Genomic DNA, 288,358 nt, shown 5'->3' with positions numbered 1-288,358 from the left:
GTTCAGTGGCCTTCAGATAAACTATAGTCGATCGCTTTAATTAATCAATTGAACTATTACTAATCCAATAAACTCCATCAATTACCCAAATATCTACTGTATAATTTTCGAAACATATTAATCGGGATTATTATTACTAATTATAGCGATGGAGCGTAAAACCGGATTTGCGGAAGCCGTCGCTTATGCCATTCCAAAAACGTTGTCATTGTATTAATTGATTCGCTGCGGTGGATCCGGTATATCGAACGTAATGGAATTAATTACACGATCTCGGCGGATGGACAGCACGATAATGGCGCGAATCCTGAATCATTGCGCAACTGATCGTTGATATTACGTGACGTTAAATTCGAACGTACTGACTGCACTGGCGCATATTGGAAAAGGCTTCCGTCCAACAACGTCGGATAAATTATGCCAGTGACGATATTACGAATAAAAACAAGTTTGGTTGTTTCATCCGATTTATGTAGTTTTCTCGAACATTCCGCAAATAAACGAGTAAGTTAATTGGTTTGTTTATTTGATCCAGTTAAAAATGTAGCAATAAATGACAATAATTACATCTTGATACATACCCGTACAATATAAATCGCGTTTTAATACAAAGTATCTAAAATCGCTATTAAAGCAGGTGAAAAATAATGCAATTAATATCATATGACTGATGAGGTTTTGTAACAATAAAGCAAAACAAATAGTGACAGGACAATGTTTAATAAAAGAACAATGAGTTCTGAAAATGTCTTGTAAAAATTGTCGATGTAACCAATACGTATTCCGGGATCATTGCGTCAAGCATTGAATTACAGCAACCAACGCCTTCCCTTCCTATAACTATCATAAATTTTCTTTCTTGCCAAAATATCAATTAAAACTGTAAGAACGTCAATTGTGCATTCATCTAAATTACTTTATGATTATAAAAAAATACTTTGGTTTACAGTTAAGCAAACTGCATGATTAACGATACAAATACTTCGTTTTTCAATTAAAAATGTCACATAGGCAAGAAGTCTAAGTAACACTAAGTATCTATTGAAACCGATAAACGTACACTAGATACCAACAAACAACAAAATTAGTGTTTCACCTGCCACTATGAGATTGTTCATTTAAAAATAATAGAACACACTACATCCATCATAAATACGATTTTTCTTTATAACAACAAATCGCTTAGTACTTTTTGGTTTCAATAAGTTTTTCTCGTTCCACGAGGATCTCCATTCATTTTATGGGCATTTCAAGCCGATGTTGTCGATATTAACGTGAAATCGACCTGAAGAACTCATAAAAGTTTGGAATCCACTCGCGAAATTTCTTTCATTCATGACTTTACAAACGAGCTGGTTTTATAGTATTTTTTGTTTACCCATTATAAATGCGTAATGTAAAGACGTCAATCGTGTTATTTCCATTGAGAAGGAATAAAAAAATCTTAGTTAATACAAAATAGCAATATAACATTTATTTATACACATACATACTTTTAATCTATATATTTCGATTGTTTTCTGCTCAAGTTATTTCGTGTGATTGTTCATTATATCAATTAAACAATTAAAGTAAAAAACCAATTAAAACTTTAGCTCAGAGGTACCGAAGCACTTTGAAGGCAAAAACAATATTGATTTAATACAGAGGGTAGCTGAAAATTTTCCCAATAAACGAATATTACGCGGTCAAATTTATATGGTACTTGATTTATATTATCTACTGGTCTTTGAGTTACTTCCTCAATTTGGACGGTTCATTGCGCCTGATTGGTTCGGAAACTGCCCTGATATAGTGTGTAACTAAAACGAAGTCGAATTAGAAATTTTGTACTTAGTAGCAGCTCGCGTCTTTGTCTGAAATATTTTTTTTTGTAAGGAATATCGGATTGCTTATTATACAAGTTAATGAAAATGGAATTCATAACATACGTTAGCAGATTAAAAACGATTGTAATTAAGGTTCTGAATCTAAAATACTTAACGGCCTACAAAGTGTCTACAAAGAGCTTAAGGAATTAATTTAAAAGAGTTCGTCAGAAGATTTTAATTATGACTCTTTTTCTGTTGGCTAATCAGAAAGGGCAAGGGATCTCCGACTATTTGGAGTGATTACTTTTTTTAATGGAGTTTAGTAACCATTTTGTGAGCTTAAGCCTTCGAATTTTTCATAGTACCCGATCATTGTATTACCATGCTCTGCAACAAGTTTGAGATTGTCTGTAGTAAAATATAGTTGTTATTCCGGTGAAAGTTGAACCTCTTTACTTTATAGTTTTTGCAAAATTACAATTGATGTAGAAGTAAGCGGCTTAAATGACATTTTCACTGGCTGTCAGCTGTGTGCACTGGTGTCGAAACTTTAAGCCAATAGGTTAATTATATTTTAAGATGATATTATGGATCCATTGTAGTCTTTCCAGTCGTAATGCATGACGTAATTTTTCGTATGAAACGAAAAATGAATTGAAAAAAAATCCCTTTTTCAATTTTATCTACAAATTTTTCAGCTATTTTTCTTAGTAAGGATTTAGTAAATTTAAGCTTTAGCTTCGTTCCCGTTCAATCAGCTTTTAGAAGTTCACAATCTAAGGACTGAAGCTTTTTACCTACGACTTTCATTTTGTAATTTCGTTTCAGTGTTTATGATGTTTTTTGCTTTTGATATAAGTTTGTGTAGGCACGTGTAACATTATTAATTGAAATGAGTTTCCAAGTATTCAAAAGGGAAAGTTTGCTAACCATGCTGACTTTAGAAATAATTAGGTATATGTAGAAGTATCACGTACCATCCGCATTTGGAATGAGCTCCTCTCCGCGGTGCTTCCCGAGCGCTATTACTTATCTTTCTTCAAACGAGGCTTGTGGAGAGTACTAAACAGTTTATCTCTGCCTCTGGTATTGCTAACATCCATGGGCAACGGTAACCACTCACGATCAGGTGGGCCGTGTCCTCGTCTGCCTAAAAGGGCAATAAAAAAAATTCATGCACCCTGATCTGAATTTTAGATGTGAGCTGAATCAAAATCAGTCTAATAGGTTCAGCTTTTGGAATCTACCATTTCCTGATACAGAAGAACGCTTGTCGCTATTGGAGCAGAAGAGATTCGATAATTTACGGAAATTTTCAAAAGGTTTTTCTTTGAAGTTCATTCATTATCGTGTACCATATACGCGTGTAATTGATCGATGCTAGGATTTCCATTTTCATGAGCAAATAATTATTTTTGGACCGGAACAAGGAAAATTATGATGTACTCATTAAATTTCCGGTTCAAATTTTATACCAGTATTAAAAAGTATAAAGTAAATCTAGAATGATATTTTAAGCCTTAATACGTGAGTCGCTTCAAAACAAATTTAGTTTTTGTAAGGTATATCTACTAGCATAGTTTTTAAGCCAGATTCATTATTCATAGCTGGCCTAACATTTTTGTAGTTACGTATAAAAATGTTATACCGGGCACACATAGATGCTATTATTGTCTATATTAATGTTGCAATTAAGTTATTGCCGTTAGCTTCAGTGCGTTAATAAGGCTTCCAGTATGTCAATCTTTCTATAAAAAAATCGAGATTTCGAATTCAGCTTCAAGATGAGTGATGAGAATATTTTGAATGAAAACTTCTTTAGAATCGTTGTGATTTCAAACCGGATGCAACGGAAAAAACGACAGGTAAGAGACACAAATACAAAAATGTGTAGGATGAAGCCAGCAAAGAATGAGACAGAAATATACATACTATTTAATACAGCGCCATCTGTGAGATTTTTTAATACTAACGTGTGTATGAAAGCTCTTGTAGTGAATTTCAATTTAGGATTATACGTGAAATTAAAATATCAATTCACAGAGGGCGCTACCTTACAATTATTTACTAATGACAAAATTTTACATATACTTAAGACGTTTAGGATAATTGTATTTTAATTTTGAAAGGTTTCACTTCTACCACGTGTGAATTGCACACATAATTTTTTATTCTATGGCTTTCTATAATTTAACACTAGACATGTCAGAATGAGTTAGTATAACAGTAATCAAATTTAAATCATTAGAACGTCGTCAACGATACATTACACTCAATCAAGAAAATATATAAATTTCATAGCATAATGAAATTTATATCTTTTCTTGCATTGCACTGCTTGTATTTAGACATGAGGCCTATCAACAATATGAGGTATATTATTTCTAAAATCGCTTACAGCTCATTTACAGTATGTTGTCCTTGACTTGGTATTTCCATTTCAGTACTTAAAGAGTCTCTTTTTCGCCTACTAATACTAATGCTAGTAATGATCGTATCTATCTAAATCTATTTCTACAATATATTTGTACCAGTTGCAATTTAGAAGTTGAAGTCACGAACGTCCGACTTTATGCCTCTAATCTGTCAATTTAAGAGGAAGCATAACAGTAACTTGTCCCATAACTTATTGACAGCTCAAGAGCGAGACATATAAACAATGAGAAGTAATCTTTACGACTCGGTGTTAAGAGAGAACGAACGATCATAAAACACCGTTGTAATGGCTTTATCATAAATAAGTTGAGGCGATAAAAGCTAATAGGCGTTTTCGAGTGTCTCTTTACGCTTAGTTTTGTTGTAACTACGTCGCAGGTTACGTGACTCTTTTAAGTTCGACAAAACTGAGGCGCATTCGATTTAAAGCGATCACAGTTGCTCATGCTATCACCGATAGGGCAAAGCAATTATGCATCAGATTTGATCTAAGGGGTAGATTATATGTATACCTACTAGGGTAGGGTAGGGTAAATCATTTATCTAAGACCAGACTGATCGCGATCTTGTATCTGTCGGCGCAAATATGACTATTTACCTACCTATTATAAAAATAATAATGATTCAATGTGATAATCGGATAATCTGGTCATCAACTAATCACTCTGTGTTTGTTAAGATGAGAAATTGATGTAAAAACAGTCCTGTCAAAACTTGTAAACACGCTGACGTGTACCAAGCCCTATAAATACGGCCGTGCTGTCTGGCGCTAATTCATTCGTGTCCGAGCCGTAGTACAGTACTGATCTCTCTGAACGTTGTCACGCTTCTCGTGAAATATACGCAGTTATTGTGAAGTTCTGGTGAAGTTTTGTTTCGGAAGCCCAAACATGAGTCATCGTCAATAAAGCAATAACCGTGACGTCAGCAATGCTGACGTCACACTTTTTAAAAACGTTCCATCTGTATCTCCCTCGACATCAGAAGTGAAGGATCAGGACTCTACTCTCACTGGCATGACGTGTTTGAACATGTTCGAAGTACAGCGGAAAAACATGATGCAGATCAGAATACCAGTAACGGTATCTGAGATCACGGGTTAGAAATTCTTCGGGAACAGACAGATTCCGATCCATGTGCTTGGTGCGCTACGGTTGATATGTACCTCGATGAACGTCTACTGGATGGTGCACGGCTCATTGTAGTCTTCAGTGGGGCCCTGAAAGGCGGTGCCTTATCATGATTGTCGCGGATTTCATACGTAAGTGTCACATGGAGGCATTTGCGACTTATTTCTCGCTCGTTATGCAAAATTCTTGCTGCGACGCTTATCAATTTAAGCAATGGTAAGCCACAAAAGCGTGAATGCAGTAATAGCGTCTGCTACCTCGATGGAAGATCTGAGCCACGAAGAAACTTTATCACATGGCATTTACTAGCGGAAATGCGACACGTAACAAGCTGTTGCAAGAAATTAAGGCAAGTGCAAGTCTCAAGTGGAAGTTCGATCGCAATAATGGATCTGTCATGATCGCAAGCAAGCAAGCAAGTTTTCGTGGGTAAGAAAATTGACACGTTTGAAGTCGTCGTGACCTGTAAGATGAGGCGTCCGGTGCGTTCATGTCTGACGATGCGGCGGTGTTCGGATCCCGCAGGCGGATGCCAGCTTTTCCGGTGAAGTGTGTGCTTGTGCGTGCTTGACAAGTGTTCGTGGTTGACTTCCGCAGTGTGGGAGTAACATCGTGTAGTAGAGGTGGAACCCGCAAAATTGTAATTTGCGTGGTGGCTGGTGGTAAGATGTCTTGTGAGTCTGCACAGGTAGCCGGAGGTGAGACTTCCGCGGTCGCAGCCCACCCAGTCTGCGAGAACCGGGCAGATCGCCTCGACGGTACGGAGGCCGGCCGACGGGTCCACCAAACGACGAGACCACGCCTCCAGCACGGACTGCCGAGTCTGGAACCCCCGCGTTCCGGCTGCACTTGCGCTAGGGCGCGCCGCCTCGTAGGAGACTGTGAGGTATCCTTGAATGACTTTAACCGCGATCGCGCGCTGCCGCCGTCGCAGCGCGGTGACGTTCTAGTGGGTAAGGACGTGGCACCAGACGGGTGATCCGTATAGTGCCATCGACCGCACGGGTACCGTCACCCTGCCTATTTCTGCCGTGAAGCAGTGATGTATTTCGGTTTGAATGGTGGGGCAGCGGTTGTAGCTATGCTGAGACCTTGGAACTTGTATCTCGGTGTGGATGAGGCGTTTGCGTTGTGGATATATGTGGGTCCAATAACTACATAGCACCAGGTGGGCTATGAGCTCGTTCATAGTCCACCCATCTAAGCAAAAACATTGCCACGAGTTGCCGCCGAGGCAAATTGATGGCGCGATGTCATCGACGGCCGCGAGCAACGCAGCAGCAGAGCGACGTGCCGGTAGCTGCGTAACACCGGGTGTCTTGGTAAATGAGAAAAATCTGGTGAGTCGTTTTACTTTTATTTGGAATCTGGTGCCGAATGTTCTCTTGTCGAGAAATCTATTAGTAGTAGCTTCATAATTCAGGAATTTTATGCGATGGTTCTCATAAAGGGTCTGTTGTTTTGACCAAAACTGTACGGAACAAATCCTTTGCGATGATTTATTGCTTAACCATTTTAATGTCATGTACTACCCGATAGTTGTTTTAATCGGTTCAGTGAGATTGAGCATTCAGCGAAATAAGCACTTAAATCTAGTGTGTCCTTATTCGAAGCCCACACTTGCGTTATTGCTGACCAAGCTCGCAATTAACTCATGGAATTGTTCTTGACAAGAAGTGCTAGAAGCACATATTTTTTAAATTGTTCTATCCAACGTATAAAAATAGTGAGCCCTCTTGAGCTTTTAATAATTCGCGTGCCATACCCCCAAAAGCTTTTTACTTTAAATGATACTGAAAACAAGATTGACCTTGACGAGACCAGAGAGCAACCGGTTCCCCTCGTACTAATGGACAGGTAGAGCGCGTTATGAGTGTCCTAAAAGCAATGTTAACAGCGGTAGACTAGCGATACCAGATCGTGGCAAGATGTTGTAGGTGAGGTTCAGCTAGCTATTAATTGCACGATGAGTCGTGTAACGAAAGCATCGCCACTCGAGCTTTTAATCGGTAAGGTTGCAAGACCATCGTTGATGTGTAGCGATGTAGACTGAAATTGATATTGACGAAATTCGCGAGATAGCGTATGAGAACAAAAGATTATGATAAGGCGCGATTTGATAAAACAAAGGCGAAAATTTAAAATTTTCCGGTAAGCGTACGTACAAATATGCACACGATAGGTTGAGGAGGATATCAGTAGGTCATGTACCAGTCGAAGTTGATGTTGACAATGATCCTATTGAAGATGAGTGAGCCTAAGTTGTGCTGGAAACTCTAGTAAGACTCTATCGGCCGTATTGTGTTCGACCGTACTCGTAGCTATTACGTAGTCGTAGCCTGGTAGAAATCGATGTCTCTTGAGGCAACTCAAGTAGTCCGTGGGTGCGCGGTGCGCGTTTGGCTCTGACGGAGGTCGGGGTCTGTAAATACCATCGTGTGTAGTCAGCGGGTGATGCACACGGGCGATTCACGCTGTGGATGCGCATCATGAGGGCAATTGCGATTGCTGGTCGGCGGGAGAGCCGTGGCGATAGAGGCTTATGTGAAGTTTCGATAATTTAATTATGCTTAATTAAATGGTTGAATGAATAAACTACGGTGGTACAAGGCTCTGATCATCCTCTGCTCTTTAATTTGCTCTAGTAGTTTATTGTGATCAATTATTTCTGTATACTTGAAAATTTTCTAAGCTTTTACTATGTGTGTGTGCTTAATTCATCAAAATGTAGTGCAATCCCTAAATACGATTTTGTTGAAACTAGTGATTTAGAAGATGTAGCATCAAATGACCACGATACAACTGACATGTAGATGTAGGATCAAAAGACCACGATACAACTAACTGATTAAAGTAAGGATTTTTGTTGTCCTATTTTGTGTGATTAGTAAAGAACAGTATTCGGTGTCATTTATAAAACTGGTAATTGAACACATCACCTAAATCGAGCGATGTGTTTTATGTTGAAGTTGGGTGCCGGATGGAGGTCCCACTTATTTGCGTCGCTCGATGGAGGTGTCAAGGTTATCGTCACTTGATATAGGTGGCATGAGTTACTCTCACTAGATGGAGTTGATTGTAACGACAGTTTGTGATTGATACTGAATACTGATGAAATACTACTCATATTACTTAGTTTTGTAATGACTCGGGTTTCTAATGCTTATTGAGCATTAATGAAATTTTTCAGTTGTATAGTGTGTCGCTAATAATTGGGTAATTAAATTATCTACTCACACAGGTTAAAGATCTTGTTGAAAGCTAACGTTATGGTTTGTAATGAAAGAATCCCAATCCTCAATCGTGAATGAATCAGGATTGGCCGAGACGAAACCTGTTTGATATTACAGAAGGTTATTTTCCGAGCAGGAGCGTCACACAGGGACGTGTGACATGTCAGGATGGCCGTGTCGTGATTAACGACTTTTAGTAATATTAAGACGTTGTTTTGACTATTATTTTAAATGATGAAATGCTCTTTTGATAAATATCACAAAATGTAGGGTAGACTCCGTAACGCCACAGTATAAAATGGCGGTACGTGAACAGAGTCGTGGCGTTCCGTGTCAGACAGTCATCCAGTCCGTATCAGACGGTCCGTCCGAGAGTCAATGAGTCTCTGGCAGTCAGTCAGTCTATTGGTATGTGGCACGAAACTATCGGTTTACCCTGTCATTGTGAAAGTTGTGTGTGTTGAGTTTCAATAATTATTATTCAAAAAGTTTCATTGACTAAACTGAGTTCAATCGAACACGAGTGATAACGGAAACTACCGCTTAACCATCCCCGCCGCGCGCCGATTTATATTTCTTACTGCTATCCTGATAGTTACTTAAAATGTTTACCAATTTATGAGAATGTCAGTATCAACATCAGCAGTAAGATCCAGCCGTTGGCCTTTGTCTTTGTTGACGGGTCGACCATCATTAAAAGTAAGCCTGTACATTACCCCTATCCTATTTTCCTTCCTTGAACCAATTTCAGAGCCCCTGTGGACCACGGTCATAATACATAAGGCCTAGGCCACAGCATCTTCCTACCTACATCCTTTAGAGCCCCTGTGGACCACGGCGTACGAGACCGCTCAGCACCACAGCATCATTCCCATGTGAGCTCTTCATTACGCTATTTATTTTCAGAGCCTCTGTGGACCACGGTCATAAATATTTAAGGCCCAGGCCACAGCATCGACCTTCCCAATCCTTTAGAGCCCCTGTGGACCACGGCGTACGAGACCGCTCAGCACCACAGCATCAAACCCTCATAAGCCTAAACAAAAGGCAAGAAAAAACATTACTTTTCAGAGCCTCTGGGGACCACGGTCAAAATGATTGACTATGACTGACTAACTTTGACCGACTTAGGCCTAGGCCCCAGCATCGGCCTAGTTCCCACTTCCATTAGAGCCCCTGTGGACCACGGCGTTCAAGACCGCTCAGCGCCACAGCATCAATCCTATCTACGAGAAATCAAATCGTGCAATTATGCGTGGAGCATTTGTATCGATATATCAAAAGTACATAAATCGTGCGAGTAAGCGTGGAGCATTACAAGCACTTCAATATCATCGCTCACCTTCCATGTACAGCATTCCTATACTTATAACAATTTTGTATAAAGCTTCTCAATCTTTATTCTGTACTACATAAGTACCACAGTGTACGCCCACTACTTAATTACCACAGTGTACGCCAAAACAACATCCTTATCCGGACACCTTAAATAGATCTACGAGAACCTCCGAGAAACCTACGATCAAATCGCATTAATAGTCTCAAACCTACATAGTTACAAGTAACGCAAGTAGTATAACAGATGCGCTACTCAGAGAAACTTTTTATTCCTGCAGGTCAATGAGAATCAAAGAAAAACCTACGAGAATCAACGAGGCTGGTGCAGAGCGCGCACCGCCTGTCAGTATGGCCGTGTCGGCGCAAATATGACTATTTACCTACCTATTATAAAAATAATAATGATTCAATGTGATAATCGGATAATCTGGTCATCAACTAATCACTCTGTGTTTGTTAAGATGAGAAATTGATGTAAAAACAGTCCTGTCAAAACTTGTAAACACGCTGACGTGTACCAAGCCCTATAAATACGGCCGTGCTGTCTGGCGCTAATTCATTCGTGTCCGAGCCGTAGTACAGTACTGATCTCTCTGAACGTTGTCACGCTTCTCGTGAAATATACGCAGTTATTGTGAAGTTCTGGTGAAGTTTTGTTTCGGAAGCCCAAACATGAGTCATCGTCAATAAAGCAATAACCGTGACGTCAGCAATGCTGACGTCACACTTTTTAAAAACGTTCCATCTGTATCTCCCTCGACATATCTTTATCTTAGCTAAATAAATCAGATTACAAAAATGTCCAAATGTATTTGTAAGAAAAATGAACGTCCGAAACAGAATTATCTCGTGCGAAATGTACAAGTACTGGATAATGATTAAAAACTTTGAGAAAACAGGACAATTTGATAAGATGCTGTCCAGAGTTTGCGATTTCCTGTGCGTTCAGATAATGTTATTTTCCTTCTCCTACCGCGACGAGGCAACACAAAGCCGCCGTCGTCCGAAGCATGTCTTGACGGAACCCCTGGATTTACTCTCGGTGCTTTTAGGACCCGAAAGAATCGGTTACCGTCCTTGTCGAACTCGACGGTTACGACGAAGAGTTCGACGAGTGAACTAACCCTTAGACACAGCCCACTGAGTTTCTCGCCGGATCTTCTCAGTGGGTTGCGATTCTGATCCGGTGATAGATTCTGCGAAGCACTGCTCTTGCTAGGTGTTAGCACATTATTCATATATAATGGCAATTGTGCTGCCAAGCCTCCTATACTCCTCCGAGTCGTGGTGTGTGTAACGCCGCCTCATTCGCACTCTGGATCGCTTCCACCTTAAATGTCTTCGTGCCATCATGAAAATCAGATGGTCTGATAGAGTGCGAAATACCGAAGTCTTGCGACGTGCCAATGTTGGTGGCATTGAGACCTATTTAATGCGTCGGCAGCTTCGATGGTGCTGTCATGTATCACGCATGGCGGAGGAAAGAGTGGGAAGCGCATCTTCTTCTCTGAATTGCAGGATGGCAAGCGAAAGCATGGCGGACAGCTCCTGCGGTACAAGGATGTCATGAAACGACACATGAAGAGATGTGATATAAAGCCCTCTCAATGGGAGCGCTTGGCAGCACAGCGGCCAGAATGGCGCAGGATGGTGAACAGCAAAGTACGCGAGTTCGAGGATCAGCGTAAAGCTGACCTTGATTACAAACGCGACCAGTTGAAGGCCCGCCCACCTGCTGCCATAACCTATAATTATGAGAACGGCGTGCTTACGTGCCTCAATGCGTAAGGAGTTTTGCCGCGAAGATAGGCTATATAAGCCATCTTCGAGCGCACGAGCGCCAAATCGACGAATAGGAGTCAAAGTGGTCGCCATGGCCGAAATCGGTCCGATGAATCATCAATCATTCATCAATCTTCAATCATCATCAATATTAGAGATAGACCGCGTATCCGTAAATGGATTTCCCAGCGTTAAAAAAAAAAGAAAAAAAAGGGCTAGTGTTAGCAAATTCTCTCAGGTTGAGCCCGTGAGCTAACTTACCCGTCTGGTCGTAGCGGGAATAGTCTACTAGGCGAATAGGTACGGAAAAAAGGTTATTTTGATTTGGCCAGTGATTGTCTCCAGCGATTACTGGTGGTAGGACCTCTTGTGAGTCTTACAATGTATCTTACAGCCACTAATTAGAACAATCATAGTTCGATCCTTGATGCCCTTCAGAATACAATCTACTAGTGAAAAAAAAACTAGAGAAGAAAAAAGTGAGAAATAAAATTACGGGGCCGATATTATTTCATCTTAAATCGAAATATGAATTACATAAGCAGGTAATAAGTATAATTAGCATTTTGTTGACTCTCTCAGAGATAAAACTGAATTCCGAATCGTTAGTAAAGTCATGACGATTTAAAAGTTCACATCTGTAATTGTCTACTTGATCTTTTTGATTTAATTGAGAAAAATTGATATTATCTGGACATTCTCGTTCGAGTATCAATTATCTCTGTTATTTCTTCACGTTTTATACGAGATATGTTTCTGAAAACCTCAAAGCAGTCCACAACGAACCGAAGCCGTCATAATTCTTTGTCTCAATGTCAATATCTTCAATATCGGGCCGGAGTATCGCGTTCGCAGCGGGGAATCAATCGTTTAACGCGTGCCCTCGGAAAATGAATTTCCGTATTCGATACTCTGTATCTAGGTTATTTTCCCAAACTATTCGCTTTAATACATTTAAAAGTCCTCATTTTATGTGTAAATGTAAGGCAGAGAGATAATGATAGATATTTGATATTAATTTACTTCACCTAAAATTGGTTGATAATTATTAGTGTTTTATTTACACAATTTTACAAAATTACATTTAGGAACGAGCTTGGGTGATTCTAGGTAATTAATACACGAGCTGAAAGAAATACCTAATGGGCTGAGCTAATGTGCTGAGAATACTTAATTGGAATTATTGACAAAGACTTCAGAATAATCTCAGAAATTACATAATCTTACTTTACTTTCGGGGTCGTCGTACTCCCTTACGGGAGCACGGAGCGGGCCTCGGGGTAAACCCCACTACCCAGGCAGACGCTCCCCGCCACACAGGGCAGGGGTGATATTGAGCAGGACGAGAATAAAAGGTGGGGGGGGGGGGTTCCGTTCGTAGCGTGCACGGCTACACTACATCGACAAAACATAATAATATATACATATATATAATAACGATGGGCTGGTTTGGTGACGGCTTGATGCCCGCGGAGGAGTCACCCCGGCGTCGGCTGCTGTCCTCTGTGTACTATGCCAAATAATTTTTTTTTTTTAATTTTTTTTTTTCCCTTACTATCTAACTACAACTAACTACGGCTAAACTAAAACTAACTAAACTACTATTTACAGACAGGGACAACAGTCAGCAACCGTCGGGCCCGCCACCGGCCCCATGCCGCGGCCCCACCTCTACAAACCAGAGGGGGAGCCGCGGCACTAGTAAGGCGCTCACCCGCTCCGGGCTCCCCAAAGGGGGAAGACCATTGCGGGGAGGAAACGACATCAAACACTCCCCAGACGGGGGAGTGGTCCACCCAACAGGGGTGGAAAATGGGTCCCCATAGGGGGGCACCCCAACGCTGTGGGGGGAAGTGAAGAGTGTGGACAGCTCAGTCCCATGGGGGCACTCATTATGAGCACTCCCATATCACTCCGGTTAAGCCGACTATCTTACCATAGACGGGGGTTCCAGTAGCTCCCTTGGTAGCGCCCGACCATCAGGTGGTCTGGCGTGCAAGGGAGCTATATTGTGAAGATGCTCGTGGGGTCCACCGTCAGCCCGCTCGTAAAGATTACGAGCTAGCCTCCGGATGAACTCCTCGAGCGACTCCACATCCAGATCCCGGGCGATTACGTCATTTCTGACGTAACGGCCTGCTCCGACTATCGTGCGAAGAGCCAGATTTTGCTGGACCTGTAACCTCGCCCGCATACCTTGCGGGATAAGGTGATACCAGGCCTCAGCTGCGTACGTGATACGGGAACGGACATAAGTCTTATAAATGCTGAGCTTAGTCCTGACCGGCAACCTGGAGGCCAACACCGGCCGGAGGAGGAATCTCGCGTAGCGAGCGGCCGCCAACGCCGTATTGGCGTGGGCGGTCATCCTCAAACTCCGGTCGATATCGACCCCCAAGTACCGGACGCTGGATCTAAACTCGACATTAGCGTCACGGAGACTGAGCTGTCCCGGGACGACTGTTGTGCGGACCGGACCGAAGAGGATACCGCAGTCTTCCCCACGTTGACCGTGACCCTCCATCGGTCCAGCCACTGGGGCAGTAGGTCCAATAGCCTCTGCATCCTCGAAATGGCCGCAGAGGGGACGTTGGATGACGAGAAGTAGGCGCTGTCGTCGGCAAACAGCGCCAACTTCACGCCTACTTCCCACGCTTGGAGGTTGCCCTCGAGCGTGGGAATGTCGTTAGTGTAGAGAGCGGAGAGGAATGGTGCCAGGACGCTTCCCTGAGGAACTCCGGCCGTGACTGGGCGCACCGACGACTTGGCGCCCTCGACCGCGACAAAGAAGGATCTTCCCTCCAGCAGTCGCACGTAGGCATGCTGGAGGTCCGTGTTCTGCACCAGCTTGTGGACCAGTCCCGCATGCCAGACACGGTCGAAGGCTTTCTCGATATCGAGAAAGACTGCGGCCGTGTACTGGCGCGCGTTGGACCGATCCGCCAAGTGATATAACATAATCGTCGTGTGTATGATGAGATGTGTGATATCGACTATTTCTGCTACGAAGCGGTGCCGTTATTATACACATTATTTGGGTATCGCAAGGAGACATTCATCTTAAGATATTTCTAGGTTCCGACAGTTACAGGTTTGTTATGCCTATCACTTGATACCAAAAATAAGGTCTTAGCAGTCTTTTTTGGTATCACGAAAGAATAAAATTAATACTTCAGACATTCAAACGAAAAATAAATACAACAAGTTTAAATTATATATTTGTAACCAAATGTTTTAACATACAAAAGTATTATCGTGAATGAAACATCACATTATTTTACGTTGAGTATTTTCAGCGAATAAAAACATTGCTCGCAAATAGTTAGGGCTCACGGTCCATTTACATTTTTATTTTATTGGGGTTGATATTTAAGAGTGAACTGTCATCGTGGTACTAAGCAATTACCGGGGCTCACACATCGGGGCTAAAGACGTGCTCACGGCTGTGCGGTATAAGTCTAACACCACATGTTATGGAATCTGCTAAACTTATTAGTAACGATTATCGATTCGGTATTTTGCTATGTGTATATCATTCGAAGCGGAATCCTTCCTCTTTTTCCAGCGAAGCAAGCAAACATTAAAATTAAATGCTAATATAATTCAAATCTTAAGGTAATGCTCCTTAGTGGGAAGGAATATACAGGTTTTTTTGGATCTATCACATCATGTAAGTACAAATCAGATCACCGTACATTCATAGACTCTCAAATGAAAAAAACAATTTACCAAAACTTGATCTGCTAAAAACTGCAATAATGATGACAGGCAGCTCTCGGTCGATCTTTGGTTATGGTATCGGGTACTTGTTACTGTTAAGAAGATTGATGTAAGCTTTCTTGTCCTGGCATATAAAAACAAGTTACTTCAGTTACTAAAAGAGGTTCACGTCTATTAGTTCTTTACAAAACTGTATACTTACTACCTATTGTAGACCTATCGTAGGTTTGATAGAACCTGTTGCACTAAGGCCTCGGAGTAGCAGTTAAGCATGTTTGAGCAATAAGCTCGTCGTGGCCCAAAGAACAAGAAGTCCAATTATGTCGTAGGTATCGAGTGATGAGACCATACAAGAGTAAAAATTGTGCACCTGCAAGGTGATGATGTATCATACACGAAAAAGCTTACAAAAATTAATTTGGTTAATTGTCTGTGGTCGGACGTACTGTAGGCTCGCGCTGGATTTTTTTTTCTTCTCAGTCATTTGCATTTGCGCTCCTGGCAGAGTGTTCGTGGTCATCATATCGGGTGGTGGTGCGCTTCATCAGACGTCGCTATTCCTCGCGTATCTCGGCCTTTTTCATGCACTCGTTGACAGAACTGTTTGGGGCTGCTTTTATTTGGTTGGGCGCTCAGTCGAATGCCTTGTGGTGTAGAGCATGATTGAGGGTATAAGACCGCGCGGCAGATCATTACGATGGACCAAATAAAGACAACTGGACATTACTACAATCTTAAATTGGTACTATTACTTTTACGGTTTGCATTTCACGTTCTTTATTTATGAACTACATTTTAATTTTGAATTGTTATTTGTTTTATTAATTTTGTTAATTATATTATATTCTGTTAACAAAAAATGCGAGATTAAACCGTAAAAGTAGTTTTGATTGTACGTGCGACTCGCGGAAATCGAAGAGAATACTCCGCTATTATCTTATTTTTGTACTGCGAAGTAGTCAAGAAATGCGATTTTAAGGTTTGAAGAGCCACTAACGTCGGGTGAGCCGTGGGTTCACCGCCTAACTACTTAATTAAAAACAATTTATGTTTATGTCATGCTTCTATATATTATAAAATATATATCTCTATATTAGTATCAAATAGAATATATTCTGCTTCAAATTGTTACCAATGTTTTCAAATGAATATGTTAACGACAAATAAACATGGATAGAACGCTTGGTTGGTTTCATTGTGTGGCGCGGTCACAGATGACTCGAATGTTTGACGACGAGGCCAACGAACTGGCCAACGTGCAGAGTACCAGAAATCTCAGGGGCTGATCTCCTGTTAGTTATGAATACAGAAATACAAAAGTTACAAGTCACAAAGGTAGGTACTGAAGATTGCGATAATTTTAATGTGAATTAAATTGTTCATGATCTGAGGCAGCAGTTAGAACGTACGTTCTTACTCAAATGCTAAGTAACCGAATTTCTTGATTTTGTATTGCGAACCTGCACGGGTGTATACAAGCATCCTACTCATTTATACCACGATGCGGACATACAGTTCATTTTGAGGAAATTCGATATTTAATCGTTGTTGAGATTTTGATTCTGATATTGGGCGTTCACAATAAGATGTCTAAAGTTCTACAATGATCTGGCAACGACTTTAAATCAGGTGAACTAATAAATCTTCGACTGATCTAAACGAAAAACAAAGCCTCGCAAAAGCGAAGATAATCCTGTACCAACGATGAGACCATAAAGATTTTAAGAAGACTTACAAAATGCAAGCTCAAACTTAAAGTTTGGCAGTCGAAGTCGCAAAGTTCCCGACTTTTAGATTAAGCTCCAGTCGACTTAGGAACTGAGGTTTTATAATGTAATTATAATCAATTGTTGGTATATATGTGTGATGTTGAAATAAAGCTGTATTGAAATCTTGATAGGATTGGAAAATCAGTATGTAGTTCATGACAAAACTTTTTTTTTTGCCCTTGTTGGCCGACGTTCTTACGGCCCACTTAATGGCGAGTGGTTACCGTCACCCATGGACTTCAGCAACACCAGGGACAGAGTCAAGCCGCTACCTACCGTTATTTATTATTATATTTTTGAGCTTAATGGCGTGAGTTTGCATGGGTTAATTCTACCGAATCGCCTTATTCTGTTGTGTATCAGTTTGGAGAGCAGGAAAGCGTAATGGCTTTATATAATATAATTGAGAATTTGGCCTCACAGTTAGTAAATCTCACATTCAAAATGCTTTGTAAATTCAATGAATATACCTGAACAAAACGCGAACAACAAATCTAAAAGCGTAGGCAAAATTCAAAGGCACGTTTGCTTTTACAGATCCAACAGTAGCGAATTTCATAAAGTTGAACACGATGGCCTGATTGCTGCCCTACTTCATACTACAACCGTTCGGTCCTAAATAAACGAAATTACATTACGTACACACTAGAACTGAACATGTCACAGAATAAACATATGCGGAGTGTTTACTTCGGAAACCGCGGACTGGCGGCTGTAAATGTTAGGGCTGGAAGTTGATACTAACATTGTTTTCAGTTTGTATTTTGTGTGGGCTCCTCGAGACTCGCCATTAGCAGATCATCGTTACATGGGTCAAAGTCCCGATTGTGATTTGATTTGTTGTTTAACAGGCACGTGAAAGTAGTAGCCGATTTTGGAATGCACGAACCCTAAACATTAGTGCTCATAATTGAAATTACCTGATACCTGATACCCTGATAAATACCTGGGAATGCACTTGAATTTCCGCTTAACATGGAAACACCACATCAAAACTAAAAGACAGGAAGTAAACATCCGATACAAAAATCTTTATTGGCTGTTGGGACGTAACAGCAAGCTGAGTACTGAAAGCAAACTTTTAATTTACAAAATTATCTTTAAGTCAGTTTGGCTGTACGGAATCGCATTACGGGGTAGCGCCTGTAATTCGAATATCAGTATAATACAAAGAATGCAAACTCTATCTTGCGCTCTATAAGTGGTGTTCCGTGGTTGGTCACAAAGAATTAGGAATGCCTACAATAATGCAGGAAATCACCAAATTTAAACAAAAACATCACGTAAGATTGGAAAAGCATCCAAACAATCTGGCTGCCGCCTTGAAAAAACGAAGTTACGGTAAACGGCTCAAGAGAAAAGATGTCATATATTTCAATGACAAATCTTTAAATTTAGAGTAGATGGCACAATGGGCCTTATGAGAAGGCTCAAGGTCACCCAAAGAGCAATGGAGATGGCTATGCTCGGAGTTTCCCTGCGAGATCAAATCAGAAATGAGGAGATTCGCAGGAAAACCATGGTAACCGACATAGTCCAAAGGATCACGACATTGAAGTGGCAGTGGGCATGACACATTGCTCGCAGAAGGGATGGTCGTTGGGGCCAGAAAGTTCTTGAGTGGCGACCGCGTACTGGAAGACGTAGCGTGGGTAGGCTCCCACAAGGTGGGCCGACGACCTATTGAGGTTTGCGGGGATCTGCTGGATGCAGGCAGCGCAGGACCGGTCTTTGTGGCGAGGCTTGGGGGAGGCCTATGTCCAACAGTGGACGTCCATGGGCTGATAGGATAGGAAGGCTCGCTAGAGTGACGCTTTTACTGACTACATAATTAATTTCAACGCATCTAATAAAAGTACAGGATACTGATTGTAGATATTTAGGAAAAAAAAAATTAAATTAGGGGGAATATTAGAGAGAATTTAAGTGCGGGTGAAGTGATATCGACAAGAAGCTCAGGCGTAGAGTAGCAGAGCTTAAGTGGCCGTGGTCTCGCATTCTTTTTTTCTCATACAGGACATTTTAAAACAGCATCATATCGTTAAAAATTGACTTTTTATTCAATATTATGTTTTTTGATTCTAAAATCAAAGGCCGTAGATGAGCGTGTTGTAAGTCCGCACAGGATCGCGGGTCCTGCTACACAAAAGTCATAACTTCTGTTTTAAAGATAGAAACGGTCTCATTTGTCCCTTAATTTCTAAAAAAAAGAGATGGCCGCGTTACGATGTCTAGGCACCCGGTTTACCGATTCAATGCTGTCAAAGTTTTGAAATTTCAATATGTATCCAAAGCTGAATGTGTATTTTCAAGAAGAACATAATGACTATATCCATAAGAATTTACCTCATGCCATTCGAAGCAAATACGTTCCGGTTTCAAGGGCAGGCATTGAAATCTCAGCCACGAATGCTTTCTTAAATGTTGTTAGGCTCAATAGAGGTCTTTAACTTGAAAATATTAGCGTCTATCTTGCCCGGATAGTGTTATTACTTTTGCCATAAACCAGTAGGATATTTTGGGGTTGTTGGCTTCAATGAGTTCACGATCGATCTGGTACGAAGCGGTTACCATAGCTCACATTAATTTCAACGTAATTGCCGTCATCCACCTTTAGATCTGAGGTCGAAAACTCAATTAAATTATATAGCGCCTGTCGCAATATTGCTTTACGGCAGAATTAGACAGGATAGTGGTACCTACCTGCGCTGGACCACCTGGCCTTAGCCATGTTGAGTATACTGTAATATCCCAAGAAATGATGACTGGCGATGGAATTAAATCTCTTCTTTGTCTCCACCTTATCCCACTAGGTTTGGGAGGTTTGAACGACAAAGGGAGGATCTTCCACCGAGCGGGTGATATTGCTCGGTAGACCGACGGTCTAAATGTTGTTGTTCGGAACTTGTGTATATGCAAGCTTATCTTGAAAATGTCGTAAGCGAGATTCAGGCATCTGTCAAATATCTTGCGTTGTATAATGGCTACCGCTACATCACTGCCCTCCGAGACTGGAGGTCGTGTCATTTAATTAGCGTTGTCCGTGCTGAGATTAGCTTGCAAGTGCCAGTGCTGCTCGAAGTTTGCGGTGAGTCGAGACTGAGCTTGAATGCTGCACGTGTATCGTGACTAATCCATGTGATGCAGAGCTGCCACGCCGGAGATATGTGACCCCAAGAGTTGATGATCCGGTCGCGGGCTGCGATGGACTGTTGTGGCGTGATGAGGCAGTGAAGATGCGTGCCGTAGAACCAGGAAGTACGGTGAGTCGGCTGCGATAGTCTTGTTGAGGCTGCGATGCTAGCTTGCTGTGGGACGAATGTTAATGACTTGCTTTTATCTGCGAGAATGCGGGAATTGTGGTAGCCGAAGTTCTAGATGCGCTGATGATGAAGTGTGAAGGCTGCAATTATCACGTCAGGGTCACCAGTTTGGGAGACTTGAACGACAAAGAGAAGATCTTCCATCGAGCGGGTGATATTTGCTCGGTAGACCGACGGTCCGAATGTTGTTGTTCGGAACTTGTATATATGCAAGCTTATCTTGAAAATGTCGTAAGCGAGATTCAGGCATCTGTCAAATATATTGCGTTGTATGATAGCTATCGCTACACTAGGTGGGGTCGGTACAGCGAATTTTCTATTCCATTCTCTTCTATCAGCCATCATCTCAACACTCACTCCTCTCTTTCTCATATCGTAATTCACACACTTCATGCATGTCTTCTTCGGTCGACCTCATTCCCATCTCTGGCTATGGAATTAAATGTTTTAAAAAATAATGACATTGAATAACTACACGTTTTACTAGCGTTTTTGCACTGCACGCTTTGTAATACGATTATGGATCAAGTGACGCGTGGAGTCAACGGCCTCGAGCGAACGCGGGGCCAGTAGTATATCTGTATATCTAATATCTACATCATGGTTTAATGTTAGTATGTGGTTTTCCATTAGGTTAGGATACCAAATCGCATTAGCTTTGGTTTCTGAAATAGTCTAATTAAACTAGGTAGATTCCATAATTAGTAGTGGGATTTTTCTCTAAAAATATTAATACGTGCCTAGAGGATTATAACCCAGACGAAATCCCATTGCTTGATATGAATGAACTAAGCACCTTACCCGACGATCATGATGACTGCTGAGATTTCGTATTAGAAATAATAGATCACAGTAAGTTGTAATAATAGATGAAACAAGAAGAAACTCGGACGTAATTGCTTTCATCACTCAATTTACTTATTCTAGCATTATTATACAAAAGTACATACGAAAAAAATACTGTCATTATCATTATGATTTCCGGGTAATGTGATATTTTCAAAGGTATCAAAATATCAAGTGTAGTATTACCGGTTAAAAAAATTATCACGAAAATTTTGGAATAATCTATTTATTTTTTTCATTACGAGAGATGTTTCCTCATCAATTCTCCAGAAAAGATCTTTCACGACTTGTCTGATGTTTTTAAACCAATCAATCAGATCTTATGAAATTCATAAGTTCGTTAATTGAAACATGTCAACATTGCCACTTGAAGTATGTGTGTGACAGTACAATAATATTGTACTATCGGCAATTTTCATAAATATCATGGCAACACTCCGTCGCTATTAGGTATCGATAATTCGCCGGCACGTGTCACAGCTCTGACGTGGACGTGACGAAGCAGGTTACCGTTGACGATATTTCAGAAATGTGTATTTTAATAACCTTCTTTAATATGAATCTGTAGATAGTTTCTTCAAGCATTCTTTCGCTGAAAGGACGGAGACTGATTCTTTTTTAAGATATATTAGTTTTGCTTATTAAACGGCGTGCGTGTAACATATTTTAGAGTATTGCTGTTAAGAAGTAATGAAAGGTATTTGGTATGTATCTGATGATCGTTAGTACATTTTAGAACTGGACAACTACAGTGGCAAACGTTGACATTAAAGTGTAAACAAAGCCAAATAATAGTCAGTTTTTCATTCATGAAATATTTAAGATGAAACGTTATTATCAAAATCAACGACTGTAATATTAACGACTTATAATCACGTCGAGGTTATTAATTTCGCGTATGTGTAATTTGTTTAATACACTTTAGTATTTGTGTGTGTATATACATACTATGTACTATAAAATTGAGTTTGTGTCGTCCGATCCGCGGGACAAGGAATAATTACCAGCAGTCGTAATAAATTTTACCGACCAGTAGGATGTCTTGTGGGTGCGCATATTTAGGTAATACAAACCTGCCTATTCCTGAAGTGTGAGAGACGGGTTGTACAAAGTAATTTACAATTCAACCTTTTGTCGAAAGGTGGCAGTAATCATGCTCTACTATCGGTAGGCAAGGAGCCCGTTTTACACCACGATGTAATATAAAAATTGCGACGAAATGTGCACTTTAAACATTATTTCATTTTTAAGTTTGGACGAGCACTTTGACTGTGGGTGCGTATTGCGTGCCTTATTAAAATTACTTTTTCAAGCATTGTTAGGCATAGCGGGTGGTATAGCGAGAAATGAATGTACGGCTCAGCTGTGAGTATCCACAACAAGCGGTATTTACTTTCCATCAGGTAAACCAGGTGAGTTTATTTTAATGCACTTTTAAAGATATTCTATGTATTCATAAAAAAATATTTCTAGTTCTCAAATTTGAACACATCAAAAAGGATATCATTATGTAATGTTACAAGAAGCTTTCGTTCATGTAAACTCCATTAGAGCTTTCTTACGATAACTTATTCCAATAATTCAAGAGCGAAACTGAAATCAGCGTAAAGCACACATTCTAATGAATACAAATCAAACATGTACCATTGACGTTAAATTATTTTCAAGACTTCATAATGACATTTCAACTTGCTGGCTTAGAAGTCACCGCTTGCGTTCAATATTAACTTCTGTTCGGTCTTTGCAAGGTTTCTCAGTGCTATATCGGATAATTTACGAAATATACTCATTCTATTGCAATTTTTTTGTTTTGCTTCTGGCTTCCTCTTAATTGACTATACGATAATTACTTTTATTCGTTTAATAATTTCACAACAGTGCAACTTCGCGTTCTATGCAACGTCCATGCTCCACACGCAATAAGCAAAGTTTATGCGAAGATTATCCGACCGTATGAGATGTTACCTGACTTGTTTACAAACAGCTGCTTAATGAGGACATCTGCAAACCGCCGTTTAATAACACGGGACTAATTATGAGCTTTAGTATTATTGAGTGGTTCTTCTATTCAAGGTACTCAAGGGAGTGACAGAAACATTGTTCTTATTACGTTTGGAGCCATTATGTACTAAATATAAATTAACTGATATTTGAACTTTGGAATTTTGGCGGAGGCATGATTTTTTTGCATGGAAGGCTAAAACAAAATTATTGCCTATACGGCTCACCTGGTGGTGTGTGGTTACCGAGTACACTCCGCAAACCAAGTTTGAAGAAATACATAGTGTTCCGACAACAACAAAGAGAGAAGTTGATTAAAATTTAAAAGTTTTGAAAGTTAGGTAGGCAGCGGCTTGGCTCTGCCCCTGGCATTGCTGAAGTCCATGGGCGACGGAAACCACTCACCATCAGGTGGGCCGTATGCTCGTCTGCCTACAAGGGCAATTAAAAAAAAAGCTTAAAGTCCTGACGGTACGGGGTAGAAAAGGCTGTGGTGGTGGACGGTGCGAGGGTAAAAACGAGATGATGGGATTATCTCAAACAATTCCCTGGGGTACTCCCCATGGAACAGACAGTATAAAATACAGAGAACAGAAATCGCTCAGTAAGCCCTAAGGCTCCAAACGATCCGTGACAATAGGATGATCGAAAATCTGAACGGTCCTTTTCTGTATGAAAGTAGTGGGAATTTGGGAGCCCCGGCCCAGAGGTGGGATCTGTACTCAAAACGAGGCCAGACTTAGACTTTATAAAGCAAAATTATTTATTCAGGCGTGAAGTGCTACTTCGTACTGTTAAAGATTCCCAGATTTTTTTAAGGCCAATATGTCTTTGGCTTACAAGTGACTCCGATATCGGATATCACTCGAAACATTGTCCCCAAGCTTGTCGATCACCGTGTCCAGTTTCCCACATTCCAACAAATACAGTAATATTGGTGCAATTTGGTAAGAAGCTGTGGTGTATGTAGATGTAAGAATAAATATCAACCTAAGCTTTTTTTCCATAACAAAGCCTCAGGTTTCCTATATATAAATTGTAGAATGACTGAAAGAATATTTAGCGCCTAATGTTGATATGGGCCGCGATGTTTTGATAAAGCTGAGAGGCGGAATATTATGAAGGGCTACTATAATGCTAGGGCACCAATGCAATAAAAAAAAATTCAATATCATCTAGTATCTCTATTTTACTATCCACCGTACCAAAATAATTAAATTAAAGGGTGGACGTAAATTTTTCATAGCTTATATTAAAATGTCTGGGTGTCTCGCGAGGATTGCTCCTCCAGACTATTTAATTACAGCAGGAGGGTTTGTCGCCCTCAAAATTGTGATGCATTTGATGTTTTATCTAAGGTTGACACTGCTGATTTGTTCAATATTCACGTTGCCATACGATGCTCGATGCAAAGTGAGCCTTCCTATTGTGGTCCTAATTGGAGTTTTTGTTGTAGCGCAACGTTTTGATTCTGGTTATTTTTGTCAACCCTGCATACTCTAAATTGGAGTTAAGGAGGAGGAGAAAGTAGGAAAATAAAACGAGACCAACTATATTACTGAGTAATAAAACTCCACTTTGAAGGAATAATATAGTGGTGAAAATTTAGTGGTCGTCGTGGCCTAACGGATAAGACGTCCGGTGCATTCGTGTTGAAGCGATGCACCGGTGTTCGAATCCCGCAGGCGGGTACCAATTTTTCTAATGAAATACGTACTCAACAAATGTTCACGATTGACTTCCACGGTGAAGGAATAACATCGTGTAATAAAAATGAAACCCGCAAAATTATAATTTGCGTAATTACTGGTGGTAGGACCTCTTGTGAGTCCGCACGGGTAGGTACCACCGCCCCGCCTATTTCTGCCGTGAAGCAGTAATGCGTTTCGGTTTGAAGGGTGGGACAGCCGTTGTGACTATACTGAGACCTTAGAACTTATAACTCAAGGTGTGTGGCGCATTTACGTTGTAGATGTCTATGGGCTCCAGTAACCACTTAACATCAGGTGGGCTGTGAGCTCGTCCACACAGCTAAGCAATAAAAAAAATAAAAAAAAAAATGTTACCTAAACCTTAGCGTCAGCGTAGTGAAGCTACCATGCAGTCAGGGTATTATCTACAGGAAACTAGTATTGAAAATATTCAGTACGCTGTTTGTATTTCACGTAGGAAGGTATTATTGGGGTAGTGCACGTAAGCTCTTTACGTTCGGTCCGGAGCAGCTTTTTACCTTTAATCCCTTCATGATCGGGAATTTAATTTGGTTGTGTTTACAGCTATCGAGTGAATGAAACTATTTTTGTTTGAGTAGTTGCACAGGCAAGCTCAAGTGGTATTGTGTTTCATCTATGTACATAATAACGAGATGATCTACGATCAATTCCAGTGAACATAACCTTAGACGGTAAAAGGACTTTAGAGCTTTTTTTTATTGCTTTGATGGATGGACGAGCTCACAGCACACCTGGTGTTAAGTGGTTACTGGAGCCCATGGACATCTACAACGTAAATACGCCACCCACCTTGAGATATGAGCTCTAAGGTATATATAGGTAGTTACAACGGCTGCCCCACCCTTCAAACCGAAACGCATTACTGCTTCACGGCAGAAATAGCCAGGGTGGTTGGTACCTGCCCGTGCGGACTCACAAGAAGTTCTACCGCCAGTAATTAAGAAATTAAAAAATCACAATCCTAAAGCTTTGCTCATTAAAACGACAATACTAAAACATCAGTTACTAAGCAGACAGTACTAAAATTTGCTTACTACGTCTCTACTCATCCTACTTGTATTAAATTTGTAGATGTAAAATCCTGTTTTAATTGACTGCTCGATGAAATCAAAACTTTGCAGTGCAAAATAATGAGGTCGGCGTTCGAAAAAATCTTCAATCGACTAGCGTCTATTCATCGTCCTGTCATTAGTATCAATAAGTTCGCGTTATTTGGTCTCGGGTCTCACACGGAGACTATTCATCCGAAGGGCGTTGTCAATCGAGTTTTGAACAAAATATATCGATCGCTTCGTTACTAAACGTTTTGTTGTGTTCTCTTGTGAGACGAACGTGTGGGCAGATATTTTTGTTATTCTAGTTGAATATATGCAGGTTTATTTCGGTAGACAGCGGCTTGGCTCTGCCTCTGACATTGCTGAAGTGCATGGGGGACGGTAACCACTCACCATCAGGTAAGCCGTATGCTCGTCTGCGTACAAGGGCAATAAAAAAAATGTATCTCTATATTCTGGCACATTGTATACGATTTATTTGTATTTTTGAAGTTTTGCGTCAGTACATTAAAAAAAAGAGCTATTTTCTTACGTGTTTTTTTTTCGTAGATGGGTGATTAAGGTCATGCCTCTCCTGGTATTGTGTAGTCGTAGGGTACTTTAAGCTTCACGTATGTGAATTTTTTCAACTTTCATCATTTGACCATGTTTCTGTCGCAAAGTGATTATGTATTCCGGTTTGAAGGCTGCAACAGTCGCTATACAATAGAAACTACGCCTTCATGTCTCATGGTGGGTGATGGCATCCGCGTCGTGAGGTCCATAGACTTTACTAATCACATAGTACCAAGTGAGCTCAACTGTGTACATAAAACCTTGTTTATTGGGTGTTCCAAAGGCCACGTCCCGCCAGCTTTCATTTCAGAGGATATACCACAACCTCCGCCTGTAACATGACAACCGACCATTTCAATAACATGTCATATCATTAAACAGTCACCGCTAAAACATCGTCACCCCACTGTATATCACAAGAGCTGGCTGTATGGTCAGGTTTATTGGTGGCTTTTGACCGTGACAAGGGAAATTATTGTAGAAACTTCAGTAATCTTGTCGGTATTAAAGATTTAATTTCACTTTCGTTGACATGTATGTATCATTGACCGTGTGTTTTAAATAAATAGCAGTTTAGAAGAACGTTTAAAAGAAAAAAATCAGTTGTCTGTAAAGTCGGTTTACTGACGATAGTTGAACGTGACAACGTCATAAGAAAATATTGATGGAATGGTTTCATTTTTCAAAAGAAAATTTTAATTTTATTTGTTTGATAGATATTTTGTATGGATATAGAGAAGGAAGTAAATGGAAATCACTATTGAATTGATCAAGTTACATTTATTTGTACGCATAAATACAATTATGTCAATTTTGATTTTACAATGTACATAGTTTTTTCATTACACGTTAAATGTATTATTGTATAGCAGCTGTCCACGCGGATGCATCGCTCATTCAAGTAGGAGAGAGAAAGATGTCGAACGCTGCCCTGCTCTTTGTTGTGGTGTGGTCTGGTCTCGATGGATTAGCAGAGAGTAAATAATACGTCCATTCAGTTTGAAGGTCCGGTTTATTGTGTAAAATATGTATTTAGTTACAAGACAGTAAGACAGTAGTGCTGAAGAAGCACTTTAAATAAGGCTGTATACATACTTGAATGTTTACACACTACATTGTCGCTCGTTGCGCTCTCTCGCTTGCACTTCAAGCCTTAAATGGAACGCCGCAGAGCGAAGTAACGGCGCATGAGTCATGTTTTTTCGTGCGTGCAGCCGGCTCCATAGAATTATAAGACGTTGTCACGTCAAAAACATAGATTATCAGATAATTACCTCTAGTGTACCTTTCTTAATATTCGTTAAAAAGTATTTGTTATTAATACAAAGAAAGATATATACCATTCAAAGCCTAAGTGAACCGAAATTCATAAAAAATCTATGAACCTATAATATATAAGAATCATAAAAAGTATTTTACCACATTTAACACGAGATTTAACATTAAGAGAGGGATCTCGAATATTCTTTTCGGAAAGTAAATCTTTAATAATGACGTTACTATATCAGGTGTCCACGGACACAGGTGAAAAAAGCCGGTGGCGACGAAATACGGTATTCATGCAGGATTAACGACCCGATAGTGGGCCTTTCGGACCATTAAAAGTGTTAAAAAGCGAGCGGGTTCGCGTTTGAGGCTTAGTTCGTCTATTAGCGGATGTCTACAAGAACATAATTATTTATTTAAGACAAAATGAAACAAGCATTATTGTTTCAAAAATGCGTGTATGTGTATCGCATCTTCTGCTCACGCATTATTTATTGAAGTATGTTTTGGATAAGGATAATCATTTATTATTAACGAAAAAACATGGAAATTTTAGAAATTACTTATGAGCCTGTACATACGCGAAATTAAAGGTACGGTTGTAACAACCAAGCGTGGTTGTTATTGTTTAAGGTCCCAAGGTGTACGGTGTTGGAGTGCGTACTTTACTTCGGATCAGGATAGCCTGATTGTCTTCATCTCTGCTGCCATAGCATGCTGCCAGGTTTTGCTTGTTTTACAATTACAAATAGTGGACATGATCGAACAATTTCATTATGGTGTCAAATGCAGATACTTTAAGTGTTGTCTATGGATTATGATTCGTCCTGAAGACTTCTTTCGATGTTGGACGATGTGATTGGTCGAATCGCTTATGGTTTTGAAATAAGGCCATGTTGAATTGTACGTTAGCTACGACCAGGACTTTTACGCTGGAAGTTGCGGAAAGAGAAGTAGAAGAGAAAATACGGTAGAAGGAGAATCTTTTTCCCAGTAAAAGAGACTTTGGTGTCGATTTCAAGTTTCTTTCCAGCTTCAGAAAACTTCAACAATGTAAAATGAAATGAAAACATAAAATATAAAAAAATACGATTTACTTGCTTATTTTTATCGCAAAGCAATAACTATGTTTCTATATGATGCTCAGAACAATCGTTACCACAATACAATGAAAATTTTAATAAACAAACTGCCTAAAATATTGCCCCCTATCTTAGCATCATCCTGATTATCAATTCAGTGATATTAGTTAATGAAAGTTCGCTATAACTGTTACCACGCATTGTGTACACTATAATAATTTCTAGCAAGCTACACGAACGTACAAAAGGTAGAAACTGCCAGTTAACGCTGACCTCTGTACGCGATGCTCTAATAAAGGACAATTACAAAAAGAGAAAGAAGTAGGGGTAGCACGAAATACTGGTTTGATTCGTCACCACATTATTGGTTTAGTGTATATCTATTTGTGGTAACGGTTTTAGAATGAGAACAATAATGGATCGAATTAAAAATCAAAATAGTATATACGAGTATGTATATAATCTATTATTTTATTTACATCAAAATACAGTTTAACCTAGTAAAACTATAGCACACATTGAGTTGCTCTATAAAGAGAAACTACATTTAAAGTTATTGCTTCACCACTTTTTATGTTTTTTTATATTTCAATCTTCAAAAATGTTTTAATATTTCTAATGTTCCTTCTTCTATTATTTCAATATTCAAAATTCCATTTATGTCATCTTTATAACATATTAACCTCTTTTAAGATAAATCGTATAGAGGTTACATGTATAATATAAAATTATTATATTGTATTACTTAACGTTATTAGATAACATTTCTTTAGTTTTTAGTAGTTGATTCTTTAAATTCGGACCACTTTGTCATGGAAAATTGGCTCTGCCCCTGCTATTGCTGACATCCATGAACGACGATAACCACTCACCATCAAGTGGGCCGTATGCCCGTCTGCCTACATGGGCAATTAAAAAAAAAACTTATGTTCGTATCTTATAATTAATAATATGTTCCAAAGCTCAAGGAAGGACACTGCAAACTTAATAAGTGTGTTGAAGAAATAAGTCGATCAGCTTATAAAGTTTTATGAAAATCGATTAATGTTTTGGTGGTTACTAAAAGGGAATGCTCTATCTCTTTCCGGCAAAGCGAGTGTTAAATAATTTTTATGTCGAATGTGCGTTACGTGACGTAAGCATTGACGACACAGTTGTATACGAGCCATTCTTTGTACAATTAAAGCATAATATCATTTATCTCGCCACATAATCATGAAACTGCCTAGCTAAGATTTCTAAACATGAATTTTGCGGTCTGCTTCCGTCAATTAGCGCGAATTCAAACTTAATTGAACGAACTAATGAGCAATGACACATGAAAATGAATCAATTCGCCATTTCGCGGACCGCGTCTATTATCATTTCAACATTTTCGTTTCAATAACAAAGTTACAATTCTGTAGGGAGCTGAAGGATTGTCGACTGTTTAGTTATCGATGTTGGATTAATACAAACAAAAACGTTAAAGATGAGGATGTTTTTATAAGTAGTGAGTATATAAGTATTGTGTTTGAAAAGCGGGAGAATCGATGTACGATATAATTGAAATTTCGACATTGTTTTTCTTTTTTTTTATTGATTAAATAGGTGGACGAGCACACAGCTCACCTGGTGTTAAGTGATTACTGGAGCCCATAGACATCCACAGCATAAATGCGCCACCCACCTTGAGATATAAGTGCTAAGGTCTCAAGTATAGTTACAACGGCTCCCCCCCCCTTCAAACCGAAACGCATTTCTGCTTCAGGGCAAAAATAGGCAAGGTAGTGGTACCCACCCGCGTGGACACACAAGAGGTCCTACCACCAGTAAAAGTGCTTGACTGCTGAAAGAAATTGTACGCCGCATGATAGAAGATGATGGTTGTCAATCTTTCGGTAACAACAAGTCGATCGTTGGGATTGGAAGTGCAGCGAAGACGACAATCCAATTGGGATCGTTTTTAAATAAAACATTTGAGTATCGATGAAACAGTGCGAAACCCTTTCCCCCTGGCGCAGTGCAGCGCGGACACTGTCGTTAGGTCTGATTGATGTTTTGTTCGCGAACTCGATACGGTCGTTAGTCAGCGTTGTTCATTAAACCAAGTGACAGAGTTATATTTAACATGATTATACTGAATTTAACGCTTGCTTTTTCATCGAAAAGTACATAGTTTTTGAAGTACACTCAAACCTTTCCAAAGAACTTATTAAAATTAATTAGTTAATTATAAAAAAATAGTTTAGTTTTCCTAGCTCGACAAAATATATCATTTCGACCAGTTTCCAGTGCAGCTTGATTTGCTTTAAAATTTACATTCAGACCGCCTGACTTTTACAAGGATTAATGAAACATAAATTGGAAAAATAGAACAAAAATTAGATGATTACATTTTCGGGGGCTAGCGATAAAGGGAAGATCTTTTTTTTTATTGCTTATATGGTTGGACGAGCTCACAGCCCACCTGATGTTAAGTGGTTACTGGAGCCCAAAGACATATACAACGTAAATGCGCCACCCACCTAGCGATATAAGTTCTAAGGTCTCAGTACAGTTACAACGGCTGCCCCACCCTTCAAACCTTCACAAATAGGCAAGGCGGTGGAACCCACCCGCCCGGACTCACAAGAGGTCCTACCACCAGTAATTACGCAAATTATACCTATAAATTTGCGGGTTTGATTTCTATTACACGATGTTATTCCTTCACCGTGGAGTCAATCGTGAACAATTGTTAAATACGTATTTCATTAGAAAAATTGGTACCCGCCTGCGGGATTCGAACACTGGTGCATCGCTACATACGAATGCACCGGACGTCTTATCCTTTAGGCCACGACGACTACAAAATCTTCCATCGAGCGGGTGGAATTGCTCGGTAAGCCGACGGTCCAAATGATATTGTTTAGAACTTGTACATATTCAAACTTATCTTGATACTGTGGTTAGCGAAATTCAGGCATCTCTGAAATATGTTGTGTATTGTAATAGCTACCTGCCACACGTTTAATAATAAAATGTGGAATTTTCAAATGCTGTCAAAAACTAGCGTTTGTTTTTTTTATTGCCCTTGTAGGCAGACGAGCATACGGCCCACCTGATGGTAAGTGATTACTGTCACCCACGGACTTCAGCAGTGCCAGGAGCAGAGCCAAGCCGCTGCCTAACCTTAAGTACTCTCCACAAGCCTCGTTTGAATAAAGACAAGTAATAGCGCTCGGGAAACACCGCGGAGAGGAGCTCATTCCAAAGCCGGATGGTACGTGGCAAAAAATACCTCTGGAAGCGCACTGTGGATGAAAGCAGTAGCTCCAGGTAGTATGGATGAACTCTACTCCGGTAGCGGGCGGTGCGATGGTAAAAACGTGATGGTCTCTTCTCTGACCGCGGCTTTTTTGGCACTGATGATAGACTTTATTTTGATTTTCAATAAGAATATTCAATTAAATCCAAATAGAAATATTTAAACTCGAATTTAAAAGATATGTTCGCAGTAATCAGACACTAATATACTATTATCACAAGACTATCTACCAGCGTGCGTCTCCTGTAATCAAAACAACATTATACGTAATTGAACGCAATATGTCTCCAAATTATGTATAAGTAGAGATCAATCAAAATATATGTAATACAAAGAAGACAAAGTAGTTGTGTCTGCAATCCTTCACCGGACGTAAACATTGTCTGATGGATTGTGATGGATGCGTGCTCTGCGGACGTGGACGTTTTACTCCCACATAGCTCTTAGACTTCGTTTGATTCGTAACATAAAATATAATAAAAGCCTTTGATAATTGGGATTTTTATATTGATTATACAGATTCGAATTCTTGTAAGATTGATAATTATCTTTTTTTTTATTGCTTAGATCGGTGGACGAGCTCACAGCCCACCTGGTGTTAAGTGGTTACTGGAGCCCATAGACATCTACAACGTAAATGCGCCACCCACCTTGAGATATAAGTTCTAAGGTCTCAGTATAGTTACGACGACTGCCCCACCCTTCAAACCGAAACGCATTACTGCTTCACGGCAGAAATAGGCAGGGCGGTGGTACCTACCCGTGCGGACTCACAAGAGGTCCTACCACCAGTAAAAATCTAGTAAATATTCAGTTATGGGCTGCAAAGAGGAAGTACCAATAAAAATGCATACTGCCCAAGTCCTTTAGCAGTCAACTTGGATTAAGGATTAAGACGCCCGGTGTATTTGTGTCACGTGATGCGAATGTGCTAATGCTTCAAGTTCGCAGGGAGAGACCATTTTTTCGAAAGAGAACGTGCTTAATGACGTGCTAAGATTTCTTTTTGTTATTATTATTTTATTTTGTTCTATTTTTAGGTACGTGTTACCATGCTACTACAGATGTATTGTATGTAAAGTATCATGCTATCACTCGGAGGCGATTTAAAAAAATTATAAAATGTCGATTGATACAGTAAAATCCATACTAATATTATAAATCCAAAAGTAACTCGCTTTCACGCCAAAACAACTGAACCGCTTTAAATAAAATGGTACACAGATAGCCTAGAGCCTGAAAAATGATATTAGCTATTTTTTAATGTGAAAAAGGGTTGTAAACGATTGAAAAGGGGGATGAAAAGTTTTATGAAAGTATCTTCATCTTTAGAGCTAAAAGCTTGAAAATTTTATTTTTCAGGCTGTGGATTTGATATACATAAAAAATATGACACTAATTTTACACATCAGAAGAAGACATAGGCTATAGTTTAAAAAAATATAGTGTGAATTACCCAAAATATAACGATAAGTGTCAAGTAAGAAGGAAACAACCCACTGAGTTTCTCGCCGGATCTTCTCAGCGGGTCGCGTTTCCGATCTGGTGGTAGATTCTGCGAAGCACTGCTCTTGCTAGGGTCAGTGTTAGCAACACTTCCGGTTTGAGCCCCGTGAGCTCACCTACACGTTAAGGCGAAGGTATAATAGCCTCTTAAGGCTATCAGCATAGAGAGGAAAAAAAAGAAGGAAAAAGTCTGCCATCTGCGAGCTATTTTTGCGTGCGCCGCAAAACCATTGAAGTTACATGTGTACAATGGAAATATTGTCTCAAATAATCCTTTAACAAAGCCCGTAACAGCCTATTATACCTTTTATTTGTAAGGCATTATCGCCAAAATAGTGAACCATTAATATAAGAACAGGAAAGATTAGATTTTTGTCGGATACGTTCTTTTTTATTGTGTTTGTTACCGTCAGGACCAGATTTGTATAAAAGAATATTCATAAAATCAATTATAAATTATAGTTACCGAAGCGAAGCGAGGGCGGGTAGCTAGTCTGTCATAAATCCCCAATACATGATTACGAATCTCGCAAGATCCCGCCCAAGAATGTCTCAAACACACAATCTCCTGGCTAAATAACAAGCTCTCTAACCGAATCAGTCTACGATCTTAAATTTCAAGACTCAGCCCTCTCTGGAGCAGCTCGAATTCCTCTCAGAATGCATATTACATGAAGCGCAACCGAGCGCCTTCGCCAAATCTGCTTTACCCTCAAGAAGCACAGACTACAACGTTTTGTTGTTACTTTGTTTTTCGAACAATGATTTTGTGTTCACTGGTTGTACGATGTTAATAATTTAAGTAGTTTAATAACTGAAAAGACACGTTTAAATGGCAAACTGAACTAACAATTAATGTTACCTTTCGGTTTTATCCTGTGGATTCTGGTTAGGATATTGGCGCGAGAATAAAAAAAAAATGCGTCTGAAAATATTTTCACTTATAAATATTATCACTTAACTTAAATACATGCAAAAAAAAGCTATCTCAAATCAATCAATAGCTACGTATTTAATAACTTTTGTTCGATTCGAACCCAGCGACCTCGTGGCAGCCTAGGGCTACGGAAACCAGCACGAGGTGCGCGTCGAACATGTGCCGCGATTCGCGGCGCCGTATGTACTATTTTAACAAAATATCATGCAATCACTCACCGGAACCGATGCCTTCGTCTTCTCACGCCGTATCACTTAGGGAGAAGGGTATGGGGCAGGAATGGATAAGGATTAGCGATGATACACAACTTTAGCGTAGACCGTCAATATACAGGTACCGTCCCGTTCGAGAAGCAAGACAAAGTGACAGATGTCAAATCGCGACGGCACCGTCAAATCGCGACCCGTGTTGCCGTGGTAAGAATTCAAAAACTAACGGATTGGTTTCGAACAGTCACCCGCCCGGACAGGTCCCCTACCTGTCCCTAATCAACTGGCAGCCGGGACAACGTTGTGACCGCTCGTTTGAGAACCGAGTCCCCGACCAGAACCTCTGCAGACCGAGGGGTCCCATCCTTACCGGGAAACAGATTAACAATGCGCCCCCTACGCCAACGCAGTGGCGGCAGGTTAGCATCCTTAACCAACACAAGGTCACCGACGTGAGGGGGACTGGTTCTATCCGTCCACTTAAAGCGCTGCTGGAGCAGATGTAAATACTCAAGGGACCAACGTTTCCAGAAATCTTGGGACATCTGCTGCAACATCTGGTATCGCCTCAACCGTCCAGGCTTGATATCCGAGAGGGGATACTCCGGCAACGCATTGAGTGGCTGTCCTATCAAGAAATGGCCTGGAGTTAACGACTCCAAGTCATTCGGGTCTGAACTGAGCGGGCACAACGGCCGTGAATTAAGTACCGCTTCAATTTTACAAAATACCGTAGTTAACTCCTCAAAGGTGAGCGAGGTTTGCCCTATCACGCGCATCAAGTGAGTCTTAGCCGATTTTACTACTGCCTCGAAAATTCCACCCCAGTGGGGGCATCCTGGAGGACTGAAGGTCCACCGAATACCGCGACGAGAGAGGGCCGTTTCAATATCCACCTGGTTATTGTTCAAGAAATTTACTACATCCCGCAAGTAACGGTCCGCACCTACAAAATTCGTGCCGTTATCGGAGCGTATCAATTCGGGTAAGCCTCGACGGGACACAAATCTATCCAAGCTCGCAATAAAGGCTTCAGTTGTAAGGTCGGCAACAACTTCAAGATGTACAGCTTTGGTTGAAAGGCAGACAAAGACGCACAGATAAGCCTTAATTAACCTAACATTCCGCAAACGTGAAGCCTTGATCATGAAAGGCCCAGCGAAGTCCGTACCAACTCCAGAAAACGGCCTCATCTTCTTCACTCTGTCTGGAGGCAGATCTCCCATCTGAGGCTGCATCGTAGACGCCTTAAGCCGATAACAGGGTAAACACCGGAAAAGGACGCTCCGAACCGTACGACGCCCTGACAGAATCCAAAATTCCCTCTGGAGGGATGCCAACAACGCATTGCAACCGGAATGCGAATTTGCGATGTGGCGATCCATCACCAACAGGTCAACTAACTGGCTCTTCTTGGGAAGTAAAAGAGGATGGCGCGCCGAATAAGGTAAATTTGAGTTACTTAATCTACCTCCCACTCGAATCAACCCCTGGCCGTCTACAAAGGGGCTAAGACGAGCGATAGCTCCACGAAGCTTAGGGCGCTCAGTCCTTAGCGCCTTCAATTCTGAATGAAAGCTGGTGGCTTGCACAACTTCAATTAATTTCAGCAGCGCCTTCTTCCGCTCGATGGGACACACAACAGGTGTCATATTGCGTTGAGACACCGACAAACGACAATTCCGAATAAACCTCAAAATCCAGGCGGTAACCTTAACCAGCTTGTCCAAGGAGCTATAACGGTTGATGAGCAGATCCAAATCCAACCCCTGAATCACTCCTCGATCCTCGAACTGCGCCGGTGCAGCCACGAGACCTGGAGGAACTTCTATGCGAGAGGGAGGCCACTGAGAAGCCTTCATGGTGAGCCACTGGGGACCCCACCATAACTGATGATCAACTATTTCCGATGCTAAGCATCCCCGAGAAGCGCAGTCCGCCGGATTGAGCTCACCAGGCACGTGTCTCCAGGTTAGAGGGACCTCAGAACCTTGAATCTGGGAGACACGGTTGGCCACGAAAACTTCAAGTGTATGAACCGAAGCCTTCAACCAGCACAACACTATCTGGCTGTCTGTCCAAGCATACACAGTGTTTTCTAAATCAATAACCGACCGTAAACTAGTAGCTGTATGGTTTAACAACCTAGTCAACAGAGCGGCACCAGACAACTCGAGCTTCGGAATCGTCATGCGTGTCCGAAGCGGAGCGACCTTACTCTTCGCTAACACCAACCGTATATCAACCCTTCCAGTTGAAGAAACCGTTCGCAAGTATACCGCAGCTGCGAATCCACGTTCCGAGGCATCCGAAAACCCGTGCAGAGACGCCTTGTATTTGCCCGCAGGAACCAGCTTCCGAGGTATTGACACGTGGTTAATATCAGGAAGAGACGAGAAAAAGTTCAACCAATCCTTCAATAGGTCACCAGCAATCCCCTCGTCCCATGACAGGTTAGCAGACCACAGTCGCTGCATGAAGCACTTCAAGAGAAAAGTGACAGGAGCGATCCAACCGTTTGGATCGAAGGTTCGAGCAATTGTGGAAAGCACCGTTCGCTTAGACCATACCTTTGGATTTTCCAACTCCACCCGATAGGTAAATTCGTCTTGAATCGGACGATATTGTATCCCTAGGACCGACAGCATGTTAGGGTTATCGACATTCTCGAAAAGATGGGGATCCTGTTGAAACTCCGTTGGCAAACCAGTCAACAACTCAGGACAGTTAGACAGCCATTTTCTCAACTCGTACCCGCCCCTGCTCAAAAGGCGGATCAGTTCATCCTTGCGTGATAAGGCCTCTTCGACACTGTCGGCGCCCGTACATACGTCATCGACATATAGGTCCCGTTCCAAAATGTCCGCAGCACGAGGGTAGTGCAACCGTTCCCTCACTGCCAGCTCCCGCAAAGAACGAACCGCCAAATATGGACTCGACCGCAACCCGTAAGTGTTCGTGTTCAGTTCATAAATTTTTATGGGCTCATCTGAGCTTTCACGCCAGAGAATGAGTTGATACCGCCTATCCTCCGGATGAATCACCGTTTGCCTGAACATCATACGGATGTCTGCCACGAAAACGATCTGGTGCCGGCGGAAGCTCGTCAGTATGTCTGAAATGTCCCGGTTCAGCTTTGGACCCGAATGGAGACACTGATTTAACGAGACGCCGGAGGAGGTCGTGACCGAACCGTCAAACACGACCCTAATTTTCCCGTTAGGAGTTTTCAAAACCGCATGATGAGGCAGGAAACAGTGCTCTGTAGCACTCCAATCTACCTTGGAAACCGACATGTGACCTAAGGATTCATACTCCCGCATAAACTCTACATATTTCTGCCGGAACACCGCGTCGCGCCTCATGCGTCTCTCCATTGACAAAAGTCTAGTCTCTGCTGCCTTCCTCGAACTGCCTAGCAGTGGGCGATTCGCCCGAAAAGGAAGTCTTAACAAGAACCGGCCCGAATAGAGACGACCCGTATTATTCTGGTAAAACAGCTCACATTCCTCCTCATCCGGGTTAACTCGATAAGCTGTAGGAGGTTCTTCTAGTTCCCAAAACCGTTGGACTACTTCCGAAAGCGTAGACCCGACCAGAAAATTGTCCGATTTCCTCGCAGCGACCGGCCGGAACGCAGGACCCAACAATACATGCCCTAATTTTGTGTCCATTGCAACCAAACCCTCCGCATGAAGAACGCGCTTCCCAGTCAGGAGCAGCTTCCCTAGTACATCCGCCCCAAGTAGTACGTCTACTGGCCCCGGGGTGTCAAACTTGGGGTCCGCTAGCCGTAAGTCTGAAGTCAATGACCGTATGTAACTGTTTACCTTCACCGGAGGGTGACGACCTATCACCTCAGGCATCACCAAAGCTGAGACTCTAAACTGTAAGCGAGGGTTGGGATTCGATGAGAAAATAAATGAAGTGTGACCGATCACGTCCGAAATTCTAACATTGCCCACTCCACGAATAGAATAAGAAGACTTGTAAATAGGATTGCCCAACCGTACTGCAAGGTTGCTCGACATAATACTGCCCTGTGCGCCGGAATCCAACAGAGCTCGAGCAAACACAGTGTTGCCATCCGAATCCAACACCCGAACAGAAGCGGTAGGAAGTAAAACAGCTTCTGGGGCTGGGGCAACACTGCAGTGAGCGGCAATTTCCTAGCGGGGGCCCGGGTCCCCGCTATCCCGGTTGGCGCGCGACGGAAGGTCGTAGCGTGCCAGCGGATCCCACGCTCCCACATAAGGCCCTCGTTTCCCGTCTCGCCTCATATACCTCCGTGTACGATGGCCAAACGGGCCAAACACTGGAGGGAGTCGCTCCAGCGTCGGCCGCTCCCTCAGCGGAGGGGAAAACCGTACTTCTGAGGGAAGGGGAGACAAGTGAGCAGGGCTACTCGATCCAGCAGGCGAACACGGCCCCGCACGGGGGGACAACGTGGCCACCCCGGCGTAGCTAGTGGGCATCCGCTGGCACCCGCCCGCAGTACCTAACCCGGCTCCTCCCTGCGAAGCTTCTTCCCGAGGGTCCACGCCGCCGAATTGGCGAGGGCTACGACCGGTGCGCTCACCGGTCGGCGAGGCTGGATGACTGCGTCCGGATGACCTCGGAGTGGCGGCAGACTCCAGACACAGGAGGGCATGGTGCCGACCGTCGCAATTAGGGCACAATTGTGGCTGTGGACAGACGCTCGCCGTGTGCGGCCCAAAACAAAAAAAGCACCATCGCCGCTGGGCAACGATGTTGCGTCTACCCCTGATGCGCGTCGACCGGAACCTCGGACAGGCGGCTACGTCGTGCCCGCTCTCATGACAGAAGGCACACCGTGGGCCTCCCACCGCTGCCATGAGCGCAGTCAGTCGTTGAGACGGCCCCCTCTTATCCCCTCCCCCTCCCCTCTGAGCAACCGAAACGGCGTGGCCGGAAGCCGGCACACGCGACCCAGAGGAGGAGGGTGGTGGCATAATCTCGTGTCTGCGACTTTCGGCTTCTAAAAATGCCAGCAGATTGGCCAGGGTAGGCAGTTCGTCCCTACCTGCGTTGTCCTGCTGCTCGAAGCGAGTGAGCACCTCAACCGGCAGCCTACCTGCAACAATATAAAAGAGCAGATATGACCATTGGTCTACTGGTAGACCCAGATTGCCCAAGGCCTTAGTGGCCACCGTAACTGGATTCAGTACCTCGGTTCTGATATCGGACGCCCGAGAAAGTTTGGGTATCGCAAACAGCCTGGCCAGCTGAGCGTCTACCAACCGTCGTTGATTTTGATATCGGTCGAATAGGATCTGGCGTGCGACCGCATAATTGTCGTTGGTGATAGGCAAGTGTGCCACCAATTCACCAGGTTCACCTCGCAGAGCACCCCGAAGCTGAGCCATCTTATAAGAGGCAGTCAAGTCCGACCGACCATGGACCAGGCTGTCAAACAAATTTATAAAGCCGACCCACTCGTTCAGATCACCGTGGAAGATCGGCAGGTCGATGGAGGGGAGGCGTGATATGACGCCTGACGAAGTTCCCGAACCTCCATTACCACCGGAAGGCGACTGCTTCTTAATATCGGCCACCCGTTGCAGAATGGCATCAGCGTACTCCTGACACTGGTCCACGTCAAGACCGATGGCATGGATCACCTCCTTCTCCACTTCGGACCCCAAAGCAACGAGGTCAGACAACCGATCGTACACTACCTCCAACCGTTCGTGCACCTGAGACGCCCTATCGAGCAATGCCGCATCCCTATCCGTTCTGTCAACCAAAGCATGAGCTGATGCGAACCATCGGAGCTCACTAGTCACCTTCCCGCGAATGTAGGACACCGACATGTTACTTGCAGTTTACAACCAGAACAAAAAAAAATCAAAAAAAAATTCAAAAAAAAATCAAAAAAAAAATCAAAAAAAAATCAAAATAAAAATTCAAAACAAAAACAAAGGAATTATTTAAAGGAGTGTACGAGTGAGCCCACCAAAATATTCCTACTCCTAAGTATTTAGGTAACCTAGACCTCACCACTGTACCAAGGACACCCCAACAATAAGAACAAACTTAAAATTAAAAGTTATAAGATAGAAAATTGCTGATACCAGGTTTTGAGTTGTAACTAAACTCAAGCGCACCTGGCCTCTAGACTATAACTAGAAGCTAGTCACCAAACAGGACCCAATCAACAATTTACTATCACAAAGTATTCACACCGTTCAACGGGTAAGTCAAATAACAAAATTAAAATTAAAAATTAATTATATGATAGCAAATTGCTGATAAAAATTTGTGAATTAATTTTCAAACACTGATGGCCTCAGGACTATACCAAAGCCAGTCACCAAGCAGGGCCCACAGTCAGCAATCCACTACCACAAATTCAAACAAGTAATTTAAATTTAGAACAAATTAAAACAAATAACAAAAAATATATATAATAGCAAATTGCTGGTATAAGTTTTGAAATGACACTCATACACCGTTGGCCTCTGGACTATAACTAAGCTAGTCTCCAAACAGGGCCCAACCAGCAATCTACTACTACAAGTTCAACAAGTACTCCAGTTATATTCAATTACAAATGTGTTGCAGCTCAATTATACTAAAATATAAGTAGGAAGTGAGCTACAATCATACACAAATTAATAATAAATTATAAACCCAAACTGTAATAACATTCAGATTGTTACACACAATTATGCTTAAATAGATGTGGTAATCTACTGCTATGATGAGCAGAATTAACATAAATCTGTAGTAATAGTATGAAAATAGCTGACCACTGTAGCAGCTGTGTGCTAGGTCATAAACTCAGCCAGCACAGCTGTCCAACTCACGTACAATTAGTCAGCTATGCGCAGTGGAAGCTAATAAATCAGTCTTACTATTACTAACTATTACTACTCACTAATTTTCTTAACCAGGTGGATAGAAACACACTAAACGACCTGACCTAGGTCAGCAGAATGATAGTTTAAACAGAACCGAACCCTATGCCTACACTACTTCTGCTGACTAGTAACAAAATTAAGTGAGGTTAGACGTAAAAATTTTTACAATTCGTGGTAATTACTATAGATTTCACAAATCTAACCACGCTCTGCTACCAGAAATTGTTCGATTCGAACCCAGCGACCTCGTGGCAGCCTAGGGCTACGGAAACCAGCACGAGGTGCGCGTCGAACATGTGCCGCGATTCGCGGCGCCGTATGTACTATTTTAACAAAATATCATGCAATCACTCACCGGAACCGATGCCTTCGTCTTCTCACGCCGTATCACTTAGGGAGAAGGGTATGGGGCAGGAATGGATAAGGATTAGCGATGATACACAACTTTAGCGTAGACCGTCAATATACAGGTACCGTCCCGTTCGAGAAGCAAGACAAAGTGACAGATGTCAAATCGCGACGGCACCGTCAAATCGCGACCCGTGTTGCCGTGGTAAGAATTCAAAAACTAACGGATTGGTTTCGAACAACTTTAGTACACAGTACCTTGTCAGACCTAAAATGCTTTCTATGTAGGGCTGTTAGTAACAAGTTTCACACTGATGAAAACATTTTAAAAGATACACGACATGATTAATAATAAAAAAACATTGCGATAGCGTGTTATTTATTTAGAGCAAGTTCAGGAGAGAAACCCGGAAGGTTTAGAGGCAGGTTTATCGGCTGATGGTTTTTGTTTCCTAATTGGGGAGACAAGAGGTCGTAACGCATCAAATGGATATCGATCCCCGTCACATAAATGCGTGTTGGCAGTTCCATATAAATAGCAGCGCTGTCGCTTATCGTAATATTATCGTCATCGTAAAAAATTAGCTTTCGTAAACTATAAAACCAAGTGTTGGTTATAGCTTACTAGTCAAGTCAGTGTTGTTTTGATTATTACAATTTAAATCGCTTTTTTTATTGAATCAAACTTATTCATTAGCTACATATTTTTTTAACATTAGTATCCTAGTTCAAAATCTAGTAAGTTAATTACATTTTTGGTGATTCGGAATCGTTGGTAATAGAAGAATATAGCAATACAAATGCAGTATCATCTGATGGGCATTAACTGATGCTTCCTCGACTTTCGTCAGTAGTCAAACTGTATTCAAAATCTATGGTAAAGTCACGATTATTCGTAAGCAACTGTGGATATCATTGATTATGTTCTAATTATTGGAAAAAATAAGTTGAATGCTAGCTAGTATCAGTAGCTGAGGAAGTATGAAAGTAGCCCCGGTAATTAGCAAATTAAAGAGCGGACGGTTAGCGTGGTATGGACATGTGGTGCGTAGAGAGATGTATGGAAATGGTAGTACAAGGTAGAGGGGTAAGATGTCGACTGCAGAAGACATGGATGGAGTGTGTGAATGACGATATGAGATAGAGAGGAGTGAGTGTTGAGATGACGGCTGATAGAAGAGAATGGAAGAGAAAAATTGGCTGTGCCGACCCCACCTAGTGGGATAAGGTGGAGAAAAAGAAGAAAAATGCTAGCTAATATCGAACTAATGAATTTTGAATAAATTAGGGTCACATTGAGACTAAGGGTTGAACTAGATTTTGCTTAGTCAATTCTCCAAGAATCAAGAGTCAGGCTTTGACTGGGTCACTCAAAGATTATTCAAATCGTTTATACATCTTATTTGTATAGCTATAAAAAAAACTCTTACATTAACACCTCATGAAATATATTTTTTACCTGGACGCGACTTCCTCTCAGGTTTGCCAATGTAAAAGTATTGACAATATTAAACAGACTATTGCAATGCTGTTTCGGACTTTATGCTATGGTCATACGGTCGTTTAGATCCGTGTAAGTTATGTTAGCAACGCGGGACTCCGAGGTACAATAAATAAATAGTTAAGGGTGTAAGTTCGACTTAACTTCGGCACGCCTACGTTAGTTTCTTTTTTGGGCATCTGATATATTTAGCTTTTTTGGGGTTCGGTGCCAATATTGCAAGTGAACAAAATCGCAGTCTGGTATGTTAGCTCTGTATATATAAATCGTATGCATCCCAGTAATTGTTTGCATTATTAAGCTGTAATAGTTACAAATTTTACTGTCGGTAGGACGTCTTGTGAGTCCGCATGGATAGGGACCACCGCCCTGCCTATTTTTGACGTGAAGCAGTAATGCGTTTGCAGCAGTTCAACTGTAAAAACTGAGACCTTAGAACTTAAATCTCAAGGTAGGTGGCGGTATTTACGCTGTAGACGTCTGCTTTCCGATAACCACTTAACACCAAGTGGGGCCTAGAGCTCGTCCACCCATATAAGTAATTAAAAAAAAATGTTTATCTTGGCAGACTATCCCGTAGTTCGATCTTTTGTTTTTGTTTTTATTGACGACTCGCTTGGTCTTAGGTGGTTGTCGTAATGCACAGATGTGGGCCACGTAAATGTCACCACCCACCTTGAGTCATGAGTTCTAAATCTCATTTTTTTAATACAGCGGCTGCTCTACCCTTTAAATATCTTGCTGCTTCACAACAGAAACTAACAGGGTTGAAAGATAGATCAGCCAATTGTATTAAAGAACAGAGGCTTGCAACTCGTATCTCAAGATAGGTGATGATATTTATGTTGTTGATGTCTATGGGCTCCATCAGCTCGCTATGGCTCGTAAACCCGTTTAAGCAATAAAAAAAACATTGATAAAAAAGCTTAATTGTGTATACGTAGCCAATTTCTTCTTAAAAGATAATGTGAAGTACATAAATACTAAGTCATCTTACTTCAGTGCGCTTTGACTAACCCAATATTTTTAGTACATCACTGAACATTACAAGTTAACCGTTCACCTAAACTTTGATCATAACAAATAAAAATAAAACGAAAATACAAGCGTAACTGAGTGGAAAAACTATTTTGTGACACCTCGATCACTCGGGAGCACCTTCGCGGACCCCAACATAACCAATATCGAATCAACCAGATCGCCAGTTTAACAAGACCCTGGCATCCTTAATATAATCAAGTTGTTGAGGGTCGCTTCGGATTTGGAGCCAAAGTCTGGAAGCAACTCAAGGGAGCCCTCGTCCAATGTGATTGCAAGCCACGGATTGGAATGCTAGGATTGGATGCTGCGGAGGTAATGAGGTAGGGGATAAATACCGATGGTAATATCACATCGGTAAATTACATTACTGAGGGTAGGTGGCAAACATGTTTTTGGTTATTTCGCGAAGGGTCCCTCGGGGAGGGCTGCATCGTGGGTCAGAATTCTGATTGTATCGTGATAGGAAATTGTTAGAATTCGTATAGGAAAATTGCTAAGGCGCCAATTGTGTTAACAATTGACCTTTTTTGTTATTTGAGAATTGAGGAACTGACTATTCATAATTTATTGCATCTTTTGTTTTGTACCTTTGTAATGGATAGGGTGACTAATGAGTATTCAGACTAAGAGGGTGATTTTCTGAAAAAGCCGACAGTAGCACTTGCTTGATCTCAGAATGTGACCTCAGACTGCGAAGTTGCGCACAACGCTTACGCCCCAGTCTAATTTAATTCTACCTTAATTGATGAGTGTAGTTTTTAAAAGCTTTTACTTAAATAAACACTAGAGTTTTATATTAAAATTCTACACTAATTAAAGAACTTTCAAAGATTTCGTCTTAGATAATTATGCAGTAGGGACAGAGAATCGGTTGAAAGCTTTATTGTTTATTTGTACGGTGGTATTTTTTTTGGTGGTATTTACGGTCATGGTATTTTTTTTCTATCGCATAGATTGGCAGTCAAGCTCACGGTTCGCCTGTCGTTAAATGGTCAGTGACATCATAATTTGAATGCCACCACCGACCTCAGGCCCTGAGGAGTAACTCTCAATTATATAGTACATTGATGGCTGTTTCACCCTTTAATCTAGATTGCATAGCTGCTACGTGGCAAATAGATAGGCGGTGCTATTTAAATTGAAGCTGTGGTCTCTTTGTTCTTTGATCGATTGTTTTCGCTGTTTGCTCGATTACAAAGCCATGCGAGGTCTCCTTTGTTATCCATTTTGAGAGATAGATTGATATCTGTCATATTATAATGTTAATTCTGAGTTGTAATTATATTGTGTTATGAGTTCCACCTTTCGGAGTTGTCCGATTGCGCTGAACTAATTTTAAGTGAAATAGATGTTTTGTTTGATTGTCTCACAACTTACAGGAAAAATCTGTCGCGGATCATTTCCCAATTAAATATAAACTAATCTTAAGCAATCAATCAAATGTAATCAAATCTTAGTTATATAGTTTATTTATGTTGTTGATGCACTGTCGATTGCACCTATATTTAGGTGACATTTTTTTTTTTTTTATTGCCTTTGTAGGCAGACGAGCATACGGCCTGATGGTGAGTGGTTACCGTCGCCCATGGACTTCAGCAATGCCAAGGGCAGAGCCAAGCCGCTGCCTACCGCTACCGACATTAACTTTTGTCAATTGTTCAATGTTTTGTATTGATGATCACTTTGTTGGTGCAACTTAATAAATAAATAAATATCACTATGGTACGAAAAGTAGACCCTCTATAATAGTCTAGTCAACAAGTTCAAAAACGTGTTAAATAGACAATGAAATTATTTATAAAAAAATGTATTTCTTTGTTAATCCGCTGAAAAGAGTCCATGATGATTTTTAAGAAAAAAATAATTTCTTAACTAATTATTTAAACAATTGAAATATGAAAAAAACGATTTTAAACAATTAAAACATTTATTTAAGAAATTTTTTTTTAAAAAAAATCTTTATTTCACCTATACAATAAGACGGTAATTTCTTTTTTTTTTAAATCCTAAAATAGTCTATTTATTTATAAACAATTTCTTAACAAATAGCGTAAATTTTTTTTTTAAAATGTTAATTAATACCTATAGTAGATGCAAAAACAGCAATATTAAGATATTACGGAAAAAGACTATTTTTCATAACATTTTTTAGAAATTAATTTTTTTGTTAATTAAAAAAAATTATAATTATCAAAATAATAAAGATTAAGAAATTATTTTTGCATAACTTTATTAAGTACTTTAATGATAAGAGCTCCACGAAGGGAAAAATTTATAGATGAATTATTGAAACTTTTATACCGTAATTTATAAAAACAGAGATTGGAAAAAAGTTAGTTAATTAACAATGGTGTAAATTTTTGAAAAATCGATGTAAAAATTTTTTTTCACCTAGGTTTTTTTCGTTCAAGTGTTTAGATTACACCATAATTTATTCAAATTTTAAATTGTTATTTAATACTATAAAAAAAATATTTTAGGTGATATACCGGCTTTTTAGACGGCGCGCCTATGCCGTAACGACCTCGCGGAGCGCTATTTTCAGCGTTAATTTTTTTTTATAAATAATAGAGATAGAATTCCGGGAGTTGGGACTTTTTTATTGGAAATTTCCTCCTCTTTCAGGATCTTTTTTCAAAATTCCTTAAATATCATTATTTTAGAAAGAATTAAGGAAAAACCAAATTCCTTTTTTTTTAATCTTATTTTGTTTATAACAATCGCAATTTTTTATGTGCTAATAAGCCCTTAAAAAACATTTTTGTAGACATCATTCCGCATCCAATGAGCTATCGTACATATTTTTAGGAGCTTTATGTCTATTTAACACGTTTTTGAACTTGTTGACTAGACTATAAGGGAGTGCTGTAAATGAGAATTAAGATTATTTTTTAAAAGTCATTCCCTAAAGGTTAAAGTTTGGCATAACGCTTTACTTTGGACAAAGACACACGTACGTATCGCTCAAAGCGGTTCTTTGTTTCTTAATTGTACGGCGAAAATTTCGGCTTCCTAAAGACAAATACCAGCACTCGTCTTGCTGTCTAGACTTTTCGAAACAAGTGCAACTTTGATAGTCTGCTCTTACCTCTGAAGGCGCATTCATTGAACCCTTGTTTTAGAATTAATAAATTACTAATAATAAACACAGACAGTGTCTTTTGTAATACGTGTATTGCAGTGTATTCTGTATCTGTGTTTGTAATTGATGTTAATATAATTGCCTGAACATTAATAGTTTTTCTTGACACCCATCACATTGTACATATTTCTATGCTTCCAAACTTTTGAAGGTTTATTCGTTAATTTATATTATAGTCATATACGCTTTTTAAGATTCTAGCTGGTTACGAATTAGAGAGAGTTTTTCATTCGCGCGTCACATTATTTTTGATAATTTTTACTGAATTAATTCTAAAAACCGATAAACGCTGATTCAAATGAAATAAGAAACATAAAATACAGTCTGCCATTGTATTTTATTTATAAAAGGTTTGGTTTACAAGAAAGGCGTGTTATTGTTATGAATCAACTATACTATAAGCTCAAAAATCGTATGTGCACTCCATTTCTTAATTTTAGAAACGGTTTATACACAGCTAACAAATAAAACTGTGGCATTTAGCCACTGAGTGTCTCATAACAAAAATACTTCATGTAAGTAAATTAATGCTTCATTATTTAATATATGGGTTGCGTTATTAAGCAACAAAAGGCTACTGTGAAAACTTATTTTTTATAACCATGATTTCGATGAAAAGCACAATATGATTTAACCAAAATTGCAAGAGCTCCAGCAGACCGACTTGACTACATTCTAGTCACGTGTTCCCGGTAACTTCCAGGGTTGAGAATGTAAGTTCATACAATAGGTATTGTTGTGTATGAACTCAATTAACAATTGTAGTAGTGGTGTTGTGGAAAAAATTAAGAGAGGCAAGAAATCGCTTCGGTGAGAGATCGTGCTCTTCAGACACTTGTGGTCTTTTGCATTTGCTATAGATAGATACGTTTAAAGTTTATTCTAAAAGTCTGCATGTCGTTTTTTATGTATTGTTTAGGTGGGTGGACGAGCTCATGGCCTACCTGATGTTAAGCGGCTACTGGAGCCCATAGACATCTACATTGTAAATGCCGACTAAACTCTAAGCCTTGAGATTTGAGTTCTAAAGTCTCCGTTTTTACAGTACAACGGCTGCCCCATGCTTCAAAACGAAACGTATTACTGCTTCACGGCAGAAATAGGCAGAGCGGCGGTACATACCCGTGCGGACTCACAAGACATCCTACCACTAGTAAAAAAAAATCGGTTGTCTGTAAAGTCGGCTTACTGACGATAGGTGAAGGTGACAACGTAATAAGAAAATACTGATGGAATGGTTTCATTTTTCAAAAGAGAATTTTAATTTTATTTGTTTGATAGATATTTTGTATGGACAATTGACACCACATTCACTTTTCACTGAACTTCATACTTGACGAAAACATGTAAATGTATAGTAGCTGCGGATGCATCGCTCACTCAAGTAGGAGAGATGCCGAACCTGCCGAACGCGGAGGCCGATTGTGCCTCTTTGTCGCTCGTAGCGCGCTCTCGCTTACACTTCAAGCCTTAAATGGAACGCCTCAGAGCGAGGTAACGCCACATGAGTCATGTTTTTTCGTGCGTGCAGCCGGCTCCATCGAATTGTAAGACGTTGTCACGTCAATAACCAGTAAAGTTGATAGCGAAATAACAATTTTATATTATATTTATACAATAAATAGCATGTGCCGTAGTTACACTGACATATTCGTTTGGCGCCATCAACAATATAATCGAGCTTTCTGAGCAATTCTATTCTATAAAGCACAGAGGCAGCCCTATTCTAAGCCACAGTAATACTTCAGAGCTTGGACCTCGGACCAAAACTCTCATTTAGTTTTATAGACAGCTCCAGAACTTGCCGGGAAAAGTTGACCGTCATCCCGTTACAGCTGTAATATGGGCGTTCAGAGTTCGTTGGTCGTGGATTTCAATAGAAGAGTAACAGATAAATAATGACCAGTGTGTCCTTTTTATTTATTTATTGCTTAGATGGTTGGACGAGCCCACAGCGCACCTGGTTTTAAGTGGTTACTGGAGCCCATAGACATCTACAACGTAGTTGCGCTACCCACCTTGAGATATAAGTTCTAAGGTCTCAAGTATAGTTACAACGGCTGCCCCACCCTTCAAACCGAAACGCATTACTGCTTCACGGCTGAAATAGGCAGGGTGGTGGGACCTACCCGCGCGGACTCACAAGAGGTCCTACCACCAGTAAAAGTTCATCTAACTAGCTATAACACTCTTGTCCCCGTACTATAAAATCAAGCTAGTAAGTTTAGTTAAGGTGCTAATATTTCAAATCACTGTGAAAGTGTTTAGTAGCATAACTTTTAGGGACCTCCTTTGGCAATTTCTAAAATTCCTAAGAAGTTAGGGCAGGCAGCCAGCCATACAATTCAATAATCATAATATTATGGTTTAGGTAATGTTACGTTTTCACTTAGTTCAAAAAGGGAACCCTAATGAACTCTTAATTAATGATTGTGTAATTTATAATTTTAAAAATGGACATAAACCCAAAAAATAAGTGTTATGACAAGAATGATAATAGTATGTTCTTTTAATTATTACTATTAAATTATATATTAGGACTCCCAAACTTGTTCTTTTTAAGTATTCACTCCATTGTTTTTTTTAGTTAGATATAATTTGATAAAGATAAGATAAATAAATAAACAATTGTTCTTTAATAAAAAAAAGTGTGTGTGTCCGCTCCGACGCACGACTGGAGTTTACTGGATATAAAAAATTAAACGAAACAATACGAGAAATAGTTCTATATTACGACAACACGATACACTACAGATTATTAACAAATTAACGAGACACAAAACAAACGACTAACAAATATATGAAAATACAATAATGAGAGAAACGCGCGATCAGTACGAGGCTTTGTGGCGGACTGCCGGCGCAGCAGCCCGGCGCGCATTTCGTGTGACATGCGCATAACGCATTTCGTGTGACATGCTAGTACGATTTTGGTCCCCATAATTTTCATACCCCGGGCCTATATATGTAAATCGATTCTAAAGGAGTAAACTCCAATAGGGTGATGATTAAACCTATTTTTTTTTAAATGTTAACTTCGATATCATTTATTTTCTTTATAACATACTGGCATACACAGTTGTGCAAGTTATAATGACAAAATGAATTTAATAGGAATAATCCCTTTGCCGAGGGAAGGGAAATGGCCGATTCAGTGTGAAAATGTTCGCAGTCAACGTCTGCCATGGAAACTTTCTCGTAACACCTGGGCGACACGCACTGGCTTCCAAATGTGCGGCAATGCTCCAAAGTTTAGCAGTCAAATTCCATGTTTAAAGTTTTATAGTTTAATGCACAGATATTTCTTTCTGTGTTCTCTGAAAAAAACATCTAGAAACAACAAGACAACCGTCTCATAGCTGCTATTAAATTTGTGATATACTTCAATCTGTCTTTTTGTAAATGTGTAATAAATTGTTAATAAATAAATCAATTTTTGAGACGTAGTACCCGTTTCTGATAACGTAAAAAAACGATTTACCTCTGCTCAGGTAACAGGCTAAGTTTAGCATTAAGACAAAGCAAGTATCGTTACTGAACGCTAAACATCAGTTTGAGCCTTAGTCAATAGTCATAACATCTGTTCAACCACTCACAGCGGCTGATTGCTTTGAAAACTACTAGTACGATATTTTTTATTTCATTGTAACTGTGTTTGCTTTTTTATAATAATTAAACTGAGAGAAATGGTTTTTAAATTATTTAACCGGCGATAATATACAAATTTTGAAACAGTATAATATTATTGATAATAACATAAAAATGTGCTTAGAAAAAACAGTAATTCTTCAAGTTTGTACCTTTAAACGCTAGGTCATCATATATTCATTTATTATAAGTAGCCTAGCTCAAAATAATATTAGCTCGAATAGAAACGCGACGTTTTACGAGCACAGTGTGCTGTGTACCGCAACAAACTTGTGTTGCGGGAGACGTGACCGGCATCCAGACCGCGTCACGCCGCGGCGCCGGTAAATACGACTTTACATCAGCGGCGCCCAACTACGAGCGATGTTCTCTTGTTTTTTTTTTACCTCACTCATTATGTTTATAAATGTCTTCATTAGATGGAATTTAGGTGATTTTTTTTTTGGAACGAAGTTCCTTACGGGACGATGCGGAGGGGTACCCCAACCGGCAAAAAACGTCCGTAACGTAAGATTTTTATTAGTAATGCAAACAGTGTACGACTTAACTTTGTAATAACGTACAAAAAACAACATTTTTATTATATATTTTTTATAAATCATTGTGAATAAAATAAAGTTGATAACTTTGTAAAGTAGGTTTTTTTATCAATAAAAAAATCATAATAAGAAATGTATACCCGAATAATAATTTTTTTATACCTCGAATAGAACTTAAAATTAATATTTTTATAATAAAGAACTTCGTTCCTATCCAGTGTCCCACGACACCACACATCTTTTTTTTATTGCTTTGTTGTATGGACGAGCTCACAGTCCACCTGGTGTTAAGTGGTTACCGGAGCCAATAGCCATCTTCAACGTAAATGCGCCATTCACCTTGAGATATAAGTTCTTTTTTTTTTTTCCTACCTGTGCTGATAGCCTTGAGAGGCTATTTCAGCTTCACCCTAACGTGTGTAGGTGAGCTCACGAGGCTCAAACCGGAGAGTTGCTAACACTGACCCTAGCAAGAGCAGTGCTTCGCAGAATCTACCACCGGATCGGAAACGCGACCCACTGAGAAGATCCGGCGAGAAACTCAGTGGGCTGTGTCTAGGGGTTAATTCGCTCGTCGAGCCCTTCGTCGCAAGCGACGGGTTCGACGAGGACGGTGACCGGTGCTTGTGGTGCCTAAAAGCACCGTTAATGGATCGGGAGGATCCGTAATGACGTGCTTTGGGCGACGTCGACTGTTTACCATTCGGTCTACAGGATCGGGTATGTAGTTTCCAGCGGCCACGACAAGAGGGTTCTCATGTCGCATAAGTTCTAAGGTCTCAGTATAGCTACAAAGGCTGCCCCACCCTTCAAACCGAAACGCATTACTGTTTCACGGCAGAAATAGGCAGAGCGATGGTACCTACCCGTGCGGACTCACAAGTGGTCCGGCCACTAGTAATTTTGAAATACTTTGTGGAATAAACGATTTTTTATTTGTGTATCTACTGATTTATTCTATGACTTTCTTACCACTATTTGTGGAATAGAAATATTGAAATTGTTGTTATCAATATGAATCATGCACCGTTGAGTAAGTTATCAATTTATATTCGTGGTTTAGTTTGATTATAGCTAGGAGTGGTTTAGTTATATAAACATTTTTTATAAGTGTATATTATTTATTTATCTTTGATGTTTATTACAAAATTATAATGTTGTATTTCCTTTAAAATAACTGCGATCATTTTGAAGTTGTCAATCGACTTGCGGGTATTAAAATCCCGTAGGCAGGTAGCAGCTTATACGACTTCCGGGAAGGCGACAAGAAACAACATCATGCATTGAGATGAAACCCGCAAATTTAATTAGTTTGCGTAAATACTGAATCGTTGATTAGTAGTCAGAAAATAGCACCGTAACACGGGGAAAGTGAAGGTACATATTAAAACAACTAAAGAACAAGCTGATTTGCGAAATTTTCAGTAGATTAGTTTGGCTAGTAGAAATAGAGAGTTCTATTATTATTATTATTTATTTATATTTATTTAAAATCTTATTAATTAAATAATATTTTTTTTAAAAATATTAAAATCCAATTTAAAAAAAACACTATATGAAAATAGATTGCCGCTGATTGCGGTGTCTACGACACAAACTACCAGTGTTTAGGACTCCAGAGTGAGAAACCTCCTCACAATGCGTGCAGTATCGAGGATAACTGCTTTCTGTATTAGGCCCTTAACCCAGCTGGATAACGAAATTATTATTATTATTTAAAGCGATTAACAAAACATGTGAGTTATAATGAGTGAAACACAATCACCATTCGCAATGAATATCATCTAATAATCACGAAACTGACGAATTCGATTGAGATATACTGACATCATCTATCTTGTGTTGATGGCGCCCCGACTATTGTCGTAACCTCAAAAATTTTACAAAGTTTTAAGCCAATTTAAAAGCATTACCGAATGTACAGTCTACCAACAAAATAAACGGATTAATTTTTATTAATATGTTTTAATATGTTTGTATTATTGATGCTCTATACTGTGACTAAAGCGGACTATTTGTTAATCGAATTCAGCTTAGAAAAGGATTAAATCTATTTCTATCTAAATATTAATTGATCTATTTTGTATCCAAGTATTTCAGGATTTTAAAATTAGACGTGTAATGTACTGTGCGGGTTTTTTTAGAAGAAAAAGTACATTATAACTAGTGTAAATTAGGAGGAGGAATTATTCGAGATGATACCGGCATCTCGTTTTTACCATCGCACCGCCCGCCACCGGAGTAGAGTTCATCCATACTACCTGGAGCCACTGCGGTCATCCACAGTGCATTTCCAGAGATCTTTTTTGCGACATACCATCCGGCTATGGAATGAGCTCCCCTCCACGGTGTTTCCCGAGCGCTATGACATGTTCTTCTTCAAACGAGGCTTGTGGAGAGTATTAAGCGGTAGGCAGCGGCTTGGCTCTGCCCCTGGCATTGCTGAAGTCCATGGGCGACGGTAACCAGTCACCATCAGGTGGGCAGTATGCTCGTCTGCCTACAAGGGCAAAAAATAGAGTCTCCAAAGATTTCCATTGAAGTGAGGAGGCGGAGAAGAGGGTGAAATATGGAGCTTAGAACAACTTTTTACTGGTGGTAGGACCTCTTGTGAGTCCGTGCGGATAGGTACCACCGCCCTGCTTATTTCTGCCGTGAAGCAGTAATGCGTTTCGGTTTGAAGGGTGGGGTAGCCGTTGTAACTATACTGAGATTTTAGAACTTGTATCTCAAGGTGGGTGGCGCGTCTACGTTGTAGATGTCTATGGGCTCCAGTAACCACTTAAAATCAGGTGGGCTGTGAGCTCGTCCAACCATCTACGCAATAAAAAAAAATAAAAAAAAAAAGATTAGCTCAGAGCCAGCTTGTTGAGTGCATTGTACGTATAATAAATTGATGAATTTATTAAAACTAATTTATTTCTTCACCTGAAAGTTGAAACTGTTTGTTTAAAATAATATGAAGTTTGTTAAATAGAATATCTAAAATGATGGGAATAATGTTTTTTTATTGGTTTTGTAGGCAGACGAGTGTACGGCTCACCCGATGGTGAGTGGTTACCGTCGCCCATGGACTTCAGAAATGCCAGGGGCAGAGCCAGGCCGCTGCCTACCGCTAAAACTAATGAAGTATTTGACATTAAACGGTAAGTGTTCATGGTATGCGACTCACATAAATTAAAATAAATAAATATCTTTCTTGTATAATAGTAAAAGCTCGAAGTGGTTAAGCCGTTTTTCATGTTTAAATCAGTTCTGAAGTAAAATTTTCTAATAATTTCGCAGTGCAACGTGCTTTAATAGTTGTCGAACAAGTTGTAAAGTCCGAACAGGTGTGGTCAACTGTTGGGCGCGACAACTCTAGCGAGCGTGGCCCATTTCAGAAGACATAAGCGAAAATAATTCTTACAAATAAAAATTGGATTATATTTATTCGGAATAAGAATACTAAATTAGTTCCTTTGACCTAATAAGCCTCATTGAAGTGTGACGAAAATTAGTGGTGTTACTCTAAACGCTGGGCATTCTCACGCCTCTATTAAGTTAAATTAGATATCAATGTAAGAATGTACAGCTGTGCATTATGAAAACAATTCACAGCTCATTTGGAGACTCACAATGCAAAGAACGATAGACAGCAATATGTTAGTATATATGAACTCTTTTATATAGTCTTGTTACCTTGAAAGATTTATTTCAGAAAAGATTCAACAAAAATTTTCAAAACACAGTTCTATCAAAGTTAAGAAAAACTTAAGAAAGACTTCTATACAGAAAAAAAAAAATACTGTGAATAATGTAATGTTTTTGTACCACAAGGCAATTTGGTCTGAGCCGTCCCAGCGGGCAGCACGACTGGACTTAGTTAAGATTGTTTAGATTAATCCTGTCGCGTTGCCGCTTGGGATGCTTCCATCTGATTATTGACTGCAGATTCAGGACGATAACCGTCTCATGGCTGTTTGTATCGAGGGTAGAGTTAGCGTCACCGTTGGTGTGGAGTCATCACGGGAAACTAGTTCTCTAAGTTTAAAACTAACCATGTGTCACGTGCTTCGAAATTGGCAGCAATTTAAAAAAAAATATATTGCTTAGATGGGTGGGCGAGCTCACAGTCCACCTGGTGTTAAGTGGTTAGTGGAGCCCATAGATATCTACAACGTAAATGCTCCACCCACCTTGAGATATAAGTTCTAAGGTCTCAGTATAGTTACAACGGCTGTACCGCCCTTCGAACCGAAACGCATTACTGCTTCACGGCGGAAATAGGCAAGGCGGTGGTACCTACCCGTTCAGACTCACAAGACGTCCTACCACCAGTAAAATGATAACAGTGTACAGTTATAGTTGAAATATATGTTCCATTAAACATGTTTAGTGTGTATTCAAACAACAGCGCAACAAATTAGTACTACGAAATTGCTACGGCGTAGTATCGTAGCTTAAGCGTAGACAAGCCGTAACTACCCACCAGACTATTAAGACGGGTCCTCTTCACATCAATTGTCTCCAGTCGTGTTTTAATTGTCGTTCAAGTTTCCATGTTCGAGCATAGCTGGTGTTGTGTCTAGTTTAGTAATGCGGATGTTTGGTTAGTTTATGTGAATTAACTAATTATGTTTGCAGTCAGTCTTTGATATCAGCTCCACAATTAGAGGCTGAATTGAAAACATTTCCAAAAATAATAGGCAGTTGAAATTGTTATTTAAAAAATAGCTATATTAAAAAATATATTTTCGTAGGTCGATGAGTAAAGAGAGTGACGGCTTACCTAGTCTACAGCGGTTGTCGGAGCCTACGGTCATCTTGAGACATACGTAGATACAGAAATGATTCATGACTCAAACATGCTTCGTGGTGATGCCTACCAGACGGTCTCACTTATATTATGCTCTACCACTAGGTTTTTTATTTTATTTTTTATTGATGGGTGGACGAGCTCACAGCACAGGTGTTAAGTGTTAACGGAGTCCATAGACATCTACAACGTAAATGCCGCCATCCACCTTGAGATATGAGTTGTAAGATCTCAGTATAATTACAACAGTTGCCCCATCATTCAAACTGAAACGCATAACTGCTTCACGGTAAAAATAGGCAGGGTGGTAGTATCTACCCGTGTGGACTCACAAGAGGCCCTACCATGAGTAAAAGGTCTTTATTTATGACTTAGGCGAGTCAACGACCTCACAGTCCACCTGATTGTAGCTGGTTACCCTAGCCTATCGTCATCAACAACGTAAATGCATGAATTCTAAGTCTCAGTTCTATAATACAACGGCTGCCTTGCCCTTCAAAACGCAACGCATTACTGTTTTGCGGCAGCGTACACAGGGTGGTACCTTCCCGAGCGGGCTTACAGAAACGCTACCAACGGTCAAGCTCCTCACTTGTTAATAACTTCTTTTCGTTTTGGCTTCGTGAACACATTATACCTCTCTATATGATTTTGAGTTTTTTTTTATTATTAACAATGCTGCGTCGTCTCGCTGCCAAGCTTGGGTGTCGGTCTGTAAGGAATGAAATGGCCTCGTACTTGCAGCCCCACCAGCTGGGCTTCGGGACTGCTCTTGGGTGTGAGGCCGCCATTCATGCTACCCGTGCATTTGCTATGAGCAGGGAGAACTGTAACAGTGCAATTGTAAAGCTTGATATAAGGAATGCTTTTAATAGCTTAGAGAGAGATATAATTTTAAATGAAATCAAGGAGAAGATTCCGGCTTTATACCCATTCTTGTATCAGTGTTACAGCTCTTCCAGCAAGTTGTTCTTTATGGAATCTTCCATTGACTCGGAGGTAGGTGCACAGCAGGGCGATCCTCTTGGCCCATTAATTTTTAGTCTTGCTATCCACAGCATTATAAAGACCGTCAAGTCACCTTTAAACCTATGGTATTTGGATGACGGCACAATAGGTGGTCCCCCAGATTCCGTGCTAGACGACATCAGACTTTTGTTTCCGAAGTTGCGAGATGTCGGCTTGGAGGTTAATACTGGGAAATGTGAGGTATACTTTTCTACTGAAGTATCAGCAAGCGTAGTTAAAGATTTTCAGGAGTTGGTTCCAGGTATCAAAGTTTTGACTAAAAGTAATTTCATTTTGCTTGGTTCTCCAATATTTCAGGATGGAGTACCAAGTTCTCTGGAAATAAAAAGGCAGTTATTGTCGTCATTGCGCGGCAACCTATTGAGCTTATCATCTCACGTGGCTCTCGTCTTGCTTCGTTGTTGCTTTTCGATGCCTCGTTTGACGTATTTGGTGAGAACTTGTCCAACGTGGCTCTTCACTCAAGATGTAGCCCAGCTTGATGCTTTGTTGAGGGATACACTGGAGACTATTTTAAACGTAAGCTTGGATGACAGACAATGGTGCCAGGCTGTTTTGCCAATACGTCATGGCGGCCTGGGGGTGCGACAAATGGAGTGTACTGGGCTCGCTGCTTTCCTGGCTTCGTGTTATGGGGTTGTAGACTTTGTTGCTAAGTTACTGGGTACGAATGGTGATGGATCTACGATTCCGTTTGCGAGCGAGGCTTTGGCGGCTTGGGGCCTTTTATGTCCGAATGAGGCGCTCCCGGTGAACAGGAGCTCGCAGAGGTGTTGGGATGATGTGCTGTGCAAGCTGACTTTGTCAACTTTGCTGGGAGACGCCACTGGAGTTGAATTAGCGCGCCTGAAAGCGGTCTCCTGTCCGGAATCTGGTGCTTGGTTGCAAGCATTGCCTTCACCACAGCTGGGGACACTTCTTGATAATAATTCATTGAGAGTGGCCACAGCTTTGAGACTCGGTTGCAGCATTTGCGAGCCCCATCGATGTGTCTGTGGTAGTATGGTGGATGCCGCCGGACTGCATGGACTGAGTTGTGTTAGATCGGCTGGCCGCTTCCCGAGACACCATGCACTTAATGATATTATTCGACGTGCTTTGGTCACCGCAAATATCCCGTGCGTGTTGGAACCACCAGGCCTCAGCAGGTCGGATGGTAAGAGGCCGGATGGTTTGAATCTGATTCCTTGGGAGAAGGGACGCTGCTTGTTATGGGACGCAACCTGTATCTGTACGTACGCGGCGTGTCATTTATCTGGGACCCGACAATGTGCGGGCTTTGCTGCTGAGGCGTCGGCTAAAACGAAGCATGCCAAGTACGATGCTCTGAAATCTACATACCTGTTTGTTCCAGTGGCAGTGGAAACGACGGGTGTGTGGAGTTCGGAGGCCAAAAAGTTTATTGCCGCAATTGGCCACCGCCTCAGAGGGCAAGGCCACGATCCTCGGTCTGGGTCGTACCTGGTTCAGAGATTATCCATTGCCATACAGCGTGGCAATGCTGCTAGCGTAATGGGTACTTTCGGGCCGGGTGCGATCCAGAGTGGCTTGTTTGACTAGCCGATGCCTACGCGCGCATTGCTGTTAGCGTGGACCTTTATGTTACTTATGACGACGCTTGCAGCTGAAAGTAAGTATTGTACTTTTTGACGAAGCATGTTGCTGATAACTTTATTTCTGTAATCTGACGAAGCATGTTGCGGATAATAACATGTACTTTTAGGTTAGGAATTGTGTTCTTTTTTTTATAATAAATTGTTAGTAAGACTTACACCTATGTTAGTAGTTACATTTACATCACAATGAATGACTGTCGTAACATCCCATGGGAATTATTATGTAGTTAATTTATTAAAAAGATGTATTCGGTGGTTAAGATTAACATAACCCAATTATTAAAAATTATTAACAAAAACAATACCTGTTTACTTAGTTTTATGAAGAAAATATAAAATATGTTAATTTTTTTTCATATTTCAATCAAATGTTTTAAAACTACTAAGAGACAAAATGTGTTTCTTTGAATTCGTAGGTGAAACAGGCAAAACATTCGAATGAAATTCACTATAGTGGATTGTATCCATATACTTATTCAACACAATTTCTATTGAAATCACAATATTATTTTTCTCAAAAAAAAAATCCAAATTATTATCATATTGTCAGAAACAAATTATTTTTCATGTTAAATTCCTGGTAGACGGCAGGTTTATTAACAAGAAAAAAACCTAGGTAGCATTATGAACCTTTGAACAGAGGCTCTTCATAAGGTTTTTTCCACGTAACTTAAAAAGAACAGAACTCAATTAATGGAAGTCCGGCTAACACGGAGAAGGCTCTATATCACTTTGGGCAATTTAAACGTCCACTCACCTACACGCCGGAATAAATTCAACAAAGTGTCAAACAAGCGGGTAACTTTCGCACCTGGGCTAGCCGTCTCACTGAGGTGAGGGAGGGTTAAGATACAGGCGGTTTAACCAGATGTTATCGGCCACTAGTTCAGAAAAGTTCACAAAAGAGATAGAAAAAGTTCACTAGTTAAGGATAAAAACAAAAAAAAAAATATAATTTCATTATTTTTTTCACCCAATTTTCAATTTATCTCAATACTTCATCATCAGAAAATAGTTTACATATACTCTTAAATTATTATACTCTCGCTAAATATATTTAAAAAACTACGTTTTGTGATTATTTTGTACGCTCATAGATTTTGAGTATGTTCAGCTAGGTTACAACACTAGTTACTTATCTTTGTCACAAAGTAGCAGTCTTGAAAGGTGGGATATCCATTATATCATACAACTAGCGACCCGTCCTCGCTTCGCTTCGGAAACATTAAAACACACATGAAACCAAAAAAATTAAATAATAAAAATTTAAAAAAAAGTAGCCTATGTTCATCAGGGACAATGTCGGCTTCTAATGGAAAAATAATTTTTCAAATCGGTCCAGTAGTTTCGGAGCCTATTCGAAACAAACAAACAAACAAATCTTTCCTCTTTATAATATTAGTATAGATATAGATAGAGACTTAGATCTCATATTTCAAGTTAAGCGGCGGCATTCACTTAGTGGTGTATATTACTACCTGTCACCACTTAACACCAGAAGGCTCGCGAGCTCATTCCCTCGTAGCATTAAAAAAATCCACTGGTACAAAAGCTAAGAAGATGCATTGGTAGGATAAATCATAATAGACACGTTTGAGTCCGTCACGATAAATGATTAGTCCAATTTAATTGTGTGAACAGTTTTTAACAAAGAAAATGACACCTTAAAAACTGGATTTCACGTGCGTAGCTGGAAGAGCCCCTCGAGGCTAGCAGCGATTAGACAGAGAGAAAAAAAGGTTTGAAGGGTGGAGCAACTTTTGTACTGTAAATTGAGATTGAGAGCATTCGCGTTGATGATGTCCATGGGCTCCGGTAATCACTTAAGACCAGGTGGTTCACGAATTTGTCGAGCCAAGCAGGTAAAGATGGGTAAGGTAAAGATGGTAATAATGACTCTTTATTGTATATTGTTGGTATATTTAAGTCATAATTTTACTATGGACAATCAAACAGACGCAACATTTTATTCCAACGTTCTACGCTTGAATTATGTTGTGAGTAGCAGAAACACATAGAAGACAAGAGTACTCCGAAGGAATTTCAATAGAAAATTTCTTAAAAAAACACATTAAATCCGATCTCGAATCGAGCCTGGACTCCGTCATTTAACGGAATAGTCAAGTAATAAATAGAGTCCAGTTATTAGACCAACGAAGCGATGAAATTAGTATCGTCAAATTTTAAGTAATGTATAGTGTTAGTGGACATCTCTACGCAAAATAAACCAAGACAGGGACAATATCTCAATATTTTTGTAAATCTAATGTTGCTGAATCACAGCTTCTTTTTCTTATATACTGACGACCAAAATCGAAAATGGCAAAATCGCAAAGTCTCTAACGTCATGAAAATGAGACTCGTCCGAACCTTAGTTTTCTCAATCTTTCTCTACGGGGCAGAGTCCTGGACAATTAGGGCATCCGAGCGCAAGAAAATAAACGCATTTGAAATGTGGTGCAGACGAATGCTCCGAATTCCGTGGACGGCCAAGAGGACAAATAAATCTATCCTGGATCAGCTTCGCATCCGAGTCAGGCTCTCTACAATCTGTTACCAGAGGATCCTCAGCTACTTTGGTCATATTGCCCGCCGACAGTCAGATAACTTGGACAAAGTGATTGTGATGGGCAAAGTAGAAGGAAAGAGACCCCGCGGCCGATTACCTAGCCGTTGGTGTGATCAAGTAACCGCTCTAACTGGGTTGCCAGTCGCAACCGCCATTCGAGCAGCTGAGGACCGGACGAGGTGGAAACAGCTCACGAGACAGGCAACGGTCAAGTTTCAAGGACACGACCTTCAGCAATGAAGAAAGCGACGAAGAAGAAGACGACCATCTTTAATTAGATAGGCCAAATTATTGAATTTCTTCTTTGATATAAACATATAAATTGGACCACACGTCAACTGCTTAAAAAAGCCTTAGCCGGAAACATAGACAAAAGTTAGAGTCCACAGAGCTTTTCCGACATCACAACACTGTTTAAAGACACAAGTTCATGTTTAATTTATACGAAACAACAAATTATTTATTTTCTTACAATGTAATATTTGACATGCGATGTTTTTACGTGATATTATTCTCTCAAGTTTCATCCATGAAGCCATCGCGCTGCCCTGTCAATATCACTAATTAACTCCATGAGATATCACATAGGTTTTCTCTTCTTCTTTCATATGTAGGTATGATATTTTTCTAATTTACTGGCTTACAATGAGGATACCAGTAAATAGAGAAGCTGTTTTAAAGTCCCAAGAACGGATTTACTGTAGGGAGACCAATGTCTCAAATGTTCCATAACTGTTTATCATTACCGATATAATTATTTCCGTTAACCCCGAACCTTATCCGTTTCATCTTTCTTTCAATTTAATTCAGAAATCAAATTTAATTTAATTGTAGTTTTATTTAATTAACCATGAAATATTAACCCATTTGCATTTGTAACTAAAGTACCGTGGATAGCAATCAAATGTCAAGACTCCATAAAGTTATGCACCAGATAACGTGACTTAAGCTAAGATTCTTGTCAGCCTCCACCGTAATCAGAGCTTCGAAGCAACTCTTAACGTGTCTACCATTCAACACATGAAGTCAAGTACGATAGATCTTGCTAAATTGGTAGTCACTTCGGCATATATTGTCGCTAGATAACATCCAAGACAGATTGAACTCTGCCATATAACATGTCTTTAAAGTTCCAATGCGTTGAAGGAATAAGCTAGGTCCAGTTTAATTGGTCAATGGCGTCGTAAGAGTTTATCGTCTGCCAAATCAAATCACAATTGCTAGAGAATATTTAAGCAACTAAGTTGTTTGTATGAAATATGAACTTTACTATCCCGTCAACTTCACAAGAGAATTTTAAGTGTATGTTAAGGATTTAAGTTTCCTGTTTTCATCTAAGCATTCAAAGTAGGTAAACTCGATAATTTGAATATTTTGTTCAAACATTGGATAATTTGTTTTGAATTAAGAATGTAAAATTTGTGCTGGTTGTTTAATGTTTGAACAAAATTAATCTTGAGAATTAAAAATCACGGTTTTCATTTTTCTGTACACATTACAGTTCTTCTAATCAGAGGCTTACATTATTTTTGTATGTGTTAACGGAAATGTATGTAATCCGTCATTGTATACAATTCCTAGGAAATGTATGTAATTCCTAAAATCGCACGGAAATGTGTGAAATAAATTATATTATACTTACACATTACACATTTCCTAGGAAATCTATACATTTCCTAAATAGCAATCGGAAATGTAAAACATTTAAGATATTGGTAGGTACACGGGGACAGCGGGACGAGTCTTGCATTACGGTCAGTTGCCAACTTGCAATCCACTGGAACCGGCCAGGGATTTAAGAAGTGCCTTTGCAAGAAAAACTGTGCTACATCAAGATGTCTGTGTTTTAAAAATAAAGTATTATGTACTTCCAAATGCCATTCGAGCTTACCCTGCAAAAATAAATAGCTATATGGACTGACAAAGTATTATAATATAAAGATTTACTTTTATACTTTGACATTTATAATTATTTAATTATCAGACTGATTACTTGCCAAATGAAAATTTTATTTTATAAAAATAAATACAATATTTTGTGATACGTTAAAAGTTAATAGATAGTTGATTTTAGAAGTTTTAATTAGTAAGATAATATGAATATATTATTATTATTTTACGGTATGACTGTTACCCGATTGTCTCAATAAGTGTTATATTAAAAAAATATTATTAACAACGTGTTTTATTACAGAAAGCATTTACTTTATACATTTCCTAATACGATATTGGAATTGTATACAATTCCGAGGAATTTTATACATTTCCTAGGATATCTATGCATTAAATAGTTTTTCAAACAATATTTTATACATTTCCTAAATAGTATCGGAATTGTACACATTTCCTAGGATTTGTATACAATTCCTTGATTTCATACATTTCCGGTAACATATGCACAAAAAATCTTAATTAGTGTATGCCACATTTGAAGTTAAAAACTCGGGTACGAGAAATATAGGACATTACAAGTCGCATTATTATATCATCTCTAACTGCACATTCGACCCAGGCGAAGGGCAATGCAAAGTCGATATCGCCCAAAACATGTCTTGTCGGATGGCCTGGGACTACTCTCAGTGCTTTTGAGCCCTCCAAGCTTCAGTCACCTTTCGTGATCAAGATTCCGATCCAGTGGTAGTTTCAGTGAAGCACATCTGCTGTTAGGACTGTTAACAATATCTCTCAACCCATGTGTTACCTTACCATACTGCGTAGCTGGAATATCTCTTAAAAAAATTAGTTAGTCCGGGAAAAAAATTACTGATATTGATGACTTGTGTTAACTGCTTGAGTGCGATAATTACGGTAGATACCGTTAATGATGTAATAGTGTGAAGGAACTGTCACCAGCTCCAGACTAACGAGATGATCACATAAACTATCAACATTATCTTAGAATAATTTCAAACGGATTGATGTATTACTTCAAATTAATTTAAAAATAATGTTTTGATTTGAGATATGGCTAAAGGCCTTTTTTAACTATTTTATATGTTTCATCCGACAAGACTTACTTTTATAAATTTTATGTTCAAGAGATACGAATCACACCTATTTGAATTAGGAAACAATAATCTGAAATAGTGTCCGACTTCTTAATATACAAGTGATAATTAGAAACAAACAAGCAATTTGTACAGATATTCAGGAGAATACAATAAAAGACAATAAAACTGAGACGAAACCTAAAACTACTTATTCTGTAAAATAATATTTTAATTAGCACTTAATCCCGCCGAAGATGGGCTGCAGCTTTCTCTGAGTATTAAAACAGGACTATGCAATCAATAGGCAGGAGTGGCGCAGTATAATCGAGGAGAAAGTTATTAGACGAGGCCACGACCCTCAGTATTGAGGATTATCCACACAAGTAGGAGAATGCAATCACCAACAAGCAACTACTGGTGGCAAGCAGCCAGATAAGCGTGGGTTTTACCACCACCATTCCGCTGATTTCTATCGCGAAGAATTCATGCGTTCTGATTTGAAGGGTGGAACAGTCGTTATATAATTGCGACTTCGAATTCTTCTCTTATGTTGTAATTTCTATGAGCAATAACAGAGCAATAAGAAATGTTTGCTACGTATTCTAGAGCTTAGTGATCACCCTGAGACATAAATAAGCTTTACTGAATAACCACACCTTAAGGACTGTCCATTTGATACCGTAAATTAAAAGCTTTATATTTCATTTTTGTTTGGTCAAACAATATAAAAACAGAATGAATGTTTCTCATAACTGTGATTAAATTCAGAATAAGGACATCATTGAGACAAAGCGTCGTAAACTTCGCTCATTAAAACACACCTCCGCGAGTGTTGGCAGAACGAGACGGACAACATCCGACATTGTTTTCACACAATTATACTACGCTGTTGGACGTTGTTTGACGACTTTGTGTGAAAATAAGTTCATTAATTTATTGTTATTTGTTTCGCTTCGAATTAGATGATTTCTGGGTTAGATGTGCCGCGAATAATTAGGTGTTTCGAAATATTAAGTGGTATTTGTCACTGAATGTACGAATCAATTTAAGATTTGATATTTTTTATTTTTGGACTATCAATTCTGAAATCTGATCTGAAATAAAGACGTACTAAAATGCGTTCTATTCTATTGTTTTAAAGTTGAAACTAGTAATTTCATTATTTCACCATCATCATCATCATCATCGATATTTTTAGAGCCAGTTGATGTAAACGGACTTGGTATCAAAATATACGAACACGCAATAATGTAGCAAACTATTCCAAGTCAATAGACCCTAGAAACTCATGTTTCAAGATGTATGGTACCATTCCCATTTTCGGATTCCCGGGGTCGATACTCTTCAGTAAGTCGATATCCGATGAACCTTAGAGCATCAAGTATTCTAGATAAAAAAGTTAATAATAACTACATTCCGAAGTAAAGTAATCGATCAATATCTAATAAAACAATGGTTTATTAACAGCCCACTCGTTATCAGAGCAGCGCAGGCTTCGTTCATAAATCATTAGCTGAAAAGCAAATAAACAAACTGGCGTACTTTAATTACAGGCCGAAGCTAAAAATCCTGTTAATTAGTAAAAACTTAACGTTTAAGGAAAACGAGATTTCTACCCAACAGGAGGTTGTTAAGGGAGAAATTTTGTAAATCGGGAATAACTTGAGCTCGGAGCAATTTTTTTCTTCGTTTCATTATGTACTCTTGTTGCCGGAAGATCTTAAATGATGATAGTCTAAATATTATTCAGAGGAATATTATTATGCACCTACCTAGATCCTTGTCCAAGATACTGCTTTGTTGACTTATCACTGGTAGTGAGAGGTAATAGTGGGATGTGCTGTGAGCACACACTGGTCAGTACCACCTTGCTACCCTATCTGTCTCGAACCGCTCTGGCGTCAAAGCTTAAAAGACGTTATCATTGTTTCACAGCAACTAATAATTTGAGTCACGCAGTCTCACGCACTGACCGACGGAATTATTTACGTAGTAGTGTTCATAGCTGTACTTGATGCTCAGGATCTTTAAGAATAAAATTTAAAGCACTCTACGTATTTTGTCTGAAGAAAGATATGTCAAAGGTTACATTTGAATTGGTGAAAAGCTCAGTCATGTGTCTCAGCAATGTTATAAATTAATATTCACTTTATGAAGAGACTGAATTAAAAACAAGCACGAGAGATCAGACCACTTTGTAGTTTAGTATTTACTTGAATATTTATAAAGCTATCGTAGTTTTGATTCATTTTATATCGCAATTTTATCAAAATATATTCTATTTTCTATACATTGATGCTCTCATCTGAAAGTTAGTCCGTAACCGCGGACATGGTCATGAATAACGTGAAATGCACGCAAAGGTCAACCGTGAGAGCTTTCTTAAATCAGGTCTAAGTGTAACAAGCTCTTTACAAAAATCTATGTCCACATTTTTATTACTTGGTATGTACAATTAAAGTTTAGCTACAGAAATAAATGAACAAGAAATTTATAGAACAAATTGTAATATAACTTGTGATTTCACGACTACATACCTCGTGATCACAGGGCTACTATCACACGAGTGTCAATTATAAATGGAATGACGACAATGTGCTTTGTGCCAATATCCTTAGCAAATACGTAAGTAACACGTGTTCACGAATTTCCATGACGTAGGGATAATATGGGGTATTTTATTTCATCGATGGGTGAGCGACCTCGTGGCCAACCTGGTTCAATGCTTATCGTATCAAATAATTATCATATTATGATTTATATTATCTTTAAACAATAGGATTGATTGTATTGTTCAGTTGCTGTTAAAATTGAACGTATTGTTTGCCGATAGAAAAAACGAAGCCTACAAAATTCATGACTGCGTAATTAGTAAGCTGTCTGCACTGACATAAGATTGAAATATCAATTTCAAAGTAGGTACTCGCTGACGTCGACGACCTTAAAATATATTTTTTTATCAGGTCATCGGTCGTTCTATTTGTCAGACCCCTTAATAACCACCCCATAGAAATCACTTTAGTATTGATAACCGAATTTGAATAATGCCTCAACTAAACTGGGGGAGGGTGCAGTAATCTCAAAATAGCCTTAGGCTTGAGGGGTGTGATTTGAAATTAATTTTATAGATGTTTTACAAACAAGAAATTTCACCTGAAAGCATCATAGCATCATTAAAATACCTTCCTGATGTTGAAATGCTAGTGGTAAAACGAAAGAGTAACGCAAAACTTTAACTGTGTAAGTTTCCACAGCAACTCACATAGCACCCTCACAGATTTTTTCTCTTGTCCGTTTTTTTAATTGCTTTTATAGGCAGACGAGCATACGGCCCACCTGATGGTAAGTGGTCACCGTCGCTTATGGACGTCAGCAATGCCAGGAGCAGCGCCAAGCCGCTGCCTACTTATTTTTTCATAAATTAAAAGGCTAGTTAAGCATTTCACGTGCGGAGGCTTAACACTTTTTTTTGTGTTACATGTATTAAAACACACACAAAATATGAATCAGAATGCTCTATTCCGAAATAAATAAATAGTCTTTAAAAATTATTCAAAATCAGCTAGGCACCTAACGCGAGCCTCGCAGTCTCTGAACATAAAAAAGGCAAAACCTATAATCCTCGTTCTGTACTCAAAAGTTAAATTCAATCATTACCAAGTTGAGCAGACTTCTGAACGGATCACAGAAGCCACGCGAACGCAACTTATTTAATAACTGCGAGTAATACTCAGACTGCATGTAATCCGCCAGCCCATTCAGTGAAAAGTTGGAAACTGAATCTAAGAGCTTATGTCCTTAAACGGCTTATGAAGTGTTGGAATCGAGAAATAGATGGAAAGATTTCGAAGCGTCTTAATTGTGACGACGTCAAAGTGTCAACCCCGAAACTGAATACGTGGAGTACGATCATCTTTTGTGCATCTGGGTAACGGAGAGACTTTTTGGTTTTGTGTTTTGTTTTAGTTATTCTTTACTGGTGGTAGGACCTTTTGTGAGTCCGCGCGGGTAAGTACCACAACCCTGCCTATTTCTGCTGTGAAGCAGTAATGCGTTTCGGTTTGAAGGGTGGGGCAGCCGCTGTAACTATACTTGAGACCTTAGAACTTATATCTCAAGATGGGTGGCGCACTTACGTCGTAGATGTCTATAGGCTCCGGTAACCACTTAACACCAGGTGGGCTGTCAGCTCGCCTACCCAAATGAGCAACAAAAAAAAAATTCTAGGTAGGTGGTAGGTAGATTGTTAAATAATGAAGGACATCTACAATCATAGGATCATAGCCAGATCGTTGCCTGCATAATAATATGAAGATACCTACTCAAACTCTAATTTTAGTTTTTTTTCAACTAAATAAACTAAAATAGGAATGTTTGTTTATATTAATATTAATATTTATAATAAAATTGTAACTATACTTGAGACCTTAGAACTTATATCTCAAGGCGCATTTACGTTGTAGATGTCTATGGGCTCCAGTAGCCACTTAACACCAAGTGGGCTGTGAGCTCGTCCACCCATCTAAGCAATAAAAAAAAATTATTTTCAATATACTTATATAAAAATGAATTACTGTTCGTTAGTCTCGCTAAAACTCGAGAACGGCTGGACCGATTTGGCTAATTTTGGTCTTGAATTATTTGTGGAAGCCAGAGAAGGTTTAAAAGGTAGATAAATATGAAAAAGCTCAGAATTAAATAAAAATAACAATTTTGTTTTCCTTTGATGTGTCCCCTGTCGGACGGATTCCTTTTGTTTCTTTTAAGTTTATTTTATACAAAAGCTTAGGTCTTTTATTTCTCGATTGAGGCACTACGAAGTCTGCCGGATTAGTTAGTTATATATAAATAATTCAACTTCCCTAATTTTAAATTCACTCAAAAACAAACACAACTCAAACGATAATAAACAATTTAAAATTCACTCGCTGAAATCTTTCGTCTCTGTTTTGTAGTTGGTGGCGAATAAAATAACTATAAATAAAGCGGAAAGCTCCGAACTTTCACCGGAAACTTTCAAAAAACTTCTTTAATAAGCACTCTGACCGGAGACCACCGACTGCTGTGGGGACAGATTCCTTAATTGTATTAATAATTTATTGTATTATTATCATTTAATATCGATAGTGATAAAATTAGTTTTTAATGGAATGTAAGCCTAAAAAGTCGGAAATGTGACTAATGGATATAGGCAATGCAGACCTTGTGCCTACAGCACGTCAGTATTGTCTGTATCATTGTAAATAAAGGACGTGTCCACAGAACACTATCGCTTGTTTATTAAACAACACTCGCTCACACCATTTGAACGGCTACATAAACATAAAATAAATATATACAACACAACCTTAACATCCAAAGAGCCGTGAACTCTGTACATTTATGTAAAAAGACTACACGCCCTAATGAGCACAATAATTTGATTTGGTTACGGTTTGAATTGTTTAGTAATGAAATAATAGCTTGCTACTGATTTGGAAATTACTTGAAGTTTGTACCTAAAAATATATTGATGCCGAGACTTAAATCCTGTACTACGTATTACTGTTCGTAGTAAATACGTTCCCCTTTGAACCATGAATTGTAATGAAGGATTCGCATCATCTATCAAAATTTAAATCCGCAGATTTTTTCCTTAACCAGTTACAGCTGTTATGTGTTGATTTTTTAGCGGTTGTGTCTTTACGTGTGAAGCTTGAAACATCACTACGATCATGATCATGAAACCCAAAGTTTGTCACTATGACCGGTCCCACCCAGCCTCATCCAGTGGATTCCCGGGACAATTAGCAGGCCGATAGTTCACTTCAGGCTTACGTTGCTTACACGAAAAGTTGGATGTATTAATGGAGACTTCAACCTTAGACTGGATTTGTATATTGGAATCGATGGTACTCAGTTAATGTCCATGAGATTTTCTGCCTCTCTCTGGATCAATCTTAAAATTTAATACGTTGAAATATTAACGTAAATAGCAAGTGATAATCACGTCATGTCCTTCTCCCATTCAAACATAAAACAAGATGAATCAAGTTATACAAGAAAGCTCTCTGCGACTTAGATCGTGATGCATCTTATTAAAGTTTCACCGCTTTATGCAGATTGGATGCTGCAGTTCTTAAGAAAGGACTTGCAAAGCTCTTCATAAAATTCGAAGATTCCGAAGTTTTATTATGGTTTATATAGGTTATGATAGTAAAGTGGTGAAAGATTACAAAATATGTGTTAATATTCATACCCTGTTACACACACAGCAATATATTTTAAAGATACAATATTTAAATTTGTAGCAAAGTGTGTTTGTTAATTGTTGATGTTAACAAAATTTAATATTAAGGCCCTTTTTTTAACGCTCGGGTTTCCGTTTATGGATACCAGTCGAGGGGGATAACAGACCCGGTGAAATTGGACTCCACCACCTCCAGAGAAGAAGAGGAAGAAGAGGAAGACTGAGGTCCTCCTCCTCCAATTCCTCCCAGGAACTACACCTTGAAAAATACTCACGAGTTGCCCACACCTCAGAACCGATACCGACTAAGCCCCATCGAGCTCCACCATACCGGCTAGACGAAACCTACGGTACTGCATAATGCGCACTGAAAGTCTGCCTTCGCTGGCACCTATCTAGATTATAGGGTAAGAATTAATCCCTGGGAAAATCCTGAAGCACGTCGTCTTGGGAGACACATCGTGGATGGTGCAAAGAGCCCACCTTGCACCGCCTACGCCCCGGGCACCCGACAGCCCCTACGAGAGCAGAGCGGGGACTTTGGGATCGCGGCGCCTTTTGCGCTAAGGAGCCGAAGAGGGATCCCGTGTGGCGGGTAGCCATCATACAACACAAAGATATTCGACAGATGCAGATGCTTACGACATTTTCAAGATAAGCTTGCATATATACAAGTTCCGAACAACAACATTTGGAGCGTCGATCTACCGAGCAATATCGCCCGCTCGGTAGAAGATCTTCTTTTCGTCGTACCCCACGTATCCCACATCCCGCTCTCTCTTCTCCCTCAGTCTCATTAAGTGCCATGACCAAAAACCCGGTCATAGCCTCCCACGATCTCTGATTCTGTATCATGCGGGCGATGATAGCCCGGAAAGAGCTATCCTACCCCAGCTGCACAGATTTCGCTGCGGAATAATAAGGCCCTAAACAATATATCATGTATCTTTAAATTTATAACCATCTGTCTTTTCTTTTGTTTCCACTTTTTACTAATGTTTATTTTTAATGCTTAGTTTAGGATTTCAACTGCTGTGTCTTTAATGTTTTTAAATTAGTAAGATTGAGTAATGGGCAGTTATGTTATTCCGGTGAAATAAAATAATTCGATCTGAAGGTGGGTAAGAACGTTTAAATAAGGACGGAACTGCACATCCTGATATTGTTCTTTATTTGCTAATTATGTTTATTATAGTTTCATTACTAATTTTAATATTTTTTCATAAATGAATAATTATTAGCTAATAATCCTAGTGATATATTTGGGAATTGCACAAATAATATTTGTTCAGCAAATGGAACCCTTTACGTTATCAAATATAAAACAATTTCCTGTTTGAGTACCTGTAAGAGAAAGTTTGCGAATTATATATTCGAACGAAAACTCTTTGCTTATGTTGGAGTTTATATTGGTACTTGTAAGAAGGGTAATGTCTTCGGTGGCTTAGTGGATGTCTAAACAGTGTGGTCACCGATTATTTGTGGCCATAAAATGAACGAGAATCATGAACAAAAAATTTTTCAGTAGATTAACTTGAGGAAAGCGCATACTGTATTTTAATACTTTTTTTGGAATATTTCACTATTGCGATGCGTTATAAATCTAGGCTGCGTATTATGATTATAGTGAAATACTCGTATAATAAAATGTACGTATAGATTACAATTTTTTCTGCTTTAAAAGCCAGTTTTATTTCCCAATTACTTGTTTCGCTAAAAAAGCTTTGTAGAGTCCAATATCTAAAGACTCTAAATCACTGAAGTGAAATCACATTGGCATGCTACAAATAATAATTACAAATAGTGAAGAGTATTTATTCATTTCAATAGCCAACGCACGTCTGGGTTACAGAACTAGTTGAATAGTTTAGTTAATTGTTTTTAAAAAGACATTTAATATTAGTTTAGATGTCATACGTCATTTATAACCTAATAAATAATAGAAATCACTAACAATAAGTATCAAAGTATTGCAAAGTATAATTGTATAGTAATTAAATACAAATCCTTTTATATTAATTTGCAAGTTCATGCCCGAAAGAGATAGTGATGAAAGAGAGACCGCATATGTATGGCATGACAATGTCAATGGAGAGTAACTTTCACATCTCCGATTTTCGGAAGATATAGTTATAATTGCAGAGTCGCTGGAGGATCTCAGTTGTATGCTGGGTGAGCTCAATGTCGCGTCACGACGTGTTGGTTTGGGAATGAATCCTGATAAAACTAAGGTCATGTTCAACGACCATATCCTTCGTGGATCGGTAATAGTCGAATCTGCGATACTCGAAGCTGTGTCTGAATACACCTATCTAGGCCAAATTGTTCAGCTGGGCAGGGCCAACTTTGAGAAGGAAGCTGATAGGCCCATACAGTTGAATAGAATACACTATTTTGGTCTTAGAGCTAAGAACGCCTCGATGCGCGCCTACGACAGGTATCCTACCGCGGAAAATCGTATTCGAATGCGTGCCCTACAACGCGACGTAAAGTCTCGCATCGCCGAAGTCCGAGATGCCAGGTGGTCTGATTTCTTAGAAGGACTCGCGCCCTCCCAAAGGTCTTACTACCGCTTAGCTCGTACTCTCAAATCGGATACGGTAGTAACTATGCCCCCCCTCGTAGGCCCCTCAGGCCGACTCGCGGCGTTCGATGATGACGAAAAAGCAGAGCTGCTGGCCGATACATTGCAAACCCAGTGCACGCCCAGCACTCAATCCGTGGACCCTGTTCATGTAGAATTAGTAGACAGTGAGGTAGAACGCAGAGCCTCCTTGCCACCTTCGGATGCGTTACCACCCGTTACCCCGATAGAAGTTAAAGACTTGATAAAAGACCTACGTCCTCGCAAGGCTCCCGGTTCCGACGGTATATCTAACCGCGTTATTAAACTTCTACCCGTCCAACTCATCGTGATGTTGGCATCTATTTTCAATGCCGCTATGGCGAACTGTATCTTTCCCGCGGTGTGGAAAGAAGCGGACGTTATCGGCATACATAAACCCGGTAAACCAAAAAATCATCCGACGAGCTACCGCCCGATTAGCCTCCTCATGTCTCTAGGCAAACTGTATGAGCGTCTGCTCTACAAACGCCTCAGAGACTTCGTCTCATCCAAGGGCATTCTCATCGATGAACAATTCGGATTCCGTACAAATCACTCATGCGTTCAACAGGTGCACCGCCTCACGGAGCACATTCTTGTGGGACTTAATCGACCAAAACCGTTATACACGGGAGCTCTCTTCTTCGACGTCGCAAAAGCGTTCGACAAAGTCTGGCACAATGGTTTGATTTTCAAACTATTCAACATGAGCGTGCCGGATAGTCTCGTGCTCATCATACGGGACTTCTTGTCGAACCGCTCTTTTCGATATCGAGTCGAGGGAACCCGCTCCTCCCCACGACCTCTCACAGCTGGAGTCCCGCAAGGCTCTGTCCTCTCACCCCTCCTATTTAGCTTATTCGTCAACGATATTCCCCGGTCGCCGCCGACCCATTTAGCTTTATTCGCCGACGACACGACTGTTTACTATTCTAGTAGAAATAAGTCCCTAATCACGAAGAAGCTTCAGAACGCAGCCCTAGCCCTAGGACAGTGGTTCCGAAAATGGCGCATAGACATCAACCCAGCGAAAAGTACTGCGGTGCTATTTCAGAGGGGAAGCTCCACACGGATTTCCTCCCGGATTAGGAGGAGGAATCTCACACCCCCGATTACTCTCTTTAGACAACCCATACCCTGGGCTAGGAAGGTCAAGTACCTGGGCGTTACCCTGGATGCATCGATGACATTCCGCCCGCATATAAAATCAGTCCGTGACCGTGCCGCGTTTATTCTCGGTAGACTCTACCCCATGATCTGTAAGCGGAGTAAAATGTCCCTTCGGAACAAGGTGACACTTTACAAAACTTGCATAAGGCCCGTCATGACTTACGCGAGTGTGGTGTTCGCTCACGCGGCCCGCACACACATAGACACCCTCCAATCCCTACAATCCCGCTTTTGCAGGTTAGCTGTCGGGGCTCCGTGGTTCGTGAGGAACGTTGACCTACACGACGACCTGGGCCTCGAATCAATTCGGAAATACATGAAGTCAGCGTCGGAACGATACTTCGATAAGGCTATGCGTCATGATAATCGCCTTATCGTTGCCGCCACTGACTACTCCCCGAATCCTGATCATGCAGGAGCCAGTCACCGTCGACGCCCTAGACACGTCCTTACGGATCCATCAGATCCAATAACCTTTGCATTAGATGCCTTCAGCTCTAATACTAGCGGCAGGCTTAGGGACCCCGGTAACCGTACTCGTCGAACTCAACAAAGAGGTCGACGTGCAACCTAACCCATGCATCAGCCCGCTGAGTTTCTCGCCGGATCTTCTCAGCGGGTCGCGATTCCGATCCGGTAGTAGATTCATTCGCGAAACAATTGCTCTTGAGTTGTTAGGTCTCCTTCGGAGGCGCTCGGGCAGTTGTTAGCAAATCCCACCCCTCTTGGCTGAGCCTTTGCTCGCCCACCTGTCCTGGTGAAACTGGAAAGGCCTTCGGGCTACCAGTAAACATTCAATCATAAAAAAAAAAAAAAACTATTTTGGTGAAAAATCATATTCTATTATTTCTACTTTCAGCTGTATTGTAATGTGTATGCCTCATAAAAACACGAGAGTCTGCTTGATTTCACGTAGACTACATAACATACAATATTATGACCCCGCACACTTAATGGCTCCACACTTAAACCACCAAGTATCGAGTTTCGATCGCCTCATGCACCTGCAGCAGAACCTTATCTCTCGAACATATTCATACCCGATACTGTCATATGTAGCCAGCAACGCTATTGTCACGCTAAGGTTCAAACTTGTACAAACTAATATGGAATATTCTAAAAGCATTTGCGTTCACATAAAATGATTTTGAAATTATACCTGCATATTATGTATGAAGACGATTTGGAATTTAGTTTCTAGTTTAATTTTACGGGGTATTTTCTACGCATCATGTAATGTAGTGATGTTAAATGTGTTCAGAGATACTCACGATTACTAACTTGGCACGAATGTACTGACGCCGTTAATAACGGGCGTTATGATATCCTTTAAAACTTATCAGAATATAATAATACCTTTATTAATTTAAGTTTATTATTCATAGTGTACATATAGAGACTGAAGATAAAAAAAAACATAATGGCCTCTGGTATCGAATAAGTTTTATACAAAAAATAAAATTGAGCGTGTTTATGGAGAGTTCACCGACCTATCTAACGGATTTGTGAATCGACCCGTGTCGCAGCTTAACACATTTTAAAATATATATGTTGGAGAATTTCTATTTTCGGGTAGCGACATGGTAAGCGGGCGGTCTTCGTAAGTCAATAAAACAAGAAATGTTAACTCAGAGCGTATATTACGCAGGAGCGCTCCGTCTGATACGGCGACTCGCTCGCTTCTGAGCTCGAGAGACAACAACGGAGCGTTTTTATAGCAAGGTATCGTGGTGGGACGATGTTGTTTACGATTCTTTTCTTGCACGTGTTGTTTTCGATGAATGCTTGCACGTGTTGTTTGTCGTCCCATCTTTATTAGTCATGAACTAATGGTTTATAAAAACACGCGCCGACTTATATAGGAAACAATTTCAGTTCTAAAATGAACACTGCTAAGTATTTGTAGTGTCATAAAATATAATAAGAAAACATCCAAAAGATTCATATTCGTATTGCCAGTACATAGTAATCTCAGGGATCGCTCGGAAATCTTAGACATACGAGACGAATTTCTCTTAGATATACAAAAATAAGTTGTTCTCTGTGTGAATTGCAGCCTATGTTCCGTGAGTAGTGCTTGAGAAATGTTTCGAGATGATTCTATCATCTCTATCCAATCGTTCGGTATAGGACCAAAGTTTAACCTTATTACATCCAGCCACGTTGCTTGTCTGCATTTACTTCCTAAATTCACTATTTCCAATCTTGTTAAAATATTTTTATTAATATATTATTTTATTACTGGTGGTAGGACCTCTTGTGAGTCCGCACGGGTAGGTACCACCGCCCTGCCTATTTCTGCCGTGAAGCAGTAATGCGTTTCGGTTTGAAGGACGGAGCAGCCGTTGTAACTGCCTTGAGACCTTAGAACTTATGTCTCAAGGTGGGTGGCGCATTTACGTTGTAGATGTTATGGGCTCCAGTAACCACTTAAAACCAGGTGGGCTGTGAGGTCGTCCACCTATCTAAGCATTAAAGTAAAATAAAAATAAAAATTCATATTGCACGGTATTTATTTTTGTTATGTTACTTAAAGCTCAGAACTCAATACCAGGCCCAGGTCTTCTTAATACCAAATCGTGGAGTACACCTCCACCAATAATAGAACACGAAAATTAGTTATAAAAGTGGCTTTAGTAAAACTGACTACCACAAAAGTCGTGTGCATGAGATGAGTCCGGTCTGTTAACCAAGATTTCAATCCGATGGAGACTTTAATCTCATCGCAAAAGGTTGCAGCATAAGATGGTATCGTTTGTGCTACGGAAACTTTAGACTCCGTAGTATAAGCAATAAGTATGTGTTTTTTTCGAAACTGCTTGCCCGTTGCAGAAAGTAATTATGGCAAATGGTAACTGTCATTCAATCACACGTCACTGGTGGTAGGACTTCTTGTGAGTCCGCGTGGGTAGGTACCACCGCCCTGCCAATTTCTGCCGTGAAGCAGTAATGCGTTTCGATTTGAAGGTTGGAGCAGCCATTGTAACTATAGGTCTCAACCTTAGAACTTATATCTCAAGGTGGGTGGCGCATTTACGTTGTAGATGTCTATGGGCTCCAGTAACCACTTAACACCAGGTGGGCTGTGAGCTCGTCCACCCATCTAAGCAACAAAAAAAAACGAAACAAAAGTTTTTATATCTTATCGATTTGCAAGTGAAACAGACACGACAAAACTGAGTCAGAGGACCTTGATTATAATACATATTTTCATGTAAACTAGAAGACTGGTACGTAATGTTGTGCCGCCTCCACCAGCTACTGTAGCTACATCCTGACTCTCCGTTGTACTAGCAATGTCCGCGCCTATTTTTTCGTTCTCCTCTCTAGCTCTTAACCCTTATTTCTTTGATAGTTCAAGAACTAGCCTGCTTATTGCCTATTATCTACTCCGCAGTGATTTTGCAGGGTCGATAAGGTATTGCAGTGCAATAGATCTGCTGTCGCAAGTTGGGAACGGCATTCAGAATGTAATTTTTGTTGTCCTTAGAAATTATTCTTTAGAAATTTCTTCTTTCTTATTTTATTCTTTAATCTTTACTTTAGAAATTTATTATGTTATATCGATAACTTAGAGAAGCTGATGGTAGTTGGTCAGGTTGACGGGAGAAGATCACGCGGACGCTCACCAACCCGCTGGTCTGATCTGATTAAGACGCTCACCGGCCTGCCAATAACCAAGGATATCCAGACCGTCGAGGACAGGAAGACGCGGGGAAGCATTGTGCATCGAGTGGTCCACATTTTAGATTAGACACGACCTTCAGTAATGAAGAGACCGACTCAGAAGAAGAAGAAATTATTTAGTAACAAGAGCATGACCCAATACGTCTATCCACTATAAGATAATTGAATTAAATCCAAAAAATTCAGATTTAGTAAAAATAGCCCTATGAAGTGAATATTCATGTCGATCCGATTCGTCGTTTCCCGCTCTCGATATCATCAAACGGCTCGAGTGTTAAATAAACAAAATTAAGAATTTACTTTCAATTCGGCAACATGAATGATATTATAAAAATAAACGAGCGGACTAGTCAGGGCTGGCGTCAGGAACACAACTCAGCGGCGGATGTCATTAGAACTATTTAAGGCTTTTCAAAAAAACTAAAACCTGCTCTAAATTTATGTGTAACTTTTTTTTATTGCTTAGATGGCTGGACGAGCTCACAGCCCACCTGGTGTTAAGTGGTTACTGGAGCCCATAACATCTACAACGTAAATGCGCCACCCACCTTGAGATATAAGTTCTAAGGTCTCAGTATAGTTACAGCGGCTGCCTCACCCTTCAAGCCGAAGCGCATTACTGCTTCACGGCAAAAATAGGCGGCGTGGAGGTACCTACCCGTGCGGTCTCACAAGAGGTCCTACCACCAGTAACTTTACGCAAATTATAATTTTGCGGGTTTATTTTTATTACACAATATTATTCCTTCACCGTGGAAGTCAATCGTGAACAATCGCCTGAGATTCGAACACCGGTGCATCGCTCAACACGAATGCACCGGACGTCTTATACTTTAGGCCACGACGACTTAGATTAAGATCAAACTCATATACTTATATTCATTCGGACATACCCAACTGAGTGCGGCACTGTAATGACGAGTTCGTAGCTTAGGGACGCTCTAGATTGGTGATTTTTAGATCGTTATCGTATCGCTTTATTGAATATTGATTAGCGTTTCAATCTGCTTAATTATATTCTGCTCTACTAAACGTTTCATTCCTTGAAATCAAAAGAAAAGTGTTTATCGGTTTTGTTTTATTTACACAACTGTTCTCTTATTTGGTACGATACGAGACTTTTTGAGTAATTTACAAATGTACTTACTAAATGTTTGTTTAAAGTTTTAATGCTATTAAACTTTTTAAAAGCTGAATCAATTTATAATGTGTATTGAAGGGAGTAAACCTTCATTGCATTATTGATTTTGAACTGTGTATTAGACACACACAGATACATACAAACACACACACACACACACACACACATATATGCTTATATGGATCATGTGTTCTGTGTCTCCTATCACCTTGACAAACGATCAAAAGATCAGCGATAATGAAAAAAATATTAATAAATTATTATTAATGGAAAAAAAAATACGAAAAAAATCTTTTTTTCAATTCTTATTGTTTCTTTGGTAATCACTGCTGAAACATGATCGCGCTTCGCTTTTAATGTATCCGTATCTTTCACCAAAAAGATCGGGTACCACCGGAATTTTAAAGTTCTGAAGCCTTCGCGCCAAAATTCTATCGGGCAAGGCATTGGCGAAAAATCTTCTCTTTGTTAATATAACTTACATACGTGCGAATCGCGTATTGAGCGTTTTTGGTAATATTATGTTAGTAAGCTTTGTTAAAATACCAACATTATAACAAAACAATAAAAAAAAATACATCATCAATTAAATAACTGATTTTAAATTAAGTTACCGCCAACTTACAGATGGAGTTTTAAAGTAAAATCATTTTCACCAAATTTTACATTTCTACCATAACCAGTTAACTCACAATTCAATCCTGATTCATTTTGATATCGAAAACCAATCGTCAAAGCAAATAAACCAGAATACCTTAACACCACTCCATCGCACATTCAATAACTCAGCAAAATACCATCAGAATCATTGAAGTAAATAACACGATATAAATTGCGCACACACTTAAACCGGTCGTGTAAAACAAATCCACTGTTCACACAATAGAAACAGGCCACAATAAAACCTATAAAATTTATATCTAACCCTGATATCAGTAGAGAGAATACGTAATGAACATTACGAACAAAAGCGTGTGAAAACACCGAATCGTACGGAATACAAGGGAATCGCATTTTTATTGCCATACTCCGAAGGTAGGTGTTTGAGTGCAGTACTTTTTGTTAAAGGAAATACGTCTATGAAGCAACGGTGTTGAGTCGAAGTTGGGTGCAAATGTAGGAAGGTAAGATAAGTGAGGTGCAGTGGAACTCATTCTAAAATATTAGTGTTCTAAAGGTTTTCTTTGATATCGCGTGTTGGTGCAGTCTTTGTAGCTTTCGAACTGATGTAGCTACGTAGCCATGTTGTACGCTCGTAGCCCGTGCAACATTGCTACGAGTTTTCGTAGCACTGTAATATTTTTCGCAATGATTTACTAATGTAACTACAATAGAAGATTATTATATTATTTTAAACTTTCATTATTGCAACTATAATTAATCGAATGAAATTTTAATTATAATTAATTGAAATAGCTTTTTTTATTAATAGTAATGTAGTATAGTAGAATTAGCAATATTTTTAACATTCCAAATATGATCCCGTGGTATCGACGCATATCTGCCAACACAGTGGCCTTCTAGAGGAATTCAGAAGTACGGAAACCAACAAAACCTTCAAAGGGCATTTTGTACTGACTCTCGGGTATAAAAAAAATTACCTACCAAGAAATTGTTCAGAGTTTGGAAAAAGTAGAAGTCTGTCGGCGCCTGGTCTGGTCAGGTCTGGTGAATAAGGTGGATGACGCAAAATTTAGAGACCGTCTATTGTGCCGTACCAGGTCGAGCGTAGTCGTGTAGGAACAGCAGGGTTGAGCGATTAAACGGGGCTGACCGGAGATTCGTGAGTTTCTCCATCGCTCCATTGTTCCTCACGCTGCACATCCACAGTAACGCTAGTGTTATTTAGTATGAAGCTATGATGAATGACTTTTCTTTAGGAGCAAGTTTAACTTTAGGAATTGCCTAGTTGTTGAATTAGGGTACCAACACGATGACGGCTTATTCTTCTTCTGAGTCGGTCGGTTCATTGCTGAAGGTTGTGTCTAATTTGAAATTGGACCACTCGATGTACAATGCTTCACCACGTCTTCCTATCCTCGGCGGTCTTTATAACCTCGGTTATTGGCAGGTCGGTGAGCATCTTAACCAGATCAGGCCAGCGGGTAAGTGAGCGTCCGCGTGATCTGCTCCCGTCAACCTGATCAACTACCATCAGCTTCTCTAAGTTATCGGGGCCTCTACGAGCGATGTGGCCGAAGTACGTGAGAATACGTTGGAATCAGATAGCGGACAGCCCTGTGGCCATGACTGCTTACGATTATCAAAGTCATTCGTTTCTACGTCTGCTAAGTAACGTAAAGTATACCTTAACGCGTTTTTCACGCTGGCGATCGTTCAATTCGTGTGCACTTATCAAGTTTTTTATTTTGGCAGTATGTCGCAAATGAATCAATATTGTTTTAATGCTAACATTGAAAGCTGCTGCTATTCTCAATGGTGCTACTCAGCTCTTGATTGATTGTAGTCAGTTAGCTTTCACTATTGCCTTTAATTCGTCTTGTTGAGTTTAGATTTCAGGTGAAGGCGAGGTTCATTTTTAGATCTAAATTTCCATGTCGGTAGTGTTCAAACTAATAACGAGTCGTGCGTTCGTCTGTAGTGCTCACTCCGCACACGTCATTAATGTTGTCAGTTGTTTGTGCGGCATTGCAAACGCGACGAAACTTGCATTCCATAATTATTAGAATTTTTATCGTGTACATAATAATGCTTTAGTGAAAATTAAAAACACTACGAAATAAACAAATGACGGAGTTTTTTTTATTGCTTAGATGATTGGATGAGCTCACGGTCCACCTGGTATTAAGTGGGCACTGGGGCCTAAGAACTCAACAATTTTAATACCGCCATCCACCTTGAAACTTGAGTTCTAAGTTTCATTTAATTTAAAGTGGTTATATAATATTTTATAATACACTAGCGACCCACCCTCGCTTCGCTTCGGAAACATTAAATTTTATTATTGACTAGCTGAGTCCCGCTATGTTACCCGCGGTTATTATCGTACCACGGGTAACGCCGAAGGCGAAGCTAATCTAACAAAAGTAGCCTAAGTTACTCTTTATATAATCAGCTACCTATCAGTGAAAGTCTCGTCAAAATCGGTCCAGCTGTTCCAGAGATTAGCCGGAACAACCAGACAGACAAACAGACAAAAATTGTAAAAAATGTTATTTGGGTGTATGTACCGTACTATATTTAAATGCATGTAGTAAAAAGCGGTTATTTCAATATTACAAACAGGCACTCCAATTTTATTTATATGTATAGATGTGCAAGCTGTTAATACAACAAACACTATTTCAATAGTAGGTACATAGAAACCGTTACACACAATAAAGTACCATCTACCAACTTCATTTACAACTCTACACAGACATCCAGCGTTTCGGACAATGAACTAACAAACTTTGGGAACATTTAAAATCGGTTTTGTTTATTGTATCAGCCCGTAGGTCTCGGAGCAATTAAAACTTAGTCTGTAATTAAACGAGACATGAATTTCGCTACTATTGAGGGTCCTTACTGAGTGAAGGTAGTTCACAACAATATTTTAGTTGGAATCGAGGAGTAGGTGACCTTAGGGACTGCGTTGAGTTGATATGAATTCTAAGTTTCCAGAGGTATTTTTTGCCACGTACCATCCGGCTATGGAATAAGCTCCCCTCCACGGTTTTTCCCGAGCGCTATGACATGTCCTTCTTTAGAAGAGGCTTTTGGAGAGTATTAAGCGGTACGCAGCGGCTTGGCTCTGCCCCTGGCATTGCTGAAGTCCATGGGCGACGGTAACCACTCACCAGCAGGTGGGCCGTATGCTCGTCTGCCTACAAAGGCAATAAATAAAAACAAAATGTAATCAATTCACACGTGGTAGAAGTGAAACCTTCCAAAATTAAAATACAATTATCCTAAACGTCTTAAGTATATGTAAAATTTTGTCATTAGTAAATAATTGTAAGGTAGCGCCCTCTGTGAATTGATATTTTAATTTCACGTATAATCCTAAATTAAAATTCACTACAAGAGCTTTCATACACACGTTAGTATTAAAAAATCTCACAGATGGCGCTGTATTAAATAGTATGTATATTTCTGTCTCATTATTTGCTGGCTTCATCCTACACTTTTTTGTATTTGTGTCTCTTACCTGTCGTTTTTTCCGTTGCATCCGGTTTGAAATCACAACGATTCTAAAGAAGTTTTCACTTCAAAAAAAAGTGTCAACAAAATCTCAGATGGCTTCAAGGCCGTAACAGAGATACTACAGAGTCTGCTTATGTCACGGTTGGAAAGTGATATTGAATGACTCCGTAAGGACGTCGCGTTTATGGGCTATGTATGTAGTATTAGAAACCCTCTACCAAACATGTTATATCTGTTCCGTACCCAATAAACTCAAGATATTATGGAAAGTGATAGACGGAGTTTGGTCTACTTTAGCCTAACAGCGGGAAGCTTAATTGAGTTCAGATGCATTTATTTCTATTTCAATATTACACTTTTTTAACACACACGTTAGTAAAATACAACAGTACTTTAATATCGACCAAAACACATTTAGTTGCTTCGTATTATAGACACGAAATAACGGAAAATCGCCTAATAATATCTTTGATTGCTTCCGAGAATCACGCGGAATTCCGTTGATTCCGTTTAGTCTTGTAAAATAACAGCCGAATTCGTTTCATGCCAAAAAAGTTAAATATAAAAAGCGTTTTCAAAACCACTTTGTTGTTGATAAATTTTCCACCGTTTTCCTGTCGGAAAATTTCCGGATATACTTGTATAGATACAAATTAACTGGTGATGCCCCCAGTATCTGTATGGTTAGCTGCAAAGCAGCCATGTGTTCGAATTTCAAAAATATAATAATGCTGTTAAAAAGTCACAAAACTTAAAGCTCGCGTATCACGGTAGGCAGCGTCATCCACTTTGTCTCTCATATCTAAAGGCTCTGCTATCAGACTCTGTAGTGCGAACTCATTTAGTTGCATATCACAATGCTTTCAGCTTTTATATGATTGAGCCTGGAGTTTCATAATTACAGATAATTATATCTCGAGGTGAGGTGATTAATAACTTAGAGAACAAGTTCATACTCCACCTCATGTTAAGTGGTTACTGGAGCCTATAATTCCCACCATGAATGCTGTCATCTAGATGGACTTTATGCCAGTAATTTTTTTAAGAAACCTGTTTGCGATGCCTGCAGCTTAAAATACTATTTTGGTTAAATAGTTGCTCAGCGGTGATGCTTCATGGTAAGAATAGGCAGGATGATGGTATCCATGCCGCCTAGTATAATGTTGTTCCTTCCTTTTTACGTAAGTTAAGAAAAATTGTTAAGCAAGGCATTTTCGGATTGTCTGATACGAGTATACTGGACGTCAAGGTGGGTGGCGCATTTATGCTGTAGATGTCTATGGGCTCCAGTAACCACTTAACACCAGGTGGGCTGTGAGCTCGTCCACCCATCTAAGCAATAAAAAATAAAAAAACGTCTGAGCTCTTAAGCCACAACGACTTCATCTTCATGATATGAGGATTCCAGGTATTATTTGTCAAGATTTATTTTTTCTGCAAGTTTCGATATTCCTTTAAGCTTCTGATTCTCAATAACTTTTAGTTAAACTAAAAACTGAAAATACGTTGGGTTATTCAAGAAAAGAGCATATTCTTATCTGAAGGGTAGGCAACGCACTGGCGTAAACGCTGGTGACCGTGGGCGGCGGTGAATCACTTACCATCAGGTGACCCGTCTTGCTCGTTTGTCTCTTAGTTGTTATAAAAAAAAAAAAAAAAAACGTTGCAAAATCGTTACTGTACATTTCAGAAGTAACAATTTTACACCATCAAGTGCGAATACAAAAAATAATACAGTGTAATAAGTCGCGTAAACCGGCGCCAAAAGTGGTATAATATATGAATATAAGCAAAAACGCTTTGAGAGGCCGCACGTTTGATGTTCGAGCGAAACCGCGTACGGAAAAAATTCCCTCGACATCTAACTTTGCCTACGCAACTTCGGAATTATATGTGAAGCATTCGGTTCAAACGGTTTCATTAAAATTTTATATTAGAGAAGCAGGCGCGGAATAAGGTAGCGCTGTGGTACTGTCGAACGCGAGCTGAGACTTACGATTGGTTTTTGTGATTGAAAATGCTACTCAATAAAATCCAATTTATTAATAATAATTGTGAACGTTAGCAGCTTGTAAGCGATTAGATAAAAACTGGGCACAGTTTCAATACAAAGTGCACAACCATATCGCAGCCTACATAACCACTCACCATCAGGTGGGCCGTATGCTCGTCTGCCTACAAGGGCAATAAAAAAAAACATTGAAGCTAAATTACTCTTTGTATCTGATTTAAATAAGGACATCTTAAATCGCCTGGGGGTTAAATACTAATGGAAAAAGTACTCGCCTCTCAGACAGCTTTAATGTTTTTATAATATAATGATTCGTTAATGATATATAATGTGCATTTAAGCTCCCTGTTGCAGAGTTCGTTCAAACACGAGGCGTGTGCAAGTAAATAAGAAATATTATTGTGTCACTTGAACCTGTGACATTTTATTATATAAATTTAATTTACCGGGAACGGATTACGGCTTTGTGTCACTTTAATTAATATTACCATTCATCAAAACATTACTAATGAAAAAACACTTAAAATCCAATTTCAGTTTAGTTCTTTACAATTGATGTTTTTTACAGAGCACAAATAAACACCAACTCGCTACAAACACTAGTATAAAAATAACTTGGTAACGGTAAATTAAGTTAAAGCACATTTATCTAACTCGTGAAGCCTTCAGATTTACGATTCGGGCATAAATTGCTGTTAATGCGTCATCAAAGGGCCGATAAAGAGAGATAACTAATAAAAAGACCTAGCACTTAAGGGTGAGAAGGCTCTATTGAAGCTCACTGACTGAGAATGGTTTTCTTTTCTGATGTGATTTTTTTTGTGGACCGAATTGCAGCGGGGTATGTGAAGGGGGGACGAGGGGAGGGGGACGGCCGGGCTCAGGCTTGCGCACCCGGCAGTAGCCACTCGGCTTTCAAGCTGAGCCGACCTTTACGTCACAGTTTTTCCGACCCGGTCACACGTTGGGCGCCATCAGTTAATCACGAAATAACGGTTGTTTCAATCGTACGATGAATGTAAATGATAAACTGTGAACCGAGTGACGTGAAAGAAGCAGATATATTTTTTTAAATTGTGCCGTGTTTTTTTTAAATTGAAAGCAAGTCGATTAAAAAACAAATAAGTGATCACGAAACTAGTGTTGAAAAAACATAAAATAAATTGTGTAGTGGTTTTTATTGTGGTTCCAAGCTAACATTGAAAGCAGTTAATAAACTTCATGTAAGTAATATGTATATAAGCATACTATCCACATCCTAACTTAATCAGATGATTGATAGGTCATAATTTAAAATTCGTGTACGTACGCGATTTAGTAGTTATTTATGTGCGGATGTGATCAAGTAAGTTAGATAAATTACAACATTATTTTATACTTATTCTTATTAAAATTAACTATGTCCTTTAAGCTTTACAGTAGGTTTAAATAATTTTACTTACTTTTTACGCTTAAATATCGTTCATTGTATTTGATTGAAAAAGAAAAAGTAAGGAAAGTATGGAAAGGGAAAACTTGTGAACAAATTAGACAGCGAAGTAGAGTCGAGTGTCTCTTGAGAGGAAAGCATTATTTGGTTTCCAAGTTAACAAACTTTTTTTTTTATATTCCCGATGGAATCAATTAGTTAAGGATTACTTTGTGAACAAAGAGATTCGTATTTCTTGGGTTCGTTAGCGTCGGTTTCAGGGAGTGATTTATAGAGAACAGTCAAAATTTTCCTGTATAATCATTTTACAATTTACTTTTAACTAAAAAAAAAACGCGTTGTTCAAATTTTGCATTACATAAGTATGTACATGAATTCTTAAAGTTTTAATTAATTTTATTGCCTTTGATCGATGCTAACGGAGGTCATTATGGCACGGCGTACGTGGATGAGCGCTTAACCCATCTCGTACTAAGTGGTCACTGAAGTCTATACATGTTGCGTGAAAGACACCGCTAACCCTTATCTTGTGTCTACTTAAGAGATGGATAAAATGATTTTTCTATTATTTTTGCACTATACCAGGGTATTTTTTTGTCTATACGATCTCAGGTCTTAGATGTGAGACGGCATTGACATTGTGAGGTCTATTCACTCTGGTGACCGTCTAAGCTCTACCATGCAAACTTACCTACCGTTGTAACACATAATAAACTTTTAAAATGGTGCTTTTACAATGCCAATGGAGAACTGTTTATTAACACTTGAAAGTTCGTTGCAATTCAATTCATTAACAGTTAAAAGTTAATATGTCAATTATAAAGTTATTATTATATTTGCGGGTATTGAAGGCGAACACGATGACGCTCGTTTGTGTGAGATATTCAATTCGACGAAACTTAATTTTCAAATTGCAGTAATTATGTGCCGAGATTTTTTTTTATGAAGTAATTTCACTCAGACATTGCAGGTGATAAGTTATTTTAAGTTATCGTTCTTGTACTCAGCAGGTCTTATATCTCAATAGTCGGCTCGACTCAGTATAAGTTTTCAGTAAGTAAATTGTATGAGCCGCTGATTAATTAAAGTTTCCCACTCTATATATAGTGTTCTGTTTTGTCGATTTCAGAATGAAAACCTTCAGCTATTAAATTATTATTTATATTTTTAATCTATGTATTATTGGAACGAAGCTCCTGATGGAACGATGCGGAGGGGTACCCTAACCGGGAAAAAACGTCCGTAACGTAAGATTTTTATTAGTAATGCACACAGTGTACGACTTAACTTTGTAATAACGTACAAAAAATAACATATTTTTTTATCATTCATTGACCACAGTCTCAGAGCGTTCGTTTGCGCAATACACTAACTCTTATGCAAACAACCGTGAATGAAGTGTACCACAATAAGTTCGCACGTTACCGAGTGACCGTGGGTTGTTGCAAATCCTCCAGTTTTATTTTCTTTATACCTCGAATAGAACTTAAAATTAATATTTTTATAATAAGGAACTTCGTTCCTATCCGGTGTCCCACGACACCACACATCTTTTTGCAAATATTCATCTTTGTATTATTTATCCTTTGATATTATCATTGCTATTAGATAAAATGTTAAATTTTAGAGCCCAGGGCTTAACAAACGATATGGACCCACGATCCAATGCAATCGAATTCTCGAAAGAATCTGTAGTAAGATTTACATTATCGTGAGTTGGTTTAATTGAATTATTGAACCACAGTCGTCTAAAATCAGAATCATTTAATTAATTTTATAAGCTCTACATTAAAGTCGCCGCTTAATTAATTACTAAGTAGGATTTAAATCATTCGGATCTATGATTTGTTTTCTTATGTTGGCTTTATGGAGATCCTTAGGAGATCCTTACGCGTAAGTGGCAGCCATTGTAGTGTCTTTTAATAAATTTTTATAGGTATCATTTTACGATTTCCGGGATTTATCATCGTCTATTATCACAAAGGCTATAAAATAAAATGTTAGAAAATTTCGAAACTTTGATGAAAATAATACTCGACCTGCTGGTCACTGGCCGGGTGAACGAAGCGTGCCCTTTCTGTTAAGTAGCTATCGATGTCCATTGACATCATAACGTGAATGCTCTCCGGTCCACGCGTATATTCCCTTAGGCTACCAATGATGAGGTAGGATAAAATAAAAGTGAATGCTCTATATAACGACTCATCTTTCGAACCAAAACGTGTGACTATTTCGCGGCTGACAAGCAACACAACCAGCGCGGATGCCATCGATTATTTTCATTTTTTTACTTTCCTAACAGCGTATAACATAGATGTTATTCTTATGTAATTTTTTTGTAAGTAAACTTGTCTGACACTTCTTCTTCTCCTTCGTCGCTTTCTTCATTGCTGAAGGTCGTGTCCTTGAAACTTGACCGTTGCCTGTCTCGTGAGCTGTTTCCATCTCGTCCGGTCCTCAGCTTATCGAATGGCGGTTGCGACTGGCAACCCAGTTAGAGCGGTTACTTGATGTTTTGTCTGAAACTACTGTGGTGCAAATCTTTGTTTAGGAATTTAGAGATTAACATAAATATATACCTACATTACAAATATTTAACCAATACATTTTGAAATTTGAACTTTAACAAATGCTTTTATTAAAAGCCTTGTTTCATCTGCATTATGTTTTGATAGAATTGCCATTAATGTAATACTATTATGTGGTTGTAGTTTGTAATTTAATTTATTAAAACTATAGTGGTTATTTTAGGAAGGGAAATAGAGACCATGAATAATTAGGGGCAGTGGTCATTATTGGTTAATTACAAAATGTATACTATAATAACATTTTGGACACATAATCTGTTGTGATACTGATAATTGCAACTAGCGCATCTACCATCTTTTTTGTAATGTACTTTCTAATTATTGCCTGGATGAGTGGTGACGCGGTGTGTTGTGACTTTGAAGCCTGTACAGGTATGTGCTTCTTGGCTAATTATGTCACGCGTTGCTGATTCTATGCAATTGAGACTTCCTTCCTGTCTAAAGATGTATGGCACTATTACGTTTTAATGATTTTTGTTGATCTGCTGAGACTAGGATACCTCTATCTTTTTTATTGCTTAGGAGGTTGGACGAGCTCACGACCCACCTATTGTTAAGTGGTTACCGGAGCCCATAGACATCTACAACGCAAATGTCGCCACTTACCTTGAGATATGAGTTTTAAGATCTCAGTTTTTTACAGTACAACCGCTGCCCCACCCTTCAAACTGAAACGCATTGCTGCTTTACGGCAGAAGTAAACAGGGTGGTTTTTCCTACCTGTGCGGACTCACAAGACGTTCTACTACCAATAAAAACAAAATAATTTGAAAAGTGCTGAATATGTTATTCTTTCGCGATGTTCACACAATGTTTTTCGTTGAATGTATCTACAAAGAGCTTACACAATACAATTACCCATAAGTTCAGTGGGCTGAGGAAAGCCAACCGTGCTCCGTCGGACGAGGATGAAGGCAAATAGGTATAACCGCTAACTTAAGCAAGACCCTTCTCAATGGGATCTCTAGGTACATTTGACGTTTTTGTAATTGAAGGATTGTATAAGATGAAGTGGATCCGCGAATTTCTGTGTTCTATAATACGACGGTTAAGATGTTAAGGCTTTCATGCTAATTAAAATATTCGGGAGTTGAATCAATTTATGGTTGATTCGAAATTAAACTCTAAAGCCTAACTACTAAGCGTGCTCTTTATTGCCACTTGTATGATGATGAGGTGGCATAGACATCTATAATGCCGCACAACTGTGATACTTTAAAAAAGGACGTGAATGCCAAAGACAAATGGTGGAAAAAAACTAGGGAGAGCCTTTTATTTTATTTTTATTGCTTAGATGGGTCGACGATCTCACAGCCCACCTGGTGTTAAGTGGTTACTGGAGCCCATAGACATCTACAACGTAAATGCCATTACGTTGTAGATGCCACCCATTTTGAGATATAAGTTCTAAGGTCTCAAGTATAGTTACAACGGCTGCCCCGCCCTTCAAACCGAAACGCATTACTGCTTCACGGCAGAAATAAGCAGGGAAGAAAAAAAAAAAAAAAAAGGGGTGGCGATACCTACCCGCGCGGACTCACAAGAGGTCCTACCACCAGTACAAAAGCCACCTATGAAAGGGGAAGTTAGATTCACAGACAGCACGAGATAATATGCGCTTATCAATAAAAGAGGTCTATGTCCAGCAGTGGGCAGATAAAGGCTGATGATGATGATGATGATGATAAGAGAGTAAATAAAAGCGCAAATAAACAGAAAAAGTAGATTCGAGAAACAGCACGGCCTAAGTTTATTTTAATTAAGCTTTCTAGTATAGTATCTTTAGTAGTATCTTTGATATTTAAATCAGGTTTCCTATTAATTTACCTTGTTTAAATTTACAGTCAGATCGAATATGCGCCTCGTAAGAACATAATGAAACGGCAAGTCTGCTTGTGTGCTGCTAATAGGGAACTTGATAACATTGATTCTAAAGTCTGCACTAGAGTACTGCTATTCTAGACCAATGTTCGTTTTGGGAAGTATTTAGTTGATAACCATTTCTGAAATGAATTGGACGGTACAGCATTGTGTAGTTTTCAGAAATATTTGGTATTATATTTACCTATTAAGTTTCCGTTTTACAATACTGGGCATTTGAAACCTGATTTATATCCGTCTGGCAATAAACTCAAATGAACTTTATTTATTACACCGACGAGCTGCCACAGATTAGTGTGGAGATCGGGATGGCTCTTGAAAATCTTAAAAACGGAAAAGCCCCGGGGGAAGATGGTGTTACTTCTGAGCTCTTGAAAGCAGGAGGTCTTCCTGTTATTAGGGAGCTCGAGAAGTTCTTTAACACTGTCCTCTTTACCGGTAGAACTCCAAAGGCGTGAAGCAGGAGCATAGTTGTCCTTTTAAGGACAGGAGATAAAGGAGATAAAACACTTTTAAAGAATTATCACCCCATCTCACTCCTGAGCCACGTCTACAAATTGTTTTCAAGAGTCATAACGAATCGTCTTACTCAGAGACTTGACCACTTCCAGCTTCCGAAGCAGGCAGGATTTCGAAGAGGATTTGGTACCGCGGACCACATTCACACAGTTCGGTAGATTATACAGAAGACTGAAGAGTATAATCTGCCACTATGTCTGGCGTTTGTGGACTACGAGAAAGCCTTTGACTCGATCAAGACCTGGGCTGTTCTGGAATCTTTGCAGCGGTGTCAAGCTGACTGACATCGATGCACTAAGATGCCTATGCGATGTCTCTACAATGATTATGACCGTCCAAGAATAGAAAGACCAAACGAGACCAATCCAGTTGCGGAGAGGTGTAAGACAGGGGGATATTATATCCCCGAAATTGTTTACAAACGCACTGGAGGACGTCTCCAAGACTCTGGACTAGAACGGACGTGGCATTAACGTAAACGGCGAATACATTTCACATCTTCGCTTTGTCGATGATATCGTCATCATGGCGGGATCGCTGCAGGACCTATAAAAAATGCTGCACAGCCTTAATACTGCATCCCAACGTGTTGACCTCGGAATGGACTTGGATAAAACCAAGGTAATGTTTAACGGAAACGTCATTCCGAGACCAATCGATGTTGATGGTACACCTCTCAGAGTTGTTCTAGAGTATGTCTACCTGGGACAGACCCTACAACTAGGTAGAAACAACTTTGAGAAGGAAGTGACCAGAAGGATTCAGTTGGGCTGGGCAGCGTTCGGGAAGCTTCGTCAGGTCTTTTCGTCGCCCATACCACAATGTCTGAAGACAAAGGTCTATAATCAGTGCGTCCTACCCGTACTTACCTACGGAGCCGAAACGTGGACACTGACTGTGCGACTAGTTCACCAACTAAAAGTTACTCAGCGAGCTATGGAGCGAGCCATGCTTGGTTTGTCATTGCGAGACCGAATACGCAATGAAGTCATTCGAGCAAAAACCAAGGCGATCGATATAGCTCGCAGAGTTAGTAAGCTGAAGTGACAGTGGGCTGGTCACATATGTCCAGAACTGATAACCGTTGGAGTAGATTGTGTTCTGGAGTGGAAACTGCGAACCGCCAAATGTAGTTGTAGGACGCCCTCCTGCTAGATGGAGCGACGACCTGCGCAAGGCAGCTGGCAGTAACTGGGTGCATAGAACCGGAAGATTGGGTTCAGTGGCGAGCTTTGGGAGAGGCCTATGTCCAGCAGTGGACTGCCGCAGGCTGATGATGATGATGATGAACTTTATTTAAAAAATGTGGAATTCTATATTCAAAGTCAGTCATTTTTTAATTAATTAGTTCTTTGATTTCACTGTATTTTTATCCTCTTTACCAACATGGATATGATAAAAATACGAGTAATTATGGAAGACATGTTTCGTCGTGGCAGCACAAAGCCGCACATACGGCTCGCAACATTAATGACGTGTGCGGCGGAGTGACCACTACAAACGAATGCACGACTCGTTATTGGTCTGAACGTTTCTAACATGGAAATTTTGATTTGATAAATGTCGCCCGAAAACTAAAGTCGACAACGACGAATTAAAGCCGATAGTGGAAGCTGACGACACTCGATCAACCGCTGAGCTATCAGCAGCTTTCAAAGTTAGCATAAAACAATATTGATCCATTTGCATCAAGTTGGCAACGTGACAATTTTGATTAAGTGGGTGCTGTACGAATTGAGCGATAGCCAGCGCGACGAACGCATTAAGGCATTCCTTGTGTTGCTAAACTGAAATGATTTTGAACCGATGAAATGATATTGCATAGCTTTTATCGCGGGCCTTGAGCGCGGCGACCGAATCATGAAATTCCGTAACGAAAAAAACCTTACACTCCTCACTCCGCCTACCATGTAGCTCGCGTTCAACACATTCACACGTTGCGCTTGTGTAGTGTTTGTGAATAAGCGCGTGGCGTGACGTCAGACCGCATGCGCATCATGAAAAGTCTGCCCATCTCTCGCGCGGTCTAGGTTATAAGTGTGAAGGGGACAGTTAAGGTTTTGCTTTTATGAATGTTTAATATAGCGTGATCTTGTTTTATTATTGTTTTAATATTAAATTATCATTGTCTAATTATAATTGCATAAGTTGATAAAAAATGCTATGCAATAGCTTTACCGCGGCAGTTCCGAGTGCCACACGTTTTTTTTTTTTAATAATCTTAGGTGGACATCATCCTGGTTAGACTCTGATTCACCACCTAGGGATTACTCCAAATGAAATATAGAGCTAAACTATTGTGACGGCATTTATAAACAATACAGACACATACACACACACAACTTGTAACAATACTACTGACCAGATGAAGACGTGAATTCGACGTCGCACATATTTAGGAGTCACTAATAATTATAAAGAATAATATTTTATAATTAATTACATACATAGTCTGTAAGTACGGTAATGAATTCCTAAAAAAAAAAAAACAACACCAGCAATATCCATATGTTTGAAGTTGTTCCGAAGCTTAAGATTCCCTCTCGATCCGCCGCGGAACGATTTATGAGACCACTCGAGAACTGACCGCGTTATGAAATATGGCTCCCGTGTGCACTATGATTTATTTCGACGTCTTTTATGAAAAATTTCCTGTTCGTATTTAAAAGGCATAAACTGTTGTAATTTATGGTAATCATGGTGCACGGTTCACGCCTTCTAACTATTCTGATAATTAACGTTTTTGTAATTCAGTTATTATTTAACTTTTTACTGGTGGTAGGACCTTTTGTGAGTCCGCGCGGGTAGGTACCACCTCCCTGCCTATTTCTGCTGTGAAGCAGTAATGCGTTTCGGTTTGTAGGGTGGGGCAGCCGTTGTAACTATACTGAGATCTTAGAACTTATATCTCAAGGTGGGTGGCGCATTTACGTTGTAGATGTCCATAGGCTCCAGTAACCACTTAACACCAGGTGGGCTGTGAGCTCGTACACCCATCTAAGCAATAAAAAAAACAAATGTAACATACTTTTTTAATTAAATACTAAATACATATTTTTATTTACCGAATGTCCATAATAATGTCATTGTCTAATTTCTGTCATTTCATATTATCCTTCAGATCCTCAGAGCAGATCCGATTGTGATACCTGGTGCTACTGTTACTTGATCTGTCTAGCTATTAGAGGACTATATATGAAGCCCGGCATACCTACTTTGCCAACTTTCTTTATTTTCCATAGATTTAGAAACTTAGTCTCTCTTTGGATACAGGGAATTGCTTTTGACTTTAAATTAATAGAGTTCTAACTAACGGTGTAGCTTCACCACTCTCTCGTTGTGAGTTCTTATCCATTTAGTCAAGTGATCGCGATCACTGTGTGTTAAACTTTCAATAAGTTTTTAATCCAATATTATCTTGAAGAGCGTCGTGAACGATAGAAATATTAATGTGATTCCGTGCTAATTGAATTTACGCGTTTCTTTTTATTAATGATCTTAATGTTTTTTTGCATTCATATTATATCTGAGAATTAAAATTTAGATAAGAATTCGATAGAAGGGAAACAAAACTTGAGAGAGGCGTATGTTCAGCAGTGGACGACAGTTGGCTGATGATGATGAAACAAAACTAAGATTAAAGCATTTGGTTTTATTTACGACAGTTTTATTGACAGTATATAGACAGACTAGCCACGGTCCGCTTTATGATAAATACACAATTCAGCATCTAGTTCAGATAACGACTAAATTAGCCAAAAAGTGTTGAATCCAAAATTTCATCTAAACTTATATTACCATATAAGTTAAAAGCTCCGTTCTGACTGTCTAATATTTATTTTCGGGTTTTGTAAACTAATGCTAAAGAGTGTATATTTAGGATTATCTGGCACCAGGCAGATCCAAAGAATGAGAACGTAGGATGGTCGTCATTGCAACTTCTAACAACAGAAACATATACTTCAGCGGCTTTGGCGGTGAGAGGCGGTACTCAGTGGACTCGGATCTCATGCGGCGATAGCTAAACAGCAAGTCACCAGCTCATCAGCCTGTCTTCACCAACAATATAAGGAAACTAACATTCCTTTTGATCAAGAATCGCAACAGCTATGCTCTGAGGAATTATTTGAGATGATACCATCATCTCGTTTTTACCATCGCACCGCCCGCCACCGGAGTAGAGTTCATCCATACTATCTGGAGCCACTGCGTTTATCCACAGTGCCTTTCCAGAGATATTTTTGGCCACTAACCGTCCAGCTTGGGAATGAGCTCCCCTCCACAGTGTTTCCCGAGCGCTATGACATATCCTTCTTCAAACGAGGCTTGTGGAGAGTACTTAACGGTAGACCGTGGGTTGACTCTGCCCTTGGCATTTCTGAAGTCCATGGGTGACGGTAGCCACTCACCATTAGGTGGTCCGTATGATCGGCTGCGCCCAAGGGCAATAGAAAAAAGAAACAGAAAAAGCTAAAGTTATCTAATTCCTCTCATAGTATGAAACAGTGCAGATATAACGACTGCATCAAAATAAACGTGACTCGGGGTAGAAAATGAAGGAGAACGTAACGAGCTAAATTATCAATTTACAACAAACGTTCGCAGACTGTCCTCAATAAGGACTATCTGGCTTCACGCTGTCGATATTCTATCAGTGAAGGTCTTGTTATTTATGACTCCCCGGACTTTATGAGTTACGATCCGATCGGACACTGGGGGGTCTCGAGGCGAAACTCAAAAATCTAGAGAATGGGGTCGAGAATTTGGTGCCATTGAAATAATCGGTTGACTAAAAACAGGTAATTACAGAACAAAATTATTTTTCGTCTTAAGCTAAGAGGGATTTTAATATCGTTTAAAAAATACTTTCGCCAAAAACACTACCTACTTATACAAAGCACATTGATGGGATATTTAAATATTAAGATATTGAAAAATAAGGCATATTGTCTGCCCAGATAGGTGTGTACTTTTATGTATAATTGTCCTGCCTATTTCTGTGGCGAACTAGTAAAGGTCCGTAGTGATGTTAAAATTGTTGTATCTATTGATTCCGGTAATCACTTAACACTGAGTGGAATGTAAATTTTTGGTTCTCAGTCCGTTGACAAAGTTTTACATTATTAACGACACGGGCAACAGTTGGGTTTAAGCTCTTATGCGATTTGGGCTTAAATCGTCGCATGAAATCGAACTATCGCTTGCTGTTGTTTCATCAGCCCCTGGGCTATGGAATTTGCTTCCTCAAGTGCAAATCGAAAAGAGATCTTGGCTTCAGGTAGTATAACAGTGAGTTCCTGTGAACGGTACGAAAGAAATATAATAAGATAAATATAATAAGAGCCTCAAGTCCATTGCTCATAGCTGTAAGTTTTAATCAGTCCCAATAAGGGTTAACAACGTTATTCAAGGTCTACAGTTTGGAGAGCCAGTGCCCGATATAAACTGGTTTAACTGAGTTTAATCCCCTACATACATACTCGTAGTTCACTTAATTAATGTTTGAATAGTTGTTTGAATTGATTACCGGGTCTTTAACGACTGGATTTGAATCACTTATGTATTTGTGAATTTTAGTTCGCAATGCAATAGTTGTTTTCGCTTGTGATTGTATTAACGTTTCGTAATACGATTCAGAAAAATAACATAATTAATGTCTTAAAATGTAATACCTGTTTTCAATAGCAATTAACCTGAGTGCAATGGGTTTTAAAATGAGTACTTATTTTTAAAGAAGCGAACAGAAAAAAATATTTTTTGTAATAGAGATACCTTACCACCATATTTATAATATATAAATTTTTAATGGATACACAGAATTAAGTTTTAAATTCATAAAATGATCGATAGATGATTTCAAGGAATCTGAAAGGTGATCGTACTTGTCCAGCTTTAAATCTGCTTGCCATAAAGTGGATAAAGAAATGTTGCGGTTATGGTGCTGAGTTCCTTGGTGTCAGTTCAGCAGTAAAGACTCCTGCTAAAGTCTAATGAAAATTCATAGCGACTAATCATCATCAGCCTCCGGTAGTCCACAGCAGGACATAGGCCTCCCCCAAAGCTCGCCACTGAACCCGATCTACGCATCCAGTTACTACCAGCTGACTTGCGCAGGTCGTCGCTCCATCTAACAGGAGGGCGTCCTACACTACGTTTGCCGATTCGCGGTCTCCACTCTAGAACACGTCTACCTCAACGGTTATCGGTTCTGCGACATATGTGACCAGCCCGCTGCCACTTCAGCTTACTAACTCTGCGAGCTATATCGATCACTAACATCGTCATAGCGACTAACCAAAGCCAATAAGTAGTACATGATTTTGTCGGAAAAATCAGGCAATTTGTACCATCAATACCCGAGAGCATAATGCGGTCATCCATCGAATGTTCACCAGTTTCAAATCTAATTACGCAGTTTCAAATCTATTTATCTTGAACGAACCGTCAGCGGAAAAGTGATTTTCCCTTGTGCTTTTTTCGCTTCACGCTTGTTTTCTCGGTATTTCGGTTTTCACGAAATTTCATTTCCATTATGAAAATTTAACGAGTTAAGTACTTGAATTGCTTGTTTTTAAGGGGCTCTTTTAATTTTTGAATTTTGAAGTGGGCCCGTTGTTTGTACATCTTACTTTTTGAATAAGATTCACGGCTCAGTTAATTAGGCTTAAATTGATTTGTATATTTGCAATGAACTTACAATTAAAACATTATTACAACAGTTATTATCGACCTACGTCACTAATTTAGTCTGGCAGATCAGTGCTACTGCCTTGAACGTAAATCCTATTATTAGTTTTATGATTTGAATTCAGGGTCAATTTGAATTCTTTATTAGCTGTCTCAGTGGGTATGGTCGGATCGAGACTGGCCTACTATGTTCTCAATCTTCGATGTCATTATTCATTCCGAATGAAGCGTTTGCATAGTTTTTCAATGTTTAATGCAGTTTGATAAGAACTTATTTATATTGTTAATGCCATGGACGCTGCTTGGGAATAACTAGCCAGTTTATCTACCGCTTCCTGCTCTGGGCGTGGAAAGTCTCCCCAAAAGTGAGCTGCTGACGCGGTAGGCCCATTCTCGGCGGTCTGTCGTCAAGTCTTACCTTTCATCTGGTGCGGGTGCTAACCGGGTACAGATGCTTCGGGAAATACCTGCACCGGATAGGAGTTAAGCCAACGACGAGGTCCCACCATTGCGGACACGACCTGGACATGATGAAGCATACGCACGTGGTCTGCCCCGGTTGGAATGTGCAGCGCCATGTCCTGGTCGCAAAGATAGGATCGGACTTGTCGCTGCATGGCGCCTGGCGTCGATCCTGTCCCGTCGTCTAAATGGCCCCAGCTGGTCTCCGACCCGGTAGGGGTCATTGTTTTTGTTGAGGTTCAACTCCCACATACGGTATGTGGGCCAAGCCTAGAAAATTACGCTTAGTGCAATCACTCTTCTGTAATAATAATTTTTGTCATAGTTAAATTTCAGTTTATGATAAAATATGTAATAAAGCTATCTTTGTGTGGTGGTAGGTCGTCTTCTGAGTCCGCACGGGTAGGTTCCACCACCATGGACGGCGCGGGTGAGAAACCGTCGCTCAGCCCCCGTAGGCTGTCTGGTGCCGGGTGTGGGGGCGCCCGGTACTCGACTGTCGGTTCGGTAGTGAAGCAGTGCAAGGTGGCTCCTGTGAGCTGCTCACGGTGTGTCTCCCCAGACGACGTCCTTCGGGATGAAATTCCGTCGTATCATCAGGACGGGTAACGGCGAAGTCGGACTTTCGTGGCGCACTGCGGTACCGTAGGTTTCGTGTAGCCGATGTGATAGAGCTCGAGTGGGGTTACCGCTCGACTGCCGATAGTCGGTTCTACGGGGCGAGTGCCTCGCGCACATTTTCAAGGCGTAGTCTCCTAGTTCTCCCCTTCTTCTAAGCAATAAATAAACAAAAATGTAAAAAAGAACTGGAATTGCATATCTCATAGCTCAAATACTCCTAATCATCCTCCATTTCTTTTTGGTTGATTCATTCATAAGACGTCTAAGGGAACGTAATCCATAGATTTCAATCTTTTGTAATATAGATTAAAGCCGTTTCTGTCGTTTGAAATTTGAAATGGAACGTGGTGAAATGAAATTGAATTAAGTTAGGTGTAACGATGGCAATTTACTGCTAAGTAGTATAATATCTTTTTGGAAAGAAATACTGTTTTTTTTTTTATTGCTTAGATGGGTGGACGAGCTCACAGCCCACCTGGTGTTAAGTAGTTACTGGAGCCCATAGACTTCCACAACGTAAATGTGCCACCCACCTTGAGATATAAGTTCTAAGGTCTCAAGTATAGCCACAACGGCTGCCCCACCCCTCAAACCGAAACGCATCACTGCTTCACGGCAGAAATAGGCAGGGTGGTGGTACCCACCCGCGCGAACTCACAGGAGGTCCTAACACCAGTAATCCACATTCACCGATTTTGATAAATTTTCCTACACACTGTGGCGGGTAGCCATCATACAACGCGAGATAATTGACAGATGCCTGAATCTCGCTTACGACATTTTCAAGATAAGCTTGCATATATACAAGTTCCGAACAACAACATTCGGACCGTCGATCTACCGAGCAATATCACCGCTCGGTGGAAGATCTTCCCTTTGTCGTATATATCCCTACACACACTTGCGCAGATTTACAAATTACAAACATTTAATAATCCATAAGTTGAAACCCGACGAAGTGTGAATTAACAAAATGAAACAAATCACATAACTTGACACGTCGCGTTCCCGCCAAAAAGTCCGGGAACCTTCCGATGTTTGTTGTAACGAGTTAATTACGGGTTTTTGATGAGTGAATTTGCGGTTTCGATTGAAAACTTGTTAAAATTTAATCCGTAATTTTTAAGAAATCAATTCTTAAGATGAAGTTGAAATTTTTCCAAAAAACTAGTCACTTTTATTAGTAAAATCAACGCATATCATAAAATATCAACGCATATCATATAGTAAAATCACCGCAAATAATTACTCAGTCTTCGTTTACGTCTAACGATACGGAAATGTAAATATTTTTTTTTACCGAAAATAAAATATTCGTTTGCATAATATTCGAATGTAGCATCACTATGATTGACGATCACTTTTTCGTCGGTAACTACAAAAACTACGAAACGTTATTATTCAGCGAAAAAAATCTGTTTTTTTTTTCGATTTTTTCACACCACAACAAAGCCATTTTCTCGACATAACTAAAACCGCATAAAATCAGTCTCCCAAACAACACTAGAGCAGTAGTTTGACGTCGTTTGTGACATACGCCGAGCACAACAGCGTCCCATTCCTGGTTATGTTTACAGTAAATGTGTTACACGCGGTTGGGCACATAAGACGAGACAGCAAGACTGCGAACTGGGTCAACTATTCAATTGAGTAAATTTTGTATAATAATACGAATTATCTAGTTAGTCATGTTTGTAATTATTTACAAAAAAGATGTGTGGTGTCGTGGGACACCAGATAATATAAAAATATTAATTTTAAGTTCTATTCGAAGTATAAAAAAATAAAACTGGAGGTTTCGCAAGAACTCACGGTCATTCGGTAACGTGCGAACTTATTGTGGTACACTTCATTCACGGTTGTTTGCATAAGAATTAGTGTATTGCGCAAACGAATGCTCTGAGATCTTGGTCAATGAATGATAAAAAAATATGTTATTTTTTGTACGTTATTACAAAGTTAAGTCGTACACTGTGTGCATTACTAATAAAAATCTTACGTTACGGCCGTTTTTTCCATGTTAGGATATCCCTTCGTATTGTCCCATAAGGAACTTCGTTCCAAAAAAAAAACGATTATCACTGGAAAACAATGATTGAATGTCAAGTGACGAAGACTTAAGATATCGCTCTGAACTCATATTTTACGAAGAATGTGTTGATAAAATCACAGTTTATAAATTAGTTGCTACAGTAAAAATCAAAATTAGCGATGAAGTGACACAGAAACCTGAAGACGTAACGTTCTGTTGCTAAAGTCGACTGCAGTAAACAATTCCCTTCGTCCCATTGTACCCAAATTAAATATAACAATTAACTAAAACAACCCCACAAGGCATTTTCTCTCAAAGTATTCAAATGATACAATAAATAACACAAATCGTTGGAACAGAACACTGAGTTCTGTTTACACGAAAACCTCCGCACGTAACCTCTCCGTATTAGTAATTAACCCTTATAATTATAGTCATAAGTGTCGCAATGAAATATTATTATGAAAGCCAACATCTTCAAGGCGAGATCTGTGCGAACATAATCTACATAAGCACCCTAAATTAAGCAATAATACACCTTAACAGCTCGCCATAAAGATGCTTTCGCTGTGTAACCCATTGTAAGTTGCTTTAATAAGACCCAAATTTGACCACAAACTACAATAAACTGTAGAGAATAAGAAATAGAGATTGTTTTGGTCTGAGAATTAGCCTGATCAATTTTAAACCAAGTAGGTATGTTTGTTGTTTAAAATTTTAATAAGTTGTAATGTTACATTTAAGTTTTCCAAACTAGAATTCCAGTGTTTGAATAGATCGCCATTGACGCTCTAGTGATTAATCGTCCTGGATTCCTCGCATTTTAAATTAAGGGATCTGTTGTGATATTTGTGAAAGACATTTGATATTCGGGTCTGCTTGATTTGGTCCTATATATTTTCAGCACATTTAACATACAATATTTTTACCTTCGTCACTTGAATGTAGAATGTATATTACATCAATCAAATAACTGTAATAGGTTTGGCGAACTCTATCGCTTCGGCCGCATTGCAATGATCCTGGTTGAAGCATCCACTAAAATTCACATCTCATACCATCATCATTACCTGTGGCTTCACGCGTAAGTGAAAATAATTTAAAAACTTTCTTGTTCGCTGTCCGTGATGGTTCGTTTCACTAATACAAAGCCCCTACAAGTTAGCAACAATAACCTTCAACTACAATACGAACAGAAAGAAAGTGGCGGAAACCGTTCGAGACATCAAGATGAGTTCAGTAAGTAGTAGAGGTCCGCGACCACTCCTGTTGTCACCCGGAATAAATCTGCCCCGAGGGGCGGAAACTTGTAAGAGTTAGAATTACTCGCGTCCATTATTCGCTGACCAGCCCTCAAGAGTTCTGTTACAACTTTTCCCTTTTGACATCTTTCCCTTGTTAATTCCAAGTGTTTTTTGATAATCCGCTGGACTCCGAATATTTATGGACACTTGTTTGTTTATATTAGTTATTTATTTGAGTTTTTGGTTGGTGCGATTATTTTTAGTACCTAGGTATTTTTTGAATGAACTATGGACACATTAACGCAAAAAAAATGTACGAATTTAATTTCAGAATAACTTTATTCAACAATAAATATCTTGACAAACTTTTGTTACTCTTAATTCTTCAGACATTATTATGAAATATTTAAGCTCGATTTTTAAATTAATTAATACAGTTTTGTGGCTTTATCCCGTTCTAAGCTTCAAAAAAAAAACCGCAAAAGTTTAGAATTTCTGATTTTTATATAATATATAATTTCTTGGTGCCAGAGAAGTATATTTTAGGTTTAATTTCACACTACGTTATGACTTTGGTTAATAGCTCAGCACATACGATTGCATTCAGTAGTAATGAAATTACATTTGACTGCCATCAAAGGCATTCAAGCAGGTCAGTGTGTGGCCTATTTGATTTTAAAGCGGTTGTTCATAGACACGGTTAATGCTAATGCTTAGCCAAGCGCTACCTACCAATTTACCTAACTCACAAGGTTCAATAAGCTCACAACAGTAAGTCTGATACAGTGAGACGTGTTTGTATGATCCCGTTATTGTTAATTACATGGTCTCGTTTGTGAAGACTACGAATTGACAAGTTTCCTACCTGCCAACTCAAAGGATCATATTGCACCAAGTGCCTACTGTCTAAGCTGCACCTAAACTACAGTAGTACTGATAAAAGCACATGTCAGCTATCAGTGTCGCGATCTTTGAATGACACGAGGCACCCGGGGACCATTATGCTGTAAAATGGTGCAATGCGCTCACATTGTGCACGAGAGGCTCCATGTCGAAGCACATTGTGACGTCATTCAATAGCTCGCACGTTGCCGCTGAGCTTTTTATTCCTGCATTGAGGAACATTTGTAGTTTTATAGTCGATATAGTTCGCATGCTCATAGAATAGAATAGTAATGAAAAGATGTGTGGTGTCGTGGGACACCGGATAGGAACGAAGTTCCTTATTATAAAAATATTAATTTTAAGTTCTATTCAAGGTATAAAGAAAATAAAACTGGAGGATTCGCAATAACCCACGGTCATTCGGTAACGTGCGAGCTTATTGTGGTACACTTCATTCACGGTTGTTTGCATAAGAGTTAGTGTATTGCGCAAACGAACGCTCTGAGATCGTGGTCAATGAATGATAAAAAAATATGTTATATTTTGTACGTTATTACAAAGTTAAGTCGTACACTGTGTGCATTATAATAAAAATATTACATTACGGACGTTTTTCCCGGTTAGGGTACCTCTCCGCATCGTCCCATAAGGAACTTCGTTCCAATAATAGTAATAGTAATAATAATAATAATAATAGTATTAGAGTCGTATGGAAGGAGAAAACATGTTGCGCCGGCCCCATGTACCTGGGAGAAGGGCAGGAGAATGATGATAGTTTTCGTGTTTATTTTAATGCTACGTACGGCTGTGATGATGAAGTGGTCTTTCTGTAATATAATATACGTAAGAAGTAAGTAATAGACGTAAGAAGAATGGTTGTGCCGATAATGGTTGTCAAAAATATGGACTACTGTAAAGTAAGCAATATCTTATACCTTTAAACGAACAATTATTGTATAAATAATTTGAATCTCGGAAACGGCTCCAATTATTTTCATAAAATTTAGTATACAGGGGATTTCGGAGGCGATAAATCGATCTAGCTACGATTTATTTTCATAAAATGTTGTTTAATTGTGTTTTCAATAATCCTCTTTCAGACATCTATTGGCGAATAATAATACTATTTTTAAAGACACAATAACACTAAAGGTATTGCAGCAGATGGCATTGTTAAGACACCCGAAAAACACAATTTATCAAAAAAAAAAAAACCGCTCATCGTCTAGTTAAATTATTAAGCTTAGTTATTAATTACTCGCTGTTTTAAGTAAGATAATATTTTGTGAACCCCCAATGTAGTGAAAATACATAACGATAGATTCTTATGGTAGGTAATACTGTGAGATCCACACGTATGGGTGCCATCCTGTCGCGAACCAGTCATGCGTTCTGATTCGAAGAGAACATAGATCTTGACGTCTCGAAATTCGTACCACTTAGCCACGTCATGAATCATAAGTTTATCAGCCCATTCGATGCTATAGAAATACATAATAATATTTGAAGCAATTAACGTCCTATGCGGAAACCAGTTTTCACAAACGACCTATTTAATTGACGAATTGCCAAAAACACAGCCAAACCGCTGCCTACCGCTAAATATCAGACATAAATTTATATACACACATCGAAAATCACAATCCTCTTTTACTTATGTAGAGCTCGGGTAAAGGATAATTCAATTTTCCTCATTTCCTCAACTATAAGGAGCTGGTCGAGTCACCGCTGATACGGCTAAGGCGCTACCCGTAAACTGTGTCGAAGCGTATGTCAATCGCCTTCGTAATCCGATGTCCGGCTATGTATCGCGGACGTGGGAAACATAGTTGGATGCGATATAAAAATGTTAGACCACGTTCATCATTCTCCTGCCCTTCTCCCAGTCACCTGGAGTCGGTGCAATATGTTTTCTCCTTAAATGCGTCTCTATCATATACCATTACTTCGCTTACTCCCTTTTTTTATTGCTTAGATGGGTGGACCCCACCTGGTGTTAAGTGGTTACTGGAACCCATAGACAGCTACAACGTAAATGCACCACCCACCTTGAGATATAAGTTCTAAGGTCACAGTATAGTTACAACGGCTACCCCACCCTTCAAACCGAAACGCATTACTGCTTCACGGCAGAAATAGGTAGGGTGGTGGTACCTACCAGCGCGGATTCACAAGAGGTCCTGTAATTACGCAAATCTCTTACGCATATCGGCTTTCTCGCAATCCACCCATTTCTTCTTAGGTCTACCTCTTCCTCTATATCCTTCCACATTCATAGTTAACACCTCCTACCAACCTCATTTTCATTTCGTTTCATCACGTGGCCATACCATTCCAAACGCACACTTCTCAGCTTCTCTGTCACAGGTGCCACTTTCAGACTTCCTCTAACATATGAAAGAAAACGGTTGTCTGTAAAGTCGGCTTACTGACGATAGTTGAACGTGACAACGTCATAAAAAAATACTGATGGAATGGTTTCATTTTTCAATTATCGCAATTATCGTTGCTATAAACAATTGACACCACATTCACTTTTCACTGAACTTCATACTTGACAAAAACATGTAAATGTATTATTGTATAGCAGCGGTCCACGTGGATACATCGCTCACTCAAGTAGGAGAGATGTCGAACGCTGCCGAACGCGGAGGCCGATTGTGCCTCTTTTGCGCTCGTTGCGCGCTCTCGCTTGCACTTTAAGCCTTAATTGGAATGCCTTAGAACGAGGTAACGCCGCATGAGTCATGCTTTTTCATGCGTGCAGCCGGCTTCATCGAATTATAAGACGTTGTCACGTCAAAAATGTTAGACCACGTTATTCAGAGTATTTTAAAAATTACGTCAGCGTGACTAACTGTATGCTGCTTTGAGACGTGAAGTCACAATTTGTTCGGGCTATCCGCTGTCCCATCTTACTTTAAATTGAATTAATTGAGCTCGTCATTCCTCCACCCCGCCGTCTCGTGTGGGATCACAATACACTCTACAAGCAATTACGCCCACAACATGCACAGAACCTTAGCTTGGGCTCGTTGATTTCAAAATGGTTAACATTTACATGTTAATGCCTTTTAATTTTTCATAGCAAAGACAGATTGTTATTTATTCATGTTTTCACTATCATGTAGAAATTTTTAATCTTATTTTAAAGTTAAGTCTGAATTCGGGTAATTTATTACTCACAGATTGATGGAACATCTGTTTTTTTTTTAAATTGCTTAGGTAGGTGGACGTGCTCACCTGATTTTAAGTGGTTACCATAGCCCATAGACATCTACCTACCTTGAGATAATAGTTCTAAGCTCTCAGTTTTTACAGTATAACGGCTGTCCCACCCTTCAAACCGAAACACATTACTGCTTCACGGCAGAAATAGGCAGGGTGTTGGTACCTACCCGTGCGGACTCAGAAGACGTCCTACTACCAATATGTTCTAAGTGTAGGGAGTGACTTTGATTCTCCTGAACTACCAGTGTTTTCTGAGCTCTATGATATTTTATTCTTCAAACGAGGTTTGAAAAGTGTCATTAGTGGGAAATGGCTTAACTATCATCTTGGTACATATCATGTGCTCCGGCATGCTCAAAATGGTAATAAAAAATATTTATTAATAAAAGCCTTTGAAATTATTCTGTTAGATAAGAAACACGCACATAAGAAAAATTTAATATCCATAAAACATACATCTTTCAATTTGAGAGATCATAATACACGGAGTAATACAGTATGATGAGTATTTATTTGGTGAAGAAAACTCGAGATCTTAGCTGCATGACGCACATTCAGATAAAAATTGGATGTGGTAATATTGTTGTTTGTTTCTTGATAAATTTATGACTTTTTAAACAGTTTTCAATAATGTTGAACTCCGTCTTATACACACTTTATGTCTTAATTAATCAGTAGGTAAGCTCTCTTTAAGGTTCGAACCAACAATTGTTACAATTTATATTTGTTTATGCAAAATATTATGTTTTTCAATTATAAAGTGCCAAATCCAGGAGCAAAGTGTATTTGGCACGTCAAAGTCCCGAGTGTTTCGCGCAGTCCTGTTACTTTAATTTCCGTTCTTTCCTACTCAATTTTACGAAGCTCTTTGAAGTGTACGTATATGCAAAAGCTCGTCTCCGTCGTTATTAAGGCTGGCGCTTTTAAAGCTCACCTGAACTTTATCGGATGAAAGTTAAATTAGGAACAATGTCTGGAAATCAGATAAATCAGAACAAATAAGATCTATTGTCATTTAGAATTAATCTCCTTTTCGGAACGAAATTTATTGGGCTATCATTTACGTAAATTATTATGGTAATATTGTTTAATACAATACAATACAATACAATAGAGCTTAACAATTCCTTACGTTAATCTTATAATTTAGTAGCTTGTGTCTCATATATTATTATAAGCTCATGGGCGATCGGCTCTATTGATTCATAATGATATTGAGGTAAAATTTCATATGATTTCTATTAAAAAATGCTTAAAATAATTTATATTAGGTGTGCGACGTTGTTTTGTAACGTCATCTTATCAAGTTTTGAAGTACGTGGTGTTCAATACTAACAAATCCCTACGGTTTTATTTAAAAAAAGTTATCCGCATTAAATAGCGATGTCGAAAAAATAAAACTGTCTTCTTTTACGTAAAATCATATTTTTTTGGCGAAAATATCCATATAGATAAACTTAAGAAAATAAAAACTTATTTAAATAAAAGTCTTTATAGAGTACGTTAGGGAGTACGAGTTCTGAGAAATATATATTAATTCATTCGTACACGAATTGCTCGTCTCAATATTTTATAATAATGTTAATAATTATTTAAGCGTTGGAAAAAAATTTTTTTTTTTTTTATTGCTTAGATGTGTGGACGAGCTCACAACCCACCTGATATTAAGTGGTTACTGGAGCCCATAGACATCTACAACGTAAATGCGCCACCCACCTTGAGATATAAGTTCTAAGGTCTCAAGTATAGTTACAACCGCTGCCCCACTCTTCAAACCGAAACGCATTACTGTTTCACGGCAAAAATACGTGGGGCGGTGGTACCTACCCGCGCGGACTCACAAGAGGTCCTACCACCAGTAATTACGCAAATTATAATTTTGCGGGTGTGATTTTTATTACACGATGTTATTCCTTCACCGTAAATATTTTATTATAATACTAATAGGTACATCTATATATATAAAAATGAATTGCTGTTCGTTAGTCTCACTAAAATTCGAGAACGGCTGGACCGATTTGGCTAACTTTGGTCTTGAATTATTTGTGGAAGTCTACAGAAGGTTTATAAGGTAGATATATATGAAAATGATCGGAATTAACAAATTTAGATTTTCCTTCGATGTGTTTCCCGTCGGACGGATTCCTTTAGTTTGCTTTAAGTTTATTTTATTCAAAAGTTTAGGTCTTTTATTTATAGATTGAGGCATTACGAAGTCTGCCGGGTCAGCTAGTATACTATAAATATATTATGAAGTTTTATAGTGTTAACTGATGCACATAATATTATGTGCGTATTGTGCCTTTGTTTTCTTTTGTGTAAACTTAAACTTCAAAATTTCTCTTTTATTTCTTTGTTCACTCTCTACTTACATGTTATTTTGTTGGTGGAAACATGTTTGGTTATTGTGCTAGCTATTTTTTTAAATATATGTTTGTTTTTTATTTTTGGTTTCTCAAATAAATAAATATTCTTAAAGGTCTATTAGAGAGATATTTACAAGCGACGTAGAAATTAAATTTGGTTTGAATAAATGCAATATAATATCAGCTAAGGGCACAGAAGCAATACAACAGGAGAAACGTTGACGTGACTTGGAGATTAACGAATCAGATGCAATGAAAAACAAATACAAAAATTACTTGGAAGCAGACATCGATGACCTTATTAAGGCAACACACATGAATACACAAACATTATAGAAAGCGCAACAGATAGAAACCGAGTTAAACAGTTGACGTGGTATCAAACGCACCGAAACAGAAATATCCTTTTCTGGAGAAATCAGGCAAAACGAGCAGACAAAACATAGAGATCACATCCGCAGCGTGTAGTACGTAACCGCAGTGAAGATGTCAACGTTAGAACATTTAGCGGAACACACAATGCGAATGTAGGACACGACCGTTTGTCGCACAATACTGCTTTCAAATTAATAATAACCTTCTGTCCTCTACAGAGTAATTTTAAACAGACGCTCAAATTTATTTTCGGATTTTTTTGTGGGGCAAGCGAATGTTGTTTCTAATGTGAATGCTTGTTTCAATATTCCAAATATTGGTTAAAAAGTAATATATTACTTATCCTTCAAGCAGGAACGTACATATGTCTGTACATCTGTACCAATTCTAGAGAGACAACTATATCGAGGGATAATACGCTATTTGGTTTAAGCGACATTTCGCGTAGCACGCGACAATTATCTTTGTAATTAAAGGTCCGTTTTATTTGTTATCAGCATCGACAATTCGATGTTTTTAATCGAACTTCAATTACGTTTATGCCATCCAAATAGATGAAGAAGTTTTTTTCATGATATATTTTCCAAATTTTAAACTTTAATTGGCTCTCCTTTAAAGTTTTAAAAAGGTTGCTTAAACCAGATAGCCTTTGACCCCTCGATATAATATTACGACACTTTAGATTTTCTTCTCCATATCATTAAAGAAACAAAGTCAGTAAAACTACTTTTATTTTCATATCAGAAAAATGGAGCACTATAAAAATATATACTTGGTCGTCTGCTTTAAACATAACTGTGGTAAGCTATGAATAAATGACTTAAAATTATCATTTTAAATTTATACACAGAGTTTTCATTTCTCTAGATAGTCAGCTCATGGCTCATCTAGTGATAACATAAATCACCGAGTGTCTAACGAAATTTTTTTACTGGAGGTACGACCTCTTGTGAGTCCGCACGGGTAGGTACCCACCACCACCACCCTGCCTATTTCTGCCGTAAAGCAATCATGAGTTTCAGTTTGAAGGGTGGGGCAGCCGTTGTAACTATACTGAGATCTTAGAACATATATCTCAAGGTGGGTGGCGCATTTACGTTTGTGGATGTCTATAGGCTCCAGTAACCACTTGACACTAGGTAGGCTGTGAGCTCGCCCACCCATCTGTGCAATAAAAAAAAAAATCAATAGATATCACAAAATATTAGTGCCATGTATTATAAATTTCATTGTTTGTTTAAAGATAGCCTCGTGCTGCTTGCTACACTAAGGGTATTAGGTTATCTTGCCTCGCTTATGTTGGTAGGTTCAAGACTTGGCACATACATACATATATACATGATTTAAAATTAACTAAATACCGCATATAACTAAGAGTATGTGGTCCTTTGAGTAAACACCCTAAGCCTAAGCTTTGCTCAGAAGGCACTACGAAGTCAGCCGGATCAGCTAGTTTTTTATAATTTTCTGAAATGAAAGACTAATCTACTTCGACTTAAGTAAGCAATACTGACGATAAATCCAAATTCTACGTACTGATATGACTGTAACTATACTGAACCCGTGCGCTGCGGATGACAAGCATTGTGCCCGACACGACACGGAGACATACCCGCTTCGTTTGGACAAGTGTTTTATCGTGACTCGATTGTTCTCGCAATCGTTATAGCGACCGCTGTTCCTTGATTTTATCAATGTTTTTTTTAAAGGCCTGTTTTTGCTTTGGTTGTCAATCAGATATTAAAATGTCTACTGCACTCTTTTTGACGGAGTCTTTTCAGTATAATTCTGTTCAAGTTGGATGTTATTCTTGCGTTACGCTGACACTTACTGTTAAGTTCTTTTAAAAGAGCAGCTAAATAAGCTTGAGCGTCTTCAAAATGTACAAATACACAAAATGATCTTACCTGTGTAGTTGTAGCATGAACCTCCATGACGACCTGGACTTAGAGTCCATCAGTAAGTATCTGCAGTCGGCGTCCATGCGCCACTTCGATAAAGCGGCACGACACGAGAACTCTCTCATCGTGGCCGCCGGTAACTAAATTCCCGATCCTTCGGACAGAATGGAAAGCAGTCGACATCGCCCAAAACACGTCATCTCGGATCCTCCCGATCCGCTAACGGTGCTTTTAGGTACTTCAAGCACCGGTCACCGTTCTCGTCGAACCCGTCGCTTGCGACGAAGGGCTCGACGAGTAAATTAACTCTCAGACACAGCCCACTGAGTTTCTCGCCGGATCTTCTCAGTGGGTCGCGTATCCGATCCGGTGGTAGATTCTGCGAAGCACGACTCTTGCTAGGGTTCGTGTTAGCAACGTCATCAGGTTTGAGCCCCGTGAGCTCACCTACAAAAGTTAGGGTTACGCTGATATAGCCTCTCAAGGCTCTCAGCTTAGGTAGGAAAAAAAAAAAAAAAAATTTAGCATGAACTACCATACTAGTGCTAGATTGGGTGATTTAATCAAACCATTGGCATATTATTTTCAGCTAATACTTCTTTTCCCTTGAATTTCGTATGCACAAATTGAGGTTATATAATTTAAAGAGTGTGTTGATATCATTTCTAAGAAGTACATTAAATCTCGCCACAAGCAATCGAGTTTTCCACACCTCTCTTGTTTGTGTAAATCAATCGTATACCATAGCTGCATTACAGTTACTCAAGAATCAAGATGATTTATCTTCACAGGACTTCCTAACTGAGCTATAAGGATGATGAACACTAATGTTTGACTTTACTAAGTGGTTTTGATGACACTAGAGTATTCCATACGATGTTACTAAACTGTAAAATATTATAATATGCACGATATTTCGCTATTAATGTGGTAAAATTACGTGTTCATTGTCTTTTAAAGATAATATAAAAAACTGAAAAGAATAATATGTAAGAATAATCTTATAATGTTATTAAATCCATTTAGAACGATACCGAAAAGGTTCATATTTTAATGTAAGCATATAAAATATTATAATCAAACCCAAGGTAATATTTGTTCAATTTTATTGTGTTAACGTGAAGTGTTCGGAAAGATTGAACCAGCCTCGATAACGGGTACAAGATAAGAAGAAGAACAAGTCTAATAATAGAATCATTGAATTGTTAGAACCAAGTCTCATTGCTAAATTAATCGCAGCTTTTTCTCTCAAATTACAATCCTTTGGAATTGCAAACATAAAACTATTTTTTTCTTTTCGGGTAGATGAGTGGACGAGCTCATGGCCCACCTTATGTTAAGTGGTTACCGGAGCCCATAAATATCTACAACGTAAATGCTGCCACCCACCTTGAGATATGAGTTCTAAGGTCTCAGTATAGTTACAACGGCTGCCCCACCCTTCAAACCGAAACGCCTTACCTGCTTCACGGATGAAATAGGCGGGGTGGTGGTACCTACCCGTGCGGACCCAGAAGTGGTCCTACCACCAGTAATCCATGTAAGTAAACTATATAACTTTTATTGGAACCTAAATTATGTACTATTGTTTAACGGGTTTTTACTATGGTTTAAGTAGTCATATTATTGAAATATCTGCTGGGTCTTCTAATCGTTTTGATTCTATATACTAACAAAAATAAATGTTATTTTGCTCAAAGTTCCTCGAAAATTTCTAAGACAGCAAAATGTCTCAATCGCTTTGTTTGTTAAAATCTTGATAACTATTTCCTTCAAACAAATATTCTCTATTCACAAACAAGCAAATCATTGCCGTTTTACGAAAAAATATAACGCAGACTCCGGAATCTCATCATCATCATCATCATCATCAACAGCCCACAGTCGTCCACTGCTGGACATAGGCCTCTCCCAATCTACACCACTGAGCCCGGTCTGCTGCTCTCCTCATCCACTTCTTGCCGGCCACCGTGCGGAGGTCATCGCACCATCTAGCCAGGGGGCGTCCCACGTTACGTCTTCCGCTGCGCGGTCTCCACTCGAGAACCCGTCTACTCCAGCGATCGTCAGTCCTACGGCATATATGGCCAGCCCACTGCCACTTCAGCTTGCTTGGAATCTCATAAACGATGAAAACTTGTGAGAGCACTTACGAAAAATTCATTTTCCTTAAATATAATTAGGTTCATACATCACTTTGTGAGTTGAAGGCTGTCATGCCTCTATTACTCCAAGTCCAACTACTTGCGTGGTTCGGCTAAAAAACATCGGCCTGTTTACTGCTTTCGTGTTGAGTCGATAAGTCAAAAAGTTTTTTTTTTCTTATTTTTCTCGTTTTGTCTACAATGTGTGGAGTATCAGTATGCTATGCGACTCTGAAAAATTCCAGTTTAGGCTTTTTACTACGAGCTTATGTCAAAAATATATAAAATTTCGTTTCGAATTACGCAAATATTAAATATTTGTGTTTCTAAGATTACACGAGTAAATCTAAGTAAGCGTTCACGATGAATTAGGGAATTTCGTGAAAGCTGTTTTTCCTTTTGCATAAGATGGATGAATACAGACAGAACATGACAGAATAAAATGAATGCTGCCACCTATCTTGTGATATAAGGTTCGAGTATCAATTGTATTCTATGATTACTGTCCTACCCTTGACATCGGAACGCAAGATTGCTTCTCGGTAGTAACATGTACGAGTAGGTACCCGAATGGACCTTCGATATCTCCTACTACCCGAGAAATTTATCCGTTAACTCGAGCTTCCACCACATGTATATGTTTACAATCTATATACACTGATGATCGTCACTATTGGTGAATTCAAAACCATTTATTAAATTAATATCATGTAGAAACTGCATTTATCAGTAAATAAAAATGTTTAAATTTTTTATCAAATAATACTTGTTTTTCAATATCGTCATAGCAAACTGTCATGATGTCAGGCTTCTAAAAGCTACGATTTAAAGATTACATGAGCTGTGCAGATGATTATTGAGGATTGATAGCAGTCTAACAATGGATTTCACAAAATAATGAGCATGCTCAGATTATGGTAGCGCTTTAGTGACTTTATCGACCGTTGCCGAAAATTGTTTTCAATATCGCTCTATTGTTCTTTTCTACATGGTGCAAGATCGCTCAACAGTCAAAATCGGCACATTCACCGAAGTGTCTCGCTAACTTCGTCCATATGAAGCGAGTATTGTCGTCCAACTTTTTATAGCCCATCCACTGTGTTGCCAGATTTGAGAACTCAACTGTTCGAGGCCACTCAATATCAGTGAAATCTGTTGAAGTTTCTGGATTGTTCCAGGCTTATATTAGTGATTGGAAATATATAGTTTCTCGGTTCGATTTATGAATATAGTATTGTTGTTTTTGTTTGAAAAACATCATGAGTCTCTAACAAGCACAAAACTATTAACTTAGTTCATTTATGCTCACAAGTCAAACCGAATACTAACCTAAAAGCTATTATACTTACTTTGAATTGTACCCGAGCGCTATGGGATATTTTTGTTTAAGTTTTGAAGACAGGATTGTAGTCAGTGGTATTTATAGAACAACATTGTTGCATTGTACTACATAAGTTTAAAATAACGTAAAACTGCTTCGATGAATTAAGCTTTTAATGTGAATATTATTCTTTTAGTTAAAATATATTGTTTTAATGACAGGATCATGTTGACCTCATGTCTCAGACACTTGAGCCAACCAAGCACCAAGTGACCCATGGGCTGAATTGTTATTTAAGGGTTACTTATCAAATAATGTGGTCAAGAAACTGCCTAGGTATTTCCGGTGTATGGTTCGATGCCATGAGCTGCCAAGATCCAGAAATAATAATCTACACACAATTATTGTCTTTATCACAACAATTCTACTCGAAATTTTGCTTCAAACAAAACGGGAAGCCAATTATTTTCATTAATTTTAACCTGAGCAAAAGACGTCGGAACATCGAAGTTCGCTGCCAAAGATTCGAAAGACGCCAGTTGGTATTTGCGTTGTAATGATTTACGAAAGCAACTTTGTAAAGGAAAATTAGTTGAGTTATTCTTCGCGAATTCCTTCCGATTTATTGTTAAACAATCAACGGAGTACTTCGATAAGAACGCGCGTACAGTACCCGTGGTTCTTGTTAAGGAGCTTTTAACCTTTTTGCGGTAGTAATGAGATTTATATTTGTTTTGACTGTTATTAAAAATTAGAAAATGTGATATTTTATTTATATCAAAGGGAACTTTGTCTTTGCAATCTTGGGTTATTGTTCAAAATTTTCATTGTAGCTTGTGTTTTCGTGATTACAGTAGAATTATACATATATTATTAGTACATCTAAATACCTGTTCCATTACTTAAAAGCTGTAATAAAAAAAAGTCATCTTAAATAACAAATAAATACAGTTTATGAGGTCTGAAGAAGTAAGGCAACTGCCTGTTTCCTTTGATCGACCCAGCGACAAACTTTAAAGTATACTGTAGTAAGCTGTGCGAATTATAGACTTTGTTCGTATTTTGTATTTCTTGATACATGTTCAACGATGAAAAAGAATCGTCTTAGGTTTCCGTAAGTCGCAGACATCATTAAAATTCTCTTTTGTCGCAGTCTCGGTAATATTTTACTATAGGTACGTGAATTTTTTGTTTCCTTACTGATGGTATTTTTGAATTACTAAATAAAACTTTACGAAGTTCTTGCTGAGATTCAATTTAGCGTAGCACACATTGTATTCGAGGCCATTGAAATCAATAAGCGATGGTTGACAGTTGGAGGCCGCTTGTCCTGAAGATGAAATTCCAAGACAAATAAACTGCTCTGCAGTGAAAGGAGTGGTGAAGGATGAGATGTACAATTCAGTATAGACTTTAGCCTTGAATCTCAAGGTGAGCCGCATTTATACTGTGGTATCTATGGGCTCTGAAAATCACTGAACATTAAGTAGGCCATGGATTCAAATATATTTCCATTTAAAATATTTCGTTTAGTTAAATCAGATATGGTTAGTTTCTGAAAATATTAGTTTAGGCCATGAATTTAGAGAATTGTAAATAGATGGTTACTCTCTTGGTATATTATTAGTACCATTAATATACTATCTCTCTGTCAGATGTTGTACGAGTATAATGCGTAGTATGGATGGTCAAAGGTCTGATGTGTAATTTATCTCTCTGAAGCGTATAATCCATTTACCTGGTCGATAATACTGTTTCCTACCGCGGGTATGTTTAAACATGCTTTTGTTGCAATATATTTGCAACATCCCACAAATTATAAATGGCTCATCAAGCTACTTCAAGTTTCAGAAAATTTAAATATTAAATTAAGATTTCTTTTTCAGCAGTTTTTAACCAGCTTAAAAGCTATGAGGTGAAAATTATCATTTTCAGTATTAAAAATTAGTTTTGGTAATCTTAGGATAACTGGACGGCTCGAAGCATTATTACTTCAGATTTCAAGCTTAAAGACTTTGTTTAAGCTTTCAATTTTATAATGTGCTTTATAGATTCACGAGTCAAATAATATCAAATTTACTGTACAGACTGATAAAATTAAATTGAAAACTGAAAGGGATTTATATTAGATAAATAAGACTGTAGCTCTTTTTCGCATTCGAAAAACTAAATTTTAGAGTAAATATGACTAATAATAAATTCAAATTATAGAAACAAAACGGATGATGTAAGAGAAGTAGGTACCTGAAGAAAAAACAGAACAAGGTCCTTTGGCACGTTGCAATAGACATGCTACTGGAGATATAACCCAAGTAGGGTTGACATCAGGTAGGCAGTCGGTCGTAAGCAAATGTTAATAATTACATGGCAAACCCCTATGCAGCATGATAAGGGGACAAGCTGCCCTGGCCCCATGTAATGTGACATAAGGGCAAGAAGAAGGAGAAGAAGTTAATGTGTTCACTGACTATAACATATGTCATAATTATGATTATAGCATGCTATGCTATCAACAACATTTTACTCTTGTACATACTCTTAAGCTACAAAAAAGTAGTTTCGGTAGAAAATCCTTGGAATATACCTACTATTATTAAGCACTGATGAATCGAGAATGAATGAGCTGAATGCTAAAGCCCATGTGGCTGAAGGATTGTATATTGAAAGAAAAAGAAAAAAGTTTTTTTTTTTTTCGAATATACGATACGATACACGATTGGGTGTAAGTGATAAGCCGTTCATAAAAATAGTTGTATGAGAATTGGCTCTACTAATACTAAAGCGTAAACTTTTTTATATTAGGCATATTTTTGCACAGTGAATAAGAGGTAGTAAAGTCATGACGATTTGAAAGAGTCTGTAACGGTCTAATATCATTAGGATCATTTAAGTTCCAAATACAGTAGTCGAATGAATTTTAATTTAAATGAGTTATTTCTAAGAATGGTCGGATATATGATTTTTTAGAAAAGAAAAACAGCCCATCAATAGCTAAAACTAATTGACCATGCGAGGGATTAGGAGGCAATTAATTGTCCCTGCAGTCTTTAGGTTGGATTATTCTAGGCGAGAAAAACCCTTATTAAAGCCTTTGACCCACTTCGAAACGGAGATATTTGTTTTGTACAATAATGAACTTAACAATACTAATTACTTCTGAATGAATAGAAACACAATAAGCACTCACGAATCTAACTATGCACTGCAATTCTCTATTTTCAACATAATTTAAATTTAAAGTGTGTAAGCTAGTGATAAGTGAGATACGAATGAGCCATTTAATATAAAAATGAATACCTACGGTAATATAAATTAACTTAACATGAATAAAGACGACGCTTGAGAAAACAAAACAAAAAAAATCGATTTGAAGTTCCCGCTGGTAATACACCCACACCCTGAAAAGAAAACGCATTGGGATTTTTTTATTTTTTTTATTGCTTGGATGGGTGGACGAGCTCACGGCCCACCTGATGTTAAGTCCTTACCGAAGCTCATAGACATCTACAACGTAAATGCCGCCACCCATCTTGAGATATGAGTTCTAAGGTCTCAATACCTAGTCAGGTCATAAATTCTGTCACATGTTTAATGTAAAATAATTGAAACAAGTTTATTCATTATGTAACCATTCATATACCAAAATGAACTTAACAAAACATAGATTCTTATGACACTAAAGCTTATTCAAAATGACCTCCGTGATTTTGAATACAGGCCTTCAATCTGCGCGGCCAGTCGTCTATCGCAGCACGAACGAGGTCCATGTCAATATCGGCGGCTGCCTTAATCAAGGATGTCTTGAGTGACTCCAAATTGGGATGAGGCTTTGAGCACGCCTTTTCCTCTAAGTGTTGCCATATCTTGTAATCTAACGGATTCAAATCTGGACTGGAGGAGGGCCAGTCTTCGTGCCGGATGAAGTCGATTTCACGCACCGCCAGCCAGTCTTGTGTGCTCTTCGCTCTATGAGCTGGCACCAAATCTTGTTGGAATATCCAGTGCCTGTTATTGAACATGGTATGAGAAACAGGTTCCACAAGGTTCGTCAGGACTGTATTTTGATACACAACTGCATGCGTTTTTACACCTTTCTCACAAAAATGTACCTCTGTTAAGCCCCAATAAGAAACTCCCAACCATACCATGAGCGAGGATGGAAAATGACTTCGTTGGACACGCGGAATACGGTTGCTCGCTTCTTCACTACTGTGTGCGTACACCTTATCATTTTGTTTGTTGTAGCTCTCTTCTACGGTAAAAATTTTTTCATCCGAAAAAAGAATTTCCCGATTTTTTTTTCCCGCGTACCGCTTCAACAAAGTGCGGCATCTCTTCAGTCTCAGGTCCATTAGACGAGCATTCAAACGATGTCCTGTTTTTCTTCGATATGCCCGAAGCCCTAAGTCTTCATTTAACACCCTTTTCACCGTGGTTCTGCTTAACCCCATCTGAAGGGCCAACAGTTTCTGCTTACGTTTGGGATTTCTTTGAATTCGCGCCTTCACAGCTTTTATCACTGCTGGAGTCCTAACAGACCGAGGGCGACCACTTCTTGACCTGTCATCTACACTAGAGTCTTCATTGTATCGTTTGATGGTACGATAAACGAATCTTTTGGTTATATTCAAATTTTTCAGTATGTTAAAAATTTGAATTGGCGCGTAACCGCAACGATGCAATGCAAAAACTGCAACAGGGTCTTCTTTATGCGTCCACTCCATATTTAAAAATGAGTAAAATTCTAAAATTTATACATTTTTATTTTCATGAACAATTCGAAATTCGAATTCAATAAACTTTTTTGTGGCCAGCATTCTAAAAGAAAAGTTTTTACTGTGTGACAATACTTATGACCTGACTAGTTATATAGGTAGTTACAACGGTTGACCAGTCCTTCAAACCGAAACGCATTACTGCGTTTGGGATTAAGAATATGAAGACTGCAGAAGAAGCATTGGCCATTGAGGCATTGGATTCTTAGAGTGTGAGACCTGCATGCTGTTTTTTTAAAATACTTCGTCTCGTTTCTGCGATTGGTGGAATGACAGGAGGTTTCACCAAGACAGGTTGCCGAGCAAAGGCTCAGCCAGGCCTCCTAAGAAGACCTAACAACTCAAGAGCTGCTTTGTGAATGAATCTACTACCGGATCAGATTCGCAGCCTGGTGAGAAGATCCAGCGAGAAACTAAGCGGATTGATGTATGGGTTAGACTGCACATCAAACTCGTTGCCGAGTTCGACCAGCAGGGTTACCGGGTTCCTAAGCCTGCTTCTACTGCTGGAGCTCCCATGCTGAGATTAGTGCTGCTTGAAGTCGGCGGTGAGTAACGTCTGAGCTTAAATGCTGCGTAGTACTATGATTAGTCCACATAGTGCAGAGATATCACGCACGCAGATATCTGAGATATCAAGCTGTGTGCTTACAATAGTCCTTTAAGCTTGGAAAAGTAGGAGAGTCGTAATAATCTATCAATGCTAATGTCTCAATGTAGCCTCTCAACGCCGGGTTGAGCGTGAAGCTGCCAATTCATTTCAACAAATAGGACAACAGAAAATCAGAGGCAAAATCGCTTGACGCTCGTGTCACTTTCAATAATTGTTGTAACTTCACAAACTTTAACAATTCGCGTAAATGAAAATTTCGTTAGCGGAATTCACGAAATTTATTCCGCCCCGTCTTCGTTTGTCTAGCAACGCAGATTGCTTCTTGTAACTTTCGTGATTTGTTGTTTGTGGGGCTACGGCGTTACAAATTCCGGTTTGATCATCCACAAATACACAGCTATCTTGTAGCTGCATTTTACTTTATTTTCGGGGTCGAATTTATATGATTTATATAATTAAACTCAAAATAAAGGTATGTTATCGCTAAAAGACCTTCCTTTTACTCTATATCTACCAGCTGTTTGTTATATTGTTTCTGGCATTCTCAAATCTCTCTTGGATATATAGTGCCCACCCTGACTACTTCTACGGCCAAGCAGTCATCCTTTCCGGCTTGAACAGTGGAACAACCATAGTTCGATATAACAGGATTACGAAGGTGGTTGGCACTTATCCCATAGGTACTTTATGGATTCCTGTAACCATTATTAGATTTTTAGAAGCTTGGATAGCTTGACTCAGACTTTGTTGAACTATATTACCTCCTTTCTAAATAAAGTCATGATCCTTTTCTCTTCTACTTAACAAAGACATCTCAAATCGAGTGATCGATCGTAGCTTTGGGAATTCTGTCTTAAGCGAGCGTAAATTGTCTTAATAAACGTAAATCCGGTACACAGAGAACTGTATTTCGACTGTGGCTTACCGAAGATTTGTAACATCGCCCTGTGTACGGTAAATCAAGGAGTTTCGTAACGCCCTAACACGCCTCTGCTTCGAGTATTTAACACGCCAGCATTCGAAGGCACAATTATATTGTTAGTATTTTAATTTGGTATAACATTCCAAGAACATCTCTTAGCTACAGAACCATTAAACAAGTATTTGCGGGTAGTTTTTTTGTCCTTTTCTTGGGATCACGACTCGACTATGTTTTGGAAATGTCTTTACTTAAATAGTTGATGACAAAATAATTAAATACTATTTTTCCTTGTGGTTGTCAGTCGATTTTTTTTTTTTTGTTTAATATTATATATTGGCAAGGCCGTTTTCAATAGGAAAATACCAAAAGATTTTTCTTTGAATTAAAAACATATTATGCAAATTTGGTAACTTTTGTTTTACTAAATTGACGTTATAAACTAATAAACGTAATAAACTAGCTCTGCTTTAGTAAACATTTTATGAATATTGTGTTTTTTTTCTTCAAAACAAAACTTAAGGGTGAAATATTAGTTTAATTGGAAGGAAGATTTGCTCTTGTTCGTTGTGCATGACACGCAAACTTTGTTTTACTAAGCAATTATTATGTAGATTTCACTCAAATATGTTTTATAGCGTCAGTCAAAAACGTCAACTCCAACTTAATTCATATCATCATTATCCTGCCCTTCTCCCAGTCACCTGGGGTCAGCGCAACATGTTTTCCCTTTCCATACTACTCTATCAGATGCCATTTCTTCGCTCACTCCTTTATTACACATATCGTCTTTCACGCATTCCATCCATTTTTTCTTATGTCTACCTCTTCCTCTAGAATCTTCCATATTCATAGTTAAAACTCTTTTAGCAACTTCATTGACATCTCATCACATGTCCATACCATTCCAAACGCGCGCTTCTCAACTTTTTTGTCACAGGTACCACTTTTACGCCAAACTCCAACACGATTATTCACTTTTATTTATTTGTACCTAATATTTTATTTTTTTATTACCTTTAAAGTATTATCATTGCGAATAGTTAGAATCTTAGCAGCACTTTGCTGTGACTAGCACTAATGTCATAAAATGCACATTTTTTATGAAAATTTCAGAGTCACCCCCTGTCGACAGTTTTATGCTAGAAAAATCTTAAATTGCAGGTTTTGACCTATTCAATAAAGGCATTAACTATTACAAAATAAAGACATAATTTAAATGCTTGTATTTGTCCGAATTCTAAACAGCAACAGGCCTATGGGCCTTATGCACAAACAATGTTCCTATTAATATTATTGTTCGCTCATGAGGTTAACCACGTAGTGCTAAATGAAGGTTTCTAGTATAAAAATGAATTCTTAAATACAGTAGGCGCAGGGAATTAAAACAATACATTGTCACGCAAACTCACACGTCACATACACTCGCTCCGAGCTGCCAAGTGGTGACATTCAATTAATTACAAACCTAAATATTATAGGATATGTTGGAAACTTATAGAAATTACACGCAGTACACATTGCTCAACTTGTATTATTTTATTAAATCACGAAAGATATGAAAATGTACACAGCCCACAGTTATTTAAATAAAAAGAATTCTAGTGTTCTCTGAACCTTGAAATACGTTCGTTCCGATCATTTTTATAAGCTCTGTATTGAAAGATAATAAGATAACGGAATATCTATAAAAATGTTCTATTTTTTTTTATGATTGAAGGATTACTGCTGGCCCGGAGGCCTTTCCAGTTTCACCAGGACAGGTGGGCGAGCAAAGACTCAGCCAGGAGGGGTGGGATTTGCTAACAGCTGCCCGAGCGCCTCCGAAAGAGACCTAACAACTCAAGAGTAGCTGCTTCGCGAATGAATCTACTACCGGATCGGAATCGCGACCCGCTGAGAAGATCCGGCGAGAAACTCAGCGAGCTGATTCATGGGTTAGGTTGCACGGCGAACTCTTTGTCGAGTTCGACGAGTACGGTTACCGAGGTCCCTAAGCCTGCTCCTAGAGCTGTAGGCGTCTAGTGTAAAGGTTATTGGATCTGATGGATCCGTAAGGACGTGTCCAGGGCGTCGACGGTGACTGGCTCCTGCATGATCAGGATTCGGGGAGTAGTCAGCGGCGGCTACGATAAGGCGATTATCATGACGCATAGCCTTATCGAAGTACCGTTCCGACGCTGATTTCATGTATTTCTGTATAGATTCGAGGCCCAGGTCGTCGTGTAGGTCAACGTTCCTCACGAACCACGGAGCTCCGACGGCTAACCTGCAAAAGCGGGATTGTAGAGATTGAAGGGTGTCTATGTGTGTGCGGGCCGCGTGAGCGAACACCACACTCGCGTAAGTCATGACGGGCCTTATGCAAGTTTTGTAAAGTGTCACCTTGTTCCGAAGGGACATTTTACTCCGCTTACAGATCATGGGGTAGAGTCTACCGAGAATAAACGCGGCACGGTCACGAACTGATTTTATATGCGGGCGGAATGTCATCGATGCATCCAGGGTAACGCCCAGGTACTTGACCTTCCTGGCCCAGGGTATGGATTGACTAAAGAGAGTAATCGGGGGTGTGAGATTCCTCCTCCTAATACGGGAGGAAATCCGTGTGGAGCTTCCCCTCTGAAATAGCACCGCAGTACTTTTCGCTGGGTTGATATCTATGCGCCATTTTCGGAACCACTGTCCTAGGGCTAGGGCTGCGCTCTGAAGCTTCTTCGCGATTAGGGACTTGTTTCTACTGGAATAGTAAACAGTCGTGTCGTCGCGAATAAAGCTAAATGGGTCGGCGGCGACCGGGGAATATCGTTAACGAATAAGCTAAATAGGAGGGGTGAAAGAATAGAGCCTTGCGGGACTCCAGCTGTGAGAGGTCGTGGGGAGGAGCGGGTTCCCTCGACTCGATATCGAAAAGAGCGGTTCGACAAGAAGTCCCGTATGATGAGCACGAGACTATCCGGCACACCCATGTTGAATAGTTTGAAAATCAAACCGTTGTGCCAGACTTTGTCGAACGCTTTTGCGACGTCGAAGAAGAGAGCTCCCGTGTATAACGGTTTTGGTCGATTAAGCCCCACAAGAATGTGCTCCGTGAGGCGGTGCACCTGTTGAACGCATGAGTGATTTGTACGGAATCCGAATTGTTCATCGATGAGAATGCCCTTGGATGAGACGAAGTCTCTGAGGCGTTTGTAGAGCAGACGCTCATACAGTTTGCCTAGAGACATGAGGAGGCTAATCGGGCGGTAGCTCGTCGGATGATTTTTTGGTTTACCGGGTTTATGTATGCCGATAACGTCCGCTTCTTTCCACACCGCGGGAAAGATACAGTTCGCCATAGCGGCATTGAAAATAGATGCCAATATCACGATGAGTTGGACGGGTAGAAGTTTAATAACGCGGTTGGATATACCGTCGGAACCGGGAGCCTTGCGAGGACGTAGGTCTTTGATCAAGTCTTTAACTTCCATCAAGGTGACGGGTGGTAACGCATCCGAGGGTGGCAAGGAGACTCTGCGTTCTACCTCACTGTCTACTAAAAATGTTCTACTAAATATATTAAGTATTGCTGTTGGGATAAAATTGGAGTTTAAAATAGAAAAACCAATGGATTCAGCTTATAAAATTCTGAATTGTATTTTAAACATCATGATCAACAGCCTACTGACGTCTACTGTTGCATATGGACAGTGTCCCCACGCTCGAGACAAATTAATAATAAGTCGGTTTGTGGAAGTATTGATAAATATTTTTAGTCCAACAAGAATGATTAGATAAAATATTAAAAAAATATTAGAAAAGGTGCCAAAGTCGTGGTTGAGTGAAACATGCACAGTATATAAAAAAAATTAGGATATGCGTTACGTTTCACGCTGTGAGGATCTTGAACAGACAGTTTAGAAGTTTCGCTTCAATTTTTCGGCTCATATTTATATTGATAAAGTAGTACAATTAAAAATGTTTTTAGACTCATTAAAGTGGTTCTCAACATTTGAGAATATGATGTTGTATTCATTTATGAATTTTCCATAACACGATACAGGGAAAACTTTTTAATGAGCTTTTTGTATAGTACGTCAAGCTTTTTCATTAACAAGCTTTATGGGTGTTTATAACTTAGCGGAAACAGTGAAGGGTTTTCAAAGAATTCACTCTTAATGAGACTTCTCTCTTTAACTTGGGTATACTTCCGAATTACAAGTGGTATATAATGAAGGAAAAAAAAACAAAATGAAAATTAAAAGCAAATCAGGTTTTTTTAAACAAAGAACTTAATTCCTTATTTAACGCGAAAAATTAAATATCGTCCTTCAATTAATGATTAAAATACCCTGTAAATTCTAGTCTAGGAATGCAGTCACTCCGACGATCATGTCCTCCGGCAGGTATCAATTAGAACCAAATACATAGCTCGAGTTCATGAACATACTAGTGAAATAGCTTCATTTATTAATAACTAGCTAACCCGGCAGACTTCATAGTGCCTCAATCGGTAAATAAAAGACCTAAACTTTTGTACAAAAAAAATTTAAAACAAACAAAAGGAATCCGTCCGACGGGGTACACATCAAAGGGAAAACAAAATTGTTATTTTTATTTAATTCCGAGCATTTTCATATTTATATACCTTTTAAACCTTCTCTGGACCTCTACGAATAATTCAAGACCAAAATTAGCCAAATCCGTCCAGCTGTTCTCGAGTTTTAGCGAGACTAACGAACAGCAATTCATTTTTATATAACTAGTCAGGTCATAAGTATTGTCACACAGTAAAAACTTTTCTTTTAGAATGCTGGCCACAAAAAAGTTTATTGAATTCGAATTTCGAATTGTTCATGAAAATAAAAATGTATATAGATAGATAGGTAGATTATAGATTATAAGATTACAGATTATAGATAGCGGTAGGTCGTTTTAAAAGCTCCCACATATGGGTACCTCCATACTGCTTACGTCTGTGGCAAACAATACGATTGAATTTTCGCCTGCATATCTGAACGTGAGTGATGACGACACGGCTTTATGTCGTGTATGTACCGTGGTCTCCACTTAATACTACTTAGAACACGGAATCTTGCACCTCACTCACAGCGAAATGAAAATAACGCTCTAATGTCAGTTTGCCGAATTTAATTATTTTCTCATTAATTGCCCACATAAATCATAAGAATTGTCGTTCTATTTTCGTAATAGTATGATACAATTTTAGTACATTCACACAAAATTCGTAGAATTCTATCTTTGAACTATATTAGATTACTCGTATATTACTGTGACTATTAATAGAACACCAACGGTTCCCCGAATCACAATTAATAGAAGCAATAATTATTTTTATAAATTACCTCGCGATACACATAACGTAAAATAACATCCGCAACGGAGCCAAATTCATTAACCACGAATGTACTATGTACCTTGAGAAAAGCCAGTAAAAACCAAGCAACATCGCTAAGAGAATGATTAATGGTATCTGAACTGACTTATCTGTGCTGACCGAGACCAACCACAGAAAAAATCCGAGGTGCAGCAAAAACTGTGCGTAAAGCGAGGGTTATTGATATCCAGGGAATTAGTTGCGGAGGATTTTACTTGCTTATGTTAAGCTACTCCAAGAAGCTATTACTGTAGTGTGCACAGCCCCTTCAGCGTGAATATCCTTCAAGTAATTCAATCCTGTTTTTGCAGGATAGCCGCCGGAGCCCCGTCGTTCGTCAGGAACATCGACTTTCATGATGACCTGGACCTAGAGTAAGTTACCATGAGTAAATCTACATTCGGCATCAATACGCCATTTTGACAAAGCGGCACGACACGAGAACCCTCTCATCGTGGCCGCCGGTAACTATATTCCCGATCCTGCGGACAGAATGGAAAGCAGTCGACGTCACCCCAAACACATCATTTCGGATCTTCCCGATCCACTAACCGTGCTTTTAGGTACCACAAGCATCGGTCATCGTCTTCGTCGAACCCGTCCGTCCGTGTCACAGACACAGTCCACTGAGTTTCTCGCCGGATCATCTCAGTGGGTCGCGCTTCCGATCCAGTGGTAGATTCTGCGAAGCATGGTTCTTGCTAGGGTTAGTGTTAACAACATCGTCAGGTTAGAGTCCCGTGAGCTCACCTACTAGTTAAGGTTACGCTGAAACAGCCTCTCAAGGCTATAAGCATAGGTGGGATAATCTAACAGTATGAATGCTATAGGCCTTGCTCGTGTGGGCTGAACAGTTATCCTTCACTTACATTATGTGGGAATATATATGGTAATTATGTATTAAAAAAGACATGCATTATTATCTAGCGGTAACGATCATTGAAAAGAATAAATATAATATAAGCACGTTCAAGACGTTTTCCGATAAAAGACCTTCCTAAAAGTTGTAGATCTTCACTATATTGTTTCCTTGTACGTGCGCCGAGGAGATTTAACCGACACGTACTAATTTGTTAAAATATCTAACCGAGGAGGAAAGTGGCTCTATCTCCCCTGAAAATATAGAGCGAATTCAAGCTTTCGTTCCCAGCGTAATAAATGAAAATCGTATCAATATATTCTCAAACCGAAGCAATAATACAGTCTCAGAGTATTTGTAGTATAAAAAGATGTGTGGTGTCGTGGGACACCGGATAGGAACGAAGTTCCGTATTATAAAATTTTGGAGCAACCTAAGAAATCGTCTGTGACAACGTAAAATGTGGGGTGGAGTGGTAATAGAGAGAGAAGGGATGAGAGAACGAAAAGAAAGAAGGAGAAAGAGAAAGGTATTATACACTACTCGCTTCTGTATACGACTGTCGCGCCTGCGCACGTTTCATTTAACGGTTTTATTCCACGGACTTTTTCTTACGGTTTTACTATCACATTTTTTCCAGTTCGGTCGCGCAGAAAAATCCCTATCTCCTCCAAGCCTGCCGTAAGGAACTTCGTTCCAAAAATATGTATAATGAAAATAAAAGTGTTTTAATCGTTTAAAACATGTTTCTCAATCAAATTCTGGATATATTGTATAGGCAAACTAAGATATATCTCATGTAGGTCACAAGACGCGACCTTTTACTTTAATACAAAGACCGTAGTAACATACAAGTAATTTGAGAGAAGTTCATACATGTTATATACTGATAATATTGAAGAGCTCAACTCGTCACCCGCGACTATAATCACTTCACGTACGCCCGATACATCAAGCGAGGTCTCAGCGCTGAGGGCGTGGCTGTTAACCTCGCCCCAACTACACGCTCTGAATTACATTGCATTGTTTATTGGTTCTGTTTGTTTCTAGAACAATCGATTTTCTTTGCAAGACATTTTATCCCAATAAAGTCTTGAAGGAAATTCAGCAACGCAGTTAGTGACGTCAACGCAAATACAGGTATGTTGATAAGCGCACGTTACATTGAATATTATTTCTAAAGTAAAAACTATATCTTCCACTGAAAGGATAATTTCTATAGGTGCCTTTACATCTCATTCTGGAATAAACGCATTACAGCATCGGAGAAACGTCACCAAATACTTTGTAAAATGTTAAGCTATTGCATAGCTTTTATCGCGGGTTTTGAGCGCGGCGACCGAATCAAGAAATTCCGTAACGAAAATAAAACCTAACACCACCCACTCCGCCTACCATGTAGCTCGCGTTCAACACATTCACACGTTGCGCTTGCGTAGTGTTCGTGAATAAGCGCGTGGCGTGACGTCACACTGCATGCGCATCATGAAAAGTCTGCCGATCTCTCTTTCGCTCGGTCTAGCTATGAGTGTGAAGGGGACAGTTAATGTTTTGCTTTTGTTAGTGTTTATAAATGTAGCGTGGTTTTATTTTATTATTGTTTTAAAATTAAATTATTATTGTCTAATTATAATTGCATAAGTTGATAAAAAATGCTATGCAATAGCTTTACCGCGGCAGTCCCCGAGTGCCACACGTATTTTTTTTTTTTTTAAAGAAGTTAAATCAGTACTCCGTGTCGTCTTTGAGTCCGAGATCAAAATGAGAATTCTAAGCTTGTATGTAAAGGGTGCAATATTCGAAGATTATACATAGAACGTGCTTCGAGAACGAGCAATTCCAGGACAAGGTCTTTGCAAAATATTAACCTTCATGCTAATTTTGTTGGAGAAATTTTGCTGTTAGCTTTAATTTATATTCGTAGAAGGATTTTTATTACGTGCTAAGACTGAGCGGTAGTTATTTACATGTCAATCGCGCTACACAAATAGACGAGTGACTGTGTGAGTTTATATTATAGGGACTTGGACCTCTCTCAGCTAAAAGTTGTAATATTGAATGTAAGAAGACCATTCTCCACTTTTGTTAAAGGTGGCTTCTGAAGCACTGACGTTAAGATTTGTTTCAAGTAATCAACAAACACAATGACTCGCGCATGCTAAATCGCCTGTGCTTACTGAATATGTATTTGCTGAAGTATTCATTCTTAGCTGGTAATAATGATTCGTAGCATTAAAGCATGCCTGTAGTGTATCATCTTCTTTCTAATGTTCGCTCAATGTTTCCCAAACATGGTACTGACTAATCCCAGAACCACTTCAATACATCAGTTTTTAATGCCACGTTCACTATTCAAATTTTGAATCGAAGAGTCTTGAGCGGTAAGCAGAGGCCGTGCTATATACACATTACATTTGTTATAATTGATACATTATTATAATCTACACTAATATTATAAAGGTGAAGAGTTTGTTTGTTTGAACGCGCTAATCTCAGGAACTACTGATCCGATTTGTAATTTTTTTTCAGTATTATATAACCCATTTATCGAGGAAGGCGGATATATAGGAGGAAGATCACGGTATAACCAATACAAGTGGAGCACCAATAAATAATGTTTCAAAATAGGGGCTTAAATAGCTCCTTAACATTCTATAATTCAAAAATATCTTCACTTTCTACGTAAATGAAGTGGGGGCTAAAATTTAGCGTTATGCCAACGTAACTATTCCATGCGGACGGAGCCGCGGGCAAAAGCTAGTACTCTATGATTAGAATAATTCTGATCCAACTTTCGGCTGTATAAAAGAGTTCTCTGCCGGTTTTGTTGACTTTGGATGGCATAGGAACACGCGGTTTTGATGTAATCATTACTCGAATAATTATTAGACAATTCTTTCATAATGTCTAATCTAATGTAATCCGATCTAGTAGTTTCTGGTTAACATTAACATTCAAAAGAATAAACACCTCCTTCAATCGAAGCTTATATAAGTATCATAGATATATAAGAAACAAAAGTAACTTAACTCGATCAAGTATCAAATGAGACGGCAGATCAAGTTCTGAAGGCATTTCCAGTCCTCACTTAATCATATCACGTTCACCGCATAGATCACGGAGTGCGGATGGCTCCGGTTTAGGACTCGGGTATCTCCCGGCCATTCCCTCACACGTGCCGGATTAAAACAATGTGCCCCCGTATCATTAATCTCTATAGGTTTTTTATGCATATAATAAATTGTCATATGTGTGTTCTGAGTGTGACCATTCAATTAGTTTGAAATCAAAACTATTTGATTTACTAGTACTAAGTAATAGATTTGATAGTACTAACTAATATCTCCTAATTTAAGACGAGCTCACTAATTAATATAAATTATATTAGATAAATTATATTATTAGAGACACCTGTGCTGGGATTTCCCGTATGGCATTTTTTTCCAGCATTTTTAAAATAAATGTCACCATATGTGATAGCACTATATGTAAAATGCATATATTATATTTATAAACAAAGTACAAAACAAATGGCAAAATAGTACAAAGCGACATCGTTTAGTAATAATATAATACTTCCTTGGAAGTAGGTCACTGACCTCATCGAGACGTAGGCTTCGTCAAATCATGAAAGCCAAAATACTATTATGTTTTCCTGCATTTTGTTTATTGCAACATAAATATACGTTGGTCGATCCAAGGTAACGCCATTATCACCTGCATATTTTATTTAATATATCTTTAATTTATTAAAATGAGCTCACAGATTTCAGCACAGCTGGGTAGGGGCTACCGGAGAATGTATCGTGACGTAAGGCAATAAAAAAAAAAAAAAACCTATATTATATCGTGAATTTCAGTAATGGATTCCAGTACTGCTATACAAGTACATATTTTTATCTCATATTGCCTATTTCTGCCGTGAAGCAGTAATGCGTTTCGGTTTGAAGGGTGGGGGCAGCCGTTGTAACTATATTGAGACCTTAGAACTTATATCTCAAGGTGTGTGACGCATTTACGTTGTAGATGTCTATGCGCTCCAGTAACCACTTAACATCAGGTGGGCTGCGAGCTCGTCCACCCATCTAAGCAATAAAAAAAAAAAATCTCATCCCTAATTTACCCCATCTTCTTGTTATCTTGGACATCAATCACATTATCGGTGGTCTGTTACCCATGTACCGTCATTTTGTATTGCTGTTATAAGATACTAACAAAGTGTAGTTGTTCATCGACTCGATGTAATTATTAAGAAATTTACATATCGACGCTTGAAAGGCAAACGTGACTAAGCGGCATTGCGTGAACTTTACACTAGACTAATTTAAAGTTGAAATACCTGAAAAAAATTATATTTTAACGAATCTAGCTGTAGGATTGAAATGATTTGAATAGACCTAGAACTATATTTTTTTTTTTTTGCGCATCGAATATGTCTATTGCCTATCATTTATGTATAAAGCAGTTATTGTCGCTTAGTCACGTTTGCCTTTCAAGCGTCGATATGTAGACTTTTGCACACATTTAATTAATTTTATCAACAATATCTCTGAAATTTTGAACAAATTACAAAATTTAATGATTTCGACACTATGTGTTATAAATCGTTAAATGAGCGAATTAATGAAGGAAACGTAAATAATTTAATTAAGGGTATCCTTGCGTTACACGTTACGCATTGCGGAGTATTTTGAGCGAGGAGCAGGATATCATGCGTACTCGTACCAGTTTCAGGAATTAAGCTAATTAATCATTTGAACGTCGCATTACCCACCTGCGCCTCTCTCATTTTTAATTTATAAAGTACCTAGTGAGGTAGGAGACAGAGACGGTCATTTTTTAGGAATTCTGAATTTAACCGAGCTTAATTTGAATTTTTAATTGCGATTATCATTTTAGGTTTATTTAATTTTATACAATTCCACTATTTTATTTCTAGTAGAAATAATTATTTTCCATCTTCCTAATTTAGGTCAATTGAATAGTGGAATCAAACTATTTGTTGCAGAAAGGCCTGGATCTAATACTTTAATAGAAAACAATATCATTTATGTGCAACGATTGGACTACATGAAATATTGACTATGCTTAACCACCGAAATGTACCATCAAACTTACCATAAATTACTGCGTTAGCACCTCTACAAAACGGTGCATTATTAAAGGAAACTACTCTAGCCCATCCAATTCATCAAAAATTAACAAAGCGACTCTCACTTCCCCGTTATACGCTAACTCTACATGACTCTACGTAGGGTGTTAACCCGTGGTGTTAATTACGAGCGTTGGCGTTCCCGTTAATTGATATTCTATGTTGTGTGGCTTTGTATCGTTTATTAAATGCTCAAATATGTTAAAGTTAGAACGGTTTGTGATATTGATACATGATTAGTATTGAGAGTGGTCGAAGTAATATCAAACAGTGTAATATTAAATTCAAAGGTAAAGTTTAGTCTTTATTCATTGATCTCTTTAAAGTTTTTAATTTTGATAACATAAAAAATAAGGCAGATGATTAGAGAACTTATTCATAATTTAAAAAGCTATACAAAGCCACACAACATAGAATTTAGGCCTCCAGTTATTGCTTAGCGATAGATAAGCATTCTAATGATTTGCCCCATTCCATGTTAACCAAATTAAGAATTTTGGAAAGATCATTGAATTAAAACACTTTATTTTTTAATTAAATAGCTGTAACGAATGAGATTCGAATATTGGCTAGCAACAAAATTCAATGAAATGATCTCTCCACATTATCATGCTTGTCAGCCCACCGTTAGCTCTTTTTAAAATCACAAGTCTCATATTCATGAGAAAGCTCAAAATCAATTACCTAAATACCACTCAAATATTTGAGCAAACCAGTAAACTAATTCAAATGCGTAGGCAAGGTTTCGGCGAGTCTCAGATAAGCTTGCCCGATTTATGTCTCCTACACTTTTATTTTATTTTATTATTTACAGTTTTTCATCCATTACCATGAAAACATTCTATTAATACGATAATATAATCATTTTTTATTATAACATTTCTCAATCCAATTCTTATCTGTACTAGTCTCTGTTGAACAGGTTTCCCCTAATCTTATTTTAAGCAGCCGTGAATTATAAGGTTTTATTTTTCCGGGTCTTGAGACGCTGTATTATAACGTGACGTGTTAAATCTGTTGGATATTTTTATTGAAGTCAAGCTTTCTTGAGAATCGCTAGATTGTCTTGTGAAGTTTAGTTTTTGAACTGTAATTGCAGGAGCATAGCAATTGTACGGGCAAACTGCTGCATGGACTGTCCAAGGATTGAGTTTGAATTTTATTACCGGATATTATTCCTTCGTTAAGTAAGTCGCTTGTCAAGAGTTGTTAGTTGTGTATTTATTTTTGAATTCTCGTACCACTCGTCTCGAATTAGCCTTCGATACTATTTATTGTGAATTCATAGGCCATGCCTGTTTTTAATTACTAATTGGGCTGTTAATGGGGTAATAGAAATCCTAGTAACTTCAGACAGTGCGGATTATATACATATTATTATCTGTATCTTGTGTGCAATAGCCTTTGTTAAACAATACGATAATCTGACCTCTGAAAGCGATACAGTCAAAGTAAGATGATATCTAAACTCCAGTATCTTTAATCGCCAATCCCTTTGGTCAATGTATTCACCGCTGTATCCTTCATTTCGCGACCTAGTATCCTGATGGGGCGTAATTGAGCTGAAGACTGCGTCCGACCCCAATTTTCCGCCCCTTCGCATCCCACATGACGTACCGGCTTTTTAATATTGTCTCGAGTTAAATTACGTCCTCGTATGCAGGGTTTGCAGCAGGCGCGGGCGGACTTGCGGTAATTAGTTCCGACGTCACGAGGTAAATATTGCTTATTATGTGTCAGCTGTGTGCAGACTGATCGAGATTTAGATCTCATGTTTTAAACGGGTCATGGCATTCACGCGATATATCTAGGGGCTTTAAGAACCGCCGTGAGCTATCTCCCTATCTAAAGGAAGAAATAATACACATTTTATTGCCAGTTATGCTCCATGTAGTCAGAGGATTCTATTGATAATAATAATAATGATATTCAGCGCCACTGCTTCTCTATCATCCGCTCGTAAAGGCATTCTCATCGGCGTTCCTATTTAAATCTCTAACTTTTAAGCTCCTAGTTCCTTTAATATTTACCTTAAATATTAACTATAAGACATGTATAAGTCTGCACTTATAAAGCCACCGTCTTCTTTATATCTATTATTCTTCTCGCCCTTATCCAACGATGTGAGGTCGCCGCAGCATGTTCACTTTTTTCATTCCGGCCTAGCATACGACATCTCTGTACTCACACCCTTTGCTCGCATATTCTCTTTCATACAGTTCATTCAAGTCTTTTTAGGACCCACCTCTTCCATCTCTTCCATCGTCTTGTATCTGTGGCTTAGGAATCATGGGTTCCAAGTGGAGATCGAGAAAGAGAGATAGCTGTTATATTATACAATTGGGACTTGACTTCACGTCTCAAGGTGGTTGACGGTATTCAGGATAACGTGTCTATGGGCTCTGGTAATCCATAAATACCAGGTTAGCCATGAACTTGTACAGCCATCTATGCAAGAAATAGCACTGAGTCAGCCATATCTCTTTGAATACTGCACAAAATTATTGCTGCTCTGGAACCGAACTAATCCCCAGTCATCCACAAAGGTTTTCATATCTATTTTTATCATTCACACGTTTTAGCCAACATGTAACGAACAGAGTCACTAGTTCCACAAAGCTTCACGTGCCTGGTTATAACTCTCAGATCATTTGGCAATAGAGCGCTTGCAAACTATCCTAATTGCCTGCCTCGGTTTTAGATATCGCTGTGAAAATCCGTGTAAGGGGCGTGGCTCTGTGGGAAGTGTCAGCGTGTGCAAAATTTATTAGACCTTCAGACGCGGTCGTAGATTAATTGGTTGTCTTAAAGAAAAGTACTACTCCGGAGTTTTTGTCGTGTTTGATGTGCTCGTGGAGTAGGAATGGCAATCCAGTTAAATCAAGAGACTTCTGTTTTAAGGTAGCGTTTTTGTTGTTTGCGAAGGCAGATGTACTTTCGGAACTCTTTAATATACATTAAGTTATCTTTATTTCTGCTATAGATAAGTAGATGAGTACACAAATCACATGGTTAAGCTATAGCCGGAGTTTATGGATACCACAGCTCGAATATCGCCATCTGTTTTTATACTGTAAGCCAGTTGGCCTACTTTTTAAACCTCGTTCATGATACTAGACCCATGAGGCAGTAAACGGGTCGAAGTGATCCTTGATCTTGGAGTAGGCCCTTGTAAGCAAGTTGGCCTACTTTTTAAACCTCGTTCATGATACTAGACGGGTCGAAGAGATCCTTGATCTTGGAGTCGGAGGTACTTGTTGCTGATAACAAGAATCGGGCTGACCTCCACGCTAGGCACATCAAAGTGCAATAAGGCCTACATTACTTATGGAAATGTAGTGTTTGCTCGCTTAGCCAACACCCACATAAACAACCTCTAGGTCATTTAATGTCATTTCTGCAGGATATTCGTCAGAACACCGTGGCATTTGACGAGTGTAGATCTTCACGACGACTTTGAAGTTGAATGTTTCTGAAGGCAGCGTCGTGGCGCTTGATCGAAAAAGTGGTGCGAAAATTAAAATTATCAAACTGTTTTATCGTGACTGCTTCAAATTATATCCCAGATAACGGGACAAATCATATGCGGCATGCTATTATTATATTTGGTCTCAAAAACTGTGTATAATGACTTTAAACATGTAACTCTCGGTGATTTTAGGTACTCCAAGCACCAGTCACCGTTGTCGTCGAACTCGCCGAATGCAACAAAGATTTCATCTTGTAACTCAGCGCCTTGAGTTTCTCGCCAGATCTTCTCAGTTGGTCGCGATTCTAATCCGGTGATAGATTCAGCGAAGCACTTGTTAGGGAAAATGATTTTAGACTGAGCCCTGTAAGCTCGCTCACAGCGTACGGTGAAACCACAATAGTCCCTCGAGACTACTAGAAATTAGGTAGGAAGAAATACCTAATTGCGATGGTTTAAATCGGAGGCGTTGGGCAGGCTGCTGTCCGGTTCATTGGACCGCAAAGCACCGGTGCAATTTGCCCGATTCGCGACAAAAGTAGACACATTGGCGATATTTTTCCGCATGGTGTCGTACTTTTTTTTTATTGCTTAGATGGGTGGCAGGCTCACAGCCCACCTGGTGTTAAGTGGTTACTGGAGCCCGTAGACATCCACAACGTAAATGCGCCACCCACCTTGAGATATAAGTTTTAAGGTCTCAAGTATAATTACAACGGCTGCCCCGCCCTTCAAACCGAAACGCATTACTGCTTCACCGCAGAAATAGGCAGGGTGGTGGTAACCACCCGCGCGGACTCACAAGAGGTCCTACCACCAGTAATTACGCAAATTATAATTTTGCGGGCTTAATTTTTATTACACGATGTTATTCCTTCACCGTGGAAGTCAATCGAGAACATTTGTTAAGTACGTATTTCGTTAGAAAAATTGGTACCCGCCTGAGATTCGAATACCGATGCATCGCTCAACACGAATTCGTACCGGACGTCTTTATTCGTTAGGCGACGACTTCAGGACTTCATATATTTACTTCATATACTACATACCACCAGTATGTTAACACACTTCAGTATACAATTTTTGCAAGTTTAATTTTACTACACCGTATCATTTTTTCATTATCAAAATCATTTCTAAATACGTGACACATTGATTAAGAATAATGTTGTCTTTACAAAATCAACTTTATACCAATAGTCGCAACACTCGACATGAATAAGCTCAGATTAAGCTACAGACGCCTCAAAATATGTATTCGACAAAGTATCCTTCCTTGGGTATCAACTTGAATGCAAATTTTTGTACATAAAATGGAAATTAATGAAAACAAGCCCTAACTTCTGAGTCACAAATACATTATAAAATCGCTGATTCGTTCACGGCAAACACACCCTTACCTTATCGCGTCCACATTTTCAGCAGGACCCACACCTATATCACTAATGACTGTAACGGCGCCATTCCCCGCTCCCTCCGATAGATAACCGTAACTTTATGTACTTGTTAACTCACTATTTAGTGCGTAATAAGCACTAGGATTAATATAAGTAAGGTTATTTATTAACTTATCTTGTTACAGCTTTATCTTTGGAAGTTGTTAATTTGTGAGCTTTATGGGCTTGTTTTAAGTAGTGTATTTTTCTGTTACGAAAACAATACACATTATATACTTGATAAATGACGCTCTGAGATGTACTCAAATTATTATTTTATTTTCGACCATATCGTATTTTTAGTGGCCCACCAGGTGCTAACAGGTAAAAGAGGCGATAGACATAACTTATTTATTTAGGACGTCGATGGCGCTACACATCTAGCAGCTTGAGGTCGATGCTTAGTATTTATTAAGTAACAGAGGACTCACCCTTCAAGCAGGCACGCACGACTGCTTCATTGCAAAAGTAGGTTGACGGCCTCACGATACGCCATAGCTCCAGCAAACATTCGGCTTATTCTTCGGTTTATTCATTTCAAACTTATTTTGTTTCAAACGGATTACGTGACGTCACGACCGACCCACGACCCTAACAGACATGTGACATATTTCCTCACAGCTTCGACAAGGTATTGCGATCATTAAATCGAAATCTACTTTGAACTGTTTTATTTGACAAAAACACAATCACATAAATATTTATCAGGATGTCGTAAAAATGTTTACTACAAAATGTACTCGTACGCGATTTCTTTTCCTCTAATAAAACAAACAAAGTTATGAAAAGCCGTAATAAATTTTTAAGCCCGAGTTGTTAAGACTTAATTTTCTAATTAGATGTATTCTAATAAATCACACTTTAAATATCTGTTTTGGCAACTACTTGAATAATTCGTTATATTTAAAAAAGATTTCATGGCTGCCAACCGTAAGTGTTACTAAGCACTTCACTTAACGTACTCAACGGCTTTTAGGAAAACTAAAAACAACGGTACGTGCCAAGTTTAGATCCTGTATCACCTCGCTTGAGATGTTTGCTTAATACGACAAGTGCGTACGAAAAGCGCGTTTTCTTAAATATGACCATATATTTCAATTAAGGTTAAATGAAAATGTTGTTAACAAGATCAATTAGAAACAGCGTAAAATGCATACTTCCTAAACATGGTTAAAACCAACACACGGCAGGAACTTAATCGTCTTAAGCCGGAACAAAACTGAATTAAAGACAAACAGATCAGCTGAAAATACCCCGAGTATGGCTTTATTTAATTTGAAACATTGTTAGGAAAATGAACACTCAGCGAAATTAAATATACATTGTGCGCTCGGCGGGGAGCAGCACAAATAAATATCGTATAAAACGCGGAATGTATAGTGTGCTTGCTGTTTCATACGATCATTTTATAATGAAGTTTATTTTATGATTCAGAAGGAGGTTTATAACAACTTTGTAGTACAATAAAGTAACGTTCACATTGTGAGAAATATCGTTGATTTTAAAAAATGTTTTTTAATTTTCTATTGAATTCTCGAGAGCAGACTGCAAGTGTTCACGTCGCTCGTGAACACTGTTATTTTTTGTTATCTAGTAGATCTAATAAAGGTTTTGTCAGTCAGAGCAGGTGCCCGAGCCGACGTAATATGATAATCTCTTCATTAAAATAAGTACCGAAGCCCCGCTCACCCCGTGAAGTGATTGCCTTACCCCTAATTTAACTTTTTTAGATTCGGTGTTCAGTCGGGCTGCCTGTAGAGAAATATAGTAGGTACAGTATGTGCGTTTGCTCACGAAGCAGTAAGTTTAGCGAAACAACAACAGAGCACTTAGCCCCATAAGATCACACAAAGTCTTAAGTATACATTACGGTGGATTAGTTCAACTTTATTTAACGATGCTATACTTAAGCTGAAAACGAATGATGTTGTATTTAACATCTTATAGTTCAGGAAAGAAGATCTTATAGGTAAAAAAAACGACTATAGTCATAATCATCATTGAATTATTCCTGCTGCTTCAATCATAACTTATCTATCCAGATTTTTGAGGAACTAGTCTCAATAAGTTAGTAGAAAATGAATCAGAATCTTTTTTTTTTCTAAAAAAAGCATCTGAAACAGCAGCTGTGGATGTAGGCCCTATGCTGCTTTTAAACTACGCTATAATATAATAACATATAGTATACAGCTCATAGCACAAAAATGTCGCGCACCATACATTGTTACGGACACGTTCAGGCTGTACTGTACTATATATTATTTTCTAAGTATACGCTGCTATACTATATAGCACTATAGTATAGTGTAGTCTGAAAACAGCTTTAGAATTTAAATGTTACGAATGATAGCGAACGATCACAAGGGTGAACACCATATTTACTGGTGGTAGGACCTCTTGTGAGTCCGCGCGGGTGGGTACCACCACTCTGCCTATTTCTGCCGTGAAGCAGTAATGCGTTTCGATTTGAAGGGTGGGGCAGCCGTTGTAACTATATTGAGACCTTTAGAACTTATATCTCAAGGTGGGTGGCGCATTTACGTTGTGGATGTCTATGGGCTCCAGTAACCACTTAACACCAGGTGGGATGTGAGCTCGTCCACCCATCTAAGCAATAAAAAAAAAATGTATTGTCTGATACAAAAGCTGATGCTATAAATAATTTTATAGAATCCCGAATACGAAGCACATGAGGTGCGATGAACAGCTTCGGACGAGTGGTCGCGGTCCCGCGGGCGACGTAATCTCAGATGATCGCCAGCCTCCACGCACTCGCATCGCACCGCTTTATAATTCATTTTAAACTTTAAGGTCATTCCGCGTGCGCTTATATGGATACTACTGAATTAAACTGGAATATTAATTTTCATTTTTTGACGAGCAATAGACAAAAACTAAACGTACTGATTGTAATTATACTTGAGACCTTAGAACTTATATCTCAAGGTGGGTGGCGCATTTACGTCGTAGGTGTCTATGGGCTGCAGTAACCACTTCACACCAGATGGGCTGTGAGCTAGTCCACCCATCTAAGCAACAAAAAATAAATAAAAATTTTTGATGTAACACTTACGTCGCTTATCAATAAAAAAAATTAAATGAGAAGCACTCAACCGCAAACAGAAACTTGGCTTAACGCTTTTAGTGCTGAGCTTATTTTCACATATTTTGCATAAATTGCTAAAGGATTTTTGAAAAAAAGTACCTTATAAAAAAACCTGTAACCTAAACAAAAATACAAAAATCAATGCTAAATAATTTTAAATAGTTAATATTATATATATAAGTTAATATTATATATTATAGTTAAAATTAAATATTCTTAATTTATTATGAAGGTTATACGTGCGCGCGCTAAGAGATATATTGTACGACACGCATATGTATGTAGGTAAATGATCGGCCTGTATGGACGTCATAACGTACGTAACGTATAATCAAATTGCGCAAATAGTCGGTATTCAGACACTCCGCATTCTATACGCTTATTAAAATACTTTTATAATTTTAATTATTATCGGATGTAGACGAGCGCATCGCGTAGGTATCTGTGGAGAACGAATGAACGTTTCGCGAAAGAGTTCCACTGCAGATACAAACCATGCGAGTTCGCTTCTCAAACAACTCAAGCCACTGATGCATTATTTTCAATAAGCCATGCTACGGTGAACAATGCCTTCATGTCGTCGGTATTAGCTGAACGGTACCGTCACTATTTATTTTCAAGCTATTGCATAGTTTTTATTTCGGGCTTTGAGCGCGGTGACCGAATCAAGAAGTTCTGTAACGAAAATAAAACCTAACACCCCCCACTCCGCTTATCATGTATCTCGCGTTCAACGCATTCATACGTTGCGCTTGTTTAGTGTTGGTGAATAAGCGCGCGGCGTGACGTCGCACTGCATGCGCATCATGAAAAGTCTGCCCATCTCTTTCTCGCGCGGTCTAGCTTACGAGTGTGAAGGGGACAGTTAGTGTTTTGCTTTTTTTAATGTTTATAAATATAGCGTGGTCTTATTTTGTTATTGTTTTAATATTAAATTATTATTGTCTAATTATAATTGCATAAGTTGATAAAAAATGCTATGCAATAGCTTTACCGCGGCAGTCCCCGATGCCACACGTGTTCTTTATTACACATTTTTTTGTGCATTTATTGATTAAAATTTTACTGTTCGTCTCTCTGCTTGTCTACACTGATAAAAATCATAATATGATTTTCCTTGGCAGCATAGTTAACAAAAATATATATAAGCTAAGGCCGTCCGTGGAGGACTACATCGTTTGTCTTTTAATTTGATTGATGGTCGTCCCGATGAAGGGCTGTCGACGCGAGCTCGTGATGCCATGGTGGACAATGTGCAGTGGAGTGTGGACGACCCATCAGGAGCTATTACACGCTGTGTTACTCGACAGAATTGGGTGTTCCCGTTCATGTACTTGGGAAGCCTGTCTTTAACACTTGAACGAACAATGATTGAATATTGAAAAACGTTAAAAGTAGCTGCATATGTATATTTTATATAGGTCGTTGTTCATTGCAGCGTGAAAGCTTTGCGACTCAGAGGGTGAGCTTTTACACAGCCCGTTACACACCACCGTAGTTCGAGCTAGTTCAATATCTCCCTTTTCGACCATAATAATATCTACTCTCGACTTTGACCATATGTTTTTATCTATATATTAATACGTGAAGCAAAAACTTTCACACACTATGTATTTTACACACACGCATATGTTTACTTTATGTTTATTGTCAAACTTTTGTTGCTTATAGTCTGCGGTCAAATTGAGAATGGGTTAATATTGTTTATTTGTCTGTACTGTAGTCTTGACGAAATTGTGATTATAGAAGTATAATAGTCTTTCACAATAGAACCATAATAATGTTCAAACTTATAATTACAATTAATTATAGTCGAATTTTGACTACTGCGGGACCACTAATAAGCTTAAATAGACAGAGTATCACAAAGCGCATTAGTGCTAGACGAAAAAACTAGACAAATGGAACGTAAGTATCACCCACCTTGAGTCATGAGGTTTCATTGTAGAATGGATGTTCTATTATTTTTAATTGGATGCAAAAAAAATCGAAGCAGAAATAATTAGGATAGTGGTACCTCGCCGTGCAGATTCACAATACCACCCGCATTCGTAGCCAATGATTAGTAGTCAAAGCGAATGGCGGCATTCCCATTGTCCATGGGCTCCCATAACCACTTTTACAAAGTGGTCCATGGACGTATCGAATAAAAAGCGCATTAAAAATAGTTCATTACATTACTGCATTGCTATTATTTTTGTTCCTATGTAAGATTCTTAGCTCTAAATACAGCACTATACAACACTGGTTTATAGTCACTAGTAAATTTCCCTCAGTAAATACTGAGCCTTAATAAAGTGTCCCCTCACTTCCGCACTTCTAATTAAGGTTGATTGTAATTGAAAGGGTCCGTTTTGTGATATTTGAACAACAATTCTTGAATAGGATAAAATCTATTTTGTGTTTGGGCTTTGTTTATTCGTTGTGTGCAGTCTTTCAGATCGAAGTCACAATTATTAATTTAATTTAAAAGTTATTAAGGAGAAAGTATACTTACTGAATGCCATAATGATATTTGTAACGAACTTTGTTGACTTCCAGAAGATTGACACAATCCGGCGAAGAACCGAATGTTGATGTAAAGCCATTTAAAACATTTCGCTGTAAATCATGTGTGTTCAATACATGTAAAGCGAATACATAAAATAAGGTATAATTGTTTTTGCTTATACATAGGGTTGTGTTATTTTTACCTTTTTTTTTCTTTCTTTCGCTATGTTCTTTTGCTACTCAGGTTTGTCCCGGATTTGATTGCGTGCGCAGGTAACACAACAGAGTCGTCGTCGTGGCGTAAAGGATAAGACGTAATGGCGCATTCGTATTTTGTGATGCAACGGTGTTCCAATCCCGCAGGCGGGTACCAATTTTTCTAATGAAATACGTACTAAAAAAATGTTCACGATTGACTTCCACGATGAAGGAATAACATCGTGTAATAAAAATCAAACCCGCAAAATTATAATTTGCGTAATTACTTGTGATAGGACGTCTTGTGGGTACGCAAGGGTAGGTACCACTGCCCTGCCTATTTCTGCTGTGAAGCAGTAATGCGTTTCGGTTTGAACGGTGGGGTAGCCGTTCTATTGTAAAAACTGATATTTAGAAATCTTGTCTTAAGGTAGATGGCGAACTGGATTGTAGATGTCTATGGGCTCCGGTATTCACTTAGCTCAGGTGGGCCATGAGTTCTCCCAACCCCCTAAAAAAATAAACATAAGAGTGACTAACTCACTACTATTTTGTGTAAATTTATGTCTATGAACTCTGGTGACCGATTAAGAAACATCAATGTAAAGAAGTATTAATAAAATAGACAAGAAAAATCTCTCTTAGCGTAATCTATTGCTGATCTTTACTTTCCGCTTCCGACCGCGTCTCTCAACTTGAATCTTTGTGGGATTTGTTTTCGCGTTACCAAAACCACTTAACATCATGAGCTCATTTGTTCAACTAAAGCACAAAGACTAAAGTAACTAAAGCTTTAAAACGTCTAGTGACGTGATAAAAATTTAAGAAAATTCTAAAAATTTCTACCTCTTTATAACCTTGATACTTGATGCCGCTAAGGTAAAGAAATATTTATATATTGAATTTGTTTATTGTACAGAGCAGCTTCTGATACGACAGCTGTAATCACTTTTCTTCGAGCCAGATCTTTTACGAGGTTTCTGCGTTTAGGGGCTCACGGCATATGTGGGATTCAGACACCGAAGGCATTAAAAGCCCGACCCACTAAACGACTCTCCCATAGCAATGCCCACTGAGTTTCTCGCCGGATCTTCTCAGTGGGTCGCGTTTCCGATCCAGTGGTAGATTCTGCGAAGCACTGCTCTTGCTAGGGCCAGTGTTAGCAACACTTCCGATTGTAGCCCCGTGAGCTCACCTATACGTCAAGGCGAAGCTAAAATAGCCTCTCAAGGCTATTAGTATAGGTAGAAAAAAAAAAGACTCACCTGCATTCCAGCCCGACGCCCGATCCTCTCCCGGAACAGAACCCCAGAAATTAGAAAGGCACAGGTACTTCAAACAAGCGCACAACGACTTTAATATTGCTGGGAATTTAGTTTTGATATGCTATAAACTATAAGTATTAATAAATAAAGAGAAAAAATAGTGTTCTTTAATTACAATAAAACAATTACTATCTAGGTATTTAAGTGAATTCTCAAATCGTCTCAATGCGCATTGTGAAATCAAATCTATGATTGATTTATAAAGTGCTTTTTAAAATATTTGAATCGTAAAAGCAAAGTTTTATTCGGACAATTACTGCGAAGGACGAGACTTCCTGACCGTACTTCACATTTCAAAGGGGGTTTAGGGACTACCTTATAATATATGAACACCAGTTCGTCTAGATCCCTGGTGGGGCATTGTTGAGAGTGTAATCCAGAAGATGCTTTTTATATACACGTGTAAAATAGTAGAAATTATATTTTGGGAAACTTGTTAGAAGATGCGCCGTGGGCCTCAGACGTAGCCGGGCTATCCACGCAATGCATTTAAACGTTAGAACTTTATTCACTCTTGTTTTTCAATAAAATCATAACGAATGAAAATAAATTACTCGTTGGGTAAATTTAAAGTCGTAAAAGAGAAAATAGCGAGTGGAAAACTAAACAACAACCATTTTCAATTTCATTAAAAATTTATCTATTTGACTTACATAAAATTTTATTGCGAAGAAGATTAAATATGATATTCGCAATGATAAATCATATTTTGTTGTAAAGTTGAGTGAAAAGTGTAGAACACATTAGATTCTGGCTCTTTTTTTTTGCTAGTATTCAAAAACACTAGTCGTACTACTGGCAACATCATTATTACGTAACTACTTTTTTGAAAACAAACAAATAAAATAGTGATGAACCGACAAATAATATATTTCAAAACATCGAAAGCTATCGATTGAAAACGTTCCACATACTGAGATCATTTTATACTGGTCATTCGTCTTCTGTATAACAAATATTCGTAAAATTTTACCTTTTCGCTTTTTCACTCAATAATCTGTACAGAAAGAATCCTTGAAGGGAACGACCAGGGTAAAGACAGAAGAAATTTTATATATTGCTTAAAAAATACGAGATTAAAATGGAGGAAGCGGCTGGGAAAAACATGTCTTCATGCCAGCAGACAGCCCTTACAAATGACATTACAAGGTTTTGACATTACATATTAGCAAGTTTCGAATCTTGATTACCTCTGAAAACGTTACCTGGTGGTAGGACCTCTTGTGAGTCCGCACGGGTAGGTACCACCACCCGCCTATTTCTGCCGTTAAGCAGTAATGCGTTTCAGTTTGAAGGGTGGGGCAGCCGTTGTAACTATACTGAGACTTTGGAACTTATATCTCAAGGTGGGTGGCGCATTTACGTTATAGATGTCTATGGACTCCAGTAACCACTTAACACCAGGTGGGCTGTGAGCTCGTCCACCCATCTAAGCAATAAAAAATATATATATTTCAATCTAGATACTAATAATGTACTTATACAAAATTCTAAGATACATATTCAAGAATCGTAACTAACATTAAAATATATTTTAAAATCAATAAAAGACTATATTAATAAATAACCTTACCTTGTGTTATCATATTAATATTCATACAATTTAAGTAATAACCTAAACTTTTCTAAAGTCAAACAATTTTAATATTAAGTAGTTCAACTTAGACTATCACTCCTGTCTGGCGTCCCGAGACGCACACTTTTTTTATTAGATCAGTTTCACATATTGGGTTCTGGGAACTTTGATTATCAAAATATCTATATTTCTGAGAATTGAAACTAGGATAGAGTATTGTGAAAAATAGTGATCAAAATTCAATGAAACTGGTCTGTGTTCTGTGTTCGTCTGTGTCTCGACTGTGTTCATGCTAGTTGCGTTGCGTGATACCGTCGCTTATTATATTATTTGTGTTCGAGTACACTCCTTAATTCAATTACCCTGGAATATTCTTAGTACACATTAATTACTGATGGCCATCGCCATTAATCCCCAATAAAGCAGTATGCTATAGAAATTCATAACCGGCCCGCACAAATTCTGGCACGTAACTTATTATATCCATCCGGATAACCGGATTATCCGGCGGAGTTAATGAAATACGCAAAATGTTCAGGGTAATGTCCTTCTTAATTCCCTTAGAATATCGGTTATTTGGTCCGCTGGGTTATGTTGTACGGATCTATGGTTTGTTTTGGAATTTTCAATATTACATAAACGTTATTAAAGTGATCTTTGAAAGATTTGCCAATAAAATGTGTTTTAATAATGATAGTAGTAACATATGTGAAGAGGTCTAGTTTATCTACTACTCACTATACTTTGGGTATAGTTAGAAGGCGTACATATACGTAGGCTTCATAACTCTACTAAAGAAACATTAATTAATATCGTGTGAATGTTTCCCGCATCTAATGTCCTGATGTATCATTTAATTACGACATTACTTGTCATTATTACGTTGTTTTGTCTTTCTCATTTTACTAAAATTAAGTTATTCCATCTCTTTACTCAATGATTTTAACATTTTCTTTTTTGTCGGTTCCATAAACGAGCTCACGACCCATCTGATATTAAGCGGTAACTGGATCCCATACCTACTAATGTTTTAGCTAACTACCGTTCTAACCATAACATAAGTAGTAAAGTAGAGTGTATAATTTTACTTTAGACCCTCACAATCTTTTGATTGATTTATATTCAAACAATTTGTGATAGGTCTTGAACCTATGAAACCTGTCCACCTATCAACCTATGAAGTTGCCGTTTCACAATACTAATCATTAGCAACATAATATTATTATATATGTGTACCTACATAAAATTTCTAATTAATCTAAATTCAACTGGATATTATTTAAAAAATAAGGAAGTTTCTTTTCAAATTCAGTCATTTGTTTATTGATTAGTGTATTGTTTTAATTAAATTAGTATCTTTTCCATCAATATCGACACGATAAAAGCACTAGTAATTATGAAATGTGAGTTCCGTCGCGGTAGCAATGCCGCACAAACGGTTCACAACATTAATGACATGTGCGCAGTGAACACCACAGACGAACGCACGACTCGTTATTAGTTTGAACATTTTCCATATGAAAAAATTGATATAAAAATTTTATTCATCGTCGGCCGAAAACTAACATTAAGAACCGTGGTTTCACTATTTGGCGAACCGTGGAAGCGGTTCACCTGGTCCGCGCGGTCTGGGTTGGCTGCGACCGAGGATCGAGGAGCAGCCCCTCGCCCTCATCACGGTCATAGGAGAGGACTTGTCGCTGCTGAGCATCGTGGCCACGACGGTCCTGGAAGGTGATGCTCGACAGGAGACGACGGAACGAGAGAGGGAGAGCTCTGCCCTCTCCGCACCGATCCGTCGCCGTCAAGCCGTGGTCGAAGGAGACAGTACAGACAGACAGTAAGATAATCAGTCGGTAATTGGAGACAGTAATCTTCCAGAGAATGGTTAAATAACATCATGTAACAAGCCATAGAGTGATTCATAATACTAATATCGCCATCTATCGAGTACTAGTGTAAAAGCACATATAAACTTTAGTAAAAGAAAGATCGATGTATGAACCTAATTTCATTTTAGATAAGGAACAAGTATCTAACGAGTAAAACTAAAGAAATATTATAATTATCGAAATATTTTCAGTAGTACATACGTTACAACGACAGTAGATCTTTGTCATTTCACTACACAGATAATATTTAAACTATATGATAAGTAGACAATCCCAAAACTCCTCTGTTTTTAAACAGTTACCGCAACTCGGTGTCATAAAGTGTCAACTGAGAACTTGGCGTCAATATGTCAACTTTTCCTTGTAACTATTAAAATTTTATTTAATCTACTGTAGTTGAAAACTTAAACTGAATTAAAACTCTAGAAAGGTGTTCAAATAAACTACCTGACTTTATACGTTTGGAAAATATTAAATAAAACAAAATCCGTCTTATATTTTTACTGTTTTCATTTATCTCTGCGCTTCACTTCACGAACTCATTCGATAATTTGAAGAGACCATTTTCTGTACCCCGTGAAAAAACAAGCAGAGAAAAATCTCGGGAATAACAAGTATTTCTCGGGGAGGCAGTGTGCCGGCGAAAATTGAATGAAATTAATTTAATTAATGGGCGATACAAGCGCCATCTTGGAGCCGGCCCGAATACAAAATGGCGGCGCTTGAACACGTTATGATTCTATCGAAGCGATTGCTATAAAACTCGTTATTATGTCAGTATTTAGATTGTGTGAGGATAAAAAATATTTTTCGACGAAAAATCGTGGGCTTGTGTATTAGTTTACCATGATAATGAGAGATTACACAGAAAACGATTTAAAGTTAAATGTTTATTACTGTCAGTTAGAAGGCTGAAGTCCTGAAAAAAATAAAACATTTTTTTTTTATTGCTTAGATGGGTGGACGAGCTCACAGTCCACCTGGTGTTAAGTGGTTACTGGAGCCCATAGACATCCACAACGTAAATGCGCCACCCACCTTGAAATATAAGTCCTAAGGGTCTCAGTATAGTTACAACGGCTGCCGCACCCTTCAAATCGAAACGCATTACTGCTTCACGGCAGAAATAGGCAGAGCGGTGGTACCTTACCCGCGCGGACTCACAAGTGGTCCTACCACCAGTAATTACGCAAATTATAATTTTGCGGGTTTCACTTTTATTACACGATGTCATTCCTTCACCGTGGAAGTCAATCGTGAACATTTATTTTGTCGAGTTCGTATTTCATTAGAAAAATTGGTACCCGCTCGCGGGATTCGAACACCGATGCATCGCTTCAACACGAATACACCGGATGTCTTATCGTTTAGGCCACGACGACTTCAGTTACATACACCGAACAGAATTCATAGGGTCATTCGATCGAGCAGTGTTTGAGTTTTTGAGTGACACGGGTATCTTCCTATAATATACATTAAACACATCGTTCGCTTTGTATAGTATTAATAAGGCTGAAGGCCATTTGATCGTAACTTGTACAAATACTTGTACAATTTTAACCTTTAACAAAATTAAATGTATCGATGTACTCTTCATGCGTCATTATAATAATATTTTTCCTTTAGTTTGACTCCATTATACACATCATATTCTGTTTTAAAACTTCATCCACACAAACTCGTGTAACAAGATGAAGGAAGAGTGGATATCTGTGTCGGACGGAGTACGTGACGCTGGAGGGCTTGTCATGTGAATTTGGCATGGCTTATGTTTGTTGTAGGCCTAGGTCGTTTCACACATGTAGGGCTATACGCATGTCCTGCATGTAGTGTGTATCCATGAGATAGAAATATGTAGTTTACAGTTTAAAGAAACTTTGAACATGATGAGCTTAAATGTCAATTATTGATGTATATTCTTTTATTTCACGAGTCGTAGATGTGAATAAAAATAAACAATATTTCGAATTACAAACTATTGAATACTGAAAATAAAAATAAATAAATCAAAACGAAATATCATTATTATTTTCAACCACGAGTCTCATCAACAGTATGACTTAATATGACAGCTTTGCGACATTAATAGACTTAACTTCTGAAAAAATGTCATTCTAAAAACAGAACGTGATATTATAAAATATATAAAGTACATAAGCCATGTAGAAAAAGAAATTCCTGAACCCTTTCGTAAATAACACGAAAAACGTCCCGAAAATATTTTACCATATATTTACAACCGATACATATTGTTTACAGCGTAAAGCAAATCCGATCACGACACGAAACCGTCGAGATAAATTCAATACAATAAAATCAGAACGTCCCATAAGACAATGTCGATGCGCAAATTTGGCATCGAGATAAAACCCTAGTACTGACTCAAATGAATAACGAACATATCTAGTGATGTGCTGATGTAAGAAATTATCGATTCGAATCGATAAGCGGGACACAGCGGACAAGCTCACGGTTCAGTTGGTGTGAGATACTTAATAGAGTCTACAGCTTTTTGAGACATAAATTTCGCTCCTTCGCCCTTAGAGACTACTGGAGCGCATTATAGCTATAGGGCAGAAATATACAGGACGGTAGTTTCGTATGCCCCACTAGGTATGGTGTCAAATTAGGATGGAGAGAAAAATTGATGTATGAATTTCTTATCCGTACCACGTACCATCCGACTTTGAATAAGCTCCTCTCCACAGTGTTTCTCGAGCGCTATAACCTGTACTTATTCAGACAAGGCATGTGGAGAGTATTAAGTGGTAGGCAGTGGCTTGGCTCTGCCCCTGGCATTGCTGAAGTCCATGGGCAACGGTAACCATTCGCCATCAGGTGGGTCGTACGCTCGACTTGCTACTAGGGCAATAAAAAAAGGAAATTAAGTACACCAAAGCGTCGAAAAGCTTAAAGTTCAATAATCATTAAAGGAAACATTTTAAAGATTATCAGAATGCGCAAATTCGCCGCGATAAATCGGTACCGAATCAAATGAATTCGTAACACAAATTCTCTGTAATGACTTCGCTGATAAGACCGGCTTCCGGGATTTAGGTCATTTAATCTTAAATCAATCGATTGCTTTGATTGTGGCAAAGGTTTACGGGGACGTTCAAACTAATTCTTGCCTTTCTTATTGTGATCAGTTTGTTCAATATATTGTCAAATTAAAACTAAATTAGATTTACATTGAAAACTGAACTTCAGTCGATTTATTAACACGTACTGACTTGCTCAACATGACTGTATCGTTATGAATTTACACTTATCAGAATGTTATTTCGTTTTGGATATGATTTAGATATACTTTTTGCCGCAAAAGCTTTGGTTTGATGCACGCTTGAAAACTGAGCTGATTATATAGTATGGTCAGTAAAGAATATTACAATTGTAATCTACTACTAAATATCATGAAAAAATATTATATGCAACATATTAAGCCCAAATTTAGACATGTGAATGAAACCACATTATTACCCATCACTAAAAAAAGATCTGTAAGGCGGTAGTAACGTGTCTCGTCGAATAAAACACGCGATATTGGTGAATCCGCAAAGATTTCGTTCGCTTAAGCCCACAGTTAAATCTGCACATGAGTATGAAACGAATGGTTTGCAGCGTGATTCTATGCGGAAGTGTTCAACTTGCTAGAATTTAAATGAAAACTGGGGAATATTGTACATTGGTAGTCTGTAAATTCTAGATTTTAATAATTTTATATCAGAAATTTCGTAGAGGGATTACTGTCACGAACAAATTTTCAAGGACACACATACGGACAGCCTCCGTCTAATTAAATATTTTCACTTTTAAAATCTCTAAGCGCGAGTTATTGGAAAAAATGTAGTAGTAATATTTCGAAGAGTTTTTATTTCTAACTGTATGTCGATTACAATACCGTGGATAGCTTGAAGTATAACTGTTGTAAATGGTTTGTATAGTTTCCGATACTATCTTAAAGAAAGCTTTAACCTTTAGTTTAACATTAACCTTTAGTTGAAATATTTGAAAACCTGCCTTCTCACGGAATAACTAACAAAGTTCTATTGTCGTAACGAAGAAAAACGAACACAGTAATAAATTTTGATTTCATTTTTAACACTACGAGTTCATTTTATACTCGCAAGTAAATATTTACTAGGACTTTTGTTTAGCACAGATTTTCAGATGAGCTCATCCGCCACTCACTTTTCCACGTGATGAAGTAGAAGTTATTGCAATTTAAATATGAGCCATTCTACATAATCTGCTCCGCTCTAGGATAAAATTGTTATAAAAAACGTTGAGCTAGTCTGTTGTTAACGTTCTTATTATTATTTTATTGAAACACAAATCCATAAAATACACCCTAGGGCTTAATTAACAAATAATATTAAATAATCAGGAACAGATCACACACGACCCATACTAGGTTTCTCTGTACCAATGAAAATCATATAAATTACACATTTAAAATCGTTCAAATACATTGTTTTAGAATTATGCTCAATCTACTTCAAATCCGAACGTGGGGTTGCTCTACAGCAGAATATGTAGGCAGAACTGTTACTAGCTCACATGAGCCCACAACAGGTCCTACCATCAGCATCTGGATACTTCACTGGAATGACGGGCAACTAACCACAATAGCTTGAAAAGTAACGCGTATATTCAAAATAAGAACCAAACTGACCATGTTAAGCGTCTGTCTTGGTTATGGCAACTATACCTCGAATACTATTTAGTATCGAATACGAATATTATTTAGTCGTATTCAGCGAACAGATTCTAGTTAAACGAATATTCGGGGAATAACAAATTTTAATTAATAGATTGCAGACGTCGGTGCCGATAAACCGTCCATATATTCTGCCACTGACCACTTGTAGGTCTGTTCAAAACGAAGGATAGTCAGAATTACGTCTTCGTATTTCAAGATGGGGGAAAGTATTTTCGTTTGATAAATAAATAAATAGCAACTTAAAACAGCGAGTGGGCTGGTGTATCCTCGTCTGCCTGTCCAATCCTATTAAGTTGTGTTCACAGCTCGATATTGTCAAAGTGATCCCTGAAAGCCCAGACACTGCTTATCATTCGCAATGGCAATATCTTATCACCACAGGATTAGTCTTCAAATCTAAGTTTTAATTCAATGCAAAATGACAGAAACATCTTCGTTTTATTAAAACTAAATAAATAATACAAATAAACATCGAATTTAAAAATAAAACCGTTTTATAATCGTGCCATAGTTTCAGCATTAAAGTGCGTGCAGATAGCCAAAGTGCGGAAGTGGCGGGCATTAGGGCACGTTCATACTTCAGGCGGCCTTTCTCATCAATCATCGGTAATTTGACGTCGATACGCCTTACCGCGGTCAGAATGGAAAAATGTTGCTCTCAAGTTTTTTTTTTTGTATATGATACGTTGTATGGTGAAATTATTTTAACTGTACACTACACTGCTAAAGCTCATAGATATCACAACGTGAATGCCGCCACCTACCTCCAGTCCTGAAGTCGAAATCTTGGTTAAGCTCCAACTACTGGTGGTAGGACCTCTTGTGTGTCCGCACGGGTAGGTATCACCACCCTGCCTATTTCTGCCGTCAAGCAGTAATGCGTTTCGGTTTGAAGGGTGGGGCAGCCGTTGTAACTATACTGAGACCTTAGAACTTATATCTCAATGCGGGTGGCGCATTTATGTTGTAGACGTCTATGGGCTCCAGTAACCCCTTAACACCAGGTGGGCTGTGAGCTCGTCCACCCAACTAAGCAATAAAAAAAAATTAAAAAATGCAGTGGGTTTTTTTCCGCACTACAGGAGAGATGCGAATATGATTAGATTAAGAGAGTCAAAGGTTATGGGAATATCACCCCCGTTCACTAATGGTAATATTATCAGAATCTCATTTTCTAGCTTAGCTGTTCCGTTCATATCCTGGTTTAGCAACGGTAATAGTTTCAATAAAGGCTAGCCCTAGGTGGCTGACTTAAAGCAATTACATCAATCTATATACATACGCACATGTATATTTGTATCGCGATCCCGCCTGGAAAGAAAAAGAACAAAAAGATGACAAGATCAAATAAAGGTAACGCGCATCTTTTATTTACGAAAGCATCGTTAAAACGGCTTGGATTGCGAAAATGATATTGTTTCAATTTTATTCGCCGGGAAAATTCCTATAACAAGTTTTCGCTACAAAGAACGAATTTGCAAAATGACGATACCAATCAATTTTCCTTTTAAACGAATATTATGAAGCGTGTTAATTTAACGAGCTGTAACCATTCGTGTTTTTGCGTAAAATTTACGCACGAAATTTTGTTGGCGCGGAGTTAACGTGAAATATAATAACCTCAGGATTGTTGTAGCTAAGGTATTCTTTACTGATTTGTCGAATGGGTTTTCTTGTTATTTATTGAATAGATGATCAAATACAGCCTACCAGAAATGAAATGCTTACGAGACTCCATTGACATCGCAACGTGAATTATGCCATTCTTGTGCCCGTCCAAGTCGCAATGCAATATAGGAAGAAAAAAATGTAATTCAAATTCAAATTCAAAATCATTTATTTCAACTTAGAAGTCAGTATAACACACTTGTTGAATGTCAAAATATAAATAACAATGTTAACTCTACCACCGGTTCCAAAAAAAAGCCACAGTCCTGAGAAGAACCTGCGAAACAAACTCAGCGAGTTTTTTTGTTTGTTTTTTCTCAAATATTTACTTTTTTTTTTTTTTAAATAAACTTTTTATTATGTACAATACAGGAAAAAACAAGTCAAAAATACAATTAAAAAAAAAAAAAATTAATGAAAAATGAAAATTGTTTTATGATTCAAATCTATTTTATTATTTTGCTTTCACGACAACTTTGGAAAGGTTTTAGCGCAGTAGCGTAATTCCTCAAGATAGCTTTTTCTTTATTACGAAGTTTGGTGAACGCACTCAGAGCCCCAGCTGCTGTTAAGCGATGATCTAAGCCCATAGACATTACAACATGAATTCCACCTACCTTGCTGGTCTCTAAGTCTAAATCCCATTAATGTAATTAATTGAAACAAAATTGCTCAATAATGCAAAAATGCTAATTCAAATAACTCTAATCATTAAACTCCAACTTTAATTGAAATACAATGATGTAATAAAAAAAACACGACGAATGTGTTATGGTTTGGAGCCTCTGGGTCTGCGGAGGGACTTCGGTTCCCTCTGCATTTTGTACCGTATGTTCCATGGGGAGTGCTCTGAGGAATTGTTCGAGATGATACTGGCATCTCGTTTTTACCACCGCACCGCCCGCCACCGGAGTAGAGTTCATCCATACTACCTGGAGCCACTGCGGTCATACACAGTGCGTTTCCAGAGGCCTTTTTTGCCACGTACCATCCGGCTATGGAATGAGCTCCCCTCCACGGTGTTTCCCGAGCGCTATGACATGTCGTTCTTCAAACGAGGCTTGTGGAGAGTATTAAACGGTAGGCAGCGGCTTGGCTCTGCCCCTGGCATTGCTGAAGTCCATGGGCGACGGTAACCACTCACCATCAGGTGGGCCGTATGCTCGTCTGCCTACAAGGGCAATAAAAAAAATAAAAAAAAAGGTATAGTGTTAATATGAAAGCATAAATTTTGAGGAGTGCCATAGTTGTGTGCATTTTAATTGCGACAGTAACTCAGTCTCAAGTCGGGCCATTCTCACTGACCTACCCTGCTTTACGGTAGGGACGGGGCGGCAGTGCTAGCGAGAGCTAACTAAATAATAAATTATTTTATTTTCAAGTGCATTATCTGTTTGATTTAGGATTGGATCAGTCTTTGTGTGCGTTAGTTTTTGGTTCTAATGACTTAATGTATGGAACATGGACTTGGAAATAGGTGATCGGCGCGCCTGGTAGTTCCCCTTCTTGACGCAGACACTCCGGGTCTCAAGAAAACCAAAAAACGCTAATCATCATTCTCCTAGTAAGGATAATGGAACAAACTCTTTAAAATATTGAATTGTCATTGGTCCTTAATAAGTATGCCAAGTTTTGAGCTAATCTGACGATTTGAAGGGTGTCGAAATCATGTTCAAAGATTCCATTATATACCTATACTAACATACCTATGAAGCTAATAAAAGCGTATTAAAAATAATCAAATCGGAATAAATACATGCATGTGCTTTTCGCTGACAGTGAGCCGCAACTTTATCCAAGGAGAACTTGTGATTAATAGTGTTCCGTGTTAGTAAATCACACCTTTGCATGAAAGCTGAATTAAGTAGCTTCTGAGAAGAAGCTCAGAAGTTCATATAATACTGGCCTCGTTTGTTCTACTTCTATTTATGGACATATCAGGATACTTGAATAGAATATATTAATTATCTAAGCTCAGGGTAATCATGTATTACATTGAGACTTTCAAATTAGAGTAGGAGGCCTTGTTAGCTTACACTGTTCCCTCATACTGCCTATTTCTGTAGCGAAGCAGTAACATATTCATTCTCATGTTTAAAAGATCGGACATTCATTGTACATGTATTTGATAGTTCGACCAAATAGGTAATATAAAGGTGAGTGGTTCGTGTTGTGATGTTTTTTTGGTTTTGGTAGCCACATCAATTCAGGTAGGAAATAAATAAATAAAATTATTAATTTACATTAAATTTAAACGACTCTCGTATAAAAAAAGAGATTGATAAAAGCTTTCGAGTAAATTTTATTCAATAATGTGAAGAGATTTTTCGATTCTTATCTCTATTCTGTATCGTAAATTTTCATGTCATTGATTGAATCTTGTTCTAATTTAGTCTCTATCTCTAGGTTTATAGTAGCGTAAATAAATACGCTAAGACTTTTTGAAAAGAAATGCTAAGTGGTAATTTTTTGCCGAAAAAGGCAAAAGCAGCAAATTTACACCTGGGCGAGAAGGGTGATGAGACCGATTAGAAATAACGTGAATTTATGTACTTCTTCCACAACGTAGGATTCACGTCGTGTAGTGATTTCAAACAAGCAAAGTTTATATGTTAATTAAAAGAACTTAATGGTTTTCAACTTTATGATACCGTGACGAGAACAGTTCTTGAAGTGCAATTGTACAAAGCTTAACTCATTTAGTCTAACGATACTGGAACGATTCGGTTACCAACAAGCAACAAATACATAATTACTTTTTTTACAAAGAAACTGTGTTTATTAAAACTAAGCTCTCATCATTATCATTATCGTTATTACGTTTTTTACAAAACCTCTTAATACCCGCTCTTCATTCAGGTCAGGTATTAATGATCGAAAGATCAAGATTGAAATTAAGGATTGTGTATTATTCATTTTATATGTATTCATCATACAACACAAGATCCGAAGAACACAAATGCCTGAATCTCGCATACGACATCTTCAAGATAAGCTCGCATAATTGTATACAAGTTCTGAACAACAGCATTTGGACCGTCCGTCTACCGAGCAATATCACCCGCTCAGTGGAAGATCTTCCCTTTGTCGTATATCGCCACAAAGTTTCGCTAACACGTGTAAATCTACGAGACACTATTCCCCATTACAGAAATTCAAATGCTACATATCTGTCCCCTAAGTGCTTGTTTTCAATAAACCTAAGCAAAATCACTACAAACAAAATTGTTGGGCCAACTAAAAACGAGTCATTTGAGCGGAACGATCAAAGAGAAGGGCTTAAGGCCCAATGATTACTCGTCCCGTATCTCTCGTACACTAGAGGGCAAAAAGGGACAAAGGGACGACAAAAAGGCTAGCGATAATGCTCGAAGCTCCACTCTACAGACGGTGTTGTGAGAAATAGAAATACTATTTACTAAATATTTTGTATACGCCTTTTGTTCTTGATTACAGACGTGCAGAAGAAGGTACTGAGCAACGTGTCACATTCAGATAATATACTCTATTATTCGAGGCGTAGGATATAAAACAATATCATACTTCGTAGCTGAGCTATTATTTTTCACTAAATGAAATTTCATTATTTTTCTATATAACTAAGAATACAGTTCGTTCAGGCCTTGTATAAAATTCAATTTAATAATTGTTAGCGAACCCACAACCCCTGGCAACCCTGTACGGTGTACCCTCAGGTCGATTTAGAGCTAAACACAACCGCACACTCGAACAGTAATCGAGGTTTATAAGGAGCACTCCCAAAGCGCTGTGTCCTTCTTTCGGGTTTCACGACACAAATATGTAGTTCAACCGTTCTCAGTTAGCTGAAAGCGATATATCGCTTTTTCGCATTAAAAGTGTACAATTTCCAAAAATATTCGAAATTGAGTTAATATGCGTAAACATTTGGTATCACCAGTATTTTTCTCATAATAAACTGGCAAAAGAGCGTAGTTAAGTTTTTTTTTTTTTAGTTTTCCTATGTTATTATGTATTGACTACTTTTAACAAAATTAATAAATAATTATATCTTACTTTAAAAGACAGAATAGATAATGTAACTGTTAAAAACTAAGAGATAAATGTTGCAAATATTGATTAATATTAAAAAGTATAAGATGTTAAACCTTTAAAACACTCTCCTGTAAAATTAGTAAGTTTTGAGATTATACAGTTTTAATGCAAGAAGACGATATGTTGTTTGCTAATAGAGTTACAGAGCGTTCTATGCACTCACATGAACGTCCACGTCCACGTCCTGCTCATATCTGCTACTAGTCGCGCCTTTAGGCCTGAGATGCAAGATATATCAATATAGCTGAGATAAGTCTCAGACGAACTGCTTTAAAGTGGGTGCCAACATTTACGTTTATGGCATTCAACAGCCACTTAACATCAGACAATCAGTGAGCTCGTCTGCTCGTCCGCTCTAAGAAAGGCAAAAATACGCTTAATATTGCCCAAATGTTGAGACGTAAAATTCGATATCAACTAAGAACACAGCTTTTTCTCTGAAGCTTCGCTTCAAGAAACCCGATAAGCTCCATTTGCGAGCCTCGATTTACTTAATGCAATAGATATTAAAAAAGGGTACTGTAGAGAACGACTTGATAATTTTGTTAAATTCGGTTTTATTTTATAGAATAAATAAGGCTGTGGTACGTGCGTGGATCTTCGCTAGAAGTTTTAGTTCATTCGGTCTGGTTTGCAGTCGCCATCATTAACATAGCATCATATTAGTATGCTTGTTTGATAATCCAAATCATTAAGATGCAGCTCACTGTCACTTTGATCTTTTTTATAACGCCATGCCAGTGATGATCAGTGAGTCACTATTGTTAAGAAAACAATACCATTGTAATATCATTTTTTTAACACAAACATTAATTCACTTTTAACGAAACTTCAGAAATAAGAAAACGTGAGATTGAACCGTAAAACCAGTTGTAATTATAACTAATTGGATGATTTCATCAAAAAAAGTAATTCAAATATTAAGTCATACGCGTGACCTTGGCATCGTCCGGTATTCACAGCACTTACCGCCGGATGAGCCGCAAATTTTGTATCTTCAACAAAAATAAAAAACAAAATATTAATATCTTTAATTCCATCGCAAAAATCTGTGTAACACCTCGAGGCGATGTCTTGGAACTCCGGCCGTGGAGTATTGTCGAGCTCTCGATAATGGCGGTCCCTTTAGCCCACAGAATATAATTTATTGTCATCATTCGTCTCGAATAATATTTTTCATATTCTGTGAATTTTCCAATGGCATTGTCAACTTTATCATCAAAGGACCCGGTTGTGTGATGGAGGTCGCGTTTTTGTTTTGCCAGCTTAGGGTCGATTAGCTTTTTTAACGAACTTCAAATATAAAAAGCGCCCTCAATTCAGGGCGTTTGTGTTGTGTTGTGTGTTTGTTCTCCCTTAGTGGTTGCAAAGCGAGCTGCCAGCCCACACTGGTTCTTGTCGTGCCTATTTCGTATATATTCAGCCAAGAAACTATGAGCTCTGTATGAATAATTATAGCTTTTTCTTCAATTTTCACAACGACACTTTTCTTGACGTAGTGTCGATAAATTGTCTGAACAAATCCTTTTTGTTAAATTTCTACATAGTTAAAATGTTTATTCTCGAAGCAGTTTATGATGACTCCTATTAAACCATTATTAAACGTTAGATTTGAAACAAACGAGAATCTATTTGACAGTACAATTGTCAGTTTGATCTCATGTCTCGGGGTTGCGTCACTGTTCACGATTTGGTGAATTCCCTGAATTCGTCTGCCCATGTATAATATATTATAATATTAAGACATGAAAATATCAGATAGCTATTATTAGTGCCACGATTACCATCTCATCATAATTTCATATTCATTTAATCGAAATTCTAAATTATTATATTTTCGTAGAAATAAATGACGGGCTTATATATTGAATGATGAATGTGGAAAGCTTTAGAGGAAGAGACAGAAAAAATGGTTGGAATGTGTTAAAAACGATATGTGTAAGAGGGGAATGAGCGAAGAAATGGTATATGATAGCAGAGTATGGAAGGAGAAAGCATGTTGCGCTGACCCCAGATGACTGGGAGAAGGGCAGGAGAATGATGAGATGATGATGATGGATGACGAGCTTCCCGGTGACGCTGGTGTAAAGCAGTTACCGATGCCAACAGGCATCACTGCATTTTAATGTACTACAAGGTTGAAGTCACAATTGCACCTAACGGTTATCTTACCTATCAACCAGAAGTTATGGTTACTTCTCGAAGTAGATAGTGGCATTCATCCGTCGCTACCCAGCGATACAAACCTTTTCGTATGTCATGGAAGTTGGAAGGTTAAATTTCATACAACATTTTTTTCTTTCTAGGACATCGACTGCCCTGAACTTTTCTAAACCAAAAAAATATGTTTTGAACCTCTGACATTAGAGGCTTGTAATTTATAAAAAAAATTCGTAAGTTAGCATTGAGAGCTTGTGAATTGCTTAACAAGTTGGTTAGGAACATCGATTAGTCGCTAAGTATATCTTTATAGCCCGCAAATGGGGTTGAGTAATGTTTCGAACAGAAAGGACCTTAATGCGGGTGGTTTAAGGCACAGTTTACGTGTTTTTATTGAGAAACTAATTTTTATTTGCTATTGGGGTAATGCCGATATACATATATATTATATGTGTGTGTTAGGTTCTTGATATTTCTGTTTGTTATGTTCTTAATGACGTCAACATTATTTTTAATTCTTTTCATTGACGCTGTTCATGGGCGACTTTTTGACAAAATCTTAAAGCATTTTGATCACATTCTCCAGATAATCTTTCATTTACAAAGTCCACTGACCAAAGTGACCTGTTCGTGAAAAATACTCGTTTTATTTTTCTCGACAAACACAAGAAAACAGATATTGTAAAAACAAAGGCGGCCTCACTAATTGTAAAAAAAACAGGAAATGCAAATCAAGTACCTACTTATTATCAATATCTCAAACGCAATTCGATGACTAAGCATCAGAGAAAGTACACAAACGAAATCCAGTGAGCACACACGACGCCCGTAGAACAACAAGAGACTCGAAACATTAATCATTAGTGGAACACGAAACCAAGCAGCAAGTAAACATTATCTTCAAATTAAACATTAACTAATACGTAGGTGCTTCCCCAAATGTTGTAAAATCTGTAATGGGTAAACCGCTACTTTGCGGAAATATGTAGTACCTTCTTTAAAATGGAGAGCTTAAACTTTAAGTTTGAACTCAGCGTAGATTTACAATGGAACTTTTGTCTTTTTAATCACTGCCTGTTGAGGATCGTGGCCTAATGTTTGGTATTTGTTCTTAATTTTAATGCTATTGTTAGGCAATAGGTACTAAGCTCTTGTACGTTGTTGACGCAGCCATTATAAAATACAGAGTTATGTGAGTCTGGACTAAGCTGGTAGGTGTTCCGTCTTCAATTTGTGACGTTTCATTGTAGTGGTTCGCCTTACACCGCGGGACTACGTGCGCTACACTATAAGCCTGCAGAATTCAGTATGTACAAACGGCTTGGAAGTAATACTGTTTATATTGCGGGAATTCAGCTAACGACTTGGCCAGATGCTATCGCCACCTGGCTTGTTGGGTCAAACTTAATATTTGTACTTGGAAACTGTGGGAATTGAGCTATTTGTGTTTTTGGTAAACCAATGGAAACACTGTTGTTAGTTTACTTCGAATAGATTAAAATTAATTCTATTGAAATCATACAATACATATATTGGAATATAATATTATTATGACATGTGCAGATTTTTTACGGATATTTAAGGATGACACTATTATAGTCTTTTGAATTTTTATAGAATGCTATTTGTTATTGCTTCTTCTATTGATTTTGGTTTATTATTGTCAGCATAAAACTGTAATATAAGATTAGAAAATTGATCAAGCAGACGTAATTGTATGCAGAAAACGAAATTATGCCAGGAGCCGAGTTTACTTATTTGAATATCAATTCCTCTACTTAAGTACACTTTGGGAGCTCTCTGCTTTAGTATTGAATGATACCATGAAGTGAGTACTGAGATCCATTTTTACTATTATCTGCATATAGCTTGATATCAAACATGCTTGTAAATGTTTACCAATATTCTATGTTATCTAAATTTTTGTAGATTATAGGAATAGCTAGTGGCAATAAGGTTTCTTATGAGCTCGCATGGGTAGATACCACAACGTCACTTTTTTCTGCAGGAAAGTAGTCATGTGTTTCGATTTCAAGAATGGAGTAGTTGTTCTACAAAACAGACTTAGAACTTATGTGTCAAGGTGGGTGGCGGCAATTACATTGTTGGTGTCTATGGGGTCCGCTAACCATTTAACATCAGTTGGGCCGTGAGCTCATCCACACGTCTAAGCTAAAATTAAATACAAAGGTGAAAATTTGGCTAAGTCTTTCTGGATGTTCCTTTGCTCTCTCGCTGTTCGATGTTCTTTTACAGTTTTTTTGTCATCAAGTGTTTGAGTTTCAAATAAATCAACTGTTTAGAGTTTGATTAAGGCTCCTCGTAATTATGTTTCAGTTTCCAACTTTTCCAGTCTAAATTGGTACGTTTTTAAAACCGAACACGTTTCCAAAGTCTTATCGAACGTGTCAAAGAAACCGCTAAGTTAAAAACAAGTGCTCTCCGCTTTAGTACTGTAGTGTTCATTAAAGAGTGGAGGGCCTCAGGCGACGTAATGGGGCCGCTACTTCTCTCCCTTGTTATCTCATACGATGCCTCCTTTGTTGCGTCCGTATTGTGTATACTAGATACTCATCCGCCTGTTGGAAGCGACGTGTGGTCAGCTCCCGGATTTGTGGCTTAAGTTAATTTAGACCTTGCGGACTAACTAAAACGTGTCTGTTTCGTTTAATGTCCAAGTTTGGTTTGTTTTTGAATGAAAAATCCCTATTTAAATCAAAGTATGGTCTATTTACTGGTGGCAGGACGTTTAGGGAGTCCATATGAGTGGGTACTACCACTCTGCCCATTTCTGTCGTGAAGCAGTAAAGCGTTTCGGTTTGAAGTATGTGGCAGCCGTTGTACTGTTAAAAACTGATACCTTAGAACTCATTTCTTGAGATAGGTGGCGGCATTTACGTTGTAGATGTCTATAACCTCCGGTAATCATTCAACATCAGGTGAGTCGGAAGCTCGTCTAACCACCTAAGTAACAAAAGAAAATGCCACTGGCTCTAAGAAGAGCCACATTCCTGAGAAGAACCGGCGAAACAAACTCAGCGGGCATATCTTTTTTTATTTGTGTGCCTTTTTTTTTACATCCTCCTCCTTGCGTCGTGTTCCTCATTGTTGAGGGTCGTGACCACCCTTTTGTATAATCTTCGCACGCACGATCTTTCTCCATCTATTCTGATCTCTGGCGGTGTGGAGGTCGTTGTGAAACATGGAATCAAGAGCGGTGCGGATCTGGTCGGACCAACGTATTGGGCTACGCCCCCGAGGTCTTTTCCGATCTACCTTACTCGTCACGATAAGCCTCTCGAGATTTTTTTACATTTATACTTTTTTTATATTTTTAACTAAGGATTTATACATTTATACATTTTTTACATAGCAACAATTTTAATGTGAAAAAAACATAAACAGTAAAACTGAATTTATTTTTTTATTGCTTCGATGGATGGACGAACGCACAGCCCACCTGATGTTAAGTGGTTACTGGAGCCCATAGACATCTACAACGTAAATGCGCCACCCACCTTGAGGTATTAGTTCTAAAGTCTGAGGATAGTTACAACGGCTGCCTCACCCTTCAAACCGAAACCCATTACTGCTTCACGGCAGTAAAAGGCAGGGTGGTGGTACCTACTCGTGCGGACTCACAAGAGGTCCTACCAGCAGTATAGACCTATAACGATCCCCTCAGTCCCGCGCATTAAGATATAAAGTTGCAGTTTGTATCGATAAAAATCTGTTTAAAAAACCCGATATTGCACAAACATTTCTTGGTACTTTTATAAATCTAACTTAACAATGCGAATGAATGTTATTGAAGATTTCATTAAAATGAACTTAAGCATACTTTGCAGATGAATTTTCAATGGAAGATTTCTCGAAACTAGTAATATAGCATACGATGCGTGAAAGATTTATCTGAAAAACAATTTCGTAGAGATTCATCAGAATGACAAACGATAGCGATGTGACGTTAAACAAAATTTATCAAATTCATGAATAGAGCTAGAAACTATAATAATATTAAAATTAACGGACAAAGCTTTTGTATGTCCAGATCACGAGAGTTCACGACCTGAAAGTAGGATTATGATTCTACCTGCTGGCCAGATTGTGGGCCCTGGTTTTTGATATTTCTACCGAAAATTTTCTCGTTTTAAAGGATAGGAAATCATAACATTTGTCTCATGTACTAGTGGCGAAAGATTTTTCGGATCGTACATCAGTCTAACAGTAGTATAAGCATGAGTATAAACAAATCATAATAGGTGACGCGGGTCACGATCTAGAGCCTCAAGCAGGGAGAGATGGCCGCATTCCTTTATGGAAACTCTCACTGAAAACTTAATTTACCGTATAATTTGTGTTCATATTTCTCCATACTTTCTTCAGCATGCTAAAGCTGAGCTGATCTCGTGACAGCTACGTAGTACGTACGTAGTGTAGTATTTTACTAGGGTTGAACGTCAAAATTTTACTTAATATTTTTTTTACGACAAAATTCCCTTTTTTGTAAATTTTAACTGAACGTGATTTTCTTATCAATACGAATCAAATCCACGAAAAAACATTTCGATCCAATTGATATCATTTAACGTCAACAAAAATGTCTTTAAATGTGAAAGGAAAAGACAAATCTAATTATCATATGGGCTGGTTACCCAATATAAATTGTATGAACACACCAGTATGCCAAGTCCGAGTAGTGGCGTCGATAATCTGGCTTTGGCACATGGCCGAATGTACACCGTACAAAGCTTACAGATCATTCTTGTGTTGAAAGTGTAAATGTATTTACAAATGTATTTGCACTTTTTCATTTATTTGAAATTCTTTTAATACGAAATTTGTTGCGAGAAGAAGTCGACCCGATTTTAATAAAAATACATTGTATTGACTATTTTGGCGGCGAACCAATCACGCGGCTTGTGGAAGAAAATGGTAGCCGTTTTCCAATGCACCTGAGACTTCAACCCAATCTCGTGACTAGTGAGAGTGAACAAGGTGTTCTGTGTCAATTCATTGTGACGTCATCGTAAAAGGACAGGCTCTTTAATGTAAATTGTATGTTTTTGTTAAAGCCTTTTCAGGCTTAAAGCTTCCAGTGACTTGAATCTCTTGAATCCTACGAAATTCAATCGTTTGATCGTTTTGTCAAATCAGAAATATTAAATTTTTGTTTTAAATATTCGATTTATTTTACAGCTTTTTCGCAGAAAACAAAGAACTAGTTACTATTTATTTTATTTTGGATAATAGTTTTATTCAAGAAATAAGAACTTGAGCTTTTTATATTGTACGCCCCGACCTACAAGTAATCTAATCAAGTGCTATGTTTATTTAGCAAGGCTATTCCGAACAGACAAAGAACTCTAAATGTTGAGAAATTACTAGAGAAATTATTTCTGTACATTCCCAGTACAAATATCGGCTGAAATAAACAGCCTATTTATATGATGATCCATAACAGGAGACTTATCTTGAGATTAATGCCGATACCAGTCACAAGGCGATCTTGGCCTCTTCAAACTAATGGTAAGGCTTCGGTGTACAAATAGGCCGTATTGTTATCCGAATAAAGATTACAAAAGGTCGCTCCAAGTTATACTGCCCCTATTTTACTGTATGAACTTAATTGTCTGTTGCTAGTAAATCTTCTTTGGGATTCCAGCGACTACAAATATTATTAGAAACTTTAGAATTAGCGATGTCACTCTTTTTCTTCCTATTTACAAATATTATTATATTTATCACAGTATCAATATGTCACGTGGCAAATAAAGGTTTTTTTAAGTATAAACAAGTAAAAAGGTAAATAATGAAAGTTATTTAAGTAAGTAAATACATTTGACTATTCATATTTGTATACATAATAATATTATAATATTGTCTGAAATAGCCAAGTAACAACGGCGTGTTATTTCACACATCTCACGATCTTCCCAATTATCTTTTCGCAATTAAATTTTCTCTATTATAAAAGCTTAAGACTTATGAGATCGTGGAATAATTATTATTTAATTATTCTGTCTTATATTCAAACAAGGCTCAAGAAATCTCATTTCTAATTTACAATTTAAAGTTACTTAATTATTTCGAATTTTTTTTTACTTTCTGTATTATACAATATGTTCTTGTTTTTAAATGCGGTATTAATTTTATTCTGCCCTATCTGCCTAACGCGTAACCAAAATAACCTTACTTGAACCTTATCTGAACTTGGACTAAGTTTACATTTATGCACATTATTAGATAATTGGAAGGAAAAAAATCCTGATTAGTCATACAAATAATTTAGTTACGATATAAAAAAAAATACTAGACTACGATCCACGTCATGTCACCAAAGAATCAATTGTGGAATTAAAAATAGAAAAAGAATATGGTATGGAATTGAACTGGGATAGAGGTCAGCTTATGCAGAAAAAAGTAAAATTACTTGAAGAAGTATTGTGTCATCTAACTGCGCCATTTCGCATATTTTCATTACTATACGTTATAAAAAAATACATACATACTTGTCACATATCCACGAATAACTGAAACATATGAATCTTACGTCCCACGATGAATGGGATTTCTATCTTTTTGGCCACAGCGACTTCAGAAGACAATACTGAAATTATGATTAATATCCAAAACATCCTAGAAGCTACGACTGGTATTGTAAAAATATCTCAGTAAAAAGACGTCTAGCGTACAATTGAGATAAATTATCAATCATCAATAATAATCTATATTATAGGTACACAATTTAAGTAATTAATTGACGTATTATTGTAAAGAAAGAAGCTAGCTAATGCAATCAATTTTATAAGCACAAAATGTTTAAAAATTCAAATTTTTAAAATGAATTCACAAAATAACTGATATTGGAGCTATATTAGAATCTATTTTCCTACATCTTCCTATCCTGGAGTTAAAATTCAATCAAACTAAATTAGATCTGAATAGTTCAATAAAAGTTATTGATCGATCGCGATTCGTTACCTAAGCTTATTTTACAGCTGTGCTTACAAGTTTAATGCGCAGTAAAGTTTCCAGTGACGTAGGCTTCAGAATACGTCTTGATGAAGTTTTTTTATTGACTTTATAGACTGTCGAGCACACGACCCACCTCGTGGTAAGTAGTCACCGTCGCTCATGGGCATCATTGCCAAAGGTACAGCCAAGCCCCTGCCTGAATAATATCATTTCATATCGTGGTTTTTTTTTTTTTTTATTGCTTAGATGGATGGACGAGCTCACAGCCCACCTGGTGCTAAGTGGTTACTGGAGCCCATAGACATCTACAAAGTAAATGCGCCACCCACTTCGAGATATAAGTTCTAAGGTCTCAAGTATAGTTACAACGGCTGCCCCCACCCTTCAAACCGAAACGCATTGCTGCTTCACGGCTGAAATAGGCAGGGTGGTGGTACCTACCCGTCACGTCACAGCCGGAGTTCCGCAAGGCTCCGCCCTCTCCCCGTTACTATTTAGTTTGTATATCAAAGATATACCCCGGTCTCCGGAGACCCATCTGGCGCTCTTCGCCGATGACACCGCCATCTACTACTCGTGTAGGAAGAAGGCGTTGCTTCATCGACGACTTCAGACCGCAGCTACCACCATGGGACAGTGGTTCCGGAACTGGCGCATCGACATCAACCCCACGAAAAGCACAGCGGTGCTCTTCAAAAGGGGTCGCCCTCCGAACACCACGCTGAGCATACCCCTCCCGACTAGGCGCGTCAATACCCCCGCCCCCGCCGTTCGCCCGATCACGATGTTCGACCAGCCCATACCGTGGGCCCCGAAGGTTAAATACTTAGGCGTCATCCTCGACAGTAGGATGACATTCCGCCCCCACATCAAGACGGTACGCGATCGTGCCGCCTTCATTCTAGGACGTCTCTACCCGATGATATGTAGGCGAAGTAAAATGTCCCTTAGAAATAAGGTGACACTCTACAAAACTTGCATACGCCCCGTCATGACCTATGCAAGTGTAGTGTTCGCTCACGCGGCCCGCACTCACTTAAAGTCATTCCAAATTATTCAATCCCGTTTTTGCAGGATAGCCGTCGGAGCCCCGTGGTTCGTCAGGAACGTCGACCTCCATGACGACCTGGACTTAGAGTCCACCAGTAAGTATATGCAGTCGGCGTCGATGCGCCACTTCGATAAAGCGGCACGACACGAGAACCCTCTCATCGTGGCCGCCGGTAACTACATTCCCGATCCTGCGGACAGAATGGAAAGCAGTTGACGTCGCCCAAAACACGTCATCTCGGATCCTCCCGATCCACTAACGGTGCTTCTAGGTACTTCAAGCACCGGTCACCGTTCTCGTCGAACCCGTCGCTTGCGACGAAGGGCTCGACGAGTAAATTAACTCTCAGACACAGCCCACTGAGTTTCTCGCCGGATCTTCTCAGTGGGTCGCGTTTCCGATCCGGTGGTAGATTCTGCGAAGCACGACTCTTGCTAGGGTTCGTGTTAGCAACGTCATCAGGTTTGAGCCCCGTGAGCTCACCTACAAAAGTTAGGGTTACGCTGATATAGCCTCTCAAGGCTCTCAGCTTAGGTAGGAAAAAAAAAAAAAAAAAACCTACCCGTGCGGACTCACAAGAAGTCCTGCCACCAGTAAAATGTTGGCATCGGTATCCTTATATGGTAATTGTTTATTAATTACAATACTGCTTTTATATGCTAATAACTATGTAACTACATTACTATTGAAAACACAAAACAATATCAACTACTGCATGATTCTATATAGTGTTGTTTACGCACACGTAAGATTTAACTACACCATGCCAGCCTTTCAAATTACTGTTCTCTCTTTGAGTGATGCAGATTCCGTCGCTTCAGACCGCTCTACTAGAATCAAATCAGAGCTTTCAGATTTATGTGTTCCAATTCATCAAACAGCACGCGAAGCTATTCCGGAAAATGATGACGTCATGCCGCAATCCCATCTCCGTCGCGGGCAGCTCTGCAACAGACCTCCCCGGGGGGCATGTTTGACAAATAGACATCTCGTGCAGCGAATTTGGTCGAAAAAATTGTCGCGGAACCAACCCAGGGAACCTTTCAGGCGCAAATTTACTTTGACCTCCCTCGTCGCTCTTATCATGCAAAAATCTACAACGTAAGGAAAATCGAAAGGATTGGACGGGGGCCCGGCGTCGTCGGTCGCGATATGTCTACTGCAATAAAGTAAATTGCGAACATTTGCTCCACGAATTTGGAGCAACGACGATCTTTATGGTGCCGATAATGTTATGGGCAGGTAATGCTCTGCTTCGAATCTACAAATGGATGTTACATTGTTTTACGATCGTTTCGGTGTATCGGCCCTGTGACGCGAGCCGGTAATGGCGCCGCTGATTTACGACAACATTAAAGATTGAGCTTCGGAAAGAAATTGAATTGCTCGGTGACCATTCTGCCTATAAATTTAACTTGGAATATACGGGTTTGGGACGAAAATCTTTTCCGCTGTCGGTACGTGTTGGATATAGTGTTAAAGTATAGCCAGTATATTTAGCACATAAATTGAGTTCGAAAAAATATTATAGTATAGTTCGAAAATAGATTTATATAATTTTTATTAGAAATTTTTTTTTTTTAGAACGTAGGTAGAACGATTTTCAAAGTCACGGTTATATGTATAGTGAATTATTAAAATAGTCCCATTGTTTCTGCAGCGATATATGTACATAAATATATCACCAAACAAAATAAATCTGCAGTGGTTTCTAAATATTCCCTGTATAGTCATGCTTTGTAAGCTATAAGACTGGGTTTGTTCTTGAGACCAGACTCAAGAACATGAATTAACAAAAATAAAATCATATAGAAATGTTTCATTTGAAATAATGGAATCGGTTAGTTTTCAATGAAGTAAACGAATGCAGTTTTGTCATATTCAAGCAACGCCTGTGGACAATCGGACATCGTGTCCTGTTGTAGACGACCATTCTGATGAGTTAGGGCTATCGCTGTTTATGGTTCTCAAATCACAGTCGACCGCCTACTTTCTTTAGAACATCTTCTGTTTTAATGGCATAGCGCTAAGAAAAATTCCATATAAAAATAAACAGATTTTAATACTATAGGACAGACAATTATTGGGACAAATTCCAAAACGTGATGCCATGTCGACATTTCAACTTCCCTGAAATAATGACTATCCTAAACTCCAGACTGAAACGCATTGTGATTAATGTGTTCCACTCAAAGATGCAGAATCTGAATGCTCTATATATTAGTTCCTTTACTAATTCTTGTAATAGCTCAGAAGCATCTTCACCTCTACCTCTCTAATCCAGTAGATTGTATTCTAAAGCCTTGCCAGATTATCAGATATGCAAAACAATTTGCACCCAATACTCTACTCTGATGGGTCAAACTAGAGCGTGTCGTCTACTATCAAATACCATTATTGTACTACCAATATTAAACGCTGCTGCTGTAGCGATAATGAATCTTTTGTTATGGAGATTATGGTGCCATAGAACAGTGAACTAAATAGACTAACGTATAATTGGATTAATTGTACAGGTCACTTACAATGTTAAATGTTAATTTAAATCTAACATTAGGTTATGTAACGAGTATCTTCTGTGATTAATTAATAAGACGAATTAGAAATAAATAATAATGAAAGAAACTTAAACGTCTAGAAGTCTAGACCAATGGCTTCCAAATCGTAAGCCTCAGTTTTAGTATTTTTTTTTGGCTTTAGAGCCAAACGAAACCAACCGTCCATCTGATGGTAAATGATCACTGCTGCTCATGGATATCTACAATTCATACAAAACATATTGTTCATAAAACCAAGTCCATAACAATAGAAAGATTATAACAATATACATATGTAGTCTATAATGATAGCCACTGCAAACCCATTCACTCAAAGTCGTCAGCTGCAATGGAGACTAAGCATTTTAATAATCCATACCTAAATTAATGTTGAGATACAAAGAAACCAATATGTCATCACAATATGTGAAGCCCCTCTTTTAAATGTTAAAACAAAATTTACGTTTAAGTAGAATGTTGATTGTTCGAATTACGAATTACTAAATATAACATTTAGGTAAATGATGCAACTCTCGCCCATGCCAATAACAATGACATATAGCTAGCCAGTAAGGTCAACCGAGCATATCCGTACGACGCACTTAGTTTCATTCATATTATAATGTTGGCTTGACGACTATGTACAATGACGACGACAAATACATTATAATGATACTGATCTCAGGCGAAATTAGAACCCGCGACTCTTACATGGTGAGACCCAACATAGTGTTTTTGGAAATAAAAAATAAACAAAGAAGTTTCATTCTTTTATTTTTGTTTTGAATAACAATTTCCTTTACAATTTGAGCATCGTTGCACACGATGTAGCTACTGAGAAAAGTAGTGGACGCATCCTTCTCCTCTACAGCCTTTTCAGTCGTAGCTACCGCTACTTCGGCATCTTAAAATCGGATTCCTTCAAGCATTTCTTTCTATTTAATGGCAATCATAAGGTGTGAGGTCGATGTGAATCAAAAATTCCAAATCAAAATTGAAATAATTAAAAAGATCGTTTGTTCATCTGGTTCACTGCTGGCGCATTGAGCCCGTGGGGTCAAACTTCTAAAACAGCTTGCAAACAAATTACTGTACCACTCTAAAGTGACCATTCAGTCCGAAAACGAGGCAATCATTGTAGTACCCACGCTCAGTTCTTAACTTTTGTTGGCTGTTCTACAAAAGGAAGAACCCTCTGCAGAGAATCACTTTTGGTTTCGGGACCATAGCAATAAACCCTGAGTCCGCAACCTGTGACGTTATCTAATACAGCATTTGAGGCACCTCCATAGAATCTTAATTGCATCTGATAACAATCCACTGCCAAGGCATTTTTTGTACAACCCTGCTTCATATCATCAAATCAGTAGTAAATAATCGCACAAAACGAGTCATCATCTTCCAACGCCAATTACACGTTTAAAACACTGTTGTGGACTAAGGTGAACAGTGAAAATGTTCATGCATTCAATTGACGAAGCCAGTGATGCTACTTTTAAATTGACTGACTCCACGTGACACACTGATGAACAGTACACAACTGACGTATTTACTTAATTGAACTATAAAAATAGTTTGTTTTCGAATACTGTACTAGTTTTTCAGAATTGGTTCAGAGCCAGTTCTGAAAATACGTATAGTATTTTTCGTGTGTTTGCTTCTAGAAAGTACTTAGATAAAGCTCTAACTGGGTGGTCGATCCAAATGAGATAAGAGCCTATTTATTCAAGAAATACCTACATAGTTATTCACTGCGCACTAAATGTAGATATAGTTGGGTTCATTTTGATTACTCTGGTTCTGTGTTCAAACATTGATGGCAAGAATTTTATGAAAGATAGCACTTTTATACCAACTAGGATCCTCTTATAACGCACGTTTTCGATAAATGCTGGATGATAGATAATAAGCACAATATTCAACGTCGAACCAGTCTTAGTCCTCTGTGACTACCGAAATAAACGCGTGATCACACTGTTAAATAAGTTTTAACTAAGACTTCCAAACACAATACGCTTCTACAAATGTATTCTACAGTTCACGTGTGAAGCTCGAATTAATAAATTAACAAACAAGCGAACCGAGAGATGTGAACAAGTAGGTGTTTTCTAACCACCGTCTCCTAGTTCAAAACAGTAAATGAAAATATTTTCAGGCAGAAAGCGGAGAGATAATTATATAGATCAAACACATACCACGGCTTACTTGGATTTAATTGTTTTATTGCTAAGATGATTGGCCGTCTAACCGGCGCCACCTAGACGGGCTTCGGATAGGCTGGCGACCGAGAGGGCTGGTGGTCGTGGCACCGACGACCGCCGGTCCGGCGTCCCGAGGGGGAGGGTGGTGGGAGAGATGTATTCCGCACTAAACGCTTCTCGGAGGTTTTAGTCGGTTTGACTCCGAGATGCCCCGCCCTCCATCTCCAGTGGAGGGCGTAAGTCTTGCGATTTCCTCCTGACCAAAAAAAAAAGAAAAGGTTATTGGTCGCGCCCACCTGGTGATGTCAACAAAGATTGTAAGAAAATATCCGTAAAATTGACTATTGTTTCAGATTTGAACTATAATATGACGAGAGGCTGCGAAATGTGTCAACGATGAAGATAGAACAAAATGATCAAGTGCAGCCGGTTACACGTCGTACCATGTGAGACGAAACGAGAATGAGAGGGAAAATCATCGTAACGACCAAGATGCTATTTTCGTTGCTGTTACACTGCTTCTGTGTTGCTACAACCGCTTCTATCCCTAGTGGAGGTAAGTTGAAAAACACTTTGTTTTATGTCAACTGTACATTTTATGGTCTTATTTTGTTGAATTAATTTGATTATTATTATATTCTCATGAAACAAATTTAGCAAATATATTTTGAAATTATGAATTGAAGTAATGTACCTTTGTAAGTTCCTTTACCTTTGTAATTAGTTTTGATAGCGTCATATCTGAAAAGCCCACAAAACGCCTTACTTCTGCTTTTCATTCCAAAAATTTATTTCATTTTAAATTTTAAAATTGTTCTGAGCTCGACTCTTTGAAAACAGACATCCCTAAATTAAAGGCCTGTCTTAGTGTAAGAACAAGAAACGGGACTTCAAAAATGAGACGTAAAGCTGCTTTAAGCTCAACACAAACTTATATCTTAACGGGTAAAACATTTTATTCGTGTAATTTTCAAGATTTTTCGTATTTCATTTAACTGAACAAATATTCGGAGATGACTTTTGGTTTTTATTTATTTATTGCGTAGACAGACTTACGAGCTCACAGCCTCTCTGATCTTAATAGGTTGCCGGCGCCAATCAACATCACAACTTGAGACTTGAGATCTATGTATGTCTTAATTCTATAGTAATTAGGAAAATTACAAGTTTAATTAGACATTCCTTCATCGTGGAAGTAATTCGCGAACATGTGTCGAGTACGTCAATTAGAGCAATAGATACCTGCCCGCGGGATTTGAAGATCAGCATAGTCGGAGCGCTTTTTTTTTTATTGCTTATGTGGGTGGACGAGCACACAGCCCACCTGGTGTTAAGTGGTTACTGGAGCCCATAGACATTTACAACGTAAGTGCGCCACCCATCTTGAGATGATCATCTAAGCTCTCAGTATAGTTACAACGGCTTCCCCACCCTTCAAACCGAAACGCATTACTGCTTCACGGCAGAAATAGGCAGGGCGGTGGTACCTACTCGTGCGGACTCACAAGAGGTCCTAACACCAGGTATAAAACGCTTAACACGAGTACACCACACACGAGTACACTAATAGTTTAGACCATGATGAACTCGTGATAAATGGTTACCACAGCTCTCCGACACCATAACTGAAAATCACTACAAATTTATATTATTTATTTGATAGATATCAGCAGTGCTAGTAGGGCTATATCCTTAGTACCCTGCAGTACCATTTTCAAAAGAAACAAAACCAACAAAACAAACCAACCAAAACAAAACAAAACCCTAGAATAGTCTCATGTTGTTCAGTCTCAAACTCGCTACCGCCCGCACGAGTCTGTTAGTAATTACAAGTTTACATTATTATTACACGTCTTAAAGTACAAACAAACGCTCCTCTGCCAATATCAAAAACATATAAATTTATGTACATAATATGTATATATACATTATATGTATATAAAAAATATTACAATATCTGAATAAAGAATATTATAATATTAAAACAGGAGTCGTTTTTATTATTAAAATAACTGTAGATTATATGTATTTACATTGCGTGTTATATGTGTCTAAAAGGAAAGAGATTCACAGTTAAGTGAATATTCAATGAACACGTTAAGCTTCTTTGCTCGTGTAAAATGTATTCATTGGAGAGACTTCATCTTTTTAATAATAATATCTGTATTTTATCGAATTTTTATAATGTTTGTATTTTACCAAAATAAATGTTTTTCTAATATGAAGTAAAGAATATTGTTCTGTAATATAAAATGAAATTGATTTAATCATTATATTATTTTCAATTATTCTGCCAAATAAAAGCCAAAGACTTTTGTTTATATTCATTCTTGGGCAACGGTTTACCTGATGTGAAGTGGTTAAGCTAATAGCCATCACCATATGCATGTCTGAGGCTGATCCAACTTTACACACGTGCGGATACTTTACGTTCACATGGCTTTTAATATCCCACAAAAGAAGTAGTAACAGTCGAACATCGATTATATGATCCTCTCACAAAAAAACTTGTGCCACAAAAAACACAGAAAAGCCAAAATGTATCCTTCAAGCTTTTATAAACATTATTGCAAGTTTAAACTAAATGCAACACAAGCAAATATTTAAATCGTTCACAAATAGCTTACGCTACGCTGTGGTTGAAGTATGAGCTGGGGAAATCGGTAGCACGAGCGTTTCTCGTCGCTTTATGATACAACTTGCACAGCAATATTACGAAGCTGACTTAACACTATTATAATACAGAAGTTTTATGTCAAAAGATTCATAAAAAGTTCTCTTAAATTTACAATGTAAAGGAGGATCTTTAGAAACATAAACACTGAAAGATGAGCAAGCTGTTTGGACCGATTTTAGCCAACAACCCCGTTCCTATAATCTCTCTCTCTCTATAATCTATACATTCGTATATATCAGTTTATATTATGTCATCTCAAAGAATTTAACCACAGTCAAATACTTTCACTACGTGACCAAGAGGCTTCGGTTGAGGTAGTAAAGTGAGTGGACTACATTTCAGTCGGACACAAATTATTGCTGTCCCGCAGAAATAAGCAGTTGTCACAACAAGCTGTCGTCTCTTGATGCTCGACATTAACCAGCAGAACAGAATCGTCAACTACAAGACGACAGTTGACTGGATGGACAATGACCAAAAACGTATTAACTAATGTTTAAGCTAATTCATCGTAAGATAAACAGTCACGCTGTACACGCTGTAATGGCATCCGTGGCACTGACACTAAGACTGCCGTCACAACACGGATATCGTAAAATATAGTTAAACACCAAACTTTAAATAAATAAGTAAAACTTTCCTTAGCATGCTCTTACCTCATAGTGAAAATCCCTTAGTGCGGTTACTGGTTTATACCTACAACATGATACAGTGCCGGGAGCTTTATTAAATTATTCACAAGCTTAAATGAGGCTACACAACTCACCCTTATATTTGTGGTTGTTGCGAGAAGGGCGCGGTTTTCAAGGGTTGTTTAGCATTAAATGAAGTGAATGATAGTTTGCTTTTTAATTTTTTTTACTGTGCTTTTAACTATCGGTTTGTTGAAAAAGCGATGAGTTTTTTTTTTGTAATTCTTGTGACTGAGAATCGTTTTACTAGTTCGTTGTATTCGTGAATTCAGAGCAAAACCCGTGTTGTTTGTTCCTCTCACCTAGGGTGAGGGGAACACACCACACCAGATTATTAGAGTCCATAGACGTAGCAATGTGAATGTCGCCACCCACACTCCCTGAGACAGGTACGAACTCGGAGTCTCAGCTGTACCACCCTTCGAACTGGAACGTATTACTATATAAATAGGCAGAGTGGTGGTTCCTGCTCGCGCGGTACTGACTACTTTACAGATTTTTACATTTTCAAAAGTTTTACAGAATTTGCTACATCTTGCTCTCTCCCCAATGTAGACTTATCATAAAATTTACCTTCTATTGAATCAAATTAGACACATCAGCTCTTGTCCGCAACAATAGCATTTCTTCCAAATCTTGGACCTTATGTGTCATGTTCGATAGTGATAAACATATTGCGTTGTTTATGGGTTACCACAACCCTGAAAACCAGATGAGAATTATGCACGTCTGCTCATTTAGACCAATAGAAGAAATGGGATAAATTATATGCGTTATTAATTTATTTCAATTCGACTAACACATATTTTATCGTGTCGTATTAATCTAATAATAACTCTTGGTGACGATCACATTTGTTCAAACAATCACGTAGTTTTGAAGTTCCCAAGAAATCTAAATATAATCTTCAAAACATCGTCAAATTTAATCTTAAAACGCAGAGTACAAAATCACTCAGGGTTTTACTCCATTCATTCCGTCCGATTTACGACGAACGAATACGTATGCTCTTTCGGAACCATTCACTTATTCATTCGTACGATTAAGCCTCGGGTACTTTTTGAGGGAAATCCGTGTCGTGTCTAATGTTTAGAAGTAATTTGAGGCCTTTGATCCGAGGAAGTAATTTTTGAGTACGATTTACGAATTTTGCTGACTCACGATACTATGGTTTGATTTGGGCTTTGAAATTTGTTTGTGTGAAAATGTTTCGCGGATTTAATAATAACTAGTGAATGTGTTTTTTTATCGAGGTTGGAAGATGTGAATATTATAGTTGTTTTTCCTTGTATTAATTAGAAGGTACGCGAGGAAGATTTGCTCGGGCTGCAACTGTGTCCTTTATGCACAGAAGCACGCGCTTGGAAAAGTACAAATTTCTTGCAAAAACAATCAATTTACAACTTGCCTCACTCATCATTACTTATTTATTAAATATCGTCTCGAACCTAATAGAGTTTCACGCAAAAATCACTCGACGGTTCTTGTTCGTTTCGAGATCGAATTAATCAAGTAGAAAGGCCACTCGACCTCACAGTCTCATCCGAAAGTCACACACGAGACCTCCGCTAGCGAAATCACGAACACCAACATTCAATAATTAAACCCGGGACCCGACCTTAATCCTCCATCAAACGGTGTTGTAACTCCTAGTTTCAACTTTGTATTCGATACGATTATTATTGAAAAAAATCCAACGGCTTCTCAAAGATAGTGGAGTTCGGTTTTTGAGAAATATTATGTAGGCAAATATTCTATAATCTGATGAGTTGATTGATAGTAGTGATTTCATTTACAATATAGTATATTAAGGATTTTACCTTGGATGTTACCTAACAGACTGGACAAATGAACTATTGGCCCGGTGCATTCATAAGATTACTATTCCGGTCTAGTAGAAGAAGCCATTTAGTCTATAAGCTCATCTATACTCCTACAGCACTAATAACATTTATTATTAACATGGCTTAGCGCTACGTCTGAAGCCTTTGCTAATCTCCCAGCCAACACTTCAAACTGATTTAATAATATAACTATAGTCAATAATATAAACAAAGCATGTCCTATAATATTACTTACATTGAACATAGCCTTTAAAGGGTATATACCTATCATGCCCAACTCGAAGTTAGTTTGATAACTTTGGAATGGCAACTCCAACTCTACAGTACAGTAGAGAATTTGAAACCTTAAGTTTTGATGCATAAAATCGTATTTCATATACAGTCAGTATCAAATTTTCCCAGGTATAGTTCAAACGTTGACTAGAAACACATATAAAGTTTTATAGCTAGAGTAACCAAGTCAAACACATTCACAGAGAAACAGTTCGCCTGTACTGAATCAGGGAATTTAATACAAACAACGAAAACTTTTAAATTGTAAACATTTATCAACAGACAAATGATTACTTGTAGAGTACGCCCGATCTCATACAAAGAAACCCGGCCTTATGAACAGACTGTAATGTTCTCTGAGTGTTTTTAATATGCGTTGCATGGAGATCACCTTAAAGGTTTGAAGTGATTACGTCATTTCTTTTTACTATCACATTCCCCACTGAAATAAAGCTTAACTTTATGGGAGTAAGCGACAAACGGAAGATCTTACGCCGAGCGGAAAAAATTGCTCGATAGACCGATGTCTCAAATTTTTTTGCTCGGAACTTGTTTATATGTAAGCATAACTTGAAATTAGCGAGATTCAGGCATCTGTCAAATATTTTGCGTTCTATGATGGCTACTGCTCCAATCTCTTTCTAGTGGAGCTTCGACTTTAAACTATATTGCTTTACACGAGATCATTCTAGGCATGAGCGATCAGTCTGAGCAGTAAATCACTCCACGATTTTTCCTGAATGCTGTAACACTAGCTCGTCATGGACAAAACTTTTGCTCGTGCAGATTCGTTTTTTTTGTTCTGTCTATCAATAATAAATACTCATTAAATCATACATGTTTTGTACTGTAAATTTTGTTTACGCGTACTGCGAAGTACAGCCTTTTTAACGAAGTTTTAAAATGCAATAAGTGGCATCGATGATACTTTAATTGGGCAAAATAAAAGTAGTCTTATATTGCTATATTAATCTCTTAGTTAGGTCTCTGTTACTATACTTAATCTTGTATTCGAGGACTGGCTTGTATCTTCATGCTTGGTAAGTATCGTCCCAAACAAACACGGGCAGGTGTGTCGATCGATTAGATTCTAATGTTCAATGATTGTAAAGAAACGTGTTCATTGAGAACGCAAATATTGCATGATACATAAAATATCTTTTATCAGGGCTCTATTTTTGGTTACATTTATTTTTGTTGAGCGAATATCAAGTGATAAATGTTATGTAAAATGCCCACAATGAAAAAGTTAACATTTTTATTTGTCTTTTTTTTATTTTTAAATCGAAAATCTTATTTTTTTTAAAGCAATAATTTTCGCCGGATACGATTAGAGGATCGTGATTCCAATCTGGTCACTGCCCTCGAACTGTTGGGTCTCTTTGCCATAGACACTGGGGTAGCTATCAGCACAACCCTACCCTTCTTAGCAGAGTGTGAGCTCACCCAACCGTTCTGGTGAAGTTGAAAAGGTGTTTGCGCTACTGGCAATCACTCTATTAAAAAACCCTGTAAAATATACACTGAGTATATGCCTTTAGGTAATTTGAAACCTCGCAGAGTACAAGGCGTAATGGACTGGAAACTGCGGATTATATAGTATGGAAGGAGATTGGTTTTTGTTTCTACGTTGTAATCGGAATATTACTCTGGGAGTAAATATTATATAGCTACGGATTTGGAGGGAAATCTGTTTAGTTAACTCTTTGCGCAGCTACTTGGAAAGTAGATCACAACTTGACTGGTGTTAAGTGCTGGATTTACTTGTGTATACAGTCATGCGGTGACCACTTCAATCCAGGTGTGAATTGAGCTTTCGTGACCATTTGTGATTTTAGTATATTGATATCTCGTGAGCCGGAAACATACAACTAAAGCACATCTCCACGTTCCCTCAAGGGAGGTAGATACCGTGCATCTGTGCAGTGCAAGAGTCATCAGTCTTTTTTCATTCACTACTTTCTAATATGATCGTGTCTCTCAATAAGCTGTATGACTTAGTAGGTGTTTTAAACTATAAAAGGGCTAGATGGATTGAATCATTTTTTTAATTTCGGTTTTATTTTATTAGAAACTCAACATCCAATCAATATGAAGAAAAAAAAACATACAAACATACAGCATGAAAGATATCCGTGGTTACTAAAATCTAATTAAATTTTTTAAACGTTATTTCAACTAAATTTCAGTACCGATGTTCGAAAGTGTTACATTTTATCATATGTTCTTATTAGGAAATAAATAGGATGCTAATTTACAATTTTTCTCACAGATCATCCAATTCTTGGATTGAGTTTCGGTCCGCGGTACTTTCTAAGCGCTATGACTCTTTTTTTTCAAAGGAGAAGACAGCCAGCCAGGCAGGATTGCTTTTTTTTGAATGAAGGATTACTGGTGGCCCAAAGGCCTTTCCAGCTTCACCAGAACAGGTAAGCGAGCTAGGGCTCAGCCACGAAGGGTGGGAGTTGCTAACAGCTGTCCCAGCGCCTCCGCAGGAGACTTTTTTTTTATGATTGAAGGATTACTGGTGGCCCGGAGGCCTTTCCAGTTTCACCAGGACAGGTGGGCGAGCTAAGGCTCAGCCAGGAGGGGTGGCGCAGGAGACCTAATAACTCAAGGGCAGCTGCTTCGCGAATAAATCTACTACCGGATCGGAATCGTGACCCACTGAGAAGATCTAGCGAGAAATTCAGTCGGCTGATGTCTAGGTTAGGTTGCACGTTGAACACTTCTAAGTTCGACGAGTACGGTTATCAGAGTCCCTAAGCCTGCCTCTAGTGTTAGAGCTGAAGGCGTCTAATGATAGAGTTACTGGATGTGATGGATCTGTAAGAACGTGTCTAGGGTGTTAACGGTGACTGGCTCTTTGGAGAGCAGAATTCGGGGAATAGTCAGTGGTGCCAACGATAAAGCGATTATCATGACGCGTACATCGCCTTTTTGAACTACCGTTTCGATTCCCGATCCCGATCCCGAATGGACACTGTATTGATTTCAATAAATGGACGTGAAATATATTGAAATGGATTATTTTGAAACTGCCAGGATCTTCACAAGTATTTTTAAGTGCCTTTCAAACTTCTAACAACCATATTAAACTGTCATCATAACAGTACTCACTAACCATCAGATGGGCAGCAGGCTAATTTGCCAGTGACAACAATAAAAACATATAGACCAGTTAAATTAAATCACCCAGTGCGCTCACAGAACCTTGATCAGCCAAATAGTCGATAGGCCATTAACCGAGTGCAAACGACGTACTTAAGCCGACACACATTTAATTAAATTGATCTAGTCTATAAGTAAGAGTCTAGACGGGTCCAGACTTATATTAGATTGGGATTAAGTCTACGCGCTCCGCCTACGGTTGTGTTATTGTAAGCTAATTGTTTACTTATTTTGGACTTGGATTACAGTATACCTTTTGCTTGTCACTGCAAATTCAAAAGTTCAAACCGAACAGGCTCTATCGATCGTCTTGGCTGCGATTTGGCAGCTGACTTCTTTGAGTTTATGACCTTGCAGAAGCTTTCAATGCAGCCTGAGAGAAAGCGCTAGTGTCCGTGCGCACTAAAAAGTCGCTCTCGAGTGGGGCTCGCTAAAGGGCACGCTTTCAACTCCTGATCGCTTGAATGTTCTGGACTTTGACTGGGCGCTTTAGAATATAGTACAGAGAAATCGTCAATTGGTTGGTAGCACACCACCCAGGAGACCTTTTTAGAGTATCACGGGTTAAGCCTACGGGAGCAAAAATCGCCATGATTGATAAACATACATTTTGTGGGTTTGATCTTTACGTTGCGTTGCATGCTCTGTCCTTATCGTGGAAGTCGCTCATGAGGTTATGCTACGTACCTAATTAGTTAGTTATTTAAAATATTTAAAAAAACTGGAATATCTATTGAACTTTGTGGAACATTTCTTCATTATTATGCTGGTACGAGTAACATGATCTGTCGTCGAATAGCAAAAAGGTGTATCGGAATAACTGAAAATCTCTTAAATGTTCTGGCAAATTGTATAAATAGTCATATATACTGGTGGTAGGACCTCTTGTGAGTCCGCGCGGGTAGGTACCACCACCCTGCCTATTTCAGCCGTGAAGCAGCAATGCGTTTCGGTTTGGAAGGTGGGGCAGCCGTTGTAACTATACTGAGACCTTAGAACTTATCTCAAGGTGGGTGGTGCATTTACGTTGTAGATGTCTATGGGCTCCAGTAACCACTTAACACCAGGTGGGCTGTGAGCTCGTCCACCCATCTAAGCAATAAATAAAAAAAGCGGCTGTAAAAGCGTAACATTTGGAGCGTAACATGAGGACAGTGCTCTTCGAAGCAAAGCATAAAACGGATCACGTCAAGAAACTGAAGTATGTCCGTCAGAGTTTTTATTTCTTCTGATCCCCCGCCCGTAACAGTACTGATTAAATTTGAATTCATTGCATCACTTCGTAACTGTAGAATAAGGAAGTAACTGCTATCCGTTCGACTGCAAGATTGACTGACTATTCATTTGACACTGAGCGATGGTGCCACATCTACTTTTCACGTTGAAGGATTTGTTCAGAGATCCAACAGTGATGTTTAATTATTCACAGTCATCTCGGTTGCTTTTTTAGTTTTCTAACGTCAGTTTCTACACATATATTTATATAACTTCAGTAGACAGCGTTTCAGGGTATCCCACGAGTCGACACTATGGTGCGAAGGAAACCAAGATTCCTTAATTATTTGATTATTGGATATATTACGTCCGGTAATATGTGCCGCTACGAATTAATATTAAAGAGCCAAATTTAATTAATAAATCTAAGTCTGTTCTTAGCTTATCCCCATTTAAAATACCATTCTGACGCTTAGGCTGATAGAGAGTCTCCGGTAATCCTTATTTACAATAATAAGGCGGAACTTTTATTTTAATTTGTAGATCACACTCGCACAATAATGCCTAAATCTACAGACCTAGTTTAAAAAAACGCGTATACCTATGCTCCGTACCTCAAAATTTAATATCAAACTCGCACGGTCCCCCACAATCGGGGACCTATAAAAATGAGATGTTACTTGTTTATTCACGTGAGTAAAAGTAATTTAATAAATGGAAGCTCTCGCTGAAAGATGAAATCTTGGATTCAGTTGTGATGCGAATATATGTGGCAGTATTCGTTGTCATGAGATTTTTCATATGCGACACGTCGAGCAAGTGACGCGCCGATGCGAGGCGAGAAGTGTTTTTGCTTTGCTTTGCTTTTAAACAGTGACTAGTGTGATTTATCAGGTTTTTAATACGTTAGTCGTTGTGTAGGCAACACATCTACCGGATCACTGCGTTTCCAAAAATGTTCTATTACATACCATAGAGCTTTAGACTAATCTTACCACTTTGGCTGACTTGGCTCCTTGAATGGTGACTTTCTTTTTCCCTACCTATGCTTATAGCCTTGAGAGGCTAACTAGTAGGTGAGCTCACGGTGCTCAAATCGGAGTGATGCTAACACTGACCCTAGCAAGAGCAGTGCTTCGCAGAATCTGCCACCGGATCGGAAATGCGACCCACTGAGAAGATCCGGCGAGAAACTCAATGGGCTGTGTCTATGGGTTAATTGGCTCGTCGAGCCCTTCGTCGCAAGCGACGGGTTCCACGAGGACGGTGACCGGTGCTTGTGGTACCTAAAAGCACCGTTAATGGATCGGGAGGATCCGTCATGCCGTGTTTTGGGAGACGTCGACTGTTTACCATTCGGTCTACAGGATTGGGTATGTAGTTTCCAGTGGCCACGACAAGAGGGTTCTCATGTCGTGCCGCCTTTTCAAAGTGGCGCAAAGATGCCGACTGTAGATACTTAAAATAAAGTAAAACAAAAGTAGTGCGTCGCCTCAATTCCCGCCCCTACAGCGATATGCACATTAATTATGTATCCGGCCCGTTCACTCATAGCTTAAATATTGGTCGTAGGCTATATCAATAAGTAGCAATAAGTAATCATGCTTCTCGGCTTGAAAAATGGGTAAGAATTCTGCCTAAGGTGTCAATATGAGCAAAATAGGACCGCGGGCCTGTCTGTACCTCTAAGTTTAAATTCCCTCTTGACTCAGCAGTCTCAGAGAGTCACTAGCCCACAATTTCATATATACTCCCTTTTGTTGGAACCGGAGGCCGAACCTACGAGGTCCCCGCGCCTAGGGAGCGTATGGGGATGTGGAACTGGTCCGCGACTGCGAGACCGCGGCCCAAGGATGTTTTCAGGGCCCTACCCACTAAACAACTCCTCTGCACTCTTCGCCCAGGCGTCCGATCCTCTTCGAGGTCAGAACCCGGATGCGGTTAGGGGGTTACCGCGGTCAATACCATAACCAGACGGCGCAGCTCACCCTAAAGACGGAGCCTTCGAGATGAATCGAAGGCTCTGAAACATCAGCCGTATCGGTACGGCAGCCATTTAGGCCGCCCAGACGGTGCCGCTGGTGTCACGGAATACCGCGCTGGACCAGAACCAGATCAGTTTTTTTTATTTTAACACTTGTAGAAAACTCCAACGAACTCAGAGCTCTTGGTTCCAATAACATACTCGAATACTTAACCAGGACTCGAACACTGGAGCAGATGATTCGTGGGCTCTGGTAGCCACTCGGCATCAAGTAGTCCACGAGCTCGTCGGCCCGTGTTATGTAAAAGAACGATACTCATACATCATGAGCAGGCTGCCCGTTGGAAACGTGTATATAAAACAATTTGTTCTGCTTTTCAACTCGATTACAATAATGTACACTGAAAACGGCGACAATAAATTATTTGCTGCTGAATTATTTATTTAGCAAACACGAGAAAGGACGTTTACATAAACAGATTTCGGTAAACGTAAACAAGTCGACGGAATTGTGACATATCTCGTTTTTGGGCTGAAATTATGTTTATTCAGTCAATATAACTTTAAACGCGTAGACGCCTCGAATATTTACCGGTTCAATTTAAAAGTATTACGATAATAATTACTTGCAGACCCGCTTTGGTTATGTTTTGAAGTGTATTTGTTATTAGTCTTCGACACTAATGTCAATTTTGTACTTAGCTTTTGCCTGATTTTGATTCTGAACAAAGGTACTTGTAGAATGAATGAATGAGATTGCACGAATTGATATCACGGATCTGCAGTGACTGTTTGCTACTCTGTACTGTACAGTATCATGGGAAACGCTCCGAATAATTTGAAACGATATTCTTTATACATTACGCCCTCACCATCGAGGTATTTTTCGATCACCGCCCTCATTCGCGGTGCATGTCTAGAGATATTCTCCGTATCGTCCGCTCTTGAAATGTGTGCGGTAACTCAACTCCGCGATATTTCCTGAATGTTGAGTGAACCGAAGCTTAAAAGAGTCTGGACTGGTCGGTAGTGGCATGGCTGTGCCGACTACTTTGGGGTCGTACGTTTATTTACTGTCGATAGGAAAATAAAACCGGAGACTGTGACTTAGTAATTCGTAACCAGTGTGGACGTTCGCATCGCTGTACCAGTTTGGTTGTTAAATCATTTACTTTTAAATTATTATAAAACCAGCGGCCCGCTCCGGCATTGCTCGGGTCTTTAACAAAAATTTCAAAGATATTCGACGTTGTTTTATTTTTTTTAAATAAAAAGACACTTATTGCGTATAACTATAATAGTTAGACATATTATGCTGTCGCTACTTTTTATAAATAATGTGTTCTACAAAGTTGTAGTACATTATTTTATTCTATCATGAATAGTTTTCGCAGGGCACGCGATGTAAATAATATTTTAGGTAATTTTTTTACACCTTGGGTTACATTATTAGAGTTTTAGTAAGTATACCTAATTTTTTTCAAAAAAGATTATAAGTTTATAACCTATGTCACTTGGGAATACTGTAGCTTCCAAACAGTGAAAGAATTTTTCAAATCGGTTTAGTACTTTCGGAGCCTATTCAATATAAACAAACAAATCTTTCCTCTTTATAATATAAGTATAGATTAGTATAGATAATGCGTACTTAAATTGACCTCTAATACCGAAATAAAATAAGAAAACTATCTAGTAGAGTACTACTAAGTACTACTAAGTAGAGTATGCGTTAATGTTCACCAAAATTATCTATTTCTGAATAATAATAACCGATAAATTTTCTTAACCGAACTATTAAACTTTTCAAAAACCTAAATAGTCTTTAAGTATAGCAATGCATTTCGTGCAGTATGGTCTTTCAGACCTACACGCGTGAAGTTCATCGGTTTTATCACAAAAAATCCACAACTTAATCACAGCTTGTAATAATGAAGTGATACAACCCTTCAGAGGATGCCCTGGTAAGCTTTTAAAGGCCCTCGTTCTATGTCCCTTTACGCTCACACAGGAAAATTGCAGGAAATGAGTTTTGGAACGATCTGAATTTTTTAATCTAAAATTTTTCAATTTAACCAACAAATGAGGATGTATGACGTGTATTCAAACCGAAGTCAAAATGGAGTTTTATTATTGAATTTTTCAACTTTTGACTTTTATTTAACCCTTTGTGGAATTTGCGCAAATTCAAAGTTGTGTTTAAATTTTCGTTGATCAGTTAAATTATGGAAGTCCTTGAGTTAATTGAACTGAATCGTGTTGCTAACCTTCCTTGTTGCTTTTTTTTTATTGCTTACGTAGGCGGACGAGCTCCCAGCCAACTTGATGTTAAGTGGTTACTGAAGCCCATTGACATTTACAACGTAAATGCGCCACCCACCTTAAAACAATCTTACAGAATCATCTTACAGAAAATAAATGACGCATTTCATTAATTGTATATTAGACAAAGTTAAATTGACTTCAAAACACCCAAGAATTGGAAATTAAATTGACTATCTCGTATCGTCCATGCACATATTATTATTATTAATAATAAACGGTTATTATACGCGCTAGCGGATCCGACAGACATTTTCTTCTACACAAACCCTAAATGCGAGAATTTCAAACTTTTTTGTTTAAGATGTAATAATCATCCATACCATTTGATGATTTTTTCAAATAAGATTTTTAATAAAAGTTATTAGAATATTCAACTGTGAATCTAAACCATTCCCGAATCAACTTGATTACACAAAATAGCCGTTTAGGCGTAGTTCAGCCACATATATACACGTATAGGATAATGTTATTTACATATCTATGATTATTGCGGCGTGACACTTTTAGATAATAAAAATAAGTCAATTATAAGTGCTATAATTTATTTTGTGTAACTATTGGTAAGCTTACTATTATTTTGATAAAGATGAATCGTTTTGCATTGGACTAAATGGTAATTTTAATTAAGAGCGAAGAGAGAGAGAGAGCGGTTAACACCAAATGGAATTTCGTTTGTCACGGCGCCGCGGCGGGCGAGTGTCAAGTCATTCTATTCTATTCTCTTTTTGACAGCGCTCGCACGTGGTAGTAATTCACAAGCGCATTGGCTCTAAATCACTAATAATTATTATAATTCCTGTTTGTTTAAGTAATTTAAGTGTCACTATAATTAAAACAGTGAGAAGTCAACACTACAATCTATATGTTTCAACGTGTCCCGAAATTCACGAATCAACCAACATATGTCCAGTCCGGCGCGGCGATATATGTATACCGAGACGTTGAGAGACCTGAAATACATATTATATACATTATAATTATTGAATAAGTGAATGAATGTATTCATAAATATATTTCAAAGATTATGTATATGCAGAGCACACAAAAAAAATTAAGAAATATTACGCGATTTTACAAAAACAGAACTTACAAAACTATGTTTATGGAAGTTTATGAAGAACTAAGCTTGAAGCTAAACTAAGCTAAGAATTTCGATGAGAAATAATCCTAGTAAAAGATTTTGTTCTTGAATAAATAAACAAAATCACGTGTAGCTCCACCGTCAGTGGAATTCATGAGAGGACCCCGAGCCAAAGCAATTTAATAAAAGCCGAAGCGACCAGCAGTACTCAGGGCTGACAAGCAAATTGAAGATGGCTGCCTCTTCAACTCAAGATAAAGCTCTTTATGAGCCAAATGGGTTTTTGTGCCTTTGAAATGTCAATGAAGGTTAAATATGGCAATTTTGGGCTTCTTGATGTAAATCTGTATAGTTTTACATTGGTTCTGCATTATGAAATATTTTAAGTAAAAAAATTTTTATGATGAGATTTTATTGAAATTGTAAAATGAAATTTGCCGATTTTATTATTGTAAATATAATAATCTATATATATAAAAATGAATTGCTGTTCGTTAGTCTCGCTAAAACTCGAGAACGGCTGAACCGATTTGGCAAATTTTGGTCTTGAATTATTTGTGGAAGTCCAGAGAGGTTTAAAAGGTAAATAAATATGAAAATGCTCGGAATTAAATAAAAATAACAATTTTGTTTTTCCTTTGATGTGTCCCCCGTCGGACGGATTCCTTTTGTTTGCTTTAAGTTTATTTTATTCAAATTTTAGGTCTTTTATTTAATTTTATCGATTGAGGCACTACGAAGTCTGCCGGGTCAGGTAGTATAAAGAAAAAAAATATAATATAAAAAAAAAATTAAGTGGTTGCAGGATTGTGTATAGGCGTCACAACGTAAAGGACTACCTTGACATACGAGTTTGAACTGTCAGTTCTATTGTCTAAGAGCTGTTATCGTGCTTGAAACCGGAGACGACTACTTGGCTGCAGCTGTAGGCAGGATAGCGGTGCCTGTCTTTATAGCTTACAATATGTCCTTCCACCAGTATTTACATATATTTCATTAAATATTTGAAGTACAAAACAGTATTTGAAAGTCTAAACAGACGGATCACTGGATACAAGTAGACAAATAGTCATACCTATTATTAAATTAATTAAATTTTTTAATTACCTTTTTAAATATTGGCAATTAAGATATTATTATTGTCCAATGTATTTGTAATGTATCTACGAGTATCAGTAAATCATATTGATATGACTTCTCAATATAAATATCAGGTGGATTTTATCACAATAGCACAGTTAGTTATAATTTATCATTGTAAGGTTTATTTCGCTTTGTTTCCGTGTTTGTAACAAATTAATTATTTTATTTTAATTGTTTAGTGTAGAGTCACGCACCGCTTAGTTTTAAACGCGCACGAGAGACAACCCTAATATCACACTTCTACACCACTGGAATTGTTGACTGATCGTAGGATCTCTTTTTTTGACTGATGGTAGGACCTCTTGTTGACTGGTGGTAGGACCTCTTGTTGACTTGTGGTAGGACCTCTTGTGAGTCCGCGCAGGTAGGTACCACCACCATGCCTATTTCTGCCGTGAAGCAGTAATACGTTTCGGTTTGAAGGGTGGGGCATCCGTTGTAATTATACTTGAGACCTTAAAACTTATATCTCAAGGTGGGTGGCGCATTTACGTTGTAAATGTCTATGGGCTCCAGTAACCACTTAGCACCAGGTGGGCTGTGAGCTCACACAACTAAGTAGTAAAAAAAAATATAAATTTTCAATTGAATTTGACTAATGACTGTTCCGCTCTTCAGAATGATTCTCCTCCGGGACGGCCAAAACTACTCTCTTCTTCTTTCATTTCGTTATTACCTACACCTAAACTTACACAAACGAGGCTGTCGCGTCATATAATACAGTCTAACGTTTTCAGGGCGACCATTTATTACTTTGGGTTACGTGCACATGTCGTCGGCGACAGCCCTAACGCCGTATCTCTCGCAACGTGTGTTAGCGCCTTTATCCCGTGTTTGCAAACCCATTTCGCGAAACGATGTAAAAATTCTCATATGGAAATTGTTTAGGAAGCGGTAACAATTATGTAGGAGAAACATTTTAATGAAAATTCGTATTCAAGAGCTGTTGAGTGGTCTTCGAACGTGATGGAGTCGCGATTGTGAATGTAATTCAGATTTATTCATTTGTGTTTTAATTAAATGTTTTTTTCGTAAAATTATATGTTATGATAATTAAATTAGTTAAGATATGAAGTAGTTGAATCGTTACGTTAAGATGGAAAATTTGAGAATAAATATTTTGTTACGGCTTTTTCACTTTATTTTTGGTTATGTTTATTCGAAAAAAGATATTAAATTATAAAATTGCTGACTAAAAGTTAAACTTAATAGAACTATCCAATTTGTTTTGTTAAGGCTTTCTGGCTTGTCGATAACAATGCCAATGTACTGCAAGCTCTAAGTATTCTTAATCTATCTATATTGATGCTCATGGACAGAAATAACTACTGCTCGTCAAGGACGTTCTATCGTTTTAAAAAAAACCCTTAAAAATTAGTTAAATACACTATAAATTCAACATTTTGCGTGAGAATTATAAATTTAACCCAAAAAAATGTTTATTCAGAAAAGAAACTCGATCATTTTTCACCATTAGACCTCATTAACTTCGTGTTCCCCTCCGAATACCGCAATATTTCCGCACGATATCCCCCTATCTGTTTCGCTTCTTTTTATCGACAAGAAACCACATGGCTATATCCGACCAATAAACGACGGTTCATAAAACATTGTTTGAGTTCTAGCAGCGCCCAAGAGGAAGCCACTCGCAAATACTCATCATGTTCAATTTATTTGTTAGTTATTTATAGCGATGGTTCTAGTGAAACCTACGCCTATAAATTGATTACTGACTATACGACTGATAGTTGGCCTGACGTGAGCACTCCTCTCTCCTGACACTTGATTCCACCAGCGCCATATATCAGACGCTGATGATACTGTGACAAAGCTCGTTTACTCTGAAGTACTATATAAAGTTGTAGCAAGTTTAATCACAGTCAGCTGAATGGCTTAAGAGTACAGTCATGCAGGACAAACTTACAAAATAAACATTAGTTTTTATTTTTAAAATACATTTCAAAAAAATTCAAAACTCTGTGACACATGCGGTAACATATAAAAGCTTCACAATAAGCATTCATGGCTCGATACGCGTATTAGCGCCTCTTTAGTAACTGTACTCATGCCATTATGACTTGATTTAATTCTTGGATAGGTTGCGGCGGAAACTACATACATCATCGCGTGTTAATTGGGACACTGAGTGTATAGTAAATTGTTGTTAGTTTTTTTTACTATTTGTCTTATTCCATTTTATCATAATATTGTGAATCCACAAATACTATCGCGCTTGTCTTCACGAAACAGCTATATGTCGGGAATAAAGACTCTAGGCAGTGTCTGTTGACTGCACTTACCTCTAAATACTATTACTAGATGAACACAGAGTACTGTTATGCCTGTAAGAGTAATGCCATCTGTCGTTGAATAGCAAAAACGAATATCAAAAGAACTAGTAAAATCGAGAACGCTCGAGAAGTGCAACGCCATCTATTATAAAATAGCGGAAACACATATCGAAACGACTGGCCTTGCAGGGAATGTTCTCAATAATTGTAAAGATGTCGTATCGACTACAAAAGCATTGCAAATATGACACGAAGGCAGATAGTAATCAGTTCTACTCGAAGCGAAATATCGAACGGATCACCTGAAGCGAAGCGGAAGAAGTGAATTACAAATCGTAAGGTGCTCTATAAGTATTTTTAATGTTTAATAGAGTTTTAATTTGTATTTCGGTGGAAGTTTTTTTTTATCCCGAGTCCCAGTGCGTAAAAGTACATCAAAGCTAAGCAAGTATTACTACTATCCCTACTACAATCAGATGCCGAAGAATTAACCGCAATAGTTTTTGACGGCCAGAGCGTAAACTTTTTTGACTAGACTGATATCCTGCTCGATTCTCTAAATAATGCCTATTCAATCAACTTTTAAAAATCCATCATATTTTTTCATTACATAAATAGGCCTACGAGGTAGGGAGCTGCAAGAAATCGTTGAGAACCCTCATGCTCGACTGACTTATACACAGGATCCGCTTTTGTCAACGTTCCCGGACTCAAACAGTTCGAGTGAATGTTAAGTGGGAGATAAGTTTGAATTGTGTAATTGGTGAATGTGATCCTATTTCTCGAGGAAAAGTTGCTGCGTAACTCGTTCAATGCGATCCCAATGCGTTGGCTGAGGATGTTTCGTAATTGTAAACTGCCATTACAATGGACAGGATGTAATGAACTAAAAAAAAAATCAATACAGCATCCGTAAAATAAGTGTGTATGTTGTATTCTTTGTCAAAATCGCACGAAAACCTTCGATGGGAAAGGGCTTGTTATTAAATTTTATTTGAAACCTAAGTTGTTTCAGTATGTAACAAAAACATATATTTTTATTTCTTTATTATTTTTTTTGATTCAAACTTTTTTTTTATTGCTTAGATGGGTGGACGAGCTCACAGCCCACCTGGTGTTAAGTGGTTACTGGAGCCCATAGACATCTACAACGTAAACGCGCCACCCACCTCGAGATATAAGTTCTAAGGTCTCAGTATAGTTACAACGGCTACCCCACCCTTCGAACCGAAACGCATTACTGCTTCACGGCGGAAATAGGCGGGGTGGTGGTACCTACCCGTGCGGACTCCCAAGAGGTCCTACCACCAGTGATTACGCAAATTATAATTTTGCGGGTTTGATTTTTATTACACCATGTTATTCCTTCACCGTGGAAGTCAATCGTGAACATTTGTTGAGTACGTATTTCATTAGAAAAATTGGTACCCGCCTGCGGGATTCGAACACCGGTGCATCGCTACACACGAATGCACCGAACGTCCTTTAGGCCACGAGGACTACAAACAATTAAACAATTAATCTAACGGTATGTCGTATGCTAAGATCCGTCCCATCATTAATATCAAGCACTTTAAATCGCAAATCTTGTGTATGGATACAACATAGGCCAAAACAAAAAAAAATATATGACCTGTTGGAGCAGATGTGTATTTTGACACCTTCAAGACTAGAAGAGCATGACTGCCTATTGCGCCCTGTAAGAATAAGCCAGTAGTAGCCGTATGTTTAAACGTTGTTTCTTTTAATAGAAGCAGATTCAACTCTTCCTAATAAAAAAAATAAAAAAACGCTAAAGCAAAAAAATACTTCAAAGAATATTTACAGCGAGAAATAAGCTTTCTAAAGTCTGGATACAATTTTAGTTCACGAAAAGCTGCTTATGCACGAAAGTCAAAGCTAGAAATACGTAGCAAAGGAAAATCCTAGTAAATCGAGATATAGGAAAAGCTATGGAAAGCACGAGATTTCTTTCGAAAGGCTACAGAAGATACGCTTAAATATTTTCTGCTCTGTAACTTGAAATTAAACTTATTTAGGGTTTATCTTGAAACGTAATAGGGTCCTTCTAATTAGTTTTTTTTAAACATATCCCCATCACCCCTGATTTTTTGGAGTTTACTCCTTTAGAATCGATTTACATATATAGGCCCGGGGTATGAAAATTATGGGGACCAAAATCGTACTAGCATGTCACACGAAATGCGTTATGCGCCTGATTGGCTCCTGATTGCGTGATGCGTGCGCGCGCCAATCAAAATCGTACTAGCATGTCACACGAAATGCGTTATGCGCCTGATTGGCTCCTGATTGCGTGATGCGTGCGCGCGCCAATCAAAATCGTACTAGCATGTCACACGAAATGCGTTATGCGCCTGATTGGCTCCTGATTGCGTGATGCGTGCGCGCGCCAATCAAAATCGTACTAGCATGTCACACGAAATGCGTTATGCGCCTGATTGGCTCCTGATTGCGTGATGCGTGCGCGCGCCAATCAGGAGCCAACGCGCGGCCGCGTTATCGCAGGTGACGCCGGGCTGCTGCGCCGGCAGTCCGCCACAAAGCCTCGTACTGATCGCGCGTTTCTCTCATTATTGTATTTTCATATATTTGTTAGTCGTTTGTTTTGTGTCTCGTTAATTTGTTAATAATCTGTAGTGTATCGTGTTGTCGTAATATAGAACTATTTCTCGTATTGTTTCGTTTAATTTTTTATATCCAGTAAACTCCAGTCGTGCGTCGGAGCGGACACACACACTTTTTTTCTTAAAGCTTGGATGACATTCACCAGTAAAAGATAAATTATTTCACACTATCCAACCGCATCTGAGCCATCATCAATCTTAACCAAAGGATAATAAACAAGAATGTTGACGGAAAAATATTTTAACAGTACCATGCTTAGTGGAACAGCCGCAGTACCGACTTGCTTGATTAACCATCCGGAGCCCCAGCTACAGGCTACTTCCTATTTCATTAGCACACTGAAAGCTTACTTTCAATACAATTGCTGTGAGCTCCTCCATACAACTAAGCAACAAAAAAAAAAAAAAACTCAGCGGTATGAAGCGTCTTGGCTCTGCCCCTGGCATTACTGATGATCGTGAGTAACGGTAGCCACTCTCCAACAGGTGAGCCGTATGTCCGTCTGCTTACAGGGGAAAAGTTGTTTTTTTTTATTGCTTAGATAGGTGGACGAGCTCACAGACCACCTGGTGTTATGTGGTTAATGGAGGCCATAGACATCTACAACGTAAATGCGCCACCCACCTTGAGATATAAGTTCTAAGGTCTCAGTATAGTTACAACGGCTACCCCACCCTTCGAACCGAAACGCATTACTGCTTCACGGCAGAAATAGACAGGGTGGTGGTACCTACCCTGTGCGGACTCACAAGAGGTCCTACCACCAATAATTATGCAAATTATAATTTTGCGGGTTTGGTTTTTATTACACGATGTTATTCCTTCACCGTGGAAGTCAATCATGAACATTTGTTAAGTACCACTTAACAAATGTTCACTAAGTAACATTTGCTACCACTAGTTTATCGAGCTTGATAATGAGAGACTAAATAAATTCACAGTATTGCCAGATTAAGCCAACCTCGCCGGCTCGGGGTCTCGTGGGACCAGTGCTGCCTTCTTGTATTTCCCAGATTTTATTTCAGCACCGCTTGGTTTCTTTCCATCAAGCGACGAAGAATTATTTTGTGTAATTAAGTTTCTATGTATTCATAACATAGTCCCAATATGATGAGTTCGTCATTAAGCTTCCTGAAAACCCTTGTAGCTTGTAGTATCCTTAGCAGATCATAAAAACTATACTCATAGTTCAAATGTCATGTCAACATATCAGAAGGTCATTTCTAACGTCTCAAATATAAAAATAGGTAAAAACCCATGAGTCATGCAGAGGCAGCCCTGAAGATCCTTCGCTCATTTCCCACTTTGCTAATTGAATAGGTAATAGTTTTAGTTCCTTGAAGTAATGGCTATTCAAGGCACACTTGTTCAGGAACGATGTACTGTTTAGAAGCATTGACAAGTGTATGGACTTGTAATCGTCCATTAACATTAACAGAGTCAATAAACTGCTCTAAGCTACTCCAGATTTAGCTCCAAATTAATAAAAGTAGTAAGCACCCGTGAACAGACATCAATTATAAGACTCTATTGCGTCAACTTTATTTATCGTATACTACTATGAAAAAAGAAAGTAACCAAATCTTTGATATTTGTGTTCTATTTTCTCAATCAAAATCTTAGTTACTATTTCGGATTTTAGTAGTGAATACTCATTCGCATTCTCGAAAGAATATCATGTCAATAATAATATGTTGACCTAGCTCTAGATGATGACGAAAATCTTGAAGCTTAAATGAAAACAATAAAGCCGATGTTAAATTTTAAAGGTAGTTTTAATTATATTGGCGTTCTATTTATTGTGTATTAATTTAGTAATATCAAATCACTTTTCATAACTACTGATACCACACAAAAATATACTATTTCTAAAAGATATTGTATATTTTATTTAGATGTGCACTATATGAAAATTTACCCAATAATATTGTGTATACAATATATTAGCAATGACGATAGCTCTTGATGTAAATAGAGCATTGGCCACTTACGATCCCGTCATAAAAAACGAAAAATTCAATTAAGTAAAATGTTATCTGATTTCTAATTTAAGATGTTGTACCGAAAAAGTTTTACGGTGTAAACCTTTTGTTTGTTTCAATACAATCTACACAAATACATAAATTAGAACGATATGTTAGAATTTATGTTTTTAGAAGCACTTTCGTGTTCTTTATAAGACCCTCGGGGACAATCAAAACATTTTCAATTTAATTTATTGCTCTCTCACTTAGTTTTTCACGCTCAATTTATATTAAAACGGCTTGTTTCAGCTCCGAGCTACTGTACTGTAAAATAAAACTTCTATAGATCAATATTTTTGTTTTTTCAACGGATTTCGGGTAGCCAATAGAATATAAAGCTCGCGCCTACACTTGTGTTCGGTCAACTTGCTAGGCACTCTGTCATACCATTTTCAACTTTAATCCCCCCAAATCTAAAGTTTACTGTCCTTTGTCATCGGTAGAAGTAATCGAGTGAGTAACAGAAATAACTCTCAACTAACATTAATAATAATGCGAAAGCTTTTACTGGCCGTTCGTATGACAAAGGGCCGTGAGAAACAAAATTCTTCTCGTACAAAATTTATATGTTCCGAGTTGAGTAAATTATCCCGGAGTCCCTGGAAATTGGGTTGACTTTTGCCACTGTGTCTGTTACTAATTTGTAAACTTTTTGCGTGATGAGGTTTTACTGTAATTACGAAAATGTGGGTATGTTTTCATTCCAGTTGCTTTGATCTGGGTAAAGGTTGCCTTCAAATTAGAGTTACGAAGTTAACTGCTCGATCAAAGGTAATATTGGAATCGATGGTACTCGATACGGTAACTAATTGATTTGCTTCAGAAATTCAAATAAATCAAAGCTTATGTAACATTTAATTAATGTGACCTTTAGAATATTTGATTTATTTCTGACAACATAATTATCTACTCCTATTATTTCCACCAATCTTAACCGACAACGTTATAAAAGTAATAAATGTGCATCGAAATATAAATTAGTATAAATATGACCATTCATTACTAGTCAAAAGATAGCATCTTCATTGCGTTCCCTACATACCTCCATACGTACTTACGTTGCTATTATCTTTCGTACATACAATTTCAAGTCCATTATATCCTGTTGGGGACCTATCATCGCCAAGGGTACAGCTGGGTCAACCGCGGATCTGACTCTAGGGACTAAAAGGGCAGCGAGACCGTTACACTCCTAATGCTCTGTGGCTTTGATATGAATCTTCTCTGTTGAATTTAGTAAACGTTCTGTATTACTTCCAATGTCACTCGTTATAATGCATAGCTGTGTCCAGTGTGTAATAAATAAAGTGCGAAGCGTCCACTCGTAATCGAGATAAAATCTTCTTAAGCTTTTCTGATTATATCAACATTCTGTATAGGTATAATTATTCTCAACTGACTTCTATAATGAAGGAAAAACATTTTATAATAACAATCAAACCTCCAAAATACATTAAAATTGGTATAATTACCGGCGGTATGCCAAAATGTAAGCTTGCGTGGGAAGGTACCGTCATGCTGCGTATTGCTGCCACGAAGCAGTCATGCATTCTGATTTCAAGGATTGGTTAGCTATCAAACAATACGATTGAAATTTCCAGCTTCTGTCTGAGGCTGAAGTGGCCTGTAGGATGGCTGGTGTACTCGTATCGAGCGATGTGACTACACCGACCTACCCTTAATACCAAATGGCCTTAAGCCCGTTGAGTCATCTAAACAATAAAAATAACAATATTTGTAAACATTTTTTTTATGGCTTAGACCGGTGGACGAGCTCACAGCCTACCTGGTGTTAAGTGGTTACTGGAGCCCAAAGGCATCTACGATGTAAATACGCCACCCACCTTGAGATATAAGTTCTAAGGTCTCAAGTATAGTTACAACGGCTGCCTCACCCTTCAAACCGAAACGCATTACTGCTTCACGGCAGAAATAGGCAGGGCGTTGGTGCCTATCCGTGCGGACTCACAAGAGGTCCTAACACCAGTAAAGATTAACATTTTAAATGCTAACATCAATATACTCGTGAATGACTTTACTTACAAAAAATCGAACTCAACGAAGCCAAACCGAAGTACAGGTAAATCTGCAATATCACTATCAGCACTCGCCGCTCGACTCCCGAACACAATAAATAATATAATTTCAATATTTTAATGTTTAAATTAATTAAAACGCAATAGGTTTTTAATGTGAATTTACGAGCGAGTCCGCAACGTCGTCGGCGCTATAAATTGTAACGATTCGTATTTTAATGTTACAATATGGATCTTGATTATTATAAAGTTTTGTAGAATTACATTTGCTATCAGTTTAATATAATTAATTGAAGTTAATATATAAAGTTACAAGCACGGAAGTCGAAAAGGAATCATATTATCTACGCGTGGCAATAGACGACCACGGCGCGGGGCTATTGGCGGGAATGCTGTCGCTAACTTGAAATATTAGTTCAAAGTGACCATTAGATTGGAATCCTATCTTCGAACGGGGAGACAGCATAAATTCATTTTAAAAATAGAAAAGGCAGTACTATTAAATAGCAATCTCGAGAGGCTCATCGTGACTGGTAACGTAGATGGGAAAAGACCTCGGGGGCGCAGCCCAATACGTTAGTCCGACCGGATCCTTTTAATTCCACGTTTCACAACACCTTCCACACCGCCAGAGACAAGAATAGATAGAGAAAGATCGTGCGTGCGAAGGTGATACAAAAGGGTGGTCACGACCCTCAGCAATGAGGAATACGACGCAAGGAGGAGGACTATTAAATATCGTACACCGATATATAGGTGGAAATAGGAGAAGAGCTTTATTTTAAATTAGGATGATGGGGCACAGCAGTGCCTCAATAGTGGCATCCAATTATAAAAACCTCCGAATAAAATTCACCTATATCTTTGGTTGACTGCTCGCATACAAGTTCGTCGTCGCCTAAATGATTATATGCTCGTCCTACTAATATCCAGCGAAGTGAATACGTCGGGGTTCAAATCTTGCTGGGAGTAAGTGTTACTAAGGAAATACGTATTCATTACAATATGTTTGAGAACGCCTCCCACCACTAAGGAATATTATGGTTTTGTAAAAACCTCAAACGAGCAAAATTTTATATTTGTCTAGGGCGTATGGTCCTACCTATATCTGCTGCAAAACAGCCGTGTGTTCAAATTTCGACTCCGTGCCGCAAAGTTCGTGGCGGTATTTTCGTTAAGTCTATGGGTTCTGGTAACCAGTAAGCCCTATGTAAGCTGAAAGCTCGTTCAAGTACCAATAAAATAAAACGCGCACCTTGCTACAAAACAACATAATTCTAACGTATGGCCTATCATGAGCACTCGTATCCACGCTTTATTCTTATCAACAGAGAAGTAAAGCTAAATTAATTGATTGCTAGTTAATTGCTATTAAGCAGATTTCGGCTAAGTTTTTTTCTGTTTTTCTCTTGATTTCGAACTCTGTTTTTTTTTTTAAATCAAGTTTCTTCCCCTGAAATTTAGGCGGGATGCATCAGTCAAATAAAATATATCCTTCCTCTTGCCTCTAATGTTAAGAATTACGTTGAAAAGCGCCCAATCTTAAGCTATGACCTCTAGAACAGAGGCATGGTTGATAACTGTTAGTATCAAAATAAAAGCTATTTCAGGTAGCTTATAATCAAAGCCAAAGTTTATTTCCGAGTAAATGAACTGAACTAGCCTTGTATAAATTCGCGTTTTCAATTAAACAGGAACACTAAGCCGGCTAACTATTCGCAGACGTAACTTTTAATAATTCGGTGCGCACTGAAATCGCTTACTCTAATATGAAAACTTGATCTTTGGGCCACCGGGGACGGGGATATGCAGACGCTGAGCGCACCTGCTTCATTATTCTGGCACAGCCATAAAGCTTCAGAAGGGGTCCGGTACAATATAAACTCAAAAGTAGGTTAAATTATTTTATGGTTTGTATCCGCAGATATTGTCACTTTTATAAATCAGAAATAGAATTTCAATTGTATACAGTTCACTAAAAAGATTACTAGAATTAGCAATAACATACATGGTAATATAGGTAGTTATAAAATCTACTTTAAGCTGTTTTTGCCTGACAACCCTGTATGAAAAGGAACCATTACATTCATTATTAATTACAAAAGTAAATTTGGCCTAAACATTTTAAGTATCGTTTTGTGTTTCTTACGTTACCACTATCTCAACCACTGCAGATGCGAAATAAGCGATGGCTACATCGATATCGATGGATGGCTACGAAATATTTTTAAATTTGGTCGTTGCAAATTGTAGGACACAGACTGCGGATGGAAACGAGATGAAACGGATAGGCGATGAGAAACACCAACAATTTCACTTATTTTCGTACAAATTCAACAGAGACACGTAGCGCACGCGGTAGTTCAACCATTACATTTTCTTCTCGAGTCGATGTCGCCACACGATCTCGCTCGCACACATCGGTAGGTAAAGTGCGGGAGAGGGATGGGACAGGATTTGCAAAAACCAAATTAATTTTGCTATCTTCCGAAACCAAAAACTAACAGTTGTAAACCTTAACATTTGAAACGCTAGATTCTAAAACTACGTTTAAACGGGGAACAATAATTTTAATGAGAATGTTAGCAACGAAATGAGCTCTCTGCTCGTTCCACGTTTTGTGGCTGCAGAAAACTTCCCGCTAATTATTATAATTGAATCTTTTCTTATCCTTTCTACATTTTACCGGGATCCCGAGGAACGGTCAGATTAAATATTTCATAAGATTTTTTTGCGGCTAAGGCTCGAGCTGAACTTGGGTAATTACAAGCTATGAGATTTTAAGGTTATGTTTTATGGGAGATGAATTTTGTTTGAAGAAAGTGATTTAGTTTAAGTTATGGTTTATTTTGGGCGAATAATTCTAGGGTCGGCAGACTAAAGCACATAAGTCAAAATTTTCAATTTATTTTTTATTACATCATCGGTTTACATTTTGCTCAACACACAATCTGACTAAAGCACATAAATCAAACTCAAGTATTTCATGGTGTATTCAAGCGGCGTTCTGTATCAACCTCATCAAATCCTAATATAATCAAACGAACTAAAAAACATAACTGGACTTATGTTCTAAGGAACACCATAAGTACAAAGTTATTAATGTAAGAAGTCTGACTTATGTTATAAAGAACATCAAGATGTAACATTTCTTTAGAGAAAGTAGTTACTTAAAAATATTTATAACGTAAACAATACTTCGGTAAGTGGTTTTAATTTACTAATGTTGTCGATTGTGCACAGTTTGTTGGTTAGTTAGTTGTGTTAGTTAGTTGTGTGTGAGTGCTTAAGTATTTTAATTATTTAAGATGAATATTCAAAGAGGCAAGAAATTAGTTGAAATGGCGTTATCCACTCATCTGGAAAGCAATGAAGGTATATTTTCACATATCTTCAAAATTATGATTTGCAAATTACGTAATTATATCAATATTATATCATTATAAATAGATAATTGCCTTGTCCTTTTTTAGAAAATGTAAATCAACAGTCGATTTTGAACACAGAGAACCTAGTAGTAGACGATCCTATACTGTCAACGTCATCAGGTCAAGTCAGTAGTTTAACATACTATTCTGTACTTGAATTCTCTAGTGATGATTCTGTACGAGATCCATGTTATGAATTACCGAGACTTCCAACCACATCAAGTTCAAAGTACTTGTGATGAAATTTCAATGAATCCTAATGTGTCTCCAAAAAAGAGTATACGTACTATAAAAAGAGAAAAAAAAATAAAACTTAACTTAGGACAGGCATACAGAACTTTAAAAGGAAAATGTATATCAGATCGCACATTGAAAAAAAATTTTTTTTTGAGAAAAACAAACAAAAAGCCCGCCGAGTTTGTTTCGCCGGTTCTTCTCAGGACTGTGGCTTTTTTTGGAAACAGTGGTAGAGATAACATTGTTATTTATATTTTGACATTCAACTAGTGTGTTATACTTTTGAATTTGAAAGAGTTACCTGTTTGCAGAATGAAATGTAAAGAATGTATACCATTAACTGATAGGCATGCCATATTTACAGAATATTGGCAAATGGGGTCATATGCAAAAAGATCTGCATACTTGGCGTCTTTAATGGAAATTCAAGATAAATCTAAGCAAAGAATACGAGCTATTGAACCTGAAAAGCAAAAGCTTAGAATGAAGACATAAAAATACTTTTTTACTGTGCATGGTAAACGTGAACCTGTGCAGAGGATGTTTAATGAAACCGTTAGATGAAAGTGACAATTTTATAAAGACAGTTGCTATGAAAAGGAGATCATCCATAGGGGGTTCTCAAACTGATGATATAATATCTATACAGCCATTACCCATATCCATCGAGAAAAAAATTGATTTAATTTCGCTGCTCCCTTTAATACCAGATATTTTCCATGAATTTTACATAAGTCTTCCCACGTTGAAAACTTTACGAAATACTGATCCAGATATTTTAGAACTCGATGAAGAAGAAGAATTTTATTTAAACATTGAGTTGTTATTTATATTTATGACTTATATTATTATAATATATATCTTAATTGTTGATCTTTTTCACTTAACTCATACTATTATTGTGTTCCTTATAACTTAAGTCATCTAATTATTAAATAATCACATTTAATTTAAAATATTTAATTTTAATAATAAGTTAGTGTTATAGACTTATATAATTCAAATAAACATGATTAAGTTTGTTAATGTATAAGATTCTAAATAGTTTTTTTTAATTCCTGTAAAGTAGAGTTTTTTGACTTATGTGCTTTAGTCTGCTGACCCTAGAATTAGCTCTCGGAGTTGGGGATTAAAATTTTGTCCGATCCATAAAATTAGTGGCAACACTTCTATTTTACATCTGATTGGTGCTTCTGCTTATTGGTGGCCAGAAGTTCTAAGCGATAAAGTGTATTCGGCTCATAATAAGAAGATATGCGTACCTACAATATCGCCTGTGTTGCTAGTTTCCTTATTTACTTCCGTCTTCTTTAATAACCATCTCCTTTAACCATATCTTGATGGGCACCTCTTCAGCCCGTTATGGTTTTGGTTAGAGCTGCAGAAAGCCCTTTAAAAGTGGGGAGTGGCGTTCACTTTGTGCTATCCGTGGGCTGTGGTATCAAGGTAAGTAGTGAGTTGCGTCTTTGATATTAAACTAGTGAACCAAAACAGTATCTTGTCGATTAGTGGTACGTCGTGTGAACCTACCGACACCAGTGCAAGCATTCTGTCTATTTCTTTGGTGGAGCAAAAACAGTGAGCTCTGAATGGAAAAATAGAAGAACTGTTTTTCCACTGCAATGCAGACGTCGAGTTTAATATTACGGCAATATTTATCTAATTGTGTCTAACTAAAACTCCATGACATATATACGATCATTTACATATTATAAATACGCTAACAAAATAAAACTTCAACAGGCTGAATGAAATAATGAAAGAGAATGAATTTAGCATTCATTATATTATGTACTTGCAAACTGATTCTGACTTAGACGGACTTAATGTAGTTACAACACGAACACTCGATCACACACATATGACGTGATGTGTCAACTTGCTAGACGGCTTCAAGTTACACTTGAATATGCTGAAATATCGTTGCTAGCGAGAAATCTTTTTCATTTCCAACGCCACCAGCCTTGACTAGCAACGAGGTTCATTAGTCTTTTTCTATCGTTTCGTTCTATTCTTTTGGTGGTATGGCAAGGGTAAGAACTTAGAGCAAAAATAGCTCACAATTTGTTGAGTCTGCCAGGTTCCGGAATTCGGCAGTTAGCAGGCTGCTGGTGACACCCATTTCACCAGTCTGGGTGAAGTGTATTTCACATTTTATTTGCGTAAATCGTTACTAATTACTATCCTAATTACTTACTTGAATCGTTCTGGAATTATTTGGGTTTGATCCAACTAATTTAATATTAAGTTTCTCAATATTATATGTGATTACCTGTTAAAACATAATCCTACTTCATCTATCGCATAATCTTTATAATTTGTATAGTAACTTAGTGTCAAAGTGGTATGGTGTGTACTGAGTACTTTAAATCAAACAACTATTAATTTGTACGTAATTATTAGTGGGTGTACTAGTGAGTAGTAGTAGGAGTACCCTCAGCACAGTCACGGAAGAGCTACTTGCGGACCGTCGGCTGTACAAGCGGTCACCGAACAGCTGCGGACCGGACCTCACTAGATCAATATTAAACAGTTCCATTGAGACTGAGAACTGACACTCATTCGCTGGAGGTTCAGCTATTCCACTCAAGTCATTGTCAATGGTTACATTTAAACTATCTAGCGGTCGCTATCACAAGAATAATAAATGATAAAATTTATTATAAATTTACGGGTGGTAAGACCTCTTGTGAGTCCGCACGGGTAGGTACCACCACCCTGCCTATTTCTGCCCTGAAGCAGTAATGCGTTTCGGTTTGAAGAGTGGAGCAGCCGTTGTAACTATATTGAGACCTTAGATCTTATATCTCAAGGTGGGTAGCCGCATTTACGTTGTAAATGTCCACGGGCTCCGGTAACCCCTTAACAACAGGTTGGCTGTGAGCTCATCCACTTATCAATGCAATAAAAAAAATTAAAAAGATGTGTGGTGTCGTGGGACACCGGATAGGAACGAAGTTCCCTTTTATAAAAATACTAATTTTAAGTTCTATTCGAAGTATAAAGAAAATAAAACTGGAGATTTCGCAACAACCCACGGGCATTCGGTAACGTGCGGACTTATTGTGGTACACTTCATTCACGGTTGTTTGCATAAGAGTTAGTGTATTGCGGAAATGAACGCTCTGAGATCGTGGTCAAGTTATTTTTTGTACGTTATTACAAAGTTAAGTCGTAATCTGTGTGCATTACTAATTGTACGATATTGCAAAGTAAAGTCGTACACTGTGTGCATTACTAATAAAAATTTTACGTTACGGACGTTTTTTCCCGGTTAGGGTACCCCTTCCCATCGTCCCATAAGAAACTTCGTTCAAAAAGTTCACATGTAAATACCTGGTCATGAAAGTAAGCGAATTATCAGTTCAGTCACCTTTTAAACAAATAAAAATACCATAATATATCGTGCCAAAAACCGTAACCCATTACGTATGTGTATATGTAATTAAAACATTGAATTTATTTACAAAGAGCGTTCCCGTACAACCGTGATACATATTTATGTACGAACGAAAGTATAATGTATCATTTTTGTATTAATATTCATACGTAACGGATTGGAACTGTCCGGTCGGCTTTATGTACGCTTTATGTACACGAGCCAACACGAGATGTGCTGAATATTTTCCTTTCATTAATTCTGTATTTCGAATATTATTTTTATTGTCTGGTTTACGCGGAATATTAACTACATTTATGTAAGGCATTTTTCGAATTTAATTTCACATTGTGTATTTTATTTTGTAAGGTGGCTAAACCAGCTCAAGGCCCACCCGATCTTGGGCAATTATCGCAGCTCATGGACCTCATAACGTAAATACCTTCAACATCTTTAGACTTGAGGTCGAAATTCCTAATAACAATATTATAGTAACATAGGCAGAGTTGCTGTACCTATCCATGGGAACTTACAATACGATCTATGATTAATAATTACGCAAACAATATTTTCAATTGGTCTGTTACTACATTTATTACTTGATGTTTTCCTTCATTATGGAAGTCGTTCGTAAACGAGTCAGATGGACATCAATTATTAAAAAAATTGGATTTGAACTTTTATCCTTTAGATCGTGCTGATTTAACAACTTGCATTAAATATTTGTCATAGAGTCAACGCCCAGGGAAGATGTTTGTAAATACGTTTGTGTAAACAGAACGCAACTCGCAATTCCTCCTAACGTCGTTTCTAACGCCTACTGTTTTCTCGTAAATGTATAAGCTGTGTTTGTAAACCTTTTTCACATTTTCCGTTCAGCTTATGTTCTGATAATAAGTTACACGTGGCAAGGACATAAAGGACGCACAAAATGAAAATACAGATAAAAATAAACTCTTTGTATCAGATACTACTTAACAAGAAAAAAATTACTAATCCTTTCACGGTAAAAGTAATTCAGGAATATGTGCTTTGTGATCTTAATAATAAAAACTGTGGCTTGTCCCGGATCAAACCAGAAAGTTATATATATAATTAGGCTCCATTTCTATCATGGAGTTGCATCTATACCTATATATTAATACGTGAAGCAAAAACTTTGTATCCAGTTTTACGAAAATTGTGCGGACGGAGGAGTATCAAGGTGGTAGAGTTAACATTTTCATTTATATTTTGACATTCAGCAAGTGTGTTTTTGATGACATCCAAGTTGAAATAAATGATTTTGAATTTTAATCAAATTTCCCACACTTATAGAGAATATAGAGAAGGAGTGCAAAATGTTCATTTTTTTTATTATGCATAAAAAAATTATTAAATCAATAAAGAAAACATTACACACACTACCATACATGGTACAAACTACAGTTGACACAACGCATATACACGCACACATTTACTCTGCGCTTATTGTCAAACTTTTGTTATTTTTAAAAGTCTGTGGTCAAATTGAGAATAGATTAATATTGTTTGTCTTGCCTAGTAAGGCTGCACTAAAAGTATCGGGAATGGAATATTTCCACTGTTCATGTCATATTAAAATCTTTTTAATTGAAAACTCCTTGGTTTTAAAAATCGAATACCATTTATTTATTTTAAAAAAGATTCTCGGTCTTGTCACGAGGTTTTGTCAAACTTGTTTAGTCGTTGAGAAAATGGAATAGACTCGAGAAAATTCAAGAGCGATGATTTATTATGACTTTCGAAGTGGTTTAACACAAAAACAGTGTGTTGACCGGATGATTTCTGCATTTGGTGATGAAGCCCCATCCAAAACCACAATTTAGCGCTGGTATGCTGAGTTTCAACGTGGTCGTGTCAAGCTCAGTGATGATCCCCGTCGAGGTCGTCCAAAAACTGCAGTCACCCAAGAAAACGTTGATGCTGTGCGTAAGCTGATTGAGGAAGATCGACATGTGACTTACCGCGAAATTCAGGCAACTTTAGACATTGGCATGAGTCAAATACAAATAATCTTGTATGAACAATTAGGTGTAAAAAAGTTGTTTTCCCGATGGATACCGCATTCGCTCTGTGAAGAGCAAAAAGCGGCTCGCGTTACTTGGTGCGTCAGAACTCTCGAAAGATTCCACGCAGGATCCTCAAGTGCTGTATATAACATTGTATCAGGTGACGAATCCTGGATATACGCGTACGAACCCGAAACAAAAAACCAGTCACGAGTTTGGGTGTTCGAAAATGAGTTAAAGCCAACAAAAATTGTTCGTTCACGGAGTGTTGCAAAAAAAATGGTGGCCACGTTTGTCTCCAAAACCGGCCATGTTACGACTATTTCTCTTGAGCGACAAAGAACGGTTAATGCAGAATGGTATGCTAGCATTTGTTTGCCACAGGTCGTTTCTGAACTCCGTAAAGAGAACTGCAACCGCCGCATCATCCTCCATCACGACAATGCGAGTTCTCACACCGCGCACAGAACAAAAGAGTTTTTAGAGCAAAAAAACATAGACCGCCTTCGTAATACTTACTATTTATCTATAGTGTAGTTTTGGCTAAATCTATGGTTATATTAAAGAAGTCTAATAGTGCTTGAGAATAGAACCATAATAAAGTTTATAAATTAATTTTCAATTAATTATAGTCAAATTTGGACTACTGCGGAACCACTAGTTTTTATAAATCTGAACGCGATCACACGATGCCAGTCCAGTCGAAGTGTCAAGTTCCATGTCGAATGTTTTTGTCGGATTTTGTTGTAATCCGATTAAATCCGACGGCTATCAATTCCAATTTTATACGACGAGCTGAATAGGCAACGTTTTATGTCGTGCTGTGTTTAGCTAATTTATTGCACAGCTTGGATGTACATAATATACTCAGTTGAAAATGAACAAACAAAATTGATTAACACTTAAATTAAATGCTTTTGAAGTAGAACATCAATCCACTGTTTTAGAAGCTCAAGTTAACTTTATAATAAAACATTATTAACTAGTATTATTTAGCTGAAATTCTGACGTTTGTTAATACATAGCCAGCAAGTTGTCAAAGCTTGTTAAATAGTCAACTTTGTTCACACTCTTAGAATTATCTATATTCTGAGATTCAAATACAATATGTATATTGGAATAAATAATTAGATTTTTGTGCTTTTCGTTCACTAGAAAAGCTGGTAGACGTAGAATGATTCACCGTCTGGGATAATTTTAACGTGAAGATGAAACTTCAATTCGAATAAGGTGCCAGATCTTACGATACTCTTAGTTCTTTTTGTATTGAAATAGACATAAATTTTAATCAATATTTTCTATAAGCTGCTAAACTGTATTAGCACAATATTGAAATATCAACAGCGGATGCCACGTTATAATATAATATATATTTTATAATAGTAACGGACGCGAAACAATCTAATATCATCGATATTGGATGAAACCTAGTTGGCATTTATTTATCAATATTGTCTCTCGGGATTTATCCTAAGTCACGAAAATACTTCCACACCAGAGGCGAAACGAAAGTAATACATCTACGAGCCCATTGTGAACCAAACAGGATTCCATTAACAATTCCCTTAGCATTTCGATTCATTCACAGTTAAATGTACCAAATAAACAACCTTAAATTCTATGCATGGGGAACATTTAGGCTCGCCCCATTCACCCTCGAGCACACAACATCGTTCCGCCCGTTACTTATTCTATTACGTGTAAAATTTACTAGTGGATTCATTAAAACTTGGCTCTCGTCCAGTTTTCTGGTTGTTCAAAGTTTAGACCGGCCTAAGCGCGTTTTAAGTCATCGGGCTTGATCGAGTCGGTGGACCAGTTGGCCAGAACTGTGAAGGTTACTTGGAACATCTGTGCTTTCGGTTTTAGTATGCTCGATCGATGGGGGTTAATATCTAAAAAGTTTTAAGGATCACTTGAATCAAAATTGCTTTCAATAATAGTTTTGAATCAATTTATAACCGACTTCAAAAAAGGAGAGGAGGAGGCTCTCAATTCGACTGTATTTTTTTATGTTTGTTTCGTCATAACTTTTGACTGGGTGAATAAATTTTGATGATTTATTTATTTATTAGAAAACTGACACTTCCCGTGTGGTCCCGTTCAATTTAGTCCAGTTATGTTAAGGTATCCATGAGAAAACCATATAAGTCTTAAATTTGCATTAAGTACGTGCGCGACAAATAGATGAATAACTCAATAACTCAATATCGCGCCAACCGATTTCGATGATTATTATTTTTAGTGTTTACCAATTTGTTTTGGAATATCTTTTTCTCTATTTGAAGTCGATTTTTGTTAAAGCATGTCTATTTACAATTTTAAATCCTGTTTTTTTTTCCAACCAAAGTAAAACCTTCTATTATTTGCGAATCAAATCTTATTAGTTCATTGAATTTCCATTATTTGTAGAATAACAATATAAATTCGAATAATGGCTACACTTTTAGCTGCGCTGTCGACTTGGTATGCATGCAGGGTACCTACCCGTGCGAGCTATCAGGTGATCTTGTAATTATTACTTTGATTTCCAATGTAGTAACTATGAGCCTTTGCGTGTTTGCTACATACGCGTCATGCTTAGAACAGCAACTTGATTAAAGAATCCCATAGCGGCGACGGACCATATGCACATGCAAATAGCACACAGTCCGACGGTACACGTCCGGTACAAATGTTCGTTTGCGAAATTGTCAGGAGAGTCCCCTCTCGTTAATTTTGGTTTGAACTCGACTTGCTGGTTCCCGTTTGCTTGACGGGGTTCAGGTCAACCATTATATAATTACGTATGTTGATTTCTTTTGCTTCAATATACTTTATTCATTGCCAGAATATTAGAAAATGTCAGTATTGAACTTATAGCCATCTTCCAATCTTTTAGTATTGGTGAAAAACCATTCTACGTCGCTACAGCAAAGTCAATATTGCTAATAACAGTGTGCATAGCTGGATAATTTATTATTATGAAGTAATTGAGCTTACTATGCAATTGTCGTATTAAAATGCGTAATACATAATTTTTAAAATAAAGCATTGTATTTCAAAATAATTGACAAATTAAACTAACAATTATGCACGTAATAAATAGATATGCTTTAACAAAAACCGACTTCAAGTAGAAAAAAAAAAGATATTCCAAACAATTACTATCGAAATCGGTTGGCGTGAATTGAGTTTCATCTATTTGTCGTGCACGTACTTAATGCAAATTTAAGACATAATAATATATGGTTTTCTTATGGATACCATTATCAGAACTGGATTAAATTGAAATGGGATTACACGGGAAGCGTTAGCTTTCTAATAAAATAAAAAACATCAAAATCGATTCACCCAGTCAAAAGTTATGAGGTAACAAACACAAAAAAGAACATCCTCCTTTTTTGAAAAATATTATTAATAATATATGTACAGTAAAACATTCGTATATTCGTAACAGAGTAATAGTAATTATTACGAGTGTTAAATTGTGAGACTGTGTGAGCAGGCTTGAAGGCAATTCAATCGGTTACCATCCCTGACTACATGTCCGTATCGTATGTTTGTTATGAAACGCTTAAATACGCTGAGTCACTTAGGTGAACATTCGAATTTTGTGTTTTTTGTGATTTAATTTTCTGTCCTCAGCTAATTAACTCCCTTACTCCATCATAAAACCCTGAAAATAAATCTAAATTTTATGAAGTTGAACGCGCAACTTCGAAAATTAACATCAATAAAATAAAATTCATAAACGTCCAACAAATAAATTCCACCTCTCAACTCTAAATTCCACATGTGAAATAAAATTTGGTCGAGAATTTCTAGCTCCACCATTAAGTCAATAAAGTCTAAAATCGTGCGAAACATAAAGAAATTGTACTGAAAATGCAACGATAGCACATTTCCGTTCGACCGTATCGCGTGGATTTCGCAAATTGACACGATGTTCCTTGATATTTCGTATATTGTAATTGACAGCAGGGATCGACAGAATACCGTTTCCACGATATTCGCATTTCAGTATTTCATAATTTGATTAAAACGTTTCATGTGTTTTATGTTTGCTATTGGATTGCTTTGTTTCAAAATTATCAATTCTTTATGTGTTCGCTGAAAATTGTGTAATACCTGAAATTAATGAAAACATTGGAGTATTGTTAACAATAGATTTGAAGCCTTAAGATTGACGTTATTGTGGGATTTACTGAACAGTTTGTGGGACTTAGTATCAACTTAAAAAGAAATATTTTTAGTGTATTTTGGCGAACGACTTCAAGACCCAACTGGTGTAGCCATGGAAGCCCAAGCCACGTTGAGAAGTAAGGCCGGAGTCTTAGTTGTATTATCTAGCGGCTGTCCCGCCCTTCAAATCGGAACGGACATCTGCTTCGCGACAGAAATAAGCAGGTCGGTGGTGACTACCCGCACAGCCAATACGCTCTCCTACTAATAGCGAGAGGCTTTCTAAGAGCTGCCTTTCCTATCCTTTTTACTGAAAACATAAATTTATCTGTATTACTTTTTATCTGAGTCTATTCCCAATTTCCAACCAGTGGTTTAGAATCACACTGCTGTCTCTATAGATTGTTCTGCTCATACTCCCTAACAAAACTGACCCTCGTATCACAGAAAAACGTACACAAAGCAAGGCTCGTGCCAGTAACTGGGACGTTTGTGAAAGCGCCGAGTGCACAAAGAGGGGACTCACTCGGCGATCGACGTGGACGTGCGGTGCGGTGCTGGGAGCCGCCTTTAGCTTTGTCGTTTTGTTCGCTGCTGATTGTAATGAGCCGCCCGTGATTGTACATTTTTTCACTGTCAACTAATAATTAATAGCCTCTAGTGTGCTAAGCTTGGGGACAATGGGTTTCACTAAATAGGTCTTATGTGCCGGTTTTACTATAGTAACCGATTTTTCGTAGTAAATTTTGTTACTAAGTGCTTTTTTTATATTGCTTAAATGGGTGGACGAGCTCACAGCCCACCTGATGTTAAGTGGTTACTGGGGCCCATAGACATCTACAACTATGCGTCACCCACCTTGAGATATAAGTTCTAAGATCTCAGTATAGTTGCAACGGCTGCCCCGCCCTTCAGACCGAAACGAATTACTGCTTCACGGCAGAAATAGGCGAGGTAGTGGTACCTACCCATGCGAACTCACAAGAGGTCCTACCACCAGTAATTACGCAAATTATATTTTTCGAAAGACTATCATAGTCAGGGAATAAATACATCACTAAAACTTATTTTGAATGTTTACTGAACGACCTGCGTGTATCAAGGAGTAATCATTCTTGTTAAAAAGGTAGACTTTTTATTTGTTGGCTAAATTAATCAATGTATAATATAATGTGTGCGTAGTGTAAAATGTATGTTGTGAAAAATATCAATGATAACCAACCACTGTAATACTCAATACAAGAATAAATATAACGATATATGTCGTATGTATAGCTAGTTGTTTTGAAAGTCAGATAAGTCGACAGCAAAACGATCTAGAACAAAGGCTAATCCCAACATAATCCGGAATGAACCGGTTTTCTACAAAGCCCGAAAATCGCTGTTGTTTGGAGAAAAAACTTGGTAGATACGTATCGCCCCGTACCGTACGTATTGTCATTATTTTTAATTTAGTCATATTTTTTATTCGTTTAAATGAGTAGGCAAACTCACGGCCCCCACTACGATAAAGCGGTCACCCCAATTCAAAGCGTGTACGTAATTACGGATTTATTATTAAATACGAGACCTATCTGCGGGGTTTTAGCTCCGACGTAGTCGTGTCTCTCGATACAATTACACCGGACGTCTTACTCATTAGGCTATGCTTTCCAGGCACCAACTCTACAAGAACAAATCGTAATTTTCGAATACTATTGCTTTCATTCATAACCGGTGGCGAATCAGTTGAGAGATCCTGCGGTTTGGTATCATCGTGTCTCAAAGAGGGTAGCGGCATCAGGCAGTGATGGAAGCATCGCTTAAAATCAGACGAATATTTGGAGCATAATGTGATGACGGGGAGAAAACTGATAATAAAAAATGCAAGCTTCACAGCCGCAGCGCCTCTCGCCGTAAGATACTCTCCAATACTACGGCCAAAATGATTCATTAATTTTGAACACCTGGCGATACTGGTTAAATTGTGATCAAGAAGCGGAAGAGATTGCTTATTAGATAGATTGCGATTGTTACTGGTGGTAGGACCTCTTGTGAGTCCGCGCGGGTAGGTACCACCACCCTGCCTATTTCTGCCGTGAAGCAGCAATGCGATTCGGTTTGAAGGGTAGGGCAGCCATTGTAACTATACTTGAGACCTTAGAACTTATATCTCAAGGTGGTTGGCGCATTTACGTTGTAGATGTCTATGGGTTCCAGTAACCACTAAACACCAGGTGGGCTGTGGGCTCGTCCACCCATCTAAGCAATAAATAAAAAAAGAGATGGCCCAAGCTTGTGAGCAAGTGGCGATACCAATCAATACAGCTTCCTGTCAAACAACACTCCAAAATGTGTCCGTCTAGATCCTCAGCAGAGAGGAAACGAATCGTGTCCTTCTCAATGAACACGAGGCGGAGGATACGTTTCTAGGTCACGTCCGGAGATCCGCTCGTCTATAAGCACCTACTGCTAATGGCGTTTTTGGAATTAACGTCGTTTTCATTTCCGTTGTACGGCACTGTTTCAACCACATAACGTGACATGACCTATGGCGAACTTTGACGGAAACTCTCTCAAACGAGACCGACTTTAATTAACTAATACTCTCAGTGAAGTCAGGCTAATTTCAAAAGATTTAAGCTGAATAGATGTGACCTGATTTGCGGAGCGCACAACGCGTTATTGTCCCGGTGCTCCGCGCTCTTTGTCCGAGCCAACTGGAGGCAGACTACTTGCTTGTTAAACACTTCGAGTTCCATCCTTACATTTTTAAAGAATGATTATTAATTTGAACGTTTTAGAATTGCTATGTCATTTAATTTTCATATTTTGAATAAAACGTGAAAAACGTTTTCAGAAAAACAGTATATTAAGAGAACTAGCTTTTGCCTGCGACTTCGTCCGCGTGGAATTGTTCGCAAATGATGGTTTATTTTAGAACAAATTTGGTCAGTATAGAAAACGTTATAGTGAGTCAACCGTAACATACAGACTTAAGCTGTCGCGAACTTATTTTTTTTTTTTTAAGATCCGTTAAATGGGAACAATTCTGTCAGACATTATTTTAGCGAAACTTTAACCGTTTCCGCAGCGCACGCAGCGTTAGCTCTCAAAAGGAAAAAAAACCCGATTTTGAAACATTTTTTAATGGTGCTCCGCTTGTATTGCTCTTAGCGTCATGTTATATCCTATAGCCTATAGCCTTCCTCAATAAATGGGCCATCTAAATCCATCTGCCATCTGAAATAATTTTTCAAATCGGACCAGTAGTTTCTGAGATTAGCGTGTTCAAACAAACAAACTCTTCAGTTTTATAATATTAGTATAGATAAAAAATCAAAAGGATTAATGAAAATCGAAATCTCGCGAATGGAAGACGCGATCGGCTCACCGCAAAAGATTATTTTCAATCAAAATAACTTTCAACATCATTGTGTGCTTTAAAAAAATCTCAGCAAAATACAAGGCACAATGATTAAAAGACTCATCCAATACGCTCCATCAACATTTATCATTAATCACGAGCGACGCGGCGGCTGACGGCCACGACGACGACAAAACGCCTCCGCGCCGCAACAGAAACGCCGCAATACCAGTATCAATCTTATTTTCAACTCTAAACTCTCACACATAAGCTCCTTTTCTATATTAAGCATTAAATATATAATTATAGCTTACGTACAAGTAATTTTCGTGTTCTATTCCAAAGACATAAGGTGGATAATCAAGCGATTTGGTCATGATTTAGATTAATTACAATGGCTTTTTGACGTATCGTTCAGTGATTAGTGCCGATAAAAAGTAATTGGTTGTAAGTACGCCGCTCTGTTAATAGGAACCGAATTGTTAAAGGAAATGCTGAGTATCATGAATTAAGAAATAATTATTGAATAAAAATATGTATTTATAAATGCACATATTCGTCAGACTTGAGTTTGGAATAAACACTCCTTTTTTAATGTATGAACGGAATTTACGAAGCAAACATAGTACTTCATATCAGATTCCGACTACCAACTGCCAACTACTATTAGCTCCCAACACAAAGACCCTGACTCGGACATATAATACGCTCCTAGCAGTACACAAGTCATGGGTGACTGACCGCTTCACCAATGGGCAGATCAAAATATGTATCAACATATTATACCTACACTTAATACTATCGATAATAATACTAGCTGGCCCGGCAAACGTTGTTTTGCAATATAAATTATTTCTAGAAAAAATAAATAACCTAGATACCGACTGCAGCGACATCTGCCAGGCTGATTTGTAAATCTAAACCATTCTCAAATCCACCTGAAGGTAATCAGAATATGTCATTAAAATCGGTCCAGCCGTTTAGGAGGAGTTCAGTGACAAACACGCACAGAAGATATATTTTATTTTTTATTGCTTAGATGGATGGACGACGGATAAGTGGTTACTGGAGCACATAGACATCTACAACGTAAATGTGCCACCCACCTATATATATATAAAGATAATAAAAGATTGTATGTTTGGATGCTTGTTACTCAATCACACAAACATAGTTTTAACGTATATCGATGTAATGTCGCACAACTATAGTTTATAATTTAAAAAATCCATAGTATACTTTTAATCATAGTAAATCACATAGCTTGAGTAACGATAGGTATATCTGTTACTGGTTTACATGACTGCATATCTAATGTTTGAATGGGATCATATATTGGCTATTCCATCCTTCAAAGCGAAACGAATGTCAGATTCAGGGCAGAAAAATACGTAATATGTCCACAGCCCTCACACTAAGTTCACAATACGTTACAACAGCTGAAGTTGAGCACAACTTTACCACACATTCCTGCTAAGATCCTTTTTTTATTTATTGCTTAGATATGTGGACGAGCTCATAGCACACCTGGTGTTAAGTGGCTACTGGAGCCCATAGACATCTACAACGTAAATGCGCCACCCACCTTGAGATATAAGTTCTAAGGTCTCAAGTATAATTACAACGGCTGCCCCACCCTTCAAACCGAAACGCATTACTGCTTCACGGCAGAAATAGGCAGGGCGTGGTACCTACCCGCACCTGGTCCTACCACGAGTAATTACGCAAATTATAATTTTGCGGGTTTGATTTTTATTACACGATGTTATTCCTTCACCGTGGAAGTCAATCGTGAACATTTGTTAAGTACGTATTTCATTAGAAAAATTGGTACCCGCCTGAGATTCGAACACCGGTGCATCGCTCGACACGTATGCACCGGACGTCTTATCCTTTAGGCCACGACGACTTGCAAAATTCTTATTATTATGAATGAGCAATATTCACGTCAATCCATAAAAGCCACGACTGTACCTGATGACCTGCAGAGACCTGTATTATTAAAGTGAGTCCCCGGCTCCGCGGAAACAGTCTCCTCCGAAGTTTCGTTCACTAAACAGAAGTGTCGTGTCAGCGGTGGGACGTGCCGTTTGCGTCAACTGTCAACGCGACACCGGCACCCCGGGGCTTATGACACGACCAAATTGTGTCTGTCACTCGAACCATCTGCCGACTGAATGACAATTAATGGCTACATAGCTTGGTTGGTTTGTAACTAAGGAAATAACTTCGTATTTTTTATGTATGGCAACAACATTGTTCTAGATATTTGTTTAAATAAATTTTAATAAATTTGGATTAAAAATAATGTAAGAATAAATTAGTTTATTGTAAAAAAGCGTGGGGTGCTTTTCAGGATATTATCAAAATAACCCTTCAACTCATATCTGTTCATAAAATATTTATAACTACTGATACCATGCACACCACGCTTTTCAAATTTATTAAAATTTATTTTCTATTTTTTAGTTGGATTTTCTATAAAAGCGTATTTTGTTAGTTTTTTTAAACTATTATTTATTTTTAATTTTTTCATTGAATTTAAATTTTTTCAATTTGATATTGAATTGTCGTCGATCTTTAATAAGTACACCAAATTTCGAGTTAATCCGACGTTTTGATGGGGGTCAAAATGATGTTCAAAGATTCCGTTACATCCTAACATACATACGTCTGAAGCTAATAAAAGCGTATTAAAACGGCCTTTATCGTAACTTATTTATCTATAATTAATATTAAATTGATTATTATTAAAATACAAAACACAGGTCCCTGGACATTTTAGAAGTGTCTATGGGTTGTGGTCTAAGCTGTTTTTTCCTGCCACGGTACAATCACGCATTTCGATTTTAAGGCTTTTGTATAAACACAATGGAGACTTCATGAGATACCATTTTAGAGATCATTTTAGAAGAGAGAGATCATTTTAGAAGTGTCTATGGGTTGTGGTCTAAGCTGTTTTTTCCTGCCACGGTACAATCACGCATTTCGATTTTAAGGCTTTTGTATAAACACAATGGAGACTTCATGAGATACCTCATGTCCCGGGGTGGGTGTTGACACGTCGTGATGTCATCGACTTTTGGTAGCCACAGGACACACGAAAGGTCGTGAGTTCGTTAAAAAAAAACAATATTTCTAATTTACATAATACTTATTGAACACCAGACGAAATCGCAACATCGGCAGTAATGTTGGGTTCACTATAGTTTTTTATTTTTTGTTGATTACGACCTCCAGACTATAATTTTGGGATCAAATCCAATATTATCGAGGCTAACGAAGGAACCAATTGCCAGCTGTAATCTTGTGTATTTATTGGCCTTCAATGAAGAAGAATTCTAGAATTATTGTAATTTTATATTACACATTTCCTTGTAAGGCCTGTCAGTACTCCATAAACATAGAAAGACAGGTTGACAGTTGAGTAACAATAATTGACAAAAGTAATCCGCGTACGTCAGGGTGGCTGTTGCAGCTGATCCGAGGAGGATATAGTCTCCGGGAAATCAATTTTAATAAGTCTATTTTGTGAGAAAATAAGTATTTGAGTTTTAGTTTTTTTAAGGATTGTTGTGGTTGGCGCTGGATTATGTTGTGATAGGTAGCCAACATATTATAAACACAAGATATTTGACAGATATCTTAATCTCGCTTACGACATTGTCAAGATAAGCTTGCATATATACAAGTTCCGTATAACAACATTCGGACCGACGGTCTACCGAGCAATATCACCCGCTCGGCTATCGGTGGAATATTTTCCCTCCGTTTTTAAACATTCCAAAATGTTCAAGCAACTTTAACACAAGGATGACTCTGATCACTACACTCAATGAATCTTACTTACTTTTCTGTTTGTCTAATGCAATTATGGGACTATAAAGGAAATTCCACTAAAGATATTTCCAAAGTTTAGATGTATCTGACCACAAATAATATCGTATTTTTATTTATTTGTTTTTTTTTTATGTCTTTGTTCCAACACAATCCTAAATCTACGGAACCGATTTTGATATTATTTTATGATTATTGATAGAAATTTTTAGATAGAAAAAATTAACTTACTGTAATGATGATATATATTTTAGTAAAACTTTTAAGCCGAATGTCAATGCCAAATGCTTTCAAATTAATTTATATACCCGATTTGCTACGGATGGAACCGCGGGTCGTACCTTGTACAATATAAGACAAACATTAAGAAATCATTTAGAAGCAGAAGTCGTTGAAGTGAAACCGCCCGTGAAAGTGTCAAAATTGATAAGTGAATAACTTTCAGACACTTTTGTCGGAGTTGCGTGGAGTTTCAGCAAAATAATTGTGTTTGAATTTTCATTAGCATCTCGCATTCATTCCGCCACGACGTTTTCTGTCACATGATGAATGTTCCTTTAGAAATTATAATTTCTACTCCTACGTTCAAAGTTAGGAAGGATTTTTCCATTAAAATATACAGGGTTGAAGCCTTCAATTGTTTGGTAAGTGAAATTTAAACGTTCATTTATTTGATGAGAAAAAAGCGAAAATATTCTGTTTGACTATTACGATACGAACAGATACGGCATTAATTAGTTAGTGAAAAAATAAAGCTAAAATGACCAGGACAGATTTAATGCTGTTTCAGATGAGTATTAAGCTAACGGTCCTCTTTGTGTTAAGCGCCTACTAGAGCATGCAATTGATGTCTCATGTGGTCTTAGTAGTTTGTTGTCAGGTGGGCTGCGAGGTCAATGGCCCGTCCCGCTGATTAAACAAATGATGACGGCGGAACACTTCAGTGCTGCGAAAATGGGAAAACCCACTAAATGTATTACCGCGGTGACTCTCTACTATCGGAGTGCTGAAATCTTAATTTTATTAACTTACGTCTGATATTTACAAAAAATACTTAGTTTTCTTTACACAGATAATTTGTTTTTGGCAACTTTTAATGAACAATTTGGTCACCGCGATATTTGAACCGTCAAAAATTACAAAACACTAATAAACACGAGGCGCTATTATTCAAATTAGTTATCTCTTATTTATACACCGCAGGATTTATTGATGAACACGTTACTACATATAAAGATTCGCACGCGTCCATCTTATACTGATAGTATGTTACTGTAGAAGAAGCATCTTTAAACGTCTCAACGACAGCTGTATCAAGTTTTGTCTCAATTGGACAAACAAGGACAAAGTCCACCACATACAGAAAATACCAACATTCATTTTGTAAATACAATACTTTTTTTATAAGTTGGCATAAATAGTTTACCAATGAGTTATCAACTTTGTGACGGTAGCCATCATAGAAGACAACATATTTGACAGATGCCTGAATCTCACTACCGACATTTTCAAGATAAGCTTATATCTATAGAAGCTCCAACAACATTCCGATCGTCGGTCTACCGAGCAACTTCACCCTCCCGCTGGAAGATCTTCGCTATGTCGTTACCGCTCAAAAGCTCTACACAAACCTTATGACAGAAATAAGCATGCTTGGAAAATATGTGAACGAAGTTCCTTATTATAAAAATAGGGTCTGCGAAGGGACTTCGGTTTCCTCTGTATTTTGTACCGCATGTTCCATGGGGAGTGCTCTGAGGAATTGTTCGAGATGATACCAACGTCTCGTTTTTACCATCGCACCGCCCGCCACCGGAGTAGAGTTCATCCATACTACCTGGAGCCACTGCGGTTATCCACAGTGCGTTTCCAGAGACCTTTTTTGCCACGGTGTTTACCATCCGGCTATGGAATGAGCTCTCCTCCACGGTGTTTCCCGAGCGCTATGACATGTCATTCTTCAAACGAGGCTTGTGGAGAGTATTAAGCAGTAGGCAGCGGCTTGGCTCTGCCCTTGGCATTGCTGAAGTCCATGGGCGACGGTAACCACTCACCATCAGGTGGGCCGTATGCTCGTCTGCCTACAAAGGCAATAAAAAAAAAATATATTAATTTTAAGTTCTATTCGAGGTATAAAGAAAATAAAACTGGAGATTTCGCAACAACCCACGGTCATTCGGTAACGTGCGAACTTATTGTGGTACACTTCATTCACGGTTGTTTGCATAAGAGTTAGTGTATTGCGCAAACGAACGCTCTGGGTTCGTGATCAATGAATGATAAAAAATATGTTATTTTTTGTACGTTATTACAAAGTTAAGTCGTACACTGTGTGCATTACTAATAAAAATCTTACGATACGGACGTTTTTTCCCGGTTAGGGTACCCCTCCGCATCGTCCCATAAGGAATTTCGTTCCAAAACATATGTATATATGTTCATGTATACAAATTGTAACATTGTTGTTACTTAAACAACTTCAACATCAGTAAAACTATATTTCAACGTCTGGTTCAAATGAAATCGCCTCCACACGAATCCCGCTGATGTAACCCTTTTCAAGAGTGTCCGAGCATATGAGGTGACAGTACAATTCGCGCGGTGTCAACCCAGCACCGGCACCGGCGGGGCGACAGCCGAGCTTCGCAACCGTTATGAACTGAATACATCCCCTATAACGCATCGATTTACTATTTCAAAAGAGTTTTGGAATAGTCCTATTCTCTTATTTCTTTCCGGGAAAATACCAATTTTTCTAATGAAATACGTACTTATTAACAAATCTTTCCGATTTACTTCCACGGTGAAGAAACAACATCGTGAATTAAAAATCAAACCTTTTTTACTGATGGTAGGGCCTCATGTGAGTCCGCACGGGTAGGTACCACCTCCCTGCCTATTTCTGTCATGAAGCAGTAATGCGTTTTAGTTTAAAGGGTGGGGCAGCCGTTGTAACTATACTTGAGACCTTATATCTCAAGGTTGGTGGCGCATTTACGTTGTAGATGTCTATGGGCTTCAGTAACCACTTAACACCAGGTGGGCCGTGAGCTCGTCCACCCATCTAAGCAATAAAAAAAATAAAAAATTAAAATGTTGAAGCTTTCACTATACGTATAGCAGTACTTCAGAAAATGAACAGCTTATTAAATGTTTAAGATAATTCTTAGGTTGTCCTCGGATAGTGAATAAAGCTCCTACTTTGATAAATTTTAATACTGAATTTGATTGAAATTGTAAAGCTAGGAAATATAGCAATTAAAAGATGACAAATTATTTCGTCCTCCTAATATCGCCTTAGACTTAACTTATTAAGGAAATCAATGCAAAGCCGAACTCATATAGGCGAACATATAGACGAACTCAATGACCCATTATTTTGAAAGGAACCAGGCAATTTCCCACACAAACTTTTCTAATATGTTGAATATCGAATCATTCAAAATGGCAGTTAAAAGTTTAATAATGCAAAAATACGTCTGCAAATCCTTGCCTTTTAAAGTCCATCATTATTTGAGTCTTCACCGGAAATTAAACCGTACTTTTCGTGGATAGGAAACATTTTAGAGCGAGCAACTTAGGGCTATAACTCGTTACTGGCGATATTTTTATACGGAACGGAATAGTGCCGAGAAACACAACTGTCGGTAATTTATTTTGAGGGTTTGGCGAATGCTAAAGAAGTTTTATTGATAGTTTGGCAACCAGGAGTTTCTTTTCGCTTTGGAGAATTTGTTAGTGAACATTTTAAAAGAAAAGCGTGTGTGTCTCTGGTGTCTCCACTGAATGTGGTATTAGCTGTCACCACCCATCAACAGAAATGAACGAATGCAAAGTTGTCGAAAATGTTGACTGTGGACTGTGTTCCGGTGTTATAGTATAACTTCATTTCTTCGCGTAAAATATGATTCACGGAATAATCAAGCGTTCTAGCCTGAAGAGTGCGACAGCCATTATACGACGCGACTGATATTTGACTGGCTTTGGAATGAGCTCTCCCTATGGTGTTTCCCGAGCACTATAAATATAAATAAATATTTAGTTACAATCATGCCACGTTAACAGGTCCCGTGCTAAGTTCGTAAAGAACTTGTGTTACAGGTCCCAGATAACGGATATAAATGTAAGATTTTTATTATACACATACATATATTTAATATATATCTATAACCCTGGAAAAGACATTTTATATTTATCATACAAATATCGTCGTCCCTTGGTGGGAGTCGATCCCTCGACCCCCTTATATAGTGACCATGTCACTTACCACTACACCAGACGGCCATTAAACTGAGACTATGACGGTAAGCAGCGGCTTGGCTCTGCCCCTGGCATTGCTGACGTCCATGAGCTACGGTACCCATTCACCGTCAGGTGGGCCGTATGCTCGTCTGCCTAGAAGGGCAATAAAATAATATAAAAAACGTCACATCTCAAGGAGGGTTGAAGCATTTGCATCTCCAGTAATCACTTAACACAAGGTGGGATGTGAGCACGTTTATACATATACCTACAAAATTAAATAAAATCCTATAAAAAAATAATAATAAAAAGAGGCTTCATATTGAAAATTCCTTATTTTTATTTATTTATTAGGTTACTTAATTTATACAATACTTTGATTGATAGACTAGTGTACTACTGTTACGTACCATGCTACTGTATCGATAGATAATGTACTTGTACAGCCCTATACAGCAAAATAGTCAGCGAGTCAACTGAGAGCGCTAATAATGGGTTCGGTACCCTTCCACTAGACTCCGCCATTCCTTTTTCAAATAAAAGTCGGGCTCATCGTTAGAAAGTCACAGACCCTGTCTACCGTAAAACATATAGGTTGAGTGAATTGAACTCTATTTAACGCTCATTTTAATTGCATTTACAGTGAATCAGACAGCTTAAATGCTCTCATCAAACGTAATGTCGTTTTATGGTTGAATAGTTTTAATATTTTAAAGAAGGCAATTTGAAAGCATCTTTACTAAATTAAATAATACTTTACTAAATAATAACGTAATAAATAATAATTGACACCTCCAAATTTAGTTTCATTTTACGTACATTTTCTCTTCTGTTTGTAATTGATGTTTTGCTTGTATATGAGAAAAAAAATCCAATTATTAATGACACCATTATATGAAACAATATACATATATTTCAAAACTCAAGATTACTGGTCATGAACAGACAAATTTGCGGTGCATTTAATGGGAATTTAGCTCAGTGGCCCTTGCCGTTTATCCTGGACTAAAAGTACTCACTTAGGACGCTTATAACTATTTGAAATAATTCAAAAAAATCTGTATTTTTTTTTTGGTAAGAATACCAAAAATATTTTAAAAGCAAGTGGCCTGTGCTTTTTAAGGTTAAGATTTTTTACTTACCAATTACACGAATCTTCTTTTTAGGTAAGACAAGTACTTATTCCTTTCCTAATGACCATCATAACCGAAATTATTCTGGCGTTAAGCAATACTAGCAATTTATCTCACATGAAATTATCGTATTAAACTTGGACACAAGTTACATTTTAGCTTTGAAAAGCATACGATACGATGCCGTCGAGAAGGTGTTATAAAGCAATCCCTATGCCAAAAATTAATATAATAAAAATTAAATAAGCCCTCCTACCTGCTACCTATTTGCAGAATGAAGCCACAGCAATCGAAGTAATTAACGAGCATACCCAGCCTAACAGCTGTACAATCAATTCAGTTGGTAATTTTTTGAGCAGTTTCCCGGAATGTTACAGTAACGATAATCGTTAAGCGCCCGTTCTCCGCTCGTGAGTACTCACGAAGAGTTACAACTAGCCTGGACGTAACGGTAATTCTGTAATCTGATTTTATTGTTTGCAACACATTTTTGTTGCTATAACACATGGAACTCATGGTGTTTCTGATTTTGTGATGGTTCGTTATAGGAGTCTAAGCTGTTTTCTACATCGACTGTCCTGCTTAAGAAATCAATACGAATTAATCCGTTCTTTTCTAACTGGCTTCTCAAGCGCTACCACTATTATGAGATTATGTATTTTGTTTCCAAGTTTTCCGAATTTCCAATTTAGATGTTTTATTAAACTCTTAAAGTCTTAACTACTTAACTAACTTCAAACAATGTTAAAAAAATACACAAAAAATTTCATATTCAACAGTTCAAATGTAGGATTTTCTCATAGCCTCTAAGTACCGCAAACAAAAATAGGAGACTGTTACACTAAAACTTCGCATATAATGATAGTGACTCAGATATGGAATCTAACTCAAAACTTGGAGGAAATGAAGAAAGTAAAAAAATTGCGGTTTGTGAAATATAATTAGAACGAAATATTATAATTATAATTAGAACGAATCCTTTGAATTAAGTGGGCAAAGCAGTCTTGTTCCCTGGGGATCCTGCTAACCATATTACTTCACTTAGTGAACCTTATCTGTGTACGAAACAAGCTCAGAACGAAGACGTAGCTGCTTCAACTACGGTTAATGTGATCGTCTAACTTACTCGCTACTTCATAGATTTTGAATTAGGGCGAAAGACATGAGCGATACTCACAAGGCTTACAGCTTAAATATAGCCGTTACCTGTTTTATGAGCAATATATATATATCGTTCATAAGTTGCCAACTATGTGCATTGTTAAACGCACCGTGTACAGTATAAAACCTTTTTTTTATTGCGTAGATGGGTGGACGAGCTCACAGCCCACCTGGTGTTGGGTGGTTACGGGAGCCCATAGATATCTACAACGTAAATGCCGCCACTCACCTTGAGATATGAGTTCTAAGGTCTCAGTATAATTACAACGACTGCCCCAGCCTTCAAACCGAAACGCATTACTGCTTCACGGCAGAAATAGACAGGACGGTGGTACCTACCCGTGCGGACTCACAAGCGGTTCTACCACCAGTAGATTCGACAAACTCTATCATATTTGATAGTTCTCGTGTACAAACTTCCTCAAAGTGCAGTTCGACTGCAACATAGAGATAAACAAGTGCCCTCTGGAGTCGCAGAGCCGGTAACGACGACCGCAGATAATGCAGGAGCGACAAATGGCCGCAGAGCTACAGTTACGGTTGCATAATGGCGCGCCTCACCCCGCCGGATGCTCTTAGATATTGTTATCGCTGTATCGAGCGTTGAATTATCTTAAGAAACCGACCTATTCAAAATATTGTTGTTGCTCATTATTTATTGAAAAAGCGCGTGTGGCACTCGACGACTGCCGCGGTAAAGCTATTGTGTAACATTTTTTATTATCTTATGCAATTATAATCAGACAATAATAATTTAATATTAAAACTATAATAAAATAGGACCACGCTATATTTATAAACATTAACAAAAGCAAAACATTAACTGTCCCCTTCACACTCATAAGCTAGAGAGAGATGGGCAGACTTTTCATGATGCGTATGCAGTGCGACATCACGCCGCGCGTTTAATCACAAACACTACACAAGCGCAACGTGTGCATGTGTTGAACGCGAGCTACATGGTAGGTGGAGTGGGAGGTGTTAGGTTTTATTTTCGTTACGGAAATTGTTGATTCGGTCGACGCGCTCAAATCCCGCGATAAAAGCTATATTGCATAGCTTAAAATATTTCTCACACTAAAATATATTTTTTTATGTTTAAATCGTGAAGCAATTCCATTTTTAGGGAGGACATGTAGCACTGCGCACTTGGGTAAACATTTATAACTAACTATACGAGTTGTGTATTATCTTTCCATCGCCACTGGTATTAAGATGAAGTTAAAGCGTATTAAAGTCATAATTCAGAGAGAGAAAATAGTTGTAAAAATAATTAAATCAGAATTGAGCTCAATGATCTCTAAATAAATTTTAATCAAAAGCTGAAACTTATATAAGTTGTACCAAAGTAAAATTGTAAGGTTTTACCTCTAGCAAACAATAATCAAGAAAATGAATTTCGTAAGTACTTTTAAAGCATCAATGAAATCATAGATATACATATCATTGGAGACTGATTGCAATTCAAATCTAAGTACATTTTCTAAATGAACCGGGTTCCACAGAGAGAGCTTTAAGTCAGTGCTTTTCCGCAGCTTATTTTTGAACTTATTATCTGGAGTTAACTCGACTAGAAGAAGTTTCACCCATCATGTGAGCAGTTTCAAACAAGGTTACTTATCATGAAGAGGAAAGAATATCTTCCATCAAAGAAAATAAGTTAGTGCGATGTGGTTTATATATCACAACACTACCGTTTTATATGAATTAATAACTTTAATTACGCGTTGAAAACACGTTTGAATGAGCTATTATAGTGAGAAACGAGCTCCCCTAGAAGATAGATCATCAGCCATCACTATAACGAACATTAATGAACGCATAATGCAAATCGTGCTTCACATAATAATTGTAAGCACTCATTTTACAAATTGTATTTTTTGAAGTGAAACTTCTTTAGAATCGTTGTGATTTCAAACTCGATGAAACGAAATGAAACGAAACGAAAAAATTAGTGTGCCGCGATTGGCTTGCCGAAGCGGCTCCGAGCGGCGCCGACAAATCACGAAGCGCTCCACACGGTCTCGCGTCCCCGACTATTTCAGCGTGTTTTTGACCTCCGTGCACGCTGTCGTGGCTCTCAGAGCGCCCTGAGATACTTTTATTTCTATTTATTTTGTTATCAACAGATGTTCTGCATGTAAATTCAACAATTCCTGAATCGCGGTGACGAGACTTTACACAGTTGATAGACGTTCTCGTATTTCTCTTGTTAAATCATACCTACCTTGCGTCGGGATACCGTGATCATGCAGGCGGTTCCCCCGGGGTGCGGCTGCTCCATTGCACTGCAGAGTGGTTGACCCTTGCAATTATTGTTATTTTTTATAAGTTTCACTTCTACCGTATGTGACACACACACACACATTTTTTTTTATATGTCAATAAATGAGCTGCTAAACGTTCTTCAAATCCACGACTCTCTGTAAAATTTATTTTAAAGCGAACCCGGTCTCCGTGTACACCTCTCCAAGCTACACCACACCGCAATACGCTGAACGCATTGAAACTTGCAAATTGCTTTTCAAAACGAATCTTAAAATATCTCAAGCTCGAACATTTGAGATATTACTTGGCACCCGGTCGATTTCACTTTACATTTCTGCACGACGATAAACGTCCGCAATATAAAGCTATCACGGGCCAGTAATGTATTCAGATCGGATTGCATATTGGGTTTTAAGGAGCGAGCCAACGATGGGCGAATCCTTATTGCACCTTACCAAGTATTTATTCAATGGTTATAGCTTGCAAATTTACTGCCTTTGTTTAATGTATAAGTGCCGATATAGAAATTTCCAACATTGTGTTATTTGGTATTGTAAGTTTACTGACTTCTGGATATTACACGTTTCACATCGGTATGCTTGGTTCGTTTTTATTGATTTAGCTGGAGAAGTTCAGTTGGTTTCTGGAAACTGGTAAAATGTGAATGTTTCCCTCCATTTTGACGCATGAAATCAAAGTTTAATTGAAGACAAATCGACAGCGAACGCATGGTTCCATTCGGTAGGCAGCGGCTTGGCTCTGCCCCTGGCATTGCTCAAGTCTATTTGCGACGGTAACCACTCACCATCAGGTGGGCCGTGTGCTCGTCTGCCTACAATAAATGTAGGCCTGAAATGAAGAGAACCAGCGTTTAGAACAAATTGTGAGTCCACATGGATATAAGTAATTTATCAATATTCGGTGTACATTTGTCGCGATTCAATGATAGGGTCAAGATTAATACTACTAATTAATGAGTCTTGAGGAGGGCAGCGTGATTCCTGCTATGAGTTCTATGGGCGCCGAACCACAAACACATACTTGTCGAATAAAATCACCATTAGAATTTAAAGGTTGATTGGAAACATTTCACTTAGTTAAAGAAAATAACTTTTTAAATCACTTGTTCACACACAATATTTGCTTAGTGCGTATTTCATTATAAAAATTGCTACGTCTCACAGGATTCGAACCCTGGCACCGTCACATCGCTCAATAAGAATGCACTGTCTTATCCTATAGGACGCTACGATATTATACATTAAGACACTAAGCCTCTTGTTTACGAGGACATTTTTTCCATATCCAAACACTGGTCATCCCAAACTAGGGTTCCCTGTACTACATTGCTAAATTGAATTGCTCTCATAATAATTATGGTAAATTTTATATCCGAGATATTATTCAACACAAACTTTGAAACAGTTTGAGTGGACTACTTAATTACTGTTTCTGTCGATGATTCTACATCGATTTATCTTGCAAAGCGTATCTGGGAGTTTATCTAATTGGATTTTTTGTGGAAACAATGTAGTACTAAGATTAAGACTAAAGAGACGACATGACATTACATATTTTATAATTAATATTTAAGCACATGTTAACATATTATTATAAATATTAATTTAGCTATATAATAAAAACAACCATCATGTGCCAATCATTGGTGACAGGGCATGTGGCTAGCTCGCATGTATGTACATATGTATGCACACCACCAGCTTGTATATTTTTGCTGTGGGACAGTCGAATGCTCAGACTTGGAGTATAAGTCAATTGAGATATTGAACTCACAAGGTGCGAAAATTCGCTTCGCATGTGGTCAATTTGTTACGATAACGACATAGCATTAAGTGGCTTATGAGCTAATCTGTCGATGCACAGCAGTGAACAAGCCTGACAAGCTGACATTGAGGGAAGCGAGTCGCAAAAGCTATATCACTTTGTGAATGAAGTCATTTGGCGCTCGGGCAATGAAATGAAAAATATTAATTTGAATGAGAACTACAATCGGGTCGCCGCGTCCCATTAGGGGGCGCGGGACGGGCCTCATGAAACCTCTCTGTCCGGATTTGTAACTCCCTGCCTATTGAAGCAAGGGTGATGAGCTGCGGGATTGAGTTGGTTAGGTCTGAGTTGATGGGGGGTGGGATTCTTCTTCTTCCCTCTTCTCTTATTTCTTCCCTCTTATCTTCTAGCATATGCTACATCTTTTGTTTAAGCATTGTAAATTTTAGTTTGAAATACTTAGAAAAAGAGTAAATGTTATAAGTTTAATTAATGATTGATTGTTAAAACAGACAATGGTACAAACTCAACATTAAGTTATATTTCAGCTTCTCAAAGGGCCTCGAGTCAGTCTATTTCAATCGTCAAGTACTCGTCTAAGAATAATAAATAAACCACCAAACCGTTTAAAAACTCAGCTAAAATATCATGAAATTATTTTTCATTCCCCGTTATTTGATATCTAACACGACGTCTGACTGCTGAGCTGATCCAAGATTTATTTTCCGTTCAAAATTTTCGGCACTTTCGTTAGGAAGTCAAGTGAAACCGCTAACTTTACTAATTAAAGTGAATTCGATTTATGTCTGAAAAAGGCTTTGAGAAGTCTTCTTTAAAACAGAGCTCCTTTTTTCCTTTGATATTACAAGGATAATTAGGCTTTTTGAGAGTTTGAACTATTTAACAAGAACTTACTATGCAAGATTCATGAACCGAGATTGAAGTTTATAACCATGCTTTTAATATTTTTACTTAATTTGGTTGATAATGTAATAAAATTTATTACTTGTGTCTTTTTTTTATTGCTTAGATGGTTGGACGAGCTCACAACCTACCTGGTGTTAAGTGGTTACTGGAGACCATAGACATCTACAACGTAAATGCGCCACCCACCTTGAGATATAAGTTCTCAGTATAGTTACAACGGCTACCCCACCCTTCAAACCGAAATGCATTACTACTTCACGTTAGAAATAGGCAGGGTGGTGGTACCTACTCGTGCGGACTCACAAGAGGTCCTACCACCAGTAGTTTAAATAAAAAGACACAGTCACAGATGTCTATGGCAGTAACTACTTAACACGAGGTGGGCTGTGAGCTCGTCCACCCATTTCACTACATAGTATAAAACAAAGTCGCTTTCTCTGTCCCTATATCTGTCTGTCCCTATGTATGCTTAAATCTTTAAAACTACGCAACGGATTTTGATGCGGTTTTTTTTAATAGATAGAGTAATTGAAGAGATAGGTTTATATGTATAATAACATCCATTAGATAGTGGAGAAATCAATAATAAATTACAGTTTCCGAAGCGAAACGAGGGCGGGTCGCTAGTAAGCAAAAAATAATAATTAAGGTTTCAGATGAGTTAAATTTAGAATTAAAATTATTTATATTTATTCGTTACACCATAGAGCACACAGTGTTCCGAAACAGTGAGCTCGGGATGAACCTATACTATGAAACCTATACACATAATATGAAAATTATAATTCCATATTAGGGTTTACCATAAATAAATTTTGTAAACATTTTACAAACGATGTCTGCTAAAAGTCCTAATGGTGGGCAGTGACTTGGCCGTGTCTCTAAAATTGCACCAATTGACAATTTACACTAAACTTTAGTTGAGCCATACGTTTTGTTTTAATGTTCAAAGATAAAATACCTGATCATGAGTAAATTCAAAAGCGAAATAACCACACTAACTCATTTCTCACCACAAATATAATCTCAAACTGGATAGTTTGAGATTATATTTTTTAGCGAGCCTTTAAGGATTTAGAGGCTCGCTAAAAACTGATTTTATGGAATCTTAACCAGAATAGAGTTTTCATCTAATATCAGAAGTTGTTATGGCTGCCACTATACACATAAGTATAGGACTGGACCAAAGAGTGACCAAAGCAACTTTTATCCCGAGAAAATGGAACGTAATTCATCCTTTTTAAGAGACAACTTTAATGCGGGTGAACACGCTAGGCGCGTCTTGTAGTTTTATAAAGACAGGGAAAAATAGAGAATAAAATATACAAGTATGAAAATATGACCAAAATTATAATTCGGAATATTCGACTGTTTTCGTAAAGTTTTTATAGGAGCCGACTGACTATGAACCCTGAAAGTAGGGATCACGGATATCAAAGGGCATACGGCTCAAAATAATGATATTGCTATTCAAAAGAGTCCATTGTGAAGAAGGACAATGCTCAGTAATTAATCATGAGCTATTTTTGTTGTTGTCTGTGTCTTTCCGACATCTTCATCCGGATTAAGGCCTTTATCCTTTGAACTTTCTCCTGCACAATAACTCGTTAATTGGCCGGTTTATTATGAGTATTATCACATTTGTGTTAAGGTGTTTTATCGTCTGTATTTTTTACAAAGATATTATTTCTAGGCTTTTTTTTTAAATACTTAAGCTAACCTTATCAATTGCCTTGTTGTAATTATAATTGTAATACAGATGGTAGATATTTTTACCTACAAACTATGTAAGAACTATGTATGTCAGAATGCATCTTAGAATTATTTCAAGAGACAACAGGGTTGATATTGACCGAACAGAACCACTGGAATAGCTTAAGGCTACCAGAAGCTGTACAACTATCGATATAAACGAAATATGAGATAAAACCATTAAGATGCATGTCGTGGTATAGATAGCTGAAATTTTTTTTTTTTTTATAACAACGAGAGGCAAACGAGCAAGTTTTAAAAATTGGTTACAGAAAAAAATAACTCCCGACTTGTCACTGTGCAATTACTTTATGCAACCGTAGTCAATGAGAAAATTTATGTCCTAAATTTGTAATCTATGTTTATTCTCTTAATTTTTATTGCCAGAAACAATAATTAAAAGTACAATGACCAGCTTAAAAGCATAATTAAGTTGATCTTATTATGATGACTCAAAAAAAATTGTAAACAATTTCAAATTAGTATTCTATGATTGAGCAATAAATATCAAAAGCTTGATTGATTGATTTACCTAATAAAAAATTTTTTTTTGTTAAATAAAGGACTTACTCTTTATTATTACTGAAGCTGGAGTTTTTAAATCTAATTCCATGACATTTTGAGATCTTAAGCCTTCATTAGTCGAAGTGCTACTTACGAAACATCGTGAAAATCACAGTAAGGTCCACTTTGAAATGTAGAGAGAGGGACAGAGTAAATTCTTGTGTTGTACGGTCTACAAAAAACAAACATTAATAAAGTTAAGTAATAATTCAAGTTGTTTTTGAAAAGAAAATTATTAGTCTTTGATTACCTAGACCGCGGCAAAAGGAAAGAAGTGACTATTTCAGTTCTTAATTAGTGTTGATATACGATGCTCTGCATCCCATAAGCGGACGAGCGGACCACCCGACGCTTCTGATGTTAAGATAAACCTTAAGGAATCAATCAAATTAAAGCACTCAGCGACACAGGAATCGATGTACTGCATAAAATCTACAATCACATCTGGCAGAATGGTGAATGGCCGGATGATTGGAGGAGCTCCATAATACTGCCTCTAGACAAAAAAGGATCCACGAAAGACTGTAACAACTATCGGACCCTTGCTCTTATCTCACATGCAAGTAAAATCCTGCTGCATATTATCAATTCCAGAATCCGATACTTTCTGGATTGGCAAATCCCTCAGGAACAGGCTGGTTTTGTCAAAGGCAGAGGTACTCGTGAGCAGATCCTAAACATCCAACAATTAGTAGAAAGATTCTACTAATTCGATACACCTGTTATTCTATGCTTCGTTGACTACAGCAAGGCGTTTGACTGCGTTGGCTGGAACTGCTTATGGCGGGTCCTTCAGGAACTCGGAGTACCCATGCACCATATAGCTCTTCTCCAATCCCTATACTATGGCAGGCAGGGCACTGTAAGGATCGACAGCACGATGTCAAACCATTTTAATTTCAGAAGAGGAGTTCGCCAGGGGTGTATTCTGTCACCCATTCTATTTAATATATACGGCGAATACATCATGCGTAAGACCCTAGAAAACTGGGATGGAGGCATAACCATAGGTGGTGTCAGAGTGACGAACCTGCGCTACGCAGATGACACCACTCTACTTGCCACGACAGAAGCAGAGATGACAGAGCTTCTGAACAGGATGGAGCACATAGAGTTGGAGATGGGACTCGCCATCAACAGATCCAAAACTAAGATCATGGTCGTTGATCGCACAAAAAAATTGGAGCTTAGTGGAACACTAAACCTTGAGCTTGTTGATAACCTTATTTACTTAGGCTCCAACATTAACAATACCGGATCCAGCGAACCTGAAATACGACGGCGTATTGGAATGGCAAAGGGAGCCATGACCCAGCTCGGTAAAATCTGGAAGGACCGTAACATTACCCAGAAAACAAAGATAAAACTGGTGCTCACTGTGGTCTTTTCCATTTTTCTATACGGAGCGGAGACCTGGACCCTTAAAGCAGTTGATCGCAAACCTGTGGATGTTTTTGGTTGTGGTGCTGGAGAAGAATGCTCCGGATACCTTGGACAGCGAAGAGAAGCAATCTGTCTATCTTAGATCAATTGCAGATCAAGACTAGGCTGTCCACACTCTTCCTTCGCCGTGCACTCCGGTCATATTGCTCAGAAAACAGCGGATAGCTTAGAGAGACTATTCGTGACAGGAAAGATTGAGGGAAAGAGACCGCACGGACGCAGTCCGACAAGGTGGTTGGACCAAATCCGCACCACACTAGAGATCCCATTCCACGACGCCCTTCATGCGCCCAATGATCGAAGGCGCTGGCGGGACATTACAAGGAGCAAAATCCTGTCGACATATAATAGTCACGACCCTCAGCAGTGAGGAAACGACGCGAGGAGGAGAAGGAATCAATCGACAAATAGATTAGATTACTATTACATAGTATGATCTCAATAAAGAAATGTGTGTGAGCTGTAATTCAAATAGGCTGGGTCGTAATAACAACTGGATAAACTATGATCAATGAGGTCCTATGACTATAGTTTATTGACCCATAACATTTTCACAAATCAAATTCTAAACGTCTAAATAAATTATTTTATTTTTATATTAAAAAGATAATCTTTAGCAACAATATCCCGATAATATTTAAATATCTATTCCTATTACTTTTTTATTTAATAATAAAAGGTCTTGTAATATTTTTCTGCTAACGCTACTATTTCTCTGGAGTTCGGGAACGCAATTAATATGGTGCGATAGCTTCGAGGGTCCTCCAGCAGGCACACGATGGACAACTGTCAGCTGCCACTGACGGAATTGTTTTGGCATTCTGATTGAGAGCTGGGTCTGTTGTGTTCTAGTGAAAGACTTTGTTAATTCAACTAGGTAGTGTTGGTATACTAAATGCCGAGCTCAGTGCTTTGCCGGATCTGGCATAATGTGAACAGCTTTATTTAAATTGTCTTGTTCTACTAGTTCTGCTGGCTTTTTTGTCATGCCGATAGTATTACTTAGTCTGGCCATAAATACTGTTACAATTAAAAATAAAAAAAAATCTATCGCAAATAACATTTATTACTTTTACAGTGTGTTAGTTGAATACATAAATATAAAACAATTTAAAGTATAAAAAGCTTATTCGAAGTGGTCTCCATTGGCTGCAATACAGTCCTTTAAACGTTGAGGCCAGCTATCCATAGAAGCACGCACTCTTTCCATGGGAAAATTTTTCACTGCCAATCGTACGGATTGTTTTAGGGACTCCAAATCATCATGGCGTTTAGAGCAAGCCGTAGTCTCTAAAACTGACCATAAATCATAATCCAGCAGATTAAGATCGGGACTAGACGACGGCCAGTCTTCAGCTCTGATGAAGTCCGAAACGTTCGTTTCCAACCAAGACTGCGTAGACCGAGCTTCATGACCTGTCCTGTCGAGTCCTGCTGGAAGGACCATTCTTGATTATTGAACATGGTGTTGTTAAGGGGCTTCACTACCTTCTCAAGAATGGTATCTTGATACACTTGTACCGATGTTTTGATACCTTTTTCACAAAAGTATGGCTCAGTCACTCCTTCCTAGCTAATACCCCACCAAACCATCACTCAAGTCAGATAGTGACCACGTTGCACTCTGTCGACTAATTGGGAAGCTTCCTTAGAGCTTTGAGCATAAATACGGTCATTTAGTTTGTTAAAATGTTGCTCAATTGTAAAAAAATTCTCATCCGTAAACAATTTTTTTCTATGACCTCCCTTTGCGTACCGCTTCAGTAGTTGTTTCGATTTTACCACCCTATTCTCTTTTAAATTATCAGTTAAGAAATGACCAGTACGTCTCTTATAGGTTGCAAGTCCTAAGTCATCTTTTAAAATACGCGACATGGTTCTAGATGCTATCTTCATCTCCCGAGATAAAATCTTTTGCTTTCGGACAGGATTTTTTCGAATTCTTTTCCTTACTACTTTGACCACCTTTTTCGTACGAACACTACGTGGACGGCCAGATCTTTTTCTGTCACAAGCAGAGGAGGTCTCATTGCACCTATTAATATCCCGGTACACAAACATTTTACTAATATCAAGCGTATGGAGAGTTTTAAAAATTGCGTTTGGCTCCATACCTACTTTGTGTAATGCAATCACAGCGATTCGGTTCTCTTTATAACCCTATTCCATTTTAATATCGCAAAATATTGTACAATGTATTGGCGCCAAAATGAGGAAACTCAATGAGCAATCATATAAAAATGACAGATTCCAAATTCAAATGTAATATTTTGTTTATTTTTAATTGTAACAGTATTTATGGCCAGACTAAGTATATTATTTCAAATGTAAGGGCATGTCTAGTTTGTATTCTAGTAAATAAGAAAATTGTTCAAACACTATGTATAAATTTGAATAAATGAAAGAACTAGTATACACTAGTTCTTTCAATCTCTCTATTTAAATTTTCTATTTAAATCATCATATACATACGTATATGATGATTTAAATAGAATATGAGAATATCAGTCGCCTAAAAGTTTTTTTTTCCAAAATTGTATTTCGAATATCGAGATTCGTGAAACATTTATATTTTTCTTATGTTAACAAATATAACGTGAAATGTTAGAATATGTGCACGAAGCGAATATAATTCCCCAAGCAAGACATACCCTTAAAAGCCGTAAAATATACAAACAGACACACATCTTAGCGCATTTCGAGCAGAAAAATATTTTATAGGTGGCAACAAGCAGTTTTTGCGACGACACGCGCAATCCACTCCCGGATGGCTCTCCGGGGACCCTCTGTCTCGTTCCAACTATCAACTGGGCCCATTACAAGAGTATATGAAGGTTATACGCGATACGTATGTCAACTTTCCGGTTGTTTACCCGCTTCGTTTGTAGGGAAAGAGGATACTTACAGTTTTGTTTATTACCTCTCTCGTGGTTATTATTAGAAGTTATGTAACCTTCTTTTTGAGTCTTATTATTCTTAATTTTTAGTTTGTGTAGATGTAATTATTTCCATATCATTTTTATTATTTACCATTTTACACTTAGCTCATATTGGTTGTTTAGTTATGAAATCGCCATTTGGTATTTAGAGAGCTATAAGCATTTTTTATGAATATTTTTTATTTCTATGCACAAAATATGCAACCATATTTTGTTACTCCCATCGCGCTATCGTATATTCATGTTTCACTCCATATACGACATTAATGTTGTGAGCCGTTTTTATACTATTTCTCTAATCAATAAACAAATTACGGAGAAAATTGAACTCGATATTTTTTAAATAGGATTTACTTAAATTTAGAAATTGCTCAATATACATAAATTACATTTCAACTAGCTAGTATTGTAAAACAGCAACTATATCGGCACGAGATAAACAATTTAAATGAAACACAAAACAAACAGATAAGAGATCTCACTGGTGGTAGGACCTTTTTTTTTTTTTATTGCTTAGATGTGTGGACTAGCTCACAGCCCACCTGGTGTTAAGTGGTTACTGGAGCCCATAGACATCTACAACGTAAATGCGGCACACACCTTGAGATATAGTTCTAAGGTATCAGTATAGTCACAACGGTTGCCCCGCCCTTCAAACCGAAACGCATTACTGCTTCACGGCAGAAATAGGCGGGGCGGTGGTACCTACCCGTGCGGACTCACAAGAGGTCCTACCACCAGTAATTACGCAAATTATAATTTTGCGGGTTTGATTTTTATTGCACGATGTTATTCCTTCACCGTGGAAGTCAATCGTGAACATTTGTTGAGTACGTATTTCATTAGAAAAATTGGTACCCGCCAGCGAGATTCGAACACCGGTGCATCGCTCGATACTAATGCACCGGACGTCTTATCCTTTAGGCCACGACGACTTTTGTGAGTCCGCACGGGTAGGTACCACCACCCCGCCTATTTCTGCTGTGAAGCACTAATGTTTCGGTTCGAAGGGTGGGGTAGCCGTTGTAACTATACTGAGACCTTAGAACTTATATCTCGAGGTGGGTGGCGCATTTACGTTGTAGATGTCTATGGGCTCCAGTAACCACTTAACACCAGGTCGGCTGTGAGTAGGTCCACACATCTAAGCAATAATAAAAAAAAATATATATATATATTTTACCGGCTAAATATTTATATAATCCATTCATTGATATCCCAAGAAATACTGACCCTAGATAACTAGCATTATCATTCAAATTACAATATGTTACTTTTATAGTAATTTAAACACAAATTATTATCATTGCTTTAATTTTATCTCAGCAAATAGTATCCGAGACTGCATCTCACACCATGTCGCAATTTGTACTGTAATTGAATTCCCATCCGCGCTCTCGCTGTGGTGTAATATGCGCACAGCCGGGCCGGGCCGGGGCGGGGTATCCATCTTGTCACAGCTGTCTAATATGTTTAAATATTTCTTTACTTGGATTATGCGGTTTTTGTTAGGAGCTATTTGAAATTTTGACTGAGTCAGCAGCGACGTTACGCAGAAGTGCTTTGTCTAGAGCTCCTCTGATTCAAGACTAAATTCACTGAAAAACGATCGTAAACAGACGCCGGGCTTTTTTTCTTCGATTTCAAATTTATCTCGAACGTTCTTAAACATTAAGAGTGTTGCGAGACAGAGTATACGAGAATATTCAATCACTAGAAAATATATTTTATTATAGGTACATCTTCTTTTTCTTCTTAGTAGAATACTTTATTGTTGAAGGTCGTGTCCTTGAAAGGTCTCCGTGGCTCTTTTTAAAATAATCTTCCATTTCGTTCAGTTTTATAGATACATCGGGTTAGTCATTCTTGACCATTACCAAAAACAGACATACTAAAAGAAAACAAAATAGAATCTACGAAAACCGTTCGCATGTTTCAAGCCCATCTACCCGGCTCAGTATCGATGACTGGACTTGCACAAAAAAGTCCGAAAAACAACGAAATGGACAAAGACTGAATTGATGGGTCCCCGGCGCGACGGCCGCCTATATGTTGTCGACCGATCAACACACGAAATGCAATAAAACGCATCGTCCCAGCACCTACACTGGTGACGCGGAATTGAGTTTCGTTTGCATAGGGAACGTTGTACCAATTTTGTATAGTAACTTTTGGATTCGACAATGCTATGTTTGGTAACGCTATGATAATTAATTTAACTCAGACTCTATTCTCATCGTACTGGAATATAAAGTTATCAATCAACATAGAACATTTAACGTTCGTCTGGTGTAGTGGTAAGTGACATGGTCACTACACTAGGGGGTCGCGGGTTCAAATCCCGCCAAGGGAAGATATTTGTATGATAAATATAAATGTCTTTTCCAGGGTTATGGATGTATATTAAATATATCTATGTGTATAATAAAAATCTTACATTTATATCCGTTATCGGGTACCTGTAACACAAGTTCTTTACGAACTTATCATGGGACCAGTTAACGTGGCGTGATTGTTAGTAAAATAATTATTTATATTAAAAAAAAAAAAAAAAAAAAAAAAAAAAAAAAAAAAAAAAAAAAAAAAAAAAAAAAAAAAAAAAAAAAAAAAAAAAAAATTAATTTCATTGGTTTTGAAGTGCCCAAAAATCAGGTTTTCATTGACTATAATTTTGTTCTATTGTAGACTGGTAATAGTAAACTGGTGGTAAGGCCTCTTGTGAGTCCACGCGGGTGGGTACCACCGCCCTGCCTATTTCTGCCGTGAAGCAGTAATGCGTTTCGGTTTAATGGGTGGGGCAGCCGTTGTAACTATACTTGAGACCTTAGAACTTATATCTCAAGGTGTGTGGCGCATTTACGTTGTGGATGTCTATGGGCTCTAGTAACCACTTAACACCACGTGGGCTGTGAGCTCGTCCACCCATCTAACCAATAAAAAAAAATACACATCCTTAATATTTTTTAGTTTAACTGATAACTTTAATTGGCGAATGTAGCGATGGAGAAATGCGCTACTAACTAAGCTATAAACTGTATTCGACAATTATATTTCGTGTCTGTGACGGCACTTGTTTGTCTGTATTGTATTTTACTATATATTTCCTAACATTGATTACACGAAAACAACACAACTTGGGTTGGATGTTCTGTCTTCGCGCTACCTTACCTATTTATACTATGCGATACTATACTATAAGCACACAGACGTCCGCTGCTGTGTTTATAAATAAATATCTTAGATATTTACAACTGAACCACCGGACGAATAAATTGAATCTTTAAATAAATAATTTAGCATTTGGCGAGTTCAAATTCCAACCGAGGAACACAATAAGTAAGTAAAGTTAAAAAGCGAAGCAATATCGTAAGGGGGTCGTTACGCGAACTATCGTTAAAATTCAGTTTCAACGTGAAAAATGTATCCCGGGAAATGCGCGCCAATTTCTAGACTCGAGTGTCAGATAATGGGGTTTACGGGACCCGGAATTCTTGCCTGAAGTTCGCAAAAAGATTCGAATTTAGCCCTCGGATAGTGATTTGTTTTATATAATCTCTTTTCATTAGCAATGCAGTAGCTTTTAGTATAGATATCGATTAAGGATTTACATATGAACGGGAAAGCTTCCTAATACGTTATCCGCTATAATAGGTGCTAATTATAAATGATTCAATGATTGAAATACTCAGTGACTTTATTCAGTCCTGCCATATAAGACAAGAATGGTAGGTAGCTGCTACTAGGCTACGCACTAAAAGCACATACGAACATCCTTTAAGTTTAATTTAATCTGATAGAAGTCTTGAATTTACAAATACGGTACCTACCTGCCTTGTCGATACTACCAAACAAGAGAGCATGTAGTACGACTGAAATAGTTGTAAAGAATAGCTACGCTGTCTGAAGATTTCTTTATTTTTTATCGCTTAGATGGGTGGTACCTACCCGCGCGGACTCATAAAAGGTCTTACCACCAGTAATTACACAAATTAAAATTTGCGGGTTTCATTTTTATTACACAATGTTATTCTTTCACCGTGGAAGTCAATCGAGAACATTTGTTGAGTACTTATTTCATTGGAAAAATTGGTACCCGCCTGGGATTCGAACACTGGTGCCTCGCTCAACACGAATGCACCGGACGTCTTATATTTAGACCACGACGACTTTGAAATTCTTTATTAGAATTTCATAATGAGGTGATACGAAATGTACCTTATGATTCATAAAATGATCTGTTTCTTGGAATAATACAGATCTGTTGTGCGACAGTTGACAACTACAGACATACAACGATTGTACAGAATACGTGACGGACGACCTCACTTCATACTATCCGAATGGGATCTCTTTTTTTATTCTCTGAGAGTTTTTGTTCGTAGTATTTTCTGCTCTGTCTAGCTAAGAAGAATGATGACAATGGCACGTATTTAGAATAAGAAGACAAAATATTAAAGTATTAACGGCATTAGTACAAAGCGTGTCTTTGAGCCGCAAATAGTACCTAATTCTCAGAATCTTCTGTATCTAAGGTTCAGACGCGGGTTTAGAAACGGCAGAGGGCTTTAGTCTGTTCAGCTACAAAAAGTCCTAATTACCGTTCTAAATGCGTAGGTGCAAAATTAGTGACCTCCTTCTGATACAAAAAAGCTATTATGCATTATATATATTATAGAGTATATAGTATAGAGTAAATACCATATTATCTAACTGTATCCACTTTCTTTTTCCGAATTAAATACAACGTACTCACACAAGCAGCAAAGCAGTAGTAAAGCCCAATCAACTGGTTCGAACTTTTACATTATAATATATTTTATATAAGTGCGAAATCAGCTATTAAATTGATAATGATATCTTACGAACCGGTCGACGTTTCGTATCTTTAAACGATGACTAGCACTGAATTCGTTTCTGCCAAAACAATTCGCTGATAACATAATTCCGATTGTGTTCGTATCTCTCTCGTCTCGCAAGAGCTGATTATGTCCGGGTCGAGGGCTCCGCCCTTTCATGTCACAGCTCCTTATTCTATTATGTATTTACTCTTTCCCGTCTTTTGGAGCGTCCATCCTGAGTACTTTATACATTCTTTGGACAGGACAATAGTACTATTGTCTTGATTGTAGCAGATGTCTTTTGTACAGGTTTTGTAGAACATTTATTTTAGCATTGTTAAATCTTTGGGCCTATTCTTATATCTTAAGTTTATGGGTAACTTATTTTAATAGGTTTGGGTGTGGAAATAATCCTGCTCAATAATCCTGTGCGAATAATCATGATCCACCTGTTGTTACGAGATCATTGGAGTACCTTGATATTGGAAGGTTAACAGCGACCACTGAAGTCTCCATTGTTTGCAATGGCTTCCTCCACATAATTATATTGTATTCTACATAACACGACCTAAATTAAATTAAAGAAATTAAAGAATTAAAGAAACACTATTGTCAACTGACTAACCCGGCGGCGCACTGGATAGCGCCCATGACTGCTGAGCCGAGAATTCGGATAAATATTTGTGTCACGAAAAGATTTGTTTGCTCTGAGTCCAGGTCTATAAGTTTCTCTGGTTCCAAAAGCGCGAGGAATTTTAGTTTGAACCCAAATTACCGTGTGCGATTTTTTAATTGATTCTACCCACTATTTCACGTCAGACGCACTATTTAGCTGTAATTTCCAGAAAGACAGCGCTAAGTATATTAATATTCTGAAAGTTGACAACATTGTGTCTATCCCATACTGCAAATGTGATTCCCTAAAAGTATGTAGTTAGTTAACGATTTGAAGGAGATAATTAAATTACTTATTATCATTACAATTAAAATTAAAATTACTTACTAAAGACTTGAGCGGGTAATTAAAATTACTTTATTAAATCAAATGATGATAATATGATTACTTAAAATATTTATAAAAAGAGAGAGTCATTTCTGAATTGCTAAACTTGGGAATTCAAGAGAGCGCACGTATTCTTGAATAATAGCCTTCAAATTCGGGCCTGTCCTATTAAAAGTTGGCAAGATTATGGTATTAACTGCGGAGGGTAATCAGAGGGATACATTTTGTAAATGTTTGTGATTCTGAAGTGTATATGTACTTGGGACAAAATATTGAACGATTTCTTTTTCCATGTTTTTTAATTAATTTTGAGAACTAATACTTTGATTTTTTTTATTGCTTACATGGATGGACGAGCTCACAGCCCACCTGGTGTTAAGTGGTTACTGGAGCCCATAGACATCTACAACGTAAAAGCGCCACCCACCTCGAGATATAATATTGTTATATAATTTTTTCTAATGTCCTCGACTTTGATTCTGTCTTTAAGCTACAGTAATTACTTAACACCAGATAAGCTGTGAGGTCGCTCAGCCATCTACGTAATTGGTTAACTCCAAGTCAGGGGGTTCAAGCATATCCGCATATCTAACAGCCATACTATTATTAAAATACACAGTACACTAATTTCTCCTAATTTAACCCGCACAAAGATCACACGATTCTATTTGAAGATTGGGACAGTCTCTATGTAATACCATTGAGACTTTAACTTTATATCTTAAAGTGGGTGATCGCATTCACGCTATTTTGTCTGGCTCCTGTAATCATTTAAAAGCAGGTAAATAAGTTGCGTAAAATAAATAGGTACATAATAATATTTCATAGAAGGCACGTAATCGTATGCATTGCAGCTACAAATCAACATTATATTACGCCATAAACACGTTGACCTAAAATCTATTATCAAGTAAAACCCATTACTCCCCATTTTCACTGGGGAAAGTCGGAAAATATTTTAACTAGAAAACTCCTCTGTAAAAAATGCTCTTCTCTTCCTCATTTATGTCGAATAAAATAAATCTTTCCTCTAAATAACGCTGTTAACGTTATATATTCCCCAAAATGCCGGGAATGGTCCTTGATGTTGGCAACACTTAAATAATTCTGCGTGGAGCGATAATATAGAGCGCGTAGCGTGTAGTGGTGCGCAAGATTTATGTGCTCGACTTGATGTTTGTAGCTTTTATCGCCTCGAAGATAGGTAGGTGGGCTAAAGTGATTCATAAACGGTCCGGATGGGAAGGTCTGATTAATGCTTTTGCGATTTTATTTTTCTTATTTTTACTCTTTCAGGATTATGAAGGAAGTCGGATTTTATATTTGAAAATGAATTGTTCCTTAGTGAATATCTTTATTTTGAAGTCCAAATAAGAACGTTTCACTTCAGGCTCGTACCACAATACCGCATACTCGTCTTTCTGTTGAGGCTGGCGACACGCCTAATAAAAAAATGATTTTCACCGACATACAGTTCATCTTAGACCTTCCTGTGTTACTGCAGAGGAAATATAGTTATTTTTTAGGTCGACGAGTAGAATAAATTACATATTTGCTAACACAGTCCAAAATATAACGGCAGCGTCAAGGAAAGGTCACTAGGACAATTATTGCGCTTACTTGTTTTCATGCGTCAGTAACAAAAATGATCAGAGTACTGTGTTATAAGTTGTGAATAATAAAATATCGTGATCGTTGATTGCACAGTTTTATACAAGCGAGCATTCCAGTATATCCTGAACTGTCGACCACTCCTCTATCGATTTGGTAATCACAGATTACTTTCCAATTTCAATTGTGGTAGCTTCAATCTATATAAGTTTGAAGTACCAGTTTAATAGCATCCAACAATAACAACGCAAGTACAGGTTTTTGAAATGGCGGATTTTTTTCCACAAAAATATGTTTTTTGCAGAAAGTCGCTTTTTTTCAGGGAAGATATTTAAATAAGGACTTCAAAACCAAACTTTATCTGAATACAAAACTTGATCTCAACCGTTAGATCCAAGATGTATGAACTATATTTTGTTTACATATAAATGAATTATTAAAAAGAAAGCATTATATAAGCCGTATATCTTCCTCAGTATTATTTTTTACCAAGTTGATTACAACAGAAAATCCTAAGTATTAATATAAGTCAGTGAGGTGATGTGCCAGCAATTTTGATAAATAATAAATAAACCGATAAAAACACGCAAATAAATGGCTTTAGAGTAAGTTAATTTGATACTGAGATTTTCTGAAAGCTCCTTAAGCATAATAGATTTAACGAGGATAATTTCTAGTTGAGTAATTTCGCAGCAAATTGCTCATTACCATGCCCTCGGCGGGAGGTAGTGACGCTTGTACTGCGCGTAATACGATCTAGATAAGGGATGCTTGTGTTATATAATGGGATTAAACCGTAACAAGACATGCTGAAAGATTTTCAAAATTACAATAAGTGCGGAACAAATTACATTTCGTGATGTTTTATTGGGTAAACGAAACACGGGTAATATTTCTTTTTATATTCGACAATATGAAATTGCTCTCTTTGAATAATAAATATTATTTCAACAACAAATTTGTTAAAAATTGGTTGAATATCCTCTTACAATCACAAAGTAGCAATAATATTGACTAGTCTATTTTATGGCCTAGAATATAAGAAGAGCAACATTCGTATTCAATTTGGACGGACACCAGCAAACTTTACCGTATTTGAAGTCATTCAGGTCAAATAGTTTCATTTCAACCAGTCGGCTTTCATAAAACTATGACAAAATGTTATATAATAAAATGCCTAGCTATTAATTCAATCCAAAGATCTGATAGTATTCGTACTTAGTACTGAAAGGGATCAGTAATGTTTGTAGACGCATCTGCGTAGTTTAAATTCTTGAATAATTCGATTTCTTTTCCAATATAATTTATAAAATCAACACAAGGCTTACTTCAGCCATTCATTAAACATTATTAAGAAATAAAGTCGTATCAGATATATTATCGATCGGTGTGGCAAGTATTCTAAGTATTTGAAATGATCCTGAACGCTTAATATTTAACTATGCACAATAGTCCCAAAGCAATCAAATACAAAATAACAGCGGAACAAATGAGTCCCATTGTCGGAATCTTGTAATAATCTAAACGGGGTACTTTTCGCGTCATTACGCGGGTAAAAGTGGCTCCGTTGAATTTTCGCTCCCGTTGCATTAAGGTTGGTGCTTATTTAGATATTGAATTACTCTAATCAGCATTCCTAGACTAAGAGCTCGGGAGTTATGTGAAAACAAAAAGTGGTTATCAATATATTAGCATATTAGTAAGATCATAATAATATAGAAGAATGAGCTTTAAGAGAGAGAAAGACGATTTATTATAGCATTTTTTTGGTTATTAATATCAACTGCATTCGCATAGTTTCATTCTGTACTTCTGGTGATAATCACACATTATTTTATTGGCATATTTGAGCACTTTTATGTGAAATTTTCTCATATTTATGATTACATGAAATAATAATTTTGACAGACATTTTTCAGGATAAGGAGTTACTGTCTTTTCTTTTGTCACATCACAAGCTGTCTCTTCTTTTTCTCCACCTTATCCCACTAGGTGAGGTCGGCACAACGAATTTTTCTATTCCATTCTCTTCTATCAGCCGTCATCTCAACACCTACTCCTCTCTCTCTCATATCGTCATTCACACACTCCATCCATGTCTTCTTCAGTCCACTTCTTCCTCTTTTACATTGCACTACAATTTCTATTCATTTTCTAGTCACATGCATCTCTTCTCTACGCACCACACGTCCATACCAGGATAACCGTCCGCTCTTTAATGTGTTAATTACCAGGGCTACTTTCACATATCCTTTGATATACTCATTCCTTGTCTAGTCCATTCTTGTTACAAGCTGTCGTCGTACAAATATACGTAACTACGAAAACTATAAGGTATTAAAAATAGTAAAGTGAATTTAGAAAGATAAATTATAAATAAGATGCTATTTTAGAAGTATTGTAATAAATTTGTTAGAGACATTATAACCTCCTAGTCAATCAGATGTGCCGATAACTGCCAGCCCATTTGGCCCTAATGGCGCAGAAATTAAGTTATACTTAAATGACGGCCGACAACAAGGAGCCCATTTATTTCGGTGACTGCGCGGAATGGCGTCACGAGACTGATCGATTTACGTCCTTATAAAATCAGATTTGTTACAAACAAATAGAATCAGAAAAAATCGTTTTGATCTTAATTACGTTGACATTTTTTTTGTGTTAGTGACATCAAAGCCAATGGTTGTTACGGTGAATCACTAGATAGGCTAGACCTCAGATTTATTCGCACAGACGATCCGACAGTTTACAACCCGAGGAGCTTACAAGGTGGATGGAAGCACCGTTTCATTTTGAGAATCAAACCAAAAGTCCTGATAAAATTCTCATTTTCTCCATAGTCCTCATTCTCATCTTTATGATTGTATCGCCGCATACAGCAGATGCTGAATCTGTAGTTTATTCCTTATCGAAAGATATTTTATGTGTATTTAACATAATAAATACTTTGAAGAAAACATATTATTTTATTGAATTAATTATCATCAACATTATCCTGCCCTTCTCCCAGTCACCTGGTGTCAGCGCAACGAGTTATCTCCTTCTATACTCCTCTATCATATACCATTTCTTCGCTCACTTCCCACTTACACATATCGTCTTTCACGCAATCCATCCATCCATTTTGTCTTAAGTTTACCTTTTACTATTTGATTGAATCATTATAATGTGGCAATACAGTAACTATAACGTGGGAGATTGTTTAAGTCGAAACGTCACAAAGAGCATCGACGGAGCTTAAAAGTTGTAAAAACTCTGATCGAAACGACCAATCCACCACAATTCAGTTGGAAAAAACCATTTATCTAATTTTCTCTAGAGAAATAAGTAAATGAAAGATGCAGTACAGAAAAGGTCCCATAAATCACACGAACTATGTATTTACTCCATACATTACATTTCAAAGACGTTACGGACGGAATCATTCGTCTCCCGAGGACAATGATGTTTTCACTTCCAGTACAGAGAACAGTATGACGTCTTCGTGTAGCTCTCTAATAATAATATAATTATAAAAAAAAATGAGAGAAGCTCTGAAGTTTGTGTTTTTAAATTTGACTATTTTTATGTTCTAAAACTATATTTTCTTAATAAAAATCGAAATAATTCTAATCATTTATGATACGTTGGAGATGGCTCATTCATACAAATGATCAATTCAACCTCGTTTATTTCAATAATCGCATTGAAATAAATGTTATATAAATACACCAATCTTCATCGAACTATTAGTAATCTATCTATAGAACTATTAGTAATTAGTAATCTTCATCATCGAACTATTAGTAATCTATATTTTATCTATAGACGAGATAACCCCCAACAGACTGGAGAAACAGTACACACACAGATCAAGCCAGAGATACACCTAAATTTTAGTAATTTTAAAAAATAAAATCTATCCCCGAGTATAAATTCCGTAACATTTTTAATTGCTGCTAATTAAAAACATGCTTTTCTTGTTTTAGACACCAAAACGTCGCACGAGCGAAAAGCTAAAGTTTTGTTCTAAATAAATTTTTACATATTTGAGACACGTTTTTGGGACTAATAATTCAATCTCAAACGTGAATTAAAAAAATCACGAATCACCGTACATTTTTACATTCTTTAAATCTAATTACAATACTGTACTATCCCATCCTTATGCTGGAAGGCAAATCGAGGCGCCATATATCAGACGTAATGGCACGTTCGATGGTCCGGATAGAGGGACTCGATACGAGAACTGTTTTGAATGATATTCTATTACTCGATTCTCCCATTCATGAGGGTAATACAGAAATTCATCGTTATTTTGTGTTTACCTACTCGTATATCATTTCAATAACGCCTCTTATGAATATCCTTAAAATTACGTACAATTTGTTCTATAAGTTCTCATTTATCACAAGTAATTAAAAAAACAAATAGTGATGGAAGCCTGGTGCTGTGCCTTTATCAGCACCCGTCACTTAATTATACGCATGAGAAGTTTCACGTCGTTCTGCGTACTCACCAGACCTTGCGCCGATAGATGTCTACTTTTCACCAAGCTTGGACAACTTCTTCCCGAGGAAAATATTAAATACCCGAAAGCCAGTAAAAATGCCTTTGAATGGTTTAAATTTAAGGAGGCTATTGAAAAATTACCACTGCGTTGACAGAGACGCATTGATACCATGAGTGCATATTTCGATGAATAAAAAATAATTAAATAAATGATTTTAATTTCCTGTATACTAAACGACAACAAAGGTAAAAAAGATATAATATTATACAACTGAGACTTAGATCTCACGCCTTCAGCTCGGTTCCCGTAATTGCCTACTACTGGGGTGGCAACGTGCCTATTTACCCGTCTGTGCAGTATCTACATTATGCAGTTTTTATTAATTTCCGAGAAATCTGTAAAATTATTGATTAAATTATAATAAAAAAAAATTGAACAGAAACATCTTACAACTCAAAACAGCTTCTTGGTTAAAAGCATCAGAACATCATTCAAAATATCAAATATAGCATTGCGACCAGTAGTAGTTCAATGCTAAGCACTTTCTACGCCGTAGCTCGCTACGAAACTACGCCGTAGCTACGTAACCATATTAAACAATATCTGAAGTTATAGCGTTCTACTGTTTATAGCCAACATATGACGTCATATAACTCTGCTCTAGCTGTATATAGATTTGAATTACGAGGATGTACTAAAGTTAGGAGCTGGCCGTGGCCAACCGTAGGTGTCCCGGGCATGCTACGATAGACGCAGTTGCTACACTGAAGCAAGTATTTAGTATTATTATTTATTTTGTACGGTTACTTTTACTCTTTTTGTGCCAATGAAATGCTAAGAAATGACAATATGAATTAAAATATTTTCAGTCACATTATTTAAGAGTGAAAATAATGAATGTCAGTTTCAAAATTTGAATGAGTGTGCCGTTGCCAAACTCCGAAGTCGATATTTTATTATATTATGTAGCCTCTTTCGACCTTTCAAACGGTAACACATCACTGCTTAGTGGTGGTGTATCTGGTTCTGGTCCAGCGGGGTATTCCGGGACAGTGGACACCGATCGTACCGTCTGAGTTCGGAGTCCGGGTATCCTAGGGGTGCCGCTGCGACTCCAGTTGTAATGTTGATCGCCGGAACCTCCCTACTCTGTCTGGGTTCTAAATCCGCTTGGAGATCGGACGTCGGGTAAGAGAGTGCAAGAGAAATTGTTTGGTGGGTAGGGCCCTAAAATATCTTTGGACCCGCGGTCTACTCCCAACATCTGCAGACCGTCAAATTCCATATAGCCCGCGCGCTCACTAGGCGCGGAAACCACGTGTGAAGTTCCGCCCGCTGCCCAAGAAAAAAAAGAGTGGTGGTGTATATCCATATGGATTCATAATACATCCTACAATAATCCCCAACAATCTATATGGTTGCTTACTAAATGACGAACAGTTTTAAGTATTTTGTACTTTAACAATGAGATCGTCCCTGCGCTCCTGCATGTAATGATGATGATGATGAAACGAACTTATTGTGCATCCCGTACATTACTAAACAGGTAATTATATTCCAAGATGATTAAAGCATTTCATTTACAGAATAAATATGTTTACGTTCAAAAATAGAAAAAAAAAAGAACATCAAAAAACAAATGAAAATAGGGAACTATGATTTTATAATCGCATAACAGAACTGACGATTTTAAACTTTTAAACAGCACAAAGCTCTTAAAAGAGCCCACTCATGATATACTGAATGATTCGCTGCTGAATGTGTTGTTATAATATATTGGCTTCGTAAACGGTTTTATTACACAGAGGCTTGAGTTTGATTCACTTTATTAACAAACCTGCAGCTTTATTAATAAGTAATAAAACAATTTTAATGTTAAAGTAGCCAATAGACCCTTCCTTGACGCGACCCCGCTGCACTAATTTACGAGGAAAGTTCATTAAATAATTATGTAAAGTGTAACGACGTTTTATGAATTTTAAATACTGACCCCGAATGGAACTGCTTGCTGCTGTAACGTCTAGTGATGTACCACTTTACATAAATTTATGGAAAAAATATATACAAAAAGTCTTCTCCTGGTTCCTCCTGTGTGGGAGGCGGAAGGTACAAGGCAGAAAACTATCGAGTCAGTTTGCTTAAATCATATTGCAAACAAATATGTGTTTACTAGGGGACTGTATCACTAATTCAAGGACCATCGAAGTAGCAAAGGTATCTCATCTTCCAACTGACGGAAGTGCGTCAAAGCTTCTTTACTACATTGTCGAGAGGGACCCACGAGGGAGTAGTGCCACTGAAGCTGTGACGAGGCCACGACGGAGCATGCGGTCACCACTTTCCCAACCAAGAATAAACATTTTTATATTCTCGTCAATGAAACCAGATAAATTGACAAGTCTTGATGAAAAATGTGTTTCTGCGAGCGCACCATTTTGTAGAAGCAGGCGGCGAGACGCAAGAAAGTTCGATCTTCTCTATTCGCAACGGCGCCGGTCAACTTATCGCTATGGAGCCAGGGCTTTGGGCTATGGATCTTGCTCGAATGCAGGCTGTTTTAACTTTTGGGCTCCTCAATTTATGCCGGTTTGGGAGCTGATAATGAAGGTGACGTGTTACTGGCTCTACACACGTTATGTGAAAGAACAACGGGCTAAGCACGTCCAGATTCCGTAGCCCACGCTAGTTCCACTCAGTAGGACATGCAGGAGGTACCATTCAGTGGCATTGTCTAGTCGGCTGGACTGCTGATCGAAAGCCTGGTGTTCTTAGTGCTGATGATTGTCGATTTGACGTTTCGTGGAAATAAGCTGACAGGAGAGATATTCGCCACATGAAGCGCATTCTTTGTTATTGTTTGTTGCTTGTTATTTGAGTTGTTGTTGAGTTCTGTCTCATCTGATGCTTAGACAAAGTGCGACAGAGGAAAGCTTATTGGGTTTAACTACAACATGTTCTGGCTCTCACCTGCAATGCATGGACAGAAAAAAGTCCAGTGATTTCCACCTCAAGAACAAAATTAAATTAAATTGCATCAAAATCATTATATTATACTGTTATTTAAACTCATTATCAATAGCATTATCCCATCACTAACGCCGTTAAAATTCATTGCCATAATTACGCGACACCACTCTTCCCTTCACAAAGCCACAGAATTTGAAATTGTCCACGACCTTTGTTTTTTTAAAGAACTTTCTCTACTGTCTCTATAGGTAAATTTCTAAAGATATTGCTATAGTATAAGTTGTAAATTATTATAGCAAAAGGGTTTTCTGCATATATCTGTTATTATTAAACTGCAAACAAAAATACAGTTTAGATATTTCACAGTAACTGACCTCAAAACAGAAATTTCTAGACTTTTCTGTCAATTTATATTTCAAGATGCTGTCAACTATTTTACGGTCATTTATACGTATAATTGAGGTGATACTTACCACTTACCTTCTTGTTAATTCGTCGATGTTCTAATTTAGGAATTACGTTGTTGGTACAGCTAATTAAATAAAAAATCAAGTAAATTAATATTATATTAGCTCATTTCATATTCTATTAATATGATTAAATTGAGCAACATTCGTGGTTGTGTATTGAGCACCGCGCATCCGTGCTCTGGCGGTTCAGGGTCGGCTTCACGCGAAGTCTCAAGAATGAATTAATATCTTTAGTACTATCTTAAAAAATACATTACTGCATAGTTATGATTTACAGTTAACTGACTTTGATCTGGTAGGTAATCGGAGAATCTGGAGGACACCATCTATTTGCCAATATTCATTTGATTCTGCCAAGGTTGGATTTTGTATGTAGCTAGTGGAGCAGAAAACTTAAACTATCCGATTGGCTAATAATAGTAGTTTAATTAAACACAAAACCAACTATGGACTAAATTGTATAATCATAGAAAAATAACGTTAAGACATTTTTTTTTTTAAATTAATCTAAAGAGCACTTTCTGTTAACTACATAACTATACCCTAAGCACGCAATTCCGTATGCTTCCCAATACTACACCACACTAGTCTGGCTGGTTCTCAAAGCATCCACACGAGCAATCCTGTCGGATATTCAATTTATGCCGCAAACACAATCCGAGGCCTCGGTTTGAAAGCCAGGGCTTGCCAGAGTAATCGCTAGTAGGTAACTTTAATTGTGGAGACTCATATATACACGGATACGGACAGAGTAAGGCGTGCTTTTAACAACAGTTTTCATAGGGCTTTTGACAGGGCTTATTTAATAATATTCTATGTGTATGGACATTATGAAACGCTAGTAGCGTGCATGTTTTAAGATTTGAAATGTTGGGATTTCATCGCTGTAGATGGATAGACAAGTTTATGTTTACCTGGTTTTAAGTGAGAATAGGTTCTTATAGATTCGTAAATTGAATACTGCAATCCATCTTGAGACACGAGATCAAAATAAAGGCGATCAAAATAAAAGGAGATCAAAATAATAAAATTATATAATGGATGTCCTCAAACCTGATCCGGAACAAAATTATTATTTTTTAAATCCGACACACTGAAAAATAGTCGCTGTTCTACAGTTCCACTTACTGATCGAAGACGTTCCAAACATTTCTATCATGAACGATCCATTCAGCTTAATATTATTTCCTGCGAATGTTTATCGCCTCTGACTGTACCAGGTTGAGTTATGTAGAGCGGCTCTACATTTTTCAAAGATATTTTTGAGTGAGTTTATTCAATAACGCTCAGAGTGTATTGGCGTGGAAATTTTAAGTCTTTTGAGCTTGTTTTATTGAATGGAAATCTTTATGAATACATCAAAGCTTTTCCGTTTCATATATTTTTGCTTTTCATTGGTCGGCTAAGTGACAACAAAAGTAACTTATTGCAGGTTAATTGTGGCACCAGATCATAATTAATAAAGTAATTGATTAGGCCAGAACATCTGTATATAGTTTCAGCTGCTGTTATTCAGAAGTTATGGGTTAATGATCCCGGTAAAGGATTTCTGAGCTACTCTACCATATCTATCAATCATTGTAATATTATCTTCCTTCTTTCTTCATAACGCACTCATCACATCTCTGGTTTTGGGAACCGATACTGGTAACTTTACCCTGGTGCAGTTGAGGACAGTTATTAAATTTCTAGATAGTTCATGAATAACATCAGGTGAGTTCATAAATAACTTCCACGATGAAGAAACAACAACGTCAAAATGGAAATCTCAAAAATGAAGTAATGGTAGTTTCAGGCAGTTACCACTCTCCCCTACTGTTCTGCACTTACATTTTAAATTCCAAGCACCCGCGACATTTATTGTATTAAGCTCTGTAAGCATGATTATCCGTTATAACTAAATAAACGATACCATACTAGTTTTTATAATATGCATTATATATATATATTTTTATTGCTTAGATGTGTGGACGAGCTCACAGCCCACCTGGTGTTAAGTGGTTACTGGAGCCCATAGACATCTACAACGTAAATGCGTAAAATTAAAAAGTAAGTAAACCTAAACGACCCTAATAATGATTCTACAATAAAGACAGTAAAATTCGAATAGTACGAAGACGTTTGAAGGGCAGCATTAACTAGACAAAGGGGCGTTGTCTCGCACCGCGCACATATACAGAACGACAAAAGAACTTCATCGTTGTCATTTCCATTTTCTTCGTGCACTGTGTCTTGGAGCTATAGAATAAGCGATTTCAATAGTGGAAATATATTATTTACTTATTTTATTCGAAAAATCTAGGGTCTACGTCATTATCGAAGGCCGTTATGTACTGGATACAACTTTGGAACACCACGCCGAAATCGCAAATGCATATTAATATGAAATTTTGTATATTATTATTTGCATGTCGCGGCATTGGACAGCCAACTAATATAATCAGACCTGTTTAATTAAGTCAAGTCGGCAGTTGGCGGTTATTTATATGAGTGTACCAGACTCACCACAAACCGGGAGATGTGGCGATTGCCCGAGACACGCATAACATCTGCCCACAGCAATCAAACTGAATGACGGCCACGACCGCTCTGACAAGAGTGATACGGCAAGGAGTTTAATTAAATTAATTAAATTTTAAATCCACCTTATTTGAATCTCATTATGTATAACAAAACAAATTGTGACACGATGGTAAAAGGTAAAAGGTAGAGAACGTAAAAGGAAAAGAGATAGACCCCAAAAAATGGGATGATGACATGAAACAAGTGACAGGCGTCACAAGGAACAGAGTGGCTCAAGAAAGACATGAGTGAAAAAGGTTGGAGGAGGTTTTTGTCGATTGGCAAACAAATCTACAGAAAACAAGTAAAATTCAAATAAGAGACTAGATTAAGGTTTACATTACATATTTTTTTTTAATACTTAATCATATAATTATAATATGAATCTGAATAAAATACCATTTATTCATTCGTTCATTCATTCATGTATAACAAAATAACAACAGAATTAAAATAAACACACCTCACAATTATGGTAAATGTTTTTATGTGAAGCGAAGCGCACTGTGCACCCGCTAGTATTTCATAAATACAACTGTTTGTCAAAAGTAATCAGAATAACGGAGTTACGGAGTGAGACGCTGCTGAGATTATCTAAATAATTCAATTCACAAACTTCGCATTTACCAACTAACCAACAATCACAAAAACTAAATTTTAGGTTTGACATAAAAGACCGATTCTACAATATGAAAATATTTGACAGGAAGCGACTTAAGAATCTTCATTTTAATGGCCAAACCGAAACTTTATATGCTCTCCCGTGTTTCCTTTATAAGAGGGCGGGCAAAGGCTTCGTTCTTATTTCCGGTTCGGCGGGTGTGACGTCACGTCTCGGAAGCGAACACACCGCCGCACTCTTATAATGATATGGTTTTTCTATTTTGTCATTTCAATTCAATTCCTTAGATTTTTTTAATGAAATTAACTTAGTTATTACTTTTTATTTTTTATCATGAATTAGCCGATAGCGTTGCTACAAGCTGTGCCCGAGATAAATAAAACTTTCATCAAAGTCCAAAACAAAACTGTATTTAAAACTAAGAACACTCAAAATACACTTTGCAATTAGTAATTCGTTTCTCCCATGTATTCTTTGAGACAATTGGCGTAAATAATACAGCTGTGGACCAGAGATATTCAACATTCCCTAGAAATATTAATAACTTGTGTCTTGACAAGAATAAAGAATACCGCGAGTACCAAATTCATTTCAAACCCTAAAATGCAGCCCCAAGGGCACTTACCATCAGAACTACGAGGTCATATAAAGTATTTTGTGATGCTAATTAAGTTTTGTCTTTTGTTCCCAGGTCTACTCGCAGCCACCAGCAATGGCAGCCCAGAAACCATCAGAGTCGAGCGGCCATACTTCGACGATGTGTCTCCGAGGAACGTGTCTACCGTGGTGGGACAATCAGCAGTCTTACGCTGCAGAGCCAAGCATATAGGGAATAGAACTGTGAGTCTGATATCGTCGCCATTACAATTTATTTTAAGTACATCTTTTAATGATGCCTTACGTTCCGTTGACTGTGATCCGACTGGGACGAAAAGTTTAAAAATACTACCCACGACTCACTTTACCGCCACTGACACTTCTCGCCATAGAACTGGCCTAAGCGTTCACACCCGCGACACCTTACAGCGAGTTAAGAAAAAATGCTTCGAAAAACAATGAAATGGCACAATAATATGTTATATTGAATACAGCATACCAATACAACAATTTCGCACAAATACTTCGACACAGTATAAGGGATTAACAGTAAATACGTTTATAATATATCTTACGGGTGCCAAAACCTCCTACCGCCGTGCATTCAATCATCGTAAGCCGACACATAAATTGTTATTATTACTGTAATGATCCCTGACTAATGTTGCTGTATTCATTTGGAAAATAAAACTATTTATTTTATAATATCATAATATTAGGACATTAATTATTCAGTTTCACAAACCGCTTTCAACACAAGTCTCACGGGACATTGAAATTCATCTCTCGTAGCCAATTTAACAGCAGCGGGGAATGATTTCAAAACTACATTTGTGGCCAGGGTAGGAAATTTCGGTTGATCATCGAATTCGGGATTTCCATGATTAAGCTTGTATCTGATGTACGTCGGTTTATTGCCGGTCTTATTATAAATAGTTCGGAATCATAAAACTCTTTATTATAGTGATGTTTATAATGTACTTGTGGCCTCATATGTCCCGTGTGCGCTGGTTGAAAATTTAGACTTTAGCTCGTAGAATGAGCTGCGGCACCCATTTTGCAATGTCAATATGCTCCGCAAAACATTTATTCTCTATAATATCTCGCTTAGTATAAATGGGGCGATAGTTTTTCTCGATGCAATTTAAAGATATATGCAATTTAATATACTATGACTTGAATTACTTGCTGTAATGTTAACATATAGTCTTAAACTCAACCACAAATGTACAACTTTTGTATACCGATAGATTCAATGATACCGTAATCATAGCGAACGAAACCACTGTTACTGAGAATCTAAATATTGGTCCACAATTCATTTTATAAAATTTCATTCATTTTAATAAAATATTCTTAGTAACCTAAGCCCCCACCTTCTACAACTTTATCACATTTACAAAGAGATGGAGCTTGCTATCACTTTACTAAGTGACCCTGAATAACAGAGCAATCGTTTGTAAACTATTGGTTTTTTACTATACAGACAATTGAACACTATTATGGTACATATCTTTATTGCTTAGATGGATCGACTAGCACTCGGCCATGAGTTCTACATGAGGTCTAAGGTCTCAGTTTTTATAGTACAACAGCTGCCTCATCCTTCAAGCCGAAAAGCATTACGCAAACGCAACGTCATGGTAGAAATAGGCAGGGTGGTGGTACCTACCCGTGCGGACTCACAAGACGTCCTACCACCAGTAAACTTATTTGATACTAAGTGGTCACAGTGGAGCCGATTGATATCAGAACATGAGCACCACATAGACCTAGAAAAATGATATCTAAGTCTCGATTCTATAACGGCTGTTGCACCCTGCCCACCAGAACGCATTACTCCTTAGGGTCCATTATGAACTCGAGAATAAAAAACATATGGACCCCGTAGAACGTTATTTACTGTTAACGTGAGCAACACAGATGGTTCACAGATGAATCACAGACACCAATCTCAACCTTCCGAATCAGACGACGGTAGCGTTGGGCCACAGGCGCTGTGTGCAAAGGAGAGCTCCTTAGCTCAAAGCGAAAGCTCTTGGCACTCGTGCGCAATACGCAAACAATTTAATTTATTACAAGTTCAATTTCTTTGGTGCGTAAACATTCCAAGGACGATAAACGTTTGTATTAAATTTTTAATTCGACGCCCTCGAGGCAGGATAATAAGAAAATAAATTTCATCCGCTTTTTGTTGAGTTTTTGTTTTCTCGCGTAATTAGAGTAAGCCCAGCTAAGCCGGCCCTGTAATTAAGCGAGATGGTTCGCACTAAGGATGTTTTACAGTATTTACAATAATAAAATTAAGTAACGAGCCGGTTTTTGTCAGATTCGCCTGCAGCCAAACATTTTTATAATTTAATTTCGGAATGCATTACCCCGTACAAATTGTTTTGTTCAAGTAAATCTCTTAATGAAGGCCTCGATGGTCCCATGATGGTTAGTCATTAGTTACTGGGCTATGGGCTCCAGGTTCGAGTTCCGGTCGGAATCAGTAATGTGGGCTTTGCTGAATATATTTAGTGTTCGGATGATGGGCACTCGATTCTTTGTAACGTGTATTTGTTTCCACACATGATAAAAGCCCAGCTCGAGGCCGTATAGTGTAAAATCTATTTGTTTTTAAATAAGTCCTATTTCAAAAATCACGAAATGGTATCCAATTTTCCGGACAAGTACGAAGTGAGCGCAGATGAAACATTTAAGAGAATGTAGAGTAATTGTCACATGTAGGATATTGACTACATTTCATAAGTCTACTAAATATCGACGGCTACATTGAAATCATCCCACACCCACCGGCGCTGCCTGTATAAATATATTTTGAATATTTTAACCTATAGTTGTGCTCTATCCCTCAGGTCTCTTGGATGAGAAAACGCGACCTTCACATCCTAACCTCCCACATATTCACGTACACCGGCGACGCCAGGTTCAGCGTTCTCCATCCCGAACCTTCGGACGACTGGGACTTGAAGATCGACTACGTTCAGCCGAGAGACGCGGGAGTCTACGAGTGCCAGATCAACACTGAACCTAAAATAAACATGGCGGTGGTTTTGAACGTGGAAGGTGATTATAATCCACTCATCGAAGATTATCTGTGCCGCTTTAGGCAACAGCAGCCAGCCAATAGATGTTTTGTAGCTTATTATGTATGCGTATTATTTTCAAACAATCGTGGACAGAGAGAAAATAATTCATAAGCCGTTAATGGGGCCCATAGACACAACAATATGAAAATCTTCATGCAGTTTAAGACATTAGATCAAAAACACCATGGCATTAGAGTAATGGCCATACAACCTTTGGAATAAGAATGCATGATTGCTTTGATTAGAAAAATACAAGATAAACAGCAGCCCTACTTGATCGGGTCCAAAATATGCTGTGAGAATACCCTATAAAAATCTCTGAACATTTTTAAAATATATTTTTTTGTATTTGTGAATTTCATTATATTTCTGGGTTAGTCTCACTCTTTCTTACCCGCGTTATTACATTTCAAACAGAGATTTTTCGTCATAGAGACTACTAATATGTCTTTGACTTCGGTTATTGCATTTTCTACCACGTGGCCCACCATTGGATTTGTCAAAAATAAAAAACGTACATCGGTATACAAATCAAGATTAGTTGCGATTAACAATATTGCTTAAGGGCAGTGGAGTTTATTAAATTTGTAATAGTCTACACATCCGTAAATATACACATCCGGCCCAAATAGATCCAGAACCCTCAGGTTATAATTTATATTGCATATTTATTACAGTTATTTAATTTGTTAATCTTTAATTAGTTAAGTTGTTTGTCACGTTAACTATTCGACACTTGTGTTCAGTTGAAATGTAAGCTTTAGTTTGCCAAAAAACTACAGAAATAACATCATAATATTTATATGGAAACTTGTAACGTTAACGTTACGCTTGTAACGTTTCAGATTATGAATAGGGAAACGGCTATTGAATATGACATTGACAAGAACGGTTGTTTCAACGAATTTACAGTATAATGTAAAGAATGTTCTTAAACAGGCCGTTTTGATTGTGAATACCGCATCGGCGTTCCTCATCGACCAAACTAGCTCAGAGTTTCGTTCGCAATTTATAGACGAACTTACAGATTAGATTAGTTATTAGCTCTAACTTAATAATGGGTAATTACACGTCTTTTAGAAAATTAAAAACTAAAAGAAATCAGTCAGATATATTGAGTAAAAAAAAATTAAAAAAGCACATTATGACTTTTGTTGTAGAAATATGAAAAACTAGTAAACCTAGTCACGCTTCGTATTATGGCTAATCGTTTGGAAAGCATCTATTGTTTTAAACTATTCAGGCGCCGTCTGCATTGATGGTACTTAAACAGACTTCTTGGAGCGTCAGCCACAACTGAACTAAGTGACGTCAAAATTAGATCAACGCGTCAGGAACGCATAGAGGATAAACATATTTATTTAAATTAATATAGTTACAAAAAATATTGTGATAACAAATGGAGACACAACTATCCTATCTGTCAAGTTGGGACTAAGCCCGAATTTATAAAAATCGCATAGTTCGTTTCGGAGTTCATTCCGGACAAACATCGTGACGTCTGATTCATATTTAATAGATATTCAATATAAACTTCCAAAATCGGGTTTTTCGATCTATAATTATTTAAAAAACTGATAAGGGAACCCTAATTAAGTGAACAGCTCTCGCAGTAAAAAATTATATTAAAATACTACCCCGATTCCTCATGTGAAAAGTTATGTCTTCCAGCATTCATCTCCCGTCATATTAGGAGCGCGGCTAATACCCCGATACAAAGTGTAGGACATCAGTCACGTGGCTCACATTCGGACGCTAAAAATGTACAGATAAAACGGAACATGAAACACGTTCCGTTGTCTGCTTATGTCTAATGCTTTGTTTAGTTTCATTGTTTTTGAATTGCTTTAATAATTGTATGTATTATTAAAGTTATTTTGTTTGGGTGTTGGTTAAATCGATAATGATGATTTACGTCCATTGCTTCATGTATGAGACGCCCTCAATATATCGGTACTTAATCAGGGTAACGCTTTCTAGAACAAAAACGATATCTTATTTTTTTTTTATTTATTGCTTAGATGGGTGGACGAGCTCACAGCCCACCTGGTGTTAAGTGGTTACTGGAGCCCATAGATATCTACAACGTAAATGCACCACCCACCTTGAGATATAAGTTCTAAGGTCTCAGTATAGTTACAACGACTACCTCACCCTTCAAACCGAAACGTATTACTGCTTCACGGCAGAAATAGGCAGGGCGGTGGGACCTACCCATGCGGACTCACAAGAGGTCCTACCACCAGTGAAATCTTAGATTAGTGAAATCTTAGTGAATCTTAGATGAAATGTAGGCAGTAAGGTTCATAAATTCACGAAATTTGTGGTGGTAATCATTTCTGTTCGAAGATTGAGACGTCCGTCATACGATGAATACATTTAAAACTTCGACTTCGTATTTCAAGATAAGTGGCATCATTTGGATTGTGATATCTACGGATTCCTGTAGCCTCAACAGCATTCCTCAACAACAAATAGACCACTTGGCTATTATGGTATATCTTGGCATTCTGGCCGAATCGTTCGTTTGTATCGAGGGAACTCGTTTCTCCTCCAGTTCTATTGCATCCAGAGTCCCGCAAGGTTGCATCTTCTCTCCGCTTCTTTATAATTTATTTACAAATGACATTCCCCGATCTTCGGCAGCCCAGCTAGCCATCTTCGTCTATGACACGTCTAGTTACGACTCGAGTAGAAAGAAGTCCCAAATCGAAAATAAGCTTTAGACCTTTTTTTATTATATTGCATAGATGGGCGGACGAGCTCACAGCCCACTTGGTGTTAAGTGGCCACACCCACATAGATACCCTTCTGGCCCTGCAATCCTGTTTTTATAAGATAGTCGTCACAGCACCCTAGTTCCTGAGGAACGTTTATCTTTACGTAAATCTGGGCCTCGGATCTATCGGAAAATACCTGAAGTCAGCATCGGAACGGTGCTTTGATAAACCGACGCGTCATGAAAATCGCCTCATCGCCTAATCGCTTCACGTTTGACTATTACTGGACTCTGGCTCACACAGGAGCAAGTCACCGTCGACACCCTAGACACATACTAATCCAACCGATCCACTAATCATGTCATTAGCTGTCTGCAGCTACTAGGATCGGGCACAGGGACCCTGGGAACCTGACTCGTCGAGCTCGTTAAAGATTTAGACGTGAAGCATAGCCCACACATCAAGCTGCTGAGTTTCTCGCCGGATTTTTTCAGTGGGTTGCGATTCCGAGCCCATAGTATATACATTCGCGAAGAAACTGCCCTTATTTTTTTATTAGGTCTCTTTCGGAAGCGCTGGGGCAGCTGTTAGAATTTCCCACCCAGGCTGAGCCCGTACTCGATCACCTGTCTTGATGAATCTGGAAAGGTCTACGGGCCACCAGTAATCATTCCCTCCAAGAAAAAACCAGATAGGCCGTAAGCTTGGTCACACATTTAATGCAAGTTCCTAGTGACTGAAATAAGCTGGTTGGAGGAGGCTTCCCGCGCTGACCCCTAACGCGCCGTACCGCAAATAATTACTCAAATTCATTTTTTGTCTTAATCTCTTTGCTTTTGTGCACTATCCCTTCAGTTTAATCAGCGGTAATAGAAACATTGTTAAGAATCAAAGATACCAACGAAAATATCTACTTAATAGGAGATCAAACTGGACGAAAAAAATCGAGCCACGTTTCTAAAAAGGTCCAAAGCGTGGCAGTCTGAATAATTCGAGGGCAAATATAAATTTTTATGAAAGGGTGGACGGCCAAGGGATCCAAAACAATAAATATTTGAAGCACTCGAATAATTGTTTTATTAAAATAGCCGAGTTTTTACCGAGTTTAATTGACTGAGCTGTTTTTTGTCTTGTTCAAACACGTTTTCATTGTGTCTGAGCGACACTCTAGGTTGGATAATGCTCTGAGAGAAATTCATTTTCATGAGCCACATCACTACTGGTTGTAACTGATTCGAAATTTTAGGAGCGTTCTGAATAAGAAACTGTTTTACATAATTAGTGTTAATAGCGGCGATTTTGAGCCCAGATACGTGTGTCTCATAATTCTGCCCATTCTTGCTATATAGTAATTCTGTATTCCTGAAGAGTGGGGTAGCCACTATACGACAAAATTAAGACCATCGACCTCACACTTAAACGTGGGTGATGGCACTCGCACTAGGATTTTCAATAACTACAGTGTATGAAGATTATTTGAGCTCATCTGCGCACTACAATAAAATGTACATATATACCCTCCCACCTTTACAAAGGCCGTGTTACCTGTGGCGTCCTCCACACAGTGGCAGACATGCAAAAAAATCGTACGGTGTAATGTGCATAAACAAAACGTAAAAAGCTCGACTCGTACGACGGCCGGTCACGTCACCTCCCGCCCGCCAGTCCCCACCACGCTTTCGCTTGCGACGCATGTGACACTGCTTTAATATTGTAAACAATCGTTCTACCGCCAGTAAATATATTTATTCATTTTGAACTTATAATTAATTATCCACTTCTTCTTTCTGCTTTCCTGTGCTTGTGCTTCTTACCAAATACAAACTATTAACTGTTGGTGGAGTGTTTAATTTGGGATATACTCTGGAACACGCCGGGATAACCCCGTATCTCCCGCTACACGGACCACCACACTGGTGACCCCGACAACAAGAAAATAAGAAGCATAAAACAGTAAGAAGTACGATTAACATTACTCATGACCAATCAAGATGGCGGATCGAAATCAAACAATGGATCATCGAAGACTTTTACACCATCCGACACGACCGACATTTATCGTATCGGAGTGCGACCACCACCATTTTGGGCCGAAGAACCAGCCGTTTGGTTCTCACAACTAGAAGGCAATTTTGTGCTGTCCGGTATTAAGGATGACGATACAAAATTTTATTATGTCACTTCAACACTAGAACATAGATATGCCGCAGAAGTGAAAGATATCATCGTTTCACCTCCAAAGACCGGGAAATACGAACGATTGAAAAGCGAACTGATCAAGCGTCTATCTACATCGCGAGAAAAGGAAGTAAAACAGCTACTCATGCATCAGGAACTTGGGGACCGACGACCGTCGCAATTTCTCCGACATTTGCAGCAACTCGCAGGACCAACGGTTCCAGAAGAATTCATAAAAACCATCTGGACCAGCCGCTTGCCCACTACACTTCAACCGATCATTGTATCTCAGAAACGATTGGACTTGCTGGCTTTAGCAGACCTAGCCGACAGTGTGCACGAAATAATACCATGCTCGCCTCAAATAGCCACAACATCAGCACTAAAGGCTACAGAACCGTCGCTCGCGTCGATGGCTAAGCAGATCGACGAACTTTCAACGATCACCCACCAGCTACCAACTCTACGCAGCAAACGGAACTGCCATAGCCACCTACGGTTTCGCTCACCTAGAGTTGAACTTGGGCCTCCGTCGTGCCTACCAATGGCGTTTCATCGTGGCAGACGTCACAAAAGCCATCTTTGGTGTCGACTTTCTATCATTCTACGGCCTCATCGTCGATTGCCGTAATCATCGCCTAATCGACAGCACTACGACATTGACGACACCAGCAGCTGCAGTTTTATCGTCGAACACTATTTCTTCTGTGAAGACATTGATCGGCGAAACAGCTTACCATCAATTACTGCGTCAATTTCCTGAGATAACGCACCCTGCTGGGACCGACCGTGTCATCCATCACGGCACAGTCCACCATATACGGACTACGCCGGGACCTCCAATTTCATGTGCTCCACGCCGCTTAGCCCCAGATAAACTGATTATCGCCAAAGAACAATTCGCAGCTATGCTGAAAAATGGAACTGCTAGACCATCAGAGAGTCCATGGTCATCACCTCACCACTTAGCACCGAAGAAAAACAGCAGATGGCGTCCATGCGGTGATTACAGGATGTTGAACGCGAGAACGATTCCTGATCGCTACCCCATACGCAACATTCACGATTTCACCCACAATATTTCTGGTTGCCAGGTATTCTCTACCATAGACCTGGTAAAAGCTTACAACCAGATTCCAGTAAACAGCGAGGATATAGTAAAAACCGCAATAACAACCCCGTTTGGTCTATACGAGTTTCCATATATGACTTTCGGACTCAGAAACGCAGGCCAAACGTTCCAACGCTTTATGGACGAGATTACAAGAGGTTTGGACTTCACTTACGCTTTCTTGGACGATTTTTTGATATTTTCCCGGGATGAATCTTCCCACAGGAATCACCTACGCCAAATATTTGAAAGGCTCAAACAATATGGCATGGTAATTAATACATCGAAATGCGTATTTGGAGCATCAGAAGTTACTTTCCTAGGCTACAAGGTTTCATCTACCGGAATCAAGCCCTTGGAAACAAAAGTTGAAGCAATCAGAGCATTTCCAGTACCAAAAACTGCTAAAGAACTACGCCGCTTTCTGGGAAAGCTAAATTTCCACCGGAAGTTCATACCTGACGCAGCTAAAATTCAAGCGCCACTTCACTTGTTATTAACTGACAAAATAAAAGGTTCTCACCCTGTAAACATCGCTGGTGACGCATTACACGCATTTGAAGAATGTAAAAACAGCCTATGCCACGCTACACTGCTGGCACACCTTGATGCAGATGCGAAAATGGCAATCGTCACAGATGCTTCCGATACCGCAATTGGTGCTGCTCTTCAGCAATGTAAGAATAATACTTGGGAACCTCTAGCGTTTTTTTCACGGAAACTCAGTCCATCACAAGTAAAATACTCTCCTTACGACAAGGAGCTACTTGCGATCTATGAGGGAATCCAACATTTCAGACACATGCTAGAAGCTCGACATTTTACCGTATACACGGATCACAAGCCCATATGCTACGCATTCGCTACCAGGAAAGATAAGTGCTCACCTCGACAGTTCCGCCACCTCGACTATATTTTGCAGTTTACGACAGATATACGTCACATATCTGGGAAAGAAAATGTCATGGCAGATACTTTATCGAGAATTGAAGAAGTAGCACAACCCATCGACCTGATACAGTTAGCGAAATCACAAGATAGCGATCCAGAGCTAAAACGTTTACTAAAAGAGGGAACAATGTCACTGACCTTTCGTAAGCTAACTATACCTGGCACAAAAACACAGCTCGTTTGCGATGACAGCCAACAACTTCCACGACCATTCGTCACAGCACCGTTTCGACGTCAAGTATTCAATAACTTGCATTCACTGAGCCACCCTGGCGCTGCAGCAACTGCATAGTTAGTAGCCCAACGCTACGTATGGCCCAGTATGAAAATAGATTGCCGTGAATGGACGAGGTCATGTCATTCCTGTCAACATTCCAAGATTACCCGACATGTAACCGTAACTCCTGGAACATTTCAATTACCACGGGCCAGATTTACCACTATACATATAGATCTAATAGGTCCAATGCCAATATCGAACGGCTATAAGTATTGCCTAACCATCGTTGACCGATTTACAAGATGGCCAGAAGCCATACCGATCATGGACATAAGCGCCGAAACCGTAGCTAAAGCCCTGATATCTGAATGGACAGCACGCTTTGGTTGCCCTACCGCCGTTATCACTGACAGAGGACGGCAATTCGAATCGGTCCTATTTAAGAATTTGGCTGAAATGGTCGGGTTCGAGCACAAACGAAAGACGGCTTATCATCCTGCATGCAACGGCATGGTTGAAAGATTTCACAGGCAGTTGAAGGCTGCTATAGTATGTCACTCAACATTAAATTGGACAGAATCACTACCACTTGTCTTAATCGGAATCCGAAACACCTTTAAAGAAGACATTCAAGCGTGTCCGGCTGAGTTGGTATACGGAGAAACGCTTCGATTACCAGGGGAATTGTTTCATTCATCCAAAAACAAAACGGAAGATCTTACCGATTTTATTACTAGACTCCGATCGATAGTGAAGAATATACAACCGCATCCCGCATCTAGGCACTGCAAGAAAACAACATTTGTTTTTAAGGATCTCGCTACAACGACCCATGTTTACCTAAGAGAAGACGCCTTGAAGGGGGCCCTCCAACCAGCTTACACCGGACCTCACGAAATACTGGAAAGGAATGATAAGGTATTCAAGCTGTTGATAAAAGGGAAACCAGTTTCTGTAACAATAGAAAGAATAAAACCTGCCTATATACTCATGGATAACACAGATCTTGGAAGAAACACGTCATTTCGACCTTGTTCACGGATGAAAAAAAATCACGACGAAAAGGCTGCTGAAAAGGAGATACCTAAAAAGGAGACACCTGACAATGAAGGACCTGTTAAGAAAACACGTTCCGGAAGAACAGTACGATTACCCATGTATTACCGCCCGTAGGACGGTCTCTGGAGGGGAGTGGTGTGGCGTCCTCCACACAGTGGCAGACATGCAAAAAAATCGTACGGTGTAATGTGTATAAACAAAACATAAAAATCTCGACTCGTACGACGGCCGGTCACGTCACCCCCCGCCCGCCAGTCCGCACCACGCTTTCGCTTGCGACGCATGTGACACTGCTTTAATATTGTAAACAATTGTTCTACCGCCAGTAAATATATTTATTCATTTTGAACTTATAATTAATTATCCACTTCTTCTTTCTGCTTTCCTGTGCTTGTGCTTCTTACCAAATACAAACTATTAACTGTTGGTGGAGTGTTTAATTTGGGATATACTCTGGAACACGCCGGGATAACCCCGTATCTTCCGCTACACGGACCACCACATACCGAATGCATATCATCTCGGTTACCCATCAATATCTCGTGTCAACGCTACTACCATAGACTTGATCATGATCAATAAAAACTCCTCCAATATATGTATGTATTGTACAAGTAGCATAATCACTACTTAACCCTCCGGTCCTGGCTACCACTAATTACATACCCAACCGCGACGAGGCAACGCAAAACCGCCGTCGTCCGAAACATATCTTGTCGGATTCCCCGGATCCATTCTCGTGCCTTTAGGTTCTTCAAGAGTTCGACGACGAACTAACCCATAGACACAGCCCACTGAGCTTCTCATCGGATTTTCTCATCCAATGGTAGATTCAGCGAAGCACTGCTCTTGCTAGGGCTAGTGTTAGCCAATTTTCTCGGGATGGGTCCGTGAGCTACTCCACTACCCGTCTGCGAAAAGCTGGAACAACTCCTGAGGCTAGAGCGAATAAGTAGGAAAAAAATCATTACTTACGTACACGTTTGTGATCTTTATTTTGTCAGTGTAAATTAAGTAGATAAATCGAACGACTCTATCTACGTATTGCGTATAAAAAGACTCATTAATTTTGTATATTAATGTACATATTTATTGTGCCCCTAATACTGCCCTTCGTGTCAGAAAAGCTGTTTTTATTTTATTATTTTATTTAGTTGACATTATTGTCTTCGGCCAATAATGATAAAGTGGAACATGTGTACATAGGATTATTTTATAATACACTGTTTTAATTATATAAAACGAACCCCAGACTAAACAAAAAAGATTCAGTACACAGTGAGCGACTGTTTTCAAAGGAAATTTATCGTTGAACCTAAAATGTTAGACGTAAAACTTAATTTATTTTGTTCTGTTATAAAATCCACAGAACGAGGTCGAGTTGGTAATTTTTCAAGGATAACAAGCTGGGTAATGCGCTGGATGGATTCGAGCAGCGGGATGTATCAAACGAAACATGGTCTGATAAACGGACGGCCTTACTTCATTTGTATATAGAATATAATGGAATACGAAATAAGGTTGGGTATTAACTTGATCACGGTCTGGGAATTTTATGAGGGCTCAAATTTGTTTACGGTTTTGGTTCACGTTGTTGGCGAACAAAATGTATCTGTCGCCCATTGTATTGACAGTCCAAATACATTAGCGTGTACTCGGCTAGGCGATGCTAGTGATCACTTCACTTTAAAAACTTCATACTTCACAGTATGACTGTTAGGAAATGAAGCATTAACGGATCTGCGGCGTAAAACCTATCTTAAGCCCGCGGCGCAATATGTGAACATGTTAAATAACATTATTATTGTTAAGGATACGAGAAATATTGAGTAATGAAGAAACGCGCCTTCCAAATTCAACAAAAATATATATTAGTAAAAAAATTTATAAGTGAGCACAAGCTCGGAATATGAGTAGTTTTTTTCGAGTCGCCAGCAAACAGGAGTATTAAAGAGCAGCCTTTGATTTGTTTTATTAAGACGATTTCACCAATTTGATTTGTACCTATGCTTATATCCTATAGCCTATGTATATATGTTAAGGAATCTTTTAATGTAAATTTTATAAATTACTGGCTTTTTCCCGCAACTTCGTTCGCGTGGAATATTTACTTGAACATAGCTTTAAATTTTACCTGCGACTTCATTTGCGTAGAAAGAAAAAAAATCCGATTTTGAAACATTCTTTGTATTGGTCTTAGGGTGATGTAAGCGGACCAGTAGTTCCTGAGATTAGTGCGTTCAAACAAACAAACTCTTCAGCTTTATAATATTAGTATAGATAAAACTTCCGATAAACTTGGAAATGTGCCCACTTATAAGAAACGATAAAAATACGATAACTTTATTATTACTGTGCCGTAATGCCTTAAACAGGATCATTAAGAGAGAAAAAAAGCTTGTCCTATCAAGTTTGTCCTATCAAACCCTTTTTTAAAGTTTTAAATAAAAATTATAGCAATTCGAACAAGGGCTCGTATTCAATATATTCACTCGTGAGTTTCTTCTTTGTGTCCAATTAGGAATTCAATTGAATACAAAACATTTAAGCGGATATACATAGGTGTTTGCAAATAAACGGCTTACTTAATTTACATGTGGAACAGTGAACAATCGTAGTCCGGAATGAGAGATTCCCATTGGTTCCTGCTCTAGGCTAGTGTATGCCACTCTTTAACAGGGATTAATTAGGAAGTGTGATTAAACTTCACGGCATGCTCGTCTTGTACTTCTTGCTTCGGTTTCCTCAATACTGAGGGTCGTGACCACCTCCTCGCAACAAGAGTTTATTACGGACCATTCCACGCCATTTGCCTCTATCTGCCGCCGAGTGTAGAGCGTCGTAAACTGTGGTGTCGAGGGTAGTGCGGATCTGGTCAGTCCAACGTGTCGGGCCTCTACCTCGTGGTCTTCTTCCGTTCACCTGAATGTAAATCAAAATTGATAAAAAAACGTAATAAAACTTCGGTTACACAAACTTTATAGATCACTAGTTTTATTGCGTGACGAGGCTGAATGACAAGCGCCCAGTTTAGTGTCACCTACATGTTTTGTTTTTTCAATCGTATTATATTTGAAGCTGACCGGTCACCGCTCTCCTCACGTCACCTCTACTTCTCGAGATTGCGACAGGCCATCTCGACATCGCGTACGCCAATGAAGTTTGTTAGATACTTTGTATTCCTGATCCTCTCCTGAGATTTAATCTTCTAAATTCCAGATGAGTCCCACACCCCCGCGACCTCGGCCCCGCCCCGCTCCTCAGGTACATTGTCCTGTTACATCTATAATTAATTATTTTTTAATAGTATATCATTGGTTTATGTTCGCTTCGGTATATATGCGAGGCGCGGTGGAGGAGGCACGTCGCTTCAACGCCAGTTCATCTGCTCCCATCATTGGAACGTTCAAATTGCTGATGTCATTACTTCACATCATTCCTAAGTATCTGCAACTTACAAACTTGAGACAATTTCCCTATAAACAGTCATGAGACAAAATAAAACGTAGCAAATAAAAAAGTTAAGCGCGAGATGAAATCGTAAAACTCTTTATTTGTCATCAACTATTCGAATTAAAATACTCACTTGTCTAAGGTACTTTAAAAAATAGCAACTTTAATATTAGAATTGTCATACTACACCAAACCAACCAGCTTCCCACATTAGAAAGAGAATTGTCGTTGTTTTGTAAAAGCCAATTGTTTTAATTAAACAGAATGTGTATTATTTTCGCTAATTAGAAACAGTTAGTATTTTGACAACATAAATATTCGTTTTTTGTTTGAAGTTTAGTAAGAAATATTTACATCATAATAATGTTTAGAATGTAGAAAACGTTGTGCAAGTTTATCAATTATAATGATGCTTAAAACATGCATGGTTGATTCAGAAAAATTATTACAATTATTCAAGGTTTCTGAACATTTACTAGGGCTCCTGTAAAGGTATGCAACTATTGGAATTAGGAACGTGAAATTTCCACATCGCATTTTAAAATGACCCGTAGCTTCCACGTTTAGAAATCAATAAACTGAAACTACGCCTCACCATCAGGTGGCCGTTATCAATTTAACCCATAAAATAAAATGTGATCGGCCATTTGATTTCAGTAAAAGCTCGAAACAAAGTTGAATCAAACGGCAAAAGCGCCGATGACGTTAATGACGGGACGCGAGCCGCGGGTGGGTGCTTAAAGTTTACAGCTTCGAAAGAGGCTCGATAAAAATAAACGTTTCACTCGTTAAATCCAATTCTAGAAATCAACTTAAGTTTAGAGTTTTATCACTGACGTTGTTGAAGTTTTCCAAATTAGGATTTATTTTCAATTTAGATTTTTTGTTTGAAAGAATCGTAAAATGTGCAAAACTTTGAACAGCTTAATGTTGAATAATTTTCGTTGCAAAACATTAACGATTTAGTAAAGAAAGCAACTTTTGAAATTAAGCTCAAAAATTTAAAGTTGGACGCGAGCTTCGGGGATCTCATCAAAACCTTAGCAGGATTCTACGGGAGCGCTTTATGTAAATTCCTTTGTAAAATTAAGTTTCATACAGTTTACACCCAGAGGTGCTCTAATAACAGACTCGATCCATCGAACTGAGATTCCCATTTGCATACCATTTCCACGCGTATTTTCCTTCATGCGAAATATTTGTTTTATGCTAATATTGTCTTGTGTAATAAGGTTGATATTCGCTTGTTGCAGCTGCTGCGGCTACCATATGGGGCTCCCAGGACGTCTACGTGAAGAAAGGGAGCACAATATCGCTGACGTGTTCGGTGAACGTTCATTCGTCGCCACCCTCCAGCGCCTCGGTCTTGTGGTAATTTGTTCATACCAAATGTACCTAATACATATTGGGGAAATGCAATGTTTCAAACTTAGGTGTACATCCCAGTTACTTTTCTAACTTGTTCTATCACAGTTATAAGAAATAAATTAATGTTTAAACTTTTTTAACGGTTAGATAGATGGACAAGCTTACGGTACATCTCGTGTTAAGTGGTCACCGAAGTCTATAGACATCAATAACAAAAATGACGCCACTCACCTTAAGACATGAGTTCGAACTCTCAGTTTTCCAGTACAACGGCCCCCAAGCCGAATCGCATCACTGCTTCACGGCAGAAATAGATTAGGCGGTGGTACCTACCTGTGCGGGTTCACAAGAGTCCTAGCCACTGTTGATTATTATGCAAATTATAGTTTTCGTGAATTTGATTGACTCATCAATTACGTCCAAACGTAAACTACGTTTAAGTCTAAGTATTTTTAAACTGGTAACGCGTATTCTAACCACTGACGATTCATGAAACAGCTCGAGTGCCTGTCATTAATCATGACCATTTATTTCATTTTACAAAAGACCTCGACTTTGTACTCGGGTCTCCAACAAGCTCCAAAGACATTTCAACCTTAAACTAAAGATTTGTACTCTCGTAATTTAATATTTCAAATCTAATCTCAATTTTAAATTTAGCTTTCGATAAGGTATCCAATTTGATTTAGCGCACTGCTTCAGTATAAATTTTTATCAAGCAAACGATATAAAGTGCATCTGGTACTAAAGTTATCCAAATGAGCGGTCCACCTGCGGACAGCCGGCTTTATTGAATTCTGAACAGGAAAATTTACCGTCGAACGCATTTTGTATTTTATTTTTCTGAAAGATTTACAATAAAATTTATATCTCAAGAACTCTGCTTACTTAATGTTTCAAACAATTACTAGTGTTAATTTTTGAGAGTAAAGCACTAGGAAATATGGAGTCAGATAGGAGGTGGACGATTCCGCAAGAAGGTTGACCAGTGTTGTAAGTAGGTGGCGAAGACTTGGGTAGTCTCATAATATACTGGGTAGTTAGTTGTAACGAGTAGCCGATTTATGATAATATCATTAAGTTTCTAGTATTCATTTTTGCTGAAACCCACTTGTCCACCGCCTGAAGTGTTTAAAAAAAGGACTATATCTTGTCGCTTCAACGTCTGCATACATCAGTTCTTTAAAAGTCCAATCAGAGGCTATATCGACCTCACCTCACCATGACCGCTTCGTTGATCTGTTACTGAGTGATCCTAAAAACAAGGCACTCCGGGTTCGATCCTTCATATAATTTAACACATAATTAAGTGTTTCTGATAATAACAGTTAGGAGTCCGGATACTGTCTCGTTGGCATATTGTTGTTTTACCGGTAACACAAGAGAACTGAAGCTTCACACCCTCCCGTACATAACGTTTTGTCTTAATTTGCTTAAAGCGCGTTTCAATAAACTAGTGGTCCCGCACTAATCGAAATTCGACTGTAATTCATTGAAATTATAAGTTTGAACATGATTAAGGTTCTATTGTCAAAGACTATTTATTATACTTCTATAATCACAGATTTTGCCAGTACTACACTATAAACAAATAATATTAAAGATAAAGAATTCTAACCTATTCTCTATTTGACCACAGACTGAGCAATTACAAAAGTTTGACAATAAATATAGAGTATATGTATGTATGTGTGTGTGTTTCAAATACATGATAGTGTGTGTAATATATTGATTTAATGTACTTTTGGAACGAAGTTTCTTATCGCGCGTTGTGAAAGGGGGCTAGACGGAAAAAATTCTTACGAAAAGCTGTCACGACACTTTTTAGATCCGTCATTCTGATCAATCAACGTGTAGGCGCTTATCGCGTGACATTGCTCGTATCCGATTGGTCCCCGTAATGAGTACAGTTTCTCGAGATAGCGTTTCAACAATAGTAATTTAGTTCATAGTATTGTTTTTTTCTTCTTCATAATGCCGTAATTTATTATTATAACTTAAAAAAAAATACAATTCCTTCACTAATTAATCGAAAGGAACTTCGTTCCATCCGGGTGTCCCTTGACACCTCTGAAGTTTTTTTATGCATAATTTAAACAAAAAATTAGCATTCTGCACTCCTTCTCTATATTCTCTATAAGTATGGATAATTTCATACTCCTCCGTCCGCGCAATTTTCGTAAAAAGGGGAAAATTTTTTTTGCTTCACGTATTAATATCTATTGATATAAATCTATTTTATAACAATTACTTCACCTCACATTTTTAACAAAATCATTACATCTTAGGTACCACGGAAACGCTGTGGTAGACTTTGACTCGCCCAGAGGCGGCATAAGCCTGGAAACGGAGAAAACTGAAGGTGGAACCACCAGCAAGTTGCTCGTGACGAAAGCAGCGCTCACTGACTCCGGAAACTACACGTGCGTCCCGAACAACGCACATCCCGCTTCGGTTTCTGTACACGTGCTCAATGGTGAGGGAAAAACCTTGTTATTCATTTCCAGAAATTGTCGATCGTTATTGGCCTCAATTTAATGAATAGATTCAACAGGCTATTAGAATTAAAAAATACATTTTTAATATAAAAATGCGTCGGCCTTGTTTAATCTTAAAAAAACACGTATAGTCATTAGTGCTCGGGATAGTGTACAGATTCTAACAGCGCCCTATGGACTAAGCTCGTCTATCCATTTATGCTCATAAAATGAGTAAGTACAAACGACCTATATCTGCCGAGATTGTTTGACTAACTTTATTATTAAAGAGAGCATATCACACAATATCTTTAAAATTGTATATATATTTATTACGTAGTGGGATGAACGAACTCACGGCCCGTCTCGTATAAAGCGGTCCCCGGAGCCCACAGACATCACCAGGCGACTGCCGCCACACACCTCGAGACGCGATGTCTGTTACCATTACGAGTAAATACCGGTTAACGATCACAGTACGCTGGAATAACACTGAGGGAACGCTGCTACCCATTCCCCAGTGAATCTCCCAGTCATTTATTATGAGCGCTACGACAGAGATAGAGCGATGATATTCTAGATCCCACACAGACGACGTGCCTTATATAACGACCGTTATTTGTACGTAGGTGAGCACCCCGCTGCAATGCAAACGAGTAACAAAGCGTCGTCCTACCTGACGTCGCAGCTGAGCTGTGCCATCCTCACGTACCTCCTCTCCTCGACCGTTGGCAGATGATCAGCTTAACTCCTAATCACGAGGCGTGAGCTTTTGAAATTAACTTATCTCTATCCACCAGCGCACGAATGTAAATTTACTTAAAATTTTTATGATTGGGAATTTTAATAGTATTTTCTTATTACTAAATTTGTCTTGTAATGTAACATTAAAATCATTATACAAATCTGGTTGTGAAAACATCTATACAATATCTACATTCCAAAGCGTTTATGTTTATAAAGTTTCATTTCAACACAAAAGCTCTCGCCAAACGCGTTGTAGATTTTTTAACGTAGATTGACTTAAGTATTACTTTAAGTGAGTTCTGTGTTAAATTAATTATAATTATAAAATACACTGAAAAAGGTTTACCGGTGGCGGGGCACCAAGGAGCCCTCTGGGACTCTACCACAGTCCGGTCTATTGTTGCCGCAGAGCAATGATCTCTTGCACTCCGATGCAATACAGACTTCAATATAAAAATTATCGCTTAGCACCAGATGATAGGTCAAGAGATCCTTGACTCATATGCTCTTTTGAAACTCGATAACAACAATTTTTACATTGTTAACTTGATCAACGAACCAATTGTAAGACAAAGTTATTCCCGTAATTATATTTCATAATTATTATTTAGTAAGTTTTGTAAGTAAGTAAAAAAATAGTAACAAAACTGAACACTGTAAAATGATTTTTGAAATCAGCCCAGTAAAGCGAATATTATAATATAATATGATGTTAGTTTACTGTGAGAGGTTTTTGTTGATGTGCTGTTTGCTCAATAATTATTTATAGTACCTGAGTCTGTATGAAATTATAAGAGAAGTCGATCAGTGTCTATTGGGAATCCGACTGATAGAACGATGAAACGTGATCTTCAGTAATAGAACGCCAGAAAAATTACGACACAGAATTAACATAATGTGTATTTGGGAAATGGAAGCTCACGAATTATTGTTTTCAGTTAATTTAACTAGAGCCAAAGTAGAAAGCGAGTGGCTGATATAATAATAAGTAACAGTCGTAAATCAGAACTTGGACTGACTTCCGGTGTACAGCCTTATTCTGTATACACACCACGGCAGCCGTGCACGAGCGTCAAAGCTTACAGAGCAACTAACGCAGCTTCACACAAAAAGTTCCGACGACGATAAGGAATAGTGTAAATTGGACACTTTTGTACATAAATTTAATACGTAATAGTAGACGTTCGCATTGTAAATATAACAAATAATGTACATAATAAATGTTTATTTGTAACATAAGTAGTGCCACCATTCGCGTGGTGAAAAATGTTTCACTTCTGTTCTTAGAACGATTTATTGTATTGCGATCCGGAGATTCGTTCAGTTAGAATTTAATTAATTGATTTTGCTGGAATCATAACCAATATCAGCTAATAAGTGATATTTGGAAGGGAGGATAACTGGTGGGCCGGAGACCTTTCTAGTTTCTCAAGGACAGGTGATTCAGTCGGGAGGGGTGAGGTTTGCTAACAGCCGTCTGAGCGACTCTGAAGGCGCTTTCAGAGCTCAAGGGCAGCTGCTTCGCGAATATAATAAATGGTATCTAGAATCGCGATTATTTTATATTACAAAATCAGTTTTATCAGCGGTTTTATTTTAACATACCTGCTCTGTAGCACGTGTCACTTGCCACGTAATATCGGACAGACAACACTTTACCTGTAACTATCAAGCTCAGAGATCAATGTATGCGCGCTCCCTCGTCGTATGTACAGTCGTACATAGCTCACAGCTGTACATTCATACGCAGCTATAATATCGAAACATTGTACAACACAAGCCCACCTGAAACTTTACGTACCTTTGATATTAAGGTTCGCGTTGCAGTGTCAGATAAGTTTGTTCTGTACATTTCTGATGCGGAGTTAGCGCAACCTGCTGTAACATCAGGGATGTCAGGAACGATGTATGCAAAATTATTCGAGAAACAGTTTGGTAAAATTCTGGAACTGACTGCAACTGGTCGCATGTACGGGTGGTAAATGAACTAAAAACTAATCTCTGAGGTCATGCTAGGTGTGCTACCGACCGTTCTTAATCATTTTATTAAGTCGTCGTGGCCTAAAGGATAAGACGTCCGGTGCATTCATATCTAACAATGCACCGCTGTTCGAATCCCGCAGGCGGGCACCAATATTACCGCAATATATACGCAAAACTATAATTTGCGGAATTACAGGTGGTAGGACGTCCTGTGAGTCCGCACAGGTAGATACCACCACCTCGCCTATTTCTGCCGTGAAGCAGTAATGCGTTTCGGTTTGAAGAGTGGGGCAGACGTTGTAACTGTATTTGAGACCTTAGAACTTATATATCAAGGTAGGTGGCGGCATTTACTTTGTAGATGTCTATGGGCTCCATTAACCGCCTAACACCAGGTGGGTTGTGAGCTCGACCACCCATCTGAGCAATAAAATATATATAATTGAATAACCTTTCAGAATGGATTATGCACAGACAGACAGAGCAGTGGTAACAGTAGACATTCGGAGGGTTGCTGAATACCATTGAACTTATTATAGTTCCACATTGCGCAGTCATCACATGTTTGTGACTTGTGTGTAGTGCCCCGCGGCGCTGCGCCGGCCCGGCCTCCTACAGTAAGATCCCAGGGCCACCAGAAATCACATATTTTCTGACGAACGAAATGTGGCCGATTGCGTAGTATTCATATGTACTAAGAACTCATGCCTACCTGCTACCTTGCTTAGACGGCCAATTTTAAGGCGGCCAACACTACGCAATCAACCACATTTCGTTCGTCAGAAAATATGTGATTTCTGGTGGCCCTGGGATCTTGGACTATCCGTTGCCGCCAGCAACTAAGTTTCAACTGAACGGAGCTCCGTCGTAGCTCGTAGGTGATAAAGACAAATAAAATAATTTAAATTCTATCAAATGTTTTTAATCAAAGTGTTTATACGAGTATGACGCGTTATGTTTTTATTCTTTATTCATGTTGATTCAATATATTTGGAGCCAAAGCTCATCCATCACACGGAGGTCTACTGAGTCGATCGATTTCATTTCCACTTAGTAAATTGTCATGGGAAACAAATGTTTACAGTATAGATTCTTTTATTTTTTTAAATATCAAGAACACATTAAACGCCTTAACAAAATTTGGCGTAATATTTTATTTGAAATCATAATGTTGTTTGTCAGAAAGCGAGCGGAGCGTGAGCAAAAACCATAATAAATTACTACCCTATTATGAATACTTGACTTTTTATTAAATTAGTGTTTTATGAACGCGCAATGTACTCCGATGCTAGTGCACGACATCAGCATCAGCGTTATATCTGACAACAAATCTCATGGCTCTGCTGATTTTCAATAGCATATAAGGTTCGGTTTCGAGAAACTCATAAAAATGTGCTAAAAAGTTTATTTCATCAAATATTTTTGTGTCAATGCAATGGTTTTATTTTTGAGAATATTTCAATTCACTTTGTGCATGTCAATGGTGTATGTCCTTAAAAAACCTTGCCCAACCACTCCATCTCCATTCACATACAACGTAATGAAATTGAATCAACATGTCAGTATGCTATTAAAAATCTAAATGAAAATCTCTTGTACACTTGTATAGTAGTTATCTAATTATTCTAATAGCGTTGTAGATGATATAATATTAAATAGATATGTTCCTTAAAACGAATGTAGAGCAATGTTGGTGAGTGTCATTAATTGTATGATTACGCGATTTTTGAAATAACGTGACATATTGCGTTAAACTGAGAATCATTTTTATTTCAAACAATTTGTAAATATTACTATTATAAGCGAAAAAAGGGATTATTAATAAACATTTTAAAAAATATATAAAGGCTTGTTTTATTTGATGTACAAACCAAAAACTACTTTCGAAATACTTTTCCTTTCAGAATATTGTATATTTGTATAAAGAACAAATAGAATATAAATAATATGAACAATAGAGCGAATCGCACGAATATTCAAACATACAGTTATGAGCAGTGGACGCATCGGCACTCAAGGGGTGATCCCCTATACCATTTACATTAATTAGGACCATGAACTTCAAACTGCAGTACTGCTACGCTGAGAGCTCATTGCACATGGATCCGTATCATACAGCACATATTATTATGTACATAGACCCAGCGTCCACTACTCGTATAACGTCCAGTTGCTGTTGTTGCTCTCAGCACGTCATTACGGATCCTCCCGATCCATTAACGGTGCTTATAGGTACCACAAGCACCGGTCACCCACCTCGTCGAACCCGTCGCTTGCAAGGAAGGGCTCGACGAATAAATTAACCTATAGACACGGCCCACTGAGTTTCTCGCCGGATCTTCTCAGTGGGTCGCGTTTCTAATCCGGTGGTAGATTATGCGAAGCACTGCTCTTGCTAGGGCCAGTGTTAGCAACACTCCGGCTTGAGAACCGTGAGCTCACCTACACATCAAGGAAAAAAAGCCGTTGTTGCTGCCGTTGCCACTTGGCGACACTGCCGCAGTATGTATTCAGCCGCCTTTAGGCACTAAGTTGGTTGTTTGGTGGTTATCAGACTTCATGCCGTACAATAATGAGACGATGACTAAAAACAATGAAATAGTTTATTGCTAAAGTTGGAACAGCCATTAAAATAGGCACAACAATGAAGGGACTTCCCATTTAGAACAGTTTACTTGAAGTTTTAATAAAATACCTAAAAAGATTAGGTTCCCACGTCACAAAGATCTCAAAGAAAATTAATATCATCATTTTGCAACATAAATACGCTCAAACGTATCGCAGACGACAGATTAAACAGAGATTCAATAAGAGAAATGGACGACTTTTCACAAGTAGATTCACTTTATTTGCTTTCGCGTAATAAAATCACATTCAAAAACATACGTTAAAGCGATTTATATAAAACGAATAAGCAAAAAAATGGAAGAGATATTTCGTATCCTTTTGAAGTCCCAATCTCAGAAATTATATTTTTCCCTCTTAATCCCTCTAAATACAATATTTTTCTTTCAACGGAATAAAATCTTAAAAGAGTATCAAGTGTACCTCCATAAATCGAATGTTGAGTGCTGGACGTTACGACGTCGTTATAGCGAGGTTACGCTTAAAACGACCTGTCTCATAAATTGATGTTTCCACATCCAACATACAACACGCGAAATACGCGCAATAAATACAACTTGTTTTGGTTTACGAAATGCATTTAGTAAAAATGGATTCCAGTGATTCTATGAAGGGCAAAGGACATTGTCGTGTATTTGTCGACTTGAATATCGTTTGAATACTTGAATACTCAGTAGGCCCGGTACACACTGTTGAAACTTTAACGCATTTAAATCAATGAGTGATGAAACTCCTCTCTATTCTACGTCCACTTTAGCCTTAGTCAAATATACCTAACACCCTATTAATTGATTTTAATCGAAATATTCTTTTGTTTGTTATTTGGTCAGGAGTTATACTAAAATATTTTGCTTAATTTAATATATTAGGTCATACAAGTCTTATGATTAGATTTAAAAATTAATAAACGACTCACCTGTGACGGGAGATGGAGATACAAAAACTTCAATAAGAACAAGCTCTTCACATTCAAGTAGTTACATAAAACAATAAGTGGCTCTGGATTTCAAATGTATAATCGAAGAAGCCACTTGACAGATTTAGATTTGAAGCGGAGTATTTACTTGTAAAAAAATATCAGATAAGAGAGATTAAAACATGGTATTGCGGGGCGTCGTATCAGCGAGTACTCACCTCGCGCATCGTATTAAACCGCATCCCGAAGTGATGACACACGACTGTTATTTAGGTCGCCGGATTACAGCGAGAGTGTGCCTTCAGCCTTATTTTATTTTGTTGAAATTTTTATGCGAGTTTCATAATCTCGGCGACAGAGATATGTTTCATCCGAATTCGGATTCAAGAGTATTTTCACTTTCCTTCTTGTACAGGATCTTTCATTATCAATTTTCTTCAAAAAATATTCGCCAGTAATCTGTAGATGATGTTGTGAAAAGTTTTACTTTTTTTAAACCAAAAATATTTTTTATTTTTATTATTAATAATGTGATGAGTAGTAGACAAATCATAGATATTGGCGTAGACGTCGGGATATTTAACATAAGTAGTTACGTGACTAAGAACGACATCGTTCCCTTTGAGTTACGAGGTTCAGTTGTCCTATAGGTTCAGCTCTCTCATCTCACAAATCTGAGTTTGATACCGGCACAACAATGGTACACGCTCGCACCGACTCGTACTATTGAGCTAGGAAGGAAGGAATATCAATTCCTTCATCGTAGAAATCGCAAGTGATGTATAATAATTTTATGAACCTTTCCTACATACGCGTAATTCTAACTACGGTATAGATTTAATGATAGTATTAAAATATTAAAGAAGACCATAGATATCACAATGTGAATGATGCCCCACCTTGAGACCACATATCCTGTCACCATTTATAACGAAAACTTGTATTTTGTATGATTCAGATCTTTATCTATTAATTTCCTGCGGGACTATAACCCTTATATATTCACATCAGTCGATACGAGTACCCGAAAGTCTCATCTATAGACTCATCTATCTCATCTTGCGGTAGGCAGCGGCTTGGCTCTGCCCCTGGCATTGCTGAAGTCCATTGGCGACGGTAACCACTCATCATCAGGTGGGTTGTATGCTCGTCTGCCTACAAGGGCAATAAAAAAAAGAACCTTTAAGCACTTTACATCAAGTGGGCCAAGATGTCATTAGCGCGTCCGCAGACGAAACAGAATAATGTATCCGTCGCTGTTGTATAGGTTTTGGCTCGCTCAGCTCTACAGTTGTCTCAAGCGGCTTCGTGTCAGGACGATTAACGTTTTAGGCGAGGATAGGCTAATGTCAGACAGGTCATTAGCTCGCCCGATGGTCTGTGTCTAGTAGAAACAGCTCAAAGATAACTATTTTAAAACACTTCACGGTTTTGTCTTGCATTTGACTATTTTATGGAGACAGAGCTCATCAATTAGTGACGTCAGTCAGGACTCTGTCAAGACAACGTGAGATGTAACGGTTCACTTGTCGATTCAAAATAACGTGTATTTCCTATAATAATACAGAAGTGACATGTGTCATTTTAAAATTTCTATCCTTAATTAGACAAACCTCAACATATTAAGTATCCATTTCAAAAATAGATACAATACACATTACAGGCTAAAAAAGAAAAAATACACATTTCTCTTTGCCTTTTTATTGTTTAAAAAAAGCAACAAGTTAAAAAATTATTTATTACTGGTGGCAGGACCTCTTGTGAGTCCGCGCGGGTAGGTGCCACCACCCTGCCTATTTCTGCCGTGAAGCAGTAATGTGTTTCAGTTTGAAGGGTGGGGCAGCCGTTGTAACTGTACTTGAGACCTTATAACTTAAATCTCAAGGTGGGTGACGCATTTACGTTTTAGATGTCTATGGACTCCAGTAACCACTTAACACCAGGTGGGCTGTGAGCTCGTCCACCCATCTAAGCAATAAATAAAAAAATGGCTTGTACCTAACATAAACCATGCGCGCACAACTAATCAGGACAAATATGCTAAGTACACAATGTTCCTTACAACTATAGGATTTTTTTTTCTTTTATTCATTATGATATATTATATTTAATATATTAAATATTAGTAGTTATTAATAGTACGAATAATTTTTGAATTATTGCCATTGCGACGACGCGGACAAACCAACCGACACACTTGCACCTCTCTGATGTTGTTATCACTGTAATAAACATTGACAGATGCCTCGAGAACTTGTTGAACGAAACACATCATAGCCCCCAATACAGCAGTTGAACCTACGAGGATGTGAATTTGGTCACAATTTTCAGTTCTGCTTTTAAATTCTCAAAATTTAAAAATAACGTTTCACTGTACTCAATGATAACTTGCCAATCGAACTTCAAACGTAACTCAAGGTTGTAAGATATACTGTTGATCACAAGAAGCCTGAAGTCAAACGCTGTAAAGTCCACAAAGCCGAGTGGCTCTCTAAAAGTACATTCGTTGTGCAGCTCCGATGCACAAAGATTTGCACACACACACACACACACACACACGTGAACGCAGCGGATTGACGGATTATGTACCTTTGTATCGGATGCTTTACTCGGAATCTAGACGTCGAGCTGGCTTTGAGATCGGTATGCTACAAATAACGTTGGTAGAAGGGACTGAATTATTGTTCAATACGCTTGTACAGGAAGATACAAACTCACATACCAATTTGGATTTTTAATAATAGTACTAATGTTCGTCAAACGGTCGGGTTTCAACCATTATTTATCTCTTTTCAATCAGTGACATTTCAAGATTTTGATTCGTTTTATTCAATACAATTTCTTTGAGTTTGAGATTGACGATTCCAAAAAAAAAAGTCTCAATATTCGAATAGTATTAATTTATGTATGAAATACTTTTCACGTACTTTTGACACCTTGATAACGTGCAAACAAAATTTCATGAGATTTCTTAGAGTTTTTTTTATGATTGAGGGCTTACTTGTGGCCTGGTGGCCTTTCCAGTTTCACAAGGACCGGAGGGCGAGCAAGGGCTCAGCCAAAAGGGGCGGGATTTGTTAATAGATACCTCAGCACTTCCAAGGGAGACCAAACAACTCAAAAAGCTGCTTCGCGAATGAATCTACTACTGGATCGGAATCGCGATCCGCTGAGAAGATCCTGCGAGAAACTTAACGGGCTGATGCTTAGATGAGGTTGCACGTCGAACTCTTTGCCGAGTTCAACGAGTACGGTTACCTACTGTACTAGAGCGGAAGGCGTCTAATGCAAGGCTTATTGGATCAGAGGGATCCATAAGGACTTGAATTTTTAGAGTAATAAAGAGACGAAAGTATAACGAACGAACGACATCACATTCGCATTTAAAATATCGGTACCATCTTTAGTATGCAGCGGTACCTATTTGAGATAAACCTGAATCGCGAATAATAATCAAAACAAGCTCCTGATAACAGCCGCCATATTGTCACTATCTGTCTCGAATTAGTCATGGAACACGGATCAGAGAGTAGAGCAAACCGTCTTATAGTATCCTTTTATCTATCAGCCCACAGACGTCCACTGCTGGATATAGGCTCAGCCCAACGGCCCCGGTCCTGCGCTGCTTACATCGCAAAGTTGTCACTATACTGAGCACGAAACAACGAGCTTTAACAATAAACATTAGCTCTACCAGCTTTCTTTTAATGGAATTTCAAATCGGCAATATCTAGCCTTTGAAACCTTTTAACCAGACATTCGATTTAAACAGGATCGCCACATGGAGACTCTATGTGCGTTGAATGATCAAACAAAGTTAACATTTCAATAATAAAGAGATCAAAACAGAACCCGGCCCGAACTGGGCACAGAGTGCGCTGTGATCTCATTAAAAATGAAGTAACACGTATTTAATACAAAAGTCGGCTCCTCTATTTATTGTCAAAGTCAATAAACGTCTTTTAAAAAGCCGGAAGAATAAAAAAAGGTAAATTTTCTCTTGTTAATCAACGCACACTTGTAAGTAAATGTAATTCTAAATAGAAGTATCGATGTGTTTGTGTTACATTAAAAGTTACACTAAGAAAGAGAGAATAGTAAGTCTTAAAATATTTTATAATTTTTCTCTGTCGTGTCGGTGCCAATAGTTTTCAAATAAACCAATTACAACATAGAGACGTTATTAACTGCAATTATAATAGTTCCAAGTTTTACTATTTTTTATCAATAAAAATCTTGCAGAACAAACCATTCACATAATTAGTTCTTAAATGTTTTTCTAAACTTTATAAATACCGTCTTTAAGCTAATTTAACTGGACCGAGAACATAATATGCGCTAAAAATATCACATACACTTCTAAAGTAAATAAAAATATTATTTCTCGACTAAAACTTCTGCCAGGTACGGTTATACTGCGTATACTTTGGCACATACATACATAGATAATGAAACAATAAATATTTAATTGAGCTGCTGATACCGAAGGCGATCAATAATGCTATAATCCTTATGATCAGTGCATCCCCCGCGTCATAACTCGCTTTATATCTTGTGGGATTTATAGTTTTGTTCACGACGACCAGAACGTCTAACCAGCCTTTTTGAAAAAAAGGGACTTCGGACATTAATGTAATATGCTTTAAGCTTCACGTTTGTGTGCTTGGAAATTTCAAATACGGCTTGATAGTTTTGATTTCAGGGGCCTTTGATTACGTCACTTTCGAGACATGGAGGGTTTTTGGTTAGATTCCCTGAACTTGATAGATGATTAGGTAATTTTATAGTTGGCTGTAAATCTAGTTAATCTTGAATGTTAGTGAACTTTTTTCGGTCATCTTAGTGTGATTTCATTAAAATTGTTTTCGCTTTAGGCAGGCAAACAAGTCCATAGTACGCCCATTTTTAAGTACTTGCTCATTGTAGAAAGAACTTACTTGTGGGGCTTTTAAAATGCGAACAATATCAAGATTCATACCACTATAGTCAATTTTAACCTAAAATTAAAGTTGTAAATAGCTACCGAACTTAAAAGAGATGAATGTTAAGATATTTCTTAAAAAATAACCGAGCGTTTCAATATTTCATAGCAACAAAAACTGGCTGAATAAGAAGGAAAACCTCTTTAACCATTTTTTACACTATGTCTAAATGTACTTTGATCGGAAAGAAGTTTTATTATATTTAGTTGAACACATAAAATAATTAACTACCACAAGCTTGAATCTGGAACAACAGCCGGCTCTAGCTGGAAGCCCTCTAATTATTCGATTCTATAATAACAGTTACGAAGGGCATGTTTTTACGCACTTAACATAGTCTAAGAGCTAATTCGACTACAAAAGCATGATTGCTTTAAGGAAGAAATATGGAGGCTAGTGGTACAGGATACAGGTGGATAGAGATATGGTGTGAAAATGTCGTGGCCTAAAGGAAAATACGTCCGATGCATTCGTGCTGAGCGATGCAGCGTTGTTTGAATCCCACCTCCTCCACCTCGCGTCCTTTTCCTCATTACTGAGGGTCGTGACTCCCCCGCTGCATGAGTTTCTCTCGTACGATTTCCCTCCATCTGCTGCGATCCTTAGCTTCATGAAGCTTCATTTTTTATCGAATCCCGCAGGGGGTACCAATTTTTACCGGGGCATGGCTGCTTCGGGAGGTACCTGTGGAAGGTCTGCAGGAGAGAGCCACATCTGGGTTACCACCAGTGCGGGCATCCGGACGATGACGCTCAGCACGCACTCGAAGCGTTCCCGCGTTGGGAGCGCTCGCGGCGGGACCTCATCGCGGTGCTGGGGAGAGACCTCTCCTTGCGGGCTGTCATCGCCCGCATGCTAGAGAACCAGAATTCTTGGGAGGCCATGACCAGGTTT

At 38.2% G+C, this 288,358-nt stretch overlaps 4 protein-coding genes across 5 annotated transcripts; 2 read left to right on the top strand and 2 right to left on the bottom strand.

Moving 5' to 3' along the window:
* Positions 1–35,296: 35,296 nt before the first annotated feature.
* LOC149500416 (uncharacterized) lies at positions 35,297–39,052 on the bottom strand. Its single transcript, XM_089736573.1, has one exon. It carries the CDS (start codon positions 39,050–39,052, stop codon positions 35,297–35,299), a length of 3,756 nt encoding a protein of 1,251 aa, XP_089592699.1.
* Positions 39,053–39,190: 138 nt separating this feature from the next.
* Positions 39,191–40,855, bottom strand: LOC149500415 (uncharacterized). The gene has a single exon (XM_089736570.1). It carries the CDS (start codon positions 40,853–40,855, stop codon positions 39,191–39,193), a length of 1,665 nt encoding a protein of 554 aa, XP_089592696.1.
* A 16,742-nt stretch (positions 40,856–57,597) lies between these two features.
* LOC149500414 (uncharacterized) lies at positions 57,598–59,581 on the top strand. The gene has a single exon (XM_089736279.1). It carries the CDS (start codon positions 57,598–57,600, stop codon positions 59,509–59,511), a length of 1,914 nt encoding a protein of 637 aa, XP_089592405.1. The 3' UTR covers positions 59,512–59,581.
* A 27,423-nt stretch (positions 59,582–87,004) lies between these two features.
* LOC114240292 (immunoglobulin superfamily DCC subclass member 4) lies at positions 87,005–280,781 on the top strand. Of its 2 annotated transcripts, XM_089736157.1 has the most exons (8): positions 87,005–87,338; positions 174,734–174,936; positions 257,674–257,822; positions 260,441–260,651; positions 272,133–272,177; positions 273,620–273,737; positions 276,023–276,210; positions 276,841–280,781. In XM_089736157.1, exons 2-8 carry the CDS (start codon positions 174,843–174,845, stop codon positions 276,948–276,950), a joined length of 915 nt encoding a protein of 304 aa, XP_089592283.1. In that variant the 5' UTR covers positions 87,005–87,338; positions 174,734–174,842; the 3' UTR covers positions 276,951–280,781. The 2 variants fall into 2 exon arrangements, with proteins under 2 accessions (XP_089592283.1, XP_028026570.1); XM_028170769.2 differs by lacking the exon at positions 272,133–272,177 and having other exon boundaries at positions 87,006–87,338.
* Positions 280,782–288,358: the final 7,577 nt, after the last annotated feature.

The sequence above is a fragment of the Bombyx mandarina genome, chromosome 21 (genome assembly GCF_030267445.1).
Source record: "Bombyx mandarina strain Sakado chromosome 21, ASM3026744v2".
Taxonomy (NCBI): Eukaryota; Metazoa; Arthropoda; class Insecta; order Lepidoptera; family Bombycidae; genus Bombyx; species Bombyx mandarina.
The sequence above is the reverse complement of the archived record's forward strand: the minus strand, read 5'-3'. Positions and strand labels throughout refer to the sequence as shown.

Excerpts from the sequence above, each read along its gene's own strand:
- LOC149500416 (XM_089736573.1), bottom strand. The coding sequence starts at position 39,052 with ATGTCGAGCAACCTTGCAGTACGGTTGGGCAATCCTATTTACAAGTCT.
- LOC149500415 (XM_089736570.1), bottom strand. The coding sequence starts at position 40,855 with ATGTCGGTGTCCTACATTCGCGGGAAGGTGACTAGTGAGCTCCGATGG.
- LOC149500414 (XM_089736279.1), top strand. The coding sequence starts at position 57,598 with ATGCTGCGTCGTCTCGCTGCCAAGCTTGGGTGTCGGTCTGTAAGGAAT.
- LOC114240292 (XM_089736157.1), top strand. The coding sequence starts at position 174,843 with ATGAGAGGGAAAATCATCGTAACGACCAAGATGCTATTTTCGTTGCTG. Across the intron at positions 272,178-273,619 it reads GGCCCCGCCCCGCTCCTCAG|CTGCTGCGGCTACCATATGG; the intron begins GTACATTGTCCT and ends CGCTTGTTGCAG. Across the intron at positions 273,738-276,022 it reads TCCAGCGCCTCGGTCTTGTG|GTACCACGGAAACGCTGTGG; the intron begins GTAATTTGTTCA and ends ATTACATCTTAG.